Genomic DNA, 288,358 nt, shown 5'->3' with positions numbered 1-288,358 from the left:
GGCCCTTGGCAGTTTCCAGGCATGGTCAGAGGGGCAGCGTATTGATTACTAATGTGGATGGATGCCAAATTGGTTGGCAAACTTGGGCGTAATGAAGAGTAATAATCAAACCTTTACTTGACTAAGTTAGTGTGAATGGTGATAAGTGCTCAAGCTGGAGGTCATGAGTGACAGAACTATTCACCTATGCTAACCATGGGTATAAATTATGCATTTTCAAATTAATATTTAATAAATGCCACTATTAAATATGAAATTCAGAACCATAGCTAAGAATACAGTAATTTCATCATCTTCAGGTCCATTTGAAGGGAGTACTTTATGAATGTTTTCTATGGAGTGAAATTTTTAAAATGTAAATTTTTCAGCAACCGTAGCCTTGGTACTGAATTTCAATAGATCTAAATATCTTAGGAAGCAGGTCTCCTGTCCAGAGTAATTTATAATTCTGAAGTTCCCTGCTTGGGAGTGAGATGATTTCTGTTTTAATTTTGTACAGATAACTAAACAATCCTCTATTTATTTTTTATTTTATCTGTTTCAAATCCATCCAGCTTCAAATCCAATCTTGGTGTTTACCTTTTTTCCACTAGCTCCTCCTTCCACACCACTACAGAGTCCTTGTCAAGGTATGCCCATTCTACCTCAGGTGACCTGCCTTCTCCTTGGACCCCCCATCTTCTCTCCATGTAGAACTCTAATGGTCTTCTCACTTCCATTGGCAATTTACCCCATATGCTCTCTCAGTCCCAGTCTCAGCTTGGTCTTATCCCCTCCCTTTACATGTTAGCTGGACTGTTTCCAGCTCCTCTTCCTCTTGCCTCTCTATGTGGTGGTCTCCACTTCAGCGCTGGGCAGGCACAAGAGAAGTTTCTGGGAAAGTTCTGCACCCACTGCAGGAATATCCTTGTTGTGGGGAAAGCAAGGAGAAGGTAGTGCTAACAGGTCTCCTGTAAGCTCCAGGATGACTGTATAACCCCTAGCTGCAACTTCGTCTCTGAGCGAACAGTTGGGACCCTAGAGGATGGAGTGTCTTGCTCCATGTAACCTGTTCATAATTTGATTATATGATTAAAAGTGGCAAACTAGACATGCAGTTCTGATATGTGCAATGGCATCTGATGAGTTAATTGTTTTTGTCTGGCTTTTGTGTGGGAGGAGGGTGATCTTAAACACCTTGGACTGCCACAGAAGTATCTTCTGTGGCTCCCTCTAGGTTTTCTAATATTTTCAGGGCCACAGATCTGTTTTGGTGGGGGAGGTATATACTGAAGAAACTGCACAGCATTCATCTTACTCTTAGTAATACTAATTTCATGAAGAAGGGAGGAGCTATTTGGACAAATACCAAAGAATTTACGTTCAATGAGAAGTTTCATCTGACAAAGGCTTTGCCAGGGGCTTTCATAAAGTTCAGGTCAGAGAAGAATATTTTTTTTTAATTGAAAGAATGTGTGAGTGGAAGAACGTAATTCTGTTTTAATTCTGTCTTTTGCTAAGGTAAATCATGAAAAAGTGAAGGCAAGACTTGCAGCTACAACTATGTAACTATACCAGTATGTGGCTTATTAATGAGCAACCAGAGGGAGGTCTTGCCTGTCGCTGAATATTTTAGGCTTTTTAAATGTATTACGTATTTGACTTCTTGCTACATGAGGAGTTTGACAGATGGCTGAATTTGCAACAGCGGAAAACACTGATATTAAATTAGTCTAGAGACGGTACAATGACTTGGGATTTCTTTAAAGTTCCCTGTATCTCAAATTAAAAAAACCCCAACGTCTGCTATTTGAGATGTTTGTATTTGGGCCACAAGATGTTATTCATAATCTTGCAAGTCATTTTTGTCACTGCACAAACTAATCTTTGGTCCTGGAGAAGCGCTACCATGTGTGCTCTTATTGCAGTTTTGTAGGAAGATAAGTGGCTTTTAGCAAGGGGATTTTTCTCCTTTCCTTGTCTACCAAGAACCAGCTCTTGAGACAGATACTGGCACTTTGCCGAGCAGCTACAATCTCAGTGCCACTTGCTGCATTGCCTTATCACTGATCTGTTTCTCAGCAGAAGCCTTACTTACAGTTTCTTGTCATCTACAGCCACTCAACAAAAGAAAAACAGATACAAAGTAGTTAAAATCTGAAGACATTACCTGGAGAGAACAGTATGGAAATGACCACAAAATGTTTCTGCTGCCTGGCTCCATTTCAGTCAGGCACTCCAGTGTGTGTCCATCTTGCATGTGAAATGTCTTATTGAAATAAGCTGTGCATTTGGAATGCTTTGCTAGTGCGGGGCCTAAAGGGTGGCAGAGCTGAATGGATCAGCACAGGTGTGATAGCAGGGTACACGCTTAGAGAGATCCAAAATCTAGAAGCCATTTCTCAGAGTTTTTCACCCAGGTTTAAGTTAAGCTTGTGAGGAATCTTGTTGACTGCTGTGAAACTGCTAGGTATGCTTGCTGCACATAGGTTCAGATTATTCCTTTTGGCTTTTTAGCAAGGGCTTCACTTCTGGACAGTGTTTGAAAGCCTAAATGCAGGAAGAAATGCCCAACTTTATCTCTGGGAAATGTTGTTATATGGATTTAACTTTTTATTTGTTTTACCTTTGTGAGGAACATAGTTACAGAGGTTGAAGAAACTAATTTTCTTGTGCTGACCTTTGTTATGGAGTTACATAAACCATCCATCATGCAAATTCCAAATACATTATGCTAAGTGTTTCAGGATAATTGACAATGTTCTATTAATTTCCACTGCTGAAAGGGCTCTGGAACATTTCTAATGTAGTTATTTCTCCTTCCAACTCATGCATCACAACAGCCCTCCTAGTGCTGGTTTTGGTCCATTCTCTTCCAACTTTAAGAAACTTATATCACACAGTAGTAATTTGTCATGTTTTTCTCTACCTGCCTACACCGGGGAATCTAGTTTAGTCTGCTTGCAGCAGGATCTTGTATTATTTCTTCCATTACCCTACATTGGTCTGTTGTCTTTTCAGGTTTCTGTATGTGATAATTACAGTAACAGTGATTGCATAATATCTATTTATTTGAAGATACCTACCAGATACATGAGCATAGAGAAAATCCTCTGCAAGTCTAACTTCTCCTGCTGTCTGTAAAGAGGAGAAGGGAGAATGCAGTCCAAACCATCTGTTCTCATTTTTTCAATTTTGAAATTTTTCTTTACCTGAAAATCACCAGCAGAGGAAACACTGCACTGCTGAAAGTTACAGAGAAACTGCCTTGACATTTGGAAAGTAGGTCCCAAACCTTATAAGTGCGGAGGTAACCTCTCAAGAATGATGAACAGCCATGAAGGAGATCTTTGATTTTTTTTTTTAAATTTTATTTTTCTGCTAACTTTTTTTTTTTGACACCGATTTGATGAAGACCACAAGTTGGAAATATGCGCTGGTTAATGTTTTTTTAATTATTATTTCTTCTTTGTGACAGTCCAATCAGCCATCACAATATTTTCAGATTTATGGGTTGGTGCAGTATCAACTCTTTGAAAAAGGGTGAGAAATGTTGATTGAGTTCAGATAGCATTCAGATTGGTTAAAGACTCTCCAAAACAATTGAAACATGATACTATTGCTGAGAAAGTTTAAAAGAATAGCAGTTTGTTAATAGAGGCCATGTGTGAGTAGTTATTGTGTAAAGCCCTGGCAGATCCCCATCAAACTGAAGATTTAGGGAAAATCAAAGCGTACTTTCAAATATTTTATTTTGCTAAAGCTTCTTTTTTTGTTTGTTTTGTTTTGTTTCTCTTTGAGATGCTAACAAAGAGCACAAAATAAGTAGCAGATCCTGATTTTCCTTTCCCTAACCATGTTGAATCATGCCTTTCCCTACAGTGGTCACATTGAAATTAGGTGAAATTACTTACAGAATAATATAGTACTCTCAGTAAGCATGGTAAAAATGGAGTCAAGCAGCAGCTTATTTGCAGTAGTAATAGCAGTTTGGAATTTATTTTAGTTCATGTAGTGTGTATCCCTGAAATACCCACTATGGTAGACTGTTTGGGCCAAAGTCTATAGCTTTAATCTTAGTCAAATCTATCACTAAACAGTAAGTAAAAATTGAATGGATTCTCTGTTTGCATGGTGTACAAATGTCTGAATATACCTACAGTCATCTCTATAAAGGAGGATAATTCCTTTTCTAAGAATGGACAGCCATGTTTCTCAAGGTCAGATTAAAAGCATTTGTTGGATAGTGCTTTACTTTGCAGTCACAGGGCTGCCAGCAGTGTAGAGGTGAGGTGCCCGAGTAAGGCTTTCAAGGCAATTTTTTTTAACCTATTTTTCATCCAAAATTACTTATTAAATGAAGGTGCTTACAGGCCACTGTGAAAACGTATTTGAGTTCTATAATGATGAATTCCAAAGACATTCTCGTTATACACTTTTAGACTTTCAAAATGGTATGGACTTTATGGAACTTCAGGTAAACAAACCAAAGAGAGTATTTTGCATCTTTTCTTGTATGAAGGAGGCTATGGGATAAGATAAAGCAAGCATTATTGGCACAGTTTTTGTGCTCTTTCTCTACAAAAACCTTTTTTTAAAAAAAAAAAAAAAAAAAAAAGCTGAGTGACTGAGTCACATTCAGTAGACTAGAAAGATAATTTAATCTTCTTTGTACTCAAGTGCATGGACCTGTTACAATAGGTACTTCAGTAGGCTTGTGGGCTGGGGCAGAGCCAGACCTGCCAGTCACTGGCAGCAGGGGAATATCCTGGTTCCCAGAATTCTCATCAGTGCTTTTCTTCTTCTGCAGCACTTTGGAGTTCAAGTATCCCTTTATGCTGCAAGGATTTTTTTGGGGGCAAAATTTCTAGCTTCCTGCAGATGCTTAGCTAATACATCCAGATCGGTGCAAATGGTAAATTCTAGGTTCAGATGAGCAGGAGTTGCTCTTAAAATCAGCAAACACCACTGGCTTAATCTCTTCATCTGAGTACTGATGAATTCTAGAAAGTTACCTTCATAAGTACCAATTCTGTATAAAATAAGAATATAGCATTAAAGATGGGGGGGGGGGGGACGACAAGATAACAAGATTCATCTCTGTGTGTTACATAATAAACACACATATATGCATGTAAGTGTGTGTGTGTAACATAATATAGGCGCAATAGAAATAAGTGGAACTTGTGCTGCATAGACAGGCTGGCTGGCAGAAGTCTCTGCCTGATGGCACAAACATCAAATACCCCCATAACACTCCATGATTTTTCTAGTCCATTCAGGCTGATATCAGTCCAGGAGTATCACCGATATTCCAACACAGAAGTGTGAGTGATCTTGGGCCCTAACCTGAATTACAGTAATAAAGTTTCTCAGCAAGAAGCTGCTGAGCCACAGTATCTGGTTCACTGCTCCTTAAAAATAACTTCTTATTATCGTTTTATACACCCTTCAGCAGGGGGGAGCCAGTGTTGTATCAGAACCTGGAGCAGGGTCCTCACTTCAAGCTGTAGGTTTTGCCACTCTTACATTCAATGTAGACACACTACCTCATGGACTCAGTGTATTGAGTCATCAAGCGCATCTGGCACATTTTTAGGACAATAAAGTACCTAAAGCTTCTGCTGAGCACTTCCATGAGCTCTACCCAGAAGTTTCCTGAAGTTCAGAATCAGATACGACATACTAACTTTCAGCCCCTAAACAACCTGCAGAGTCAGGTCTTTAAAAATATGCAGACACTGCCCAATGTTCTTGGTAATTATTGTTGTGCTTCTAAAGAAAGATGTTAGTTTCATGCAAGCAGGTATGTGTAACAAATATTTTGAGCAGGAGTTAGTGGCTGAAAGCATGTGGCAAAGCATCAGATGTATAATCTCCCTTCTGGAAAACGTTTCAAACTTGCAAAGCTTCACCACACCTTTGGAATCTGGCATGTTGTCCTATTTCTATGCTAGACACTTAAGGTACCATAACCCTTCAGCGAAGCAGGAATAATATGAACATGTAACACCATCCATTTTTCATTTTATTCTATGTATAAAAGAATAAGCGTGCTTAAAATTTCCACACTAATCTCTACAGTAATTCATTCTCTTAAATATGTTTCAGAACATGCATGTGTAAATTATTCAGGAGACTATACTCTCTTTGGCCTCAGTCTTGAAGGATAAAGCCTTAATCTTTGGATAATGTTTGTTTCACCCTTTCCTTATCAAAACCTTGTATGTCTACAAATAGGCTCAAATCCACTGTGCCATTACTGTATTGCTTGCTGTTAAGAGGCGTTGTCTTCCTTTGCATTCCTTGGGAATTCAGTCTGCCTTGTGGTCTTTGACAACAAGAAAATCCGTAAGGAAACAGCTACACCAAATCACAAACCAGCTGGCCTGCTCCTAGAAAAAGGAGGTTAAGCTCTGTTGGAGCCTTTTATAATCACACAAGCAAAGGATGGAACAGAGGAAACTGCTTGCTACTTTCCACCTCAAAGAGATTCCTAAGCCTAATATAAAGCCTCCAGGAGCAGAGTACAAACTATGCATTTTGTGAGGGGGCAGAAAGGGCTTGGTCGTGTAATCAGGGTTACAAAAACCAACATGATTTTCTTCATATGCATTCTTCTTACACAGCTGCGGCTGCCTGTGTCGCACAAATCCTGTAATCATTGTTGTAGCCTTGCAAGCATCAGATCAAGCCATCATCCACTAAGCATTAATGTCAAAAGCAATGTAACTGTGTGCTGCCCTGTCACCAGGCAATCCCACTACACTAACCACGATATGTGATTATGGGCAAGCATACTTGCTGTCCAGCTGTTATCTGGGTTTAGTAACATTTCGTAATTTTTCAGAAAAGCTTGAGATTTCCTGTCAGTAGAAAGGGAATTTTAATAGTAAAAACATTCACGATTGTGAAAGGACAGTGTTAAAAACTGTAACTAAATATTCTTACCAGGGATGTTACTATCATCTGGGCTTTTAGGGTATTGCTTGAATGGATGAAATGAAATTAATTCTCTTTCCATTTAACTCAGTGGCCAAATTTACTTGCTTCAGTGGGAATAGGATTAAACTCTTTGATAACAGAATTTCCTGAGGAAGGAAAGTATAGCATGGTCATGGACAAATCTAATAATTTTTCTGCTCTAATCATCTTATGCCTCAAAGAGGCACTTATACCCCAGGGGGGCTAATATTTACATAATTGTAATTTATTGGGTAAAGATTTTCCTAACACAGAGAAACATCAAAGTGTTTGTCTTCAAGTTCCAGAACAATTTTGAACTTCACATGGAAATGAGAGGTAAAGGAAAATATTTCTCTGGACCAAGTACAGAGAAATGGCACACAACATTTGAAATCATACAGGCAGTTTGAGTATTTTTAATGGAATGCAATTAACATTTTGTGATGAGCACTTATCAGTGCCGTCACTGGACACAATGTACATGGCTGTCGGGGTTTTGCTTGAGCATCTGATTAAAATAATTGGTTATGTATTTGAGCAGGGTGTTTGTGCTAACTTTATAGGCAAAACAGTGCTTATGTAAAAGAGAGCTTTTCCTAGCATTTAACTTCTCTCTAAAGAATAATATTGGGTATTGTAATTTCAATAATTCTACCACAGAATATATGTTCAGGTGAAATACTGATTTTTTTTTTTTTTTTATCAGTTACCTCAGGCTGTAATAACTGTAACTGTGCTGCTTTTTAATATTTAAATGCAGCCTTGTTTATTTAATACTTTCACACATTTTCTGCTTAAATCCTTGATCTCCTTTTACTTACTCTCAGGTAAATTTAATTCAAATAACCTACCAATGCAGCTCTATACTGCTTGTTGTACAATGATCTTGAGATGCTTTAAAGGCATGCGTTACTCGAGCTTAATTGATTAAGCTTCCCACAGATGTGGGAATTACTGTGCTCTTTCTGCAGGCAGGAAAAAGCAGAAATGGAAGCCCAGGCTTAGGAAATGAGACAAGAAAGAACCTCAAACTCAACCACAGCAGTTCGCGTTCAGGTTTTGTTACAGCCATAGATCATGACTTTTCAAAATTTTTCAGGACGTGAGCAAGACCATTAAGAACGTCACAAGGACCTCATGGGTTTTTTTAGTGAGGGGAAGGAAGGCTGTTGAGAAATATCTTTTATTAGATTAACAATGCAGTTGAAGAAGCATTAGCGGAGAGCTCACGCACCACAAGCACGTGACAAAAAGGAGCAGGGGAACAGCTCGAACACACTCTCAGCCTGACATGGTTTTCCTCCTGTTAAGACTTAGGAGGTGATCTTAGCCATCCTCCAGTTTCAAGAGGAAGGCTAGGAGATTTAAAATGTAAGGCTTGGGCTTTTATAATCTTTTCCACTTGAATGAGAGAAAGATTTGAGTTCAAGCCCCAGTTTTCTATGGATTTAATATACAATATAAAATTGCCTTGGAGACTTGAACTTTTTATGGTGCAAATGCAAGTAGGGGGAAAAACACATACAATGCACAGTGGTTTGTTCAAACATTTGAAACTGAAATAAAATGGTTTCAACAAAATTCTTATATGTTTTCATTCCAGGTTTATTGAATATTTCAGTGTCAGAAAAGCTCATAGAGTTTTTTTTTTTTAGCTTGTACATTCAGATCTAACGGAGGTGATTTTTAAATTTGCTTTATACTGACACATTTATGCTAGAGACTTCACTGTGGAATTTCTTTTTTTCTAGCTAGGGTGCAGGCACATTACTTTTGATTGATTTACACTCCAACCAGCCCAAAGCCCTACCTGACCAAATACTGAAGGGGGAGCTTTAGATAAAAGAGGTGCTAGACAATTTCAAATTCTGAAATAATGAAAAAAAATTATCTATTTTTCTCATATTCTGTGAGCAGAAAATGCTGGCCTTAATTTAATATATTATCAATTACAAATTGAGTCCTCAAAGAAAACCAAAAACAAACTTTCTGTCAATAAAGTGTTGTTCCTAAAAGATGATTTTTCCAAGTTTAACCACCCAGCCCATTTACGAGGATAAAAAAGTTCTGTTACTAATGGGTAATTAATGGTTAATCAGTACTGTGTTCCATGAGTTACCAGTGGGAGTAAAAAGTTCTGCACAGTTTCATCCCCAGTGGGGGTTTTGTCATGCTTTTGCAGTTGTGGGTTTGTTTTTTTTTTTGTTTTTTTTTTTTTCTAATGAGCACCTTGGAAAGGAGATCATGACTCAAGGACTCATGGTTCATGGGACTGCATTGGATCTCATCCCTGGGTAGATGTGGTGGCATGTGAGACTGTAGGATATACAGATGTGTCCTGGTTTCAGCTGGAATAGAGTTAGTTTTCTTCCTAGTAGCAGGCATAGTGCTGTGTTTTGGATTTAGGGTGAGAAGAATGCTGATAACACACTGATGTTTCAGTTGTTGCTAAGTACTGCTTATGCTAGTCAAGGACTTTTCAGCTTCCCATGCTCTGCCAGGTGCACAAGAACCTGGGAGGGGGCACAGCCAGAATAGTTGATCCAAACTGCCCACAGGGCTATTCCATACCATATGGCGTCATGCTCAGTATAGAAACTGGGGGGGGTTGGCCTGGGGAGCAGCAATCACTGCTTGGGAACTGTCTGGGTATCGGTTGGTGGGTGGTGAGCAATTATATTGTGCATCACTTGTTTTGTATATTATTATTATTATTATATTGTTATATTATCATTACTATTTTACTTTATTTCAATTATTAAACTGTTCTTAACCCAAGAGTGTTTCTCACTCTTACTCCTCTGATTCTCTTTCCCCATCCCATCGGGGTAGGAGTGAGTGAGTGAGCGGCTGCATGGTGCTTAGTTGCTGGCTGGGGCTAAACCACAACAAGATGCCAGGTTTCCTTTCTGTAGAAGAAAAGGATTTGAGAAGAGTTTACAATCTGCCTCAGTTCACAAGGTTCAAATTGCTCCTGGATCCCATAGATCTGTTGAGATTTGCTACAGAAAATTAATGTTCATGTGAAGCACTGCAGTGGTATTTTTCTTCACATTTTAAAAGTAGCTAGATGATCAGGATAATTTCTCAAACTGCATTTTTCTCCCTGTTTTTGTTTATTAATAACAAAAATAGAGAGTGGAGAGAAATTCACCTCCCCAAACATTCTGATAACATGCTTATGCATACATTTTGGTTTTGTTATTAATCCTCTCAGTGAAATTCCTGCTGTATCTCTTAGTAGTGGTAACAGCAATTGCCCTACCCATTTTTATTATCTCAAAAGTTTGCAGTTAGTGACAAGTTCTCAGTGATTCTCAAGAATTTTGTTGGTTAAATATAATACTCCTCAAGTACCTCATATATGAAATACAGAACTTGAATTTTCTTGTTGCAGTTTATTCTAGTGGAAGATTTAAAAATAAATATGTCTGACAGAAATAGCTGTATAAGATATTGTTTTAGGCCTTGATCCGTCATTTGTGACATGGTTCAGTGGGCATGGGGGTTTTGGGTTGATGATTGGAATGATGATCTTAGAGGTCCTTTCCAATCTTAATGATTCCTAGTTTTTACTTTCATTATAAATGATCCAGCCACCAAGCCAGGAGGTGTGGGGTTGCTACTCTACCCTTAATTGGTTCAGTGGTGGACTTGGTAATGTTAGGTTAATGGTTGGACTGGATGATCTTAAAGGTCTTTTCCAACCTAAACGATTCTATGATTCTATATATTGTAAACAATGGGTCTCTCTCTATTGACTAGTCAGGGTTTAAAATGGCCTCTTATAACATGGCTATTTTGTCAGACATTTATTTTCACATCTTCCACTAGATTTTACTGCACAGGAAGTTCAGGAGAACAGTTATTTGGGTTCAGTGACCAAGCCTTGGGGAAAGATGATGATGATGATTATTATTATTATTAAGCATAACAATGCGAGTATTCAGGTGGTGCTGGAGTGAGGGATGGATTGTCTTACTCCGATTTGTACCAGAAATGCCACTGAGAGATTTACAGGACTGGCGTGTACTGCGGTATTCCCTGTTCAGGGATAAGATACGCTATTTGTAAATGTTTTGGTTGCACATACTAGCAGTCTCCTAGTCTAAACAAATCCTCACACTCATGATGCTCAAAGTCTGGCAGTCTTCTGTGGAGGCAGACTGGGTTCTGCTCCTGTGCTACTAGGCACCTCTGACCCCTGTGTTGCTTCAGTACTGCTAGCTGAAATATTGAATTTTAAATAATTTTCTTCACTGGCAGAATCTTAATGTGACATTTTTGCAAAAGTTTTTGTTCTCTCTGTATGACTGAATTATATTCAGGGGAAGCTGATAGTGGCTAGAATTAAAGAAAGAGTCCCTGGGAAAAAGCCCCTTGGAGATCTCCCTTCTCCCCTGCCCTCTGGGTACCCATGCTGAAATGTCCTCTCTACTGGCTCTTAAAAATGCAATTGCATGTAAATGAGGAGGACATAGGGGAAAAAAGCATAAAAAGTATGTATGAGTCACTCTTTACTCATTATTGAGAGAATTACTGTTTGGGGGGTTGTTTTGGTTTTGGCTTTTAGCATTTATTTTAGTGGTATATTAATTATCACTTCTATCTTTGTCTTCTGACCTATTTCACTTTCGATAATCTCTAATTAACATGCCTTTTCTAATTAAATATTAAATTGCAACCCTTTTGACTTCAAAACCCTGTAACTGGTTTGGCTTTTTTTTTTCCTCTACCCACTATACTTTCTTGCTTTGTGTTCCCACATGGAGGGTGTTTTCGGCAGGCCCCCGGTGGGATGCGCAGCTGCCATGGATACCAGCAACACAGGCTGCAGAGGAAATTGTCAAACAGTGGAAGCAGCAGAAATAATGGATGAATGTCCAATCCTGTACAAGTGTAAATTGTCATCCTGCAGCTTAGGTCAACTATGCATATATCAGCAAATAATTTTCTGCCTCTTCCAAGTGTGAGTTTGTATTTATGCACCTTTGAATAACCTTGTTTATTATGTGTAGGAAGTATAATTTTTTCATTTAATGACTCCCTTTGATATTAGATTGTTTTAGAAACTACAAAACCACTGGTGGTTATTGAGGTTTAAGCCTGTGAATCAGCAGGAGGAGCTAGTTGGTAAAATGAAGACTTAAAGTGATGTTCCAGATGAACTGTGGTGTGTTTGCCTATTCAGATGCTGAGAAATGAATGAGTAGGGGGTTGAAGACACATTTAAAATGGGAAATAAAAGCAAAGTAAATACTTTGAGGTGGTAGCATTGAAATGTTCATGCTGCACAAGATATGAGCGGTGTGCTCAGTGGTGAAGCAGTTCCTCAAAGTGTGTGTTGAAACAGGGGTAATAGAATTGTTGTAGAATTGTGGCGTTTGCTAACCACAGCAACATGCCTAATTTCCCTTGCGAACATGCCTGAGTAGGAGGGCAGCTATGCTACAGGTGAAGGTAATAGAAAAAAAGAGGATATTTCTGAAGGAACTGTTGAGAGAGGCCATTTTAGCTCTGAATGAGTTAAAATGGCCTCATTTACCTAGATCCATTCTGAAAAGAGGGAGAAAGTATTTTCAGGGTAGGATTTATCATATTTGTTCATGTGGTAGTCTCTTGCACAGTAGGCTACTAAATAGGCTGCAATTCAGCATGCCTTTAAACGTTTTTCATTATTTCTTCCTAGGAGGTTCTGGGGTTTAGTTAGCGAGGAAGGAGATTTAATGCTAGTTTGCTATGGGATTCAGCTTTCTCTGATGTTATGTTGGCAATTTATTTTGCATTTGTTTCAGTCAATCCCTGTGTCCAGTGGAATGGACAGGATGGGGGTACCCATTCATTTTTTCCATCATGGGATTTTGTTGCCCTTAGAAACAGAAACGTGGATAAAATGTCACATGATACAATTGAGTGAATGGTTTTACCCCATTGGAAATGGTTTAACTTCCTCAGGTCTTAGTTTTTTAAAAAAGAAAGCAAGAGCAGACCTTCAGTTTTCCCCACTTTCCATTTTGTGTCTGAAGCAAGATTGCCAGCAAGCAGGAGCAGGGAGAATTTGGCAGGCTCCATACTTCTGTTCACAGAGGGACTATGAGATAAGTATGCACCTTAGCGTTTTTTACTATCTGGAGAACCTGTCACTAGTGAGGGTTGAAAGTGGCAGGTGCAGTGCAGACACTATGGCTCTGAGAGTCCTCAGGCACTGGAGAAATCTTTGAGATGTGATTTAAGGTAGCTTTACAGTCTCTGTTGTGTCACATTGCTCAGTGCATGAAGGACCAGGTTTTGCAAAGGGTACTGGCCCATAATTCAAAAGATGTGATTTCTAATCCTGGCTTGGCTATGAACTTTGGGCAAGTCTTCATTTTTCTCTTTCGTTTCTTCTGCAAGGCCAATTAGTATGGTATGCTCCTAGGGCCAGGCACAAATTCTTGCTGTCAGCACATACAGTGTCTAGCTCAGTGTGGCTTTGGACTCAGGCTGGGTCTCTTGGTACAGTTGTAATGTGAACAATATTGCCATCAGCACAGTAACTTTTTGAGACGCATTTAACATTGCTCAAGCTATGCTCAGGTATGCATGAGAGACTTCAGTAACATCTAACATGCAATAAGGATTGTGTCACTGGAAGACTTTTAAATCTCATTGAATGGCTGCAAGGATGCTTTCAGAAGCAATGAAGCTCAGCATACGTCAGTGTGTAGTAAATCAGGGGAAGAACAATCCAAGCACTGTCTCATACTGTTTTCATTGAATCTATAGAAATTGAGTCCAGTATAACTATAGTGACACTCTTTTGTATGCCTTCTCATCCTCTTAGGTACCTTTCATATAGAGATTCGTAAGGAAGAGAAGGTAAGTTTCTCTCACTTGTATGATTCCGACACCAATTTGGCCTAAGATGTGCATGTTTTAGAAAATCTACATGGAGTAATTCTAGCTGGTAGGTGACCAAAATTGGGGGTTTTGTGCCATTTATGGCAATTATGTATACAACTGGAAAGGTAGCCATGTGTATCGTTAGTGTCTGCAATTAAGCTAACTTTTAGCAATGTCATCTCCTGAGAAAGTCATGTACGCAAGTAGCAACTTAGCCAGAATATTGAACCTATGAATTAAACAGGCTGACACTGATGTCTCAAAGATTTACTAAATCCTTTTGGTTTATTACTTTTTAACATCTATATTGGTGTGATGCAGTGCTGCACATGTATGGCAGCAACGCAGATGTTAGTAGGCAACTTATTAAAGCACCAACTGTCATGTTTTTGATGCCTTTTTATACTGTCTTAAGCATTATATAAAAGTAAAAGATTATCTAGGGGTCATTAGTGGAGAAAAAAGCATACAAGGAGGCTGTATGAACTGTTTTATATGATGTGATTGCCTGAGATAGCAGAGAATTGGACTGGATCACCCAGTTGATGTCTGTGTGCAAGTAATGTTGCTAGTCATGATGCTGTAAGTATGTAAGAAATACCCACCTACTGTCACTTTCTGTTGGCAAAAAGACCATGTTAACTGCTACAGATTTTTACTTCAGTCATTTTCTTTTCACCTAGCGTTTTTCTTTTTGAGGGATTGCATTGTTTGAACATCTCTGTTTTAAAATAAACAATGGGCCCTTTCTGGAGGGTACTGACTTAATATTGAGATTTTGGACTTTGCTATAAGAGATGTCTCTAAAACTTTAGAATGGAAGCCTTCATCTTTGCTGGATTGTGGAGAATTAACTTCGTAAACCTGAGTCATGCTAGTTTACAGTGTAGTTGCTGTTGCACTGAAGAAGACTACATGAGTAGATGCATGTTGCTTGTTTCCTCTGGTTTTGCCTGGCTTATTTTTTCTCCGACCGACCTTGGGAGAAAATACAAAGACATGGGCTCAACGTTTGTGGTAAATGAGATGTGCAGTCATTTTTTGCTAGCAGACTGAAGACTGCTAGCCATATGAAAGAGCTGAAAAGCTCTTGTTTGCTGTTCAGAGCATTGCCTGTGAGAAAACACTTACACTTCGCCTCATTATATGGAAGCATTAAACAGTAGACACAGAAAGGTAAAAGAGCTGCAGCTGGAGTCAAAGAATTTGAAAAATGTGTTGCTTGGTAAATGTGATAAATAAGAAAACTGTTTAGAAGAGGAAGAACAGTTATTTAAAGCAAATACGTCAGATACTTGGTGAATAACTGGTCGAGCTCTAAATAACTTTTGTTTTAGAAGTGTTTCATTTTTCAAGAAGGAGTTTCTTATGTGAGAGTCACTATAGTATAAGGCTGAAATTGAAGGCATCAGAGAGGAGGCTGCATGTATGTTGAAGAGTGTTGCTGATGCTGCGGTGAAGAGACTGTTGTAACGAAGTCAAAAAGAATACCTAAACACAACTAATAATTTGCAAAGAAATTACTGGTAAAACATGACAAGGCTAAACCATGGAGCAGATCCTCACCTGACGTAAATCAGCATAGCTCCAGGAAAGTCAAGGGAGGAATACTAATTTGTGTCGCAGCTGGTAGTTTATTTTGTTGAACATGTATTTTACCTCTTTATTTTACATACAGGAGCAGATTTACTCATCTGTTGATCTCTGTACTCCAGCCAGGATTCCCTCAGTTTGATAATCCTTCATTTTTGTGTAACATCTTAATCACTTTTGATGCAATCGGTTATGATATTGTGGCTATGCAGAAGTTTGTAATTTAAAGTGAGGAGCAAGCAGCTGGAACAGAAGAATTCATAGCAATGATACTGAATTTTTTACCACCTTTCATCTCAGATTCTTTATTACTTTGGTGATAGCAATAGAGAATATGGAGCATGGGGAGTGAGGATACTGTAATGGTGAAATGGCAACCTGTGGTTTTTCAGTCCTTGCCTCGGTATAACACCTGCTAGCCCATGATAACTCCTGAATGCAATGGAAGTCCAGTTTCTGTCTTAAGCAAAGAGTAGCAGGGAATACCAATGAAGTATCAGTAGAATTATGCCTGAATTAATTGTTTCGGAAATATAATGGGATTATTTCTCTTAAGGCTTTTTTTTTTTTAATTAAATGCATTCCAAGCAAATGTCTCCAGACAGTAGCTACTGTGGGATAAAAATCTCTTTCCATGCTAAATGTTGAATAAAGAAAATGCTGTTGAAGTCTCTTTACAGAGGAGCGCTCTCAAAGCAAGCACTGGACAGGTCATAGAGATAAAATGGTGACTCTCAGACCTTTTAACACAATACAGTTAATTACAGACATTTTTTCCTCTGAGAAAACATTTAGACCTCAATTTTCTGATGTCAGACTAGACTAGTAACATTCGATCTATTACAAATGTCTGAGCTCTTTTATAATTAATGCAAAAATAGATGCTTCATGTCATCATACAGTAACATTAAAAAAAATTTACTACTAGGCAGTCCTGAAAATGTAGTGCAAAGTTTTGTATTTTATAATGTGATGCTACTGGGACAGGCAGAGGATAGTACTTTAGAGCTTTTCATAGCACAGAAGCGGACATCCCCAGGGACCAAGTTAGACCCAGGGGAGTTATTTTGGACAAATAGTTAATTAACCAAAAGATCCTTAGGTAATTAAACAAAGGCCATTTTTATTGAACCAAAATGATTCACAGATGTGGGTCAAATGTGTGAAATTGTTCACTTTTGAGATGTGCTTCGTTTTTAAACTCCCAAAATTAAGTTCTGGATGTTACATTTCAGATGGAAAAGTGGTTTCTTTGTAGTGAAAACAGGAATATTTTTGGTTCTAGGCTGACATATTTCCACATTTTGTCTTTGGCCAAACAATGGCAAAGCAGTGTTCCTGTAAAATCATAACACTGAGCCAGTCTGTAATTACTCCACACCTCCTGGTTTTTGCCTGATGCAGGTCGAGGAGCCCTTCCTACCTGCAGCTCACCTGACTGCCCCACTCCCACGAGCTGCCACTGCCCCATGCGCTTCTGACACCTTCCCCGCTGCTGCTCTGCTCACCGCTTTTCTTTGCACCGCCGCTGCATTTTCCACTGCTGCTGTTACCACTGACGCCATGTCACTGGGGGAGAGCACGGTGATGGATACAGGCGCAGCAGTGGCAGCAGCGTGAGCAGCCGCTGCCGCAGAGGTGATGGCAGGAGATGGCAGTTTGACTGTTTCAAATTACAGTACATAGACTATTTCCAATGTGCTTAATCCTCTAGGTCCTTTTATTTGCTGCTAGATTCTCCTGGGGGATTTTGTAAGAGCAGTAACAGTTCAAGGACTTTGTTTGCCTTTAGTGACAGGAAAAACTGTAAAACTGAACCTGAAAATACCTGCTCAGTTTATGTGCAAAGTTAACCTCCCTTTACATGCTGAGATGAGAAGTGTCAGCAGCATTCACCAGCAGCCTTCTAAGGATAGTAATTCTCAATGCACTGTGCTCTCTTCAGTCACATACTGAGCAACACTAAAATGAAATTTCACTTCAGACTAATTTCTGCTGCTGTTTTCCATCTTGATAACATGGGTGCAGTAAGTTCTGCGTAAACTGATTATCTGTCCCTCGGGCTGCCCTTTTGTTTGCGTTCTGTAAGCCCTGATGCAAAGCTGTTGTTTCCCAGAGATGTTGATTGCATTGTATTGTATCAAAAGGAGGTGATGTCTGCTTCAGCCGAGATGAGGCTCAGTTTCAAGATGCTTATATATGTCCATGCAATAATTGCTCTTCATTTCAGGAAAAGAAAATTAAGATATGTGGAGTCAGACACCCATATGCACAGCTGTCTGAGCATGATTCTGTAGTCTAATACATTTTGGATTTTCATTGAGAACAGATTGAACTTCTCTTCCTGGTTTTGCCAGGGAAAGAAATAGCGGAGAAAGAAATTATGTCCTGACGAGCTGTAATTCCTTTGAGTGATCTGGAAAGCAGTATGAAATTCTAGATGATAGAATGCAAAGGGATATCCAGACAACACTGACTTATTCAAACAGCTATACTGCACGATTACATCACACCCCCCTTGTCAGAAATTAAGTTAATGGCAATGATGTATGGTTGAAGACATAGGATTGACAAAATACAGAGTGGCCTAACCTGGGGGGTTAAGAAAACAGAAGTACGTGCAGAATGAAGTATGTTTTTTAAAAATCTCAAATGCATTTAATTGTCATCACAAATTCCTGTATTTTCTAGAACTTTTTGCCTGGCAGCACAGTGTTCTGAAAACAGCAAAAACTTGGAGGGATTTTCAATCCTTGAGAAGAATAACGTAATTTTATTTATTGATTTGTTTTTTGAATGAATTCACGAGAAGTTGCTGGCTATGTCATCACTTGCTAGCAGTGCAGAGCTGGCCAGGGGATCCTCAAGCAGCCTGGTTAGAGTTTCTGGTGTCTGGGAGCTCAACCGGCTGCATCGTCCCTGTGCTACCCCTCCTGCCTGTTACTTCCACTGTCTTGCAGAGTGAGAAGTGAGGGCAGGCTGTGTTGAATTTTCCACTGACCGATAACCCTGGAGTAACTAATAGCTGCTACTCCTGCCTCATTTTGTACAAACCCTAATCCCACTCCCCTTGAGGGAAGAATCTGCCTGCCTCTCCATTAAGAGAAATTTATGCCACTTTGTTATTGGCTTTCCACCTCCCTTGCATTTTATGCTGAAGGGATAATAGGGTTCTGTATTACAAAATCTCCTTCCATTATTTATCAAACCAACCACATCCTGGCATGACATTGCTTTTCCCTATAGTAAGGCTTCCGAGCCAAAACTTAATAAATATGCACAAATGCTATTATATCCAAAGTGTTCTGTATCACTGGACTGCAGTGGTTGTAAAGCGTGTGGAGTGTGTGTGTGGACCTACATACCTAAAGAGTATATATAAGCTGTGTATAGGTATGCTAAGAATTTCATGAACCTAACAAGTTGCTATGAATGAGTTGTGAGTGTTCAAAGGTCAGAAATATTCCATGTATACCACTCTTTGCTATAGTGAGATGTGCAGCAATCCCTGCATATGGCAGGTACTAAATATTCATGTGAAGTGAAGAAACTGAATCATAATAAGGGCCTGTTCTGTGAACATACTGATATCATTGAGTGCCACTGATTTGGGGATTAGAAGTAGAATTGCCAGATTCTTGGATATGTTTTGAAAAAATGCTTCAACATTAGGTCTAAATATAGATAAGCTATTTTCTTTTTAACTGTGATGTTATTTTTTTGTACTTTGAATTAAGAATTTTACATTAAAATGTAAGTAATGGCATGGATTAGTAACTGGCTGCAAAATGTAAAATAAAAATCCAGGATACCTTGAATTCAAGTGTTATGACACTTAACTTTTTGACATTGGTTGAACAAGCAAGGAATCCAGAACCCGTATTTAGGACGCAGGCATATAAGTCAGTTACTGCATCAACTTAAAACTCGGTGAAAGAGACACTGCTGAATAACGTTAGACACATCTGAAGAGCATTTTAAGATAGAAAGAGTGCAGATCGGTCTGTAGGCACCTACTTTGAATGAGCTGAGAGAGGACAGGAATGAAAATTAACTCATAGTCCTTAAATTAGAGCCGCAGGAGCTCGTCTCCGTGCACTCAGAGTGCGTATTTCTGTGCCATCTGATGAAGATGGGTACCTTTGGTCTGCCTTTTAAAGAAGTGGCCAGAGTGCACTCTTCTTCGCAAATTGACTAAAAGTGGAGGTATTGGAATTCCCTTTGATGTGTCAGCTCGGTGTTTTGAGCTTTAGTCTAGGAAGTGAAATAGCACCAGGTTCATCTGGAGATGATTCATCCCCCATCCACCACCTGCTGCAGGAGTGTGTGCAGCAAGGGGTGAAGGGGGCCGGGGAAGGCACTTTCTATTACAGCTATTGATGCTGTGTCATTATGGCAAGGCAAATTCAAAAGGCCACAAGAGGAAAAATATATCCTGTAGTGTTTTGCTAAGGGCATTTCTCTGGACCGAGAAAGTCCTGTGCCTCAGTGGTCTCCCAACGCCTGTTTACGTGCATCCCAAGAAATGGTCATGGGACTGTTCAGTTTCCCCAGAAGAAGAAAAAGTAGTGCTGGGGGCGTGGGGCAACTATAAGTTTAGATACCTGGAGAATTTGAAATTCAAACTGGGAGTTGATTGCTGGAGGCCATTGCTTCCAGGATTACGAAGAAGCTAATGTGGGTTTGTACTGGGACCTTTTGCTTATCCAGCTAAATCATTCAGCTTCATGCTGCACCATGCTTTAAAGAGCTTTAAAAGCTGATGCTTGTCTTTGAAGCTGAACCTAAAAATCTCAAACTCCTGGTAAGCCTTTAGAATGAAATGTTAAAGTATCCAAGTTTGAGGCTTTATAATAAAAATCCTGTGTTGATACTTAACCAGAGTAAAATTAAAAATGATTGCTCCTGATGACTTTTCTTTGTGGCAGAGGTAACCCTTAAAGAGTATTTGATTTCTGGCAGCTTTTTCAGAATTTCTAGTAGAAAGAGGCAACATGGTCAGTACTTAGTTTTTACATTAGAATCTCTTTTAAATTATTTATTGATATGTTTTTTAATGAATCGCTCCATGATTATTTTTTTTCAGACAGGCAACTTCACAAGAGAGAAGTTTATCAGTAGGTTACATTTACTAAACCATGGTAGTGTTGCGGCTTGTTGTGACATTTGGAACTATGCCTAAAGCTGAAGTTCTGCTAGTTAACTATTTCTTATTTTCTTTAACTGATTTTGTCACATTTCTGGTTCAGGGCAGAAAAATTGAAAATGTGCAACCTTAAACTGGGGATTGAATTAATTGGAAGTTTTCATTTTAGTAACATAGAAAATATTCAAAGTTCAAAGTCTTAGATCTTCTTATCAGAAAGGACCTACTTCTCAGTAATAGGTTATCAGAATTTGAAATCTTTTGAGTATTGGGGGAATACGTAGTGAAAATAACTAAACTGGTTTTGGCCTTGCTGAGGTAGGCTGTCATTGAAGTGCATTTCAAAATATATAGTAATGTTTCACAAATGTGGCATACAACATCGTAGGTACTGATATGTTCTGCAATCTCTTTGCTGAGTACTTGCACATATATCCAGATTTCCTGCTCTGGAAGAAGAATACCAATCATTTGTGTCTTCAGAAGAGAGAAGGTGAGGGAAGAATAGAATCTGTCCAGTGAAAGTCAGGGTTAAACTCCAGAGTTAGGTGTAATCAGGGAGCTCAGCTGTGTATTAGTATAATAATGTATAATATAATATGTGTAATATAATTACATGTAATAATGTATAATGTTTCCTTCTCCATTCTCTCATGGATTACTTCTTTCTCTATGCTAGAGTGTCATGTCACATCTTTCCTGGGTTTACTGGAAGGCTTTTTTTCCCCAGTAATTTGTTATTGAAGCTAATATAACTTTAGACAAAAGAATTATTTTGAAGCAAAGTGTTCTCATTTTAACATGCTTTCTCTGAGGCTCAAAATCATTATTCTGGACATAAAAATCCCCTGTCATCTGCTGAAAACAACCACCCAGTGCTACTCCATGGTGGGCACGATTTATTCTGCTGCCTTGTGTCAAGCGCTCTGGTGCTAGCGGGTCATGGTATTGTAGGTTTGGTGGTGGTGGTGTGGTGGAGCTTGAGACCCATCTGGAACTGTGATTATGACTGTGTGCAGGGTTCAGTGAGTGCAAGGATGTCTTCTGGTCAGATTAAAGTGCAGTAAGTGATTTGTAGTGTAGGGGGAAACCTTGATAAAGCCAAACCCAGTTTTTGGAGAGAAAGTGTTTGTGTGATGTGCCTTACTTACATTTCAGCGTGTATTAAGGTCTCCTGATCACAGAGACAGGTGGGATGAGAGAACACACCCCCGTGATGAGATGAGGCATAAGGCAGTACTTTGCTTATGGCACAATATTTTGACAGACATTTGCTTGAAAAAAAAGAAGCGTCTGCACCTGTTAAAATTGGTGCTAGGCAATGCGTAAAGCATTTCTGGATTGCCCATGGCACAAGAGGAGGGATTGCTGAAAGCTGGTGGGGGGAGGAAGTCATCACCTGAAATTCACTGATGGTGGTGTGGGCTCCTGCTCCGTCTGTTCCCACTGCTCCTATGGCCTCATCAGGCAGCGCCCTGTGCTTGGAAACCGCAGCAGGTCAGCGGGAGCAGCCGCTGTTGGGTGCCAGCAGCCGCCCAGGGTAAATTCCAGATCCAAAGCAAGCCAGAACCTAATGCATTCAGTACCATAAAATATATTGGCATGAATGATAATTTCAGTAAATCACTTTGTCACTATTGATTTTCTTTCATTGGATCACTGCAGCCAGATTTAATGTGAGAATGAACTAGGAGAGGTACAAGAAATAACCTGCAGAATCTTCCAGCAGGTGAACTTGCTGTACAAATGCCAGATTTTGATCAAAGTGTATCTTTGTGTGATTGGAGTGTAAAGAAGTTTTCAGATTACTTGAACAGAAGGTCTCATTATTTTTGCTTGAATGTAAATACGTGGATTATTTTCTTTAAGAACAGAATGTTATGTTTGTGCTTTTTTCTATCACCATGCTGGAAGACAGAATATTATATAAATATTGGTCGAAGCAAGCCTTTTTTGATCTCTGTACACCCTTCAAATTCTGGGTGTTTGTCAGGAAAATGAAAACAGCTGTAAATGTGTTGTATTTATTGCTTTGCATAGCTGTGAAGAAGACCTCTCCTGAAAACCACTCCTTGATAAGTAATTAAAAATTGACCCACTCATCCTTTTTGAAAACATCTTTGTATCTCCAAATTTAATGAGCCTGACTTCAAACTAAATCAAGATTTAACAGCTACTTTTACTACTGAGAATAGTCAGCAGCAGCCCTGGATAGACTTATTGGTTCATTCAGCAGGCAGAAACGTATAAACCCTTTCACAGCCTGTGCAAAGGTCTCTGTTCTCTTCAAAGCCATGGCAATGCAGGATGCAAGTTTGCGGCTGGACCATACTACTGACTGTTGTTGCTGACCAGGCATGTTTAGAAGTTGCTGTTTTACACTGATTTTTGAGGTTCCGGCCTGCTAGTGTATATCCAAGTTCCTGCCTGCAATTTGTTGGAGAGCTTTCCATAGAATTATTGCACAGGAGACACAAAAAAAAAAAAAAAAAAAAAAAAGAGCCAGTCTGCTTGTGCCCATCTTGATAGTGTACAGCTTCTTCTGGACACCAATACTCAACGCTTTACAGATACATGAGTAGATGCACACTTCCTAATGTTCTTCTTCTCAGGTTTCCTTAGATGAAGTGAAGTGACATGATGTATAAACTCCAACCACAGTGTCTTAAACTAAAAAGAAATGAAAGAGAATTCAGCAAATGGGAAAGGTGGGATTTTTCATGGTTTAGTTACTGATGTTGTTTTATTTGTAGGGGGATTTCAGCTTTACTGTGACATCTTAGGCCCCTGTTAACATACTGAACTTTATGTAGATCAACCCTGAGATTGATACAAGCCTAGCCTGATATGCTGTTCAGCTCATTATTTTAAGAACTATCATGTTGCCGTGTCTACTGATTTGTACACCCTGAGTGTGGGTGGGTGCACGCTGCTCAGGGCTGCTCTGCAGGGGTATTCATGGTGACTTTTAAAAACCTCTACATGAACTAGAACTGCCATTGACTTCCAGGTGGCTATTTTACATGGCATGCATGCACCAAAATGCATTCTACAAATCTTTGAGTATATTACAGATGAGACAAACGTAGGAAAAGATTTTTCCCCTTCTTCCCTCCTTTTGAGCTGAATTTCAAGCAAATGGAGCTTAACTGTGACTGTTCCTTATCCCTGAATATCTTCACTGTCTGGGAGGTCCAGCGGTGAGGTGTGAATCCTCCTCTGTTGTCACTACTGGCTGGTTTTACTCTGCTAATGTCACAAGTTGTTTTTTTATCAGGTTGGCTCCTGCAGTGGCAAATGAACATGGCCAACTCCAGCTAAGAGGTAACAGTTTCATTACTACTTCTGATCTGCTATAATGAACCCACCAAACACACAGATACTCATGTGTAAATTCTTTATTAATAAAAATATTCACTTCGAGTGAGTGTGTTGAGATACAGCCTGTAAGTAGATGTTTACCCTCATCCAGAAATTAGATTCTGGTTTGGATCTGTCTGGATTCTGTTTTAACAACACACAGTTCGCATCTCTTTGGGTACCTGCTCTAAGTGTATATATGCGAAGTTAGACGTGTGAAATGCAAAAAGCATTTGAGTGTTAGAACCTGGGTATAATATTCTGCAGCATCTTAAAACCCAAGATACTACTTGTCAGTGTGAAGAAAACCCAGTTATCTCATTGTTATTTTCCTCATTGCATAGGCAAGGCTGGCAGAGTGTGCTGGAGAAAGCAACACAGCCTGCTTGCCTGAACTTTATTTGCATTCCTGGTTACCCACTGCTGGCCATTGCTGGAGGCAGAAGACAGGGGTAGACAGATTTAGCATTTAGTGGAGTACAGTGCTTGTGCTCATATGATTGCAAATGTGACAGTAAATGGTAATCCCTTTTTCCTCTTCAGTTCTGTGTAATTAATCATAGTTGCTACTAACTTTCCCTTATAGCTGTACACTGAAACTAACTGTAAAAAATGGAGTATATAAATCAGTATATATAGAGCTGAAGGTTGGTAATATTTACTCCAGTTGTCACATTAAAAATGCATTTATTAGTAAGATTGTCATATTTCAAGATATGAAATAGGCTTGAGCGGGTTCTTTTTAGGGTTGGGGTTTTTTTAATTTTACTTATTTGCTGCTTAATTTTATGCATGGCTCAAATAGTCTAAACTCAGAGTAAATTAAGTTGATCAAAAACTAGGTATGCAAGGTTGTGTGTGTGTCTGTGCACATGCAATGTCCTGACTATGTTGTGGTTTTTCTGCTGCAGGCTTGGAAGTATATTCACCAGTATCTTCTTGGCCTTTGTTTTGCTTCCACTCTGATGTGTGGGACTGGCTGGTGTGTCTGAGGGCCTTTTGTATAAATCAGACTGGCAGAAGCAGAATCTTTGAGGGGGTTTATGGAGTCTTTTGTTATCCTCCTTGTTCAAAGTAAACTTTGCTTGGGATTAGATTTTAATTTTACTTGTTTCAGGGACTGAAAAATATTTTAGTTCTTAATGAGAAAGGGTGTTTCCAACTGTTACAGTGGTGAATGTCAAAAGCTAAGCCTCAGATACTGAGACTCCATAATTTATATAGCGATAAAATACACCTTGTGTACCAGAGTCCCTTCTGTAAACATGTGTTTATTTTGATTGGTACCCAGCAGAACAGCTTTTCCTCGCACAGACTTAAGCAGTTCCACAGTTGCATTTGTCAAAAAATTACTGTGTTGTTTCTGACTGGAAGTAAATGTTTGTCTTAAGTAAAATGTAAAGTGGGTAACTGCAGGATTTCTTCCTGGCAATTGGCTTCTATTATGTATAGAAGAATCACATGCTAATTTGTATTTTTTTATATAAACATGTAAAGTAGACTTGCAGCAGTCAGACTGTTTGCAATATGATTCCCACTTGCATTAAGACTCCTGCTGCTAAACAGCCAGTTGAAAGGAAAAGCTTATGCAGTGCATTAGGACAAAAATCGTCAGCCAGAAGAAACAGCCTGTCTTAATTGCTTCAAAAATGCTGTTTGAGGAAAGACGGATTTATTTTCTTTGGTGGCATCAGTGTCAGACATGCATCTCACAAAATACAATTTGCACAACACATATGAGCAATGACATAGGGATGAGTTCACCTCATAAAAGAAAAGGTCAGATTGTTTAAAGCTAAAAGTGAATTCATTCCATGGCTACAAATGCTCTCTTAGCTGAAGGTGTTGCCATCAGCAGGATAAATGGGCACTGTCTCAGCCACATCTCCTGTTTTACTGGCAGTCTCCCCTGCCCCGGTGCATTTGTCACATCTTTCAGTCTACTTAGGGTTTTTATTTGTGCTGCATGCTGTGCTAGTGAAGTTCTTAAAAATGCTTTGGTTAGGTTCTGTAAGTTGTTTGGCAGTTTGTAATCAGGGCTATTTAATGACTCAAACCTTTAATCAGGAGGAAAGAATCCTTCAGGAGAGGGATATTAAATGAAAAAGAACATTTGGGTCATGATTTGTTACCTACTTTGAGCCAAGATAATCTGACAAATGAGAATTGAAAGCAACACTTCAATTTTTAGATTCTTTTTTTCCCCCCAGATACAAAAATGAAACATCTGTTTTGTGTTTTGTAAATGCACATGGAGGGTGGTCTGGGTGGTAGCAAAAAGGCTGCAAATGATGTTTTCTCAGATGGCCTGTCTCTTGGGTGCTTTTCCCCCAGTCCAGTCCCTCATGTGTTCATTAAAAGGAAATTTCACTGTGTGAACCTAACAGAATTTCCTGGGTCCAGTTGATACTCTGTTTATACAAACTATTCCCAAAAAATTGCACAAATTCCAGCAAGACAATCAAGTATTTATTGTGTCTCCATTCTTGAAACCAAGTGGGCTGTTCTTAATCAAGTTTCATGTTGAATCTATTAATTTTACAGTTAACTCATCAGCAAAATTTCCAATAGACTTTGATAAAAAGACTGACAATCTACATAGATCAAAGAAAAATCATATAAATGGCCTTTCTAAACTATGTGCTAGAAAGAGCATAAGCTCCACATTAATGACAGAGCTGATCCCCATGCTTTATAAAATTTGCCTGATGCTGTATGAGTAATTGTTTTGATTTTTTTTTTAATAAATGAGTAGAATATTCCCTTTTCCCCCTTATCATCAATGATATTTTACTTTAGCTTTGTTTTCATATATTGTGAGCTATCACCTTTACAAATAAAGGGGGGATTTCTTTTGGGTTTTGGAGCTGTCATTCCAAGGGTTCTCTTATACTTGGGTGTCCTACTTAAGTCCTCCCAAACCTCAAATGGGAAGAAAGAGTATCTGAGTTGTACTGAAACAGTGACCTGTTCAAGTTAAAAAAAAAAAAAAAAAAAAAAAAAAGAACCTGGGCACCATGTCACTGCTATGTGCTCCAAACGTTACCTTCTCTTTTTCCTCAATGGAGTATGAAAAAAAAAACCCTGCTTGAACAGAAGGCAAAATCACAAATCATCTGTTCTTCCTGAAAATTTTTCTCGCAGTTCTCTTAGCAGAATTTGAAGAAAACTTATTTCTGAACTAAAAGCAAATTGTCTGACCTGAAATGTCAATGCACATTCCATCAATGGACTTAAATAGTGAAATTATGCAGACATTTCTCAGTATTTAGGCACTCAAATTAGTAAACGCTCGAAATGCCAGCAATAATGCCAGTTCTCGTCCTGTTTACTTTCTGTGTTTGAAATCCTGTATAACCTTTGCTGAAACCTTTCAGAAAATTGTTTGAAGTGATCTGAGTTTAGCTTCCATTTCCTCAGTGATCATTCAACATATATGTTTCCCTCCACTCATTCCAGCCTGTATTCTGGTTCATTTATCATTCAGCAAAAGTCTGGAGGTATGATCCAAATCCTTTTTATTCATACAGAAGTTTCACTTCTGCTGAGCTATTCAACTGCAAGACCATTATGCTATATTTATTCATAAAGAGAAGTAATCAACCCAAAAAAGATGACTGCTACTTTACAGTAGGATTGCCATTTTACCAGAGGGACTCCCTCTTTCTCCCCTTTCCCCAGTAGACATGGGCTTAATTAAGAGTCAAGAATTCAGGAGTTCTACTCTTTGGTCATGAAGTATTTTTCCTTGACATTTGCCATTTGTAAAATGGGGTTAATATTTCCCTGTTCTATAAGAAAAGAAGCAGACAATAGTGATCTTAAATGACCATAAATGTATTTGCTTTTTATACTTAGTTTTGTTCCAAATCTTAGCTAAAGTTATAATTTTTATAACAATATAGATAATTTTAATATAATAATTTTTTACATCGATTATATGATTTGATGTTCTCGTAGACTAATGATACAACATTTCAAATTTCCATAGGAAACTCCCATTTTTTTTAATTATATTATGTCCTCTGTTACCTGGTGTATGGCAGTGGAATGACATAGTGAATTTAAATAATGATCTGCTGGTCTGCTGCTAGAAAAATGAATTTTTTTGTCCAGCAGACAACTGCTTAGAGTCCCTATAACATTTTAACGTGGCCGAGGTAGTAAGGAGAGAACCATGAAACAATGCCTGTGCCTGGCAAGCTCTGTCTTCTTTCTCCATCAATCTCGCACGTCCAGTCCTTGCCTTTTGCTCAGAGCACCTGCTCTTTCAGCTTCTTGGGTTTGGGTATTTTTTAAATCCCTTGTATATGTGAGAAAAACAGCTGTTGGTTTCAGATTTCCTTTATTTTAACTTTAATGGGGTATCTTAATAACCTGTAAGCAGTCATCCCAAAAAACCCACTGTGATTGGTAGGTAAACTGGAATTTAAAAATGTATCCCTGTTCCTTCAGTATATCTGTAGAGAAGAAAACTGTGGAATATCTGAACTGGGTATATTTCTGTTGCAGCTGTTGTATAAGGATCCAGGAACAAGGAGGACTGTAGCGGATAGGTAGTTCATTTTATTATACCATCTGGTGTAGTTGGAAGATGTATTGAAGCTGTGGGGTTTTCTATCTTTTTGTCACATCTAAGGGAGAAAGAACAGTCTCCAAATCAAATAGTCTAACACCTAAAAAATGGAAAAAGATACTTGCACATAAGTAGGAGGCTCTAGATATTGCAGTCACACACATTCAGCCTGTTACACGGTACGGTCTGTGTGCACATGTGCGTGTGTGCTTATGTGTAAGGAAAAGAATGCTCTCACAAGAGGAGGATTATGCTCTGAGAATCCTACACCTGAAAAAAATCCCTTGCATACCTCTACGTATGGAGAGTAATGCTGATGCAGTTTTACTGGTCTTTAATTTAAGCATGTGCACGTTTTTGGAAACTGTGATAATTAAGCAGATATGTGTCCGCCACATATTTTTATTAGTCTAAGGCAAAGCGGTGACAGACCACCACTAGTTTAATTTGAAAGCTATAGTTTTAAAAAGGATAAGATATTTTTGCTTTCAATATATAATTTAGATTTTCATCAAATCTGACAGCTTTATTTCTCCTCTGTCCTTTTTATAACATAGTTTTAACAGTAACAATAAAAAGAGAACACAGGCACATATGATACAGATATAAAAGAAGAAATTGCTACCGAAATTTAGTACATAAACTGACTTTATAACAGAAATTTGAGGAAAGTACAAACATTATAGTTCTATTTTTTTCACTGTAGGGCTGTTTTATTGTCACTCTCCACAATTGCAATGACAGCATTTGTTTTATTATAGTCACCTGATTATTAATGACATTGCTACTGAGCAATTGCATTGTCAAATTAATAATTCCCTTTATATGATATTGCTCTAATGGATACTTATCTTCCTTTACATTCCAAGCAGGCTGGCCTTAATTTTCCATCCATATTTTTTTTTTAAATTATGATTACAATGTTATTGCAATATAAAATATTTAATCAGAGAAAAAATATTATTAATATCAACATCAGGACTAGTCTTAGGATTAGGGCTAGGAAGCAGATATGAGGTGAAATCATGTTTTTATTAAAAAAGAAAAAAGCGTGTTTTCTTGAGAATATTACTGAATTAAAACAGGTTTTCTATTGTACACACTGTGAATACTTGATAATGTGATATGGAGGTCCCACCCTTATAAAGACAGATGCATATGCACAACATCATCAGACTGTTCTGATAACAGTCAAAGGGCAGTTTATAGGTCACTGCACAGGAATTAAATTTTTGTGGGGTTATAACCTTAATATTTCTGTCTCTCAGGCCCCCCTTCAGCAAAGTGGGAAAAGTGTGCTTTTCCTTTTATCTTCATTAGTTGGGGTGTTAGCTTTATTCACAGAGCAATCGGAATCCTTGGAGATTAGTCACCTCATCCAAAAAAAAAAAAAAAAAAAAAAAAAAAGAGAAAAGAAAACAAAGAAAAAACATAGCTTAAATGGCATTATTTTCTGTTCTGACCCCACCTCCTGGAGATCCTGTCTGATTGTCCAGGGCTTGCGTGTTTGCCAAAGCCATCTCTGTGTCAGTTATACTTTTAATGATAAGACTGATTGCACTGGAATTGGTGCAGCTGCTTAAGGGTTTTTCAGAATGATTGCTAGAAAATGTTTAAAATTCTGATAAATCTGTTTGGCTTTAAAGTATCATAAATACTTCTGTAGATACTTTGTTACGTTGATGTTCTTCATGAAATATTTTAGGTCAGTGCATTCGTTCAGGTTCAAATTTTTCTTCAATGAAAAATCACTGGTTTTTAATGTTACTGAAGCTACAGAAACATTAGTTATTGTTTTCTGTTAAGAGTTAAGTATTCTATTCAAAGCTATTAACATACTTTACATTCATACATTTGTGCAAATGTATTGCATTGTGACACTCTTCCCTCCAATTCTTTTGCTAGTTTGTTGGTCTAGATAGTAAGCTTTTGGAGTGTAATTTCCTTCCACCTATGTGTTTGTGCAGTGCTTAAAGTAAAAACCCCTGATCTTGTTTGGAGATAGTATTTTATTCAGTAAAAATGATGTATATGAACTGGAAAGAAGGAACAACTTGGTGTTAAGCCCACAGGTGTGTGTTTAACCTAGGGAAGATGTTCAAAGAGTACTTTTCACAACCTCTGCAGGTCTTGGTCTGCTTAGCGTGGTGGGAGGCCGTTGTGTTCATTCTTTCATTTTAAGGAAGCTGATTTATGAATCACCGCTCTCTGAAACTGTCTTCTCATTAACACTGCGTGCAGATGGAGCTGCTGTTATTTACCCACTATATTGTCTTATAAATAATAATAATAAAAATTATATAGAGATTATGTAGAGATTAGATGTGTTTCCCTACAGCAATATGAATATTGACTCTGGAAAGCTCTTTTGGCTGGACCAGAAACATGCAATTTCGTTGCAGCCTCAGAGGTAAACATTGGTATTTGAGCAGTGCTTAGAAGGCATAATTAAGTGTTTTAGTGGCTCTGTGCTTCATTGGTGTAAGTTCAACAATTACTGTTGAGCTCTGATCATGAAGATGAAAGCTTTTTCCCCTTCAGAAAATATTCAGTGTTTAAAATCTGGGAATCCTACTGCCCCAAAGACTTATGTGATAGGTTTCCATTTTTATGGTATTCTTTCACATACAAAAGTTTGAATTACAATGTAATTTTGACTGAGCTAAATTCTGCTATCTTAAATATCTGTCAATACATGGCAGGTAGCATTATGCAGGTGGAATCTGTATTTCCTAAGGTGGAAAAAAAAACCCCATAACACTTTTTTTCCTCCACCTAGAGGGAATGCAGAGTGGGAAGCAAAGCAGAAAGTGAATGAATGAGTGAAAGGGATATTAATGTAGGAGTCAGGAATAATATAGGAGACAGGAGTTTTATGACTGCATTACATTAAACATAAGTAACAATACATTATTTTATACGTAACTAAATCTGGCACAGGAAAATATACCAGACAACCTGGAAGACAGAAGAATTCAAAGGTTGTCCTGATCTACAGTGTAAGATCCTGATCTTTTGGGGGTGCTTTTACCCTTCAGCTGAATCCAGTTGGACACAGAAACCATGGGGAATGGAAAAGGATGGCTAATAGAATAAAGTAGAAAATGGTCAAAGGCAAGAACAGGTTAAATGTAAAAAGAGCAGAAGAGGAGATTCAGTGATGAGCTGGGCAGAGGGATGCAGGCAGGCAAAAAGGCTCATGCAAAAGGGCATCTCCGGTGGCTCTGTGACCTTTGGCAGATCACTTCTCTTTCCTGAGCAGCTTCAGCTGGGGATTTCAGAACAGGAATTAACTGGTATGGTGCAAGTCTGTTCCTCTCCTGTTATTTCAAGACTGAGTCCTGGATTTATCTCAGCTAACTTTACATACTCAGTTGAGAAAAGCTCACTTAGATGCCTTTTACAGCGCCCTGTGCAATGAATAGGAAGATCTGAATCACACCCTGGAGGGTCCTGTCTTTCTAGTTGACTGTTGATACAGCCTATGACTTCTAAGGTAGGTAACTTTTGGTGCCTGGGGCTAGGTAGGATGAATGTGGGTCTGAAAGCTTTGTACTTTCAGCAACAAGAGAGAAAATACTGGTGGGTGGAAGAGCTTTGTGCAGCCCTTATTCCCTAGTGTAGAATCAGGAACACATATGTTGGGCTTCAGATACCATGTGTATTGTGGGTTCATCCTTGTGTCAGAGGTGTGTGTTTACAGTGTGGTACCTTTGATACAGGTTCACTTCACAGAATATGGGATCTGAGGGCAGTAGATGTCCTGTTCACACCTTTGTCAGGATATTGGCAGATGAAGAGGGTCTGAAAAAGAGAAGTTCTTTTATTTTTCTGGTTGAAAAGCACGAATATGAAAGATCTTGTACCACTACTGTATTAGCCTATCCTTTTTATTCTCAAACAACATCTCTGTTCTACACAGAGTAATAATATACCCATATTGAGGTCAGTATTTGATTCTTAAACTCATTATGCAAGACGATGTGTATGAGGAAAGAGAAAGTGATCCTGGACAGATAATAAATACAGGAGAATTATGTCAAATAATATTTCAGAAGTATTTCAGATAGAAAATTACATGATGATATATTACACCTGTTGCATAAAAAGAAAAACTTTAATTCCTCTAAGTTGTAGTGGAAATGTCTTTTGGCTGGAGCGCTGGGTGCCAAGGTGCGACTTCCAGCCAGCATCTTAAAATCAGCCCAGGAACCATGGTGAATGCTATTTTTCAAGAGTAGTTTTTTCTCTCCAGATTAAGGGCTTCAAAAAACCAAGTGTGTGTGCAAATGAATGGCACTTTTCTTACTGTTCTCATTTCCTCAAACCCAGTTATTGTGAATATTTTTCAGACTTTGTATCTTCAGCTAACCAGCTTTTCTAAAGACTTCCTTACTCTATTGTTTCAGGAAAAAAAAAAATCCTACTTTTTGTCAGCTGTACTCAGCTACTCAAGAAAAGTACAGAAGCTTCCGTTGCTAATCTCTGTTTAACATAATTTATTTGTAGCCACTTCAAAAGCTTTCCAGTGGTCATTAATGCTTGGTTGTGTAGCCAGGTTGCATTTCAAATCAATGAGTTTTTTGTCTATGGGTGGATGGGAAGGGGTTGCTTCAGTCAGTGTGCTGCTGAAGATGTGGATACTTTCCTTGAAGACAGTCTGACTGATACAGAACTTGGTTAAATCCTACTGCTAAGAGCACTCATTAGAATAAAACAACAACTTGCTCTGAGGGTGGTATTTACGTTCTTTATAAAACTTCGCTTGACTGAAACTTTGTTTGCTAGATCCTAAAAAGTGTTGTGCATCCTCATGAGGGCAAGATTTGCTGTAATAGCTGATGCAAATGCTGTTACTGCATTTAGATATTCAGTATAAAAACACTTGTGTGGGCATGATGAAAACTTTCTGTGTACATCAGACTGGTAGTGGAAACAAAATAATGTGTTTGATTTACAGAAAGAAAGAAAAAAAAACCCAAAAAGTAAAAAAGAAAACCCAGGCCCTGAGGCAATGATATGAGAATATTTTAACAGCCCTAGATCCCACAGGGGATTATAACTAGGGGACATATCCTTTTTTTTCCTCCTCTGATCAATAACTGCTTGGCATGCATCAGGTCTCTTTGTCAGATAACCTCCCTTGCAGGAAGTCGGAGCTCGCTCCTTAGCCCCACCCTGCCTCCCAAGGTCATGCACGCAAAGCACCACAAGGGTAAGCTGGATAAAAGGGCTGACTGAATGATTGTGTGCTACAAGGGGCCATAGAGTGTGAACTGTCTTTCTTGATTCTAAAAATACCTCTGTTACATGTAATCTTGCCTGTGGTATTCACAAGGCCAATATGTATGTATGCAGAACCCATTTTATGAAAAACAGACATGTGGATTTCCAACAGATATTTTTTCCAGAACAGATTATTTCCTACTGGTTTATGAATTGAAGGATGCAGTATCTTCACAGTCAAGTAAAATTTTACTTCTCATGAATGCACAGCTTATCATGATTTTAAAATATTGGAGAGCAGATAGAGTTTTTTCTGCCTCCCATGTTTTCTGTAGAAGACATAATATTTAACACTATCTTCAAAACTATCAGCTAGTACCTCCTGAACCTTCCTTACACAATATCACAGCATACGTTTTCAAAGCCAATCAACCTCTGAAAATGTAGGTGATGCCAGAATTATGGCAGAGAGATATTTCCACCTCCGCTTTCTCAGTTTGGCAGGAAAAGTATTCCCTAATTTGCTTGGTGTGATGAAAGCTGCCTCATCTCTTTTTCAGTCTTCTGAAACCAATGTCTGTTAAAGACTGCAAAGCATGTTCTGGGTCTTGAGATTCGATGATGATATGGGCCTGTTTTTTTGAAATTATTTTCTATTTATGCAACTGTAATTATTGTCAAATTGGTCAGTATTTCTCTGGTACCCAGCATTTCACAAATGCTGTGACAAATGGCAATGGTGAGAAGGCCATTTTGTTCTTCATGAGTTCAACTGCAGCTAGTCATATCCTGGGAGGTCTTTTAGCATATAGATCATCTGATCTTCGTTAGATTGAATTAATATGAATTTACTGCATCTCAGTAGTGATAAAGGCAGCTAAAATCCTTGGCTGTTTGAAATTGCACCTTATTTCTACTAGGGATGGAGAATTTAATGAAATTGTTTAGCAGATGAAGCATTAGAGAGATCACTTGAGATAAAATGAATGCCTTTAATACTGTTCTTCTGAGATGGAACAGAACAAGTATATCGAAAGGCGTCATGTTTAATCTCATTTTCATGTACTAAAGGCTTTCATGAGTTATTAGGTGAAGCTATTTGAGTGGAAAATATGTACATAACAGGTAAATATTTCAGTCAAGTATGTTATTTATTTTTTGAGAGGGCACCGTTACTTATGATCCTGACCAGAGTGATGGATGGGGTTAAGCTGAAGTCACTGTTATATGAATCACCTACCAAAATCAAATTGTGCTGGAAACGGGAAATGTGTAAAATGTGAGAATTACTGTGCGCTTGAGAATATGCAAATAATCTTACAAGCATGCTTCTCTGTACCACTGTAAGAGCTGTTTCAGTCTTAGAGAGAAAATATAACTTCCTTTGAACAGTTGGGAAAACATGACAGACTACTTGGGTGTTTTTTGAAAGCTACAAAATCCACTTTTTTGATTTAGCAAATGTGAAATTTCTGCCATTATTTTGCACCAAATCTGGCAAGTCAGTGTTTCAGTCTAGCACTGCCTGCATCTGCATCTTCCATCGGTGATAAATATGAGATGTTGACTAGCGGCAATAGAGAATGAATATGAGCTTTATAGGAGGGTGGTATGAAGATGCCCGCAGCTGATCTCAGCATATCTAACTGTGGCAGTGTACACAAACCCTGTCTGCATGGTGATGGATGTGGATTACTAAAGCAAGCCATTAGTAGGAGCTGCCATCTTTGATTAATTTTATAACAGACTGAAAAAGACATATGGGAGTGTATGTGGAGATATGTACTTTGGCAGATGCTGTATATAGATACTATGGCTCTGACAGTCTGAAATCTATTAAGCATTGATAGATTAAAATTATCTGTGGAGCAGGATGAGGAATGCATCAGGACTACCCTTATAGGAAAAAACCAGCACTAAAATGTATATAAAGAAGCTGTGATTCAGTTTTTGTAATTTTGCAATGTTTTTTATATGCTCTTATGTTGATATAAAAATAAATTCTTTATAGGTTTGTGTATTCCTTTTACCATAATCATAGAATAGAATCATAGAATCGTTTAGGTTGGAAAAGACCTTTAAGATCATCCAGTCCAACCATTAACCTAACATTACCAAGTCCACACTAAACAAATTAATGGTAGACTAGACTAAACCATGTCCCAAAGTGCCACATCTACCCGTTTTTTGAACACCTCCAGGTATGGTGACTCCACCACTTCTCTGGGCAGCCTGTTCCAATGTTTGACTACCCTTTCTGTGAAGAAATTTTTCCTAATATCCAATCTAAACCTCCCCTGGTGCAGCTTGAGCCCATTTCCTCTCGTCCTATCGCTATCTACTTGGGAGAAGAGACCAACACCCACCTCACTACAACCTCCTTTCAGGTAGTGGTAGAGAGCAATAAGGTCTCCCCTCAGCCTCCTCTTCTCCAGGCTAAACAACCCCAGTTCCCTCAGCCGCTCCTCATAAGGCCTGTGTTCCAGACCCTTCACCAGTTTTGTTGCCCTTCTCTGGACACGCTCCAGCACATCAAAGGTCTTTCTTGTACTGAGGGGCCCAAAACTGGACACAGTATTCCAGGTACAGCCTCACCAGTGCCGAGTACAGGGGGACAGTCACTTCCCTGCTCCTGCTGGCCACACTATTCCTGATACAAGCCAGGATGCTGTTGGCCTTGGCCACCTGGGCACACTGCTGGCTCATGTTCAGCCAGCTGTCAACCAACACCCCCAGGTCCTTTTCAGCCAGGCAACTTTCCAGCCACTCTTCCGCAGGCCTGTAGCGTTGCATGGGGTTGTTGTGACCCAAGTGCAGGACCCGGCACTTGGCCTTGTTGAACCCAACTTGGTGTCATCTGCAAACTTACTGAGGGTGCACTCAATCCCTTCTTCCAGATCGTTGATAAAGATATTAAACAAGGCTGGCCCCAAAACAGAGCCCTGGGGAACACTGCTTGTGACCAGCTGCCAACTGGACTTAACTCCATTCACCACTACTCTCTGGGCTCGGCCACCCAACCAGTTTCTTACCCAGCGAAGAGTACGCCCATCCAAGCCATGAGCTGCCAGCTTCCCAAGGAGAATGCTATGGGAGACAGTGTCAAAGGCTTTGCTGAAGTCCAGGTAAATGATGTCCACAGCATCATAATCCTTCCCTTCTCTTCCCCTGCCTTTGCAGCATCTGAATTCTTTGCAATAGTAGACAATTTTGCTGTGAGCAATGGAAAGCAAAGTAGATGGACCCACTTCTACCTGAATATGCCAGGAGTCATATGTATAGAACCAGATTTTATCTAGGATTTAAGACATCAGAAGAATATCTTATCTGCCACACCTGATCATGTCCTTTTATTGGAGAGAACTATGAGCTTTTTCTTCAGTGCTTCCCCACTATCTTTTTTAGGATTATGCTGTCTCCATGCTGATACTGTTTGGTCAAAACAATTCTCTCTTCTGCCAACTCTTTTTCTAGAAAAGCATAAGTTGTGGTTCCATTTTTAAGGCACTTAAGCTTTGCACTTAAACCCATGTTGCATTTGAGGACTACAAGATTATTCTCTCCTCATTTAAACACCTTTCCCCTCTCATCGCATCACTGTATGGAGTAAAAACTCGTCTTGTATAGAAAACAATTTTGTTTCATTGATGATGACAGCCATATTTACCATGGTTTGATTATTGCATCATATCGCTCTAGGACAGCTTAAAAATTTTACCTAACATAGGTGTAGCAGCAGGTCAGATCCGAGAAGCAGGTGGCATGCCTAAAACACTGCCTTTTTGCTGGGGTTCTGTTGTCTAAAAGCAGAACATCTCCACCACCTCCTTCCACAGACTCTCACCTCTCCAGTGCTTCCTATGATGGATGAGTTTCTTCTTTCCACCTCACATTTTCTTTGGAATGATTGATTTTTGTAGTATTTTACCATTAAATTATTCATGTTTGCTCACAGTTTAACATGATTGTAATATATGCAGGGCCAAAATATAGACTGAACAGAGCTGGCAAAAGACAGGAACAGATGGGGTGCATCAGTTATATAATTCTTAGTATCAGCTAACATGAAGTTGCAACCCTTTTCTGGTTTTATTCTGAGAGAAAAGCAGAATATTGTTGCAGAGACTTCCTGTTTATTTTTAATGATGAAGATGCAGTTTTTGCCCTGTACTTTGTGGCTCTGGGAAGTGAGGCAAACATAAACAGTTTAACCACAGAAGAAGAAAAAAGTATTTCTGCTGCCTCGGAGTGATCCAAATGAAAATAGGATTTTTGAAATTGTAGGCAAAAAAGCTGTACTTATCCACCTAGGAATTAGAGCCTGTATCAGGATTCATGAGGATTTACATGATTCCTCCTTTTATAATTTGGTTACATGTTTTTTGTGTAAGCAATAGTTTGGATTTACAAGTAATGAAAAAGTTATGTGATATTTTAATAATTTTTTTTTAAAGAATGCTGTAGAACAGATTGATCCTTTCTGTTTTTTCACTGGAGTCAGTGGAGTTACACCATGAATAAACCAAGGCCAAAACTTTCTTTTAACTTATTGGGATGTTAAAGGTAAGGAGCCTTTAAACTATCAAACCAAAAAAATCAAGTGTGCAACATTGACAATAAAATGTCCTGGGCGGTGGGGGGAAATATAAGGGAAGAGTAATATGCTCTCCTGGCCTACCTTCTCTCTGAAAAAAATCCAAAGACATAGCCCCTTTCCCTCCCAAAAAAGGCAATATCTACAAATTAAAGGGTACATTATGAAAACTGTTCTTACTACTAGCTGTTTATTCAATTAACTGGATTAGAATCTGAATACCAGTTTAAGGACTTAATTGCAAACCTCTTAAACATTATTGCCAACCCCTCTAGAGGTTTAATTTTGGAAACCTCTTCTGTATCCAGGGGCAAACATGCAATAGGCTGGGATTTTTGGCATGACCTGGTTGCATCAATAGTTGCGGAGGCACATGAATCCAATTCAGAAAAACAGGCAATTGAAGTCAACAAAAGCAGTTTCTACCAGTGCTAGCTACAGAAATATATGGGGTCTGCTCTTCATGGTTTGTGTGACTATGACGTCTAAAGTGGGTGGCCTACATGGGAGATGAAGTTAAATACATACAAAAGGCATTGTTCAACATATCCTAAAAGTAGACACTTCTGAGGCAGAAAGCTATCTAAGCCTAGCCTTCCAAGGTATTCAACCACCACTGTATGAAGTGTGTACCCAACACAACAAAACAAAGGATCTCTAGAAAAATAAAATCAAGTCAGATTTGTGAATAACAGCTCGGGTTTTAAAAACTTTTGAAAATATCTGAGTCATCCTTGGTTTTTCCTGTCAAATTACTGGTACATGGAGGATGTTAATGATTATATTTATTATGCATTTGCTCTATTTTCTCCAGCCGTTTAATTTGTTTTGTCACTTCCTTGGCTTTTGTTACATTTTATCTCTTCTATTGTTTCTTTCCAACTTTATGGCCAACTAAAACATTAGATTATTACTGTGGAGATCTAGCACAGATGGTTCAAATCCTGGGCTCAGCACATTGCTGGAAGGCATGTAGAGAGGGCTGATATAAGGAAGTCTCGCTCTCGGGCGACAGAGCATTTGCTAAGCCGCTCCACGGAAGCTTCTTCTTCCATCTGGCCTTATGTAGTCCCAGCCCTTTTCCTCAGTCCTGGGGAGAGCAGGACGGGAAGCCGAGCCTCCTCAGCTGTGTTTTTCCCCTCTTGGATATGCTTCCTCTTTGCTTATGCCAGTACAATGTGCAATGTGTTTCCCACCCTTCTACAAGGGAACTTTATCAGTTCTGATGAGAGGAACCTCTTAATGTCAGGCGAAGGGATGGAGACTATTTCTGTATGTTTTACTATCAAATGCTTGTGAATAAAGCTTGCAGGTTCAGCCTTCTGGCAGAGGAAATTACCTGTGCGTTTAGATACTACCTTTTCTAGTACATACAAGGCAAGGTCCATTCAAGGCTGCAAGGAGAACTTTACACAGGGCACTTGTGTTTCATAAAAAAATATTTGTGTTTTGTGATGAAAAAACCCAACCCTCACATACCTTAATTTAAAATCACAGGAGTCATACTGCTTTTTGTACCGGGAAAGCTGTTTATTTTGTGAAGCAAGCCACTGAAATAGACTCTTGTTGAGGAGGGGAGGAAAGATGTTTGCTTTTTTGCTGCAATTTGCCTGCTGTTCTCAGTTATTATCTGCAAAGTTGTGAAATTCAGTTAAATCATTTTAGTCATCTCTTGGCTGCAGGAAATGTATAACTAGGAGATATAAAGAATTTGGAATTTGTTGAAGACTTAAGTATCAGCCATGTGAATGTTATGTGTTTATACAATTTCTGCTGGCTTTATTGCAGCCAGAGATGCACTCAGTTTTATAGGGCTCCCAGAGAGATCCATTAATATTTCTTTAAATATTAAATCGAAGAATGCAAGAGGGTACCGAGGAATTTCTAAAAGAGCAAAGAAGCTCCAAGAAATGCTGTTCAAATTTATTTCCTCTCTGACACACTGAAATCTTGTTGAAATCACTGGGTGGTTTGTATTCCATAGACTCATGCAGGAAATGTACTGACCTAGGTTCTGAGCATATTCCCAAGTTTTGCCTGAGAAAACACAAAAATTACCTTGGTAAGATTTTAGAGGAAATATTTTTCCAGTTCTGAATGGTCAAGTTCTTTATTTTAAAAGTTTTTTTTGGAGGGCAGAGTAGGTGTAGGTGCTTCTGCTCATTGCATGGCTGAGCTAGCCGCAGTTACAAAATGCCAATACGTGGCACCGTCTTTTGCCAATTAGCTGTTTGGAAAAAATTAACAGGAAATATTCTCTGTCAGGAAGAACAAATGAAGCAAAATGCAGCTGTGCATAACCTTATAATGCCTCAGAACTTAAATACAAGATCAAAATCCTACTCCTGTCCTTACATTGTTCAAATGCTATTGTTATTACAGATGCTGGAGTAAATGAGCAAACAGCTATGGATATTAGTTCATCTGTAAGATATATTGGGTGTTTATGTAACTCATATTCTGCATGTTGGGTGCTCTCTACTATGTGTCTGTTGAAGACATAACAAAGTGTTCTGCGACAATCTCAGTTTAAGACTATTTGTACTGCCCGCAGTTTGTCTCTGTCCCAGTGTGGTAGCATGCAGCCCCCCAGTTTTTGCTTTTGTTTTAAGCCAGAGTGGTACACTGAGCACAGTTCGATCCCACAAATAGTTGCACTGACACAACTGGGGGTGTGGACCAGTAGTTAGTCAAAAACAAGCAGCGGAGGAAGGCACTTTTCACTTTTTTTAGGCCATTAAGCCTTTTTTGCTACCCCACGTTTCACGGTATGAAACAACAACCCGACAAAACTATCTCACAATCATGTTAATCATTAATGATATTCACAGTTGCATTTAATCCAGAATGAATCTATGCCAGGTATAAAGGGCAGACAGATCTTGAGCAGCTAAGAGCCTTCTGCTGGCCTCCTGTGTCTAGAGAAACTGCAGCACTGGCAGCAGCCAAAAGAGATAGTTCACATACAGCAGTAAATCAGTCAACAATGATTCAGTCAATAACCTTTTGAGAAAATACTATGGGACAAAAATACATAGTTTCAGTAAATGGCATCGCATAGCTACCCAGTACACATACATTACACAGCCAGTACTTGGAGGACTGCAGCTAAATTTAGTCTGACCTGTAGACAATAGATTCTATTCTTTTGGTGGGTTGTATAATAATATAATGGGAAAAGTGTCCTTTAATGGTAAGCACATGTTCAGAGCACATGTAAAAAGTATTGTATATTACTGGAAAGCATTAAATCAAAAGCACTCTGAAAGCATATGATCGTCAAAGAGTGAGTCTGAAATGTGAAGTTCCAGCAAATTTTCCCTTAAATACTGAGAACACTTTTCCTTTTTTGTTCTTCTTTCCCTTTTGGTGATTTTTTAATGCTTCCATGAATTTCAGAAGAAGTCTGCTTAAGCTGTGGACAGGTGTAACTTATCAGGGGACAAATGAGGAATAGCACAGTCATTAATCACAAAGCAGAAGCCCTGGTCATGGACTCAAAGTGCATTGTCTGCCCAACAGTTTTCTACAGATTACTTGATAATGATATTAAGATTGATTACACAGTACTGATCTTTAGGTGATGTGAGCTGACCTACTTTTAAAGGGGGTTAATTTGCAATTTCACTGTAGCAAATAGAGATGTTGGCTTGTGTAATGTAATTTACTAATAGGATTCAAAACATGCACAACCTTAACCCTATTTTGGGAAGAAAGTATGATCAATTCACTTTCTCAGTCCTCTTTTCTACAGGGAAGAATCATTCTTGCAGAGATCAAGTTTTCAGACATTATTATTACTACACTGAAGAAAAACATAGTGAACAAGAAAGGTGTAAAAACCCATTACACTAAATAACATACTATAAAACAATGTCTGATCTAACCCACTCCCCAATCTAAATAGGCAAAAAAGTTGGAGAAGAAATTGTAATCAATCCTTCTTTACAAATGAAGCATGGAGGCATAGAGAGCTGGTCCCACAAAGTAGTTTTGGCTCTGCAGCCCAACTTTTGTCTCTTGTCTGTCCTCCTAGAATGCGTGGGGAGAGGTGGGCATCAAAGCACTGTAGTTTGAAGTCAGTGACTCTGTGGGACACACCACGCAGGCAGTAGCCACGCGGTGGCATTGTGTTTCTCTGCTGACCTGTCTGCTGTGTATTGCCACAAGCCCACCTGCAGCTGCACATCTTTTCACAGTTGTGCTTCTTTGTAGTCGTTATGTGCTCAGAGCACGTTTTCTGAGTTACAACAGGAAGGGCAGAGCAGGTCCAGTGACTGTAGCAAGGGTCAGCCACGACTCCAGGTGACCAGACAAGCCTGTTGCCACAAGGCAGCTCCAAGGCCGGCATGGTGCAAGAGCAGCCACAGTCACAGCAAAGCTCAGGCAAGGATCCAGGGCAAGGGCTGAGCTTGCATGCAGCTCCCGGGCCAGCAAACCCTCAGGTACTTGTAGGGGTGGGTACACCTGGGGGCCCCAGGGAAGGTTTGTCAGGGCAATTGGAGCCTGTTGGTGTACACTGAAGTTTGATATAAAGCTGTCTACTTTAACCATATGTGGCTCTTCATAAAGACAGAAAGATGAGGGTCTTCCTCTCACTAACAATAAGAGGACATCCTTCCTGCCAAATTGTAAGTCCCTGCTACAATGCATGGTGGGTTGTAAAAATTAACCATAGGCAAAGCAGTACATGTTCTCTTAAATGAATTATTGAAATATCTGAACAATTTTAGCATACATTAAACCAGAAACATGATATGGAAAATTTTAGACTAGGACTCAAAATGATGATTAAAAACTAGATTTTTAAGAAGGAAAGTGTTAAGGAGAAGATGTTGATGTTAATTTGTAGTAGTCATAGCAACATAGTTCTTGCTTTTGTAACATTCTGGTCTTTTGGGATTTGAGGGGAGGGAAGAGGGAACAGGTTTTGTTGTTTCACAAGCAAAGTTTGCTCTGCTGAGATTGTGCTTTGTTCTAGCTTTTCTGCACTCATATCACCCAGTATCCAGTTACTTTAACATAATCACTTCATGCCAGTAGGAGTAGCTCAGGGAAGACAATAGACCTAAAGGAGCAGTTTGAAAATTAGTTGAGCAATCAGTTCCCTGCTGTTATTTATGGGATCAATTCTGAAGGGCCTGACTTCCAAAACATTCAGCGAGAGATTTCAGATGCCTAAATGGTGGTGGCAGGTATGTTCTGTGGGCCATGTACCTAAAGCTTAAGTATTGCAATACTGCTGATTTTAACAGTTGAAGTTCTTTTTTGGATCTATGCCAAAGTGATTTTGCTCCAAAGTGCTGTCTTACTAAAAAGGGAAATCTCGCTCTCAAAAGATGGTAATTTTTTTTTTTTTTTTAGAGAGCACACGGAGTCTGTTCTGTGTTGGGCCTACGTTCAGTTGGTGCCTGAAGAACTGACCTGACTTCTTAGAGCCCTGTCAGGTTGCAGCAGCCCATCGTCTTTTATAGGCATCGTCTGACCCGCTCACTGTTGTCTGTTGGTGCTTGGCGGGTCTGGATTTTTGTGGATGAGCCCGGTAACATGTTGCAGCAGGTCTAGCTTTGTAGCTCTCTTAAAGTCAGAAGCACTCTGCTGATTTACGGGAAGCTCTGCTTGCTCCTATTCCTCGCCCAGCTCTCTGCCTGAGCTGCTTGCTGGAGCTTGGGTGGCTTGGGAAGAGCAAAGCCACCGTGTTTGATAACTGCTCCCATGCTGCCGCCTGCAGACGTGGTGGAGGAGTCTCAGATGGGCACTCCAGCCTGGTCTGGATGCAGAGGTTACTGGTTTTCCTTCTGCACGTTTCTTTCTTTTGGAAATAGCTTCAAGCAATTAATTGAAGGAACTCAAGGAATTAATGGAAATTAATTTTCCTGGAATTAATGAAACACAAAAATAAACACCCTCTGTTTTAATTAGAGGTGTGTTCCGTATGATCAGCTCTCTTTTCTCTTTCTGTAATTTTTCTTTGTAATTATAAATAGAAAACAAAAAGATCACTGCAGCAGGACAGAAATAATCAAGCTGTTCCCAGTTAAAGAAGCTAGTCTGGTTTTGGTCACCATAGAAATGAAAAGCTCTAAAAAAAATGCATCTGGGACCAAACTATTTCAGGAAGGCAAACTATTAATTGTGAATGTATTTAAACATATTAAGCAGACATATAGAAGATAGACATACCAAGCTCCAGACATGTTTTTTATACTACTTTAGAATAAATGGTGCATTTCAGCTTCTAGCAATACAAAAAATGATAAACCTGTTCCCCATGTGTCCTGTTAGCCCTCTGGTCAGAGAAGACTGTGTGGAAGTACAGCTCTGCTCATGAATTACTCCTTCAACAACTTTTCCCGTCTTGCAATGTTGCAGGCAGGATGCTCTGTAAGCCAGTGCATACCATAAATTTTCACCTAATGGTATGAGTATAAACTGAAAAGAGAAACCTCAGTGAGAAATCTAATATTTTAAAGGAATATGAAGTTGGCTGGCAGTTATATTTTACATTTTAAAGTCTAAAATGAGTAAATAAGGGTTTTTTATAGTTCATAAAATAAAAATATGCTAGGAGTATTCTTTGTGTATTGTGTATTCTAATTGCCAATGTAAAATTCATATCTTAATTAGTAGAGCAGCGCCTACAGTAAATGAGAATTAGTTTGGTAACTGTTTCTCATGGTTTAGCGCCAGCCAGCAACCAAGCACCACGCAGCCACTCGCTCACTCCCCCTACCCTGGTGCGATGGGGGAGAGAATTGGAGGAGTAAGAGTGAGAAAAACTTCTGGGCTGAGATAAAAACAGTTTAATAGTTGAAATAAAGTAAAATAGTCATGATAATAATAACATAATAATGTTAACAACAATAATAATATACAAAGCAAGTGATGCACAATGCAATTGCTCACCACCCGCCGACCGATGCCCAGCCAGTTCCCGAGCAGCAATCGCTGCCCCCCGGCCAACCCCCCCCAGTTTATATACTGAGCATGACATCATATGGTATGGAATAGCCCTTTGGTCAGTTTGGATCAACTATTCTGGCTGTGCCCCCTCCCATCTTCTTGTGCACCTGGCAGAGCATGGGAAGCTGAAAAGTCCTTGACTAGCATCAGCAGTACTTAGCAACAACTGAAACATCAGTGTGTTATCAACATTCTTCTCCTACTAAATCCAAAACACAGCACTATGCCTGCTGCTAGGAAGAAAACTAACTCTATTCCAGCTGAAACCAGGACAGTGTTACTTAGAATAATATGTGTTTCTGTTGCTCTTAATTATAATTGAAATTTTGATTTTTTTTTTTTCCTAATGGCAAAAATAGAAAGAATAATATTACATAATTTATCATTTTTTGATAAAGGATTTGAAATGTTCTGTAGGTGACTCACACTAAAACATGTCTTTTTTTTTTTTTTCCAAATCACATCAAAATAGACAAAGTGACAAAGCCACTGTTTTCTTGATTTGTAAGACTTTTAATTTCAGAATGTACTTTACTGTAAAAAAGGAGAAAAAGCTGTTTTGAAATAGTTATCTCATGTGAAATTGAACAATACATTTAAAATATTTAACTTAATTGCAGTGAAAATGTTCCTAAATTGGTACTTGCATATGAAGTTTTTAAAGTTCTGTTTAACCCCCAAAAGATTAATTTTTCAGATTTGTTTTTCCTTTTCTGATTGTGAGCCAAAAAACTTTATGTATTATACTCAGTCAGTGGCATGAGCTAATGTGTTCTTTTTTTTTTCAGACATAAAGCATTTTGAACCTAGGCCTCCTTGCTCTTGAAACCCACCAAACCCAAAACCTTAAAGGTGTTTTTCTGTCATCAATCTCTTTTAGACAACGCAGCAAACAGCTTTACTGCTGCAGGTCATGCTTATAGGAGAACAGAGAGGGATGCTGCCTGGCTCTGTACATGACTTAAAACTTGTACAAAATAAGTATTACTGATTTTCTTTTTTTTTGCCTGATTTATGTTAAATGGTAAAGAGTACTTTGCTATTTGTTAATGGTGTGTGGATCATTGCGTATGACACAGTAATTCTTCTTGGAAGGCTTTTCACAAAGACAACGCTTTTCAAGATGAGAAAAGCCTTCCAGTCCTGTAAGCTACACTTTATATGAGCACAGAGGGATTTTAGGTAGGTAGGCGTACGGTGTGGTATAGCTGTCCATTGTGCCTAAATCAACCAGGTGAAGGCTGGAGCTGCTTTTCTGTGCAAAGGCTGTAATAAGTCATTTGGATTTCTTAACAGTTCTAAACCATTTTCACCCCAAAAGTGCTTATCTTTAGAGAATAGTGGTGGATAAAATACTGCCACCACAACTGTAACAGGTGCTTTACTGTCTTGAGTACGGAAAAATTTATCCAAGAAGAAGCTAGGCACCGAAATGACTTTTGAGTCACACCAGCAACAAAATCCCGTGCCTGGTTCTAATCCTGGCTTCATCCAACGCGTTTTCCTCTGTGCCAGCCCTGCGGGTGGCTCAGGAAGCCCAGCTGCAGCCCCAGGCTCAGCTCGGTTGCTGGCCCCTGCACCCCAGGACGAGCACTCGGGGAGGCTGGCTTTAACCACATTGCCTTTGCCCTCCCTTGTAGGAGCATTTGAAGCCCTAGGCCTCCTGCCTCCTAGCCAAGTGATTTATTTCCTGGTCTGTAGGATTTCTGAAATGTAGCTACTTCTGAAGGTTGATAAAAATGTTTTTTGTCTAGGAGAAGGTACGGATGCTTCACTGAAAGAGCAGTCCACAGGGGTCTGTGGCTTCATGGACAGAAAAGACATTGTTAGCTCATTTCACTACCTCCCCCTCACCCATTTCCCATCCAATTTGTGTCTGGTAGCACTTCTACAGCTAATTAAAGAAGGCTGGGACAAGATTCATGTCTCCCTGTGAGGTGCCCTGGCACGTCTGCAGGCAGCTAAGCTGTGGTAAGGCTCTCGGTGTCAGCAGTTGTGAGCTGGCAGATACAGAGAGAAAAATGCTGACTTACACCCTGTGTAGATCCTTGCAATCAGCGACACTGTACATATAGACTTTATTGCTTAGTTGGGTTTTATAACTATTTTTTTTTTAAACACGCAGCTGTCTGTTGGCTTCCAGTGCCATCTAGTGGGCTGTGATTTTATTTCTCTAGTCGGTAGAGTTCCAGTGGAGACGTTTCAGGCCTTTATATGTGCATATGTTGATATCAATATTCCTTTCTGCACACCACTGTGTCCTTCTGGAACGATCCATTTACAGATATTTATGCTCATTCCCGATATTTAAGATATAAGCTAAAAGTTGAAACATGTCATAGAAAAGTAAACAGAACTATAAATTTGCAAGTAGACCGTGTGAGAAATACTCATCTTTTCCTTTAATGGAGACTTCTGAGGGAGGGCGTAAAAGTTTTAACCTTTCTAAATAGTATAGCTGCTTTGCACTTGGAAATACTGTTCCTGTACTTGTACATCTTGTTCTCCATGTATTTTTTGTTTAAGTGGTATAAAAATTGTATTCTCCCATTTATAATACTTTATGTATTTTGAACTCATGATAATAGACCACTTTAGACCATTTGAAAATTATAATCTAGACCTCTTCTTTTCTTTTCTAGATGTTGATTTGGTTCCCTTACTGCTCAAGTGGGCTTAAGGATTCTGTAAGTAAAACCCTTCTTTTTTTGTTGTTGTTTTTAACTTCTGACTTATGTTGATAAAGTATTGTAGGAAAATAATGTATGATACCTCAAGGTTTATGGGTAAAGTGTGGGATCTGTTATCTACCTTTTTTTCAGCTGTTGGCCCAACTCCCCTGGCTCAGTGCTTATATTGATACAACAGAAGCATAAATCCTAACTCTAACCTTATTAGTCCTGGGGAGGTTACTTAAGGAGGCTTTGTGGATGTGCCACTGGCTACTTTTATATAAGGTCCTCACTCTGCCTCCCCAGGAGCTCAATGATGCTTTTGGGACCCCTTGTTCTGCTGGCTTGAGCCCTAAGCTGTTCAGATGCAGGGATGAGCCACTGGCTCTCCCCAGGTGGTGCTCATCACATACCCAAAGCTGGACAGTGCTTCAAGTCAGCTCTGGGATTTTTTTTTTATTCTGCTAACTTGCTAGTCCTGTCCAGTCTAGTCTTACAATATTACAATCTGCAATATTAGCAGAGCAACTGTGGTTGAGGTACTGGTGCTTTCTGTATAGACTCAATCACACCACCTTCTCTGTGCTAGCCCCAGCCACTACAGGCACAGGGAGGTGATGGCTTTTTCAGCATCATCCAGCTCTTTGGGTGGGAGAGAGAGAATTGCTTGGAAAGATTCTCCCATTTAGTCCTGTGTCCTGTTTGCTCTCTTTTTCTTTATAGGCATGTGCACTCACTGTCTTTTTTTCGGATAAAAGGCAGTTTAGGTAAAGGTGGTTTGGTACACACCATGCTGCTTTGGAGTCCTTTCTGCATTTGGGCCTTTGGTGGGTGAGTCTTTAAGGCCCTTGGTTGCTTCCAGTGTGAATGGGTGAGCACCAACAGTGTGATTGTTCACCACGTCTGGGGATTCACCGTCCCGCCTGCTGTACCTAAACCCAGAACTTCTGATACGCCCTAAAGGGCAGGTGTTGTACCATGTCCTTGGCCTTTCCCTGTAGAGCACCATCTCTTGGCGTGTCCAAGCTTCACAGAGAGGTTGTTGAGCTGGCACTGTCATGACTGAGGTGATTGAGATGGCCTTGAGGCTGAGCCCATGAAGTGCACTAAGGCGACATCTGGCACAATGGAGGGACATGCAGGGGGTTTTGGCCTTTCAGAGACAGCAGGCAGTTTTCCATATGCTGCCATACACTCCTGATAGAGTCCCTAGGCGACATCTGTCTGAGCTGCGCTTAGGCCTGTGCCTGCAATGCCGCCACTGGTTCAAATGATGTGGTGAGAGGGGTGGTGGTAAGTGCTTACTGTGTTTGGAAACAACCTTTGATCTTTCTTTGAAACTTATATCAAATGTATGTTTTAAAAGACCTATTTCAAAATACCCTGCCATTTGCCAATGAAAAGGAAGCAAATTGGGAGGTACGAGAGGCTTCATTTTCTCCACTTGTGCAAATGTGGTAAGTAAGCAGAAAGGGAGGGCTTTCCTGTCCCAGTGTTTGCAAGTTTATTACTAATGGTGGAATAAACAATGTTCCCTAGGACTTTTATGAAGAAGGTGAGAAGAATGGAGCAGAGCTCCGAGTGTTAGCATTTTAGATATATTAAGCTCTGTAGACCACATGTGAAAAATGTCATTGCCTACTGAGCAATTAATGTGCCCGTCAGTTATAGCACAAACTCTTCTGTCTTTTGGAAACCAGAGGAGACAGAACTCAGTATCATTCAGGTGGCCTGTAATTGCTTTGTTTTGCACAACACTGCATGAAGTGACTCAGTCCCAAAGTTGAAAGAGTTGCTATAAAGATCTCAAATGGGTTTGCGTGTGGAGCAAAGAACAGTAAGTACCTGAAACTGGGTAGCAAGAGGTTTTTTAAGCACTTTTCAATTTACTGGTAAAGGGTTCTCCCCCACCCCTAGTAGTTAGTATGCTGCTTCCTAAGTGGAAAAAAACCCATGAACAAATTGTGTATGTATGCACTGTATACCATATATATGTATTTATACACAGGTGCACACACAAAGACACACAGACTCTCTCTCTCTCTGTGCACTTAACAGCATAGTCACATGACAATATGTTGTGTCATTAATAACTATAGCAGAAATGGAAACAATAGTTGTCAAATAGACTGCAGTGATAGGCTTCAAATTTTAGCTGAGCTATGTGTAATTTCAGGGTTTTGCTAATTTTTTTCCACCCCAGAAACTCAGTATCTGTGGCCCTGAGCATGGCAGATACCACTAGAAGGAGAGCTAATTGATTTACTCATATTGCAAATCACCATTAAGGACCTGCTCTACCCATCATCTTTTTGCTATGCTGGTTATGGTTTAGGTGCATTGGCTATGCAAAGAAGAGCATGCTAAGTTAGGGCAGGCGTACTGTCAGGTAGGTCCTAAGCAGTCCCTTGGATGGCTAGCATTTAAAGAGGCCATATGTTCACACTGACTTGTGTGCTCTGTGACCCCTTCTGAGGAAAAGCTGGTCTAATACAGCTTTATGGGCCATAAGATCATGATTGCTGTTCTAGATGTTGCTCCAGTCAGTATGCCAGAACATTAAATTGCTCCATAAATTCAGTTAGCTTCACATTGTCAGTGGAAAAAGAGTTAGTTGGTTCACTTGGTAAATTGTCCGTCAGAAAAGTCTCTCTCTGTTGGTTATCCATGATATGCAGGTGCCCAACTGACTTGTCCTGCCAAGCCAGACCGCTGCTACTGGCATTGCAGTGACTACTCTGCTCAAGCCAGGCAGGCTCAGTGCTGTTGGTCTTATTTGAAGACAGAAGGATTAGCAATTTTTGCTGAAACACCACTATTTGCCAACAAACTAAAGCAGGGATTGCAGAAAGGTGAGTTAATCTGTCTCTGTGCTTCTGAAAGTGGCTACAAAAATTGAGTGATGCTATGGCAGAGTATCTGCAGGGAGGGGCTTGGCAGTAAGGACTGTCCCTTTCCAAGTAGCCCAGCACCACTGGAGCAGAGATGCTCAGTCGGTAGGCGGCTCTTTGCAGGTGAGCAGCACTGCTGGGGTGCATCATGCTGCTGTTGTACGTGCTGACAAATCTGCCTCGAAACAGCTGCTTGGAAATACCGAGCATTTTTCTAAATGCCAATGGAGTTTTATTGGCCCAGACTCTGCCTTCAGTTATCGGTAGCAACTCCTAGCGTGTCATCTCCAAGCTACTACCTCTAGGTCCACCTCAGCTGTGTTACACTTTAGTTTTAGAATAGGGTTTTTTCATGAACATGCTGGTTGCTTCTAGCTGGCTGCAAGATGTTACTTACAGTCACATTTCTACAGCAGCAGCTTTGCTGAGTGCCTCCCCCAACTGCTGTACTTTTCTGTGTAATTATCAGTGATGTCACACTTGCAGCGTACCTACATAGTCTTTTAGTAGCACAAAATATCAGTTGAAAGTTTCACAAAAATCTCAGACTTTTCAAAAGCTCATTTTTAACAAGTTTTCCATTCATGTAGCACTAGGCTTTAAAATGTGTTCTTTTAAATAGTTTCTCTTTTATTAAAAACCAACAATAAAGCAACAAAACTAGCATGAGAGTAATACAGGGTAATTTGAGTAATGACCCTAAGTTACCCTGTGATTTCTAAAGAACAACAAACTGACAAAAACCTTGATGCAAATAACTTCCAAGTGGAAACAATGACTGGCTCCAGTAAAATCCAGCTCACTCCAGATACCCCGTTAGCTTGAACAGCAGTAAAATATAAATAAGAGCATGACTTGACTCCTTGTATTGATAAGTGTGTGGGGGTTTTTTTTGGTGTACCTAATCATATTAGTTGAACAGAATCTCATACAAGTGTAAATTTCATAGTAAAGATGTCTTTATTCCAAAATAATAATAATGTGTTAGCCAGACAGCTACAAAACATCTACACAAGACTTTGGTAAGAAATATTCATGGTAGCTTTTTCATAATTCCACAGCAAACAAAAACAATGAAGGAAATCTAAAAATGCAATCAAACAAAATTTTGTTTAAATTGTATGATGCACACACAGAGTCCTACTGTACATTTTTTAAGCCCCTAACATTTTTTTCATTATGTGTAAAGCTTCTACAGTTTGTATGTTAGGAAAAAAAACATACACACAATGCTAAAATCTGATAGTTGAGGTCTACACAACTGGAGTGATATCTGTGCTTTCAGTTCAGCAGTATTATTCAGGAGATAAGGGAGATAACAGTTCTCATGTTTATTGACTGATAATCAGTGGCTATTACACTACTAGAAAGTTTACAGTAACAATGCAATACTAGTACATATTGTATATCAGAGCTTTTTTTTTCTGAATAGAAAATCAACCTCATTTTTTCTTCATTTGTTTTTGTTTGTGTTTTTTTTTTACAAAATGTAACAAGCTTAAATATTTCTTTTGTATCAAGTTAGAAGCCAAGTGACTTGTAAAATGTTTCAACAGAAAAATAGTGTGAAAAGCTGAACCTAAGCAGGAATGATCACGTTTCTGACCCAGTGCAATCTATGTTGTCATTGCATGTGTTGACAGGATGGGGGAAAAAAAAAAATCCAACATTCATAACTTTAATGAGCCTAAGAGAAATGACTGGAAATCACACTGAACAGCCTTCTAAGACAAAATAAAGTATATGGAGAATCAAATTAGTGAGAACCACAGTGAAAGGAATGCCAGATTTTTTTTAATGGACAATTTTGTGGGCATGTTCAGAAAGATGTTGTGTATTTCCTACATACCTAAAGATGTATTTGGACTATGTAGCCTTTGGCAAAGGGAGTAATTAAAAAAACAAAACATGTTGATGAACTGGAACAAACAAGAAAAATGAAAATAACATTGTTTTTAATTGATTATTGGCAGAAACAGGCATGGTTTTGCAAGATTAGCTTGAAGAAGTGGTAAGGGTTGATGATAAAATATAGTCCATAAACTCAGCATTTATTTTTTTTTTTTCCATTCAGGGAAAACTTTCTACTTCTGCTTCCTCTGCCCCAAGGTCTCACAGATCCAAGCCTACAAAAACCACTCTGTCACACATTTCGTAGTCAAAGGTTATGTTTTTGAATGACTAACCTCAGCTGGGATAGCCTTTGTCTGGCTCAGCAAGAGCGGCTCGCAAAGGTAGGTGGTGTGTGTGTCTTGACTGCATACGTAGCTCTGCCCTGGCTGAGCGCCTGGCATTAATCGCTGTAGCCCTTCTCTGCAACCATACATTTCTGCACCTGAAATATGCTCCGCTGGTCGCTCCTCCAGTATCTATACCATTCCACTGGTTTTCTGTTGGGGTTTTATTTTTTTTGTCATAAAAGCATAATGTGCAAAGTAAGGTCATCAATACATTATTTAGGGACAGTCTTGCTGCTACACTGTAATGACAGTGCTATAGAGACATAAACTGCAGAATTTTTCAACAGGCACAAGGAGGTAAACTATCTGAATTAATATTATTAAATGAGCCAAGCTGTACAAAATGTAAAATGTTTGGTTTTAGCATTAAACCTTGTTGTATTCTTTTTTTTTTTTTTCTCCTGGTTTGGTTCACTGTGGGCTTCCACCCACTTCATTTAGCAGTGGTGGGAGAGGCTTGGCACTGTGGTTGCTTCCATTATTTCCCTGGCTCTCCATTCCATATCTAAAAAAAGCAGTACAATACCTTGAGGGGGTGGCATGCAACAGCTGTGGAAGTCCTGAGCAGCCCTTGCAGTGTTCAGTGGAGAAATGATGATGAAAAGCCCTACAGTGTAATGCAACCAGCCCGTCTAGCCCGTTCAGGTACAAGGGGGTAATGAGAGGATTCCCAGGGTAGTGGTGGTGAACTTGAACAGCCTCGGTGGGTTGTGGTTCACATCAAATACAGACACTTAAAACCTGGGTGTCGGGTTCTCAGGACCGTGACCAAGTGTTAAGGAAGTGAGTAAATTACTTAAGGCTGGTTTAAAGAGACTATAAAATAATTTTTTCTCCATTCATTTCTCTCAAGCTTGTTTTAAGAGTCAGCATCAACAGTCTTTATTTTCAGTGCATTGTTATTACTTATGTAGAGACATAGTTGTATGCTGCCTTTCCTGGACCAAAAGCTAACCCATCCCTTTCATCTCTCATCTTTAATGTTGACTTGTTAAACTTACAGGACAGTATTATATTCCAATAGCAAGTAGAGCCCAGGGTCTCGCTGGTCCTACACCAGGTTATGCGTAGGGATGAGAGCTAAACTGGAGGAGACGGTGTAAAATAGCAAAAGCAGTTAGAATGGTGAGGAGCTATTTTTTAGTCTCAGGCAGTTTGTTGATTGCTCAAAAGTGGTCAGGGAAGACATTTATCCCAGCTAGTATATCTAAAAATGAGTAATTCTTACAAATTTAGTAATTTTTAGATCTTCCTATGCTCTGAGTAAAAAACCATAAATGACACTTCTGTAAATATATTCTTGTGTCAATCTAATTAATATTTTAAGAGGCTGTCACTGTTTCATTTCAGAGGCTCGCTTCCCTTTGTTTGTTATAAGGGATGCATGAGAACCTGGCTCACCTTTTCTCTATCATTTTTATTATATCATAATTTCTCTCTTCACCTATGATTAACAACCTCATGAAACTGAATCTAATTATTTAGTGTCTCTCATATAGAAGTCTTTCTGTGACACAGCTGTTGTGACTCTTTGTGTTTGGACCAAATTCTATTAGTTTTGTATCCATTTTGAGAGGCAGTGGATAGATCAAATATAAGAATACAGCATCTAAATATATTATGACAGTCACATATTTTCTTTGTGTGCTGTTTTGACTGTGACTATGTAGTGGGCAGACATCACTATTGAGCTGCACAAATTATTTCCTTTTTAAGTTTTAAAGAAACAAAGACCATTTTGCATGGACCATGTTAAGAGAAGTATATAGGATAATTATTATAACTATCAGCTTAACCCAAGAATGTAAAAAGATAAACATGCACCTTTAATATTATTGAACCAGCATTACTGAAATTACTCCTTGGCATAGTTGTGTAATCACGTAGGCACTGCTTTGGATTTTCAAAATCAAATCGAGAGACAAATCCTCCCACACATGAAACATGTCACTTTAACTTAGTTATGTTAACATGCATGCATCCCATGTCTTTACAAGCTGTATTTCTATATGGCTATTCCATGTCCACAGATATGTCTGTATTTTAGTTAAATGACTCATAATGACTTACTATTTTTATGCATTAAGGGCTGGCTGGAGTACCAAAGATTTACTCTCAGCATAAATCTGTGAGGAAATATTTATAAAATATTTTTCTTGCACCAGCAAGACTAAAAAGCAAACCACACTGCAAAAATGAAAACTAATATACATTTTATATTTTTTTTTTGTTTTAAAAACCAAACCAAGGTTGACTTTCCATTTAGCTCAGAGTGCATCACTTGGAAGCCTTGTGTTTTGTTAACAAGGATGAACATTACATGCTCTTAGCTCCTTTTTGTCTTTGCAACTAGTAAACTGAATACTTTTGGACCTCTTCTTTACCATCATGTAGCGTTCCTGAATTCCACCTCCACAAAGTGTAGAACATTCGGTCCAAGCAGTCCATGGTTTCAGCCTACAAACTGAAAAAATAAGTCATTTGATTAAGTTTTTAGTATTTCAGTCTAACCTACATATCTCAATATGTGTACCACTATGCATGTGTGCACACTTACATCTTTTGATTCTAAGATAGCATATTGCCTAGTTTTTTACAGTAGGAATTAAGAAACCCCAGTTAAATATAATCAAGGTGCATTTGTCAAACACTGAAAAAATGTATTAAAAAAGAAATTTACTGTCTACGTTATAAAAGACATAAAATTAAGAAACTGTTAAACGTCCAACAAGCATGAACCACAACTTAGCAGTAATTCATATACAGATAATGTAAACTATACCATAAGATATTATGTTTTATTGATTTGAGGTATCAGTGCTTGATAATACTGTCCTTTATTGAAAAAGCAGTCTGAGCAGACCTCTCAGAACAGTCTGAGTCTGAACCAGATTATTGAAGTGGAAATCAATTCAGTTTTGAAATTCAGCATTGGATCCAGGAACAAATACTTTCAAGGTTCAAAGGTAACTGGATGCAAAAATTATCACCCAGGTCTGCAGAAATTGCAGTCAGTCCTTTGCTAGGTCTAAATTCTAGGTTTTTTTCACATTCCACACTTTGGAGTGAAGAAGCTAAAATATTTTCAGTGATGGGACATGGACAGATGTGAGTCTTTCTCCATTGTGCCCTAAACTTAGGTCACAAGTTCTTGGTGATAGGCAAACACTGAAAGTGGCTATGCTTTACTTTATTGCTAAAATTTTCCCTAGACTGAAATGCTGAAAATGTTCTCGCAGCACGAAGTGGAGCTGCTCATAAACTCCTGTTACGCCAAAAAGACAAATAGGCATGAGCATACTAAAAAATGGTTTCACACTCACCTGGATATTGCTCACTATCTATATTTTTTTTTGCTTGTTCACTTCTCCTTTTCTCCCGGGCCTCTTTCCAGCGCCTTTTTTCCATACCTGGGCCTCTCAGGCATTTTCTTACTCGACATTTTGTACGTTGGACAGTTTCTGGGCATGCTGTTCCTCCAAACTGTGGTTCTATTTTAATCATTCTTGTCCTGATCATATGGCCCTTTCCACACGAGGTATTGCATTCGGACCACTGGGACCACTCTGTTAGTTCACAGTCAATGGCTGCAAAGAATGAGAAATATTACATGAAAGCTGTGAGAGATAAACATCAAGTCAAGAAGAAACACACAGATGTGCCTAATGAGTTTTTACGCCTTAAATACATGAATGCAACTTAAGCTTTTCAGCAAATGTTGTGAGGCTACACGTCAAAATTTTCTGAGCCCATTTCTAGCAGAACTATTATTTGACACTTTCCTCAATTTGTTTTTCAAGAGTGGTGCTGGCAGATCACTGAAATTACAAAGAACATATAAATAATTCTCCTGTGCCTTCTTCAATTTTCCCACCCATACGTCTGTTTTATAATGAAAAGCTGTTAAAAATTGAGTTACATTTACAAAGAATCTGATACCTCTGAGATCTAAGCCTTGCTTTACTGGTAGTCTTATGCAATAAGCAAGATTCACTAATACCATTATGCCTTAAGTTTTCATCTTTCAGCACTGCTTAAAACTTACAGCCCCAGTGAATAATAATCAAAATGATATCTCGCATTATTTAAGAAAAGCTGAATTAGCAAATTACAGTGTAAAAGCCTTTTTAACCAATGCTTTCTGTGAAAAATAATGTAATTAGTTATAAAGCCTCATAAACCAGCTGGCAACAGGACACTAAAAGCAATCATATCTTATTCATTCAGCAGTGCCTTAGGCTATCATGCTTCACAAGACTGCAAAGCAACTAGAAATTTGCACCACCCAAGAAGTGGAGGATTTTAGTGGAGTAAGGTAAAAAAATCAATGAAGCTGTCTCCACACCATCCGCTGGCTCATATAATATTCCAGGTCGCAAAGGAATGTAGATCAGTAAAATGGCTACGATACAGTTCAGAGATGTATCAAAGATGGAGCGAGCCTCTTTTGTGCTCTTTCTGTGAGCTAAAAGAATCACACAGGTGATTTTAGTCCTTCTTTCCTTCCTTCCTTCCTAGCACACATTCTGCATTTGAGTGAAAAATAGATTTTATAATTCTGACTTATTTACTATTGGGAAGTACACAAACTGTTGCCTGAAGTTGTAGTGTGTTAAAGATGCAGAAACTGTATACCCAAAGCAATATTGGTTATCAATCATCAAGGGTTAAGTAAGGCAAGCTGAAATTAAGACACAGTCATATTCCAGCTCTCAATAGCCGAAAGTGCATGATCATAATACAAATTTTTTTTTAAAAAAAGAAAGAATCCACAGTTGATATCACTCCTATCTAAGAAGTGATACAAAAAAATGATTATAGAGTTTTGACCCATAGACTGTGACACATGTAATTAGCCTTCTCTTCCCAGAGAATTTCCCACACTTACGGCATTCGGGCAGCATGCATTTTTCTGCTTGTTCCAGCTCCTCATTGCAGTCTCCAAGCTCAGCAGCAGATTTCAGCATCCTTTGCCGGGTTCGCATTCCTTTCCCACATGTTACACTGCAGTCACTCCATTCAGACCAAGGAGAGAGTAGACAGGGGATGGTATCTAATATGAAAATAAAAAGGTAATGAATTCTTGTTATACATAAATTATGAAGGTATACATTTTGAAAATAATACAGGTGGAAAACGTACTATGTTTTATCTGTCATCAACCAATTACACTTTGTTGTCACTTTGGACAAAATGAATCACAAGCTGAATGATGTTGCTGAAGAAACTCAAAAAACACCATATTAAATTGAAAGGTTTGCTTGGCTTTAATACCTTTTCTTTGCTATCTTTTTCTATATCTTATTCATATCTGCAGAGTCCCAGTACTTCCGGGGAACAAGTAGTTTAAGAAGGTATGTTTCAATCACGACTCCTGTAAAAAAACCTGGACTGTTGCAGCGGACAGAACTGGAAGCTCAAATTGATACAGTTTAAAATGTGATACTTCCACATTTTATCTACCAAAAATCTTTTTAAACTTAATTCTTTGTCTTTGATGAAAATCTTAACATTTCTTAAGAAATTAAAAACAATATTAATAGTCACAGTAAGGGTCAGACTGGCTGACTGCACGAAAGGAGCACCTTGATTTCTGATCTGCTCATGGGCTAAAAGGAGAGGGCACCGTTTTATTCTAGCCTTATGATTAAATATACCCTTACTCCATAAGTTAGAGTTGCTTATGTATGGCTGGCTAATATACACATCACTGTATGGGTAATATGGTAAAAGCATACCACTGAATATTTTGTACTGATACTCTCATTCTGTTGGTGCACGTTCCCTAAGGGATCTAATTTTAAGGAGAACAAGAAAAAGGAACATTGCTTCTGGTTTAGTTATATTCTTTGTGTGATGGAGCAATGTGTCAGAAATGATGCCTCTATAGCAGAGGAGATAAACTCACGGACACTTACGGCATTCAGGCATCATGCATTTCTCTGCCTCTGTGGTTTCTGCCTTGCACATGGATCCATCAGCGGGAGTCATCTTTATCATTCTGTGTCGTCTCTTCATCCCCATGCCACAGCTAGCACTGCACTCATCCCACTCTCCCCATTCAGTGACAAGGCAGCTGCTAGGGGCTATTCAAAACGGACAGAGAAAGTCATTCACTAGTAGACCTCATATTGAAAAAATGTTTTGGGCAGTGCACCTGCTATTGGCTGTATTTTACAAAGCTAAATAACATACTTACAACATTCCTCATTTACAATACATTTCTCAGTCTCTTCAGTAGGCACTTTGCACATAGAGCCATCTTCAGGGAATTGTTTTACATATCTCTCTCTAGATCGCGTTCCCATCCCACAGGAAACACTACAGGGGGACCATGTAATCCAGTCAGACATCATGCAAGTGGAACCATCTAAAATACAGAGAACCATTTCAATTGCTAATATGAACATACTTGCGGATAAATCTGTATTTTGTCTGCAGTATCACTTTTATGCTGCCTCTCACACTCTATCCTGTCCTCTATTGCTTACTTTACTCCTTTCCTTTATACTTCTGCGTACTTCATGCACCGACTCAGATGAACTCCCGAATTGACCAGAGACAGCTTCAGTTTGTATTCTTCAGCAATTATTCCTCTGTTTGCCATAACCCAAGTCATACAGCAACCAACAGCTTTAAGAGCTTTAAAGGAAAAGCAAACAGTACATGGTGTTCTTCTCCTCCACCCTTTCCTGTTGGTTACCTTCATCACTGCAGCCTGGACCCATGCATGGCTGAAAATCTTGGGTATCTGGACAGGGCACACTGAGGTCCAGCTGAGCTTTAAGCATTCTCTGCCTCATCCTTTTGCCCTTTTCACACGTAGAAGAGCTGCAGGCTGACCATGGGGACCAGTTCGAATATATGCAGGTCTCAGGGGTATCATCTAAAAAGTAGGAAAAGGCAGTGAACATTGAAAATAGACTGTCCTCCATTTGCTTCTCTTTACTTGGCTGGTGATTACTTTAGATGCTAATAGGATACATTCAATATAGGTACTCCATATTCTCTGTTTTTAACCCAAAGGAAAAAAAAAAGACCAATTGCCAACTTTCATTTGAAAAAAAAAAAATCTTTTTATTTGAACCCCAAAAGGCTTCTCTTATTGCTTTTATTGTTATTGTCATCTTCCAGGTATACACGCAATTTCTTTGCTGTATAAGGGAAGGCTAATAGTAGATACCAGAAAAGATGAAAACCTAAATCACTGTTTGGCACTGAGTGGGACTTTTGGTCCTAAGTCAGTTTTATACTTTATCTAGAAATGACACTGGAGAATGGAACAAAATATAAATTAGTACAGCACAAACTAATTTAAAAAGTACCTTCTTCTTTTTCCTCTGGTGCTAGGTCTGCCACAATATCATCTATGTTATCAGGTACAATATTACATTGCTCCCCCTGCAAAGAAATTATTGTGGACATTGAATATAGGAAACTTATATATGTACACAGCGAGAGGGGCTAAATCTGCAGCACTTTTATCTCTTCTAATTCCTATGCATACTTAAAAAGAAATCCCCAGTTAAGCAGATGCAGCAATTACCAGGAGTAGGAGAAATAATACCTTAAAACAGTTTTAAATTTAAGAAACAGTTTTAGTTCTTTTCTGCCATTATCTTTGTTGTGGGTAGGGTAATGAGTGTAGATTTGATGGAGAAGGGACAGGAAGGAATTTTTTTTGTTGTTTATGAAGTGGGGTTTTTTGTTTGCTTGAGAATTTTATATATATATTATACCTTGCGTGCAATTCTTTCAATGACAACTCTAGCTACCAGCTTGATAGAGCCTCCTTCTGGATCATAAAATGGACTTTGAGGATGATCTAAGCTTGTAAGTGGTCTGATCTTCTCTTGAGGCACTGTAGGTTTGTTAGGAGACTGCAATCAAAAAGAAAAAAAAATGTTAAGAAAGAAACTAATAATTATTATTAATAATGTAATTCTTCTGCAGAAGTTAAAACTTCTCCAAAATGCTGAATTAGGAAATTCCAATATAAGCTGAACTCAGTGGTAAGGTGTTGGGGTTTTTTGCCAGCAAGCACTTCTCTAACACTTCGGGATTCAAACCTGAAGCTGGGTTCACAATAAGATGTATGCCTTGTTGTGTGGTTAGGTAACTACATTAATAGAAAATATTCTTCAGTATGCCTCCAGAGCTGCATTGTAACTGAAGAAATTCCTTAGGTTCTAAAAAGACCAGGTCTGAATGAAAAAAACAGCCACCTTCTGTCATCTGAAAATATGTGTGGTATATGGAATATGTAGAATATGTGTGGTATCTGAGGATGTGACTAATCCTGCCTAACTTCAGCTGTCTCTACTGTCTGTATAGACACATAGTGTAAGTACACTTGCTACTGGCTGAAAAGGACCTGGGGGTGTTGGTTGACAGCTGGCTGAACATGAGCCAGCAGTGTGCCCAGGTGGCCAAGAAGGCCAACAGCATCCTGGCTTGTATCAGGAATAGTGTGGCCAACAGGAGCAGGGAAGTGATTGTTCCCCTGTACTCAGCACTGGTGAGGCCGCACCTGGAATACTGTGTCCAGTTTTGGGCCCCTCACTACAAGAAAGACCTTGAGGTGCTGGAGCATGTCCAGAGAAGGGCAACGAAGCTGGTGAAGGGTCTGGAGCACAGGTCTTATGAGGAGCGGCTGAGGGAGCTGGGGTTATTTAGCCTAGAGAAGAGGAGGCTGAGGGGAGACCTTATCGCTCTCTACAACTACCTGAAAGGAGGTTGTAGTGAGGTGGGTGTTGGTCTCTTCTCCCAAGTAGTTAGCGATAGGACGAGAGGAAATGGGCTCAAGCTGCACCAGGGGAGGTTTAGATTGGATATTAGGAAAAATTTCTTCACGGAAAGGGTCGTCAAGCATTGGAACAGGCTGCTAAGAGAGGTGGTGGAGTCACCATCCCTGGAAGTGTTCAAAAAACGGGTAGAAGTGGAACTCTGGGACATGGTTTAGTGGGCATGGTGGTGTTGGGTTGATATTTGGAATGATGATCTTAGAGGTCCTTTCCAATCTTAATGATTCCTAGTTTTTACTTTCATTATAAATATTTCAGCCACCAAGCCAGGAAACATGCAATTGCTACTCTACGCTTAACTGGTTTAGTGGTGGACTTGGTAATGTTATGTTAATGGTTGGACTGGATGACCTTAAAGGTCTTTTCCAACATAAATGATTCTATGATTCTATAAAAATAACCCAGGTGTATGTAATATTATCCCATTAATAATAATGCTCAGGGAATTCAGACACAACAACTGACAGTAACTGTAGCTAACATCTGTCTAAATTAGTTTTAATGCATTATAAGCAAAATTTTTACTAGAGTAGTATAAAGGCATATATGGCATCGCCATGGATCGGATGGCTTTCATTCTTCACTGCTTTAAGGTGAGCTTTATGTTCTGAATATATTACAGACAGTCCACATACCTCATAGGTAACACCACTGTCTGTGCCAGCATCCCAGGGTATTAAATCCTGAACAACTTTCTGAACCCAACCGCAGTCTTTGGTACAGAGGTCTTCAGCAGAGAGACCCACATTCCAGTCCGGGCTGGGGCCGAGCATGGTGAGGAAGGACATCAGGTGCCGGTGACGATCGACAGAAAACTCAGCAGAGGGAGCAGCTCTCCTGCAAATTGGCCATAGGAAGACTATTAACAACTGAATTTAAGTTTGCTGTTAGAGGGCAATGAAACTGGTGCTTCAAACTGGGAAATACTGAACACTGGCATGACACCGTGTACCCGGTATGTGGAGATGGAGAAGCAGGTCAGGGAGAGGACTCCTGCTCAGCACTTTGTACTTTTAGTCTCCACGTACCATCTGAGAAACAGCTATGACATCACTCAAGGAGATTTACAGTTTAATGGGTGAGAGAGATGTAGCAATAAAGAGCTGCTGCAGCAGCATGCTTATGTCTTAGTTATATAACAATAATAAAAAATGTCATGACACTTACAAAAATTTGAAATAAAATAGCAGAGAAATACCCTGAGGGTTTGATTGCTGGGATTCTTTTGACCTCTCCCCCAAAAGATAATACAAATGCCGATGCCAAAGTGCCTGGAAGTGCTACTGTGTGTATGTGTGCAAAAAAGCACTCATTAATAGAGTTTTAGTGCTCGTGTAAGTGAGAGATTAATGGCTGTTGCCAGCCCTAGAGAGTTCAGCCAAGACTTTTGCAGGTTTCTGCCAGTGTATGTGAAAACAATTCTATTCATCCAGCCTTTGTCAGTCATTCCCTTAGGAAGAAATTATGCTGAATCATGCAGTGTTCTGCGATGCTGACGAGCAACTATCACATTCCTATGCAAATGGAAAATAAAAATCAGGCCTGAACTGGAGGTTTCTGTTCACAGATGAAAACCTGGACCTCTTCATGGCATCTTTCTCAGGAGCAACAGCAAATGCAGAGTTATTTTAAATATGATTTTGGCAATTTCTGCTCTACCAAATACTGGTCTGATGTCAACCCAAGTTTTCTTCAGTTATAGGACTTGCACCAAAACAGAGTCAAGTTGTGGTTGGGTTTTTTTTGTTGTGTTTTTTTTTTTTTTTTTTTTATTTTATGCCAAAACACACTGCGTTATGAGCATTTAAAGACCATGTTTATTTTTAATGTAAGGTTATAACAGTGTTATTCATCTTCCCTTTTTGGGTCAGATAGCTGTGTATATATATAATGCATATACATTGTTCTCCTCTAGTCATAAGGAGTTTATCCTTCCTATAAATGCTTGTGTCCCTGTAAAAATGTGACATTTCATTTGTGTATTTTTTCTGGCTCATAGCATTCTCAGCACATTAGAAAAAAGAGAACAGTCCAAAGACAATGATTTTGAGTGTTTACCACGCAGTTTCAAATGTAAGATGCCTAAGTTAGTGTATCTAGTTCCCCTTCAAGAGGCAAGTTGCAGAAGTAGACATTTGCTAATGGCTAAAATGTTCTAGCCACTTCTGTTCCAGAGTTTTTAGAAGTTGTTTCTTACTGTGTAAATTACCTTACATTGAATTAAAGACTCTGAGTAGAAGAGCTTCTAAGTGTTTGATGATATTAATCCTGCCTTTCCCAGAAAGAGATGCAAATGACCTTTTTTTTTCATGACACAAAGAACTCTGATTTCAATTGAACGGTTTGTATAATGTGAAGTAATAAAATAATGGGTGACGGTATCAACTTCACTCTGTGAACACAGTATCCTGTTGTATTTGTCAAGTACATAGCAGTGATTGTTCTTAAAAAGCCTGTTAACTGACTTCAGTTAACTAAAGGATTTACTGCTTTATAAGGGTTTCTAAGAATTCCCTATAGGAATTTTATATTTAACACAGTACACAGCAGAAGTCTAAAAAGTACACAGTAAAAATAACAAAGCAATGTGTGTTTGTATACCTGATCTTTATGTTAAGAATATGTCTGATATGGACATTGCAGGAATAGGGATGCAGGTCAGTTCTTTCAGGGAAAAAGCAAGGGCAGTGTCGAGCTGCTCACTACTGTGTCTGGTACCTGAGCTGGTACTAAGTTAGTTGGTATGTATTGAGTGACATTACATTTCAATGCTCTGTGCATGTATGCTCTCAGGACAGACAAGAGAGGCAGACACAATCCTACCATTTAAAGGCAGAGGGTTGGAAATCCCTTGACTACTTTAGACATGTTATAATGGATTTTTCTTTTGTCACCTGTTATTCTTGTGAGAGGCACCTACGATTAAAGCTTTAAATGCTTTGTTCACCAAGTAAGTATTAATCATGTTATTAATATAAATCACAATTAATTGTGTATTTAAATTATAACTACATCAAATATTGAAACTGTGTAAAGGAACACCACTAGGAGATACTCTGCTTACAAGCCTTTGCATGTGTAAAATGATATCAGTAAACCTAAGCCTCCCATAATTTTCCAATTTTAGAGCACTTCACAAAAAATACCTATCTTCTGCTCCTTCTTTAAGACAGATAGCTAGTATCATAGCCATTTTACTGTATTTTATCCCCTCACTGTTTAACACAGAACTGTAAAGATTAATAGAGGACGAATGGAAGAAAGTTTTCTCCTCTTCCTTCCTCCACTCCTGTGCAGACACATACACAATGTACATACACTTTCCCTGCAGTGCAGCACAACATGCTAGGTTGGACATTTTAAAAAAATTTTATATGCAGTGTTTAAGAACGAAGTATTTAAAATATATATCATCATAAAAAGGTATTTGTTATACTTGCTACTTTATTAACTAATTTCTGTGTGGATACTTGTGAGCAGTATGCATACAAATCTGAACCACAATTATATAATGTTGCCCAACATTCACAGTCCTTCTTGAGTTGCTGTAATTTAACTATAATAACTGTTGTAAAAGATAATATAAAAACATTTTTTAAGTACATCAACAATAAAACTGGAGCCAAGGAGAATCTCCATCCTTTGCTGGATGTGGGGGGGAATATTGTCACCGAGGACAAGGAAAAGGCTGAGGTACTTAACGCCTTCTTCACCTCTGTGTTTAATAGCCAGACCAGTCGTCCCCAGGGTACTCAGCCCCCTGAGATGGAAGACAGGGACGGGGAGCAGAATGGAGCCCTCATAATCCAGGAGGAAGCAGTTAACGACGTGCTACGCCACCTGGACACTCAAAAGTCTATCTGCCGGACGGAGTATTGAGGAAGCTGGCAGAGGAGCTCGCCAAGCCACTTTCCATCATCTATCAGCAGTCCTGGTTAACAGGGGAGGTCCCTGATGACTGGAGGCTTGCCAATGTGACGCCCATCTACAAGAAGGGCCGGAAGGAGGACCTGGGGAACTACAGGCCTGTCAGCCTGACCTCAGTGCCGGGAAAGATTATGGAGTGGTTCATATTGAGTGAACTCAACAGGCAAGTGCAGGTCAACCAGGGGATCAGGCCCAGCCAGCATGGGTTCATGAAAGGCAGGTCCTGCTTGACCAACCTGATCTCCTTCAATGACCTGGTGATCTGCCTGGTGGATGAAGGAAAGGCTGTGGACATAATTTACCCAGACTTTAACAAAGCCTTTGACACTGTCTCCCATAGCATTCTCCTTGGGAAGCTGGCAGCTCATGGCTTGGATGGGCGTACTCTTCGCTGGGTAAAAAACAGGTTGGGTGGCTGAGCCCAGAGAGCAGTGGTGAATGGAGTTAAGTCCAGTTGGCAGCTGGTCACAAGCAGTGTTCCCCAGGGCTCTGTTTTGGGGCCAGCCTTGTTTAATATCTTTATCAATGATCTGGATGAGGGGATTGAGTGCACCCTCAGTAAGTTTGCAGATGACACCAAACTGGGTGGGAGTGTCGATCTGCTGGAGGGTAGGATGGCCCTGCAGAGGGACCTGGACAGGCTGGACCGATGGGCCGAGGCCAACGGTATGAGGTTCAACAAGGCCAAGTGCCGGGTCCTGCACTTGGGTCACAACAACCCCATGCAACGCTACAGGCCTGCGGAAGAGTGGCTGGAAAGCTGCCTGGCCGAAAAGGACCTGGGGGTGTTGGCTGACAGCTGGCTGAACATGAGCCAGCAGTGTGCCCAGGTGGCCAAGAAGGCCAACAGCATCCTGGCTTGTATCAGGAATAGTGTGGCCAGCAGGAGCAGGGAGGTGATTGTCCCCCTGTACTCAGCACTGGTGAGGCTGCACCTGGAATACTGTGTCCAGTTTTGGGCCCCTCACTACAAGAAAGACCTTTGACGTGCTGGAGCGTGTTCAGAGAAGGGCAACAAAACTGGTGAAGGGTCTGGAACACAGGCCTTATGAGGAGCAGCTGAGGGAACTGGGGTTGTTTAGCCTGGAGAAGAGGAGGCTGAGGGGAGACCTTATCGCTCTCTACCACTACCTGAAAGGAGGTTGTAGTGAGGTGGGTGTTGGTCTCTTCTCCCAAGTAGTTAGCGATAGGATGAGAGGAAATGGGCTCAAGCTGTGCCAGGGGAGATTTAGATTGGGTATTAGGAAAAATTTCTTCACGGAAAGGGTAGTCAAACATTGGAACAGGCTGCCCAGAGAGGTGGTGGAGTCACCATCCCTGGAAGTGTTCAAAAAATGGGTAGATGTGGCACTTTGGGACATGGTTTAGTCTAGTCTACCATTAATTTGTTTAGTGTGGACTTGGTAATGTTAGGTTAATGATTGGACTGGAGGATCTTAAAGTTCTTTTCCAACCGAAACAATTCTATGAATTAAGAAAGAGCAATAGGCTGATCTAAGGCTCAGTTGATAACCTAGGCATAGGGATAGGCACTGATTGGTCTTATACAATAGAGAGCTTTGGTGGTTGTTTCTTTTGTTCGGGGTTTTGGTTTTGTTTTGTTTTGTTTTGTTTTTTTTTTAATAAAATTTCAACTGTTTCCAATAGCCATATGAATGATGAATTTATGAAGCTGGCAGGAACTTAAATCCTTCCACGCAGATCTTAACAACACATCTGGCTCAAGTCTCCTAAGATTGGCCTGTGGATCTCTCTGAAGGAAACTAGTGCAAAAATGTACTCAAGTGCACCCTAAAACTAAGCTTTTTCACTTCTGTATTGTCAACACACCTGATAAAATAGGAGTGTAGATAATCTTCTTTATCTCTGCTTTCTATACAAGTATGTATTGCCATTTTAAGTCTTTTAAATTTTAAGAAAGTTTCTGCTGCAACAGATTGAGCATGTTTGGTAATGCCCACAGGAAAAGCCTAAAGTTTGTCACCAATGTGAATTTGCTGTAAGAGACAAATACGTCATTTTTTCTTGCCCCTACACATGTATATGCATAAAAGCAGTGGCGAATATGAGTTGCAAAGCAAATTCTAAACATCGGGTACGTTCTAGGTGACAACCTTGAGAACCCCACAGGGCTGGGGAATCCTGCTTTCGTTGGCTGAAGCAGACAGGACTTTTCTACTGAGCCTGATCAGCCTGCTGACGGTTCCTGTCACATAGCACAGAGTGAAGCAAAGTACTAGATAGTGCCCTGCATCCTAATGTTTTCCATTTTCTATATTTTTATTCTATTTTCTTTCTGTTAGCATGATTTGGATCTCCAGCTATAGGGATGTCATATACCGAGCAGCATAAGAAAATGCTCTTTTTTCCCCATTTGTTTGGCTTTTTTTAAGGTTAAAAGAGCACAAACATGATTTTGCTTTACAAGTTTTTTTCCCTAAGTGACAATCTAGTTGCTAGCCCTGCTGGGGGTGGGGGGGTTAAGAAAGCCTTTGACAAACCAACAGAAAACTCAGCTTGCTTCAAGACATATTATTTGAGTGTTGAATCACTACTGTTGTGTTGTACTTATATCCCCATAAAAGGTAATAGAGCACGCATAAGGAAGGTGGTTGTGGAGAGTTGCTAGATAGAAATAGTAAAAATAATCTTTTACAGAATAAAACTTTACTTTCGATTTAATATTTGATTAGTATGCACATAAAAGACATAGAAAAAGGCAGCCTGAGCATGTACTCTTTGTCTCTATGATGCTAACTAGCTCAACAAATAAGACCATTTGTTGAGTTTGTAGTGTTGGAAGCAATGTGAATTTTACTACTGGATACTATGTGCTCTATGTTCATATAAGAAAGCCATTTGCCTCGCCCATGCATAAAGAATTTTCCAGCGACACAAAAGCCTATTATGTAAGGACGGATTTGAACATGAAGAGCATCTGTACTTCCACTGCAAAGTGCAATGTAGTGCAAAGAATCTCTTGCTAGCTGTTAAACTCCCCAGTTTGGCTGCTAGAAGTGATTCTAACTGTGGCAGCACAAATGCAAATAATTTTTTCAAATAAACTAAAACAATGTATTAGATGCTTGTTATGCAGCAGTGGAGGAAAAGCCAACAGCCTGAAACATCTTCAGAAATACTGAATTTGTGCAGTGCTTCACAGTTATCCAAGTTCTGACTTCGGTTGTGCGTAAGAAATAATGTTGTGCTCAAGTGGGCATATTAGAGAGAACAAGAGAGCGTAAAAAAACTAATTGTTATGATAACTGATTGAAATAAAATTCTAATTCAGGTATTCATATATTTTATGCTGGAGAAAAAAAAAATGTGTTTGATTCCATGGATTTAATAACTATATAGAGCATATGGTAGTTTGAATAGCTCCAGGTTTCTTCACAGACCTGTATTAAAGTATAATCGTCCTAAGCCCATTATTAGAGTCTGGATGCTAGACTCATTTAAGTATACCAGGACCTGATCTCTCTTGTGCTAAAGATAACGTAGTAACCTTTACAGATAGGAAGAAAAAAGTGTAAACACAAGAGAAACCAGTCAAAATCTGCCGACTGTCAGAGCAGGTAGGTAGTTGAGGGCACTGTGGGCCACATTGCCACGGGTTTAGTGTCAGTTCTAGGTGGTGCTGATAATGTGAAAACACTATTTTTTTTAAGCTGAGAATGTAGCTGATTACAGAGATCATGAAAACTGTACATTTTAGGGAAATAGTAAATGAATTGCCTATTATACCTCTAGTCAGGAAAAAGTGACATCCTTCTTTTTTTAGAGGCCTACACAACATCACATACACACTTTCCAGGATGAACAATCTATTTATTCATCTTTAGCGCTTTTTGCTATTGATACAAATAACATTATGAGCATGGAAACACATTTCACACCCTTGAACTTCCAACTCTGCACCTCCTGCCTACCAGCAGCACCTACACAACATCTGTTTTACTGAATAAACTTTCAAATCATAATATCCTGAAAAGTGCACTAGCTTCAAAGAAAAGAAAAGAAGAAAATTAAGATCTAAAATTAAATGGAAAATACTACTCTCCTAGAAGTCTGCAACTAACAGAACAAATTAGATAGCATATTTAGATGACGTATTATTAAGAAAACCATTTATGAAGTGATGTAGAAGGATTAGGACTATTGCATGTACAACAAAGTTTAACACACAGCTGTCAACACCTGAACATAAAAACAGAATTTCAGAGTTGCACAGAAGGATGGGGGAGAATTCTTCTTAAGTTCTGCTTAAATGCATGGCAGGTAAGCTTTTAACCTAATGAATAATTTAAACATGTGCATGTCCCAAAAGAGCCAGGGAAAAGAAGACTACGATAAAATGAACGCTGAGTCAATGAAATTTGACTGACATCCATATGAAAAGCTGAAAAGCATTTTAATGCCAAGCTGTTATTGTCTCTGAGCACCAAATCAGAGGAGGTGACAGTAAGAGTCTGGCTATTTTATTTCATAATGAAAGAATAAAGAAAGCTGCAACAAATTCTTATCCATTTATCTTTTGGGTTAAAAAAAAGGCTTGTATAACAACCTCTTATTTTGCTGCATGTAAGCTTTTAAATGAGAATATTGCCTATAACCAGCTACAAGAGATGGATAATTTAATTGCATCCACAACTAAGGGACTATGTCATTACCACTGACATTAAAACCACTAATCAGGACAAATGCTGTTCTAAAATATCCTTAATCTGAGTTTTTTTAAAAAAACATTTAAAAAAACCAAAAGGGACTTTGTGCAGCGCATCTTTCAGGCATTTTCATATTGTCATCTAAATGTACTTGCCATGCTACTTTAGATAATAATGATATGTTATTCATTAAAATACCAGCTATTTGATTTAATACCTTCAGAATGGGTATACCTTAATGACATGATTAACAAATGTGAACAGGCTTTCCTCACTGAAAAAGTTCTGATATCTCAAGTTAGGATTGCAGTTTCTGAAAACTGCTGATTTTTGTGTGTGTTCTTTGCAGGTTGTCACAAACCAGTTAGGTGTGGTTATCCCAATGGTGCTGTCAACATTTGCTCTTGTTTAGAATAACTTCCTGTCACTTGTTAGACCAGTTATTGCGCATTTACAATCAAAACATGTTTCAGGAAGCCTTTTGCAATATATGGCATTACTGCATTTTATCCAGGCCAGTCTGACTACAAAGCCAAAGGACTCTGCTTGCATGAATTCTGGAAACCTCTCTTCTTCAATTCCTAGGAGCTTTGGGGCTACAGATTGTATGCCCAGAGTAATTACAGCTACATTTACAATGGAAATCCTATGGGATGTTGTAAGAGCACTGTTGCTTTGTATCTCCTTTTCACCTGGCTAATCTACAAAGCCTTGACCATGCCCTGTTTGTCCTGAGAAACAGTGATGAGAGATCAGGTCTTCAATCTAGCATAAGAACCACCACAGACAGATTTCTGATCCTTTCCTCTTGCATTAACAATATCAGATAAACAGCATAGACTTATTTATGAGACTGTTTTAGCAATGAACTCTCGTTTGCTATCAATTTAATTTATTCTGAATATTAGAGTACAACAAATATCTCCTTTTAACAAAAATTACTATGAAGCTATTTATTGGAATATCTACAAAATGTTGATACTCCTTCAAATTCTTTTCAAAGATTTTAAAATATTATTGTCATGCATTTCAAAACCATTTATTTTGCAAGTGTCAAAAGCTCAGAATTGCATTTTACATTTCCCTGGTCCCAGTGTAATCTCTGAAGGTGTCCGTCATCTCACCACCTTTATTAATATGATGCACATTCCATTTCATTCAGCATCTATAACCACCTAACCTACATATGCCTGTCATTGTTTGGCGATGTGTATTAGAGTAAATGGTTAGTTATCATTACAATCATAACAATGCAAAGAGATAACAATTGAAAGGTTGAAATTCTGCATATAGATTTCTGTTCACTAGAAATTTAAATGGCAAATGGTTCCAGTTACTCAGTGAGTATTTACACAAGAATGAGAAGTTAGGATTAGTAAGTAGCCATATAATTGCATGAAAATAATGCATGCATGATTACTCACAAAATTATAAAGGGAAATTATTTTGGCTTAAGGAAAGTCAACAGATGGTTGGGAAATAATCATAAAACAGTAACTACCAATGGGAGGAACATGTAAAGAAAACAAAAGCAAGGATAGAATGGCATGAGTAAGTTTGATGTAATTGGATGGGCATTAATTTCCATGAACAATTAGTATAAAGTTCTTGCAGCGATTGTTCTTAGTTAAATCTTTTCTGTGTTTTAATACCCATTTTTTCCTTGCCTAGTGACATTTGAATTTTAAATAGAAAGTACATGGTAAGTGATAGAAAAAGGAACTGCCATATGTGCTTGCTCTGACAAAAAAAATGATCGATACAATTTTTTTTTCTTTTCCAACAAACACATATGTTCTTCCTTACTTTTTTGAGATTGAATTATGAATTTCTTAATGTGGGTGTCAGACCATCTGTCAAATAATGAAGTTTCCCTAAGTCTCAGTAATACACGTAACACTTAAAACATTAATTTGTTTTTATAAGCATGATGTGGTTTTGTGATTAGTTTTTTTTTAGTCAACACTTAGTAAATGTAATATAACTATAAATGCAAAGACTTAGGTAAACACCATACTTTACATAGCATGTGACTTCATGCTAGGAGAGGTAGAAATTTGCAGCCTTGTGCTGCTAGTATACAACCCAGCATTATTTAGTCCTGTTTTCTGTGAAAAATAAGAGACTGTTTTTTTCTCATCTACATGGAGCTCTGTAGAGCCATTAAAATAGAGTACCAAGTTGCAAGGGCAGTGTATGGTGTTTGGTTTACTCTTTCTTGTTAAGTTCCTAAAATATTAATAAAATGGAAATTCATACGATTAAAGCTTTTATCTTATATTAATTATCCAAATATATACATGCATTTTTGAGCTCAGTCACACCCAATCCCAAATTTAGATGAATTATAAAAATGGTTAAAATGCCAATTATTTTATATGGATTTTTAAAATGTGTTTTGTCAGACATTTACTTCAAGTAGTTTCTTTGGTTTTGGTGAAACTAATATTTCTGCTTTTTGGATAAAATTTAGAATTTATGTTAAAAAACCTAAAAACACTAGGAAGATTTTCTGTTTTCAATGTGAAACCATAAATTTACCATTTAGATCCAATTCTTATGTGTAAGCATTTCATTTTTAAGTCAAAGCCTTTTAACAAAAGTGTTTTGATTAGCACTGCTGATGCACAAACTTCTCATTCAACATAAATTACTTCTGCACACAGCTGTCAGGAGTTTACTGAACTTCTGTGAAACTTCCACAGTACGTCAAGTCATACAAGCAAGGATCACCTCATGGTTTAGGGAAAATGGTGGTTCTTAAGATGGCACATCAACAGTGTTGAAGAATGATATACTGCAGGAAGGAAGGATATACCACAGGAAGTTTTCTGACCTAAAATATAGTTCAACCATTAGCCAAATGCAAAGCTGGAGCACTCAGAATTGTTTCACAGCTGCAGAGAGATTTATGTATTTGCCTTCACGTTATCAAAAGTCATAAATGACTTTTTCCCTATATATATATGGTTTTTTTCTATCAGATTGTCCTTTACGCATTACTATTTCTGATTAGACCGGGGGTAGAATTCTTCTATTTTTGACAATATTAAACTTCACTGGATTAATCCCAGCTATCTATAAAATCATAAAAGGAGAAAATAGCTGAGCTAGACACACCATCGTGTTGCCATAGAAACAAGCAAGTCTGTCTGGCCTTCTCATTCCTCTCATTTTGTACACAAAATCTCCAAACTTTGAAAATGTTTCCTAGGATTATACTGTCATTTTGTGGAAGGAAACTTCATTTACATCTGGATTGACAGATATTGGCTTTTACTCCATTTTAGGATAGACAGCACAATGTGACAGTGGAAGAAAAAAAGTGGGGAGAAAAAAACCTCTCGAGATTTACAGAAATAAAAAGTAAAGGCACACATGCTGTAGTGGCACTATCGAAATAAATTGTTGCCATGCAAGAATAAAATACATACTTTATAGAACATTATATTGGGGGTGGGGGGAAGCAACAGAAATCTTTTGCAAGCTATCATCATATTCTATTCCTGAGATGCATGTCATCAAACTACTTAATATGACTTCTAACTATAAGGCTCAAATAGTACATCCATGCTAGTAAAAGATTACACTTAAAAAGACCAGAGCTACCAGAACATGGTATTTTCATTTTTTAATGGGTATATCTCTTTGTAGTAGTAGATCCTATAGAATGACTAGAAAGTTCTGCAAGAATTTATTGTTACTGCCGCAACTTATGACTAACTAGATTTTTTTAAAAGTCTAAACCCAGAAATACTAATTATTAAAATTACACTCATGTTCCCTTTTGAGCAGTTGACCATGAAACCTGAGTTTTTTAAAGACAAAGCATTTTCATCATCACCGCATAACAAATACTCTGTGAGAAAGCATTTTTTTCCATACAGGACTATAACAAGAGATTTCATCCCATAAATTGAGTGCATAAATCTGAACATATCTTTTTACTTCAATTGATGTGCTTGCATTTCTTCTACAGATAATGTATTTTGCCTCTGAGAACTGGCTTCTTTTTGCCTTTGTTATGTTTCCTATGAAAACTTTTACTTTAAAGAGGTTAGTTTCTAAGAAAATATGATGGAATTTGACCATTTCTTAGTTTTAGGACTTCAAGGTAATTTTTTTTTACTTGTAATTAATGTAAGAAAAATATCACTTATTGTGGAATCACTAAAGAATGAGTGTTTCACATTTACATCTGTCTGTGTTATATAAACTCAGGTCCTGATTACTTCTTGCAAGAGTAATACTGTTGGCCATGATATAGTGTGCAATGCCAATTCATATGTGCTGCTTTCCTCCACTTCTTCCCGCAGTTCACCAAAATATCTCACTTTTAACTATTACAAATTGTTTTGCATTCCAAAAAGCTTCAATCTGAAAATGTTTCCCCCATCAGTCTGAGCTCTGCATTCTGATTTTGTTACCACTGCATTTCACTGGCTTCCATAGTGGAAGCTTTTGCAAAAATTTTGTTCATCCATTTATGCTTCACATGGCATCTCAAAAAAGGTCAGTTTCTGAAGAAATAATGAGCTACCAGACATTAACAAGTGATCATAGGAATACTGAGATCTCTGTACATTCATTAAAGTTGGTCAGATGTGGATGAGTTTTTCAACTCATTGATTCTCAAGTCATTTTTCCAAAACATGGCAATACAAGACCTGCATAGTTAAACAGCTACTATAACATTTTAAATGTAAGTAAAACATTGTATTTTCATGTAACTTGGCATGAAAATTTCAGTCTGAATACTTAACACGCAGTGAAATCAAACCAATTGAAAACAAAGTACTGTAATCAGTATCCTACAAGGTGAACTATAATTGATACATAATGTTTCCCACATTTTGCACTTGTTAAAAAAATGAATCCATTGGTCAAATTCACTCAGACAAGAAAATGATTGAGGATGCTATTTTCCTCTGTTCAGGCAATTCCCGAAATCACTTTCTACTATTCTGTGCCAGCAATGAATTGTAATGTGTGTAATGACACTGAGCAGCATCCCATATGAGCACAGAGGGACAAGTATATGGGTGTTTTAGTCAAAATCAGAGGTGCACTTCTGAGGTGAATTTCCCGTTGTGCTTTGGTTCATATCAGAGCAATCTTGGAGTGCAGACCTGATTTCTTTCTCATCAATCTAGCCTGGAGCTTCTCCCCTGTGCTCCTGCTGCCAGCAGGCAGCCATGCTCCATGCGACCAGCATGGCGGCCACCCAAAGCAATCTCCCATCCCCAAAATGCGTCGCTTCCTCAGCACTGTTTCACTCTACAGATCTGCTCCTGTGGCAGCGTATTTCTTACAGATGTAGATAGCTTAGGTAGCTATTCATTATGAAGACTGTTCACGGTTATATATACATATACTATAGAGACTGTAATGCTTTCACCATAGAATTAAAGAGGGCTTTTAAGTTTAGACAAGACATACCTCACACAAAAGCTTTTTAAAATATTCCCAGCGTGCCTATTTAAGGCAAAATATGGGCCATACAATACAATATTACAACTTTTATTCTTATAAAAAATGTATCTGTACTTGGAGAGAGCCACTTAGGGATGTAAAAAAATACTTTCAAGCGTCTCACAATTTAAATCAACTCATCTGTCAAGAGAAAAGCACATCATAATTCTTCAGCAAAAAATTCATATGTTTTCTTTTAGGATAACAGAGATCCAGTAAGATGTCAAACATAAGCACATTTCACTCACCCCACTTCATTACAATGGCGAGTCACTGAAAATAAATTTGTAACTCAGTTCATCAGCCTATTCCTTGTTTCGATTCTTCATGCTTTAGCTACTAGCAATTTTATGTCCTTTTATTTTCAGTTGTCCATGATGAATTGTTATCAATGAGACAGGCTTGTACAAATTTAATTATTTCTTTGCTGGAAGTTTTATTTTCCTGGATGCAGCTGTTACTGATTGAAAAATCACGGTACTGTGAATTCAGTGCACTACGGGTACAGTAATGTTGCTGTTATAATGGCAACAAATAGTTCGGGTTTTATGGCTGATTTCCCAACCATGTGTTAGCCAAGTAAAGTTCACACTACTATAGTCAAAGATCTGTTGATATTGTAGGCTATTAGCTGCAGTTAACACCATAAGCTCTTTTTCCTCCCAAGAACCCCTAAAATGGTTTGCTTCAGGCAACAATCTGACACTGTCTTAGCATGATAGTTATTTAAGTTTCATTTTAAATCAGTTATTCCTTTTGAACTGTTCACGCTATCCACTTTACTATATGGAGAGACACTGCAGGCTCACAAGTCATATTTACATAACTACTCACGTGAGGAAAGTCAAGTGCATGAAATTGTCCCTTATACTAAATGAATAGTTACACACCAAAGAAATTATTTGCACCATAGCTTTGGAGTAAATCAACTAACGTTAATGGCATTACCATGCACACTGGCAGAAGAATTTATCTTTAATATAGATATGAAATGATTTTTCTTTTTTAAGAAAATAATCTAAAATTGTAAGAATATTGAACTTAATGAGTAAAGATCATGTCTCTGTGGAGCCTTACAGTACTGTTATGCTTCTTCTGCAGTAGTACTGCTATTAATTTTGTAATGTATTCGATATAATGATTCAATATGTAATATATTCTGCAAGGGCCATACTATTCACAGTTCAGTTACTGTATTAAAGGAAAGAAAATGTCTTTCAAAAATCTGTTGTAACATCAAAACATTATTGGTGTCCATTTTTAGAACAGGACTGTGAGCTCCTGTGACACCCCAGCTCCTTAAACACAGAGCCACCAAAGTGCCACTGTATCACAAATGCTGTGAAGTCACCACTTTGCACCCACAGTATAACAAATAGTTGCCCATGTGACCTACATTACTTTCTTTTAATTACAATAATGTCCCAGCCCTTCATATGTCTTCACCTTTTCCTCACCAAGAGATTTAACAGCTGCTTGGCTTTATGGTACATTTTTCTGTTATAATAAGAGAGTTACCTACACTCACTTTTCTCTATTAAAAGAAACTTAAAGGTAATGCAACCACACACACCATAAGGTGCTCAATGGGTTAAATGCAGCTATGGAAGGATATATAAACTTGTAAAGTAAGAAAATACCTGAACCTTACTTTCTTAAAAGTACAGAGGAAGCAGAAGATAAATGCAGCATTCAACCAATTAGGGGAAAATGTCTAACAAGTATGCAAGAAAAATGAACATTATAAGGAATATAAGAAGTAGCAATAAATAATAAGCTCCCTTATTTCTATATAACCCTCTGCTGACTCTTAGTCACACTAGGTAAAATTATACATGCATGATTTATTTTTCAAATCATTAGGTGGAATAGTGTTTATAAGCAATTTGTATAATCAAATGTTAATGATATACAGTCGATAGATGATTAAAGGACCATGATATGAGCTTTTCTTATCACTTTGGAGAAAACAACAAATAACATTTAAACTATGCCCATTACAGCTGGTGAATTGCAGTTCAGCCATTCAGAATGCCAGTTAAACCCAAATACAAGTAGGCATGTTCTTTTTTTTTTTTTTTTTTTTAAATTCTCAGATGGATAGTCAGAGGACATGAATAATTAAGCAACTGAATAATTTACTCATTTCTGATTTTTATAAATTACATTCTGATACTAATATCAGCTATTTGTGGACAGTGCATTGCATGGCAGGACAGGAAATCATTTCAGCATTCTTAATGGGATAGGAAAAGAGTCACATAACTGAAAGTGAGCAACTAATTGCAGAATTTGTTCACCCAGACATCACAGAAAACAAAACTTCTGCTACTACATAATATTTTAAAAGGACTAAAGGTGCAGTTTCATTTCATATGAAATATTTTAAGTGGATGGATAGGAACTGGAATGACTGCAAAATTCAAAACCCCATCTTCTCTATTAAAGTTGATTGAAGAAAATTAGTAAGTACTTTTTAATAAATCTTAGTTTGTATGCTATGAGGAGTTTAGTGTGGTACTTGTGAATAATTCTATCAACCCTCAATAAGATCCTCTAGGAAGACAAATGCACAGAATTAATTTACGTTGTCAGGTCTCTAGTCTCTAGGGCTCTGGGCATTTCATTATTTTTTATCTAAAGCCTCTCTGTTATCAAAGCTGAAAGGTGCATTGATTTGAATCTTCCCCTCTCAGTGCTGATTAATATAGATTTAGTAGACAACAGCACTGGGCTCTGACATTGGGATTCTGAGTTACACACAGCAAACATCTGGCTCCAGAAGAAAACAGTCCAAGGATTTCTGTTACGGTTTGGTGCAGAGGTGCGTCCACGCTGAACCAGGTGGTGGCAGCAAGTTAATGAGCCATGCAGCACGTCCTCTTGCTTGCACACAGCATCCCCGGGATAACGGCTGTGCAAACAGGTGGGTTAATTTTATAATGACACGACTAAATGGACCATATTTTGCTTATGTGGCTTTCCAAAACAGTTAACCAAACACTGTTGGCTCTCCTTAGGTCAGGTACCTTCCGTCCCTATGGGAAGTGTAGCATCCCCTGCAGAAAGTGAAAGCATTTCTAGAAAGATCACTTAAGGTACATTCATAGCATATAGGCATATACAAGGTGGTTTTATTTTGGTGCGTTCAAGCAGCAGCTGATGCAAGACTTGGCAGCAGAGGTGTCAGTGTGGGTTTGTGCCAGGGACTCTGAACACATGTTGGGGGCTAACCTGGTCTGAAGACTGCACAACTGCACCTTCTCTGTTCTTTTTGTTCAGACTCGTTCAGCTGGGTCAGACCTGTGCTGCTGTCACACGTGATTTCAGCACATACTGCTGAAATGCCTTAAAAAATGTAGCTGGCATAAACTGCTTAGTTATTTTAACCTTAATATTTATAACAATTAACTGCAGTGAACCTTGTCAAAATTAAAATGTGATACAAGGGAATAAGCAAGTTGTTGACACTAGCATGGTTTTATCAAAATCGGAGGCAGCAAGTAAACAGGGAGAAACAAAAATCTTTTTTTTTTCTTCCACTAAGATCACCAATCAAAGCCATGAAACATCTCTGTACACCTGTTTCTTTTTTTTCTTTTCCCTCAAACAGTCTCCACATTAAGGTCTCCAAAACAAATTACTCTAAATGTAGATAGTACAAGAAGTTACTGATTTTGGATATAGCCTATAAATGTTTTTTAATATAGGTCTTACTAAAGGAAAAATGCCAGCTTTAGTTGTGGCATGTGTGCATGTACATTTTATCCACATACGCAGTTTAGAAAGGAATAGATAATTCACAGAGATGGAGAGGTAAATTAAATCCTCAAATTCTCCAGATAGATAGGTATAAAGATCAAGTACATAAATCCTAAAAAAGATTACTTCTGAAGGATTTTTCAGAAAATCTTAAAAAAGATTCCTCAAATAATATTATTTTACAGGGCAACACAAAAGGAAATGTCTACTTGAAATTTTTAATTCTAAAAAACTACACCATTTATTATGAATGTAATGCACATGTGTGTAATTTTGTCCTTTTTCCAGCAGAGAGAAATTAAGCAAGTAATGGAAAATCAATTTCAACTAGATCTAAGCAAATTATCATTTACTTTAAAAGTGCATTTTTGGATGAACAGGAATATTGTTTCTTAAGTTGAATTCAGTAAATATCAGTCAAAAAAGGAGACAAATCTAAGTGTTTTCTTTTCCAAAATTCACCTAATTTATGCATTCTGTTTAAGTGATGTGAAGGTGTTAAAAAAAAAAAAAGGCTAAAATCCTGGAGACGGAACAAAATATTTTTGTTGGCCTGGAACAGTCTCTCTTCCAAGGCAGCCAAGGAATTGAAAAAGCTAGCGTCATTGCATAAGGGACACAAAATAAAGACAGAGCGATTTGTCATTAATGAGAACACGCAACTGATCTGTATTTATTCCACACATATCCCTTCCCCATCTTAGAAAGCTACTTAACTCACTGTTTACCAAACATTTTAGCTATTAATCTCCTTCAGAGAACTCTTCTGTCTCTCCTCCTTTTTCTTGACAGGCAAATCCCAGTGATTGCTTTCTTTCTCTGACTAATAAATATTTAATTATTCCATGCAAAATAGCAAGGCTTGAGCTAGAAGAACATGATATGTGATAGTAAACGGCTCTCACTTTGTAGGTTGCTGGTTTGAATTTTACATTCGGAGGTAGGTGTTATCGTTCAAGTCTTGTCAGGAGGAAAGGAGAATTAAACCTAGACCTTCCAACTACTAGGAGAATCTTCTCTATATTGGGGCATACCCTTTATTTTGCTGACTATATGTGTGTGTGGCTAACTGAAAAGGTATACCTGAAGATCAAGCCCTTACTGATAAAACAGGCAGGGCAACACTAAATTATGGAAGTCAATATGGTTTAGTTGTGACTTAATAGAGTGGACCCAATAGAGGTCCACTCATCCTTGTTAAAATGTAGTCAGCTTTAGGAACACTGAGAGTCGGCTGTATTTTTATGCATTTAGCAATGTTACTAATAGCTATTTAGGTATGTAAACACTTCAGGAACTGAAAGTTTGAGAATTAAGTGTTTACAGCAAATCGTTGCCTAAATGCCTTCCAATGTCCTTTTGTAAATTAGCCTCCCTGTGAACCTCACAAAACTTGCAACATGTGAGAAGGTCAACGGGAAGGTTCAGCAACACATCATGTTTATGTGGATAACATTTATGTTTCAGCTCTCTGCCATCTGATGAAACTGATTAGATGATATCGGTAACATTAATGTGGTCACAAACCGTTATTAAAGCTGTTTTCATTGCTGAAGACTTCTTTCAAGTATGCAACTGTATACATAACCTTGGGTATTTTTACACAAGGATATTTATCAGTGAGACAACACCACATTAAGGCTGTGTGAGTTTTAAAGAGTAGAATATCAGCCACAGTAAATTGAGATCTTTAACAATGACGCATAAGATGAGGAGAGGGAGTTATTTTATTACATTTCAGAAGGTAGTAAAGAGTTCCATTTCTGACTTAAGTGGTTCTCCATCTAACAATATCTAAATAATCATTTAATGATCTAAATATGGATGCTACTTAAGGAAGAGAAGTTTTGTGGGCACAAGAATAGCAGAAGATTACAGTGAAGTAAAAAAAGCAAAAAGTAGAAACTGTAAGTAAAAAAGAAGTAAAATGAGAAACAAACAACCACTGAAACCCCAAATAGATTAAATTCCCTACTCATCTGTGGCTTGGCTTTCTATTCCCAAATGCTGTAATGAAGACTCATTGATCACAGCAAATTCACTGCAGGATCAGAACATACAACAAACATTTTTTGCTCAAATTGTGGTGGAAGAATTCTGGAAGAAAGGAAAGATTGAAAGAGCTTTCACTCAAGAACAAAGGAAGGAAAATGCAAAAGAGTATGTCAGCATTTTTTTTCCTCCAGCTAGTGTAATCCATCAACTCAAACATATTTTGGATCAGAACATTTTTGTGTTTCCCATCACTTTTCTATAGAATATTCTTCATTTGATTTCTGGAACAGTTTACTTTGTTGCCCAATTTAGTCATATTATCTATCTCAATGCTGAAAGCCATACTTGGGAATATCCTGTTGCTTTTTCTGATATCCTCCCTGCAAAGCCAGGAAAAACAGCCCTAATATCTTTGTAGTCAGAGAAAAGATGTCAAAGATATGTATAACTTGAAATGGAAGTGGACTGATAGGATAATTTGTAGGGGATGATGAGGTAATCATACTAACTTATAAACTGTTTGGACTGAAGAGTTCTATCCATCTGAAGTATGAAGGAATAGGCCTCCTTTTCTGCTAAGCTTCACTTTTGAGAGCTTACGGGAGTGTTTTCAGGTAATCTCCAAATGAATGGGGAAGAGCTGCTTAAATGGATGAGAAAAAGAGTAAGCTCCGCACATGGTCAAGAGGCAGAGGAGAACCACAGGACCATGACTACTCATGCAAACAGCACGGAGAGATGAAACGGAAACAGGAGAGACATAAGGAAGGAGGGGATAATTTTCCAAACTTCAAATAGTTCAGAACTATAATAAAGAAAAATGCCTATCACTTTGATATGCATTGTTTGTAACTAAGAATGGACCGAGGACATGAAAAGGTTGGAAAGCAGTGATGTTTTTTGCATAAAAGAAAATAAATGAGAGGAGTATGAAAAGAAATGCTTGTGAATATTTCAGAAAAACTTAACCATTTAATGTCAGCTACTATGCTGTTTTCCTAGATAAAATATCTTGAATTTTTGCAGTGAAATATATTGTCTATAGGTTGATCTGCTAAGCCTAAAATAATTAAATAAACTGAAAAAAATCCATAATTAGAAAATACATGATGTGCTTAGTAATAATTACAATCATACTGCCGGAGGCCCCTATCCGAACATATTCTTTCTCCTAGCTAGGGCTGCAGACTGAAGCTCTGGCAGGAAAGGAACAGGAAATACGGAGCTAATTTATGCAGGGAACTGAGGTCTTCTTGCCAGTTTTTTAGAATCTGAAAGGTTTTAAGACAGAAAGTTAAAGCTACTTTTTCAATTAATTTTTTTTTTTCAAATCAATATTGCCTTTTTATGTATCAAGAAAAGCCAGAATGAACAATGAAAATATTTGGAAGGACACACTCTCTGTAGCAGTATTTAATAATTTATAAGGTACTGAGTGTTTAATAATGGAATACATGACATACTGGAGAATAATTTCCATCCTATGTCTGCTCTGTTTTTGTATTTATCTGTGTTAGGCTATATGTACATGGAAGTCCATATTCCACAGTGTTGCAGAGGGCTTCCTGGTTTACAGGAACTACAAAAAAGTGATTAGAGACAAGAATTACCATTCAAGTACTTCTCCCTTTGCCTGCGTTAAGAAAGAGCCATATACTTATACTGGACATATTTTTGAAATATCAGAAACTACCCAGAGAGATGTCAATTAATGTGTGACTCTGCCCAACTATCCATTTTAAATTCCACTCTCTTTTTCAGAGAGCTGAGACCTGTATGGTGAAATTATATTCCTTGTTCTGATGTGGTATCTTGTCTTGGAGGTCCTGCCATTTTGGAAAATCAGAGATCCATCTGAAGAATCTGCTTTCTCCTAGCCCCCAACCATCACAACAAACATGCTGTTATATAAAAGAAAGATACATGTATGATAATGTAACCTCCCAAAGGGGGCCCATTTTTCTTCTTGTAACTGATTCTGTAATTCACATTATGGAGTGGGACTAATTGATCATGATTTGTGCTTCTTTTCTTCTGGTAGATTATTCTGGAAAGCTCTTATTTAGATAAACGTGTGTGTTGGATGAAAAAGGGGGATGTCACAATAGAGATGTCTGGATTTGAATTAAATGCATAACAAATACAACCAAAAAGAAAAAAAAAAAAAAAAGCATCCATTTGGGGGAAGGGAATTCAAGGCAAGATTTTTAAAGGTATTAACTCCTGTGGAATTTGATGCATACTATCTTTTAAAGTCTTGCCTTCTTTATCCCCAAATTCTTCTGTTGTGGCTTGATTATGTTACAGGTGCTGGATATGCAGATCTGGATACCAGTTGTACTATCTGTGTTTGCTGTATTTTATCTTCCATACTGCCAAAGGCCAATGATTTGCAGCTGAGTATGAAAGTAAAACTTGATTCTGCCTGAAACACAGCTGAGAGGAAGGGAGCAATGAGCTGTGCTCTTGTTTATACAAGTAAGATAAGAAAAACTACTTTCATTTGACAGCGTGCTGTATACTGATACCATTACACTCAAGGAAGAATGCAATCCCTGCAAGTACTTTAAAGTCAGAATTTCAGACACACAACTTGGTAATACAAACATAAGCAACAGCAAAATGTTTTATTATCAGGTCTGGCATGCCTTCTCATGCTACCAATATCACACTCTCGATTGGGCAACCATAAAACTACTTCACAAAGATCATCCAAAACTGTCTTCTGCATGCAGCAACTCAGGAGAGTTTTTTCATGCTTGGGTAAGAACTGAATGGAGGATAATGAAGATGAGTGATAGGAAGAAAAAAAAAAAGAAAAAGAAAAACAGTGACAAAGAACAGGCATATACAGGAACTGAGGAGAGGAATGATAAGAGACAGTGAAGTATTAAGTCTATGGCAGGATATACTTTCCACAGCATTCTATTGTACTGAGAGATGAGAATATGTTAAAGTGTATTAGCCTTAACTGTAATTAACAGAAAGCATTTGAGAAAATTACTTAGTGTCATTATATCCTTCCCTGCTTAGGGCTGGCAACTTGCCTCAGCCCATTCTGTAATTTCTTGCGTCTGAGCTCATGTCTGATGCCAAAGACCCCTCCCTAGGGAGGCATTTTGTGCCCACTGGATCTGCACTGAGAACTCTATTTTCTTCTCCCTAAGCAGAAAAAAAGCTCCCAGTTATATTTCCCTTCTTACCTCTGGTATCATGAACCAAAGGCTTTCAGCATCACCATCAGATTTAGGCACAAACTTACACACTTCAAGCCCTCAATCCATACAGAGCTTGAAACACTACTTAATGAGTTATGAATGGCCTCAGGAGCAACAGCCTCATTGACTGTCATCAACAGAGTAGAAAAAAAACTATTTTGAATGGCTCCATGATGAATCCATGAGAGATGCCCAGCCAAGACCATCCTCTCACACATTATTACAAGTGACCAGAGTGGAAATGCAAGGGCTCACCGGCTGCTCAAGATGTGGGCAAGAATTAGAAGCTTGCCTTGCTACAACCTCTGTAAGAAAAGGAGGAGATGCTGCAGTCTCCCTCGCTGTTTTGGCAAGATGGGAGGGGACCGGCAGCCCCAGGGACAGGCTCAGTGCCCATCCTGGCTGACTGGTGATTACCCTGTGTGGGCAGCAGGGCTGGTGCCCAGGGCTGTGCTGGGTCTTGGTGAGTGCTCCCATCTGGTTTCTTTTCTCTTGGGTTTCCCCTGAAAAGGATGGGTCTGAGCTGGTGCTTGCAACGAGCAAATACCAAGCCCGTAAGTCTCCCCTCCATGGCAGTGTCTGCCACCACCTATATGAATGTCACTGCACGCCGGCCCCATTAACTGTGGGTTGTTACTCTCAGAGAAAGTATTGACCTGGGGTGCCAGCCTGGTGTCCGCGGTGCCTCATCCTGGATTCTCCACAACAGCATGCAAATAGATGAATACTCTTACAGCCCTCTCACAAGTTTTGGAGGTAATTGTTCCCCTCCTCCCTCTGATTTTAAGTGTAATCGCTGTAACTAACTTGGTACTGTAACTTGGATAGTGTTAGCAATAAAAATTACTATATGGAATGGGGAGATAAAACTTCAAGTATGAGCAGGCTGAATTTGCCAACTTTTGACACTTTAGGCTGCCGTAAATTGGCTCACTAGTATCACGCATTTTATAATTGTTGCTAAACACATTCAAGAAGGTTTTGAGGCTGTGCTTATTGTGACACATTGTAACGCCACTTTTGACACCACTAACACACCATATTATATATTAGATATATAACAGATGATTATGCAAAAGAAGATTATTCATGACTTTTAGTGAATTCTCTATTAGTAAGATGGCTGTGTTATGCATAATAATAAACCAAACATTTACCCTGAGCAGTCATTGTCCAATACTTGCACAAGCCTAATCAAAATTCCAAGAAGGACCATCCATAACAGCAAATGGGAAACTAACACCATAAGTTAATGGCTATTGAAAATTTTCTCTTCTTTTGGAGGTTAGATCATATTTTAAAACAGAATCAAAACGAAGGACATCATGGCAAAATATGATAAAATTATTTTAAAAGCCAAAAATCCAACACTACCTGTAAAGTGAAGGAACATTTGTTAGGGGAACACTTGCACGCATTTGAAAGCACAAACACCAAGATTTATTCATAGAATCATAGAATCATAGAATGCTTTGGGTTGGAAAGGACCTTTAGAGGTCATCTAGCCCACCCCCCCTGCAGTGAGCAGGGACAGCTTTAACTAGATCAGGTTGCTCAGAGCCCCGTCCAACCTGACCTTGAATGTTTCTAGGGATGGGGCCTCCACTACCTCTCTGGGAAACTTGTTCCAGTGCTTTACCACCCTCATGGCAAAAAATTTCTTTCTTATGTCTAGTCTAAATCTATTCTTCTTTAGTTTAAATCCGTTATTCCTTGTCTTGTCACAACAGGCTTTGCTAAAAAGATTGTCCCCATCCTTCGTATAGGCCCCCTTTAAGTACTGAAAAGCCGTAATAAGGTCTCCTCACAGCCTTCTCTTCTCCAGGCTGAACAACCCCAACTCTCTCAGCCTGGCCTCATAGGAGAGGTGCTCCAGCCCTTGGATCATCTTCATGACCCTCCTCTGGACTTGCTCCAACAGCTCCATGTCCTTCTTATGTTGGATACCCCAGAGCTGAATGCCGTACTCCAGGTGGAGTCTCGTGAGAGCAGAGTAGAGGGGGAGAATCACCTCCCTCGACCTGCTGGCCACACTTCTTTTGATGCAGCCCAGGATTCAGCTGGCTTGCTTGGCTGCAAGTGCACATTGTTGCCTCATGTCCAGCTTTTCATCCACCAGTACCCCCAAGTCCTTCTCCACAGGCCTGCTCCCAATCCCTTCATCCCCCAGCCTGTATTGATACCGGGGGTTGCCCCATCCCAGGTGCAGGACCTTGCACTTTGCCTTGTTGAACCTCATGAGGTTCACACAGGCCCACCTCTCCAGCTTGTCCAGGTCCCTCTGGATGACATCTCGTCCTTCTGGTATGTCAACCACACTACTCAGCATGGTGTCATCTGCAAACTTGCTGAAGGTGCACTCGATCCCAGTGTCTATGTCACTGATGAAGATATTAAACAGCACTGGTCCCAGTACGGACCCCTGAGGGACTCCACTTGTCACTGGTCTCCATTTGGACATAGAGCAGTTTACCACGACCATCTGGATGTGACCATCCAGCCACTTCCTTATCCACTGAACAGTCCACCCATCAAATCCGTGTCTCCCCAATTTAGAGAGAATGATGTTGTGGGAGACTGTGTCGAAGGCTTTACAGAAGTCCAAATCAATGACATCCATTGCTTTTCCCTTGTCCACTGATGCAGTCACTCCTTCACAGAAAGCCACTAGGTTAGTCAGGCAGGACTTGCCCTTGGTGAATCTGTGCTGGCTGTCTCAAATCACCTTCCTGTCTTCCATGTGCTTGAGCATATCTTCTAGGAGGATCTGTTCCATGATCTTCCAAGGCACAGGGGTGAGGCTGACAGGTTGGTAGTTCCCAGGGTCCTCCTTTCTTCCCTTTTTAAAAATGGGCACAACATTCACCTTCTTCCAGTCACCAGGGACTTCACCTGACTGCCACGACTTTTCAAATATCATGGAGAGTGGTTTGGCAACTACATCAGCCAATTCTCTCAGGACTCTGGGATGCATCTCATCAGGTCCCACAGACTTCTGTACATTCAGTTTCCTCAGGTGGACTCAAACCTGATCTTCCCTTATAGTGGGAGGGGATTTACCCCCCTGGTCCCCATCTTGCAGTCCATCAACTCGGGAGGGGTGAGGAGAGAGGCTGCTGGTGAAGACTGAGGCAAAGAAGTTGCTGAGTACCTCAGCCTTCTCCTTGTCTGTTGATACTAAGTCGCCATTCTTGCTCATCAGGGGGTGTATGCTTTCTTTAACCTTCCATTTCTGGTTGGCATACCTGTAGAACCTCTTCTTGTTATTCTTTACATCCCTTGCCAAATTCAGCTCCAGCTGCGCCTTGGTCTTCCTGACCCCCTCCCTACACAACTGGGCAGCTTCCCTGTACTCTTCTCAGGACACCTGTCCCTGCTTCCATTGCCTGTGCAGTTCCTTCTTGCTCTTTAGTTCGACCTGCATGTCTCGACTCAGCCACCCTGGTCTCTTCCCTTCCTTGCCTGATTTCTTACACTTGGGGACTGAGAGGTCTTGTGCTCTATGGAAGGTGTCCTTAAAGATCTGCCAGCTCTGTTCCATTCCCCTGTCCCTGAGGACCGTTTCCCAGGGGGTCCTTCTAACTCCTTGAAGAGCTGGAAGTTTGCTTTTCTAAAATTTAGGGTCCTGACTGTACTCCTCACTTTTCCCATGTCCCTCAGGAGTGTGAACTCCACCAACGCATGATCACTGCAGCCCAGGCTGCCTCCAGTCTTGACATTACCAATGAGCTCACTTGCATTGGTGACCATCAGGTCCAGTATTGCACCCCCTCGGGCAGGGGTGTCTACTACCTGGCTTAGGAAGTTACCCTCAATGCATTCTAGCAATCTCCTGGATTGCCGACCGCTCTCCGTGTTGCTTTTCCAGCAAATGTTGGGGTGGTTGAAGTCCCCCAGTAGGACAAGAGTCTGCAAGCACGAAGCCTCCTGGAGCTGTAGGAAGAAGGCTTTGTCAGTAAGCTCCCCTTGATCAGGCAGCCTGCAGTAGACACCAACCACAAGGTTCCCTTTGTTGCCTCTGTCCCTGATTCTTACCCATAAGCTTTCGACCTGCTTGTGGCTATTCTTCAGGGACAGCTGTTCACAGTATACTGATTTCTTTATGCAGAGGGCAAGGCCTCCGCCCCTCCTTCCTCGCCTGTCTCTTCTGAACAGCCTGTAGCCATCGATAGCCACATTCCAGTCATGGGATTTGTCCCACCAAGTTTCAGTTATGACAATCAGGTCATAGCATTCTAGTAGCACAGTAGCTTCCAACTCCTCCTGTTTGTTCCCCATGCTGTGTACATTCATGTAGAGGCATTTCGTCTGGGCTGTTGGCCATGTTGCCTTCTTAGTGGAACATCCCTTGTTTCCCTTGAGGTGTTTCACGGAGGTTTCCTTCTTAGCTCCTACTACCTCAGGAGCCCCCAGCTCATCTCCGCAAGACTTCGACTGTGCTGCAGCACCCCCAGCACACCTCTCGGCAACAGGTTGAGGACTCGTAGTAGCACCTTGTCCCTCTAACCATTGTGTACCATCCCACAGCTTGTCATAGGCAAGCCTGGTATGTTCCCCCTCCCGCTTCACATCTAGTTTAAAGCCCTGTCAATGAGCCCCGCAAGCTCCTGAGCAAAGACCCTCTTTCCCCTTTGAGAAAGGTGGCTCCCATTTGGCGCCAGCAAGTCTGGTGCCGTGTAGGCTGTCCCATTGTCAAAAAACCCAAAGTTGTGATGGTGGCACCAGCCACAGAGCCATGTATTAATAGGTTGGGTCCACCTGTTCCTTCCAATGTGACCTCCCACAACTGGAAGGAGGGAGGAAAAAATAACCTGTGCCCCAGATTCTCTCACTAACCTTTTGATGTTACTGACAGGTGAGAATTACCATATAGAAAAGGTAAGAATTGACTGGAAGCACATCTGGAGGATGTTGCAGAAGCATTTGCAGGCATGTCTGTGAAAGAATATGCCTAGAAAGTATCTGAAGTTGTTCACTCTCAACCTTTTTGTGAATTTTCTCAATGCTGTATTAAACTAGCTATTATGACTGGAGGCAATGTATTTTAATTAGCTTTGATTTTTTTAATGTGATATATTCAGTATATTTGAAAGATGACGGATTGCGATTCTGGAGCAGGAGATCCTCTCTCTCCATCTTTCTGTGAACAAAGTACAAACCTGCTCTCCTGCCAATGCCAAAGCCTTCCAAACACCCAGAGCAGTCAATTCCTAGTAATATTGTTCACTTTGATACAGAAACACCATACATAAATGTTGCTTCAGGAAAGTAACTGAAATTGGAAGGAAAAAATAAATGGCTTGTTTCAGTCAGAGACCTCACTGTAGTAGAACAGAGAAGTGGAAAAAAGCTTCCATTTTAAAGTGTAAATTTGGAGTGAATAAAAAAGAGGGCAGCAGGGAAAAAATGCTATGCACAACCACTACATGGCAAACACTACCAAATCCAAATACTGAAAATTTCAGGGGAATAAGACCATAAATAAAGAATGCCATTACTGTCACCTTGACTGACCACTTGCATAACACCAGCCAAAAAAAGCCTAACCCATAATTCCTGTGCAGAGCCTACAACTCTGTCTCAGGGTTAAAATATATTCAAGTGATGGAAAATCCATCTCATGTTCAGGTAAGCTGCTCTGAAGGTTAGTCACACTGTTAAAGCCTTTTCCCATACCTTTAGTGAAAATTTCCTTGCACAAATTTCCTTAGCTTCCATGCTACAAGGGATTTCATAGTGTGGGGTTTGGTTTTTTTTTTTTCCCTAGATTAAAGAAGCATCAGCTATCAGAAATCTTTTCACTATTTAAGCTGTGCTCACCTCCCAACCTTTTTTTTTTTTTTCCTCCTGGGCAGGAGGGGATAAACTGAATAGCTTAAGTCCTAAGCTGCTTAAGAGTTTCTAAGCCTCTTACTGTAGGGGATGTTTTCTAAAAACTGAACTCTTTTGCAGCTTTTTTCTGACTAACCTCCAAATTTTCACATACTTTCTGAAATACGGATGACAAAACCAGACACAGTGTTCCACTAACTGCTTCCCTTATACTTGTAACAGAGGAAACAGGACTACCTGGTCCCTACATTCTTGCAGTAGACAAATTGCCCTGCTTCTCCAAGGACTTAATTTGACTCTCAACTAATGGGGTGATCCCTTATACTGGGTTCTCATCTTTAGTCACTTCTTGTAAGTCTCACTCATTTGGGCCTGGATAATTAATATTAACTTTGGGCCAAGCACAAATAAGTTATGCAGGAACCACCCCCCCCGAGCCCCCGAGCCCCACAAAGACAACCAGTAAATTCAGGAGTATCCTGAAAGAAGAGCTTTGTCCTCTTCTCTGCTGAGTGCCAGAAAGCCCAGAGTTAGGACCCTGGGGAAGCTAGCTAGCTGTCTCACTTGGTAAAACAACTATCGTTATACTACCATCAGGATCATGACACTACCATGATGCTAACAGTGTTTCAGATAAGCATTTTAAAGAACTAGTCCTTTAGGAGTTTTTTGTTGGTAGATTGAGGATTTGCTGTATTGACACAGTCTGTGACACAAGATGCTAAAAAATATGTGGAATAGTACAACGTATTTTTGAGCAAGCATTGAATAAACATCATTGTTCAATGAAGGCACAAACTCCACGGGATAATGCTTCTCCCATACCAGTGAACCAAAGCATGCAAAAAATGAAGAGATACTAAAGAGGAAAGAACGACAGAAGCAATTGTTGGAAAAAAACCCACAAACAGATTAGAAAATCACCTATCAAAACATTTTTAGATTGTTTCTTTAGAAGAGCGAATGATTATATGAGGTAATGAGTTTAGAGCAGTCCATTAGCAACACTGAACACAAGGCTATTGAGACATACTATTCCCTACTTACTTACACATTCAGAGGTTGCCAGGCAGGCCACTGTGCTTTTGCCTTGATGACTGTTAAAACCTCATCGCTCTGTGAAGAGACACAAAACAAGAAAGTGATTGGGACAATTTTACAATGAGAGTAATATGATTTACAGCAAGAAGCAAGAGGTACAAGATCAAACTGCACCTCCAAATTCTGACTATGAGAAATATGCTTGTCCATTTTGTTATCTGAGCACCTCATGTCCTCAGCTGCACAGGGTTCATCAAGGAGCCGATATGAATGCAGGAGGCAAGAGCAGCAAGCAAAGGCAGTCAGACCTTGGGCACAGTCCCTTTCCCTTCTGCAGGAACTGAAGTGAGCTTAAAACACCAGCAGCGGTTCACAGACCATGTTATTTTTGCATCATGAGCTGAAGAGAAAGCTTTCAGAGTGGTGCACTGTGATGACAGGTATAAATAAGGAGAAGACCTTTGCATTGGGGAAATACCCTAAACTAATATGACCATACTGAGTTTGTTCTGATAACACTATCACAGAAAGATAACTGCTGTATCCTGGGCTGTTAGTCCATATGTAGTAGTTTATTAGCAAAAAGTATAACTTCGGCTGTTGATTTTGTGACTGTCTGACAATCCTTGTGGCCAGAGGAACTTACCAGGCTAAAGCAAGCAAAGACAGAAAAATTGCTGTTAATGCGTTACAGATCCATGGGCGAAGAGGCATGCAAAAACCAGAGGGTGCTGCCCTAGGCAATCTAAAACACCCTGTGAGTGTGTATGACATATTATTTATTATCGTCACATATGTAAAGATGTAAAGAGTCATAGAATCATAGAATTGTTTATGTTGGAAAAGACCTTTAAGGTCATCCAGTCCAACCATTAACATAACATTACCAAGTCCACCACTAAACCAGTTAAGCGTAGAGTAGCAATTGCATGTTTCCTGGCTTGGTGGCTGAAATATTTATAATGAAAGTAAAAACTAGGAATCATTAAGATTGGAAAGGACCTCTAAGATCATCATTGCAAACATCAACCCAACACCACCATGCCCATTAAACCATGTCCCAGAGTTCCACTTCTACCCGTTTTTTGAACACTTCCAGGGATGGTGACTCCACCACCTCTCTTAGCAGCCTGTTCCAATGCTTGACTACTCTTCCCATGAAGAAATTTTTCCGAATATCCAATCTAAACCTCCCCTGGTGCAGCTTGAGCCCATTTCCTCTTGTCCTATTGCTAGCTACTTGGGAGAAGAGACCAACACCCACCTCACTACAACCTCCTTTCAGGTAGTTGTAGAGAGCGATAAGGTCTCCCCTCAGCCTCCTCTTCTCCAGGCTAAACAACCCCAGTTCCCTCAGCTGCTCCTCATAAGACCTGTGCTCCAGACCCTTCACCAGTTTTGTTGCCCTTCTCTGAACACGCTCCAGCACATCAAAGGTCTTTCTTGTAGTGAGGGGCCCAAAACTGGACACAGTATTCCAGGTGCAGCCTCACCAGTGCTGAGTACAGGGGGACAATCACCTCCCTGCTCCTGTTGGCCACACTATTCCTGATACAAGCCAGGATGCTGTTGGCCTTCTTGGCCACCTGGGCACACTGCTGGCTCATGTTCAGCCAGCTGTCAGCCAACACCCCCAGGTCCTTTTCGGCCAGGCAGCTTTCCAGCCACTCTTCCGCAGGCCTGTAGCATTGCATGGGGTTGTTGTGACCCAAGTGCAGGACCCGGCACTTGGCCTTGTTGAACCTCATACAGTTGGCCTCGGCCTATCGGTCCAGCCTGTCCAGGTCCCTCTGCAGGGCCATCCTACCCTCCAGCAGATCGACACTCCCACCCAGTTTGGTGTCATCTGCAAACTTACTGAGGGTGCACTCAATCCCCTCATCCAGATCATTGATAAAGATATTAAACAAGGCTGGCCCCAAAACAGAGCCCAGGGGAACACCACGCGTGACCATCCACCAACTGGACTTAACTCCGTTCACCACTGCTCTCTGGACTCGGCCACCCAACCAGTTTTTTACCCAGCAAAGAGTACGCCCATCCAAGCCATGAGCTGCCAGCTTCCCAAGGAGAATGCTATGGGAGACTGTGTCAAAGGCTTTGTTAAAGTCTGGGTAAATGACATCCACAGCCTTTCCTTCATCCACCAGGCAGATCACCAGGTCATTGAAGGCGATCAGGTTGGTCAAGCAGGACCTGCCTTTCATGAACCCATGCTGGCTGGGCCCAATCCCCTGGTTGACCTACACTTGCCTGTTGAGTTCACTCAGTATGAAACACTCCATAATCTTTCCCGGCACCAAGGTCAGGCTGACAGGCCTGTAGTTCCCCGGGTCCTCCTTCCGGCCCTTCTTGTAGATGGGCGTCACATTGGCAAGCCTCCAGTCATCAGGGACCTCCCCTGTTAACCAGGACTGCTGATAGATGATGGAAAATGGCTTGGCGTGCTCCTCTGCCAGCTCTATACTCTCGGGTGAATCCCATCCGGCCCCATAGACTTGTGAGCATCCAGGTGGTGTAGCAGGTCATTAACTGCTGGATTATGGGGGCTCCATTCTGCTCCCCATCCCTGTCTTCCAGCTCAGGGGGCTGAGTACCCTGGGGACGACTGGTCTGGCTATTAAAGACAGAGGCAAAGAAGGCTTTAAGTACCTCAGCCTTTTCCTCATCCTTAGTGACAATGTTCCCCCCCACATCCAGCAAAGGATGGAGATTCTCCTTGGCTCTCCTTTTATTGTTGATGTGCTCATAAAAACATTTTTTATTATCTTTTACAACAGTGGCCAGATTGAGTTCCAGCTGGGCTTTTGCTTTTCTAATTTCCTCCCTGCATGACCTAATAAGAACCCTGTACTCTTCCTGAGTTGCCCGCCCCTTCTTCCAAAGGTGGTAGACTCTCCTTTTATCCCTGAGTCCCAGCAAAAGCTCCCTGTTCAGCCTGGCCGGTCGTCTTCCCCGCCGGTTGGTCTTACAGGACACGGGGACAGCCCGCTCCTGCGCCCTTAAGACTTCCTTCTTGAAGAAGGCCCAGCCTTCCTGGACCCCTTTGCCCTTCAGGACTGCCTCCCGAGGGATTTTCCCAACCAGCGTCCTGAAAAGGCCAAAGTCTGCCCTCCAGAAGTCCATGGTAAAGGTTTTGCTGCCCCTCCTCTTTACATTGCCAAGAATCGAGAACTCTATCATATAGTGGTCGCTAAGCCCAAGATGGCCTCCAATCACAACATCTCCCATGAGTCCTTCTCTGTTTGTAAACAGCAGGTCAAGTAAGGCACCTCCTCTGGTAGGCTCACTTACCCGCTGTGTCAGGAAGTTATCCTCCACACACTCTAGGAACTTCCTAGACTGTTGCCTCTCTGCTGCGTTGTATTTCCAGCAGATGTCCGGCAAGTTGAAGTCCCCCATGAGAACAAGGGCTAGCGATTGCGAGACTTCTGCCAGCCGCTTGTATCTATCTCTGCATCCTGATTGGGTGGTCTATAGCAGACTCCCAACAGGACATCTGCCTTGTTGGCCTTCCCCCTCATCCTTACCCATAAGCACTCAACCTTATCATCACCACTGTTGAGCTCCATACAGTCAAAACACTCCCTAACATACAGAGCCACCCCACCACCTCTCCTTCCATGCCTATCCCTTCTGAAGAGGTTATAGCCATCCAGTGCAGCACTCCAGTCATGAGAGTCGTCCCACCACGTTTCTGTGATGGCGACTATGTCATAGCTATCCTGCTGCACAAGGGCTTCCATCTCCTCCTGTTTGTTGCCCATGCTACATGCATTGGTGTAGATGCACTTGAGATGGGCTACCAATTTCACCCCCAACGTTGCCATGCTGCCCCTGGGCTCCTCCCTAGTGTGCCTATTTATATCCCCTTCCCACTTTGAACCTAGTTTAAAGCCCTCTCAATGAGTCCCACCAACTCATGGGCGAGAATCCTTTTCCCCTTTGGAGACAGCTGATCTCCATCTGCCGCCAGCAGGCCCGGTGCCGTGTAAACCTCCCCATGATCGAAAAACCCAAAATTCCACCGATGGCACCAGCCTCTGAGCCACTTGTTAATCAGGTGAGTTTTCCCATTCCTTTCAGCATTCTTCCCTGCCACTGACAGGATTGAGGAAAACACTACCTGTGCTCCTAATCCTGCAACCAATCGCCCCAGTGCCCTGAAGTCCCTTTTGATCGCTTTAGGACTTCTCTCTGCAATCTCATCACTGCCAACCAGTACAACCAGCAACGGGTAATAATCGGAGGGCCTTACGAGATCAGGGAGTTTCATAGTAATGTCCCTAACTCGGGCCCCAGGGAGGCAGCAGACTTCTGTGTGGGATGGGTCTGGACGGCAGATTGGGCCCTCAGTTCCCCGCAGGAGGGAATTGCCTACCACAATTACCCTCCTTAATGGGGGGTATGCATGGTAGTCCATGGTGGACTCACTGCAATGTTCTCCAAGTGAAGCCATTGATAACACTTTCCCTTTGCTATCCATTTACTCACGTAAAAAATTACAGGGTGAAATATAGCACCCACCTGTGGAAGCCCACAGTGTGGCAAAGCATTGTACAAAGATTATTTCCTGAAGTCTGTAGAAATTCCTGTAATAGCAGTTCTAGATTTTATATTGGTACAATAAACCCAGGACAAAGGCAGGAGACCGTTAACAAGACTCTGATGCCCAAAAGACATCTATCACACTTTTTTAGAAGCATTTTCCCCATCTCCCTTAGGAATCCACTCCAGTAATTCACCTAGAGGAACACAAAGTTCACAACTCACTCACATGATTTCTACTGTCTTTTAAAAATATTTCCCAATTAGATTAAGAAACCCACCTCATACATTACCAGTAATTGACACTTCCAACAGAGCTGACCTTTGAGTTTAGTGATAATAGTGCAATTTCCTGCTTGATAGCAATAGTTCTGACACCCCAGACTAACTCTAGTCCGTATACACCCCTGTTTAAAGAAAATAATATTCACTGGTTGCTTCTACCACTCTCAATATTTTCTGACTCCCTCTTTTTACAAAAGCAAGGTAATTACAGTGCTGATGGGCCCTCTCTGTAACACATAAGGTTTTCAGTCTTGGGAATACGTGTGACATGACCTCTCCCTCAACATGAGTGGATGGATAAGCCATTTCTTGAAAAACCTTTTTAAAAATACAGATGCTCGGCCAAAACCTATACTACATTAAATGTCCTGAGCTAATATAGCTGAAAGTCTGACTCTATAAATGCAAGTAAGTATAAAAAGATTTAATCAAACTCCCATACTACTAATATAGTTTGAATAAAGAGAATTTTAGGATGAAAGGGAGCAATCAAACAGCATGCAGCAGAGCTATGCCAGCAGGTGAATTCACCAGGGCAAGTCCTGGGTGAGTAGCAGCAGGCTGAGATGCCAGCACTACCCTCTCCCAGCCTCCCCACCGGGCTGGGCGGCACTGAGCAGAGATATGCTCCATGCAGGAGAGATGCATCACATCCGGGTTCATCTATGGCAACATTTTTCTTACTTCCATGCCTTTAAAAGCAGAAGAGAGAGCTTTCCCTTCAAAATGATTTAAAAGGAAACTGATTAAATAAATGAAGTTAAAAATCTGAAGTTAAAAGACATTACCTGTCTTCATCTGTGAATAGAATTTGCCTTAATTTTTAATTTTCCTTGTTTCAACATCCTAAAACTTTCCAGCCAGGCATATCTTCATTTAATTGCCTTGAGAACACATTTGCATTCAAAATTATTAACTGTGTGTTGTACATTCCAAAGAAAGTCTGTTATGAGCATAGATGGTTACATTTATTAGAAGAATACACTGCTTATCAAATAAAAGCCAATAATTACATCAGTAAAATCCAAATCACTTGTGTCTGAAAGCATTTCAACATTGTGCTATTCAAATTAAAAATGCATACTGAGTAGATGAACCATGATTAATAGTTCAGTAGTAAGTGCAGAGGAAAGCAAATAAGAAACAGAGCATGGTGCATTTAGACATCCCTGAATTTTTAAGGGAGGTGAAAATTCCAATGCAAGATCTAAATTCATGGCCACTTCCTGAACAGTAACCAAAATCAAAAGATGCAGAATTCAGCGTTCTGATGGGCCTGGAATGAAAGCACACATTTTTGACACCTAGAGCTCCTTGACAATTACACAGGATTAAACTGCAACTTGAATTAAATCATTGTTATGCCAGACTGATATTCTAATTATGCAGTCATCTCTATCATGCAGATTCATAATATTTTTTTTTCAATTAAAAAAATTTAACACCTACACTGTTATTAATGCCAGTGTGTATTTACTTCTACATGCACTGATAGACAGACAGATACCTGAGCAGGTATTTTGTACACTAAAGAGTTTCCCTTGGACAACCATTTATGTCAAGAAGATGAAATTCTGGAAAACAATACAGTAAATTCTGCTTGCTGCCTCCTTGGGTCTGTGAGGCTGTTGCCATGTGAGGTCTGGCTGCCAGGCTTTGCGCCAGCCTGGGGACCCCAGCCCCACTCACCACTTGTGGTGCCACCAGCCTGCATCTCTCCGGCCTCCTCTGCCTCCAGCCTCTCCAGCTGACTTCTGCGTTTTTAAGGGAACGTGATAAACAGCCCAGGCAAACAGATGCTATCAACCACACAAGTTGGTTCTATATTCTATAGATAGAGAGCAATCTATAGAAAAGACACAGTGGCTGGATTTGTTGGCCAATCCTTTTAGCTATAATTTATTGGCAGATGGTAGAAAGTGAGAGGATATGAAATGCTGGAAAGCAAACCCACAAATTAACAATATACAACTAGTTGATATAACCCAACTGCCTTGAATAACCCAATTGCACAGATTTTACAGTAGAGGCATGAAACACCACATAATTTTAATGCATTTTAGTTAACATTTTCTTAGGGCTTGCTGTATTACCTTTGTACCCATTTTTCTCTCCTCTTCATAATGCCAAAGTTTTGCTTTGACTTTAGAAGTAAACAAACTCTCAAATTCACATCAAAATATTTCAAAAAGAACTAGGATTTTTCACTGTTGTATGTTGCAAGTTGTGTTGTTATCATTTATGTATTTGGCTGGGAAGCAAGATTTCCCAAGTAATGATACTGTTAGATTTTGAAAAAGAAAACTAGATCATTTGCAAAATGGTAGAGTGTCAAAATGCTACAATGCCAGAACAAGTTAATGAGAAGGGCACCAATGCCCTTGCTTGGAGCTGCTGAAAATCCTTTAGGTAAAGTCTGATACACACCTCTTCCAACAATAAAAGGAAAAAAAGAAGGGAAGAAAACTGTCAAGCCGATATTATGCCTCTGTGCATGTGGAAGTTGCCAAGGAGTGAATTTGGAACTACCTGTCAGTTCTTACAGAGATACACAGGAGGAAAGTTGCTACTCTCTTTCCTTTTCATGTTTAAAGGGGTTTCCTCCTTGAGTACAAATCACAGAATTGATACTTGGGAATTTGCAATTTAGTTTTTGCTCAGCTTCTTTTGGGCATATGAATATCACGCAATGGAGTACAGGTATGAAACTCTCCCATGAGGACAGTGAGGGTGCACGGTGCTGTGCCGCACTGCTGGTCAGCCCTGGCACACTGCAGTCATGCGTGGGCAGCTCCTCATGGGAGCAACGTGCCCTGCTCCTCAGCGACTTGCTTGCACTAGTGTGTCTATGCCTCCACTTGCTATGAAAACGTGCTACCAGTGATGCAGCATCTCCGCTACTCCTGTAAGTAGGAAGTCATGATTTAATAATTAAATTAGCATAAGCTCTCAGGAGTCTTCATGGTAAATCCTTTTGAGAAGTGTAGTTAGGCATAATCACTTACAAAACTTGGTACAAAATCTTTGCAGAGCCTACTGAAGCTGCTTCTTCAATTTCAGTTATTAGTTTAATGATATGATTTCAGTTTCCAGTTGAAATAGAATGAACCCTTCCCTGCATGCTTAGAGCTTGCTCAAAAAGCCCAGTGAAGCCAAAGTAGTTTCTAGATTGACCTCAATATTTTAAAACTTGCAAAACCAGCAAACAATTACCCTTCTCTCCAGACCCCCTTTCTACATTTGTGCTTCAATCTGGGCGGGGGGGTGGGGGGGGGGGTGGTTGACTCAACAGCGGTTCCCTATGAAAGTACTGTCCTCCAAAAAGTCCTCATAGCATGATTTTAATAATTTGATAATGTCATTCTAATACAGATACCCTTACTGACATTCTGAAGTTGGTAAAAATTAATCTTTTACTTTACATCCATTGTTCCTGCAATGTACAAATTAAGGCGCACGCAGAATAAAGTCATTAAATGGCAACAAATAGAACCCCATGGTATGAAACCACTGCAAAATTAGATCGTTCAGCTGTGCACTTTACAAAAGATTAAAAACATTTCCTCATCTTCAAGAACAGAAAGTGGGACGCAGCTCAAAAAGCAGCATTGAAGATAGAATTTGATTTGAAGTCTTTCTCAACCAAGGGGATTTAAAACAACTTGTTTAAAGGGTAACTTCCATGAAAGTGTAATGAAAGCTTTCAGCAAAAGTTTTAAGTATCGTCTGAATACCTTTCAGAATAAAAGAGAGATTAGCAGGATCTGGAAAGCCACGTAAACTATTTCATGTGCTCCTGCTGCTTTTTGGTAACCGATGTGATTAGTATCTTTTCTGTACTGGAAATTATTTTTATGAGTAATTTTTATTACTATTTTTATTTTATGTGTGCCAAATAACATTAGAAAATGTTACCATGCAGACCATTTAGCACTTCATAATAATGATTTGATTCGGTTCAGCTAATCAAATGACAGTGTATTTATTATCTGACATCAAAATCAGAGTCAGATTCAATGAACTGCGGGAATGAAAAACACCTGTTTTGAGCCAGAGCTTAATTGCACTCATTTCACACCACCACTGCTTGGCATTCATTCTATTGTTTTAGAACAGAGAACATTTAATTCCTTCCACAACACTCATCCTCATAATATCTGAATGCCTTTCTATCCACAATGGACTTATTTTCACAAGATTCTTAGAAAGTAGAAAAAGCAACATTATCCTCAATTCACAGATGATGAATCGAGTATCTTCTGGAAACAAACCTACAGACCTGAGTTTTAAGATAGCATCTCCACTGCAGGATCATCCTTTCCCTCAAAAAATAATTTGTTATTGAAGAAGAAAGATATAAGGTGAGAATGAAAAAGTATAATGCACAGTATGTCTTCTGTGGGGAATCAGATGCTATGAAAATGAGAATGATATAGTGCTTTGGAGGGATAGCTGGATGCTTTTAAAAGCCGATCAGTCTTCTATGGTGAGTATAAATAGACCTTATTCCATCTCCACCCTATCCAGACACATAGAAATCACTTTAGGATGTGAAAAGCATGTGTTCAGTATCCCTGACTTCTTCAGTTCATGAAAATAGTTTCAGGTTAACAGAAGTCTTCAAAACCTCAAATTTTGACTCCTTGTTGCTACGTACACTGTATAGTTAGATGTCTCATTACAGAGTGGTGTTAGGAGGAAACATTTAAGAGACAATACAAACATCTGCTTGCACGGTCTGAGCAGCCAGGTAGTCTACAAGGAAGCTTGAAGACTCAGCACTGAAGACAAGAGGATGCTATAGCTATTCCTCTTGTGGGCTTAGACACCTCACTCATTACTAGAAGGACATGTTTACTTGGGACTGACAGCACGAAGCTCCCTTCCAAAAGCAGACACCTTTCTTCTAAACCAGGAATAGTAATAGTGTTTGCTGTAATACTCTACGAGTGTTTATACCTTTATATAGGTACAGTTTTCTACCAAGGGATTTATGCTTACAACTGTCTTGCAACCGTCCCCGCTGCTGAGTGAAAGACTATCTAGATGACCTTGCTATCTAGTCTACTGATGAAACTACCACAGCCTGAAAAAAAGGCTTCAATTTTGGGGCCAGAGTGCAAGACTTACAGTTAGGCTACTTGCCGGAGAAGGAGGAGTTCTGAGCTCTGGACTATGATTTTTTTTTCTAATAACCACTTAATGCTAGAAAGATGTTATCAGGTAAGAGGGAAGTGACTGTAATTTTAAATACATGTACTTAAACTCTACTTTGTACCTTCTTTGATGTTATAGGATTGTTAGGATTCAATAGCATAGCTTTCTGTAGATGTTAAATTGCATGATATTAATTTATGAAAAATTTGACTGCAGCAATAGATATGCCAGAAGGAACAAGACCAGAGAAAAAGAAGTTCTATTTTACCCCAATACAAATGCACACTTCCTTTCCAGGTTGAGAGAAAAATAAAGACCAATCTTGTCTTTAAAGTATAAACTAACACAAAATACCCAGTTAATTAATGCTAAACACATTATGGACTTCCATGGATATTAGTTGAAATATGGCATGTTTTCTCCTGGTTGACAAAATTTGTAGACATTTTGCCTACCTCAGTTTTACAGACATATTTGAATAAAAAGGAGACACTGATTTGGGCACATTACTGAAATTTGAAATTTGTAAAAATTTTGAAAGAAAAAGGAAGCAGTTGTCTTCTCCATGGTAATAAAATATTTCTGGGATAAAAGCAGATACATACAGCTTTATTTGCTCTGGAGTTCATCTTCATGTAAATATACACATTTGCTTTATAGTAACGATGAATGTGATCTCCTGTAATGCACTCTGAACGGGCATGTTTTATTAATTCCATAAGCAATCAGCCTGCTTTGACTCTGCCCAGGTTTCTGAGGATTTTTTGTGTACATGGAGCATGTCAGAAGTTTCCCACAGTTATTAGCATGGTCATTATGGAATCTTACTTGCAAAGCTACTATCGTGAGCTGGTAATACATCATGCAACACGTCTATCTTCCTGTGGGTGCAGCCAAAGAGGTTGCTGAAGTTGCCCTAAGCCTCGGTGCTGAGATGCAGTTCTTTTTAACATGCAGACTTTTTGATGAAAGAACGTGCAGAAGCTGTTTTCTTCCAGTTCATAAAAAAGAACATTTTTGAAAAGGTTAAGCTTTTAGTCACAAATTACTTTGTTTGGAAGGAAAAAAAAAAAAAAACAACAACCCAGAATTAAAGACAAAGACTTATTTCTGCCATCTGATGACAACTAAATTCTGTTTGATTCTATGACTGACTTAGATTCAGGCAGATTATACTTAAAGCCAGTAGCACAGATTTGGGGCTAAAAATACATTTCAGTCAGTGGAATTATACCAGGATTGTGTTCGCCCATTTTATTTTGACTTATCTGTGTTTATGATAACGATTTTGTGGCAGCTGAGAAAACCACACATATTACAAGATATATAAATATGCCTGAATGGAATTCATTATTTGATTATAGTACAGACAAATTCAATATTTCTCTGTACAAATAGCCATTTCTTTAATTAAAAAGTCTTATTTCTTATTTCTTCAAAAAATAGGTAATGACTTTTCAGAGAATATAAAATCTATGTTTTTCAGTTCACCAAATATGAAAGTCTGGGGGAATTTCCAGGCTTTTAATAAAATTGACTCAATACAAAAGCATAATTTTGGGGCTGAGATATGAAATAATGTTCGGGTGCAACTGAAGACAAATGGAAGGAAAGACAAGCATTTAAATCCAATCCTGAATTGTTACTGTCTGAACAGGTCCCATTTCAGGAGAGCAAGTAACCCAGTACTTCAGACGCTCCCAGCTTAACCACTGTGCTGTACAGGAAAGCTTTCCTGAATTGGATACTTAGGAATTTTGTATTCACTCTTACAAAGAAACACCTCTCTGTTAGAAATCAGGCTGAGAATTTTCCCAAAATGTGGATATTGTCCATATTTTCCAGAAAATATGGAAATATGTGTTAAAGCTACAATTTCAGGATGGTGACTGCGCAGATGCTTGCTAACAATGCACGATTAAAAAAAAGTTTTTTAAAGGGAATTATAGGAATTATAATTCCTGATTTTGTTAAAAATTACTAGGATGGGATGCAAAAAGAAATATGTTCATTGTTACTCTTAGTATATATCCCAAAAGCACAGATTCACTTTGCATTAGCAACCTTCTGCATTACCTGTCCCACAGGGTTTTCTTTCAATGAAGTGGTTGTTTCAGGAGGGGAATGTAGGCTGAAATTAATAACAGAACTGTTGCTAATGGCAACAGTAAAAATCATATGCTCTATTTTATTTCCGATAAGGTTCAGTTGCATAATCAAGGGTGTTCCAATAAAGCAATAATTCATTTTTGCATAGTATAAAGCTTAGCAGTGTGTGTTAATGAGCCTTAGGTATGCTCCGAGTATTTGCGCTTTCATTTCTGTGGCTGAGCAGATTGTGTAGGAAAAGAATCTCCCTTGTGAATCCGCTGCTTGATTGCATGTTGATTTTCTACTGCACATTTTGCTTCATTCTACATAGAATGCTTTGCTGTCTTTAGGACTACAGAAACATTCTGGGGTCCTAAATTACTTTGCAAAAACCAAGGGAAGATCTTCTTGTTACACTTAGGAATGGCTACTTTTTAAAGTAGGGGATTAAACTAGATTTTGAAGCTGACCTAAGTGGTGTAACTCTCACCCTCTGCTTAATAGGTTTATCCAATACATATCCTTTCATCCTCCTTCTGTCTTAACTTTCCCAATTTCATCAATCCTTTAGACTAAACTAGCCTTTAAACCTATATCTAAGTGCTATAAAGCTACTGTTATTTTAAACTCACAAATGATCTGGAAATGGTGAGTATACCACAAAAGAAACTGGGGGGGGACACACACCAAAAAAAACAATCCAACACACCAAGGCATTCTGTGTATAATAAAGCAGATATATGCAACTGAATGGCAACCCCCAAGCAGCAAGACAAAAACTACATTCACTGGAGATAATGATAAAAGTGTTTTAAAGCACTAGGTTCACTCATCAGATTCGTATTTGGGTAACGACAGCTTTTTTTGCTCAGACTCCTTCAAATAGTTCAAAAACAGTCAGGGATGAAAGCATTGAGACAGGTTCTTGGGCATGCTTCGAATAAGGGACTTTCAACTGCTTAAATATCAGCAGGAAACCACAGGAGAAGGCTGGGTCTGCTCTGAGGAACAGCCCAGAGAACAGGGACAGAGAACAATTCTGTCTTCTGGTAAATGCTGACAGTAAGACTCTAGGTATCACAATTATTCATCCTGCTGCTTCTCTCAGACATTAGCCAAATGTAGTAGCTTGAATGGAGGAGAAATAATTATTCAGATAATAGTGATTTTAAATAAGACCAGCAAATTAGCTCAGGAGGTGAGCTTTCCTGACCCTTGATAGCATTTTGACAAATAAAATGTCAGTGGTTTTTTTTTTTTCATTCAGAATGTACAATATAAATATTCTAAATGTGCTTTAACTGCTGTACAGAAGCTATCACAACAGTTTAATTTCCCTTCAGTATAGATGTTGTGTCTAAGCCACTCTTTACCATTCCTTCCAAACAAAAAAAAAAATAATGCCACCAAAAACCCCAACCAAAAATGTAGCCTTAAACAAATTAAGGAATCGAAGATCCTATCATGAATTCTGTTTTCTGTAACCTGGAAAGGAGTATTCTTTCAGAGAAATCAATTTCACATCTCTTCCTTCCCCCATACACTTTCAGCCATTGCCTTGACAAACAGGTTGCTGTCCTTGCAGACCATTTCTCTGGCACTGTGTAGTCTCATGGTTCATGCTTTGACATTAACCTGTCTCAGGATTTAATGACCAGAACACACTTGTTTCAGATTTTGGATAAAGTCATCTCACTCTCTGACAGGACTTACGGAAGCAGGTTTTTAAGAGGAATGTCAGAGATTTCTCCAAGGAGTGGAGATGTTGCCATTTTTCCCATCAGGAGCTGCCTTTACCACCTCCTTTCCTTGCAACTCTCTTCCCTTTGAAAAACAGCTCAGTCTACATCGTGTGACTCAAAGGACTATCTGTGTAGGCCTCCATGGATAGCGGCTCCTGTCCGATACCCCTGATTCTGCTTGTGTACTTTAATTTTGCCTCATCTTTGCTTTTGCACTCCCGTAAGTGAGGACAGACAGACAGAGAAGGAAACTGACTGCACTGCCCATCCTGAGGGCAGGATTAGCTTTTAGGGGAGTGGATAGCTTTTGTTTTTCTCAGACAAGGAATTCTCCTGTCCTGTTCCCCATGGTGGATTTGTATATGGTTAGAAAGGTCTTGTTTAGGTAGATGTTACACAGAGGCAAATCCAGAAATTGAGACTGACCCAGAAAAGTTTCCTTGCTACTTGTTAGAAATTTCAGGGGCCTGATATGCTCTGGCTCTCCAGCAGTTAGACAGCTGGGAAATGCTACCATGATTTCCCCCACCCACTAAGCTATTTAGTACTAAACTGTTCCCTCAGAACAGTGTGGGAGGTCAGGGTTATCTCCCTACCAGGTGCCCACACCTTGTTGCTTAAAGAGCTTCAGGTATCTTTAGATCAGTTAATATGGCTATACTTTACATGTGCCATTGAGCACAATTAATATTAGAAGAGGAATTATATAAGACTTAGAGCTTTAAAAACAGTAGGAGCTGCTATTAGAGTGACATGTGCAATTGATGTAATTAACATACCAGGGAAGAGCTATTAATTCCACTATAGAAATTACTGTTTTGGTGTCCAGTTGCTTACTTAGAATAGCAAAAACAGAACAGAGAAGTAAGAATTAAACCTTTTAGCCACAATGCTGTATGTCATCCTATACTAATCAGAGATAAATGGGTGGTGTTGTCTCTGTAATAAGCCAGACACAAAGAAATGTGTCTGTCTTAAGAGCATCTCTAAAGTACCCTGGAAAATCCCTAGGACATCAAATTGCTGAGTGTAGCATTCATAGATCAGAATATTTCTAAATTAAGGAACATAAGCAGAAGCTTGCACTCTAAAAGAAGGTATTCACCATATTGCACTGTACTTGCTTGCCACAATATTAAATCTAAAAATAAGAAAATAGTTAGAAACAATCACTGCAGTGAGGTCAGAATAAATGTATTTTCATTTTAGCTGTAAAATACCACTAACTGGTAAGGACACACCCTAAAGCTGTGTACCTAAGTGTACTGCTAAAAATACTTATTGTGATGTACATCCCTTGCTATTTCCCATGGTTGTTTTGAAATTATATGTACAATGGCCTATTTATAAGCTTATCACTAAAGCTTACGTGCTGAAGTTAGGTTTAAATTTTAGAGTTTAGACGTTAGTCATGTTATCATGAAATGACACAATGCATTATTATGCCATGAAACAGGCGTTTTGAATATTCCACGTTGAGAGCCAAAAAAAGCACGCTTCTCATTCCAGTAGTAAAGCACATACTTCTGTTGTGATCATCTCATTTGTATTCCTTTAGGCATCTAATAAACTCTTTCTTTTCTAGTAACTCCGTAATCACAATTGTACAGTATTAGAATTGTGCTCAGTTCTTTTAAATCAGGGATACTGTGTACAGATATTTATTTTCCTTCATCCTTTTTTTTTCTCTCCCTCGAGGCCCCTCTCATACCAGACTTCTGCTGGGGGATTTCCAGAAGAACACTGAACACAAACATCATTCCCTTCTTTATTTGTACAAAAGTAGCAGGCCAGACTAGTCTCCACTCAAGTCCTAATTCCAGGTGTTAAGCCACTTTATTAGAGTAATTTACTGTCCCTTAAAATAAAATTAGGTTGTTTTCTTTTTGCTAATCTCTAAAGAGATTAGAACTGCTCCGTTATTTCAGGGCAAACTTCCAAAGTGGTTAATAATCAGAGCAGCAAAGCATGGTAAACGCCACATGTCATTACAAAGCCAGTGCCTGGACTCTATTCACTGAAGTAACTTTAAAGATATGTCATCCTTTGGCTAATCAGGATGAATGTTTTTAGCATTCATGTTTCTAAAGCAAAAGCATACAAAATTCACAGGGTTGTTCCATCTTGTCTTCTCCTGACACTGCAATTGTACACTGAAAGAAACTGATGGAAATGCTTGCTTACAACAGAACTGCTGAGTTGTTGCACTACAGTAACTACTGAAACACTATTAAATATGCAATTACTGCGGCATTTTCTAGAGGCTGATGAGCCAATTAATAGCACTTTGTATTTGCATGACACCTTGCCTCAAGGAATTTAAAAATGCTTTTAAAAAATAATTAAGTTCTAGAGCACTCCTGTAAATCATTTGCACCACCATAAAGACACAGAAACTACGGCAAGGTTAGAAAACACAATAAACCACTTACAGTTCAGAAAGTTTCTTTCCAAGCATGTTCACTGACTTGCAGCACTATGATGACACAACATGCCTTGCAAGAAATAAGACTGACAATCATACTGCCACTGGTCTTATCTATAACTCTGAAGAAGTGACACCTGCTAATACACAAGTAAAGGTGGGGACACCAAGCTTTCTCTACAATACTGAATGACTTCATGGTCCACCTTCTGGTAATCTAAGTATATACAAACATGGCACCACCTACAATCTGGACTGTCAATTTGAATTTGTGGCTAACACGTTAATTAATCCAGCAAGCATGGTCAAGCTGTCTGTGAAATACATTAACTACATTAACTTTGTATTAACTAACAGACAGATAAAGATAATCTATGGCTCGAACCACATGTTTCACAAAACCAACACCCACGTAAAACCGACCTAAAAGGCATACTATAAACCAGGCCCTTAGCGGCCATGCCATTGGCTTTGAAGAACAAACGTGTGTCTTTCCAATATGCACCTGACTATAATGGGCTTATAAATGAGGGCACTTATTTAAGGAAGACAGATGAGAATTTTGAACAATTTCTTTCCCCCAATACCATCTACAAAGCTAGAAGCTTGTTGTATCTCATCCTGTTCTGGAATCATTACATTATAATCTGTGCTTGAAAAAAAGCATATCACCACTCAGAAAAAAATTCTCTCAATCTACTAATTCAGCCTCATCCGTCTCTACCCCAGTCAGAAAGCAAATGACCTTTTGCAACTCCAGCCAGTCTTGACAACTGTAACGCCAAAACTAAGTTTTCTGTGCACCAACAGACCTCGTACAGTGCTACTTCCTGTGCCAAAACCCAAAGAGAAGTCATAGCATTTCACAGGATCTATGCAAAAGAAATACAAAAGAAAATATATCATGCCCTAGAAAGAAATCACACAGTCAAGAAAAATGGAAATCCAACAGTCAAGAAAAATGGAAATCCAATCTCCAGTAAGATATATTCTGATGGTCAGGAAAACCTACAAAATATTTTCAAACCCTGGGAACGAAGATCCAGTACTATTTGCTTGTGAACAGTTCCTGCTGTCTCACACGGTCTATTACTTCCCCACCACCCAGCTGTATAACTAATTAAACATACTCAATGTTCGAACTTTAGAATTACCTAAAATTCTGAGCATTATCTCTTCCTGTATGCTTTCCTCCTGTCAGACAAACATTTGTGAAAACTCTGGGAACAAAACCCAGTACAACAGAGCCAAGGTTTAAAGCTCTTAACCACCCAGCTTCAATTTCTCCAAAACATTCTGCTCATTTTATAGATTAAAACAAACCTCTTTCTCACACAAAGATCTGAAAAGAACCCAATTGCTCATAGGCTTACACATTACCAATTATTCATTTTCTGAGTCAGAGTTGCTTTATACAACAGGCAAGAATATTTACAAGTGCAGATATTATTCACAAATAATGTTAGTTTATTCTCAAATAACTGAATTATACAAAAGTTATGACTGTTTTTGCATGAAGGTACTACTTACTATAAGCATGGCCAGGTGAATCTGAATTTAATGTTTTATAAGATATGATCAGACTACTGAAGCAATTAAGAATTTTCTTTCCGTCTGTTTTACATACAGTTCTTTGCACCTTAGCCAGATACAAAGACTTCTAAACTGTTCTGAATACCTCTCTTGCGATCAGGAATACAGTCCTGATTGTATTGGCCTTTCTCAAAGACTGTTCTCTTAATCACTGCTTCCTACGGCTTCACAGGAACTTACAAAAAGCCTTAAGCATTCACAGTTTCTTTTTTCTGCTTTCAGGTCCACATTTCTACTGATTTGTTCTGCACATTTCTTCTACAATAAATCATCCAGCATTATTGGTCCCATGTGGCTGCATGCCTTTCATTTTTGTGAACTAAAATCCAACCATTGTATTGACTGCAGCTGCTTTTAAATACACTTCAGTGTCAGCAGTGATTTACTTTTTAATTATATTATTTTATTTTAGATGAGTAGTCCTATTGTTTTCTTAACAGCTGCTTTAAAGGCAGTGCTCAGATAAATGAAACCTCAGCATCTGAGCAAGGAAAACAATTCACAATTCCTTAACAAAAGAATTTCCTACAATAACATTCTTGATGAAAATATCCCCACACTTCTTTTACATTTTAGCATGATGATTAAGGGGGTCATTTACTTGAAGTATGTTCTAGCTGAGCATTCTTGGGAGATTCCTGATAAAAGGACCAGCAGGGACAGTACAAAGATAAGATTATTTCTGTCTCTCTTCCAAAAGCCTGAGAGACTGTTTTACTAGTTTTCTATTTCAGCTGCAGAGACAAGTTCTGAATCCAATGCTCACCAAAATTTAAGACTAGGGATTTGAAGGTCCATTTTTGTCCTCTGATATGTGTATGTAATTTCTGTTGTCTACAGGAGCTCATTTATGCTGTATCTGGGGCAAAATTGAGCATACAGGTAAGCTGGTATTCCTCCAGGGAGAGATTATAATCAGTAAAAACAAAAACATCACAATCCATTGCAAAAATGTACTCTCTGCAATGGCAAGGTTAAGCAAAAAGCATTTGTGAATGTAGAAGGTACAAGTTTATCCATGTACTGCTGAGTTGATTTTAACCAATATTTCTTGAAAAAGTGTCCTGGGAATGCAGGATATATATTGTTTCTTAGACACATGCATGAAGCATCAGATATTAAAAATATTTATGTAATCTTATCAAACATTTGATGCACTCTCATTACACTGAAACATTATGAGTGCAAATGATGAACATGTCCACTGGTTTCAGATCAGGCAATTGTTCTCAATTTCTATACTACTGGACATTATTGATCTGGCGACTATTACTCTGGCTGAATGCAGCACAAGGAATTGTACATTTTTGTAATAATATTTTTGTATAGGATATGCAGAATTGAAAAGTAGCCAAAATAATAATTGTGGCCCACAATTCCTTCTGATTCTTTGTATTTGCCAGAAAAAAAAAAAACAAACAAACAACAGTGCAGTGTAAGGCTAACTTCATAGTGGGGTGTGATTTTTTTTCAATTTTTTTCCGGTTACCTTTATCCTTCTGAAGGTCTTTTTCTGTTCCTTGCAGCAATCACCTTCAAAAGAACAGAGAGGAGGGGAGAAAGGGAAGGAGCAGGTGTTTTAGGCTAATGAGCAAATAACAACAATGTAGTTGCCGTGGGGGTCTTAACAGTACTTTGAATCTGGGCCTTGTTTATTCAGTACTAGAAATGTGTTTGGTTGATGAAAAATATGTAACAATTGGTCGAGATAATTTTTCAAGGAGCAGTTTGCAACACTTGTCCTCCTACGTCACTGAACTCTGAAGGAGCAGGTCCAGGAAGAAGCCAAAGTGGTAAGCCCTGTGAGACCACCCCAAGAGAACATTAACAACCAGTGTCTCCATTTACCAGGCACAGCTCTGGTTGGAACTGAGTTGTGACAGTCATCTTCTTACTGATCGGGGGATATTCAAACTGTAGGTGCCCTCCTGCTCTCCTTGTAGCCATGTTCAAAACAGCAATGATCTGGTTTTAGATGTTTTCTGACTGCTTTCAAAGAGCACACATCTATGGACTGAAAGTAGAAAAAAGCCACAGATAAATGCTAAACCTGTAGTCCACTCAATTTTGGGTCTAAACTCTTTCTTTTGGAGCCAAATATTTATCTGCTGAAACTGAAAGCTTTACAAGCATTTCTGAGGATAGAATGTAACTTTTGTTATTAAAAACAAGAGGTTAAGCATTTGTTCCTACTGCGATCGATCTCTTGCTAGTATTAGGGCAGGGAGCTCTCACAGTATTCATTAGCTCTGCATGTTTTGTTTTTTTCATCTGTTTGCTTACCTAGGCAAAGAAGGGAAGATATATTTCGGAGCTCCATCATTCTGCAGCCCACAGAAGGTTTCGTGAATGCACAGTGCCAGCATTTCAGAATCTATACCCTCTACATACCACTTAATTCCATTATCTTTACTACAGCATTAGTTCTGATGTGTCACAGAAATCTCTAGGGCCTCGAAATGACTTGTGCATTGATTACCTAAAGCACAATCATCAAGAAAATAAATTTAAACATCATGATTTCACTTTCTATTTCATTAACATTCTGGGAAAAAAAGAACATACGGCAAGTTTTCATGTCCAAGTGTGAAAATTTTTATGCCAGAACAACACATCGAAGGTAAAAAAAGAGCTTTGTAGGATTTTAGCAAATACAGAATTTCAGTCACATGGATTTATATTGAACACCGTAATACCTGGTTCTATGAAGTGAGACAAACTCACCAACAGAATGTCATGGATTTTTTGTTAGCAATGCCACAAAGTCAAATACAGGAGCTGTCTCTGTGTTTGGAAAGTACCTGGAGTATTTTGGGCTCTAAGCCTAATAAAATAAAATGGATGTGTTCAGCAGCTCAGGGTGTTTGCAGTGTTCAGGTCTTTAGATGGTCAGACACCACATGATGGTCATTCACATATTTCAAGTGCAAAAAACCACCTAGCTAGATGCATGAAATTTATTTATAATCGCAGTCATCATGGTTAAAAGAAATATGACAGACTCTTGAGGATCATATCCTATTCTCCCTTTTATTATGCTACAGATCTTTCTGGAGGTTCTGAACAGCTTCTAAAACTATTTCACCTTGATTCATTTGGAGAGAAAAAGAAGGAAAAGGAAACAAGATTCAGAGAAGTATTAAGGTTATTGCTGACATCTGTCTCAGAAAATTTTAAAGGGAGGGAAATAGTAGATCTATTTATCTCAAAGTGAAACCTGTGAAACATATTGCTAAGGGTTTCCATGAGTCAAAAAGGACCATTCTAGAAATAGATTGGAAAAAAGGCATAATAATCTTCAGCCTTACAACTGGAGAGCCAGTTGCAGTGGGACATGCTGTCACTTTCTACCAAAGATGGAGAAATCTATTAGTCTAACTTCCAGATCTCACAGAAGACACACAAATTCCCAGAAGAAACATCTAATAGGAATCACTTGGAACGCACTCTTATATCCGTTTAGAAATGTATGTTTGTTTGTATTTTAACATAAGGCCCCTTGGATGAATCTGCACTCTCTTGAGAAGCAAGAGGCCTATCTTGCTTGTAGAACCCCTGGTATTTAGTGTGTTTTTCAAAAAAAAAACTTGCACTTTTATTCCAGGCTGTGAAATTCAAATGCTTTGCAAGGAATTTGGCCTTCAAAAATCTAGTTCTTAAAATCACCACAAACTATTGTTATTATTGAGGTGTGATTGAAGAAATTCCAAGACTGTTATTAGCTTGCAATGCTGGAAGATGGGATTTTCCATTTTAGTAGGAGATAGCTTTCCTTAAAATAACTTAAGTGAAAATAATCAATTGCTTATCCATCTTTGAAGCATAATTTCTTCTGGAATACGTTATAATTTAAGGTCTTATTTTTAAACAAAATGCCTGAAATAATTCTCCTACCCCATTCATTATACTGATTTCTGCCTATATCAGCAGGCAGCTGATGTCTGGGTGTCTGTAGAACAATCTCTTCTCAACACTATCAACTGATCAATTAACGTGAAACTGGTTAATACTTTTTCTAGTCTTTTCTTATCCATGCATTTCTTCTTTAACATCTGCCTGATGTTATCTCATGGCGGTAAAAGACTTATTCTCATCAATGTATGTAGAATTTGAGAGAACTAAAATTCAGTAAGAGCTTATATATCTAAATGTTTGACTTTTCTAGGCTGTTTTGTAAGTGAGGGTCCCAGCACAATAAAGAATATAATATTGTTATCTGGTAAGAACTATTCATTTATTCATTATACACACATATCTGTAGGCAAAGCTCTTAAGTTCTTATTGTCTGATGAATGGAGAACTGACTCTTGAATTACAGCTAATCTTGGGCAGACTAATGTAGAATATAGTACTTCTAATACATTGCCTTAAAAAGAAAATAATCATGCCAATAGCTTGAGAAATTATTTTAAAAGAACCAGATCTCTACTTATCAAAATAATAGTGCTAGCCATTAATAGTATTTAAAAGTTAGCATTACTGTTATAATTCTGCTACTGTATATATAAAACATGAAATCAGCTTTTCAATAATACCTTTCAATCTGCAGTTGAAGTGCTGTAATTTCTTACATGCATTCAGCCAATATACTATGTACATTAAATATATGATTTTATTACACAGCCATTATAGCATGTGAGTGCTTCTATTATTTTGTTTGTATAAATAGGATTCTGAAACCCTTTGATTACATATAAATGGTGGCATTTAAAACAATAATGAATAGAAAATGATTGGTTTCTTTTATACTGTACCTCACATAAGTGTAGCATAAATGTCTTCGTTCAAGTATTTGCCTTTCTCATTTAACGTAGTAGATTTTTGTTACAAATTGAACTTTAATAAGTGATTGCTCCTTTTGCCATGGGAACGTGGAAAACAAAGATTTGGACACAGTATGCATGAAAACTGGAAGACCTAGTCAATGAAGGGTAGGTATGATTTTTAAAGAAATAAAAGGAAGATACTAATTCAATGAACACATTAATGCAGTGAACATAAAAATTATTTGCTACTACAAGATATATAGATGCAGCTTGTGTATATACACTTAAAATCTGCAAGTCCTAATCTGGTTTCTAACATATCCTAAATCTGCAGATTATTTGTGCATGCAATAAATGCAAAGATATATTCAAACTAGGCACAAGACTGATAACTGATACTTAGAAATAGAATCTTAACTCTCTTCATAGCATTTTTCTGGGATGACAGCCTAAGACGGGGGAATGCCTGCTTCAGTGGAAACATGCCACCGGTGAGTCAACCCATGGACTGTCTTGACCCATCTATGGTTGCCCTTTCATGATGTTCAGATACCTTCCCAGTGCTCCCTGTGAAGGCCAGTGTTACTGACTGAGCTGTGAGAACATTAAGAGAAAAAGGAAGAAAAAGAAGAAATATTCATATGCAATTACACTAATTGAATAAATGAGAAACAAATATTAAAATCAATATTCCAGTGCTCTAAGGCAGAATAAGAACATAAGTTTACAGGGTGCAGATTTCTCTCTATTGCTGATCAAAGACAACTGAAACATGGATTTCCAGGAGAAGTGGATTGGACCTGGGAGGCTTGTATAAGCACGAGACCTGTAGTGGTTATCAAAACAATAATTGTTAGCTGAAATTAACCCTGCAAAATTACACTACCTTCATCTGTGGAGCCTCATTTCAAGCAGTCATATAGGCAGCCCTTTCAGCTTTGAGTATGTGCTGTGATGCAGAATAAAATGTGACTTCTTGCTTTTTGTTTTAGCTACTTTCAATAGCATTCAAAATGCTATGTCTGCTACCTTGTCTCAGCTAATTAATATCACAAAATATGATGAAAGCACACCAGTGTTGATTCACTAACAAGATAGTATTTGGTGGGTCTATAGCGACCTGTTGTATGTCTGTTGCAAGAACAAGCAAGTATTTTTGTTAATTAACACATTCATATCATAAGCACTAAAATCACTGCTTTATCCTATAATGCTGCAGTGATTAACATTAATTAATTTTCACACATTGTATGGGGTATGGGAGAAATAGTAATGCAACATCATCTTCCTGTTTCAGTATTACTTCTTGTCTGCTGGTTCATGTGCAGTTTTAACTATCTTGCTACTCCCCTTTTCGCCCATATATTTTTAACATCCTGTTGTCTTTTGACTTGATAGTTGCCTGGGGCATGGATTATCTCTGTCTTACATGCCTATAAAAATATAACACATCTATGCCTAGAGGCACTGGTCAGGTTTTTAAGGCACTGCTGCAGCAGCAAAAATCAGTAATACTTGGTCTAGCAGAAACGAATGAAGGTTGTTATACCTGAAACCATTTAGGAATTAATAGCTTTGTAGGTATGGCAACAGAGTTCCTTCCCAGTTCCCTTGCCTAGTCTTTGTTGATTGTCCAAAAGGATTTACGCTGAGGAACAGGTGATGGTTTCTCTCTGTACGATAAATTAGTTTGTGCAGACCTCTTTGCTGCTACAGCTAGGCTAGTTTAAAGCTAGCTTGTGTATTTCTGCGCAACGCTACAATTACTGAACCCTGCGGTAGACACACACAGGTAGAGTTGCACTTCACAGTACTCATCTTTGGGGGTTACTTAGTCCCTGTCTATCTGTTTAAACTCCTGTTGTTTTGGAGTCATCCTAGGTCACTGCTCGCTGACCACAGTGTGCCCAAAACCACTACGCTTTCAGAGGGAGCATGTCTATTGCCTTATTCCCACACATTCCTTACAGTTCCTGATCAGTGGTACGATACATGGTTAGAAGGACTTTCAGTCTATCTAATCCATCAAAGCAGCTATTGTGCTGTTACATACCAGAAACTGTGACTGGCAGAAGGGTCATCTGCAGAGTCGTCTGCACAATAAACACAAGATTTTGCCATCTCACCTAAAGCCACAACTGCATACTGCTGCTAGGAAGTAACAAGTTCTTACCTCAGGATGACAAACATGGAAAGAAACGGGAGACAGAGAGAAGAGAGGGAGGAAGAGATGGTATTTTGATTAAGGCAATATGTTACATGTTATCCTTTTCTTAGGGCAACCCATTATACCTTATTAAGTGGTATTCATTGCAGAACAGGAAAGTCTGAAAATGTGCAAGACACTATGTAAATCAAGGGTTAATATCATTACAGCTGGATGACAATTTTTCAGTTAAACAATACTAATTTGATGAGGTTGAAAGAGATTGTAGAAATACATATTTGTTTTGATGAATTCCTTTGAAGTTTGGGCAGCCTTCTACTGGAAATACACTTGGTTTCCCATCTAGCAAGCTTCTTGGGAGCCTGGGATCTCATTTAATTTGCTCAGGCTAGTACTTGTAAGTCTCAAATCCAGGAGCGCACTGCATATGTTTCTAAGGGGACTCAGCTTTTTGCTCAAACCATGACTTTTAGGGTTTTTTGGCTCCCTGCCATGGAGTTGAAAGGAGGCTGATTCCCCCTGCTGCAGGTCCGGGTTTCCAAGCTGCCTGCTATGTGTGCTGCCTGTTGGTCGTGGCAGCTGCCCAGACAAGCTAGCTGGGGAATCGTAGGCTTCTTGCAATGCTGGGAGCCTCGCCTGAATTTAAGGCTCTTCCATTACCCTGGCCAATTTTCTGAGAGTTGAAGACAGCCAGTACTGTCTCACTTTTGGAAAACAAACATACAAACAAAAAACCCCAACACAAAACAGCTGAACAGAACTAGAAAAAATATTCCAGTTCACTGGAAAAGCAAATATTGTGCTACTGAACAGCTATGAACAGCTTATGTAGCTGTCTTAGGCTGCATGTTTATTTTAGGCCACTCTTTGAATTCAGTCACTATTCCGATCATCCATGGATGTCAGAGTGAGTCGGGCTTTTTGACTGCTTTTTGAACTGAAATACTTGAGATGCTGGAAGAGCATCTTAAAATGCTTCATTCTTTTTATAAAATCATGCATGAGTACTTAGGAATGTCCCTCTTAAAAACACCACCATGCTTCTATATTTCCATAGCCTATTACTCTTGATTAGGAGATTAAAATGCAGAAAGAGATTTTATGAAGAAAAAAAAGTAGTTCTGTTCCATCCTTAAGCAAATTAGCATCCTAAACTGGATTTCTAAGTACATTTTAAAAAGCAACAGCCATTATTATGCCACTAGATAGCTGTGCTTAAAATGGACCAAAACATAGGCAATAGTCTCATTTAAAAAGGATGCAAAAGAGATGTGGGAGGCAGGATTATTATCTACCTTAAGCATGACTGAAAAGTAAGCTCCAATTCTGTCTGCTTGCACATCTAAACCCCATCCTATGGAGAGAGACTGTTAGAAAGACGTGCAAGAACATGAGAGAGCGGTCTTGGTTTGGATCCTCTGTGGGCTTTTTGAGAATCATGTGGGTCGATCTTGCATGAAGAGTGCATCCTGCCAACAAGCCCCCAGCAAACCTTCGTGTGTATATATCTAAGTGACACCAACTTACTTGAGCCAACCAAATTTCTGACTGAGGTTTTTGAGTATCCACTACTTGTCAAAAGAAGTTTGATTGTTCTTGTCTTCTGCTGGTGTGAAATAATACTTCCAGTACTTAAACCCACATATTTAATTGTCTTAATATGAGTTTGCAGTAATGGGGAGTTTATGTACATCTAAACAAAATTATTTGTATGGTCAGCTTATACGTATGCATATGGAAGTCTATCTGAAAATCTGGCCCTTAGAGTATGTACCAGGTTAAATAAAAGGATGTGTATGCTGCACTTGGGAACGCAGATTTCCTATGACTAAAAATCTTACTGAAAACAATATTTCACAATTTTAATTTTGGAAAAGATTGTAATGCATCATTCTGCTATGAAAGAATAAGGCATTGTTACCCTGTTGGCCCAAACACTATGGTTTGTCATGTTTAGGTGCAAAACTATCTCAAGAGTAAAAAATCAGGTTGAATGCTGAATAGAAAATGAGTTACATTCATTGATTCTAACAAATGTGTGCATGCTTACAGATATGTTTTGTTGACAGTCTTTAAATATTTAATTCCCTCATTTGACTCAAAATCATTCTGCTCCCTGAAGAAAGAGAAAAATCTAAGCTTGCAACACTTTCAGTCTGAGGAAAAAAAATTGAACTCTCCAACTCGATACTCCCTTACTTTGACCTTTTGTAAATCCACTGAAAATTCCATTTTTCATAACTGGTCATTCACTGAGTAACATAACACAACCTCCTGTTATTTCTGCATTGTGACTTATTACATTGTACATTGATCATGAAAATTAACATTATTGCTGTGCACTTTGCTTATGAACATGCTTACACTGCTTACTGTACCTATCATCCATGTGTATACTAATTTATAAAGTTGCAAATGGATTCAGTCAAGATATGACTGTAAATGGGTGAATGTTAGTGCTGTTCATATGTGGAGATCTTGACAAATGAGATGCATGTGCTTGAATTGTGTCAATTAAAACATCTTGGATGCTTTTCCCTTGGCAAAGAGCTATACTCAGTAACATATTTATAAACAGATTTACATAGCTTTTAATATTCTATTTTTCCCAGATGATGCAGTAAACATTAAAATACATTAGTGATGAGCCATACCTATAAACAAAATAAAACTCGCAATTAAAAAAGAAGTAGAAAAACAAACATAATAAAAAAACAATGGAGCAGAAAAAATAAACCATCAGCCATATGCTGACTTAGAATATATCAGATTCACTGGCAGCTTCTGTGACTGTGCACAAGTTATCTGACCATACCTCAGTGGAGGGGCATTTAGTCTACCAGCCTGAGCCCTGGCAGATCTGAGACTGCAAGAGTGCAAATATCCCCCACTTATTCTCATTTTTGTGTTGAATGCACTTCACCTGTACATTCTGAACAAGCTCTAAAACAAACCACTGAAAGACCAGGAACCTTTTGAGGTCGATTTGAATTTTATTCAACCTAAAGTAGGTTTTTATGGGTTTTTTATTATTATTTCAGGAATTTCTTCATTTCTGGACATTTTTCTTCAGAATTGCCAGTGAAACCAAAGTTCAGTTATTGCTAGGTTTAAGTGCATTAGCCATGTAGCCATAATGATGATTGTTACAGTGTTTATTATATTGTTACATGATGTTATATTAGATTGTTATATTACAATCCCCTAATGTTTGTTACAGAATTTACAAAACACCATGATGAACTAAGGTTCCTTTTCAAGAATAAAAGTACTGAAGGAAGATGCTGTGCATTAATAAGTAACTATACTGGAGTGAGATACCACTTACAGATGGCACTTTGTGAAAAACGTATAAATCGAAGTGATGGCAAAAATTTAGGTAGCCTTTGCAGAAAAGCTGACTGATGTGAGAGGTTTTGCCTTTATTCTGTTCTGCAGGTGGCATCATGCTATTCCTTGAAATCTAGGGATTAGTATATTCTCATAAACCCCCACATGGCTCTTTCCATTCTAAGGACGCCAGAGCTCTTTAAGCAACTTCAAGAAGTGAACAGGTTTGACAGTTTTTGCCTGAAGTTATTGCTCATTTCTCAGGTCTTTGTCAGTAACAAACAATTCCATTAATTCACCTCAGAAACACTGAATAGATGGGGTAATTGGGCTGTGGGGATTTTGATGCCCCCCCCCCCCCTTTTTTTTTCTTTTTTATTGTACTGACCTGTAGAGTATATCCTACCTACAAGATGAGCACAGTATTTTCAAGGAGCAGATGGGTCAAGGCTCACTTTTATCTCATATAATGACATATCAGGAGAGCACAAAGCTTCTATGTCCTGTTGTACGCAGCACAGCTATTTGCAGGTGGAGCAACTTTTTAATGGACCTCTTCTCAAATCAGCTACTGAATATATCTATAACATACATTCAAAGAAAAATACCTATCTTGTCTACAGCTTACTTTCAAAGTATCCTCCTTGGTTCATTAAACCAGAGGAGGACACGAGTCAGTTTGAAATAGCTCTCTTATAAATGTAAACTATGCTTACGTATAACCACCCTCCCTCTTCTGTGAACTAAGGAGTATTTTCCTTTATAAAATGCAACCATATTTGTGTTAAATGTCTCTCTTCTTGGAATGAGCCATAAAACAGAATATTCTCTTTTTGATCCTCTGGAGAGTGTCAGATGAAAGTGGAAGAATACAAACAAATCAAAAAATCCCTCCAAAAGTCTTCTATGAGGAAATCAAAGTCTCTCACCTGATATGCCTTTAGTCTGATAACTGCTTTCATGTGTGCAAATACTCATATTTTGCACAGCTTCTGAGTTCTGAGGTACTAGCAACCCAAGACATTATGAAAAATAGGGCAGTCGAGTCCAAAACTATGACACCTCAATGAAGGAAGATGTAGTTGAGAGTTAATTCTGAACTGAGCTATAAAATTCAGTTCCATGCCATACCATTACCTTGCTTAAACTATAGCTGTATTTATAAAGGTATCTAGATGCTTTACTCCTATTGCAACTAGTTTCTAAAAAGTAAGGATAACCCTTGTCTATCTTGTAGACATCTTTTGTATGCAAGTACTCTAAGGATATTACATGCTTGGAAAATGTAATCCTGAGAGACATATGAGTGAATGGCACATTCCTGCTCTCACACAGTTGGCAGGACTGGCTGGTGTCACATGGGTGTGCTGCCATTCAGAGGGACCTTGGCAGGCTGGAAAAATGGGCCAACAGGAACCTTATGACGTTCAACAAAGGGAAATACAAAGTCCTGCACCTGGGGAGAAACAAACCCATGCACCAGTACAGACTGTGTGGGCTCATTGGCTGGAAAGATGTTTTGCAGAAAAGGCCTTGGGGGTCCTGGTGGACACCAAGTTCACTGTGACTCAGAAACATGTCTTTGTCACAAAGACAGCCAACAGTCTCCAGGGCTGCATTAGGCAGTCCATTGCCAGCAGGCCAAGGAAGGTGACCCTTCCCTTCTCCTCATCACTGATGAGACACTTCTAGGGTTATGGCCCAGTTCTGGGCTCCCCAGTACAAGAGAGATATGGACACAGTTGAGTGGGTCCAGTGAAGGTCACAAAGGTGACTAAGGGACTGGAGCATCTGTCATGTGAGGAGAGGCTGAGAGAGCTGGGACTGTTCAGCCTGGAGAAGAGAAGGCTCAAGTGGGTCAAAGATGGACCAGACTTTTCTCAGTGGTGCCCAGTAACAGAAGAAGAGGTAATGGGCACAGGCAGGGAATTCCATTTAAAAATATTTAAAAATATGAAAGGGGTTTGGGGGGTGGAGGGTGGGTTTTTTTTTTTCCTTGCAAGGGTGGTCAAACACTGGCACCACTTGCCCGGAGAAGTTGTGGAGTCTGTCTCTTTGGAGACTCTCAGAACATGACTGGACACGTCCCTGAGCAATCTGTTTTGATTAATCCTGTTTGAGCAGGGTGTTGGGCTAGATGATCTCCAAGGTCCCTTCCAACCTCAACAATTCCGTGATTCTCCCATGACTCCCACTGAAGAGCCCTCCCTGTGCTTGTACTGTCACCTGTTGGTGACCTGTTTCTGTATACTGGCACAGGAAGAAATAATGTAAAACATCTCAGAAGCCTAGCAAATCTTATGCAGTTGTATTTAAAAGTTGACTATAAACTTGTGCTGATGGAAACCAGCAGACACTCAAAGGCTTTAAACTCACACTTCAGCAACACAATTAATTTTCTTGTCAAAGATGGAAAAATTGATACCAACCCAGCTGAAAAAGGTTATAGATAGAATTCTTGTTGTCTTATGCTCATAATTAAATATTTCATTTACAGTTATTGTCAAATGTTAATTATAATACGTTTCTGTCAGCCTTGCCTCATATATGACTGAAAATAATTCTCCAGGTATTTTCGAACTCTAATGTTTCTGAATTTCTTTTTCCCATACAACATGGATATGTAGAATGAACACCAAGTACAAGTAGCCTGATTATTATTATTTACAGTATGGTTACAATAAGGCATCTTTATACTTCTGTGACAGTACAAAGAGATCTTCATTTGATCTCAATAACAATACATTGAGGAACTTGCACGCAACAATCTATTTTAACTTGTTTTACAAGTTGGGAATATTTTCAATATATTGAAGATCTGTGAATGAACTTTGTCTCCCTAGTTCTTCAGAATACCAAAATATAACAACTGGCTAGAAAAATCAGTCAAGTGTAACTCTGTTCTTAATTCTCTTTGACCAGAATTCACTGTTGTTCTAACTACAGGTAGAGGTTTGCACAGAAAAATGTATGCATTTTTAACATGGAAAACTTCAAACCCATAGTGGCTCTTACTGGAATGAATTCCAGAAGGTCCAAGAATGACTACTGTCAGCTGGCTCTTATCTGATTTTATTTACATTGAGGAAACTAAAAGATCAAACATTCCTTGCTAACTAAAGTATGTGATACAGCATTTTGTCATTTTGCAGCTCTATGAATGAGACATGAATTGTAGGTACCCCAGGACAGCTGCTTCAATTCATCTCAATTTAACAACAAAAGATACATGCTTTGTTTTATAATCGGAGGTTTTGAGCTGACATTTTATTGCAGTTACTTAAGAGTTTTTATTTCAATTTAATATATATTGGGTCTTCTATAAAAATTATAACTAGAAGAGTACTAATTATGCCTAACAAATTACATATCAAATGGGCCAGAAAATTCATCGAATTGAAATTAGAACCAAATTGACCTGAGCCCGGTCAATACAATATTAGGCATTTTTCATTTTACTTCAGTAAAATTTCTGTTATTACTCCACATAAAACCCTGCTTGAAATGTGAAGTTTGATGTGAATGAATCTCCACTATATATATATCTCAGAAAAGCTTTATCTTAGATTTCAAAATCAAAGAGCTGTAAGTATGATTTTGTACTGATACAGAATAACATAAAAAATGTACTGCCATACTGGAGCACAGCTGCAGTACCAGTAAAAAAAGTATATATATGTGAAATTCATATTCCGTTTGCATGTAGCCAGATGTGTTTAAAGACCACTGTCAGAATGTCTTATAAATTTAAATGTCTGTTAATAGAGTGGAGACAGTCAAAGCAACATAGGCTCAAAAACTAGCTCAGACTGTGAATCTTCAGATAATGGAACATTATTTGCATCTCACTTGGGCCCATTCAAAAAAATTCTAGTACTGCATCCATCATTTGGAGAGTGTCCTATGTGGATGAAAATCTACTGACAACAGTGGGGCACTGAGTAGAGACATGGTGTAGGTGTCCTTCAGTGACAGGAAATCCTAAAAGAGAATCTAGACAGTTGTTTTGAGTTTATTGCCCAAAACATCTTAGCACACCTAGCAGATTTCTTCAGAGAAATGATAAATATCCTGTTAAAATTCCTATTAGTTTGTTTTCATGTACTTTTATGTACTTTTATCACTGCTGCTAGAAAGTAGATAATTTTAAAAAATATAGCAAATGGGAAGCCATTTCCAGCCATTTCAACATTGATGCTAATAAACTACCTAAGTATGAACACATTATTTGTATTCATTATTCTTTGTTCCAGATGGTAGTTTTTAGGTTGTTGCACAACATAATGGTTACAGAGTACCAATAGTTAATACATATTTTTACTCTAAAAATTTTCCCCCAATACGCAGTTATTTTCTCTACAGGCTTTACAATGTTTCCTTAGATAAGGTACCTAGGTAGTCTCCATTCTTTCATTACAGAAGACCTGAGAACTCCACAGAAGATATTTGGTTGTCAAAGGAAAATGACAAGTTTTTACAACTGACCAATCATGCTATGATCAGTTGTGGATTCTGCTCACAATTTAAAAACTTCCTCTAGAAAATATTCATATTTACAGCTATACCTTTGACAAAAGTAAATATTGTTGACTTAAAAGAACTCTGAAAGCTCAGAAATTAGTGTAATTGCGGGGGGGGGGGGGTGTTGGTTCCTTTGTTTTGTCCTACTATTCTATGTTCAATCTTTACCTACTCCTTAACAATGAAGTATTGATGCATGTGGGGAAAAAAAAAAAATCGTGTTACCCATTTACCATTTACCTGCAGACAAAATATATTTCTCACAAATGTTCTGCCAGCAGGTGACTGTAAGACAACAATAAGGAGATAAAAAACATCTTTCTTCTGTTAAACTTTTCTTTTGGTAGTGAACTCCATGTCCACTGTAAACTGATGGTGGCGGACACTGACTTTTTCTAAGCCGTCAACAAGCCAGAGAACATGAAAAGGTGGCATCATTTTTCTAATACCTAGTACATCATCAGCATGGACTTGGCAGCACCATTCAGAGGGAAGAAATAATTCATTCCCCAATGCCAAGGTAATCTTTGCAGTCCCAGAAAGCAGAACAGAAAAGGCAATGAGATTGTGTGTTGTGCATACTTGACTATTTAAAAATGCGTTGACATCAACAGCTCATTTTAGCCCAACTTGTGAATAGTTACAATTCCTAAGAGTTGCCCATTTGGCTTATGTTGAGTACTTCCTCTCAGTAACTAACAATTATAAGTATTTATAGACAGTAATGGATTAAACTTGAAAACAAGAAGATATGATGAACTAGTGAGAACTTGATCTTGGTCCTTAACTTTCCCTTTATTTTCTTGATAAAGTGTTTCTTTCAACAAATGTAAGTTCACACAGCTTTGCCTGTTTTATATTGACACCATGCCAGGAATTAGCAAAAGGGTAAATCTCTATTGTTCATCACCCAGCATCTCCAGCTGTTCACTGGGAGCTCCTATGTAGTCTGAAGAGACTGACATACTACAGAAATGCTACATTCATGGGACAGGTCAGTGGGTCATGGTCAGGGTGGAGGCTGTTAATGGACAGGTTGACCCTACACTTAGTGTTCAGAAGTACCAAGCAGTTGCAGCTCCCATTCAAGTCAAAGACAGACATTTTTATTAAAAAATTAATGAGGCAAAAGATCAATTAATGTTGTAATTATCCCTCTCCTGTTTTCTCAGAATGTGTGTATGTGTCTTAATTATTTAACAGCAGAGACAGCACAGGTGGCCACAGGGCGGGGGGAAAGGGATGACTGTGGCCATTACTCCAGAGAAATCAGAGTTGTGAGAGAAAGAAATGTGTGCTTAGAAAAAAAGAGAGAGAATCTGGAAAGCCAGTGGGGCAAAAGGGACGTAAAGCCTCTTTCCAGCTGAATTGGCAGAAAGTCAAAGCCTGTCAAAGCAATAACTGCAATAAAACTGAAATTGTCAAGCACTGTTAGTCACTGTGTTCATACGCTAGTGCTACTGGAAGCACTTAAAGGAGGTGCCAACCACTGCTATTTAGAAATACAACCCCTGCTCTACCCACCCCCAGCCCACTCCAACCACAACATGATTTAAAAAAAAAAAAAAAAAATCATTCTACTCTATTTGCACTTTTGTCCTGTGGCTGTCAAGTAGGGTTGAGAAGGAGACTGCTCAGGTTCTCTTTTGTGAAAGAGGTGCAGAACAATGATCCTCTGGCATGATTAGATACACACTAGAGACAGGGATACTGAAAAAAGGCATTATTTAAAGGCTACACAGAAATATATCCATTGTTTTGTAGGTGGATATCTAAAACATATTTTAGCTCATTCTTATTTTCTAGCCTTTCTGGTACTGGATGATTTATTTCTAGGGTATAGTATTCTTCCTAAACACCCCATGACCTCACTGATGAAGACACTTCTGAAATATCCACGGGAAAATAAAAAAAGTTTTGAGATGCCACCCATGCCTGGAGCTACCACTTATCAAGGATCACATCCTACAAACCTCTACTTCAGTGGTAGTACAAAACATGTACTATGTGCCATCACTGAAATATTTAGCTAGCTAGTGAAGTAGGGATAATAGTATTTTCCTAATAACAAGAGAATATGGCAGTTAATTAAAAAAATGATACAAGACACACTTGAATACTATAATGATAAGCACTTTAGAAGATTATAAATAATACATAGTGTCTTTGATCACACTATTCTTAAAACTATGTATTCTCAAACTCAATACTACAAAAGCATGTAGAATAGCCTACTCAGCATGCTGTTCAGCAGATTTCCTCCTTCTCCCAGAAATTTCAAAACATAACAGGAAATCATCAACCATGCAGTCGTATTTAGAGGGTGCCACAAGAATGTGTCCTCAGCACACAGCTATGTATAACCCTAGCAGTAATTTGGAAAAAAATATATGGACCCCTTGCTAAAAAAAATTCATATGATGCAATATCCAGCAACATGTTGCAGAAAGTTAAGAACAGATCAACTGCACTGCACATATTACTTGGTAAATTAGATCCATTCACTGCATAGGTTTACAAATACATTTAAATACAATACCTGAAGTTTAGGAAAAAAGCATATAGAATATATAATCAAAGGAACAGGATCCTAGAAAACTAATTCTGGAGAGGGCTTAGGAAATTGTGGCTAATCAAGTAAGATGAACCATGAAGAATACTAATTCAGGTTTTTATGCATAATCAGGTAAATAACAAGTACAAGAAGGGAAATTACAATATTTCTCACCACATTATGTGGACAAATACTAGTATTGCCTTCCACACACGGAAAAAAACAAATCAAAACAAAGAAAAGCAATGAAGGCAGGAGAGAGAGAGAAAAGGTCTTTTAAAAATGCAAAAATATCCAGATATGGAAAAGGACACTTTAAATGAGACACTTAGGACACTTGATTTACTAAACTTCTTTACAGAAATGTTAAGGAATTACTTGATTCTTGTCTTTTATACCTTAACTGTGAAAATACTTCAGATAGTAGCTAGTTCTAAAATCTGGTATGCAAAAAAAAATCAAGATCTGAATGGCTCAAGTTAGAAAACCCAAGTTTTATCCTCGCCACTCTGAAACAACCTCTCCACCTCTACCATTTGTAAATAAATTAGAAATGTAACTTTCTCACTTGCATTCCCTTAGATTAAGAGTAGGATTACAAATCAACGAAGGAACTTCTCAGTTAAAGTATGACCAAAAAAAAGAGGATATTTCAGGGAATGACAGAAACATTGATGAATTTCGGTCACCATTTTTTTAATTATGTACTGAGACATGATGGTGCATGAATTATTATGACATACATCTCATTTGGGACTAGCTAGCTACAAATAAAAAAGCATGATAAAATGTTTTTTGATAATGATAAAGTACGGAAGATAAATATTAGCACACAGTTTGCTTATAGGATGATATTTAAAACAGTTGTAAAGAACAAGATGGTCTCTGCTGTCTATTGTTCACCAGAGTAAATTAAAAAAAAAAATGTCTGTGAGGAAAGGTATGAGAGAAGTCATGTAAATGTTTAACAGTATGGAGGTGAGAGCTCCTTTAACACAGTAACTTTTCCAAAGAAATGGCTACCAAAGCTGACACTGGTTCAGCCTGTGTTACTGCCTTTTGGCAAAAAAGTAGACTCATTCAGTCAACAGGATTTATAATATACTCAAAGGTAAAGCAAGATTTTCAGGAACCGGAGTAGTGAAACACACATGTACAGGAACGGAATGTTAGCAAGTAGAAAGGACATAGAAAAACAGTCTTTTAAAGCTTCTGTAGGGATCTGTAAGGAGGTACTTAGGTCTAAGTGGGCAGTCTGCAGGTTTCTGACCTGACCTTTTGGTCTGTAAAGTCAATAAACCATTTGACTGGATATTCCTTTCCTCCCCAAAACTGACCAAATGTTCTTGTGTGTCAGAGATGCCAGTATCCTTTTCACAGAACCACTTTTCAGAGTTCAATGCCATTTGTTATTTTAAGCACTTTAAGCATTTGAGTATGCTTCTTTTCCAAATCACTCAATTTTTACATCCCACTACGTCTACTTACTCGACTAATGTGAATAAAGCTTAAAGCACAGAATTGTTAAGAACTGATCTTACATGATTTTAGGCATGTTTGTTAGCAGAGGAAAATAAACTAATACTCTTTAAATAGAAGCAAGTAAACTGGAAGAACCCCACTCCAAAACATCAACCTGCAAGTCTTGCAGGAAACATGGACATACAGTTTTCAGGAAGCAGATTAGTGCAGCAATCATATATTAAGCCCTTTAACTCTGGTCAGTAGATGGAAATCATCTTCTCTAAGAATTAAGGGGCATAAAACAAAGCTCATGGTATTCAGGTTCAAAACTGACAGACAGATGTGATATGACACCTGAAGGACTTTAAACATCTGGCTAGTGTCACAGGATGTCACAGGACCCACTAAATTATTCAAGGGGAGACAGGACAAGTTTATGGAGAAGGAATTAATGGGGGACAGCTAATTAAAGAAACCACACACAGCTTGGGGAGTTGTTGAGCTGAAAATACTTGGAGGCTGGGAGAGTATCAGAAGGAGGAATCACAGCCGTGCCCAGTCCTCCTGTGGCACTGGGGGCTACTTGTAACTGTTCCTTGACACACAGGCCAAGCCTACTGCTGGAGAGGAAACAGTGGGCCACTGCCACAGGTGGACCTTTGGTCTTACCCACTGTAGCTGTCTTTACATGCTCTGACCCCACCGGCTGCGGTGCATCACCATCACCACTCTCAACATGACTTTTCTGCTATTTTGTAACCCAGTGAGTCTTCTGGATGCTGAGACTACAAGAATGGTCCTTCACCAAGCATTGCTAAACTCAATCTTTCCAGTAGAAATAATGCCATGAAACATGCGTATTTTGCAAGTAAATAGAGTGGTTTCTTTTCAGGGGCAACTTTAGCACACACTTTATGGCACAGGCAATATATAGGCAAAAATATGAACACAGAAAATTCCCAAGCACCTTGTATGTTATTTAAATGTCAGCAAACTCTACTCAGTATATGGAAAGCAAGGCAGAATACTTTTTAATTAGGTATCTTGTACATAATTCTCCATGCTTCATCCTAAAACTATCGCTTGGAAAGGCTGAACTAAACTTTTCTTTCACCCAAGGTTTTGCATACACATGAATGAGAGAAGAACTTGTATCTTTTTTTTTGTTTTAGTTTTAGTTTTACTGAGCAGTAATCTCAGTGTCCAACACTTATGTCTGATTCTTGCACACATCAGATATTCAGTTATGTTGCAATAAGGCATGTTTTAAAAGAAATATATATTCTGAATTTAAAAGCAAAGGAATAACTTCAGTCGCTGTTGATGAATGACATACCTTATCTAACAGCATCTTTGAAAGTGAAGACCATCCAATTGCTCTGTTTTCTTCCTGCAAGATTTAAACTGTACCTTGTTTTTCCATGGGTAAAATGCAAAAATTGCCCTCTCCAATAAAATAGATGTATTCTCTGAATCCTTTTAAAAGACAATACCTATTTGAAAAAATGATGTAACCAAGAAGAATACAGTGAAATGAAAGCAGCTGGCTATACTACTACACTATTTTTTTTCTTGGACAACCGTTAACTAAATTAATTACCTAGCTGCTGAATTAATTAGGTAAGATTAGTACATAAATACACCAATTAATTATCCTAAGCTAATAAAAAGACAACTGCCGTCAAACATGTTTGACACAACCATATATGTTGAATATAAATTTTCCTATTTGCTTCCCAATCCAATTTTAATTAAAACATTATAAATATAAGTCATTCTCATAAATGAGTTTTATAGCATCACAAGCTAATCACTCCAGAAAAATAAATGAAGAGACAATAATCCCTTGCATAATTATACTGCCAGTTAGAAAGAATGACTTTAATATATAGCTCATCAATTTCAGAATTTTAAAGTAAAATGTTCACCAACCAAATGAATGTACCTGCAGCCTAATTGCCTGAAAATGAGCACAAAAAGATATGAAGAAAATATATTTTTTCATTTGCCTTGTAATTCCCCATTTCAGCAACTTCTTTGCTGTTTTCCCAGGAACCATTTTTATAGCATTGGTTATTAACAAAGACAAATGTTATTAATGAAGACAAATCTTGATAGCTGTCATCTCTTTCTGGGCTCCTTGATACTGTCTAGCATTTTTTTTTATTGTTTTAAAAGTGAAGACTAAGTTTTATTAATATCAAGTTTTGTTATTTAATAACAGTGTGATTTATAAGAGGAAAATCAACGGGTTTAAGCCAATACTAGTCAGTATTCAGGACTAAATATACCAGATAAAAGCTTATAAAATGGATAAGAGCTGATAACAAAAGCTTGATAAAAGCTCATAAAGTGTTTTTTAATGCTTTGGCTTTTTCCAATGCATTTCAAAAGAAAAAGAGAGGTTTTGTGACAGATATTAGTTCATAGCCAAGGGCATTAAAAACTCTTCTTTTAGGAAAGTATTTTGAAAGTTTGCAAAAAGAGCAAGATAATTTTTCTTTTATTAAAATCCCATGTGGATGGTTATATTAATTTCTTCATGTGCACCCACCATTTAAAGAATTATACAAAAGAAAAAAAAATACTAATGTTCAGCAAACATTTTCAAGACTTTCATCGGGACTTTTCCTTTAATTTCATTATCTAAATGAATAAACTGTTGTTTGCATTTTTTTGTAAATAAAAACAATTATATTACTTCATCTTAGCCTTTTGAAAGAAAAAAATATAATCCTTCTTGACCCTGTGTTCCTTACTTCTGCCTTTTAAACATTATTTCTGTGATTCAAGAAGCTTAAGTCTATTTAAAAGGCCAGACACATTCTCTGGTTGCCAATGATATCAACAAAAATAAGATTTAATTTTTTGCCAGTATTGCTGTACTTTTCAACTTGTGACCTAGTCTTGCATTTTTCATACAATCAAACCTTTAGAGAAATAATTCTGGACTATCCAAATCTAAGTCACCAGAAGACAAATTCCTAAATTTCAGACCCCTTTTCGGATCTAAGTTTGGCTGGAAGGTTTTATTCAGCTTTTAAAGAGTGTGGCCCTGTGAGCAGGTTGCAATATATCCCTTCTTCTCGGATCCCCAGTTCTTAGTTTGAAACCTTATCACAAGCCCATCTTCATGTGCATTTTAAGCAAGTATGTTATTTGCACATTAAGAATCTAAGGATGGGCAAATATGCCTTTATGCCATGTTATCTTCTGTAGCAGGGGGTCAGGCAGACTACTGGTGGTGGCAATACCTTTAACCAAGACAGCAAGATTGAACTGTAAAACATCACGCTCACATTAGTACACCAAAAACAATAAACAAGGGAGATGACATGTCTCCGAGTCTACTCAGGTTGGAGTCATGACTATTTATTGTCCTATGGAGATAAGGAGGTGACCCACTTACTACTTATATACTAAACAAAGCAAGTTCTATGTCATCTCTTGATTAAGCCAACAATATCCCAAATTTTGGTTATATGTTGTAAAGAATTATCCATGAAGCTGACACGAGAACTGATTTTATTTGAAAAGTGTGCAAATAATAAATCTTCTCCAGAAGTATGCCTTTTTTTTACTACCTTCATTAATTTGCTTGAAGATAACTTCTAAACAAGTAACTTTTTGAAAGTAACTTGAAAGTAACTTCTAAGCAAGCAGATGACACATGGACCAGTCCCAGTCTTTGCAGTGACTATTTTCAAATCCCAAAAATATTGTCTGACAGGAAGATCTGTGTTCGAGTTTTACAGAGAGATGCCCAGCCAGTGACATGGTAAGATTTTGGAAGAGGAGTTCTTTTCTTTTTCCAGTTATTAAAGGATTAAGAACAAAGTATTATCTGCTCTAAATTTTCCTTCCAAATGCTGTTTTATCACCCCAAGTATTTTTAACTCTCTAAAGGAGCTTTTGCTTCTTCTATCTCTTCAAAAAAGGGAGAGAACAAAAGAGAGAAAAGGAAAGAATGGAAGGAGAGGAGGAAAGAAAAGCTGTTGCCTTGCAGAAAGAGTGTCTCAAAAAGAGAGAGGTGTTCTTCATTTCTAGGTCTCCAGAGAAGAGAAAAAAATAACATTAAGACCCAAGTGAACACCCATGCTCACATGACTTAGTTAAGGAGCATTTTTCCTTGTCAAACAGAAGCAAAGAAAGGAGAACAAAAATCCCAAATCTTCCTACATAGGCAGAATGAAAATGTCAGCTTCTGCTTTCAAAGATTCAGAGATCCATAATCACATGGCTTGATCTAAGTACAGGGCTGCAGGCATGCACATGTGGCAGGACTTACCTGTCTCCTCTGCTTCTCAGACATGTCTCTGGGGAGCGGGGAGGATGCTGTTCTAGAGGAGATCACCTCCTCAAAATAATGCGACACTGAAATCATGGGTGGCCTTCACACAGCGGGGGACAAGCACATTTCTCCCTACCTGGACTTCACTGCACAGAAGTCAGGCATGACCTTGCTCTAAGTTACATGATCAACTTGTTCAACAAAGTCCAAATGGTTATGAATCCTGTAACATTTTCTGCAGAAGTATTCCTTTCTAGTAACAGATATAAGAAAACTGTTATTTTCAGGCTTTTTCCCCCATAAGCTTACTCCTTTGCTCTTTTTCTACATTTACTTTGGTTTAACTTTATGTAAACCTGTTTAGACTCACAATATATAAAGCTGGACATATGAGTGCACTGAATACTGAACCTCATAGCAGGGGTGGGAAAGTAGAGGGAATAAAAAGTATATGTTTATTTATCAGTGCTTAAGCACAACCGAACGGACTGTATCACATCATTATTCTAATAATAGGATTTTCCATGGACCACTGCCATATTTCTTTATGAAACACGACAGTAACTGAGAAATATAGACTGTTTTCAAACTGTTGCAGACAGTGTGCCCCTGATTTTATTCTGAATTTATAGCATTAAAAAAAAGTGGCAGGAGATAAAGATCCCCAGTGTGTGGCAGTACCAGACTTACTGGCATGTCACTACCACTCACTTTCACTGTGATTATTTCAAACAGGCAGAGATGAGGAGCCAAACTGGGAATCGGTTTTCACTGAGCAGATATCAGTACAACATCTGCCCCATCATGTATTTATGAAAATCTCCCTGCTGTTCCAGGAATCACTTGAGCATGAAATAGCTGAGTTCCAATAAGTTAGAATTTCTGGCATAACTGATGCTACTTCTGCAGCAACTTGGTAAAGATTATTCTAGCATAGAGTAAGTGAGAAAAATGAGTAGCTTTCTTTTTGTGCTACTTCTAACATATCTTAAATGGGTCCAGCAGCATATGTGAGAAATCTAAGAACTGTTTCTTAAATGATTTTATGTTTTCTAGATACATGCAAGTCCTGTATATATTCTTCTAAAAATCCTGCACTTCCACTTAGGTAATTCAAAGTTTAAATCAAAACTGTTGCCCTGTTTAATCACTGGCACGAAAGAAAAGAAGCACCTAAAATACTTTTTCTTGCTAGATTGCCTTAGGTTGACATCACTTTGAAACTCAATTCTGATGGTTTATATATTACCCCTATTTACCAGGCAGCAAGAATGCACTGGACACTTCTAACTGAAGAGATTTAATTAGTAGGGACTACAAAGTATACTTTTTGTCTTAATACTTGGTTTTATACAACTAATACAAACTAAAATATTAGTCATTTCTATACTACATCTGCTCAGTAGTACCAAGTAGAAAACATTATTTTCTCATTAGCATTCTTCTTTCTAAATACATGAGGTCTACGGGGATCCAAATTGACCTTTTTCTTCGAGAAAGATAACTTTCCACAGAAAACTAATTTATTTATTTTTTGAACTAAAAATCATCTTCTGAACTTGATAACACTGGATATAATAGTTTGATTGTCCTAATCCTCTATGAAATTCAGATCAAATACAAGTGTGCTAAATAGTTTTGACCAGAAAACATGAAGGAAGAGCAGAGGGTCCCACTCTTAGCTGTTTCCAGGAGCCAAGTGTCCAATATGAGTGCAGCCAGCTGCAGTCCCAGCAACATCATGGCTCCTCCCTTGGTCCTCCTGGAGCATCTCAGGAATGGCCAAGATCCAGCAGCAGCAAAGACCTGCTTTCCTCTCTGGCAGAGTTTTCTGACAAGCTGTGAACAAGTCACTACCCTCCAGAAACAGACTCACTCACCTGCATGATGTTGGCCTTGATACCTCTGGCCCCACCAAGACACGTTACCTCCTTGACAAGCAAGATATTTGAAAAGTTATATCTGAGAAGGAACTGGAAACCATAAGCCCTTACCACCAACAGAGACAGGATTGGCAGGAGTTTGGGCACATTTGGTTCTGTGCCAAGAAACAAATCCCTTCGTTCTGGCAGAGGTGATTCCTGTCTTTGTGAAAGCATTGGTATGCCTGTTCCCGGAAGATGCCGGAGCATAAAGCCTTTGGAGTCACCCTCAGGTTCTCGCCTGATTCAATGAAAGGAGCAGCAGTGCAGCAGGAGACTGATGGAGATCTCCTCCAATACTTTATACATCCTGAAATATGGAACAGTTTCTTCAGAAGTGGAAGCGATTGGTTTAAACGTTTCTGAATGGTGCAGATAGTGGGTTTGCAGGCATGCAAAAAAGTCCAAAAATGTCACTTATCCAATCTGGCAAATATAGCCCTAAGAATATCCAATGTTTGAAAGCTGTCACGGGAGAAATCACATTCTGAATTAAGATGCAAATTTCTACCAGGAAGGCTATTAAACATGAAAATTACTTATCTCTTATCGGGTACTTTTGTTGGGACTTTAAGTATTTAGGGTGTGATTATATATAGTTCAAAAATGTATACTTAAGTTGAGGGTTTGGTAAAATTCTATGGGCTGTGCAGACAGATATCAAACTGGAAAATAGTTTTGCTCCTTTCTAGTCACAGGCTCTGAATGAATATCACATGTTGCATTATTTAGTCAAGTTATTTGACAGGGTAGAAACTGTGCTGTGAAGGGCTTCTTCTGGTGAGATAAGAACAACAGATGTGGAACTAGAGCCTCCTACTCCACTGGTAGATTATTTCAGCTGTATTTATTCCCTGTGCTCAGAACTCCCTTGCATCAAACCTTCTGTTGTCATCCACGTGCCAAAAAGCTCTAAGCCTTTTGCTCTACTGAGCTTTGGAAAAAACAGAGGCAGAATTTGACTACAGAAACTGTTCACTATACAGATCCAATTTACTGACATTTCTAGACGTAAATATAAAACACATTCAACAGCTATTATATTATATTATATTATATTAGGGTTTTGCATGTGAAAGATGGGGACTTCCCAGTCTTAAAATATGATTCTCACTGTTCCTCACCACTGAATTCATTCTCAGAGGATGGCCAGCTGAGCTGGGGATTTTATGTTTCTCTTATGCAATCCAGCTTTTCCATCTTAACTTTTAAGTAGCAGGATCACTTTTTACAAAGGAGAGAATAGTGTATTACCAGCATCTTTACAAATATTGGCATATTCTCTGAGATGTTACCACAAGAATTAGTTGTAAAGTTGGGGAGATATGAATTTGAGAATACAAAACTTGTTTCACAAATAGCCATCATCTCCCATTTCATGATGCACCATTTCCCAGCACTGCTGCCTTGGCTGAATTCCAGCTGGAACTATGCCTACCAGTGGCATTTTCTGTTTTATTCCAGTCTCCTGAAATATCCATCACCCTAATAACAGATTTGTCATTTAATTGGAGGTCACATGTAGTAGTATTTTGTGTAACTTCTGTACACTTTACACGCATTATTTGTATACTCCATATGGAAATAAAATTTTATAGCAAAACAGATCATTACGATAATTTAATACAGACTAATCCAAAAATTTCATAGAAAGTAAATCTCCCTACATGATAGCTTGTAAATATTTGCATTGCCATCTCACCACAAATAGGCAGCAAATACTTGGCATGCGGGCAGCAAATACCTCATTTCCATTTCTATACCTTATTCTGCAATGGCAATGGTGTTTCTCTACTTGGCAAATAAGAACACAAACATGTAGAACATCTGGATATTGAATGGGATGAAAGAGACTGTGGTTTCAAATTGTTCACTCAGGGAATTTTATTCCATATGCCAAAAATACTATGACAGGTCCCCTTAAAACATAACTTCCATTATATATGCCTCTACTGTCAAAAACTACACTGTAAGCATTGGACAACTTCATTCAGTGGGTCTGGTTCCCTGTGGTGCATATAGTCCAACTTTCTGACTGAAGAATGAAGATGCATTTTGCTCATTTTTTCTGTTATTTCAGTTAAAGAGATCTGAGGAGGCTTGTGTGCCTCCATTTCTTCTTAACAGGAATGTTTACAAATTTCTTGTTAGATACTGAGTGCAGCCAAACCAACAAGGGGTTTAGATCAATGAAATCAGGGACATAATTTAGAAAAAATCAGATTGCTCATTGTCAAGGATAGTCTTATTTGTACAGGAGAATATAGTTGTTAAAGCCATGTAAGACTGAAAACCGTCAACATATCTGTGAAAACTACTATGCTATAGCCATATATTATGTGAACTATGAATTTCTGATGCTTCTCTATATCTTAACTATCTTTTAAGACAAGCTTTCATTTATATTTACAGCTCTCATAGAAGCTTTGGTTCCTGAATATGGCATGCTATTTCTAAACTCCCCTTCCCCATGCTTTAGACTGTTTCTTAAGCCCTTTGAAAGTTTCCACTGAAATCCATTGACATTTTCTCACAACATGCACTGCAAATGAAGTATATAGGGCTTTACAAAGGCTGCTTTCAGAATGCATGCAGAATGAATTCACTACCAAGAGATATGATGAAGCTTTACACAAGGAAAAGAGAAGTCTTCAGCAGCGAACCTTTCTCCAAAGCTTCTTTAAGGAATAGGTTAGCACAAGCACTCTTCAGGAAAGGAACTCCACTGACTAGGTATAGTGAAAATATTCATTACAGCACAATCGTCTAAAAATGCATATAGTTAATACTAGATACAATCTTTCCCTGAGGCAATTTTGGCTATGAACAGAAATTGGCCCAGCATTAGGTCATTTATATCACATAGTTTAGGACCTAAAAATTGGGGGAGTTAATCTAAGTCAGCAGGCATTTCTTCCTAATCAGAAGCTTTTGCTCCTCTCTTCAAGAAAGGGTACCTTGAGTCCTAGTCCATTTACTCAACAGTGAGGCAGGGTGCTCACTGGTGCTTGTTACAAAATGCAATTAAATGCTTGTCATTTCTGGAATTGGGACCACACTTCCTCTTCAGTCCACCCAAAGCTACATTAAAAATGTGTAATAAGTTTAAGACTGCCATTGTCCCTGCAGTCAAGCACAGGCCTCACTTAAAAAACTATCACTTGCAGCTCAGTGGCCCAAACAGGATTGGATGAGTCCTGAGAGGTGGTTCCCAGAATTGGCTGGAGAGGCTTGTGCTGTGCTGGTGGTTTTTTGCTCAGGTTGGGGAACAGGGATGCAAGGGTAGTTCCTGCAGTCACTGCCCTTGGCTCTTCATGGGCTCAGAGGATCCGTGGGGCTGAGGGTGCTGCTTTTCCCCATGCGTCCCTCCTGTGCCTGAGCAGAGCTCCTTCAAATGGCTCTCAGCTCTCCTCTGCCTCCTCTCAGCCTATATAGGGAGTGAATTAGCTTTAGTTAGGGGAGAATTAGTTCCTCTAGATCTGGAGGTCTCTGAGTGCCTGGACATAGTATTTCAACCATTTGAACGGGAAGCACATTAAAGCTCAAAACTAGACTCCAGCTCAGGCTTTATGCATCATATAAACATACCTAATTGTGATGACACAAGCTTAAAAGAACAACTTTTGACATCTTTACTCAGTTTTCAAATGCCTCTCTAGTCCACCAAATCTTGCAGAAGTTTGCTTAATTAGGCTAGGATGGGTGAGGGAACAGGGGCAGAAAGAGTCCCAGGTCAATGCCCTTCCTCCTAACTATTTTTCTCACTAGCTTTATTAGAAACATAACTTTCTTGTCTGTAACAGCTATGAAAATTTGGTAGCACTGCAGGATGGACATTTCATGAAATGCCTGGAGACAAAGCTGCTTGTAGATTACACAGCTCTAGCTTATTTTTACATGTAATAGGTGACAAAAAGCAAAGAGAAAGTGCCTTTTGTATCGGCATCTTCAAGCATCACGTATGCAAAGTTGTAGACTCTCCAAAATGCCTGCAACTGTCAGTCTGGACTACATGCTTATGTGGATCTGATGATGTGACATGGGAGCTGTGATGACATAGACTGTGTAAAGAAAAGCTTGTTTACAGAGCCCCTGTGCTAAGACCATGCACTCAATTCACAGTGACAGGGAACAATCCATGTGGCTCTAGTAGTTCTCATACAAGTTTGTCAAGAAATAACAAGTCCCAGACTAATAAGCCACAAATATGGTTATGGAAAGTTTTGGCAGGAGGCCCTAAAGGAACATTTGCAAATGAACAGTCAGTTCTGTGCAGTAACAATGGGACCATCTTGCAGTCTTCTGCTCAGGGATGTTATGTTGCGCGATTGGACAGGGTGCTCAATAATCTCATCTAGGCTCACTTTCCCATGAAGAGTTGGACCAGATGATCTCTCGAGGTCCCTTCCAACCTGGGCTGTTCTGTGATTCTGTTCATGTATGTTTTATCTTGCTACCTATGCATATCTGATCAAGGTGCAAATACAGGCATTTTTAGCCTACATACAAAATATTGCCATGCTCTGTAATGGCCCTAAGCACAACAGCATCCTTTTGACACCTATGAATAATTTTTTGGTCCCCTCCCTCCACTGCACACAAGTGCTCCACCAGCATTTCTTGGTTTTGAGTTTCCCTCACCCCTATTTTACTCCCTTTTGGACCACTCCTTAGCAAAGGCATCTGTTCTGTTGCTACTAAGAACTTGGAGAGGAGAACTGTGTAGTGGTGCAGCCCCCTGGGCTAATCTGAGATCCCAGGATAAGCCCTATTGTACCGCTGTCTTGGTCATAATGACTTGGGTGTCAGGCAGTCTCTGTCCACACCTGGCCATCTTGCTGTCTGAGTTGTGTACCAGAATGACTCAGCATGAATAGTGGCCAGAATGTAAAATACTGACCAAAGCAAATCATCCCGAGAGCCTATAAATAGTGATCCAAGAGGGAGACTTTTTGAGGTCTCCAGGACCGCAGCGGGCTGTGTGACCCAGTATCTTCCCCTGAGCTGGGATGCTTCTCAGGGTAGATTTCGCGAGGATTGAAGGATTGTCCATCGATTTCGCGAGGACTCAAAGGCCTGACTTCGCAAGGTTCACCAACTGTCCGTTGATGAATGCCAGTGCATAAAGGTGAGTAATTCATGAAACTCATGAAAAATGAAATTTTAGTCACAGGTTAACCTCGGGGTGCATGTGTGTGTGTGTGTGTGTATGCAATTTGACTATATATACATATATATTATCCCTATTCACATAAACCTTTGACCAATTCTGAGACTGATTGGACCTAGCTGCACCTAGGCTTCTCTCTGAAAGGAGTTTAGAAAGCAAGGGGGTCTATTCTGAACCTCATGACTCAACAGGAAGGTCCTCCTTATCCCCTGCATCCATGATTCTTCTGTGAACCATTCTAACTCGAGCGTAACTGAATTTTCCTTTGTGCACTTCTTCTATGTAAGTAACAGAGGGAACCTTGCCATTCTCAAATCTTTAATTAAGTCACTATCCATCAAATTGCTGTTTTAAATTGGCTAATGCTTAAGTGCTGTTAAGAATTATACAACGTAATACTCTGATCTATCTCAAAAATATTAATAAATCTTAAATTGCTGCTAACCAAAGTCATGTAAAAACATCGTATTTGCGACAAATTGGTGTAGTCAGCAGGATCCACAAATCTGTATTTGCAACAAACTGTCAAGGTCTCATTTTTCCTACTCCTTGGTACTATTTTTACCCTTCCTGTATGTGCAACCTGCTGGAGGGAAGCTGGGCTCTTCCCTCTGACTCTCTTTACTAGCTCCATTACATCCTCCTCTGCCACAAAAGACAACTTATATTTGTTTTTCACCTCTTAAGCTGCCTTACCAAGTAGAAGTGGGAAGCACCAAGGCTGTACTGCACACATCATGCGTTTTTCAGGCAGAGAATGGTCCTTATCCTGCTGCTATCATGGTCTCGAAGTGTTATCTCCTGCCTTCCCTCTGTATAATCAGTGCATTGTTTATGGACAGGTGTAGCCTCTTATAGGAAGTAAAAAAGCTGAAAAAAAAATCCCAAATTTTTGCAGTAGGCATTTTTGAGGGCTGCCTATAATTACACCCACACATATTTTTCCACAGAAACGATACTGTAGCTGCTAAAAGAAGTTACACAATCATAAATACAGGGGAAATGACATGTGGGATCAGAGACAAGTGGAAAGGGGTTTATAAATTCAGACAGAAGGGCAGAGATAAGTCATAAAACAGGCTTTTTTGTGGTCCCCCTCTCCCCTTTAGTTGAGGTCCATGATATGGACAAGACCGTTTATGGATTGGCTGCTAATGGATTGCTACAGATCTAGAGAAATTAGTAAGGAAAACCTTCCCATGTAAAATGAAGAACATATATGTGGACCAGCCATTTGGGTTGAGTTAATTACCAATGTAATTTTGTTAATTGGTACAACTGTACCAATTCTTTTATAGCACTGCCATAAAAACAAAATGCTATTTTTACATGTAGGGAATCTGCCAGCTGTCCTCTTTCTACCTGATGAAAGACTATACATACATCTTACTGAAAATCACTTGAAGGAATTTAAAAGGAGAATAATAACAAAACTGCTAGAGGGAAGAATTGGAGAAAGTCTGCTGTAAACATAAGAATATAATGGAAAGAGAGCATAAGAAATCATGTAAAACTACTTTCACCTGGTTCTTTGAAAATTCATGCATGGCATAAAGCTAGTAATGGGAGGAACAGGAACAAAAAAAAAATTAATCCTTCACTATCTTTCATTGAGACAGAGAAAAAACATTTGTTCTTCCTGCTATTACAGCAGGCTTATCTATGCATATGAAAAGCATCATTTCAAATTGCTGTACTTCAACAAGCAACCAAAATCTATTCACAGGGTCAGTTCGTTGTCATTATGTCTCAGCACTGTAGGAATGCTCTTGGGGTTGTAACTCAGAGGCAATTAGGTCTGTTTTAAAAACCAGCGTGAGTGAAACAAGAAAATTAGATATTTGGGAATCACAAGATTATTCATTGGAAATGCCAAGATAAACATTTTGTGACATTCACTAGTTACTGCATACCAATATTTGGAAGTTAAACAACCAGGTTGTTGAGTACAGTTACTCCACAACCAAAAGGTATATGTCCAGATTCTCCCTCCACTCTGCCAGTTTGGCTGTGACGGTCTCCCTGGATCCATTCTCAGGCAAATAAGATTTCTAACTCCGATTGTTTTCTCACACTGTCCTTTTTTTTTCAAAGACAGACCTCAAGAGTTACAACAACTCAGGAATACCTTCCTTAGAGATGTTGCAGAAAATGGGGAAAAGAGAATGGAAAAGTTGCTGAATTGATACTTTCCCTCCTGCACACTTTTGCGTTTGTGGGAGAGAAAAGCTAAAGAAGTTTGACAGGGTTGGTTACAGTTCTTTCTGTCTGTTGCTATTGGAAGAAAACTTCACTCTCATCCCTTTCCCTCTGCCAGAAACAACCTCATACTACCAGGAACACCACATGAAAACTGTCAGCCAGGTACTTGCTGGGGGCTTAGATGCAGGTATGACTGAGGTGAGGCTCTGGCCTACCACTGAGAAATGGTCTGGTTCCCCAGGCCATGTGAAATTATTGGGAACAAACAGCATAATGGAGCAGATACATTAGGGAGAACTCAGTGAATCATACTAGATACAGAAGTTATATATTTCCACAATTTCTGTAACTTGTTCAAATTCCCTATCTAAATTTTATGTAGTAATTTGGCTGCTATCTTTTGTCTAATTAGAACTAAATGTAGACTGTACTTTAACTCTACTAATTCCCTTAATGTCATTATCTCGAGTTTGCAGAGGTATTCAGCAATGTCTACCCTCGTGCCCTTTACATAAGGTTCATTTCTTTTCCAAGTAATAACACAGGCTGGGGATTCAAGGGGTGATTTAGTTAGAGCCAAATAAGAATGACTTGAATTGAAAGAGAGGGAAGAGGTTTCTTAATTTGCACTGTAATTTTTTTCTTCCTTTTGTGTTATCATTGCTTTTCCATCTCTTCTTTAATAAGATGTCTCTCCCTCCTCCCTGGTATCCATCTACTTGCAAGGACCTTTGCATCCATCTTTTTCTTGTCCTTCTATTTTTAGTGCACATCTGTTCCTGTTTTGACCTCAATTCTCTCTTGTCTAGGGCTTCATTTTTCTATGTCTCCCTACTGCCAGATCTACTCACAGCTCTCAGATCCCTTCTCTCTAGCAGATCCATAATCCTTCTGTTGGTGGTCAATGCCTGGACTCCCTCTCTTGACTTGCTGTCTGCTAGGAGAAGAGAGATCTCCAGGAAGCCCCTGCTCAACTGTTCCACCTCCTTCACCCAACTTCTTACTTCCAAACACTGCCAGTGTAGGCGAGTTACAAAGGTTGTAACTTGGTCTCTATTTTCTCTATGCATTTCCTTTATATTTTCCTAGTACCTTAAAATTTTCCCAACAACTGCGAATTAAACTTGTTGGCCCTGAGGCATCTAGGATGGGGATGCTCCAGGCAGTGCCTGGGTCAGACTCCACATCCAAACCCCTCCTGGCAGCAGAATTAGGAGCACGAACAAGGAGATGAAGGAGGCTCTTTACTGCTTTACTCTCAGCCACAGGAATATGTTTGTAGAGGAAAGTGTTTGTCCTCATCTTCTCAGGTACTTCTACTAATGCACCTAGTGCTGCTCTAAATCACAGGAGTGCCAATGTAAGTATTGGCAGATGCTGACAGGCAGTGATGCCTCCTGGCACTTGGCCCTACCAGCATGCTCCAGTGACTGTGAGTAAAGCAGGCAAAGCTCTTTGACTCCTCTCCTTGTCATTACTGAGACTCCTAATGCTGTTGCCCCATTTGTGAAAAAAGATTAAAAAAAAAAAACTGTCGTGGTTGTGCAAACAAGGATCAGCTAACATAAATATTTTCCCTGTTTAGCTGATGTGTGCTATACTTTTGTTCCAGTCACGTATCTGTGCAATTTCAGTGTTATAAAACAGTGTTGTTGTAACAGAATACATTAACGTTTAAATAAGACACTCAGGATAATATTTTAAAAAATTGTATTTAAAAAAATTACTCTGTACTAGATGCATATTATCCAAAGGCCATGTATACCTTTAGCAAATTCAGATTAGACAGTGAACATGTCAATGCTAGAAATATCAACTTCTAATTGCATGTGATATTGTAGGAAAGAGATATGTGCACTGCAAACAGTGCTCAACTGAAATGTTAAAAATTATCCCTTCTGCTTTTCCTCCCTCTTAGAGCACAAAGAGTACAAAGAGAATCTAATTAACATGCTTAGTGTCTCTCCAAAATTCAATTCAAACACAAAGTATGCTATCAAAGGCTTGAACATCAGACAGAAAAGTAATTTGGGATGACTGAGCTATCTCTACAAATACATTAAATTAACTCTAATGGCTCCGTATGAAAAAAGATACCGAATGCAGTTAAAAGGACTTCACCTGCTTTTAGAAGAGAATAATAAAGTTATTAGGAATCTTCTTTAACCTTAAAGCTGTCTTGCAATTGTTGAGTATGATTGTGTAACTTAATAAAGCAGCAAATCACACAGTATCTTGTGAGTAGACTTGTGTGTGACATTTTTCTCTTCAGTGATTTTTTCTCAATGAGGAAAGTTTTCTTTCTGTCTTACAGAGACAGAATCTTTCAGGACCTGCAATTTGCTGATTGTCTCAAATTTCACACAAGAGTGTCACTTACAGGCTTTGCATTCTTTTATCTTTTTTTTTTTTTTTTTTTTTTGGTTAAGGAATTTCTATACATCATATTTCAAGCTACCCTGATAGCATTTCCCACCCAAGTCATTTCTTTGCTGCAGTATTCTGCAACTCTATGTTGCAGAAGATAAACCAGGTTTCAGCATTGTTTATCATGTGCCCAGGGCTGGTGTGTCATTTCAGTAAATGCAAAATGGTAATCAGCTAAATCATAAAGGAGAAGAAAAGGAACATAAATAGCTGTTTCTTTCAAAATCCCTTTATGGATTGGAATAAAGCAGACCCACATTCAGCACAGTAAATGAATAGCTCGCTATCACCCATCAACTTTTCTGTTTTTATATAGATGCGCTATTCTGAGCACATTAAAGCAATGTTGATAAGAGCAAAATGGTTTGTTTTTTTAGTCTAGATTTCAAAGAAATGTTCTTAAGGAAGGTATGTCTAAGGAGCAGTGCCTTATCACAGCACTCTTATTAGCATTTCTTCAAAGATGCCTTCTACTTGGTCCCAGCTACAAAGACAAAATCTGCATTTGAATACAGATATTCAAAATGAAGTTGAAAATTGCCAGAGTCTTACGGAAAAGATGGACATAAGCCAGAAAACTAAACTGTAGCAAAAGGAAAAAGATACTAAGTGTGCACAGATAAGCAGGTCTTGTGTGTTAAATATGAAAACAGAAAAAGAAAAACCTGTCTATATTTCAGAGCTTCATGGTGATCACAAAAACCCAAATGCAAATTTCAGTCATGTGACTTGTCACCAACTACCACTAGTGCTAACGCCGAAATAGTCCCTTACTATATGAAACTATCAAGTCTTTCAGTGTCTCTAAGTAATTACTGCCAAGATCACTGAAATATAGGTTCTAATATAACCAGACCTGTGTGCTGAGATCCTGTTCCTTCACAAAAATATATAACAAACCCAGGAAGGATAATTATGTAGTCTCTATGAGACAATTTTTCTTCATAAACCCAGGCAATTAGGGTTCAAATCTCAGTGTCCTTATTTTATTCTATACAGTTTAGTTTTGCCAAATGTGTGTACAAAAATAAATATTAATCACAGCTTTTGAAATAATTGTTTAGAATAGGACTTAGAAAGGGTCATGACAATGAATTCCATAGCCAAAACTACAGTGAATAAACATTACTTCTTATCCATTTTGTATTTTAAGCCTCTTAATTGAATCAATTATTCATATATTCTGAGAAAAAAGTAAGGAGGAACTCTGGAATAACATGTATATACTATTCTTTATTTTATACTCCCCACAGAAAAAACACTTAAGAGGCAGTTAAGGCTGAGAGACCCTAACAGTAGCTGAATGATAAAAAAGGACTATAAGAAACTAATTGCTACCAAAATAGATTGTAAAAAAAATTAGGACCTTCAGTACTCAGTCCTACAGTTAAATTTAAAAGAAACTGAAGTTTTGCCAGAGTTCTGGTTTTCCTTTTAGCCACATCGAGGTGTAATATGGTAAAGTTGATCTTATTCAGACCAAAACACCAAGATATTTTACTTGTTGCCTATAGCTTGTACAGAAAGCAAACTCACTCACTCACTCCTGAAAGACTTGTAAAAATTGTACTTTACTGGGTTTTTTTCCCCCACACTATGTGGATATGTAACTGCCTTAGACATTTTTTGAACAGACATCCAAATTAACAAAGGGAGTTTTGTTTTATATGACATTTTGATCTTGTGAGTTGTTTTATCCACCCTACAAAATAGTAGAACATATCTTAACATCTTGGACCTCTCTTTTGACAATCTGTAATTTCATGGAGTTGTATACAAGTCAAATGTTGTCTTATGTATTTCCTATGAATCTGAGGCCATAAAATGTTCGTCAGTAGTTCAAATTTCTTCTCTTACTGTCACCTCTTGGATTTTTATACAAGATGTATGTATCATGAAACTTTGCCTCAAACAGAACACCTCTGACCATGGTCTGTCTCTCTGTATCTCTCATAATGTTGATGCTTCCATGTTGCAATCATCTGAGATAGGTTTTCACTACAAAAATACAGTGTTTGCGTAAGCCCCATGACTTATTCTTTGTGGGCTTTCTCAGATATTACTCATTAACAGATTAACAGTCAAATAAACAAAAAAAGTCTTACGTTACATACAAAAGTGACCATTTCAGTGTTTATCTTCCAGAACGGTAACACATTTCAATGACAGCTCATACAGTTTTGTTAGCATCCTTGTGACTTCATTCGTAACCTTCCTCAGTTATAAACGACTATACTCATGTATGATGACTTACTGTATTTCAGACATATCAATTCAGTCTAATCTCTCCAGGACTTAATATATTAAGGTTTCACTGAAATTACTTGCAAAGAATACTTGTCAGATAGCTAACTTCATCTTGCCTGTAGTGAAAACCAATGAAGAAATTTGGTTCCCTCACTGTTTAGCTGTCTAGTAATATTCAGAGGTTTCTTTTACAGAAACACATTTACCCTTTTTTTTCAATGTGCTTTACTTGTTTGTAAAATTCCCTTCATAGTCACTCTAATTTGTTGTGCATTTCATTTGCTTTGGTTAATATTTCCATGGACGACCATTCTCTTTTTATTTTTTAAAGATTTCATTTTGATTCCCTTAAACTCTTTAAGAACCGCATGTCATTATTTAGCCAAACTTGTCTTCCTGGCCTTTCTCTTCCTTTCCGTGAGGGGAAAACTTAGTTCTTGTTGACAGAAAATATTAGAGTTCAAACACATGTTTTCAGAATGACTTTGGAAAAAACCTTTTCAGATAGAGTATGAAAAAATTAGATGTTACAACCAAATTTTCAAAATTTAATCTGTTGAAACATTAGCAGGTGGACCCATTCTCATTCTATGTTTATCACTCAAAATCAGCATGTAACTGGAAGTTTGCTTATGTAAGATCTGCATAATATTGTCCTTGTTAGTACACAGCTACAGAAGAGGTACGTTTCCTGAATCTTCCTATAAACAATCAAATCTTTAAAGATACCTCCCTTGGAGTAAGCCAATGAGGAATAAAACATACCCTATCCTTTTTTTAAAAAAAGTATATACTTATGTAACAGATGCTAGTTGCTTGCTACATAAGTACCTGGTTAGTTTCCAATTACAATGCTGATGGAAGTCTCCTAGATTTAGAATGCAAAATTTAGACTGATGGACTTTTAACTTTTTTCATTTTGAAAGGAACAACATAAGCCAAGAACATATATCCCCACTGGAGCAACAGAGAGCAGAACATTTGAACAAATTTACGCATAGCAGGAAGCAAACTCTGCTAAACCTTATTTGGAATCAGGCAGATAAAGCAGGCATTGTTTATATCCTGATTTCTTAACTGGAATGCTTACACACACATTCACACATCATTACACACCACTCAATGTAAAAAAAAAAAAAAAAAAAAAGGTCATCAAAAAACTCAGCTCAACATCCATACCAAATTAAGGCTTTAGTCTGAAACAGTTAATACAAATGGGTGAGATTTACTTGTAATAGCACAGAATTGCACATCAGTTAAGAAAAAAACAAGCCCAAACCAAAAAATGATAACTTTGTCTATCTGGAGACCAGAAATTCAATGAATGAGAAATGCTATGTTATGACTCCGGATCATTTATAAAGATACGTTGTTGTAATAAACATGGCAGGAATTATCTTTATTATATACCACCAGCTTCCACTTTTTTTCTTTTAAACAGGTTGGGTTTCTTTGAAGAGCTTAATTCAAAGTCTGTATGTCTGAACGTGCTCAGGAGGTAACAGACTTCATGCCAAATAAAGGAAACAATTGTAGGGAAGTTTTATTAAGGTGGAAGGCATGCAGGGAGTATAATTCTAAAATAGGTCCAGTAAGGGAAGCAGTATCACTAGTGAAGTACTCAGCCTCTTCATAGTGCTGCATGGGCTGAACCATTAATCTGCTTATTGCAAGTCATTAACATTATCTTAGTATTTGTATTACTGTTTTTTATGAGCTGCAGGGACAAATGATGAAATGGCACCAATATAAAAAATTTGTCACAACAATCAGTAACGGTCATCACTTCATCCTTATATGCTGAGAATTACTAAGTCCATCAAACTTTGTACAATATCTACTCTACATGGTTACAGAAAAATAAGAATAAAGGACAAAGGGAAAAGCCACAATTTATCTCATGACTTTTCCTTTTGTGGCTTAATATAATGGTTACCATGCTACCTTGTCAAGCTGGAGATAAATGGAACAGTTGGAACCTAAATCCTAAAACAGTTTCAAGCCTGACTGTGCTTACACATTAAGAAATGACTGGAAGCAGCCACAGCTCAAGGAGAACCAAGTGCTTTGAGAAAGGCCATTATTCCAGAAAAACAGTACACTCTCCAGCTATTCTTTTTTTTTCTTTTTCTTTCCCCTGTTGTTGTTGAAACATTAGCATCAGTTGGCACCGTTCCTGTTCCCTATCTGCCAAAATTTCAGGAAAACATTGACTGCTCTGACAAGAAAGGTGAAAAAACCCATCAGGTTCAAACAGAAAATTGTATAAAAGTTCATGCGTGATTCAATCTCCTGCAGGACTTTTTAGTCTATAGCATAAGTCTCTACAGCTAAAATGTAATAAAGAGGAAAAATAGTGCAGGAAAATGGGTCCTAAAACTTTAAAGACCACATTTTACCCTTGTTATTCACACAGAGCAGTACCTAACCCACTGCCTTCGATACGTACAAAACTCAGCTACTTTCAAAATAAGCAACAGGGAAAACTTGAGTACTATATGAATACAACTATTTTTAAAATGTATGGTGCCTGGCAATATTATAACTTTGATGCCAAAGTTTTTAATTTCCAATATGTTACAATTCTAAACGTGGAAGTATTGAATATACTTGGGTTTGTAAGAGAATGACACTTCAACATTACAGGTGTCACCCAGCTTGACTCTCAGACTTACAATTTTGACTGCAACGCTGTCAGCCCAGCCCATGTGTTAAGCAGACTTCATCTGGGCATTTCTACAGTGGATCAAGAAATCCTTCTTCACCATAGGTCAGGAAAGACCTCTTCAGTTCAGTGCAGAAGGGACTCCAACCTGTAGCACCTTGTCCCAAATCCAAGACCCTAAAAGTCTGAATGGCACAGAGGCTATATCTGCCCTTTTCTTGCTGAGCAGACTGACATAGCCCCACAGGCAGCACTCCTGTTAAAACCCTGAGAGGTGGAAAACAGCTTCTCTGAGGATGCTGAGGGGCTGAAGAACACTTTGAGGCTATGTTCCTGGCCAGAAACCGTCTGAGGTTCCAATCTAGCAAAAGGATGAGTGCTCCAATTAAATGGAAAATAAAATTTGCAATCTCAATTCCTCTTTGTATGTAAGTGTTAAAAAAACCACAACCCCTCCAGCCCCGCCCCCCCCCGACAAATTTTAAATTGGAAAAACACCTAAAACCAGAATATTTTGGAAACAAGAGGCATCATAGACAAAAATGGAAGAAAATTGCCTGATTCTCAGTGACAATGTTGCTGAAATATTGTCTTTACTTGGCAAGTACTTTGCAGCTCTCCCACTCAACTTCCTATGTCTACAATGCAATATATTTACAGATTTTTAATAGTTTTTAATGATTTCCAAAAGAACTGGGGCAGTACGTGTTAATAATGATCCAAAAGTTTGAATCATAAACAGGTGACAGAGGAAAGGAATGATGAGAACTGATTTTCTTTTGCGTGGAAATTAACAGCTGGTAGGTAACTTGGAGCTGGCTAGTAAGATAATTTATTAAAAAAAAAAGTTTGCAGAACAGTAGCAGATTCTAGATGGTTCTTTTACTTCCAGGCAATAAAAGCCTTTACTGTGCCATCTTTGGCTCTTGGAAATTGCAGAATTGTTTTAAACCCAAGTAAAAGCTAATTCGTGGGCTTTTTTTTGCATCTGTATTGTTAAGTAATAAAATTCATTCAAACTGCAGTATTAAATGTTTCTATAGATGTTTGCTTGTGTGTTGGGCAGCTATACACCTACACTATGCAGAAAAGTAAAAAAAGAACATTAAAAGCTCTCAGAAACAAGTTACAACGTTTTTCTTCTCATATGACAGAAGGTAATTTAATACTTTAAGAGATTTCCTCACAGAAAAACCATAGCCCTCCATTTTTCATGATCTGTCTTGCGCTTTCTTATAAAGAAAGAAAGCATTCTAACTGTAAATTTCCTCAATCTGTCTCTTTTAAAATATGAATTAATCCTGTGGAGATGCCTGTTATCTAATGGTATTGTATAGGGGACTGGGAACGTCTCTGCAAACTTAGGTGTCTTAACGATGTGCTTAAAAATAGGCAGAAAGAATACAGACCCAATTAGGAAAAAATTATCTCTGTTCTTCAGTAATGCAGAAAACATTATCTAGCTTTGATTATGTCCTTCAGAAGTCTGAAAGCCTTAAAAAAACTCTCTCACCCTTAACATTTCCCCCATTTCCCCTCTACAGTGTGAAATGCATTAAACACAGATGTGATTATAAAGCCACTTTTCTGAGCTGCACTAAGAGCATTTAAAGCTTAGTTTTCAAGTTATGTGAGACGTCTTCCTTCTCACAGCATAAAGTCTACAATACATTTTATTTTTCCAAACCACTATTACATAAATGTTCTCAAAACCAGAGGTTAATGATAAACTAGCATAATATGGCTAGTTGCTATGCAAGATAGCTCCAAACCACTGCTTTAGTTGTTTGCAGTATCAGCCCTGAATAGAGGCTGCCAATCTGGGTAAAAGGCAGCTGTTTCGAAAACTCTTCAAGGATATGACCACTTCTGGTTTGACCAAGATTTTGGGCTTGTGGTGTTGGAGGGAAAAGTTCAATGAAATACTTCACTGCACAAATAGCTACCACAGTTAGAGCTATTCTCATGTAAAGATACTTGGTTCTCCAGTATTGACTGTGGAAAGCAAGGCATACGTCTTTTAGACTTTTAGACCTCTTTTGAACACCCGATACTGTCAAAATTTAAGTCAATTAAAACACTTAAAAAAAAAATCTCTTAAGTTATTCCCACATAAGCATACTTACATATGTAAGACCAGCTGCTTGCCTGAGTGTATACAATTTGAGAAAAAGGGAAGATACATAATGCTAATTGTATATATAGTAAGAGAAAAACAAAAAGAAAAAATACTATATTGAAGACTCTGTGAATGACTGCCACCACTGGGTAGCAGTTCAGTTATGAAGAATTACTTTAAGCTGTCAGTATTTAATCAATAGCTTATCTCCTTAGAACAGCTGCACACATTTTTGAGTGAGTATCAAGGGCTGGTGCATTGCCAGAGATGCTCACTCTGTTTTCAGATGTGTAAACCGACTTCCACTCCAGGTACATGGGAAGAGTACATGCAGTTAGTGTGAAGGCACCTGGGAGAAGAAACTTCCACTCAAGCAGAGCTGCTGGACATTAAATTGTGTGGACAAGCTCCTTAGTTCTGCAAAAGAGTGGTTTTGTAGTCCTGCCTCATTGACAGGTACTCCAGGCTCTCACGCATTTCATGCAACTCTAATTAAAGGTCTGCTCTCCCTGGTTTGCCAGTATTTTACTTCTGTGCTGCTGAGCATCCCCATGTTGAGAGTTTATTTCTCTGACTAATTTTAGGCATGCGGGCAACGTTTCTTGTAATTAGGCAAGAGGCATATGGCTGTTAGACTGTACCTGTCACAAATTGCCATGTTGATTTTGAAAAGGTATCAGATGAATTCTGCAGGGAGCGTTCACTGGATCTCCCGCAGCGCTTGTGCTTATTGTGTGACTGCCGCAGCACTGAGGACATGTGCACAGTGTGTCAGATCACATTAACAGACTGCTGTCCATCCCCTTCCCAGCAGAGCCACGCCTGACTCCAGCTGGTGAGAACCAGCCGCTGCTCGCGCCAGCACTTTGAGACACAGCAGTCTGTGCTCTCCCAGGCCCTGGCAGCTGGCCCTCCAGTGCAGGCAGCACAGACGGTATTCCCGATCTAAACCAAAATCTGGGCTCAAAACTGGCCGCCTCCCGTTTGTGCCAGACGTGACCCTAGTTTCACCCAGTTCCAGAATGGAAAAGTTGAAGCTGGATAGACGCAAGAAGGTCTAAAATAACCACCCTGTTCCTCCACTCCCCTTTTTCTTCTAATTCCCTGGTCCCAAGCCAGAAAGGATGGTAACTTCAAAAAGACATATCTAGCATGAAAGAATCTAGGGGATAACATTAATATTTCTGCAGATAATCTCAGATAAATCATAGTCTCTGCTACTTATCTGAGATTTGCTTGATAGATCTAATAGGATGATTTTTATTTTTAATGCGTATCTGTTTCTAGACAGGCAATGTGATTACCCAACGTTGGATTTCCACTGTAAAATTAAACTTGCTTTCCCATATGGCAGTAATTGCAGTACAGGATCTCAGTAGGCGTATAAAACAGAGAGTACAAGAAAGATATATAGCAGGAACAAACTATGCCAATTCTGAAAACATTTTTTTGCAAATTGAAAGCTAAACCCAGCATTTTTAACTAAACAGCATAAGTGTATTTTCAGGCTTGGGAATCAAAATAGATTTAGGTATTTAGTTTAGGTCTATAGGTATATAGACCAATTATCTCACTGCTTATTTCAAGAAAACAACGTATAACAGATCCAAAATAATACAAGATTATGCAAATCTTAATAAATGTTAAAGCAAACATCCCTAACTTTGTGAAAGTATTTGATATTCCAATAGTTTTTTCTCCATTCCTTAATTTGAATCTTTGTCACTAACAGTTTATCAATATGGCAGGGCTCAAAGAATACTGGAAAGATTTAAACAAGCAGGAGGGAAAGAAGGATTACTGCGTTGATTTTCCTCTTTTGAAGCCTCTATGTCAAGAAATAGAAGAGCAGTTGAGAGAGTACTTATTGAATCTAGAATGATCAAAAAGTTAAGGTTTTACTAGGAAACACTAAGGGCTACACGAGCCAATATAACTTTTTTATGTGCAGTTATGATGAGAATTTTTTTATATATATAGAAGAGGTCTATTTTTCATTTGCAGTTCTGCTGGGTGTGTTCAGAGAGGCATTTGTGCAATAAACTACTTTTTAGAGCTTTTCCTTGCTGTTAACACTGCAAAGCTACTTTAGAAAATGAGATAGATTTTACTTTATCTCACATATCATCAATACAATTCTTAGTAAAGTCTGCTATTGCTGATGTTTTGCATGTGATGACACTAAGTGATGATACTAACAGTCTGAATAAGCCTCAAGTGATTTTTTGGGCTTGGTTCAAATTTTCCAAGTTAGAAGTTTAGAAAACTGTGTGTGTGCATGTGTTTCTAGGTGAGTGTAAATGTATTTGCAAATAAAAGTGCACCTGCTATACAACCTGTTTTGTTTTTTATCCTGTTTCATTACCAGGTGTTTAATTTTTCAAAGGTAAAATGAAATTTCAGAATTATATTTTGATAATATTTTTCTATAGTGTCTTTCTCTATTGTATTCCATAAATCCCTGACAAATAATTTTACATCCAAAATTATAGTCATAATTATAAACCATTGGAAAAAAAAAAAAAAACAATACCATATATTTTTCCCTCTCAATTTTGTTGTATAGGTCTTAAAGATTTTTTATGCCTTTAACTTCGTCTCTTGTCTACCACAGGAAGTTCTTGTTTTATTCCAAAATACTTTCGAAACCTTACTAAATCACTATTAGCTTGCTCACTAGAGAATATTTCCTCTATCAATTGCAACATGTTGCACTGAAAATGTGAATCAGAAAGTCTACCAGACACATGACATACCGCTCAGAAATGAGATACTGTTTCTTAAATCAGTAAAACTGGTCCACAAATAGATTCCGACTTCCAATTCATGAACATAATTTCTTAGTAAGTACTGTATTACTTTATTTTTCCCCTTAAAGATGGTTGGGATAGAGACTTATCACCTAAATAACATTACTTAAGTTTAAGAAATGCTTTGCTTTATAAGATCAGAACCTATTTTCACTAACCCTAAAAATATAGCTGTAGGAAAAGCATAATTTAAAGGAGGATACTTTTGAATCAAAAAAAAAATAAAAGATTATTACAAATTTTCTCCTGCTTGTTTAAATCTTTCCAGTATTGGAAAAAATGATCAGTAAAGCAGTATGGTTTTAATTCTTTACAGCATAAACTAGTTCAGCTGTTCCATCAAACTTGTTGCTAAGAGCTAGGAGTTCTCAATCCAAACATTATATAAATACTACTCAATGTGCTATGAAGAAAGAAAGTAGTAAATCACAGTGTCTCCACATTTGTAATTAGGAAGCCATAAATTCTAAACTAACGAGAGGTTATTTGCTTCTCATATATGTATGTGGATGTGTGTGTTCATATAGACACAGATACGTTTCTACTGTGCTGTAAGAAAATCCTGCAGCACACTGAAATCTGCCTCCATGGGGGAGCTATGATGGTCTGCTTGTTGTAACAGACTTTGTTTATTTAGGGACCGCAGAAATTCTTCTCTGGCCCTGAGAGTACTGTCTGGTTACAATAAGCTCATTTTATATTGGCATTGTTAAATTCATTTATTGAAATAGCTCCAGGGTCTACATGCAGAACCTTCCCCCAGCACCCCCCCAGGATAAAAACAAAACCTAAATAACTACAAGTGCACAGCAAGAATGAGATGTACTTGAAAATAATAGCTAGCTAGGGCAACAACTATTTAAAATATTAGCAAACCAGCATGTGGCCCTGACAAGGGAAGACGTCTAAATTCTCTCCCCTTCCCTTCCTCTTTTTTTATTGTTCTTTCAGAGGAATGAAGCAAACTGAGTCAATCACAGCATTTGTTTAGGATTAGGAAAGGCCTTAGTTTAACTGAGAGCACGGGGAAGTCTTGAGAGCAGGACAGATCACTCATGAATTTGGTGGCACATAAGGAACAGCTGTATTTATCAGCTTTTTTTTTTTAGTATTATCAACTTTTTTTTAAAAAGCAATAAATGTAAACAACCTTGCAAAGTGAATTCTGAGATCTCAAGGAATCCCATTATGACTTGATACATTCCTATAAAAGATACTGTATTTCCATCTTCCTAATAAGTTTATGTGCAATACTTTAGGCAATGCACACACCATGCATAAATTGTTTAGTGTTCTGCAAATCATTTAAGGAATTATAGTATACATATAGTAAAGGAGTAATATATATCAAAGTAGCTTGTAAAAGGCAAAGGATAAAGGATGAATGGAACAGCAATGAAGAAAAATAAGCCTATTAGTACTGTATGCAATAGTAATATCCCATTTAGAAGTACTTTAATTAACACCAGTCCTTGAACACTTGCGGTAACTGAAACACAGGAACAGATTATTAAGAGGTGCCAAGGTTTTTCACCCTAAGTAAATCCTCACATGATTATTTATTATGCTTTAATTGTCTGTGAGGAGAAATCACTGCTTTTGATTTTACTACACCCTTAATTTGTTCATGCCTTTCCAAATATTATTTCAACAGCAATGCTGGTAATGGTCCAGCCTTGAGAAAAACACAGCTACTAAGGCTAACTTACCAGAACTGAGTGCTGTACCAGCCAGAGTAGGTGATGAACAGCAGTCAGAGATGAAATAGGCTGCACAAAACATCCTGAGGGCAAAAGATCAGACAGAAAAGATCTCCCTGGCTTCTTCCTTCAAACATAATGCTTTTGTTCTCTGTGCTGAAGTATTTAAGAAATATTTTTTACTAATAGCTTTTTACATCTCTTTGTGACTGGTACTCTGCGTAGTAAACTCCTAACAACATAAATTCCCTCAAATCTCTCATGGTCCTATTTCCTAAACATGGCTCTACAATCAAGTTAGCAACAAGCTTTCTTTGCACTAAGTAGAAAATCTATTTTGATAAATGCAGTGTTGTGCATCAGTTTAGTTTTTACACTGCACGAGGAAGCATTCATTTCCAACATATGCCCTGCACATTACATCATGCTTCCTCCATACTAAAGTTTACATAGATGTCTACACATGCGCATCTTTCATAAGCCAAGCTCTAGCACTGAGTAGCAATTTAACCAGGAAATACATAATTCAACAGCTCCCCAAACTTCCTTGTTCACAGCCACATTACATATGTTTCTGCTTCAATTCAACACCACAAGGAACTTTGATAGACAAGTGTTTTACTCCTGCAAATTTACACACACATAGAAATCTTTTAGATATTTTCAGCACTCACTTTTCTTCGGATGTTGGTATTTGCGTGATCTGTTCTTAGCGCTTGCAGTTCTGAATTCCCAGCTACCCTTACACTGAATCAATATTGAAACAATCTTCGCACCAAGCTGGTCTTTCCCCAATACTAGAAGCTGTGTTATGTGAAAGAAGGATCTGCTTGAACAACTTGATTCTCCTAAAAAAGCACCCTCAACTCTATCCCTGGAAGGAAAGCTCAAAATTCAGTCTGCCTTTACCAATGATGCACCTGGAAGAAACTGGTTAGTGCAGAGAAGTAGTGGAAGAGGGGCAGGCAGCAGAGACAGCAAGCTCTTTTGAGTCCATGGCTCTGCAACCCAATTTTCCCACTGGATTCCCCCCAAAATAATGCATGTAGTGGGGGAAGAAAGGAAAGGAAAATATCCTATGACTCCCTCTGAAAGGCATCAGTGTCAATTCCAGCTCTCAACATCATCTCTGCTTCTAGTGTCTACATTCCTGTCCGTTTCCCCCCTCAGCACCCTGCTGTCTCTCTGTCCCTGTTGCAGCCACCAGCTCCCCAGGAGCCCGCTCTCCATGGGACACACTGCAAGGCTGCTCCTTTTCCTCTCCGAGAGCTGCCTGGAGAGAGGACTTCTGGGCAGCATGCCAGCATTCAGTGGGCAGCGCGTATATTACACTTTGTCATGTTGACTGGACGTTTTGAGTTGGTGGATGGAGTTAAAGACACAGTAGACAATTCTCTCAAGCTGAAAAGAGAAAAAAGGGAACAAGGGAAACTCTTCTGAGTCTCAGTGAAAACTGTGCGGTGAGGAAAGTTATCTTGATTCTTTCAGATGCCCAGCTTATCAACATGTCAGAGGTAGTGTGGTAATGAAACTCAAATTCCTGAAACAAGATCAGCTACTGGAATAAATACCAGCTCTAAGAAATGGGACCAATGCTCTGAGGATTTCCTCTATGTTTAACAGAATGGCTACAACTACTTTTCTACACGGGGCATTTCTGCTTATTAAATAGTGAGTGGAACAGCATTCAGTACATCCAATTCTGCCAAGCCACCCAGACAAAACTCAGACTATTTCTATGAGATCGCAGGTCAAGTCTATAATATTTTTCTTTTATTCTTTTCAGGAGACAGAGATTATATAAAATCCATCTATTCTGTTAGCACTGTCAGACCTCTGCAATACACAGGTGCTTGATGTATGGTATTAGCTTTCCAGACGTCTTGATACTCTGTCATTCCAAAAAGCTATTGAGATTGAAAAGTGAATTGAGAAAAGAGGAGGAAAATGCCTCAACTCCTCTGACAGCCAAGAAGAATTTCACAAATGCTCTATTCCCCCCAAGGTATCACCAGATAAGCACGAGCTCTATTCCCATTCAGCTGGCACTTGCTCTGTAATACTGCTGGCTGTCACAGGAATGAAGATGTGCTACCTTCTTGAGAACGGCACAAGAAAATACGACAAATTGTAAAGGGTCATCAAGAAAATCTGCATTAACCTCTGACCGTAAAACACTCTGCTTCTGCAGCTAGAAGCAAAACCCACAAGGTAGTGCAAAAAAATGGATTTGAACAGAACTATAGCAGCATGTATCACTTTCAAAGAGTTTCAGATCTGGGTATTCGTGCTCAGTGATTACACCTAGTGGACTAGATGTCGCTGGGAAACTGTTTCATTGTGAAGCTGTGCTGCTTTATTTGAAAGTTTTGAACTACATGATTCACTCATATAAAGTTGTACAGGACTGTTCCACATAGATTACCCTATTGAAAAAGAATGAGCGAATAGATACTTTCAAAGCTCATTTGAAGATGGAAGCATCAATTGGTCATTTCTAACTGCAGCTACCAAGGAAGAGTTTCGGGTGGGAAATCCACACTCAAAACCACACACAGCCCAATGGGCTTCTGAGAAGACAGCGCTTTGCTGTACGGCTCGCTGAAATCTCTTCAGTGCCGTCTGCAACCTGGCATAGGGTACCTCAAATTAGCCCTGCCTTCTGAAATGAGCAGACCTCAAAGAACCTGTCACACAGAAACATCAAATTTTCTTTCTTTGTTGTGATTCCTGGTTAACTTATGCCCTCAAGTTTTGGGCTTGAATAGAAATTCATCATGCCTGAATAAAACCACAAGATTTTTTCCACCCACAAGGATAAAACATAAGTTTTTGCTTTATACATGTATATTTTTGATGCAAGAGGAGTAGAGGAACACAGGCAGCAATAGGCAATGTTCCCTAGATCCACTCTACACAGGATTTCAAGGTGGCACGTTTTACTGCATATCCACCCATTCTCCTCCATGGTTTTCAACTTCTCTAGGTATGGATGAAACTCCACCTACTCACTCATCCGCATCCCCCTGCATTCCTCGTGAAAGCTGCTGCATGCCACAAGCACAGCTCTCCTAAAACCTTCTAAAATAAATCACAAGTGGTTTTTTATTTAGGGTAGGGAGAGGGAAATTTGGATGCTCCTTATCAGCGCTGATTTGGAGATCAACCACCAAGAAAAATTAATTGTTGAGGAAAAGGTGAAGAGCAGACAGTAACTTTAGGTTACATGAAGCTGCAGTTACGTGCAGATCTGCCTCTCTCCTAACCCTGAGCGGAGCATTAGCAATCCCCTTGCTGAGCTGCTGTAGGAAGAGAGGTGGTGTGCTCAGGAGTAGATAGGAGGATTACAGGGAATGAAAATTAATTGCTAAGATTCTGGGCTGCAGAATTGACTGAGATGAGAACGGACCAGGGAAGAGGTATGGGCATCTCACAGAATGAGCTGTCAGACTCCAGGCAGTGCAGAAGCCTCCAAAATGCCATACAGGGATACCATATTTTCATTATTATGCAGAGTTTAAAATTTCTTTGTTCTGTCAAAATGTGTTAGGCACATTTGAGTGCTCTATGCCACTGCTGCCATTTTTCTTCATGGAAATTCAGAGAAGCTTCCTTGGTACTAATACACAACAATAGGATACAGTAGAAAAATAACTGTTCAGTCAAAATACCTCTGAAGACGTAAAGCTCTTCAACTAAGCTTCCTGCACCCAGGCTAAAGAAAAATCTTCTTTACCTCAAGGATTAGACCTATCATTCACTGAAAGGAAGCTGTTAAAGAATCAGACATTGTTGAACAATTCATAAAACTTTCCCTGTTATGATCTGAAAATGTACTTTTCACCTAGTTATGAACAGACCTGTTGGTCACTGGGCCGGTTTTTATTTTTAAAAATAGGAAACTGTACCTTTATTAAAATTCAGAGACTAGTAATTCTTTGAATAAAACAGTAAAATTAAAAGTTTTTGTCCTTCTTATGAGCATGTCTCTTCGATACATTATAGTGTGTAAATTTGCTTTGATGTGGTTTTAATAATTTAAAAATGCAATGGCATAGCAAGATGAAATGGCCTAGAATGTCAGATCTACCACTGCAAGATTCTCTTCTCTCTTAATCGCATCAGGTTTTCGTTTTCTCTCTTCATTAAACTCTTCATGATATTTAAAAATATTACATCCAATCTGAAGAATAATAAAAATGTGTTCCTCAATTATTTTTGCTTCAGCCCTAAAATAATTTGTCACTAATACTAACATAATGAAACACCAGCTTTACAACATATTGCACATACAGAACTAAGCAGCTTTGCTATTAGAAATTCACTTCCTTATTATATTAGACATAGTGTTCGTCTTACGCTTGTAAAATTTTATCATGACTTCCTTCTTTATAATACATAAATAAATCAATTTCTAGGTTGCCTAGTATATCCCCTGACAGATGCTATAAAATTTCATTGATTCCATGTTTATTATTTGGTAATAACAGCACAGTTAAGTCACTGCATTGTAAAAATATAATTCATTCTAGTTAATGCAATGGTTTTAAATTCTTAACTTACCACGCCAAATATTTGACATCTGAAGTTTTTACACCTAAATACATTAATTCTTTTATCAGAAAGCCTGATCTATTAGTAGCATCCAACTATATTATTTTACTAATATTTGGTTAATGATATTTTACACCCAGTATTTTTTCTGGTCAATAGATTCTTCAGCCCGTAATAAATATTCCAAAACCAGAATCATTAGCAGCTTTTTCCTCCCAGCTTATTGCAATTAACACTTTATATTTTATTCAGCTGGTGAGTTCTATGGACTGATGTTTTTGGAAATATAATTTGGTTAAGCCTTAACAGAGTTTTGATTTTTTTTTTCCACAATTACTTATTTACCAGCTTGATTAATGACAAATGAAGAAACATGAAACTACATGCAGCAAGAAACCAGGACAGAAATGACAATTTTTCATGCTACATTTGCAAAAGAAAGAAGAAAACCTACAAGTATTCCTACTATGCCTAATTTATGACATTGTGACTTCTACACTGGTTTGACTATTTCTTGCCATGAAAATAAGAACTTATATGACTGCAATAATATCATATATGACTGCATTAAGATCTTTAATTAATTAATCTGCATGATTTCTATGGTAACCACCTTACAGAAGGGAAACAAAACCAGGGAACTAAATTATTTGGCCACAATATAATGTAAAGAAAGTAAACTTGGGTTTCTAACTTAGTACTGCTCCACCATGTACTCTTCCACACCTCCAGCGTGTCAGATTCTCCTTGTCTTTTTAGATCTACTGTTCAGACCTGTTTGAAAGAAACCGAGAAAGAAAGGCAGGCTACAAATATTTATTTCCATAAGTGGTTTTGCAGGCAACCTGAATAAAACTGCGTAGTATGCTCAATGCACTGAACATCAGTCTTGCAGTCCACAGCACTCAACAGAAAGACAAATAATTTTTGGGACTCAGGTTAATCCTATTAGGGTCATTCAAATAAAAAAATATTAGACTAGAATACAAAAAGTACTGATATTAAATAAGTGTTTTGGAAAGGTATATATACACATGTAAGCTGCAAGGCAAATAAGCATTTAAAGACAGTTGATGATCTTATTACATGAAGACTGAGGTACTGAGGGAGCTGGTAGAAGTGCTCACCAAGCCACTTTTAATCACTTATCAGCAGTCCTGGCTAACCAGGGAGGTCTCTGTTGACTGGAGATTAGCAAATGTGACACCCATCTACAAGAAGGGCTGGAAGGAGGATTCAGGGAACTACAGGCCCGTCATTCTGACCTCAGTGCCAGGGAGGGTTATGGAGCAGATCGTCTTGAGTGCCATCACGTGGCATGTACAGAACAACCAGATGGTCAGGCCCAGTCAGCACGGGATTATGAAAGGCAGGCCCTGCTTGACTAACCTGATCTCCTTCTATGACCTGGTGACCCACTTAGTGGATGAGAGAAAGGCTGTGGATGTTGTCTACCTAGATATTAGTAAAGCCTTTGACACCGTTTCCCACAGCATTCCTGGAGACACTGGCTGCTCATGGCTTGGACAGGCATGCTTTTCACTGGGTAAAAAACTGGCTGGATAGCCAGGCCCAAAGAGTTGTGGTGAACGGAGCTAAATCCAGTTGGCAGCTGGTCACAAGTGGCATTCCCCAGCGCCCAGTGTTGGGGCCAGTTCAGTTTAATATCTTTATCAATGATCTGGATGAGGGGATCGAGTGTGCCCTCAGTAAGTTTGCAGATGACACCAAACTGGGTGGGAGTGTCGATCTGCTGGAGGGTAGGATGGCCCTGCAGAGGGACCTGGACAGGCTGGACTGATAGGCCGAGGCCAACTGTACGAGGTTCAACAAGGCCAAGTGCCAGGTCCTGCACTTCGGTCACAACAACCCCATGCAACACTACAGGCTTGGGGAATAGTGGCTGGAAAGCTGCCTGGCTGAAAAGGACCTGGGGGTGTTGGCTGACAGTCAGCTGAACATGAGCCAGCAGTGTGCCCATGTGGCCAAGAAGACCAATAGCATTCTGGCTTGTATCAGGAATAGTGTGGCCAGCAGGAGCAGGGAGGTGACTGTCCCCCTGTACTCGGCACTGGTGAGGCTGCACCTGGAATACTGTGTCCAGTTTTGGGCCCCTCAGTACAAGAAAGACATTGAGGTGATGGAGCACGTCCAGAGAAGGGCAACGAAGCTGGTGAAGGGTCTGGAGCACAAGTCTTATGAGGAGCGGCTGAGGGAACTGGGGTTGTTTAGTCTCCCACCTTTAGTAAATCATTCCTAGAAAAAACACCTTTATTCTGGTAGATAAGACACCATGTATTTATAGTCTTAGATAAAATTAAGCATGGTCTTATTGCCATATGTATGTATGTATCGTGGGAAGTATGCCAAAATTAGAATTATGAAGAGTACTACACAATAGAGCTTTCGTCAATTATTTCACAAAGAATTAAAGATTCAGTGCAATATAGAACAAAATGGAAAAATTCATATTAAACACAATAGAGAAAACCAGGAACAAGACAGTTAACATTGGGGTAGATAAAAGAATGAAGAAGAAAACTATATTTCTTAAAGGACAGAATGTGAAAATAAATAGGACTGATACTGACCTTATGGATATTAAATGCTACACTGAGAAACCTGGTGTTTGAATGTGTTATGGACTCTCTAGGGCATGACTAGGCTTGAAATTACTATTTTAAAACAGAGTTTTAAAGCGTATACAAGGTCATGATGCCAGGAAAATAAAATATTTTATACACGTTCTCAACGAATCCCTGATTCAAATGGTGGCAATAAGGATAGCAGGACAAGATTTTTGTTTGTTTGTTTGATCATAAATGAAGAGGAAAAGACCCAATACCAAGAGTGACTTAACTTTAGGCACACTTAGCATACAAAATAGAAGACAACAGTGAACCTGAGGATCTACATTAACTTTAATGACACAAGAAAGGAAAATTAAGAAAGCTGAGAAAATGAGATTATAATACATACAGGCCTAATTTTAATTACCATCAACATTTTAAATTTAACCCCCAAAGCAAATCCTGGGCTGGTTCAAATCAACGTTACTTCAGTAACTCACTGGAGTTACATTTTTGCACTGACTGAAAATATGACCCTAAACTCAGCCATCTAGAGGATGGTACAACAGAGCCACTGGAGGAACTTAAATCTTGACAAATAATACTGTTGTATCTGAGAATTATAAGATGACCTGAACCTGGTGACTAAAATTGAAAGCTCTTACCTGAAGCACAAGAAGCATACTAAAATGCTGAACTGTGACATTAACTTTCAATGTCCATAATTCTGCCATTCTGCATTGTTGGAGATAATTCTTCAGAAGGTGCAAGGAAAATAGAAAAACTTTTGTTGATGTCTAAACTGATGCATGGACAATTAATGAGATCAGATGCTCACTAATCTGCTTTATTGGTTTTGAGGCAATTGAGAAATCCATATGTCAATTTAACAGGCTATCTGACAATACTCGTTTAGTGAGATGGTAATAATCTGAAGCAGGTCTGTCCTTCAACAAATTTTAAGTATTTTCTGTTAAAAGAATCAAGTTTTCTTACCTGGATCAAGTCTGAGACCCCTTCAGTTAAGTTGGGAGATGAGTTTATTTTAGCTCAGTCACACTTAGCAAAACCACCGATTCCATGATGGGGATTCATCCTGAGCTGACAGACCTCTGACTGCTCTCCAACGCAGAGTACACCACCAAGGACACACTGTGAGGGTAGCGTTGCATCCGCTACGTTGGTGAAAGCTACAGTCAGAGACAGTCTCACAATAAGGTAGTCTTAAACTCCCCTTGTTCTTTCAACAAGTGATAGGGAGAGAGGAAATGGGCTCAAGCTGCGCCAGGGGAGGTTTAGACTGGATATTAGGAAAAATTTCTTCACGGAAGTGGTAGTCAAGCATTGGAACAGGCTGCCCAGAGAGGTGGTGGAGTCACCATCCCTGGAAGTGTTCAAAAAACGGGTAGACGTGGCACTTTGGGACATGGTTTAGTAGGCATGGTGGTGTTGGACTGATGATCTTAGAGATCCTTTCTAACCTTAATGATTCCTAGTTTTTACTTTCATTAAAAAATACTCCAGCCACCAAACTAGGAAACATGAAGTTAATTATTACTCTACACTTAATTGGTTTAGTGGTGGACTTGGTAGTGTTAGGTTAATGGTTGGACTGAATGATCTTAAAGGTCTTTTCCAAACTAAATGATTCTATGATTTTATTCTCACAATGTTCACAGCCCAGGGCAAAGGAAGCTGTGCAGGAAGGATGGCAGTAATGACATTTTTGTATTTTAGCAAAGATCAAAATGAGATTCTACCTTCATTTATACAGAAAAGTGAGAGCAGTGGAAGATGTTCACATTGCTCAAGCTCCACTTAGAAATGTGAGGTGAAAAAGCATAAATCTTTCATTGGCACTTCAGGAAAGTTTTTTCATTGTGCTGGCAGGAAATACTAACATAGTTAGTGCCTGAACGTGACTTCAGCAAGAAGGCAAGTTTGAAGTTTGCTTAGTTGCTCTGCACTAAGTGCAGAGAGCCTGAAAGGGAGCATCTGTCTGTGTCATGCCTGCCCATCCCTCTCTCAGAGGAAAATATGCACCTGCATCTTTCCCCTCTAACCTCCTGACAATTGTCCCTAATTATCTTCTCCTAAACCAATGGCATTAATTTTCAGTTTCTACCCCTTGTTCAGGTTTGCTCAGTAGGTTTTAGTTCTATAGCTGACAGATGAACAGCACAATCGTATAAACTTCAGTTGCTTAGGAAACCAACCTAAAAATTAGTATCTATGCTTTTCATATGTTTTAACCACAATGTTACAGTTCAAGATCCATGTTAAAGAAGCATAAATACATGTGACTAAAAGAAAAACAAGCATTTAAGTCCTTTGAGAAGCTGAGATCTCATTTATGTTCACATGCCCTAGCTTCTATAATTTATATATGCAAAACACAGTAGTATACATGCTGCAGAAAATATAAAATTCAACAAATATAAGGAAGGGGCCACAGTGTACTGAAGATATATATAATATTGGAGCCAGCAGAAGATGAGCTGCTTTCTAGTCATATTTTACCCTATAATACTTTGTGATGAACACAGGGATTATTCTTGGGTTTAACAGCTGGAAGGGTAGTAGCTGGGATAGATCACCACCAAAGACTAGTTTAGAGAGTAAAGGGTGTAAAGTATGAACAGATGGAAGGTTACATGCTGTTGAAAATCTTGTAGTTTTATCAAAATTATTACAACATCCAAGGTTTTACCAAGAACCTCAAGAAGTCTGGTGAATATTAAAATTTTCTTTTTTTAAACAATTCCAGTTCTTGTAGCTGTAGCACAATAATTGGAAATATAACCATAATGTACTCAAAAATGATCATATAAACCACTTACAGAAAGAGGAAGATTCCAGTTCTTCTAAATCTCATTTTTCCCAGTTCTTATAAATCAATTTTAAAATCACTTTCATGAGACTGAGTTTTTTAATCATAATATTTGAACTTCTTAGCCTGGTAATACAGAGAAGTAAAATGGTCTACAAAATGACCTTGTAATCTCATATCGACATTTTTAAAATTGGAATGACAACTCCAATCTGAGCAGAGAGCACTCTAGAGGAAGACCTAACAGAGAAGCAACATTCCAGCAGGACGGGAGCTGGATTCACAGTGCCTGGCACTGTATATCATTTGCCTTTCTTTTCTGTTTTATGATGGTACACATGGACTTGCTTAGAGGGACAGCCATCAAAAGTGCAGGACCAGCTTCACGATCGCTCTTTTAGCTCTGTGCCTCTCCAGAGCACAACAGAAACCCTGCTTTAATGTCCAGGTAATCTCCGCTTGGGAGTTCCCAGTCTGAACTGCAGGAGGAGGAAAGGTGATCCAGCTAGCACTGTATCTGATTCTACATCAAGAGGAATTTAGCACCACCAGTGAGCTGCTGGTATGGTTGTCAGTGTCAGATGCTAATTCAGTACCAAGAGGCAGGATTTTGCAGAAGCAAATGCCAGCAGTGACTGCAGCATTTCACTACATTCAAAGCAGAGCAAAGCTCTGTAAATACTAAGTACCAGCAACAATAAATGGCATTTTTTCCTCACAAAAACACAGTCATGCTCAGCACTTTCTGTAACATAGCACCTGGCCAGGGAAATATATTTACTAATTTACTAATCACAGAAAAGTGACTCTTAAAATTAAAACTTTTAAAGTTTACATTCTCGTGTGGGTTGTTTTTTTTTTTTTTTTTCCCTCCTGGCTAAAAGTGTATTACTCTATTAGAACTGTATACTTGAGGGACAATGCTAATTTGTTTTGAAGTATACAAAGCAAAAATAGGTTTGGAAGCAAATGATGAAAGCAGGATTAAGGCATTTGACAACCATAGTGAAAAATCTGTTTATTCCAAGCTAATCCATTAACATGATTCCTGTTATACATGATCAGATAAAAATAGATACAAAAACCTAGAAAGATTAAAGATAATAAAGGAATTATAATAAAAGTGTCATATTCCTAAATTGCATGGTGCACTGAAATTCCATGATTGGTAGAAAATCAAGCTAGATATAGCAAACATCTGATTATAAATTCTTTGACTGAAACAGACATTTTTTTACATTCACTTTTCACAATAAACCATTATTTTACATTCGTCCTTAAAATACATTTGCAAAATAAGTGATTTTTTCTTATGAGATATAATCCAATGTTGACCGCTCATGTTTCACCTCACAGTCAATGTTAACAGCTATGTTGCGACTTCTGAAATATAGATTCAGTAATAGAAAAACCGAATAACATTAATTCTAGCTGTAACAGCAGAAAAATATGATAATGTAAAAAACTGAGAACTACTTCTGATGTACAAGATGTAGCTCTTCAGGAAAATATAAGGCAACAGGCATTTCCCTGAATAGTACAGATAGTACTCCTGTTCAAGCTACAATATGTGAATTTTGAGTACTATCAAGCAGCAAATTCCTGTCTAAAATATTATTTCCTATAGCTACCTTTTTTTTTTTACTACCTTAATAGATTTGAATAGATTTTGATAAATCAGGAAGAGCTACTTATAACTGAGAGGTTTATTTTACTGTGCTAGGTTTTTCTTGTAATCGCCACTTTTTTTCACTTCTTCATAAAATTAATAAATATTAATAATGTTTACCTCAGTGTCACAGTTTAATCCCAGCCAGCAACTAAGTACCACACAGCCACTCACTCACTCCCCACCATGACATGACAAGAATATCATTCCCTGATAGTTAGTCACTCTCAGTCAGTTTTACAATTGTCTCTGGTAAATTATTCCAAACATGAAATCAGCACAAAAGCTGATATGCACCAACAGGTCCATCTGGAAAACCAGCGTGGCCTTTAGTTGTGCAAATGCCTTAAGTCAGTATCACACATTTCAAATTCATCGGTACATGATCCTGATGTACCCAAAGCTCTGTACGACCTACCTATCTGTGATGGGTTGACCTTGGCTGGCTGCCAGGCGGCCACCAAAGCCACTCCATCACTCCCCTTCTCAGCTGGACAGGGGAGAGAAAATGTAACAAAAGGCTCATAGATCAAGATAAGGACAATCTCAGCACTTACTGTCATGGCCAAAACAGATGTGACTTGGGGAAAAATTAATTTATTGCCAATCAGATCAGAGTAGGGTAATGAGAAAGTAACAACTAAATCTTAAAGCACCTTCCCCCCACCCCTCCCTTCTTCCAGGTCTCAACTTCACTCCCAATTTCTCTACCTGCTCCCCCCAAGAGGCACAGGGGGATGGGGAATGGGGGTTGGGGTCAGTCCATCACACGTTGTCTCTGCTGCTCCTTCCTCCTCACACTCTTCCCCTGCTCCAGCGTGGGGTCCCTCCCACGGGAGACAGCTCTCCACTAACTTCTCCAACATGAGCCCTTCCCACGGGCTGCAGTCCTTCATGAACTGCTCCAGCGTGGGTCCCTTCCACAGGGTCCTTCAGGAGCAGCCCGCTCCAGCATGAGTCCCCCATGGGGTCGCAACTCCTGCCAGCAAACCTGCTCCAGCCTGGGCTCCTCTCCCCACGGGGTCAGAGGTCCTGCCAGTGCAGGCTTCCCGCAGGGTCACAGGTTCTTTCAGGCGCATCCACCTGCTCTGGCATGGGGTCCTCCACGGGCTGCAGGGGCACAGCTGCCTCACCATGGTCTTCACCATGGGCTGCAGGGGAATCTCTGCTCCAGAGCTTGGAGCACCTCCTCCCCCTCCTTCTTCACTGACCTTGGTGTCTGCATAATCACAGAATCATAGAATCATAGAATCATTTAGGTTGGAAAAGACCTTTAAGATCATCCAGTCCAACCATTAACCTAACACTACCAAGTCCACCACTAAACCAATTAAGGGTAGAGTAATAATTATCTTCATGTTTCCTGGCTTGGTGGCTAGTTGTTCCTCTCACATATTCTCACACACTCTGCTGGCTGCTGTTTCGCAGCAGTTTTTTCTCCCCTTCTTAAATCTGTTATCCCAGAGGCGCTACCACCATCGCTGATTGGCTCAGCTTTGGCCAGTGGTGGGTCCGTCTTGGAGCCGGCTGGCATTGGCTCTACGGGACATGGGGGAAGCTTCTAGCAGCTTCTCACAGAAGCCACTCCTGTAGCCTCCCCACTACCAAAACCTTGCCATGCAAACCCAATACACTATTACACTTTCTTATTTAGGTATTTTAGCCATGGAACGGAAGTTACACTGGATATCAATAATGTAAAATACTGCATTTCAGCATAAACAATGTACCTCTATTGCTGCATGAAGGTACGCTTTATTTTTAGATTAATGTGGGAGTTGACTCAGAAGAAACTTCAGTCTCATTGATCATTATTTTTACATTCAAAATGATAATTGTTTCAAACAGAAGGTGGCTAAAGCAAAATGTAAAGAAAAAAACAGAGGTATAGACAATATAAATATCTTAACTTCACAGTTATGGTATTTTTATGGCTCAGACTTTTTATGGTTCAGACTGTTTCCTGGGAAACACATTTGGAAAAATATTAAACAGCAATTAGGTCCATAGATTTATGTATGTTTAGAAATTCTCTGTCAAGGAGGAAGATAAGGTATTTGGAGTACAGACAGGTTCTAGCAGCCAGACAGAATGGGGACAGATAAAGGCATGGAAATTTGCTGAAGCCTTTTAAAATTAATTCCTCACACAGTAGTACTAAAGTCATACTGCTGTTAGTCTGCATTGTCAGCAAACACCTTAATGACTCAGAAGGTTGCCGCCAAGCTACTTTAACTCTAAAGACACCATTAAGCCTATTAAATTTATTTCCACTTTATGGACATAATTTTGCATTTGAAAGCAGGTAGCAATGGAATTAAACCACTCAAACATTATTAACATTTAAACAAAAGTCTAATTTCACAGGAAGCCAAAGGTTCTAAGGCTCAAAATCAATGCTAGTATGGAGGTCTACATGCACTAATAACTCTTCCATGGAAAAATAAAACACTTCTCTCACTGTAATGTGAGATGATACAGGTCTGAAAACAGGCTGACATGTTGCACTTACAGCTCCATATGCTTAGATCCCTGTAGTGATCAGAGCTGTACACGCTGTGAGGCAGCAGTCAACCAACGATGTATCTGCATAACAACTGTACACATTTGCCTCTGATGCCGAGAAAAGCAGGGCTCAGCGCTGGCCTCACCTACTTGGTTGATAATGGGCAGCAAGAGTGGCACAGCTACAAGGTCAACTCAAAAGCTAGAAAAGCCAGTGATGGTGGAGAAAATGCGTACAGAACAATTCACTGTGCAACAATTGCAGCTAGGCACAGTAACATTCTTTCAACACAAGAAATTTAAAAAAAAATCTAAACTATATAAATGTTTTTAAATTTTATTGGCTCAAAATTGGCAGGGATAATCAGGGCTGAAACTCTCACAGGAGATTCAGACAAAAATCTATTGACATTTTCAAAGATCTTAATCTGAAATTGTGGCTGGCACTGTAGAAGTTGTTTCTTTTTTGAAAAAAAAAAAAAAAAAAAAGAAAAGCCTTTGACTAACCAAGTTTCACTTGTGTTTATGGGACTTTTTTCACCCTGTTTTCTCCTGGGTTTCAAACTGTGATTTGGAAAGAATGTGTGCATTGGAAAAAGAAGGGAAGAACGGCTTCCAAGGTAAGAGAGAAATGATCTATTAGCTTTGATTTGGGAGCATAAACACTGTTGGCAGAGGCTGATCTTCTGTAATTCAGGATATTTGCTTGGGGCAATCCTGCGTATCAAGACTCAAAATGAGGTCTCTCTGCAAAGATGGGAAATACGCTGTTTGCCGGTATAATTATTTCATTAATGTGACATGATTCTAGTAGTATGCTTCTTCAGCAGAAACAGACTTGTCCTTAACTGTCTTCCCTCATCTGTCAGAGGGAGTTCATCTTCCTCAACAGAGATTTTGTTCTAGTAGCTAAATTGTTTTGGTTCATCTTCTATCTCATATTAACTGTCTGGATTCCCAATGTTGGTGATATAGGGTGAGCATGACATTTTTCATTTATATTCTTTCTGTTGGTCATTTCAATGTAAGAAACAGATTTTCTAGTCCCATCACAATAAAAATGTCAGTTTAGCCAAAAATTAATTTAGGAAGAAAATAAGAACCATTTTGAATCATTGAATTTCAAATTTTTTAAAAAAAGAACGTTTATGTTCTTAATTTGAAGTGGGGGGTTTTGTTTGATTGAAATCACTAATTGTATATATTACTTCATCACACAGTAGTGATGCTACATTTTCAGATGCTCCTTTGATAACCATATAATGTACAATGTAACAGTAAAACCATAAAAAATGCCACAAAAAAAAAAAAAAAGCAGCCTATTTTACCAAAATGAAATCTTCTGAATAACCTGGGACAAATTAGATTAAGAATTTTTCTGCACATAAAATTGCAGAATTTTAAGATTTTACTCAAATTCATTAAAAACCACAAATTTTTTTTTCTTTTAACAAAACTGCTCACTTCGCACTGCAGATCTCTAGAGAAAGTACTGCAGAGAAGTTATGAAATGATATTGGCTTTGTGGATCTGAAGTTGAGAGAGGAAAAAACAATACTGCAGGATGCACACATTACTAATTTCTTCAAATTAAATAGCACCATATTTGCATAACTCCAGCAGGGCAGCAATAGCTCAATTCAACTATATGCTTTTAAATTTTTCCTTTCCAGAAAACAATGACATTCTAAAAGAAGGAAGGAGAAAAGTGATTAACATGAGTGTATAAGGAAGATGGGAAAATAAAAACAAGAAAAAAAACAAGACAAAAAGCAAAAAAACCAAATCGAGATATAAAAAAACTAAACAAAGGAAAACTGAAAGGAGGAAGGGAAGAGACAAATAAGGCAGAGATGGAGTTACAACTGCACAGGGCAGGAACTAACGCCTCCAGCCAAAGAGGCTGGGCTTTTACTCTGCACTTTCAAATTCTCAGATATAGCCGTAGAGATTAAGCAATGAGTAATTTTCTGGTCCACCACAGACTTCACACACCCCCTTTCAATAAACTACTTCATCTGTGCCCACTTCTTCATATATACACTGGGGGTAAGAGCCTTCAAGATGTGCCATAAGATAAAACGGATTGTGAGCTGGGTCTTCAGATGACAGCAGTAGCAGTGGTCATCAAACAAATCCTGCATGTAATATACAGATATTAAAAGAAACTAAGCAATTAAGGAGACAGGCTTGAATTCCTCTCTCCTGTGCCTAAGTCCTAAGTAATTAAAATGGGAGCAAGAGCAGGACCGTATCAAAGAGCTATGGTGTGCTGTGATGCAAATAAAACAATTAGGAATCAAGGAATTAATAAAGACTTCATTTGTGTCAGAACTGAAATATCTAACCAATATAACTGGCTTTAATTTGACATTTCTTCCTAGGGCATATGACAGAAATTTAATTAAATCAATACATTTCTCCTCAATGTTAACTATTCCTTTTTTTTTTTTTTTCATGTCTATACTTGCTTCTTGACCATTATTAAACTCAGTAACTCAAGTCAAGTAAATGTGAAAACTTAAAGGAAATGCCTATGATAAGTAGCCAATTATGTACAAGGGATTTTTTTTCTTTGTTTAAATAATGATTTTATTTTAGAGGAGAAAACTTTAACAGCTCCAACTTCTAGAGCTGTACATTAAGAAGTATATTAGGCAATAAATAATTATGGAAATAATCTACAAATGGTTGACTAATTCACTGAAAGTTTTCTGAGAAATACCTTGCCTTGTTTGCAAAATTTACAGGTACCATTTGTAAAAATGTATATAAGAAGACCTGAACTGTTACCAGGTGAATGTTTTGATGGACTTGTTAGAAACTTTCTCTGAATTTTGGACAGGCAATTATAAACCTACATGACTATGAAAGTGTTTTCTTTATGGGAAAATGTCTCTTAAAAGAGTTATTTTTTGATAACTACACCTGAAGAGAGAAACTTTTTAATTTAGTACTGAGAGGACTCAAGTAGTCTTTTTTGGTTTTGTGGACTCAATGAATGTGTGTACTTATGAGTCAACACCCAAATACCCACATCCATAAAACTCACTGAGGTGGGTTGACCTTGGCTGGACACCGGATACCACCAAGCCACTCTATCACTCCCCTCCTCAGCAGGACAGGTGAGGAGAAGATGAGACGGAAAAAAAAAACCCAACCCAACTCGTGGGTCAAGATAAAGGCAGTTTAATAAAAAAGCAGAAGCAAAGGCCGCATGCAGAAGCAAAAAAAAGAAAAACACTTTATTCTCTACTTCCCATCAGCAGGCTATATCCAGCCACTTCCTGGGAAGCAGGACTTCAGTACACATAGCGATTGCTCCAGAAGACAAATGTAAATAACAAATGCCCCACCTTCCTCCTCCTTTCTCTTAGCTTTTATTGCTAAGACGATGTCATATGGTATGGAGTATCCCTTTGGTCAGTTTGGGTCAGCTGTCCTGGCTATGTCCCCTCCCAAGCTCTTGCCCCCTGAGCCCACTCACAATGGGAGGAAATGTTGGAGAGACAGCCTTGATGCTGTGCGAGCACTGCTCAGCAGTAGCCAAAACACCGGTGTGTTATCAACACCTTTCTAGCTACCAATACAAAGCACAGCGCTATGAGGGCTGCTAGGGGGAAGATTAACTCCACCTCAGCCAGACCCAGTATACTCACAGCAATGCACCATGATTCTCATTCTAAGATCTTGCTTTTTATAAACCGAGTCCCCGGAAAAGGGAAAAGAAAGGGAACAGCAGCTCTATCCTTTACTTGGAAGAGAATGAAATCAGATGGGTTCCTTGCTGCTGCACTAGGGGAAAGTATAAAATCTCCTTGGAAAGAGAAACAATACCTGGAGTATTAAGCATCCACCCTCACAAGTACAAAACTGAATGTATGGATGCAAAAGCAGGAGTTTCCTTTCTACCAGCAACCAAAACAAAAACAGCTGTAGAAAAATTTATGATCAGTGCTTTCATCAGACAGACTGTTGGACTAAGTTCTTGTAAGACCACTATGTTCTTGAGTTTGCAGATATTGCTGTTTTCTAATAATTTTATCTCTAAATTAATTTTAATTCATCTATAACCAGCTTCTAATAAGAATCTCCCACAAGTATTAGTCTATGCTTTAATGAGAAAAGGCTGAACCTACCTATTCCTTAGCAACCGGTTTACTCCATGTATAAAGCAGTACTATTTCTAGCATCAAAACTGATTGCAGTGGTCTGTGCCATTCCTAATGAGAACTTATGATTTTTTTTTGTCATTTGCAAAATAACTTTTTGCCAGCTTTGCATTTCCCAAGTGCAACATAAAGAATTCTTTTTTCTGTATATTTCCACCCAGCCTGATCAGCCTTTTTGCTTAAAAAGACTTTTTTTTTTTGCATGTGCTATTGAATCCTAAATCAAACTAAAAGAAGTATAAAAGATATTCTTTAAAAAATAGTCTGCTGCATTCTTCACCATCTAAATAGATCAGCTGAACCAAGCCACCTCAATAGGAACAGAATTAAGAGAATAGCCAGGCTGAATTATGCTTTTAACTTTAACAGTGATTGTTGTGTTTACCTCCAGAGAGCCTTCTGAGATAAATGGCTGCTATTAAAGTGATGATCTCATCAACACATGGCAGCCTTTCTCTTCTCATACACTGTGAAGAAAACAGAATTATCCCACTGCTTGGAACCCATCTTATTTTCTCATGCCTCACAAACTGAGAGAAATGAAGGCAGTATCATCAAGTCTTAGCTATCATATAAAGAACAGGTCAAATTCCTCTCATCCACACTCAGAGAAGGGCAAAACTGTTAAAAGGATTCTAATTAATTTCTACAGAATCTTCTATTTCTCCTTAAATGATGAACAAACGATTTGCCTTTTACATTAGAAACATTCAAATGATCCAGTCCTTCCTATCTCTCCTTCACTGCCAGCCTCCTCCTGCATGGGGCTGTTCTATTAAGAGCAACAGCATGAACATTCCCTTTCTTGAAAGTCAAAAACACTTTACAATATTTCACAAGTGCTTTACAAAAGTATGTACATTATTAACTGTCACAACATATACATGTTCTGCCTAACAGTACAGTCAATTCACAGACTGACTGTCTGTCACAGGTATCAAAAGACAGACTGAAGTGCCCAGTATTGCAGGATATAATAGCACTACCAGAGCCAAGGAATCCCAACTGTTAGTTTTGTGCCTTAGACAGTTACCAAGACACTTTTCTATGACCTAATAAAAAAAAAAAGGTAACAAAAGGTATTCTACATAACCCATACTATCTTACTAGTTAATAGTCTCATTAACTTTTGACCATCAAGTTCCCATGTAAATTAATCTTTGAAAGTAGCTCTTTAGCATCACATCATAATTAAAGAGTTTAGTTTGAAGCAACTCTCAAAGTAATGTACAGTCAAAATCACTATTCAAAGGCACTGGCCAAAGAAAAAAACCTTTGACTTAGCTTTTATTTTAAACTGGAACACAATCTTCCTCTTTCACAATTCAGTCTGGAGATAACACACAATAGAGGGACATCCACATAAAAATACTTATTGATGGAGATTATGAAGAATTTCTACATAGCAACCAGGAAAAGGTTTACAAATATATTCCTTCTATTGGTCCAAAAGTTAATTCCCAATTTAGTCACTGATTTATAACATATGCAAGGCACTTAACCACTCTACACTGATAAAACCCCTCTATCTGACTTGTCTGAGTATTAGGAAGTTTCTTTTATTAAATATTTTTAAAGTGCTCTGAAACTGTTAGATGAACCTCCCGTGAACAGAAAATATTACTGGACATCAATGTGGGAAAACAATTCTTGTCTTAATGATGACATCAATGAATTATGTCATCAGTTAAACAAACTGTATAAAAAAAAATTACAAGCCAGTGCCTCCCCCTGCATTTTTATATGCTTGACCAACATGTACTAAATGAATACATTTTCATTTATTCTCCTAAAACCATAATGAGGAAAGAGAGTACCAATAACCTCCCTTTCACAAAATGCATCTAAGATTCAGTGGACATAAGTGACTATCCCAAGAAAAAGCAATGTCAAGCTCAGTGGTGACTCAAGTGCAATGCTACTGCCTTATCCCAATGTGGCCATCATTCTTTTCCTTTTATTATTCTGTATTTTTAGCTCTTTCTTCTAATTCCTTTAAACCAACTTGGGTCTACACTAGGTCTAATGGAAAAGTAGCAAGCTCATCTAAGAGGAAAACAACAGGTAGCAATCATGCCTACTATCTAGCTTATTGCGGTGGCTTGACCTTGGCTGGCTGCCAGGTGCCCACCAAAGCCACTCCATCACTCCCCTCCCCAGCTGGACAGGGGAGAGAAAACACAACAAAAGGCTCATGGATCAAGATAAGGACAGGGAGATCACTCAGCAATTACTGCCATGGGCAAAACAGATGTGAGTTGGGGAAAAATTAATTTAATTTATTGCCAATCAAATCAGAGTAGAGTAATGAGAAAATAACATCTAAATCTTAAAGCACCTACCCCCACCCCTCCCTTCTTCCAGGGCTCTACTTCACCTCCAATTTTCTATCCTTCCTCCCCCCAGCGGCACAGGGGGATGGGGAATGGGGGTCGGGGTCAGCTCATCACACGCTGTCTCTGCCGCTCCTTCCTCCTCAGGGCAGGACTCCTCACCCTCTGCCCCTGCTCCAGCGTGGGGTCCCTCCCACGGCAGACAGTCCTCCAGGCACTGCTCCAGCGTGGCTCCTTCCCACGGGCTGCAGCTCTTCCCCAACTGCTCCAGCGTGGGTCCCCTCCACGGGGTGCAGCCCTTCAGGAGCAGCCTGCTCCAGCGTGGGTCCCCCGCGGGGTCACAGCTCCTGCCAGCAAACCTGCTCCAGACTGGGCTCCTCTCTCCCCACGGCTCCACAGGCTTTATTGGACATAGGGGAAGATTCCAGCAGCTTCTCACAGAAGCCACCCCTGTAGCCCCCCTGCCCCCAAAACCTTGCCATGCAAACCCAATACACTCATACATCCACAAGAATTTAGGTTATTACATGCCAGCAACAGAAGGTTAGAAAAACAAAAAGATCTTCAGCTATAAACATTCAGATGAGAAGGCTATTGCTCCTCTCAATCATCCTTATTCCAGAGATTTTTCTCTTAGGTTGAAGTCTGACTGTGGGTGTTCCAAGCACAAAGGCAGCACTGTATTAGGTGGACAAGGCCCCATCTCTTTTGCTATTAAAAAATAAAATTTTACAGAAATTTTACAGAATCACAAAGCTCTAATGTTTTCTGGAAAGAGCAAGATATTTTTCCTGCTTTATCAAACAGATAAGAGGCCTATGGCATATAGATATGAAAAGCAATTATTTTAACTGTTAATTGTTGGGGTTTTTTGTATTGCTATTTTTGTTTCTTTTAAAGTCACCAGCACATGGGAAAGGTTAGGGGTTTTAGTTAACATCTGGACAGTCAAAATATGTTAGGAGTATATAGGAATTTGCATAATTTACTTGTAAATTCAACAATGATTCATAGATTTTTTTTTTTTCAGCATACACGGGCCAAAACAATACTGGAATTGAAAAAAATCTTTCTATTCCTGAAACAGATGTTACAAAGACAAGAAGGCAAAAATAAAAACTGACAAGGGACTTACAAGCTAGTTTATTACACCTTCCACAGAAAAGAAAAGGAGTGAAAATTTTCTCATGTAACGTACACATCCTGCAACTGAATTCCCTCACTTAATTTGAACAGCTATTTAAAGAAAAGAATATATACCCTATAAACTCTGGAAAGTCCTAAAATGAAGTACTGAAGAATTGACCAAATAATGGCATACAATCTGGGAGAGGTTGAAACATAAGTGCTCTGTAAGAAAAGCCTGGAAAACAATTTCAGAAAAAGTTGATAGACATTTACTAAAATGCTTTTCAGTGCAATTACAGGAAGATTAGAATGAAAGATGAGATGAAAAGTAAAGGCAAGACTGAACATGTAAGGAACTAATTTCCTCTACTTTGTACAACAAATGCGTAAGAAATGTCACTGCTATTGCACTGCATATCAGCTGGCAGAAAACCTCTACAGATAAGTGTCAAAGGATCAAATTATCTTGATTATTTATTGTTAATTTAATTCCAGCCCTTGTCTCCAGTGGAGATCCACTGAGGTGATTAAGGGTACTTACTGCAGCTCTGTCAAAGCCTTTGGTTAGGAGGGGAGGCAGGGCCACAGTGATAGGCTTAGGTCAGGCAGATGTAATTGTCCAATGCCATAAAAAGACCCAGTCACTGATAGTGGGACCCAGTCAAGGAGTCCAGCAGCGAGCGAGAAGGGCTTCCAGGATACTGAAGGTGACACTGGAGGAGCATCTTCTGAGTAAACTGCCCTCTTCTGAAGATTATTCTACAACATTGCCGTGAGTGACACATATCCAATCATGCTGCTAAGTGGAGCACAAGTAATCAGCTAATTACTTGCTTTACATAATGAGCAAGGGATGTGTCAGTAAGAATGTTTTCACCCAAGGAAAACCAATAAAAAGAAGAAATAACATTTCCTATAACCACCACAGGGGCAGTGTTCCCAATCAAATGACAAGGCACACCAAACTTCAGAGAGATGTGTCAAAACACCAAGTCAAGTAGAAAAGAGCACGTTCCTTCCCGGACTGGGAGAAGGCAGCAGTGCTGAGATCAGGTCAGCACCCGAACTGAACTGCTAGTACGGGTAGCTGACCCAGCCCTGGAGATCTGGGGGCACTCAGGATGGTATCCGCGGCTAACAAATCTAAAGTGCTACTGAAAGAAAGTGGTGGCTTTGGTGCCAAAGAATTGTTACCTTGAAGGCTATGTTTCTGACTTAAAAAAATGAAAGCCTTAATCTAACTAACCAAACACATACTTGGTATTAAAATAAGGTATCTTACAACATCTGCTGACTATAACTTCAGTTTATAAAACCAAAATGACCATTTTCTTTAATCTTTCCATGAACTCTTCACTAAAAACTAGTTCTTTTAAAATGGATAAAATATCATGTCATTTTGCTAATCCTTGTAAATAAAATAGTAGATTGCCATTATAGCACCCCAGACTTCTTGGGAAAAGGGCTTTTCCCTTGGAAGACCCTAAGTGTTACAGAAATTAGCAACATAATTTTAAAAAACCTAATAAAATAAACACAAGCTAGAATATCCTAAAGCTTATCATTACAATTCTGAATGGTAGCCAAATCTTAAAGGATTTCAGTAATATCACGGCAGTCAGAAAAATGCCCCAGAACCAAGTACTGATGGAGAGATCTCACTGTCAGAAACAATCAAAACCACTGAATATTGATACTTCTTTGGTTGTCTGTGAACACTGTGACTTTGGAGCCATGACAGCATTAATAATGAACTAATCAATAAAATATATCTGACTGTAATTGCTCCTGATAAAATTAATCAGACATTAATACCATATTTCTGTTGCAAAGTTTATCTAGTTTGATGGATAGTAAACATGACCGTTACTGGCAAGAACAGCTTTGCAGTTATGCTGCTGCATGTATTTTATGTATTTTATATCTGTTGGTACTCAATTGTAAAATAGAAGTGTCTTCTGTGTTCCCTGATGCCCTTTGAAAATTGCTTTCACCATTTGAAACATTCTCTTTTTCTCCCTTAGAAGAAGAGAGCAGGGGAGAAAAGTAATGAGGGACTGTAGTGAATAAGGCAAAGACTCACCATTCTGCAAGCCTAAATTTCTAAGAATAAAATTTTGGTTTTGTTTCATGATTGAACACCTGTTTGCAAATGCAATTTATGCTTGCACACTGAAAATTGGATTATTTCGTATCTTTACAAACTCATGTTCTCCACTGTTATTTGAACAAGAAACATATATAGAATATGATCTTTGAAATTTTAATTAAAACCTATTAAAAAGTGTATAGCAAGTAATAAAGTACAAATTGTCTCCCTAATTTGAACCTGTGTTTCAACTGTGTCATGAATTCAGATAACCATCAATAAAAATCTTTGACAGCTAAGAGCATGAGCTGAGCAAAAAATTCTGGGGCTGACACCTAATTAAGATATACTTCCCTCGATGAAGAAAGTTCTTCATTTTTTACTGTGTGTTACAGTGGTTCAGGGCTATATTTAAAAGGCCATTAAAAATGTACCTGAAGGCAAAGTTAATCTTTGTATTGGACAGATAATAGCAGCTTTTTGCAGTAAGTAGTGAAGTGAATATTTTATTTCTTTATGATCTAATGACCATTCTGTTTAATCTTAATGGAGTAAAGATGAACAAGAAAATATGCTTAGGGGATATACTAATACATCAATTACGGAGAGTGGGAAAGTACTTTAAAAAAGTAGCAGTAATCTGTTGTAAATGAATATCTCAATAAGCACTCCTAGCCACAGGGAGAGCTAAAAAAGATGCATTAAAAATCTATTCAGATTCTGCTCATTATAGATATGTTCTTCTCAGCTCTTAAGTAATGCAGCAATCACATAATTAACTTTTGAAAAGGGAAGCATTTAAAACAACCATGTACCTATGGAATACAGTAGGCTTTCTCCTTATTTTGTTCAGTGCAAATGAATTTTTCCATCTACTTTCCTTAACATTGTTGCAGAAGTGCTGAGACTGAGTGGCATTTCTTCTTAAGGTATTGTAAAAGTATAAAGACAATTCCACAAACAAAACAGACACTAATTTTTGGTCAAAGGAACAAGATAAGTAAAGAAAGACATATAAATAGACTCTGCCCCTGCCTAACTACAAACACAGTATCTATCCCATATAAAAGCAGGCACTTGTTTCCCCTGGAATTTCACTCTGAAATACAGATCTGAAATTTACGTAGGAAGGTTTTTTTCTTTTTAGTTTTGATTTTGATTTAGACCTCTGTCCTGTGAGGTGATATGACACACCCAAAAGATCTGTATGCCCCAAACCCACACATTAACTCCAAGAACAAAGTTTACAGAATTTTCCTGGTGAAATCATTGGGACTACAACCAACTAAGGACTCCACCTGTGAGGGTGTGAAGTCCCGTTAAAGTAATGAGGAGCCTTTCAATTGAATCTAATGAGCATTGATACTATACGCAGTAATTTCAAGGAAAGAGGTCCCTACTCAGTAACTCTCAGCACAGGATACTCTGGATTCTTATCCATACAGCATAACTATTGTCTGTTAAACTCAAACCATTCCTTACATCCAAAAGTTGCCCCAAGCAGATGATTCCCAAGTGTGAGAAGTTGCACTGACTTTCACATACGCAGGCTTCTGACTGAATTAAGAAACAAGAACATCATTGATATTATATGAATAATCAAGGAATAACCTGCCTTTCACATTCTTAACATTGCTGAACTGATGTAAAATTCAGAACGAACTGAGTATATTCACCTGCACTCATGTGCGCACATACAAAATATAAACAGTAATCTGTAAAAATGCCCACTTCAAAAGGATGCTTACCAAAACTCAGGTCTTTGGTTTTCTGAACTCACTGCATTGCTTGTGTCTGATCAAAACCATTTTGAACATCATACACAGCTTTGGGGCAACACCATTGCTACTGGGAGCAAAAGCGCTGAAGTTGTCTTTGTGACACAGCTATCCAAAACCAGGTGGGAATACAGGACTGACAATGACAACATGCATAGGCAAATGCGCATTAGATATCAATGCGGTGGAACATAGAGTCTTCTACATTGCAAGTTATGTAAATTAAATCAATTAAAGATTCTTAGATAAATACTGTTAAATTATATTCTATGATAATACTTCTGTAGTAAAAGTGATGAAGGTTGTCTGTACTTTCATTAGCCTCTCTTCCTCCTTCCTCTAGAAGCACATATGAAAAGCACAGAGCAAAAGAGAGGGAGGGAGGGAGGGAAAGCACAGCACGATTGCACATGTGCACAAATTCTACCCAATACTTTGTGTTAAAAAAAAAAAAAAAAAAGAGAAGAAAAACAAAACAGGAAATATCCAAAGTGTCAGTTGACAGCTTTTACATCTTAAGTGTCTACTGAGGGTATTTCTTTGCCTATATAACTCAAATGAGACATTTTTATTTGACTGAAGACATAGCAAATTTTAAAACCTTAATTTTAGGGGGTGATTATTAAAGTGAATTTATATGGGATGTAGAAAAATTACGTTTCCATTTGGAAAATGAAAAGAAACAGCTTCTGTACTACACTTCTACGAAGGTCTGTGTGTGTGGGATTCAAACTCCTATACTTAAAAAGAAATCGTGCATTTTCAATTTTCCATCAACACAAGCTGTTTTTGTGAGTATTACAGCACATATTCTTGTCAGATAGTTGAAATAACCAAGAGATTTCATTTATTTGCAGTATTGTAGCTTTTTTAAGCCAAGGAGAAATGAAGAGATAGCAACAGACCTTGGTGGCAAATTATTTTTAAGAACTTCTGGATACCTTTCACAGTCTAAAGATTGAGGGGATACATGCATCTTGTTTTTTAAGAAAACAGAATGTTACTATTCATGGCTGTATATTAGTCAATGACAACTTAGCCCCTTGATAAAAAGGCTCAAGAGGAAAAGCTAGAGATGCTCAAGCAGATTTCAGATAGTGGGTATATCTCTTGTTACATATGTATGGCTAGCTAGACTTTTGATGTAGTTTACACAGATAAGAAAATTATCAACAGCCTTCTCATATGTCTAAACATTATATGGCCATATATATATGTCTTTGTATATTATACACATTTTTATACACACACATAATTCCCCTTTGTATATATTGCTTTAAAACTAATGATGACAGAGATCGATTTATTCCTTTGTTTTTTTTTTTAAAAGTGCAAAAGTCACATAGTGAAGTTTTCAGCAGAATGCACTACATGCAGTTATGGAAAACTGCTTTAAGGCCCATTCTCAGCTGTAAGAGGAATGGTAGCAAAAAGATCATACATGTAACAAGCTAAGTTCTGAAAATTGTTGTGAGAAACTGAAGCTGTGAGGATGGAATAATAGTGATGATTCAGGTGAGTATTTGAACTGACCTAATTGTTTTGGAAGAACACTAAAAGCAAATGCTGCATGTTGATGTTTTGGAGCATGAATGTAGGGAACAAGAGAAAGAGTCCATAGATATTAATCAGTATTGTATTAGGTTCATATGTGACTAGATATATTTACAAAATTTTAGCCAGAGTGTACATTGCTCGTGCTAGTGTCTTCAACCTCCTGCACACCCCCAAAGCACAGCTTCTTCCTCCTAGCGACTTGAACATAAATAATAAACCATCATTTTGTAGACCCCAACCTCCATGACGACAAAGCCAAGTGATAATTATGTTCATTATAAATAAAAAATGACCAAAGTTATAACTTCTTCCTCTGTGGGCAAAACCACCGACTGTTCATTTCCCCTCTTTGTTCCCCTTACCCTCATTTTAAGAATCCTCTCTCAAACTGAAAAACAGTAGGTACAGTTAATAGATTAATAAGCATATTTGAAAAGAAAAGTTGCAGTTCTGATTTATGTATGCTGAAAATTATTGTCTTCAAGAAATCATCCATCCTCTTCCACTATCACTCCACTGTCAACTAATGTAGGAATTTAGATCCAAATAGGAGCAATAAATCCCATCTCATATCATGCAATTTAAAATGTCATCAGGCCAAATGCACTCACACTTAATCCTTGCTTAGTTTATAGGCACATCTGACTGTTAGATATTCAATAACCAATCCCCAAACCTGCAACTAATATCAATAATTTATCTGGTTTGTGTATTAAAGTAACTTTATGAACTATGTAGTCCAAGTGTATTTTCAGTCTATAATAAAAAAAATGCTTAATAAACTCTTTCTCCTTTCCATATTTCAACAGAATTTAAAAATAGAGGCTATTTTAAAGAGTTCTGTTTTCTGTGTTGATATATATTCTTAAATAAGATATTTTTAAAGTATTGAATGTATTAGAAGTATTGAAAGTATTCAAAAAGTCAGTTATAAAAGCAGGGGAGAGGGGCAAAAATTACTGTATCCTCAACATCTAAATTAGTATTACCAACTTATAGGGAATATAGCACAGATAATAATTTTAAGACACATTCCATTTCTGTAAATAAAATAATTTATCCAGCCAGTTAGCTCATTTTTTTCCTTTCCCAAGACTGACTAGTATTGTATAAAACAAAATATGATAAGAGGAATAAAGTGACTTGTCCAAATTAGATGACTTACAATATAGGTAAGGTATACAGTATTTAAACACCTCACCACTCCAGGTACAGGGCTGGCCCCTTTTCACTCATAAAGAAGAAAACAGACATTTGAGGTATTCAGAGTTTCTCCTGGCAAGGCATCGACTTATATGTTGTGATACAGGTTACTATTCGACATAAATTTCCAAATTATTATTTGAAAACACTTCTTCTATAGAATATTTTTAATTATCAATATACCTACTTTTGAACCCAATATTTTATACAATTTGCTACAATAAAAGCTGTCCCTGCTCACTGCAGGGGGGTTGGGCTAGATGACCTCTAAAGGTCCCTTCCAACCCAAAGCATTCTATGATTCTATGATTCTAATATTGTCATGAAATATTGGTAAATTGCAATGCAGGTAACAAATATTCCACTCTTGATTTTCTCCTTTCCAGTAACTTCTGTATAGCTTTTTTCCACAGAATGTTCTTGGAATAGGAGAATACAGCCCACAACATAAGTAATGGTATTTATTTGAAGATATCACTGACTGAAGCAAGAATATAATGAATGAGCTGAGCTATGTTTAAAGAGAGCTGACTGACAGAGAATCCAATCACATCTTTTTAAAAGGAATCCAGAGAGTTTGTAACCAGAAATTAATGACAGTAACAGACATTTTCATGAGCCCTGTGTTAACTCTTGAATCTGTTTCAGGTTGCAGCATATATTACAGTTCCTAAATTCATTCATATGTTATTTTATGTCAATGTTTGACTGATGAACTTCAAAGAAACATACATTCTGCAAGCATGTCATTCTTTCCTGAGCTAAAGGCTAGTCAACAGCATTAACTTTCCCCCACCTTAAAATAAGTAGTCCTCCTTGTTTTTTTGACTGACGTAAACTACAACACGGAGTCCTTTCAGATTCAGACTGGAAAAGCAATCTAAGAAAACAAAGTTAAAAGTTGAAATAAAGACTGATGAATAACCTCCCTATTCAGTGTCTTGGGCCAGTTGATTCATTACATATTAATACATATGTAACATAATACCTGAATATGCCTATTCATTGCACTTTAAATGTAATAAATAGATTTTGAAATCAGTATCTGTGATCTAGATATTTAACTGAGAGGAGCTGTCTTAGAAAATTACACAGGCCAAGTACCAGTCATATATTTGCATCCATGTTTGTTTTTGAAATATGTATGATATTTGTACGTGGTATTTTTCTGAGTGTTCTGCTGGGATTTAGGTGGAAATAAGCGTTTGATATAATCACAGTAACAGAATTCTGAACTGAAGTTCCTGAACAAACAAAAAACCCCTAAAAAGCTAATGCTGGAATGATGAATTTGATATTGGGGGGGGTTTTCCTTAGTTTTTGTTTAAGTTGAAAATTTATCTGAATTATTAAGTATTTGCAAGTCAAATGAGCTAGTAGGACTCTTCAGCTTCAGCTGTTATATCATGCTGTTCCTTTGAACAATATTTACCATGCAACAAGAGACAAAACAGGGGAAGATCCTGTGGTTCCTGACAAATGCTGCTAATGAGAGTTCATGCACTTCTTTAGCATTTCCAGCACCTCCTTAATAAGCAGCTGAATGCCACTGGTTATGCAGTCACTGCATTTTAATCATGGGTAAAGCCACTGCAGATGAAAGTATTCAGAGAGAAGTCAGCCCTTCCCTAATTTAATTTTTGTGGTACTCTGACCCTTAAAAAACAGACTTTGCTAAAGTCAACATGAGTTCAGGCAATGTCTCCCAGAGGAGGAGGAGCCTAAGCATCTGCTCTACGGGCCTGTCAAACAATTTGACATTATTGGTGCCAGCTCTTCTACAGTTTGTGTTACTTAACATTCCGCTTGCATTGCTCTAAGACAGTTCCTGAGTGCCTTGGAGTTGCTCCTCAAATGCATCTGTTGTGCCTTGTTAGGATTTAGAGCTGCCATTCCAAAACAGAGTAGTTGCAAGTAATAAGACTGATTTCTCTGACCAAAGTCTGGTGTTAGGAGTGCTTAACTTCTGCTATCAGATGGAGTTTGTCCCTCAGTATTAGCAGCACAAGAAGAATCAATGCATCTGAAGTATTCATGTTTTAAAAATACTACAGTGGTAGACTGAAAGAAAATAATTTGAAAGTAATTTCGTCGCATCTTTCCACTGGATGAATCTGCTACAGGATAGTAATAATTTTGTGACAGCAGAACAGTATGATAAAATCTAACTGCAGGAAATGAAAAGGCAAGATATTTTAAAAGACTTTAAAATTAGCAAATAATGTCTAGCAATCCAATCATATTGTCTTGAACAGATGACATTTCCTAGTGACTTTTATGTCTGCGTCCTAGAGAGCTAAAATTATTGCATACTGTCCAAGTAAATGAATCTACCAGAAGCAGAAGCAACAATTTCCCTCCACTAGCATTGCTTTACTGCAATCCAGGCAGTTATCAAAGAGGCAGAGAAAATCTTTATAAGCTTTGATGGGCCTCTCAGCTATTATAGACATTTTAAAAGGGTAGGAATATATATTATATATATATTATAGCTCTCTACAAAGGGTAGTCAAGCATTGGAACAGGCTGCCCAGAGAGGTGGTGGAGTCACCATCCCTGGAAGTGTTCAAAAAATGGGTAGATGTGGCACTTCAGGACATGGTTTAGTCTAGTCTACCCTTGATTGGTTTAGCATGGACTTGGTAGTGTAGGTTAATGGTTGGACTGGCTGATCTTAAAGGTCTTTTCCAACCTAAACAATTCTATGATTCTATGATTGTATGAATTTTGTTGGTCCCATTTCTGTAACACCTAGCATCAGAATTCACTGAGGAAAGACTAGTCTTTGAATGAAACCTAATTTTTTTTTTTTCTTGAAGGGTCTGTCTTCTGCAGAAAGAATTCTTGTTTGAAGTTTTTTTTATTCAAAGAGAACTGGATTATTGGATTTTACTGAAAAGTTGTACTTCTTCCTGGTTTATATTAGAAATGGAGGGTCTGTGATAATTGGAAGAAAATAAGCAGCAAGGCAAATTAAGGTAAATAAAAGGGAAACTAATGTCTGAACTAACTATTAAAAGCTTACCTTGTTGTTTGGTTATGCAAATTGTTTCATATCAATAACTGAGTAATTATTCAGAGGGCAAAACTTCAAAGACCCCCATACAAGTTAGAGGTGTGAAACTTCTGGAATTCATTAAGAAAGGTGAGAGCTCGCAACCGGGAGTTTTAAAAATCAAGCTGCCTTATTTATTATCAAATAGTAACTGCTGTTAAAAGCACAGAAAATAATTAAAAAAAAAAAAAAGAAGTTTTTTTTTTAAATATCATCTCTACTTGTCTATTACCAGAACAATCAGCAATCCTCAGCTCACAAGGAATGAGAGAAGACAGGAGATTGTCAGTAACTTCTGAGAAAAGGTTGTAAGGAAGGCAGCCTTAGCCAACAATCTCCTGCAGCTTCTCCCAGCGGCAGGTAGAGAGAAGCCCAGCTGACCTTATAACAGCCATTGACTTCTGGGAGCGCTGAGAAGGGTACGAGTGTCCCTGACACAGAACATCACGCCTTAAAATTATTTGTCTTCTAGAATGGAAGTGTTGGACTGGAGACCATTTTAACTGGGGGGGAAATTCCACATTTCTGAGCAAGCTAGAGATCAGCTTGCAGACAGAGCACAGGCCAGGTGTTCAACATAGGGAGGGAGAAGTGCTTTTGATGCTCCATTTGCACGGCATTTGCATGCAGTGTGCACAAGTCAACATGAGATTATTTCCTATGAAAACAATGTCCTAACAGGAGCCTGTTCAGTGCCAACAATTTCCAAAAGCATTTTCTAATTTTAAGTAGATGAAGAAATGTCCTGCAATACAACATACAACGCAGTATATTGAGACAGAATTTTTGAAACAATGATAGCACATACCTGTCATCTTCTCTATGGAATGACTGCACCAGTCACATTAAATCACAAAGGCTGTTTCTTGCAAGGGAAACACCCATCCATCACAAAAGCAAACTACAGTGGTTTAATGGTTCCTAGATCACGAATGCAAAAATTCTCATTCTGATTTTCACAGATCTCTGACAGCAGAAAGGACCTTCATTTCTCTATGACTATAAGGCACCTGGCCTAGCTCTGCACATAACTAATACAAGTGGATTAAAGATGTATCACAAATCCAAATGAGCAATGGTAACCAGAATGTCTCACTAAGATTTACAACTCCACTGACAGAGTTTCCAGTAATTTTACAGCATTTTCCTGTTCTTCTTACTAAACCTGGCAAAAAGCAACTTGACAAAACTTGAAAAAGCACTGTTAACCAAGCCACTATTTCGCTAAATTTTTCACCCAAGGCTAAATACAATTTCACAATTATATTTTGCCTGGTGTTCTAAACCAGAGAGATTACCACAATCACAAAAAGGACTTTTGCACAAAATGTGTTCAATATCTGCCAGCTCTCACAATCCTCCAAATAGAAGAGCCACACATGAAGTAACTGTGGCATAAGGACTGTTCCCTAATGATTAAGAGCTTATCCATAGCACAATGATATTTTCAGAGTACTCAAATAAGCACAAATTATCCTATTCATTTTTATTGGCTGACTGCATGAACTATTAAAAGTATGTTGAATCTTTCATGTTTTGGCCCAGGAAATAATACACCACTTAAGATTTATTCAGCAGAGCTTGATTTTGTAAAAGAGTGATTAACTTCAATGGCTTTTAGACTAACTGAAGGTGCTTTGTACTATTCAGAATTAGTAAAAATGATACTATTTTCCAGTATTTACAGGGACTATTTTCACCAACAAAACAACAGTTTTTCTGACTGAAATGAAAGTGAAGCTTTTACTAAAAAAGAGACATGACTTTTTTTTTTTTTTCTCCCCACTTTCATAGCTGAATGTTTCTTTTCTTTTTGGTATCTCAAAGTTAATATTCCACACGTTTAGCTATTTTTAAAGCCAAAACATGATTGCTTAACAGTTGCACAAGCAATCAAAACTTTTGAGATGTAATTCCAATTAGACTACAGTAACTATTGAAACCAAATACTAGCTTACTGATGGGAACATACAGTGACTATGTTTTTTATATAAGCCTACAGAAATAAAACTCAGTAGAGAAATGTAAATCTGGAGTTTTCCACACTTGCTTCAGAAGAATAAGGATTTGTAGAAACACAATTTATTTACTGTTATGTCAGAAAAAAGTTGATTTTTCTCTTTCTGGCTTTCCTTTTAGAGTGAAATGACCTCTAAGTGTCTGCCTTATGTCGCTAGTAAGATGTAAAAGAAAATTAAATATTATTCTAAAGGGGTTTTTTCGTATTTCAATAGCTGTCAGAAAAAAAGGCACCTTTTAAACACATATCTTTTCAAAATTAATGCTATACTTTGACCTACATTAGTATCATGCTCACAGCAAATAATCATATGGCCACAAAGAGCAAAATGGCTCAGCATTCAACATCAGCTTTATTTCTTACTAGAGAAGCATATCTTTACTATTATCAAGTACTAAAAAAAGAATGCAATTGTGATGAACAGTTTTTGTTTGTTTTTTGAAGAAAGCAACATAAACTGTGAATCATCCTAATCACAGTTTCCAAGAGAAGTTTATTAAAAGATGGAAGCCACCCTAGAAGAGGTGTTCTGAGGACTGTTTCATGAGTTACTTACTGTAGATACTGCTTCCCTTTATGGCATAAATAGACAACAATTTCATTTTGGCAGAAATTTAGCATAGTAAACAGGCGTTTCAAAACTTCTAATTACCAACATGACAGAGGTTTTAAATTATTATATAAGGTATATCTTCCAAAAGGAAAGGATGGAGAATCTACCACTTAACATTTTCAAAAGGCATAAAAAGTACCATAATTCACAATAGAGGTGTGTGCACAGAGCAACAGAGGAGTCTAACTGAGCAAACAGAAGTCTAGATATAAATTTACAGTCAAGCATCTTGATCTGTTCAGAATTAGGTTAAGTACAGCATTGAAAACGTGCAGTCAGGCTGTAACTAAAGTAGAAGGCATGCTGGGACAGTGTTTACTATTTCATCATTAGACCAGGTCCAAAATCTACTGACAATTTCTGTGGGCTTTGCACAGAAACCTAAAGGGCTTTTGGACTATTTGTAAGAACAGTGACTACCTTTCCTATTAGACTTCATGGCCATACTGATATTTCCTAAGTGTTCCTGTCTTTTCAACAGAGAGAGGCGGGTGCCTGGAAAAGGGGCTGGGAACTCAAATCCCCTCCCTGGGGACTGAGGAGGAAGGGGAGGCCCTGTGGGTATGTTGGCACCATTCACTGAAGGTTTGGTTAAGCGAAGATAGATATTCTAGTTGGCCAGTTTCTTCTGGTTTCCATGAGTAGCAATAGTAGCAGAAATATCAATAGTAATAAGTGGAAAAATAATATAAGATCCTGTGTATGTTTTAATCTCCACCTGCAACAGAGGCCAAGCCATCATGTTGTCACTAATTTTCAGCTACTTTAAGCAAGCACAGACTAAACTACTTCTGCAGCAATCACAGCTTTCAAACGCAAAGTTGTTCTTATTCTCAAACATTGTTAGGGGTATCGTGGTCTCTGAAGCTTAAGAGTTCAGGGAGAATTTTTAGCTGTTCTTTCAAGCACAAGTGCAACTTAGTTGAACCTCCCTGGTTGGTTAGCTAATTTTAACCTCTATAAGTACACAATAACAGATAATTAAAAAAGCAGAATTTTCAGCCTGTCTTCATATACACAATAATAATTTGCCTAGCCATATAACAAAAAGTAATCAATATATTGCAGATTCCTCTGTGTAACTCAGGTGATTTACCAGCTTCAGTCAGCAAAATGTAATGACCCCATTTTTCAATGGAAGAACACAATGCTGTGTTACAAAACAGGTAACGAAATGGTAACTGTTAAACTGAAATACTGAAATTATATTTCTCAAAAAAATCAATCAATCAGGATCAATGCAACAATTAAGTTACTTTAATTTTGACTCCCTTTTCTTTTTTTTTTTTTAACTACATGGATATATTCTAAAAAATCCAAACCAGAACTATTTTGTAAAAATAAATGTTTGGATAGAGTCATAACCATTACTTTATTTCATTCTGTATAAATATTCAGATATTTCAGGTTTCATCTTCAATTAAGAAATCATCTTCACAGGAATTATCATGTGTCAAAAAATTTACAAGCATCTTACTGGAAAGCAGAATTTACTCTTCTCAAAGGTCTGGAGGCATAGGCAGCTCTAATCTGAGGCCACTGAAGACAACAGAAAAAGTCATTCCACTTACTGACATTTCAGAAAGCGTTAAACCAAACCTGTAAGAATGTCACCTATGTGTCCATAGGGAATAAGCAGAGAGTTCAGACTGCTTTTCCTGGAGACAGTGGTGAGGTACAGAATATTACAGAATATTACTCATCCTGGCTTTAAAAAAAATCAGTGGCAAAATGACTGAGCATTTATCCTAAAATAATTAAGCAAAGCCAAGTAAGTTATCTTAAGGTGTGAGGCATTTAAATCAAAGAGGAGTTACTATGTCTCTATTTTAATCTTGTTTCAACTGCCTAGGATATGACATTTAGCATTACACTTTATTCTTTTTGATTCATGTTTTAACCATCTTGTTTGTTTGTTTGTTTGTTTGTTTAAACAGAGCCATCACAATATGGATGCAGGATTTCCCTTTCAAATTCTGTATTTGTTTCTGTCCAGGCAGTTTATCAAATAACAGGTTCTGGACAAATCAGACTTTCTGAAAAGAAAGTGAAAGAGTGAATATATTTTAGAGATACATGAGGTCAGTGAACATTCTTTTGCTCACATAATTCCTTTTCCATCCTTTGTTTGTTCATTTATAACCCCTGAAGTATAACACAGGAATTATACTATTGTACACATCAACCACTTGACAGATTGTTTTAGTAAAACTCTCATGTGCTGTGGCTTTCCTTCCAGGCTGATAGGAAAAGTTTAACAAAAAGGCTGATTAGTTCCTTTAAGTTCTCCCAGATAAACAAACTGCAAAGCAAGTTTACAGTACCCAGGACCATCCACGCAAAAATATCACACAGGCTCTTTACAGTAACAACACAAATCAGAGCATTCGAAGGTGGTCAGTCAAGAAGAAAAGCTGCTGATGATTCAGCGGTCTGTCAAGTGGGGAGCAGGAATGTTCACGCTTGCGAATCTTTAGTTAATGACACACAATTGTTAGGACTTCTTAGCAAAGCTCTGTTTAAAGAAGGCCTTTTTTTCCTTGTTTCATACATGGATCGTAAATTTTTAGTAATAATTCATAAAAATCATTAGATAGTTGTGTTCAAAAAACGGGTAGATGTGGCACTTCGGGACATGGTTTAGTCTAGTCTACCCTTGATTGGCTTAGAGTAGACTTGGTAGTGTAGGTTAATGGTTGGACTGGATGATCTTAAAGGTCTTTTCCAACCTAAACGATTCTATGATTCTATTCTATGATAGTTGGGGTTCTTTTAATAAAACCTTAGATAATGTCAACGACACAGATGCCAGTTACAGAAATGTGTCTATGTATTCAACTCAGAAACTCAAACCACAGCAGACAGAGAGCAGATCTCCAAACCCAAGTCTGGCTTTGTAAGAAGTGCGTCACCTGCCGTGGGCATGCTGCAGGCGAGGCCTACGGCCCCAGCCCTGCGCTGCTGCACAGAGGCCTGGGTCCAGGCACCAGAATTAAGCACTAAATTGCTTTTCTTGTGTTTTAAAAAACTCAGAAGCAGGTTGGGAGGGTGACTGTAATGAATCGCATCCCCCCACCACCCCACAACAGAAAGCTGGGAGGATAACAGATAGGGGAAGTAAAGGTAGAATAAGAACTGGAAAAGGGGGAAATGGATCCTGAGGTTGATCGGGAAGTGTGGGGAAGGAAACAATGCTACCAAATTTCAAGGCAGGCAGGGATATTGCAAGGGAGAAAGTGCAATTAAAAAAAAAAAAAAAAGCCTGAATGAAACGTCAGCAAATTAGCTCCTGGCATTACTAGCTCTGCTCTCTCGGTTGTAGAACTTTACCTCAGTATCTCTCAAAAATATTAATGTAGCTTAAACACATGAAAAAAGAAACAAAAAGTCAAACAAACTTGATAAAAATGTTATGGCATTTGTTGATACGCTGCATTGTTCTAGGTAATATCCAGTTATAACACTAGTTCATTGCTTGGATTAGACTGAACCAGAAGAATCAGGGGAATTACTGCAGTTTTGATGCAGTCAGACAGGCCTGATGTTGAAATGAACTGCAACATTCATTAATTTCATGTGCGATTTCAGCAGCCCCTGAAATTGTGAGCAGTTAGTTATTTTATGTACTCTAAAAGTCACAGTCACCTCTGATTTGAATCCAGCATATAAATACATCTCCTTTTTGCAAATACATAGCACATAATGACAAAGAACCCAGAATTTGGAAAGCAGAGAGAGTACGATTTTCATTCTTTTCCATATTCCCTTCAAATTCACTGCCTCTTCCATCAATGCTCAGTATGACCTTTCACAACTGCACCTCTACTTCTGCTTCATCCCATACTCCCCCCATGCCCCTGCTGCTTCTGGACCAGACCTAATCTTTGTATAGTTACAATTCAGATGTGCCAAACCCTTATTTATAGAGTATTTCTGAAGACTGTGCATGTAAATTCTCTCTTTTTTAGGACAAAGATACTAATTAAGCTGATTTTCTTTATTTCATATGGACCTACTATCAGAAAACCTTGATTTCCCAAGAAAGCAGCAAAAATGGTAAATTACATGTGATGTGTGGAATACTCTGCTATAATTTTAATCCATCTGGGATTATATAGTATTGCTAGGATAAAATCCAGCCACTTCTCAGTAAAGATGCTAAAGCAAGTTATCTAGGATCAAGGCCTACTTTCTATTCCCAGGTACGCCAAAGGTCTTTTATAGGATAAAGAGAATAACGTACCCATCATCACATCTCCCCCCCATATTCAGCGTGTTTTTCCCTTTCATATTCCTTATGTATCCCTTTAATATATTCAATTACAAGCTGTTTTTACTTTCATTTTCTTGGTTTGGGGAGTTTTTTGTCAAACACAGCTGTTCTTATACCATGATTATGTATACTTAAGCATCACAAAACAGCAAATGAAATTTAGAATGTAAAGCCTTTAGCTATACAAGTTTTCTTGTGGGCAAAACAGTCTTTGAGGTTGTTCTATACTGTCTGTATAAATACAATTGCATCTTTTTTTGTATCTCGCTATATAACTCTGTGTATAAACTAAGTGTTATATAGGAGGCCTCAAAATACTGTCTCTTTAACACAGCAGTTACCAAAAGTGAATATTATTAATGAACTTTGGCAATTTAAATGCTCCTTTTAGTTTTGGTGACTTCATATTCAGAAGTATTAAATGTAGGAAAGGTCCACACAAATGTAACAAAAATGGCTGTAGGTACAGGAGGTTTCTTACATGTGTTCAAAATTAAGGAGTAGATTATTTTCTCTGAAAAACAGATAATTAAGGAAAGCAGGCTTGTGGTACATAAATAATGATTAATAAGGAAAGACATTTTTGTTCATTAATGAAGTGTAAAGTACTATTTTCCATTTTCATGATATTTGTTTTGATTTTATTGTTAAAATTTGTACCTTATAAAAAGAACAGGCATCGAAAGATTGAAACACAAATACTTCTATAAAATTCCAGCTGGTTTGAAATCTTTAATTTTTAGTACATCTGGCAGAAGCAGAAAGTGTCCCAGGAACACATTCAAAATAATGCATATCAATTAAATATTAAGTCACGTCTCTCAAGGCATGCTAAAAGCTGACATAGCAAAGCAGGCACATGAAATGCCAAAATAAGTGCTCTGGCTCCCATTTTGCTGGCCCTTGCAGTATGTCCCTGTTATGCCACCTGACTATTCTGCCTCAGACTAGGCCTCCTCCTCACTTGTACCACTTTATCAATTTGGAGGAAAGTCAGGAAAGCGGAATCAGACAGAGACTCCAGTAGACCAGATCTGTCTTTAACTTTTCTGCCTTTAACTTTTCATACTGAATGCTGTTTTTCTTCTGCTCCTGCCTTGTCTGTACACGATAATAAGCTGTTGGGGGCACTTTCTGCCTTCTCTCCCATTGAAACAATTGTAACTATATATTATATATGCACTTACCCACACACATACATCTACATAAAATAGTATGTGTAGCTCTATTATATGTAATAATATTTACATTCTTTGTGGTTTATAACTGAGCTCAGTTTCCAGTGAGTCCTTAAATTTTGTGGAGGCAGACGTCCTAAAAATAATCACCGCTGTGTCCTGGTATATTTTATTTGGTTGGTTGTTACTTGATGTAACAAAATTAAAATCTTCTATAAACTATTTGAAAGACTGATTTCTGTTCAGCTGAATCAATCCCCTGTAAGATGATACACTGTAAAGACTCTTTTGCCTTTGAACCATAATCCTGATTCATCAAATTTTATTAGTGTAGTTGTGTAAAGCTTTCCTGCTCAGCAATAAAAATCACCTCACTCTCCTGTAAGAGCATTTCTAACTTGAATGCATCTGCAGAAAATTGCAAATAAGGTGCTTACTAGAAAAAAAAAAATAAAACAAACCTACAGTATACCATAAACTAAAAATCATCACTTCAAAAAGGAATAAGGCATACTGCTTGCCATCTTCATGGTATTCCTTTAGCAAATTCTGTCTTCATGATTAAGCCCGGAAAGATGAATTTTACTTTTCTATCTCTGATTTATGCCTTGCATGACACATAGATTTTCTAAGTTCAGAATACTGCAACTTCTTCTTTCACAGACAAAAACTTTTGCCAGAGTAAGAATGAGTCTAGAAAGACAGATCTACTAAACTGCTTAACTGAAAATTAGCCAGCAAAATTACATTCACAGACATTGTCAATGACAAATCATTCACAGGCCAAGGTAGGATGCATTTTTTAAAGTATGCACTAAATTACACCTACTTGCTGTCGAATTTCTTCTTCCATCTTTACTGGGGACCCCAACTCTGCGACTTGCTTGACACCTTCACTAGCATATCCTCCATACTCCCAAAGGATGTAGTTCTTCGAGTGAGAACTACCAATGATCGCAGACCAGTGGTTGGTGCGTCCTTTCGGAGGAGGGGGAAAAAAATCAACCATCAGGACAGTCTCAAAGCATAATTCCTAATTTTTTATTAAAGTGAAGTGTCTGAAGTACCCAGTCTTCACCAGTACCAAGCTTTTGCATGTGTTGCATGCTGTCAGTTCTCACTACATCAATACACCATACCTTTAGAGTAATAAGAACATGAACTACAGAAATACAGTATAAAGTATCAGTAATTATTGGATATAACAACACGAGCAGAAATGTTGAGAAAGATTGTGTTCCGGCTAATCAAGCAGTCCCCCCAAACAGATAGGCTTAGTATATTGTTCTTCACTTCTTCAGGAAGTTTAACAATCCTTTAATTTCAGGTTTCCATGTAACGTATTTTTGAATATGAAACCTGCAAGGGAAGACTTCAGTGGTCATTCAAAGATTTAACAGCAAGTTGTTTCGTTACTGAGAGATACTGGTTTCTGACAGTCCACTAGAGTTGTGTTTGAGTGGTGACAGCAGATTACCAGCAAAAGATAGATATAAGCATGTTTAGACTATCATTATATGTTATAGATTTTTGTTTCTAGCTTTGTGCGCAAATACTATCAGGCACAGAGCTATAAAGGGCTTACAGCCAGAAACCTCCCCCAGCAGCTTCCTGGTGAAACAGAGGTGAAACATTTGCTTTCTATGGGCAAATGGTGTCCAGCACTTCTTCCGGGAAACTTTTGAAAAACTGGTAAAGAACTGCTTTTATTGGCACCGACATAGCTGGGTTTTCTGCTTCTGCATACTTAAATTATACATGTACCATGTCTCCTTTCCTCACCCTCACCCCAACCATTAGTAGGGGTTCCCTTTAATTCAGGAAGGGAGCGAAGAAGTGAATTATGGTCCTTCTAATCACTGAGTTTGCTTGCTAAAATTTCTCATAGTGTAAGAGTTGTAGAGCTAGGCAAAAGGATTTCTGTCCTTGTTTCTTGTCTTGTTGAACAGAAAAAGAAAAAATGTAAAAGTTTAAAGAGAAAATGTTGAAGAAGTCTGATGGAACTGAAAAGAGAATCGAGCAGAAATAAGGAGTCACGGAAGTCCCACAGTAATGGAAAAAAAAATTAATTCACTTAAGTGTCAAATAACACTCTGCAAAGATATGGGCTTAAAGGAAAAGGATGAGAAAATGAACTGCTTACATAAGCAGACAGTCTGGTAACAGTGACTGTAGGAGTTGAGGGAGACAGAATGATGGAATGAGACAATATTTAACATTTTTCTTTGCAATGCAAAAGGTAGAGAGTAGCAGTAAAAGCAGCTGAAAACTAGAATAAATGAATGAAAAATGAATAATGAAGTAAACAAAAGGAATGCAAATTTAAGATGTGAAAGGTTGGGCAACAAAATTGAAAAAGACAGTGTAGAGAATTGAATAGATAAAGTCAGATGCAGGAACCTAATCACAGGAGAAGAGAAAATAGATTAGAAATAAAAAATGAACTCCAATGGTAGGCCTAAAAAGTACCTAGAAAAGCGTAGCAAGCAGAATAGCTAGATGAGGAAGATGGCCTAGCAACACAGCAAACAGAGCCTCCATAGTTTCCCCAGTGCTAAACTTGGACCAAAATACACCTATTGCGCTCTGAACAATACTAGGCTTGATGTTTTCAGAGTCCACTAAAGCTAATCAGTAATTGAGCCCCAAATGAAGAAAAAAACCCAACTAAACCTCCTCCCCCCTCAGGTAATAGCTGAAGAGACTACAGTGTCAAAAGATGGTGTCTTGATAAGATATAGTAATTGTTCCTTAAATATACACTGGCACCTTGTCGAACCACAGAGAGATACTGTCATTCAGCTCCAGTGATGGGACCACCAGTTTTGCCCATTCTTTCTTCCTAGCACACAGGTCTGAGTATCTCGCAAGTCATAGACAGCAGCTTTCCCTGAAACACAGTGACACTGAAACTTATTGAAAGAGAAGGTTCCACATAGTCCATACAAAAGAAAAATGTATACACTACAGAGAGGAACCAGAGTGCCTTTAAGTCTTTAGTAAAATGGATAATGAATTGTTCCATGTGCTCCAAAGCTTCTCACGCTCCCTTACCCTAAACAGACCAAGAACATCCGATGTCTTTGCAACCAGAGCCCAGCCTCTTCCACTGAACACCTCTCCCTAAAGATATTGGCTCTGCAGAGAAAGCAGCTGGCTCACCTACTTGCTCAAATGAGCTGTTCAAAGTATACCACATCTACCCTAAACCTTTTACAAAATCTGTACAATGTTTGCAAATGTTTCATTCCTCACCTTGAACCTCCCATTTTTGAAGAGAATGAAGAGACAACTCAACATGGTTTCATAAACCTTTTCCTCTGAGCATCAAAGAAACTTTTTTACATGAAATAATCCAAGCAGTACAAGGCCAGAGTTATTTTACATCACCAGTCCAATATCACTATCCAATTCCTGACAGCAAACAGAATACTGACAGCTTTCCAATGGTGTTATTTCACTTCCTTTTTGTGAGTAGTTTCTCAATTTACACACTTATATGTGTATTTTTGCATAAAGATCATCACAACATGAGAATGTGTCCTCTGACATATTTCACAGATGTGCCATATAAAATGATGATGGAGAGCATATATATTTCTGTTATCATATATGGACGATACCCAGAGAGAATCAATGCTTTTAAGCCACAGGGCATATGTAAATACAAATCTTTCTGACTGACAAAATGTGATAGAAAATTTAATAGTTCCCCTTGAGCCAGATTTAATAACAAATGGAATATTCAGCTTCCAGTAGTCCTGTTATCAGGCCTTGTGATAACTTGCAAAAATTACCTGAAAATAATGCTCACTTTTTTTAAGGCTTAGTTTGCAAATCAGTTTGATTTTTTTTCAGTCTGTCTGAGATCCACAAAAGCAAAATTGTTTTAAGAATTAGTTTTTAAACCCTTTCTACAGCTGTAGTACACCTCTCCATTCACTCTATGGTTGGCACACTCAGAACAAGATTGTGTTGCAGTGGTTTCATTCTACGCAATGCTTTATAGACTAGGCACACCTGACAACTCATAAACAGACAGCACACTTTTAAATTTAATGGAAGGCAGGTATTTTAATTGGACTGGTATAATAAGTGTAAAATTATTTCTAATCCATGTAATCTCTGAAAACCTTAAAATAGTTTCCCAGAATTAAAAGTTTTGCACTGTACCTTCCAGAAACATTTTTGTGTGATAGCAAAAGAAAATACTTTATTTAGCAAAAGCAGTTCTTTGGAGAAAAGATATGCAACAGAGCACATATTATTTAGGGATTTTTTTAAAGCAAGTCAGAAAATAAGTTAAAGAAAAGACACAAAATATAAGTTTTATGATCTGCTTTCTATTTTAGCCATACTGATGGTATAAGAGCAAAGCAGAATTTTTTATGTGATGGTCTGGGAAACAATTAGTGATTTACCACAGACCATCATGAATAGCATTTTTAAAAAATGTAATTACTGCACAAGTTCAACATTTTAAAGAATAATGTTGGTTACTAGTTTTCATTTTTAACATCACTACTTCTGGATGAGATTGTTACTCAACATCCAGAAATTTCAATGTAAAATCTTATTAGCTGTTATTATTGGGCTTAATCCTGCTAGCACTATATGGTTATTTTTTCACTTTTCCAGTTTTTAAGTAAAACTTTAATATAATTCACCACTTTGTAACTGGGGAGAGATACCAGCCTACAGAGTCCGCTATTGTGGCGAACTATTGCAACTTGCTTACTTTCAGTTATGCACCCATACTCTTAATGTGTTCACTGACTTGGATTTAAAAGAAAAGGCCATTTATCCCCAATATTACATTGTTAAGTCACACTAATTTCATAGTTTTCAATCATCTTCTCATGCTCTATTTCTAACCACCAGCTGAATCCATACAAATAATGCATATAAAGTGTCACACTCAGCAGATATATAATCATCCAATACCCTAAAAGAGCATTCCTGGAATTATTGGTTTTGGCTTATTTTATCTCCCACATATTATGCTGACAAATAATATTTGAACAATGCTACATTCAACTTAAAATGTATGAGAGACTCAACATAAGCAATATTGCTTAGGCTGTTAAAACTATGAGCTGACTGACACACAAACCACATTTGAGTTATATGATGATATTCTGACACTGTGACAATAATTTAAAAAAAAAAAAATCAACATAGAAAGTCTATATAATAAGCATCAGCCACAGACAACATAACAAAGTTTAAAGACCAGTAAACGTGACTCATGCTTTCAAATAATTTCCTAGCCTTTATTGCCACAGACCGTGAAGTCAGTAATAAAAGAACAAATGCATACGACACACATGTTTTTGTAACTTTAGCTTTTTACAGTTACATGGGTTATTGCAAGAAGAATACTGATTCTGTAGTTCAGAAACTTTAAAAACCCAGACAGGCAAAGCTCGGAATCTGTATTTTGTATGTCTATTCAACGAACAAAGACAAAGAAAACAGAATATTTTAAGGTCTGTATATCTAATTAATGTCACTGGGCAGAAAGATTCAGGGCTCACCAAAACTAACTAGAATCTTTCAAAAGACTTTGAAGGAGAACATACTGGCTAGACTGGCATGGCTGTAAAATCAAAGTGTTAGTGTGTTGCCCATCCTTCGTGGCCTTTTTCCTAAAATCTCATTTCCTAGCTATACATTATAAGCCAGTCTAAGCTTTCACTAAAAAAAAAAAGAAAAACTAACCTTTCTCACCACAATGAAAATGTGAAAAGTCTTGAAAATGTGATCTCATACACACCTCCATTCAAAATGTCAGGCAAATCAATAGAATTTATTTGTAATGTATAGCATTTGCAGAAAGATCCATGGATTTTCAATACTGAATGTTAGAAGTATTCCATATATGTCATAATTTACACTGCTGAGCTGTAAATAAGTAATGTTGTGTCATACAATAAGCTCCAACCCTCTTCACAGTCCCTATATGGTACAACAATAGTAAAGGAATGATACTCACGTGGAAAATCTTTGGGATGTGTTTTTTCTGACCAGTTTCCATAAAAAGTTAGCCTGTATTTGGCAGTTCCACAGGCACAACAATCTAAAATTGGTTTCTCAGTCACACCTTCTGAGGCTGAGTCTGAAAAAACACCAAAATACCCGCTGATAATGGTTACAATTCAAAATCAATGGATGACAGCAAAGTTGCCATAATCTGAGCTAAACCCATTTGTTTTTTGTTTATTTTTAAGTTGGGCTACACTAGACTAAACTAGAACCCTGAAATATTTGGATCATATTTGTAAGTGGATGTAATGATTTAAATCTACGTTTTTAAATAAGAAGACAACATTATCTCAGTCATCATCAGATTCAAAATGGGTTTCTTTCTGGTTCTTATCTGATATGGATCTCAGCTGATCTCAAAACATAATAGGCTTGAAATTTCTGGACAGCCAAAGCATATAAATTTTCCAATAGGATGCAATAACCAACTGCAATGCTTAGGTTTAGGAAAGGATGAAATATCCGACGATTCAATAAACTAAGTGTCGTGCAGACAAACAAGTTTCACGCAAAGAGCAGGTAAAAAGGTGTGAGTATCACATCTAGGGGAAGGCAAGGAAGATTATATGAGGAACAGTGTATGTGATAAGGAATAACATAATTGAATAGGACATCGCAAATTTAAACCTTCATGAAACTGTTCGAGGCCTCAAAATTTTAGTTTGATGCAATGAATTAAAAGAAATAAGTAGAACATGGCAAGGAGGTCAGAAAGATATTTTACTTTACCTTACCTTGTTCACAAATTTTTTTTGTGAGAGAACCCTCATCTTGAAAATAAATTATGCGCTTCTGCACAATACTGGCTCTATAAAGAGAAAAAAAAAAAAAGAGTTTTAAATATATTTATTCCTTAAAGGAAGAAGAAAAAGCATGATGAAGTAGCAAAAGGACAGAACTGGACTGCTAAGACCTAGGCATATTTCCCTCTTCTGACAATACATATACACAATACAGGACTACAGATAGGATATTTCTATTTCAACTTGCATTTGAATTTCATTACATTTTACAGAAACTTGGAATGTTATTACCTTTAGAGAAGTGATCATAGTCATATGGTGAGGATCTGTGTTCTTGAAATGCATGATGGTCAACTGAATATTCAATATTTCAATCAAATCTTGTATTAAAGTACTGAAATCATATTAAATTTCAGAAAAATAGCACAGCTAAAGCAAGCAGCTTTTGTAGGAAATTACATGGCATTCTGAAGACATAAATACTTCTGATATATTACAGCAATTCAGTGCAAATATAATGTAAAACAGAAGTTAGAAAAGGAGCTAGCATAAGCTAAAGTCTTTAAAAGTAATTCAAAGGTTCCAAAAGACAAGCCACCTCAAAATTAATTAAATCTAGAATATTTTATTAAGACTTATAGTTCAAACAAAATGTAAGTTTAAAAGCTTCAGTTTAGTGGGGAACAGGGAAGTTGAATCTTAAAACCATACAGGGAAAACCAGAGTTACTGTGCAATTTTATTTTTACAGCTGTAATTGTACAGCTGAAATTTAGCTTATTTTTAGCCTCCCATCTGAGAGACCATAAATTGAATTTTGCATCAAAGATCTTCAAGTCAGCAAAGCACCAAGCCCAAGTTCTTCTTGCAGATTGGTATCATAACCACCATATGGTAAATGTCAAAAACAATAACCAACTAGAAAATATGTTCAAATGGCTCAGGTGACCCCTTCCAGTCCTAAATAAACTTAACTAGCTGCTTTGACCATTTTTTAACTATAAAAATTTAATTCGTATGTAAACTTGATCTTCTTTCTATGAGAAAAGAGAATTTGGTTAAATTCAAAGACATTCTTTGGAAAGAAAGTTTTCTGAGGAGAACATGTTTTGGGAGCTGGCACTCTTCCATGTTAACCAGTAAGAGAGCACATTCTTCTAGCAACATTTTGTACCATCATTTGTGTTTAAAACCCTAAATACCAAGGGCCAGATTCTTGTCTTACCTCAACTTTACAGTCAAATAATTACCTTGATCTCACTAGAGTTATTCCTCACTCATATCAGTTGAAGTGAGAAGAAAAATAAGACTATATATGTTTAGAATTGTTGTTGTAGTGATGTAAACCTTTCTTTGACAATGTCCCACCCCATAAAATTATGAAAAATAAGATGCAATTTTACTGTGCTTTCTTTGCCAAGATACAAGGTCAGAGTAGGATAGGAAGGAATGCTTCATTTCACATTATAAAGCAGCTAGGAGAATAACTGGATTTTGTAAACCTCTTAAAGCTAGATCAAACTGGAAAGGGTGCAGAAATTACAGCTTGCTCTCATCCTTAATAGGGCTGGCAACTTCTAAAGGAAGATGTGGTAAATACAACACAGGCAACCAACCAAGGCTGTGAAAAAACAGGGTGAAACAGAAGAGCAAGACTGACTTTTACAAAAAGCAAGGGCATGATCTGCCAGTATTTGGTGGAGGGGAACTCCTAGGCCTCAACTTTATAAGGGAATGTTTACACTAGGGGTAAATATGAGCCTGTAGCAAATAACAGAAAGTGAATGAAACCTAGAGTTAGTTAAATCTGTCTTTTATTAATGTGAGAACTGTCATGGGACATTTAAATGGTGCCAGAAAAGACTGACCAAATATGTGAGAAACAGAATGAAAGCTTTCTGAGAAATATTTTTCAGGGTTTCTAACAAGAAACAAGGGGAAAAAATAAAACAAACAAAATCACCAAAGTAACTACTGTCAAGAATATGAGCCCAATGGCCAGCCTGTGACAGTGGAATGCTACTTTAGTTTTTCCAGCCTTTGCATTCAAAACCAAAGGCAACTTTAAAGACTTTTTGGATGCTACACTGCAGTTGAGAACCAATACTTTCACATAGACTCAATGAAACACATACGATTTTTGATACACGATCAATCATGGTTTTTCAAACACAGTACCATAAAACTGCAAAACACTCATGTAGGATGATTAATAAAATGTAAAGTAACAGCAACCTGAGCTGAAATGTACATGCAACATCACAACTCACATACTGTAAAGATGCTTTAATTTCTAATATACCGGCCAGTTACCAGCAGCCATCTTCCAGGACTGATACTAGAGCCAATAGCATCTTCATTGATGTCCTGGGTGAGGGGGTGGAATGAAACCTCAACAAGTTTGCAGATGATACTAATCTGGGGGAGCAGCTAACACGCTGGAGGGTAAGGCTACTATTTAGACAGACATGAGAAATGGGTTGGCATGAACTCCATGGTAAGTCAAAGTCTTGCACATAGGATGGAATAACATAGTTACAACAGTACAGTACAGGGCATCTGCTAGCCAGAGAGCACCTTTGCAGAAAAGGACTTGGGGGTCTCAGTGGACAAGCTGACCATGAGCCAGTAGCATGCCATTGCTGCCCAGGCAGCCACCAGCCTCCTGAGTGGTTTCAGCAAAAGCGTAGCAACCCAGTCAAGGAACGTGATTTCTTCCCCTCCATTTGGAACTTATGAGACCACATCTGGAGTATGAGCCAGTTCGTGGCTGCCCAGTTAGAGAAAGACATTGCATTACTAGAGAAATTCCAGTGAAGGGCCATCAAGATGATCAGGGGAATGGAGCCCATGATGTCTGAGGAGAGGCTGAAAGAACTGGGTTCACTCAGTCTAAAGAAGAAAATGCAAAGGAAGGATCTTACTGCTTGTTTTCTTCAAATACCTATTGGAAAGACACAGAAGTTGTTGAGCCAGATGTCTCTCAGAAGTGCATGGTGGTAGGATGCAAGGCAATAGGCCAGTGCAGGCACAAGAAATGCCATGCAGATACAAGGAAAACCTTTCTCACCACAAGGATGGTCTAAGTGATCAAACAGTGGAACAGGCTGCCTAGACAGGTTGTGCAATCTCCACCCCTGGACATATTCAGACCTGGATCAGACACATCCCTGAGAACCCTACTCAACCTACCTGATGTAACAACACCTACTTCAAGCAGGCAGGTGGACTAAATTACTTCCAGAGGTCACTTTCAACCTAAATTACTCTATGATCATGTGCTTTTAATATCATTTTAAAGAACAAGTTTTCCAAAGCTTACTCAAAAAAAACCCCAAACCCCAAAAAACAAACAAGAAATCAGCTGCTTGATAAAGGAGCTCCCAAATCTACAGATAACAAAGATATTATGAGTATTTAATTTCAGAAGAAGTTATTTTAGAAATAAAACGTAGAAAGATTGTTTGAAGCCTGAAGTGTACTTATATTATTCTTTCTGCTGCAGTTAGCTTGTCACTGTGAAATGTCAAGGGAACAGTTCCTTTTCTAACAACAAAAGCTTCACAGCTTTCTGAGTCATTGTCTCTTCAGCTGTGTTTGAAATTATATATGGAGCCAATAATCTAAATGCAAGTTTTGTTGCTGATTCCAAGTGGAACAAGATCGGTATATTAGATGGCTGCATAAATACAGAAAGCAGGCACACAACTTTACAGATACACAGACAGAAACAGTATTAAATTAATTTTAAATTATTCATTGTTTTAATAATCATCCTCTAGATTGAAGACAAACCAAAGTATCTGATCAGTATATCTGCCTAGTTTTTATCACTACCTTTTGTTACCTTGATTTTTTTTTTCTTTTTGACATGTTTTATTCCTCTATAAAAGTTCTGATTTGGACTAAAGATTCTTTTCTTCAGTTTTGAGGTTTACAAAAACAGCTTAAAAATGGAATAGCTAACTTTTACAGAGAGGTAAGAGAGCTTTTAAGAGTTTACACAAGGTACACATCTGCTTAGTCTGCATAAATCCTTCCTGCCACTTCCAACATCCAGTGCTATCTGAACTTTGTGGGAAAGGGAGATCTGAATGCTTTCCCCTACATGTTAACAGAATTATGTGGATCTTTAATTGACTTATTTCTCTCTTTGACTGTCAGCATACCATGGAATAAAAAAGAAAAAGGAAACAAATATGACTCCAGAAATCTGTTTGTTTCCCATTATCTTCTAAGTGATGCTTCTGGATTTGTGTTAAAGCTTTTCCATCACCAAACTAAGGAGCAAAACCTTATGTTACAGGCATATATACAGCTAGCAGCACCTGGTTTTATTTTTTAAAAAACTCCTAAAATTGTTACTTATTATTTCTGATTTGTAGTTCTCAGCAAAATCAAGGAATATGTGGTAGCTTCTGTAATATTTGTTTTGGCGACACTACTTGAGAACGTTGTATGTTGGATACAAGCAGGTCAGAGTCTCTGTCCTGTCTCAGGTTGGTCAGAACACATCTGAGCATGAGGGCAGTGAGACCTGCCCTGAAAGACTTCCCTGGAATAAGCAGGTCCCTCTCCAGCACAGTTCCACAATGATCGTACCATCCTGCTGTGAAAAGCTCTACCAGAGACACATAAATTGCACTTGGGATATTAACAAACAGGAAACGTCATAAACCATAAAAATTCAAAGCAGCCTTGGGAATGCTCCAAGTCATAACAGAAACAGAGTTGGGGTTTGGTGGTTTTGGTTTTTTTCTTTCTTCCATAGAAACAGCTTTAGATCATCTTCCTTACTCTTTGAAGTAAGGAAGGGGATCTATAAGAATTGTTCCTATGACATTTTTTAAGCTTACATCAAAACCATTAAGTACAATATTATAGTTACATTCTAATAAAACAGGTTTTGCCAGAGCTGGTGAGGATACCCTAAGTTTCACCTGGATATTGAGAAATAATCATAAACTACTGGATTGCAGATAAGAAACTTTTTCTGCTCTATGCTACTTATGAGTTAACCTTCTCTTGCCCTTCCAGCCATCAGAATTATTTTCTTTAATTATTCCAATGCTTACTGATTTAATTACATCTTTTTTACATTTTTTACATTACATTATTCTAAGTTGTTTCCCATCCCAGAAAGCTACTGAGAACAACCATAATCAACAGGATGTTAAGTTCATTTGCTTTTTTGGTTTCATTTTCTTTTGGAGAGAAAGAATTACTAAATGTACCATTTACCTTAGCACTAGAAATTGAGGAGAAAACCGCATATTTCATCTACTCTAATTTTGTTGGTGCTAGTGGATTTCATAATTCTAATACATTATTTAGGACATTCTCATTTTATTTCCTTCTGTGTTGTCTTAGGAAAAAAACAACCCTATGCTTTTGTCAAGTGCTTACAACAGTCAGGAAATGTACAAACTCCCAGGAGTTTACCAACAACATTTACTTCTCTTTCTAATATTTAGGACACTCTTATTAAAAATAATTAAAATTCTTCTGAAAGCATATACAACCCTTTAGCTATTACATGCCCAGCAATTTTTACACTGGTAGGGTATTTGACAACTACGTTCTTCAAAATAATTTTCAACTAGGAAACTGTGCTCAGCCTCACCAAAGAACAAGCTCCATCTACACCAGAATCTAATTTTGTCATCAGCCATCACTGACAAGAGTCAGTAGTATTTAAAACTTGCATGAAATTATTTCTTTCTTGATGCCTAACTTAGGAGCTGACACAGATGGTGCGGTTTTTGTTGGTGTGGTTTTTGTTGGTGTTTTGTTGGGTTTGTTTGTTTGTTAAGTATGTACTTAACACAATTAGAACAAACCAACCAGACTTGATATTTGATGTTAGATAAAACACAGTAATATTAATGTGATGTTTACCAATGTTGCCATAATTCAACATTTACATCCCTGCACAGGATGAGTGCCTTTTCTCTAATAGATTAGTCAGATGAAAAACAATACAAGCTGCTCACTTCTAAAAAATTCAGTGCATACATATATGCCAGAATATCCTTTTTCAGTTTTATTTTTCACATTTCACCCATACTGTCAAAAAATATAATTCAGAGAAACCCCACAGCAAGAGCAAAGTACTCTAAACTTGTTTTACAAATTTGCTCTAGCTTCAAAGTTCTTTTGGTTGTCCTTCATATCATAGTCAGGTCTACCATCACATGCATACACAGGAGCTCACAGACTTCAGGACAGATTTGGCCATCATATATTATACAACAAAAAGCTCTAAGGGAAAACACAATTATATATGCTGCTCTCTTGTATTTGTCCTCAGAAAATCTCTCTGTTCTTTGCTTGATGGCCACAAGACATAAATATTAAATCTAAAATCTTCAGGATAAAAACTCATACTGACAAAATCATTTCTGACATATACGCTACACCTATTACTTGGGAAAAAAAAAAAAAAGAAGGAAAAAAAAAAAAAAAAGAAAACACACAAAACCCACCAAAGGCAAAAAAGATGAAAGAATGAGTTTCTCTAGGACTCTTGAGAAAATTTCATATTGCTTAAGGCCCTTTTCTATTCATGGGCTCTATCTTCACCAGGTGTTTTGCTAGCCACCATTTTTTGTAGCAAGTACTATCTCTTTGAATTTCAAAACTAAGCATTATAAATTATACTGTAAAAAAGAGTCAGAAAAGATTAGATAGGACTGGATAGTTGGAGGATATATTTATTTTGTGATTCTAAGTACTGGTTTTGTATAGTAAATGGAAACAATCTATCAAAGGTGGGAGTATAGTTTTTATCAAGCTAGTGAACCCGAAGTCATATTACCTGATAGCTGACAGGGGAGGTCCCTGATGACTGGAGGCTTGCCAACGTGACGCCCATCTACAAGAAGGGCCGGAAGGAGGACCCGGGGAACTACAGGCCTGTCAGCCTGACCTTGGTGCCAGGAAAGATTATGGAGTGTTTCATATTGGGTGAACTCAACAGGCAAGTGTAGGTCAACCAGGGGATCAGGCCCAGCCAGCATGGGTTCATGAAAGACAGGTCCTGCTTGACCAACCTGATCTCTTTTTATGACCTGGTGACCCGCCTGGTAGATGATGGAAAGGCTGTGGATGTCATCTCCCCGGACTTTAACAAAGCCTTTGACACAGTCTCCCATAATATTCTCCTTGGGAAGCTGGCAGCGCATGGCTTGGATGAGCGTACTCTTCGCTGGGTAAAAAACTGGTTGGGTGGCCGAGCCCAGAGAGTAGTGGTGAATGGAGTTAAGTCCAGTTGGCGGCTGGTCATGAGCAGCGTTCCCCAGGGCTCTGTTTTGGGGCCAGTCTTGTTTAATATCTTTATCAATGATCTGGATGAGGGGATTGAGTGCACCCTCAGTAAGTTTGCAGATGACACCAAGTTGGGTGGGAATGTCGATCTGCTGGAGGGTAGGATGGCCCTGCAGAGGAACCTGGACAGGCTGGACCGATGGGCCGAGGCCAACTGTATGAGGTTTAACAAGGCCAAATGCCAGGTCCTGCACTTGGGTCACAACAACCCCATGCAACACAACAGGCTTGGGGAAGAGTGAATGGAAAGCTGCCTGGCTGAAAAGGACCTGGGGGTGTTGGCTGACAGCTGGCTGAACATGAGCCAGCAGTGTGCCCAGGTGGCCAAGAAGACCAATAGCATCCTGGCTTGTATCAGGAATAGTGTGGCCAGCAGGACTAGGGAAGTGATTGCCCCCCTGTACTCAGCACTGGTAAGGCTGCACCTTGAATGCTCTGTTCAGTTTTGTGCCCCTCAATACAAGAAGGACCTTGAGGTGCTGGAGCATGTTCGGAGAAGGGCAACGAAGCTGGTGAAGGGTCTGGAGCACAGGTCTTATGAGGAGTGGCTGAGGGAACTGGGGTTGTTTAGCCTAGAGAAAAGGAATCTGAGGGGAGACCTTATAGCTCTCCACAACTACCTGAAAGGAGGTTGTAGTGAGGTGGGTGTTGGTCTCTTCTCCCAAGTAGCAAGTGATAGGACGAGAGGAAATGGGCTCAAGCTGCGCCAGGGGAGGTTTAGACTGGATATTAGGAAAAATTTCTTCACAGAAAGGGCTACCAAGCATTGGAACAAGCTGCCCAGAGAGGTGGTGGAGTCACCATCCCTGGAAGTGTTCAAAAAACGGGTAGACGTGGCACTGTGGGACATGGTTTAGTAGGCACGGTGGTGTTGGGTTGGTGGTTGGACTGATGATCTTAAAGGTCCTTTCCAACCTTAATGATTCCTAGTTTTACTTTCATTAAAAAATACTCCAGCCACCAAGCCAGGAAACATGCAATTGCTACTCTACCCTTAATCGGTTTAGTGGTGGACTTGGTAGTGTTAGGTTAATGGTTGGACTGGATGATCTTAAAGGTTTTTTCCAACCTAAACGATTCTATGATTGTATATTCATTGAGCTAACTTGTGATAAGAACCAATGCAAAACAGTTGTGTATTAACTAACAAATCCTAAAATCAAAATGAAAAATTAAAACAAAAAATAAAACTTATCAAGCATTGTTTTATTTTTGCTTAAAAGGTCTATGCAACCTGTATGACGCTCATCTACCTGCACAGGGAACTCAAAGACTTGATTTCTCTGGGTGTTCAAGAGAAGCAAGAAAAGAAAGAGGCAACCATGGCCCCATTTTCAGTCTGTAGCCTGCTCTACCTGCTATGCCAGGCAGAAAACAAACCACACAAACAAAGGTCACATTTCAAACCCTCCCACATGTGCTACTCTTCACCAGTCCTCAAGTTCCACGCTGTCACTACTTGACCTTTGCTGATTTTGCCATTATTGCACAGCAAGAACAGACAGCTATGACACAGTAAAAAGCATATTCACCCTTTTACAATATTTCTTTTAATCTTTATATCCTCCAAAGATTCCCCTCCCCTCATAAGCCACCTTCCCCCACTCTAGGTTGGGGGGATAAAAAAAAAAAAAAAAACCAACCCACCACCAAAACCCTTTTTTGTATATTTCATTAAAAAAGCAAAATAACTAAAAGCTAAACATTAGCAGGAGTGCCCAGTTAATGAAGCCTGAAAAATTCCCCAAAAATTTAGAAAAATTGTTCTAAATCTTTAATATTCTTAGGGGATTCAGGAAGGAAGGAAGAGAATTTGTAGATAAAACAAAAAATGTCAGAGCTATCATCCTCAAACTATTGCTTTGGAAGAGGCATCAACTAGCAATATACTGAAGTTATATTTTACTGAGTAAATTATTTGCTTGTGCAGACAAAAATTGTATGTCAAGACCAACATCCTAACCAGGTCCACCCACTTGTAAAATACTGATTACTGGGTATTCAGTAGCAGGAATCCAAACTGGAATAAATTATTTGATGTTTTCAAATCCAGAAAAATCTTCACCTCATTTCGGTTGACAGGAGCCTGAAGGTTAAAGCGCCACAATTAACAGAACAAATTAACACCCACTGAAACTAAGCTAACTCGATTTTATATTAAAATGCTTAATACTAATTCTTAAAAGTGACCTTAATATTATGAATGTACTTGCCGAGGGAAGTTTAATTTTTATGCAGTATCTTTAGTAGTTGAGGTTAAGTCTGACAAATCCACTGGAACCCTCAGAAGAAGAGACTTGCATTTCCTTAGTGCAGCTGAGAGACATGTTTCGTCTTTCAAGAATTAACATCTGTAACAACTGAATCCCTTCTATCTTGGCTTTTCTAAGAGCTTTTGCTGACAGCTGAGACTGCAGTCTACTGAACATTCAGACAGCTAATGCCAGGAGATACTGGTTGTTTACGCTGACAGATACGAGTGCAGAGAAAAGAAAAGAAAGGACCAATAAAGATAAAAGGGTTGAGATCTGTAACTTTTGAACATTCCTCATTCTGAAGGGACAGACAGTATGTGGGAAGAAGGCACATTCAAATTGTATCTGAGAAATAGCTGAAAGACCACCCTGCTCATACAACACATAATTGTCAAAGAATGATCAAATTAATCCATGAAATTATTTTACATCATTAGGGAGGTTTTCACCAAGCTTCTCCTCTTACTCTTTGTTCAACATCTGCTTCAACAAGTTTGTAGCTGAGGACAGTGTTAGAGTAGTATCTCTAGTTCATACAGTTGTTCTGTTTGCAAGAATTAGTTACAGTAGGATTTGTAGCAAATATTGTCGCAAAACTTTAGTACATAGATTTTTAGAGAATGCCAAATTCAGTACAACCTTCTTGTGTCTGATTAGCTACCACACCAGTAGCACCGGTAGCAGTTTGGCTACAACAGATCAAAGAAACACGCCAGGCCCAGTAACCTATGAATACATAAAAATAGCAGCACCAGAGCTGTGCTCTTCAGTCTATGTTTGGGAAGGCTTAGCAGCTGCTTGGACAATACAAAAATGAAATGTTTGCATGTACTGCCCCTATCACAATGCAAATAAGATGTCTCCTTTAAAGTATACTTTGCCAGGATCACTGACAGGAAGTACAGAGCTCCCAATACTTCTATTGCTCTGTGGACATTAATATTAGCCAACCACATTAGCCTCAGAAACTTTCAGTAACCTGATCTCTTTTATTGTGCCCTAATCAATATGGGGACAGAAGGGCAATGCCCAATCATTTACAAACAACACCTACACATGGGATTGAGGAAGATTTTGAAGGATTTCAGTACAAAGTTACAGCACAAATCACCTTTGGTTCACTGGTGGAATTTCAAAGTATGTTAATGGCAAAGGTGCCCAGGATACACACACCTGGAACCTGAATGGGACAACATACAAGGAACACTCTAAGCAGGTCAGCCCAGCAAACAGACTACAGTAATCCTTGAAGTTTAAAGACAACAAAAGGCTGGGTCAGTTATGATTTTACCTGATTCAGATTATTGTGTGAAAAGAACATGAGATACGATGTTTGACTAGGTTAGGAGAAGGTAAAGACTGGGCAACAGAGCTATTTTTGAATAAGGGTTAGTGCAGAAGAGATTTATAAGCACAGGAATTGCCATGGGGATCAGTTGTGAATTAGGCATCTGAAGGCTCAAAGGAATAAGAATCAGGAAGCTGAATGGGATGATAAGGTGGATTCAGCACCTAAAGCAGCAGATGAGCTGGGACATATGAAGTAAACAGTAATGGCTGTTACTAGAGCACAGCAGAAAGAAAAGGAACAAGAAAGTAAATGGAGAAAGAAGATTTGCTAAACATGCTACATGAAAATCAGAAAAATACCTCTAGGGTTAAGGAAATAGCAATATTGAAAGGTACAGAAATAGGTGTTAGGAAATGGATCCAAAATTGTCCGAGATATGCATAGGAAAGGCAAGAACAAAGTCTAGTCATATCTCTTTGCTGCAGCAGTGGGCTGTCAGACCATGGACATGATTACATATAGATTATATATATTAGCTCCCCAAAACAGGCTGGGTAATGAAACACCTTGGAAGTGACTGATTCATTCTCAAGGTGGTTTGAAGCCTTTTCTGTAAAACAACATGTAACAGCAGGGAGAGGGAAAAAAACCAACAGTATCAAGAAGCCTTTTGCCTCTGTTGGGCTCCTGAAGTCTTGTTGACCCAGATAAAGGTCATCATTTCATGGAGGAAGTGATTACAACTATGCTTAAAGGATCAGGGATTAAGCAAAAGCTACACAGTCTGTATCTGCCTCAATCATCAGGACAAGGAGAGCACATGAATAGAACTATTAAAGGAGCATTGTGAACAGTAGTAAGTAGTAATGGAAAGGATTAAAATGATAAATTACCATTCATATTAGCAGCTTTGAGAAGCAGACATAGACTAGGAACTGGAACCCAGCCTTAATAAGTTTTATGTGGAACAAAAGGACAGTTAATTAGATTCTTAACTTCATCAGAAACTCTAAGAGGGAGATGTTTTAACGTGAATAATTGAGATACACAAAGTACGATTAGAGATACAGGAGGAAATAGAGCAAGGGATCAGGCATTGTAGAAACAAGCAGGGGTGCTCCTTCAGATATGTGTATGGGAAATAGGTAAATCAATTATGTTTTTGAGATTGACACCCAAGCACTGCAATTTAAACTTTTCCAATAGTTGGTTTAGATTTCAAAACTGAAGCAACAAGGAAAACAAATCTCCTGATCTTCAAGACAAAGACATAAGGTATATCTATCTGACTGGTTTTTATGTCAGGTAGTCATTTGCTCCCACCAAACATTCACACAGGAAAAAAGACAGGAAAAACTACATGCTTTGAAAATTAAAAACATACAATTATCAGATCCACTGATGTTGAGGGTGTTTTGACAACCTAGACATGCCCTGCAGTCTTATGCTGCTGTTGATTGCAAGATGACACTCTACTGTGGAATGACCTTCTACTGAAATCAATTACCGACTTCAGTTTCACTTAATCAGAAAGGAATCACAGCCTGAATTTCTTCTGATGCATGAGTAGCCACTGGAAAACTAGAAAATTGTAAGGACAGCACTTAAAACTTTATTCTTGCTGAGCCAAGTTGCTCACTGATAAAGACAATGCAGAAAACACATATCTGAGTATCTGTGAAATTTGTCTCCTCTTCACAAGTTTAGCTTTATTTTATTCAGCTGGTTGAACATATTTAGTACTTTGTGAGTAGAACTATGTGTGGCAGAAATATAGACTATTAGTATAAAACTGGCAATAATGAAGAGCTATTTGTGTTTCTTCACTATATTGAAGACAATGTTTTGTCCATGATATACTCAGAGAAATTGGATAAATACCTGTTCATTAGTATTTGTTATCTAAATACCTTTGATGAACAAGAGAATTTCTTTATGAACCTTGATGAAACGGTGGTACCTCAATACATGGCATCATCTTTGCAGTGTGGAACATTTTTTTATTTTGTATATGAGTTCCTTGTCTCATCATATATTTACTTCAGCAAACAATTGCAAGGCAATTGCAGCATGAGAGACCACAACTTTTTTTTTTTCTGTGTACAGAACAAGCATATATTCCATTTTCAGAGAAATCTATGGGAAGAAACATTATGATAGGTACTCTGTAGAACTTAACAAGTTGTTGGTACGTATTAAGGGTATCACCAGGCTACATATACTGTCTGTGCAGTAAGCGAGTATCAAGCTCATTATCCTCCTAACAGAGCTGATTCCTTCTCTAGACACAGGGCCCTATGTCTGCAAGCCTATCCTTTCTGCAGCAAATGAAAACCCAGAAACCATTAAAGAAATCAAGTGTGCTTTCTGGTGCATTGCAAGACTTTAAACTACATTCTGCTGAAGCAGTGAACTGAATGAGCAACAAATCCATTTCTTTAGGAAAGCAGTGCAAAAAGCATTCAGACTGCTCCTGTTCAGATAGCAAAGATATTTAATGCATATCTAATGAAGCAGAAAAGATAGAAAAAGTGGGTACCTAATTACTGCCAGGAAAAGAAAAGAATGCCCCACTGAATTATCAGTTGAATTTAATATTTCAATCCTTTCACAAATCCCTTCAAAAAATTGTCAAACCAGGTAAGTGAAAAGACAACAAGAATCAATTCAACAGTCAGTTTACATGGAGGACAATTCCTTTTCTGGGTGTTTTTTTTCCTTTCATAATTTCTAAAGAATTGCAATAATACATGTAGCTGCTCCTTTAAGGAAACAAATCAGAATTGATTTTGTGGTGCTTCTTATGAAAAAAGGAATCAAGATAAATACCCTGTTTGGATTCTGAGACCCTTATTTATATAATACTTCACTCTTGGAGAGTCTCCAGTTAATATATTTAAATCCACATGAGAATTTAAATACTGTTTGATATAAGTAAGGATGGCAGAATCTGACACTTTGTTAATTCAGCCACTTACCTTTCATACTGAAATATAGCTGTACTTGAAATTTTAACTGTAAAATGTGCTATGCAGAGCTGTTCTAGATTTTTGTGGGCCTGCAGACAGATCAGCAAATATGGAACTCAGCATGCTAGAAAAATTTTGCTAACATAGAAAAGTTCATACAAAATGGCACACCCTGTATAGCTTCTTAAATTTAACTGCAGGTTTACTTACATAGAATCATATACCCTCATAGAAACACATAGCCCTGCAATACCTGAATGGACTGTATTATGAAGGACCATATGACCAGTAAGATATGCCATCTTTAGGACTAATTTAAATTAGAGTTTGAAACATCTAAGAATTGCCAAAGTGTTGCAGGATTGAGACCATTGTCATGATTTAACCCCAGCCGGCATCTAAGCGCCACACAGCCGCTCACTCAGTCCCCCCTGGTGGGATGGGGGAGAGAACTGGAAGAATAAAAGTGAGAGAACTCGTGGGCTGTGATGAAGACAGTTTAACAGGTAAAGCAAAAGCCATGCACGCAAGCAAAGCACAACAAGGAATTCATTCACTACTTCCCATGGGCTGGCAGGTGTTCAGCCATCTCCAGGAAAGCAGGGCTCCATCATGCATAATTCTGACTTGGGAACCAAACACCATCATTCCTAATGTACCTCCACTTCCTTCTTCTCCCCCCAGCTTTATATGCTGAGCATGATGTCATATGGTATGGAACATCCCTTTGGTCAGTGGGGGTCAGCTGTCCCAGCTGTGTCCCTTCCCCACTTCTTGTGTACCCCCAGCCTGCTCGCCAGTGGCACGGGGTAAGAAGCAGAAAAGGCCTTGATGCTGTGTAAGCACTGCTCAGCAATAACTAAAATATCCTTGTGTTATCAACACTGTTTTCAGCACAAATCCAAAACATAACCCCATACGAGCTACAATGAAGAAAATTAACTCTATCGCAGCCAAAACCAGCACAAAAATACACTGCTAATTTCATATCTCTGGTCTGGGTCTATAGACATTATGAATAATGGAGGATCTTGCTAAGATATTCTAACAACACATTTTATTAAAGCCTCCTAGTCACTGGGCACATACTGGATAAAATCATTGGTCACTAAAATTAAAAACGAACCACATTATGTTACTTAGCTTTTTCATTATCTCATTTCGACATTACTGGACCCAATTTGCCCTTCACTTTTGTTGATGGGAAATGAGAATACTATTATACTACAGTAAACAACATTACGTTTGTATGAAAGGGGGCCCAGTTTTAATACAAAGCCAAAATCTCTTTATCTGTAAACTGTAGAAATAGTATGACATTTTGATTTATAAATTAAATACATATTTTAAAAATGTAGCATACTACATTAAAATAATGCCTTCAGTTCCTGACATAAGACAAATCACTTCCTTAACATGAGTTACCATGCATTGAGAAAGCTTAATGTCAGTTCATGTGGTTATAAAAAAACTGATTTAAAACATTCAGTAATAAAAAATGAAAACACTTCTGACATCATCAATAGTGACTCTGCTTTATGTTTTGAAAGGAAATCAAATTATGACTATCATGATTATTTCTATTCCTTTCTTCTCTTTGTTTCCCCTCAAAAATTGACAATGGCACTGAAGTCAAATTAAACATCTGTTTGTAAAATAAACTGGAGTGCTACTGACAGCTGCTGCCGAACAGCAAATGTTCTACAGCTGTCAGGCTCCTAAATTAACAATGATTTTCATTTACAAACAGCAAACAACAAGAAAATTATGTAGTCTTTTCTTTTTCATCCCACTACTTGAAATTTATGACAATGCAGACTACTCTAGTAGAGACTTAGACAGAAAGAAATCAGAGTTTACTGTTTTATTCCCCACTTACTGGGAGCAAAATTTAGACAAAATCAGATTTCAGTGCAAGATACTTCAGAGAACTTCCCTCCTTGCATGTCTTAAATCCTTTTGCATTTCCTCTCTAGGATATGTAAATAAGATGTAATAATTCTTTGAGGATTTATCTTTCACCAACATAAATTTTGTCAATAAAAAATACTATTGAATAAAAACATTTTATTGATTTTTTCATACATATTTTTAGATTTGTAAATACTCAGATACATCAAACTAGCAGATTTTTTTCAAAATTCCATTTAAAATGCTTCCCTATTAATTACATCAGAACTAGATGGTAGGATTTTTTAGACAGCAATGTTCATGTTTAAAACAAATGAATTTGCATTTTCATATGTTTAGAACTCAGCTGGAACTCACTGAAGAGTTTCAAGTTCAGTGTGGTTATGCATACATCAATACTTTCATTAATAACTTGAATGATGGGATAGAGAACAAGTTACTGACTGCAGACAGTATCAAGCTGCAGTTGCTTAAAATGCAAAATAGTCCACATATCTGAGGAATTCTGAAAAATCAGTAATTAAATAATGTTAAACACAAAGTCCTAGTTTTAGATAAGAGTACTTATTTGCACAAAGACAAAGGAAAAAGTCGATGAGAGAAGTATTTGATAGCAGGATGAAGGAAGTCTAGAGGATCAGGAGTTGAACACAAGTAAATGTTATTCTCTTATGAAAAACAGCAGACACTACAGTGGAAGCACTTTCTCTAAGACCATGTGGAGTCATGTAAGGCACCTGTAGGATTACAATGCCCAGTTTTGGGTATCACAATTCAAGGATATGGATCATTTGGAGAAAGTTCAGACAAGACTAGTGAGAACAATCAGATGTCTAGAAGGGGAAAAAGATTGGAGGAGCTGGGGTTGAGTAGCCTAGAGAAAAGAAGACTGAAGGAAGGCATGGGTTGAAAAGAGGGTAACAGCACCTGCCAATAAGGGGCATCAGAGGAATCATTTTAGCAAAACAGAAGCAATGACAGTAAGTATTGGCACCACGTCCTTATGGGTACTTCCTTATGCCTCCACCTTTAAGAAGAACAGAGGTGGACAGCGGCAACTCAATCATAGTTCATTCTATTGTCATACTGCTGTCAGTAAAAGACTCAGGTGTTTCAAAGTCCCTTCTAACATCGCTTGCTATGGCTTCCCTATTTATCTTCAAGTTTTGGAACAGAAAGTAGAATTACTAGAAAACACTACACCTGACTTGCTGCTTCATATGATTTTTTCCAAGTACACAATTTAAACACATAGTAAGTGTCCTTAGAACAGTCTTGAGAATCTAGAAGGACCAAGAAATTCAGCATGTGTCACTGTTAAGAAATAAAAATTAAAATTTTAAATAACCCATATATCTTTGCTGAGCACCAAATGAGAATAAAATTGACTTCTGATCAGTTCTGTGTTTGAGTTTGTGTCAACTGTTAACATTAATGATTAATCTTAATTGCAGTATTTCCCGAGAAAGTCTGGAGAAAATACAATTATGATCAAAAAGAGAATTCATATCAGTGTCTTATCATAAAGCATTTTGTACTTTTCTAATGCCCGCATTCCTACCCCACTGCACATCAAAGGACACAATTTTTTATTTTTTGTAAAACAGCTTGTTTTACAAAAATACAGGTATTTGTGCAAAATAATAACCATATGGACCAATGAGAGTAATTGCACGTTACTTCCATTTACCACAAAATGTGCCAATAACACTGATTTTTTTTTTTATTTTAATATGAAATTATTGGAGGCATTTTCAAGGCACAGTGAAACAGTTAAGAATATTATCTTTCATAATAAAGCCATAACTATATTCCCTCTACCACTAGAGGAAAGACCATCATCCTCTCCTTACTATTTTTTTTCCCCATATTGTTTTTGTATTGCTTTGCATTCCTCAAAGAATAAACCCATCTTTCAGTAGAAAAACCATTAAGCTGCTTTGCAACACTATGCTTTTGCAAACCAAACAGCATATGAATGAATCTAGTTAGGTTTTATAGGATTACTACATTAATTGTGCTGTAAGAAAGATTATTTAGAAGAACATAAAATTACAAGAAAATCCATTTACAACACTTTCCAAATTCATGCACTCCCATTGTGAAAGTAATATTAAAAATATTAAATCTGTGAGAAACTGAAAGTGAAACGGATTTTTGTTTTAAATGTAGATGTGTTTAGTCAGTAGAACCAGGGGGCTGCTACTGTATATATTAAAATGCAAATATGCATTTTTACAATCTAATATTAGAGCTGCTGTAAATATAGAAGCAGTATAGAAATGCAGAAGGTGGTTCTTCCTTCCTAATACAAGTAAACTCTGCGGATGTTTAGCCTAAAAAATGAAATATAGGGCTGTAAGTTAGTTACATGGCAAAGTTTAAGTTTTTGTCCTATTTGTTTTGTTAAAAAAAATTAAAAAATATCTGGATGAAGAAAACATTTAAATTATTTTTAAGGAATTAGAATAGTGCAATACTAACATATAATCCTGTCTATCTTGCAGTGTTTTATAAAGAGTCACTGGCCTCTAGTTGCTTTTGAGAAAACAGAGGTGTTGAAAAATGAGTTGAGCTGTATATGATAACCCAGTGTGAAAGATAGGAATGGACCCAAATTTACTCACTTCCAATCTATGTCCCTAGCCATTTAAAGCTGTACATATTTCTGTTACACCAACTCCTAGAAATGAAGAATAGGGAAAAAATGAAAGCAGGTCAAAAGAATCTCATATCGAAAATTAGTACGTTTTCTATATATCAAAGGTTGCATTTATTCTAAGGACTGTTAGGTTGTATAGAGATATCTTAGATTGCTATCTTAATTGTGTAGAAATACATAAAGTGTCTACATAAAGTATTTAAGCTATGCACAAAGAAATATTAAGCTATACTGCTATTATCTCTATCAAAATTGAAGTTCAGAAGCTATTGCTGTTGTCATGTGGTAGTCAACTGGAAGATACAGTTTTGTATTTTTTTTTTTTTAAACTATTTTACAGGAATCTTGATCATTTCTCTGCATACAGAAGACTCATTAATTCTACCGGAAAAAGCCAATATAGCTATTTATCATATGAAAACTGTTTTCTTCTGTTGTTCCATAAACAGCATATAATTGTTACTGAGAGCTCTTGCTAGACAAGGAAGGCAGACTGTTCTCTGTTTTTCCTTGGCCTTTATATTTAGTCATAATGAAAAGCTTTCAGTAAATGTTTTATAACTGTGCTCAATTGTTCCAGTATTAGTACTCTAATAACAGTCAGGTAAAATTGTTGACATGTAAGTATCTGGACAATCACAGAGAAAGACTGAAAGGGTAAATGGAAAAACTGAATAACAAGCTTAATATCCAATCAAACAAGCAGGTGGGGGTGGGGGTTATTGTTTGTTTTTACACTTTGAATATTTAGAGGCATAATTTTACAGTGAAATCCTCATAGCTCTTCAACTATGTACTAGTAGCTCATGTGCTTCAAAATAAACAGCGTGATTTTTCAGTAAGTACAAATCCACAAATCTCTTTTGCAAGAAATACAATCCACAAGTATTCAGGAATTCTACAAAAGCATGTAAAATCATATTTTACTTGTTTTGTAACAACCAGGATGCATTTAAAGAATACATCCCAAGTAAAGCATTTAAAGAAACACCCGATTAAGCATATGGAAAAAGACTTGAGCTATGTATTGCTCAGGTAAGTATCCCGACAAATCAAGGAAAATTGCACATATCGGGGTAAGTACAGCCTAGCAAAGAAAATAAAATTTTTTAGCGGTAAAAGCATCAGAAAGGAGCAAAGAATCTACTTGTACTGCTTAATCATCTTGGTCTGGTAACCTGAATAACTTAAAACCTTGCCCCACTTCTCCCTCTGCCACATCGTAGATACTGATGAGGAATTTGGGACAAGCCTGAAAAGTAACACACAAATTTGTCACCTATAACTGTACATCATTCTTTTTTCTTTATTGTTTTTTAAGTTCAACTTGTGATCATCTATCAGATGTTCCTTTTATATGACTGGCAATAATTTCAGAAGAAGCACTGTAGCTTTCACCCATAAAGGAGTCTGACTGACACAGATGCACTCTGTAGCTCACTGACAACTGGAACCCCTTTCTGGCAGGAGTATATGTTTTCAACTTGTTTTTGTGATAGAGAATCAACACTTTTAATAAGAGAGATTAATTCTGAAATGCATTTCATTCTGACCATTTAAATTTGGCATTTCTGATAAACACTTTTCTTAATGCAGTGTTATTCAGTTGGTCATATATTAATTTACACACCACAGAGCTGCTTTTGTGCCTTGTGGTTTTTGTTATGCAGATGCCTTGTGCTCTGTTTCTGGCCCAAGGAGTCCCTGGCTGGATGTCATCATGAGTTTTGAGTGTAAAGAAGAGATATGGCCACATATCAAGACATTTGCAGAATGTATATGTAGTTATGAACTCAAGGGATTTTGTGGCATTTGGTTCCTTTGCATTTGATTCTTCTTTTAGTCTTTCCAACATCACATTTCAGTGTAGTGTTTACTCAGAGTGAGATGCCAAGTGACCTGAATGACTATTATGCTTGAAGTTACAAGAAATCAACAAGTACATGTTCAAAAAGCTCTACCTGGAGTTCATTCACCCTCAGAGCTTTGAACGCTCAAGAGCAAGAGGACTGCCAGAATCCATGTGGAGGTTGGAAACTGGGTATTATATCCAAGGCATAGACCCATGGACTAGAACTGAAGTTGTCCTCATAGGTATGATAGCTTTGCTACAGTAGTACAACTACCTAAGAGATTTTGCGGATACATACTTGATATACTAAATATATCATAGTTTTTATTTGGAACACTGCAATTCTTTAAAATTCCTCTACTCTTTTTTTGACTACACACAAACAAAAACCAACGTAATTAAAATCATGAAGATAATTACATATGCAGAAAAGCAATGTTTCACACTTTTCCTCAAAAATTATAAAACATTTCTCTGGAGATGGCTCAGAAAACATTTCCAGAAACAAACAGCAGAGACATTATGACAAACACAGTGGATTTCTGCAAGTAGTAATGGTAATAAACACTATTTACAGATACCGGATTTTAATTTGTTGGTTGTTTAAGCATGATATGTATAGCAGAAATAAATAACTTGTCAGCAAGAACTTTTGTTACATTTACTACACTTCCATTACCTGAGAGTTCCTTTATTCCATGAGCCAATCAGAGAACTGTGGTTTCTTTTCTAAATGGTAAACTGAATATAGCTTATCTGCATGTGGCCATCATTTACTATGTAAACAATTAATCTCAGATTCAGTGAAAATCACCCAATGATAAAGGGGGAGAAGATAATTACCATCTAGCAATACTTGGCTCTTCATGAGATCTACACCAGCTGACAGATTTAATCAATCTGGATATTAACAAGATTCTCCTTACCATGAAATTTTAATATGTGACAAGCTAAGACAATTTACAAAATTTTCTTTGCTCTTATTTTATATTACAGAATTCTAAAACTATTTTGTTCTGTATTTTCCACCAATTACACAGGTCAGACCTTTACCTGCTTGTTCAGTACATTGAACTGAGACACTTTATCTTGAGGAATACAACTAACCTGTCAAATCTAGAAATCTGGTGCTAAAAATGGCGTCACTACTAAGAAACTTCTAATAAATATTTATTGCCTTTTTTTTGCCAATGGTGTAAATCATTTACTGAAATCCATATTTAAGACTTCCATCATTAAACTAGATAAATCTCCATTAGCTGGTTTTTTACATAATTAAGCACAATCTCTGAATATTAGCTGTCAGATATAAAACAAAAAAAAGGTATGTGTGCTGTTCTACTTTTGCTGAAAAGTAGAACATGCTAAACCTAGCATGACAGTCTACATGCAGAAAAAAGTTTTAAAACATTACAACTGTTTTCAGACTCACTTATACAAAATATTAGAACAGATTAATTCAAACCCCTAAAAATTTCTCCGCTTCCATGTGATGATATAAATACCACCAGGCTCTGCCACTGCTCAACTCTCTATATAATTAGTTTTTATACAAATTGCACATAGCAAAAATAATTATAAACATCTCTCAAGAAAGTTTTAACAGTAGATTTTCAAACATGCTAGAAAGCAAATGCATTCTTAAGAGCCCAGAAATCTAGTAAATAAGATTTAGAACAGAAACGTTTATCAGAAGATGAAGGAAATCAGCCGGTCCTCCCATATTGCCACATGGCACCTTAGCGTCCAATCAATCACAAGGAACAAGGGAAAGCAAATAGGGATAGAAAGATTAAATGTTGCATTGTGAACATGAAAACAAGTAGACTGCACACAGCATGACAGCTTAGAATGGTCCACATAGATATCTTTAATGACAGAAGCAAGAAAGATATGTTTGTAAGCACCTTCTTGCTCATGCTGATATTTGGGTAGCTTCTGAAGCTAGCACAGATGCTGAGGCAGCCAAGTGAATCCTTATTGCTAAGAAAGATCTGAGTGCATTCTGTTGATTTATCTTTTTATAATAACTCTGTTCCACATAGCAAAACTTTCTATTCAAGTACCTAGTGCTGTGATGAGGCTGACTACACTATCTGGCAGCCGATGATGCATTCCATTTCCATTAGGTCATTCTAAAAATCAAGGTGCTTAAAATCATCTTGCAGTGTCTGGCATGGGGCCACCCCCAAAGTGATATGCTGGTTTTCCATTTGATCCATCTGCAAAAATCATTTTAAGAACTGGTATGCTGGAGTCTGTGTGCCTTCCTATAACTGAATTTACCTTGCACAGTGTTCCTAGCATACGCCAGGCAAGTAGAAAGAGGGCTTAAAGCTTGAGGGTCTTCCAAGCAACGTGTAACAACATCTAAGCAAAGTCTTCTGTCTTGTGTCTTCAGTGAGACTCAAGCATAGGCTTAAATGCTGGGACAAATACAGCCTCAGCTATTGTTTGCATCCCAGAAGTACATTCAGCACACTGGCAGTTTCAATAAAGCCTGGAAGGATTTGAACCTTTAGGCTATTTCACTGTCATCACTTAGTGGGAATGAAGAGAATGGATGAATTGTTCTCAACTAAGCAATTACAGTGCAACATCATATGTTAATACATCTCCCTCATTTTTTTCCCCAATTCTAAGTTTTCACACAGAAAGAGATGTCTTAGAAAGCAAAGTAGTGATGATAAGTTGAATTCAAATATATCTTAATTCTCCTAAACTTCGTATTTTGCAGTCACTCAGAAAGCTAGCATTACACACATAGGTGCTCATGCCAAAAGATTTAGCATCCCTTGCTGAACCCGGGATCTACAGATTACCATTTGTCTGTGTCATTTTATGCTTGTCACAACCAAACTGATCACATGCACTATGCCTAGAAAGCACTGAGAAGACTACTAGCCAAATGTGGGCAATCAAGTGTTTCTGTCAAAGGTATCAGACTTCACAAACCACTGGGGGAAAAAAAAAAAGTTTCCAAACCTCAGTACTAGTCCAAGGAAGACTTCCTGGAAGCCTCTGTACTTAATTATACCATTATAAATCTAAAACCCCCCAATGTTTGGCACTAAAACTGTAATAAATTTTTATGGATCAGCTATGTTTAACTTGTGACTACATTTAACTTTTCTATATATTGAAGTCAGCAGACCAGGACATAGTGAAAAGGAAGAAGTATACCCTTAATGATTCAGAACAGGCTCCAAAGCGCTGCCATTCTGGTTTGGAAAATCTAAAAGAAAATTATCAGATAGTCTCCAAGGACTGAAACGGATATGTATTGATAATAAAAAATCTATTTGCACTCCATAACACGCACAAAAAAGAATACAGAGGGCTTTTGTTTCCTCTAAAGTTCAAGGTTTCAGAATTTTTCCATGATGAGTTTGGACTTAAATATTTGTAATAATAACTGGTTTTAGACTTTTGTTTTTATTATATCAAAGTTCTCACAAATGACAGAATAATTTTGAAAATTGCATCCAACATTTCTATGCTGTCTATGGGAGCTGACCATAAAGAAGGTTTATTAAGAATGCTGACTGTAAACTCTAATTCAGATGTGGTCAAAAGAAAAAAAATTAAACATTATTAATGCCAAAACCACATCAGCGATTGCTATGCACAGTGCCATGGAGGACTGCACTGCTGCACAAACAAATGCCACATTATGATGTTAATTTCTGGTATCAGCAACTCCTAATAATGTTGACTTTCATTCTTTCTTTGAAATGTCCTCGGGAATGGAGCAGTTACCCTCTGAGGTCAATAAAGCAACCATTGGGAACAAGCTTGTACTTTTCACATAATTTTTACTGGAAAGTACCTAACAACTTCCTTTCACTTTCACCAGCACATACACACCTAAGATACCTGCGTGCACTGTAAATAAGCAGTCATAACACCAAAAATTTTTCCTTTCTCCATGAACTTCAATTTCTAAGATGTTCTTTTAGCTGCCAAAACAGATTATGGGAACTGGTGCCAGTCAGCTAATCTAACTCTATATTAGCACTTCATTGTTTTGTTGGCACTACTGATGTACATCCAGCAGTCTGAGAAGGTTGTATGCTGCTGATTTAATCTGTACATTCTTTAAGGCAGTGACAATTTCATACTTTTGTGTGTATAACATCAGAACTGCAGTTCTGACTGTGTTACTTTTTGGAGCCTCCCTTGAGTTTTCTGCAATAATGCGAGTACTTCACAGTGTAAAAATCAGATAGCGTTGAACATCCAGCATGACTTGACCAACACAGAGGAGAGAGAAGAAACATTTATCAAGGTTCCTGCAGCTGGTGGTAGTTTACTACATTCCTTTGCTGACAGGACCCAGGCAGGCCCCTAAACAAACTTCATCCACAGATGCTTAAGTTTTAGTGAGAAAAGTATAGGTCTTGGTTCATTTTTTTTGGTAATGGCAATTCTACTTAGGACAATAATGAAAAAAAGCAGCCATCAACTTGTGTCGTTGCATATCATTATTGGATTAAAGTTTAAATCTTGTCTCTTCAAAAGGATGTATAAAACATCACCACCTTATTATTATACTACTGAAGTAGTAAGTGCCTCAAGCAATATTTGTTATACAACTAAGAGGGAGGCAGTCCTGAGGGGAAAAGCAAATAGCTTTACTGATAAACAGCTCAGCAACACTGCAAGAATCTTCTTAATTGCTTCTTGAAAAAATCCATATATAAACTTTAACACACAACCTGTCTGGCCATCCAGCAAGCAGCAGGCTTCACAGTTTTGCTGCAGTCCAGTGTACACATGTCTGTCCTAAGCTTAAGAAAAGACCTAAGTGTATTCTTGAACTGCTTCAGTGCCCATTAAAACAGATGTTCTTAAACAAAATTATTTTACTGATATTGAGAGGCATCAGGTAGATGTGTGCTGCCAAAGATTTGAGATTGTTGCACAGCCAGTGTCAGTGTTGGGTCTAGATTACCCTCACGTATGTGGAAGAGGAGAGTGTTTATCTCTTGTGCCAATCAGCAAAAGGAGAAGGAAATGAAGCCCAGGACAAGAGGATGGCAGCCATGGACCAGTTTTGCTGGTGGCAATTTTGCAGCCTGTTCAGAAATCAGACGCAATTTTAACAACATATTTTCCTGAATTGGCCTGAACTACCCTCAGCTCAATCTTTGTGCCAGCATCTCGTTAAAAGCCTAGAGGTGTTTTGTGTCTCGAAAGACATCCCCAGTACTGATAAGACTCTTTGAAATTCTTTAGTCTACTGCAGGGCACATCTTAGCAATTGCAAAGGCTTATCCCAGACATAGATTCAAAGCAGGCAAAGAAATCCCAATTGTCCATGCACATTTGACCAATTTGTCCTATTAAATACAACAAGCAAAATCTTAGGAGACAGGACAAAGTTTCTCTGGCAATTTCCTCTGATATTCTTCATAGTAAGAAGTGACTTAATGTTTCTACAGACAAAAAAGTGGCCCTAAAACAAAGCGCACCTACATAATCTTGCCTTAGTTATTGCTTAAAAAGCATGAATATACATGCTTTAGAATTAGACTGTAGAAATAATAGGAAAACATCAGTAAAAGATCACCAGCTCTAAAATGAAAGCATTCACCTCTAAACAAATAGATCTGGTTTTACTGATAAAGGTCCATTTAGAAAATCCTGACTCTACAGAACATTCCTATTATTCATCACAACTAAGATCATGTTTTTTACCCAAATCTCAACCAGATGGATGTAATTTTGATCTTAAAGATTCAGAATTTTTAGATTTTTAGGCAAAATAAATGGCTGAGAGCTTACCAAGTTCAATTAGGGTTACCACTTCAACATTTACTGAAGACTTGGAGTAACTTTTGAACACTTGGGCTTTAAGCTGCTAACATTTAACTGTGCAAGTAGAACTACCCTTGGTCAAGTGTGTCAAAGCAGAAAAAAATCATCTAAGAACTCCAGTAGTTCTTAATCTAATAGATTTATTATTAACTGAATTTTACTTTAATGGTTAGATCAATACGCTTTAAAATACTTACTTCAGAATTACACAGCCTGTACCAGTAGGAGGAGCCGTCCAAAATACCTGAATGCGTGTCCTTCTTCTAGGTGTGCTCTCAGTAACAGCAACAGGACAATTACTCATGAACTGTGTTTCTTCTTCATCTATGATCTAAGGAAATATAAAGAGAAAAATGTGAAAAGATAAGGACATGCATAACCAATGTCTCGCGAATATGTTTTGTCAGTTCATGTTTTCCTTCAGTGGGATTATTTATAATACTCTTTGCTTAGCTCAGCACTACTTTGGTAAATTTATTTATAACATGCAGATCAGTCACTGAAATGAAAACAAAATGTCCACAAAATAAAGACAGAAGAGTATTTCAGTTCTAGGTGAACAGAACTCAGTCCTTTCTGAGTGTGGCTGCTAATAACCTCTTTTGTAGATCCTGATTACTGGAGCTTCCTGTAAGTGTTAATGAACCGAAAATAATAAAAGATGTGTAATTTCAATTTTTTTTTTTTTTTTTTTTTTTTTTTACATTAGGGTAACTGGTTAGGACAGATGGAATGTGCTAGAGAAGAAGGGGTTTTGGTTTGTTTATTTTTTTGTTTGCTTTTTAAACTAGCCTTTGTTTAAACAGTATTATTCTTCAGGCATCAAAAGAATCTCAGGTCAAAAGAGGTAATATGTGAATCATAATAATCTACAATTCAGAGACCATTATTTAGTCCAATCTGCATACATTTTTGTTTTTTTGTTTGATTGATGTTTAACAGAAAAGTTTAAGTGGTATAAGTCAACACAAAACCAGAGAGGCTGATTTGAAACTAGTGTTGTTCTAAGGATTTTGCTCAAAGGTGTCCATGATAAAATGGCTTTCTCACTACATATGCACTTCATGGATTGTACTTTAAGCCTTCTGTTCATCAGATCTCAAGGAAAATTCATCAGAAGCTGCCAAATTTTATTTGGAAACAAGAGATGCTGTGATATTACAAAATTTCTCTTCAAAATTCAGTGGTCTACTTTCATTCAATGAAGCCACAATTCACACTACATTGGGTCAAGATTCAGGCAATGAATTACAAACCTTACCATTTTGAGAAAGAAGCTGTATATACTGATTTTTAACAAGACTTAACTCTGAAGGAGCTTCTTCAGAATTCTGGTTCTAATAACACACCCACTTTTACCAGATTACAATTAAAAAAAAAACCTTCTGGCAGTATATATAACTTTAAACAAGTATTTTGACAAAAAATACTTTTTTTACATTCTGGAAAAGTGACAATATCCATAGTTTGACCAGATCTGCTTTAGTGAGCAGGCATCCACGTTGTCTCACCCAATGATACTGCTGGCATTCCCAAACATTTTTAACTGAGTCAACAAACGTTTCTGGTTTTCCACGGCAGAATGAAGGGGCACTGGCCCAGATGAGTGCCAAGAAACTCTATTTAGCTGTCAATAGGGTAATGGTTAATGAGTTTTAAACCTAAAACCATTAATATCCTTCAACTTTTTTAACACTTTGTAGAATCTGTGTAACTAAACACAAGGTGTACAGCTACTACTTTGCTAGATTTTAATTAACATGAAGCATTGGGAAGCATGGGATCTAGTGTAGGCTTAAGCTGGCGCTGCACAGTTTCTACTTCCACTTGATAAAATTTAATGCACTTAACTCGAGCATCAAGAAATCCCTAATCTGCAATTCTGTCTTGGCCGTCAACTGTCTTTATTCTGTCTGCCTTATTCCTGCAACAGTAAAATAAAAAAATAAAACTGTTTACTTATCTCTCAGAAAGGTTGTCTCAATTATTCAGGACCGTATCAATTGACCTTTTATCCATATCTCACAGTAATTCATTCTCAATCAAAACACAATTTTGATGGAAGCTTTGAGTGAAGAATGGGCGATTTTATACCATCTCATACAAAATAAAATACTATTGTACATTATGTAAAAGCAGGGTAATTCCTATTGAAAGGGCTCTTAGGAGGTTATCTGAAAGTTCTTTAAAAGGACAGCTTTTCTAGAAAAACAGAAATATGGCAAATTACTGTACAAGTTACACTAGTTCCATATTCTCTTGTCAGATGCAAACTGCTGCTGTAGTATCGTAACTCACATCCTTGGATAAAAACTTTAAAAATACGTTCAATTCAGGTGAAGAAAGATTAAGTAATTACAGGTAAGTGTAAAGACTTTACAACTAACCAGATCAAAGCTATTCAACAATGACCAATGAACCTTTCACAAATGTTGATTTTTCCAAATCTACGTTAGCTTTTGTCTGACACACACTTCATCAATGACTGTTTCTTGAGAAGCCCAACTGAAATGAACCCATGTTCTCAAAGTATAGAGTCGCTATTTTCAGCTAACAAGAAGTTAGCTGCTTTCATATCCCTAAAATATCATTCCCCCAGCAGTCATCATTGTAGACCGATCTGTGACGCATTTACATGGCAGGTAAATTCTTGTCTCCAGGCAAGTCAATACTGCTTTTTCCCCCGACAATGAATGGAATCACAAGGAACACCAAAACCAAATACAACCACTAATATTTAAGGAAGGAGTTGTGAGCAACTGTGAGTAGTTATTATAGGTCAAATTTCTGGCTACTGCAAAACCAGAACCTGAAATATTTGTTTGAATTCCAGATAGTCATTAAGTTGGAGCACATCCATGCCCTGTTCCAGTAGCAACAAACACACACAGAAATGCAGACACATTTTGCACTTCTATAGCCTACCAAATTCCTGCAACCTAGCAAGTTATGAATTTTCTCAAGGAACACAGATGCCAATAATGAAATAAATTAAAAGTTCTGGTTGCATTTTAGAACATCAGTCCTGGAAGAACAGGAAGTGGTTGAACCTCAAGGCTACATCATGATTTCCTGCATTACTAACCATGAAAGCAAGAAGATTTATGCAATAGCTGTCTACTGGGAAAACCTGACCATAACAGAATAAGGTCCTCCAAAAAGAGTTCCTTTGAACAAAAGTTAGACAGAAGCTTTCTTAATAAAGACTCCTAATGTTGACAGAATACAGTAAAGAATTATTAAACTAGTTGGAAAAACTCAAATGCCAGTTAATCTGAGAGGATTTTTAAAAAAGTTATTTTAACATATTTTATGAAACTCTTCTGAGTTATCCAGATTCTAGGAGTTCAGATAAATATAAACACATCTCAAATACATTGGTTAAAAAGATGGGGTTTTTTCCATATCCATTGAGGCTTGATTCTTTATAAAAAGTTCTTAGGGGTAATACAGAACAGGTTCACTATTTATACAACAGGATTCCAAACGACATGAAATTTTAGGGTGGTGGATGGTATTACTGAACTCACACACAACACAGGAGAAAGCAGTAGCATTCTTGCCAACCTTGGGGCAGGGGAGAAAAGATATGTAATCTCTGAAAATAATACAGTCCTGATTTTTCTTCCGGAATCAAGTCAGACCACATAGGCATGAAGGAAAAAATTGGCAGGAAATAGTCACACAGATCAAAACGTAGCATTTGCAAAATTATAGCTTGCTAAACCCCAGGTTATCTCTAATGGGAAGCCTTACATTTTCAGGAATGGGCCAGCAAATTAACTACATGTTGGACAAAAATCCTAAAAACTAAAATAAACACTTCGCCAAAGAATCTGAGGTCTCAGAGGGGGAAACTCTGTGACTAATTCTTTTGAATCCACAAACACAATGACATTAAGTCTTAATGTTCTATTTAGGTTTTGGTGTGGGGGTTTTTTATTATTATTATTGTTATTATGATTGTAATATTATTGGACCAATTTATTCCTTCAGGGAAACTACTGTAAATCCTGAACAAGACCCTTGGAGTTAACCTGGATTTGACTGTCACAGAAAGTAGAATTTGGCTGAACTTGGGTAAATCTACAAACATGAAAGTAAGGATATTAAAAGGGAGAATCTACCAACTCCAGGCTCAGTCTTGTATTCTTTGCATATTACAAACACTGAAGAGGTTGAGGACAAGTTTTGCGTGTTCCTGAAAAGCAGGACTGGATAACTGCTTAGTTGAATGAGTGGTTTTCTCAGAATTGGAACATTTGATCCTGAGTAACAGAGCTTGCTATCTGTTTCTGATTTCTACAAACTACTACTCAAATAAACTAAACCAGGCAGTTATCCTCTCTATCATTAAATTTATATCAGTATTTAAAAAAAAAAAAAAAAAAAAGTCAAAATGCTATACACCACGAAGAAATGAATTAGTATCAAGTACAAAAGGAGATGAAGTTACATAAATTCTCTACTGGCTTGTATCCACTTCCTTGGTTTAAACCACTGGCTAGGATCTTCAGCAGCGTTTCTTGTTCTGTGGACACATCATCACTTTCCACCCACTGAAACAGCTACATTGTACTGGAACAACTGAGTTTAAAAAAAAACAAACAAAACAAAGCAAAACAAAACAAACAAAAAAACCCCAAAACCCAGACCCCACCAGACGAAGTTCACAAGATAAGCATTTTTGTGGACAGTTTTCTTCTTTGGAAGAGCTAATATGCAGTCTGACTTCCAGAATGTTGCAAAACTATCTTCTCCTTAAGGAAATTTTCTCATTATAAAAAGAACATTGGGTCTACATAATGGTAACAATATTTGGCCTTTATGGATTAATCTAGAAGAGGGCTTATTATATTGAAGGGAAAACTAATTATCAACAAAGCCAGTTTAAAAAAAAAAACCTACCTCAAAGATATGCTTCACATAACCAATTTCTTTGACAAAAGGACACAGTATTTCCTTCAGAGTCTGTGCTTAGAATCAGAAGAATCAGAACCGGGACTTTTTATGAAGTATCAGTAATCAGTCTTGATGCAGACTATGATTCAAAGCTGTATAGCACCACCAAGCACTGCTGGGCTCTCAGTAACATTTGCTATCTTTAGCACTGCACCTGAAGACTGAAGTTGTCTGCTAACTAGGCACACCTTGGAGCACTGGAGAAAAGTGTGCAAATCTATTGAAGAAAGGCATTGCTAAAATACACTTGTAGATTATCACTATGTTCTGGTAACTTCTAGCACAGACTACATAGATATTCTATGATGTTGTAATTGGAAATCAAATTTAGTTCTATAATCATTACCTGAGCACAGACTTTATCAAATAAAGACAAAATGTACTAGATGACATCACAGTAAGTTCTGTGAAAGCAGTATCAGCGTAAGTTCTATGCCTCTCCACCTACCTGCCTCTGTGTGTCCGTCTACCTGCTCGTTTTTCATCCCAGACACAAGGCAGTTTGAATCATGGAGGGCAGAAAGACCTTTCCAGTTCTACAAACAAGTATGATGCCAGACAGTCAGATCAAGTCTTCAATGTATATTAGCAAAAGGAGAGGAAAAAAATGAAGGATTTATAAATCATCTTCCAATAAATAAATAAATTAAAACAAAACAAAAACGAAACGAAACCAAAACCAAACCCCAAACCAAACATTTGTGTGTGAGATGTTCTAAGGAACAGTATTTGAATTCTGTCCAACTGTCCTCTTCACAACAATTTGAATAGTGCGTTCATTGCAAAAAAGGCTGTGTTGGATGATCAAAAGGAAAAACAAGATACTGAGGGAATCCTGTCTGAGAATTTTACGCATTAAAGTGTCCCAAAAATTTTTGCTATCAAGAATCTTATAGTCATACTGTACTGCACGTTGCTCTTCAGTCTAAACAAACCTAAGAGCTATATTACACCTACGGTAGGGCAGGCAGCAGGGTCCATTCTAATGTGCAATCCAAACAAAAGGAGGAAGCAAGCAGTTCAGTGTTACGAGAACCTGAAGCAGGTTAAAGATAAAGCACTACACTGCCAGCTTTTACACTAAACAGCCTTTCCTGCCTGAGAGACTGTCTATGGGAAGTTTAACAAAACAGAAATTTCTTCTTTACTTAATTCAACACATATGAAAAAAAGACATATTGACAGATAACAATAACTTGATAGCATTTAGTAAATGTAAAATGTTATATTGTATATTTTTTCTTGAGTTTGAAGCACTCTCAGTTAACTCCATCAGTACTCTAATATGTTGAATTATAATTATAATTGAAAATGGCTAGTGAAGTTAAAGGTATCCATGAAACTCAAGAGATGAATGAACTTAGATCATTGTGAATTGAGAGTTTTCATCTACTCAGTCACTAAGAGCGGACTTAAGGTCCAAAGTTTAATCTTTGTTTCCTATGAATTTTTCTCCTTAACTGTAACATTAACATTCCTATACAAACAGTTGGATAAATTGATTCAAGCTACTTTATCAGACTATATTAATAGTATTTTTGACAGATAATCCAGCTTTTCCCAAGTAACGTATTACTTTTATAATCTCTAACAGAAAAACTATATCAGGCACAGAAAGCTGTCATTATTCTCATAGCTATAAATCTTACTGGGTTCCATCTATAACTTTCTTTAAAAAGTAGCTATTTTGACTAAGAAAAATACTCTAATTTCATGTTTGAAAGGCTGTTAGTAAATACAAAGTTCCAGCAGGAAAAGAACAAAATATTTTTAAATAGAATTGCCTTATGAAATCCCTTCAAAGATTCTAGTTTCTTAACACAGCCAGTACTATCCAACAATCCTCATCAGAAATGGGAAATTATTTTGAAGGCTGAACTTGCTTTTCTCACATGGCATGTAAAGATTCAAAGTGCACCAGTTGACTCTTGCCCTGGCATAAGCAACAGAGCATGCAAATTAGTTGCAGCATTAGGGACACCAGCACGAGTAAATTGTGTAAAGGAACTTCTCGTTACGTTTTGTACAAAAGGAATGGGTCACTCTGTGCTTTGCATGACAAATGGCTTAACTTTATTCTTCATGGCTTCGTGTTCAGTTTACACAACTACTTTTATAACATTTGGAATGTTGTATTAGGATTCTGGGCAAGATTAAAAATTTTAGTTTCAAAGAAACAGGACTTTTGGCTAATTTAATCAAGTTAGACCTAAATCTAAAGTACATTTACTGAGGTCAGACTCTATGCTGAACAATTCAAACACATTAACTTGTGAGTTGGGTTTTTTTCAATACATTCAGGCAGTAGCTAAAAGACTAAACTTACTTTTCAATGAAATCAGGGTTCATTTATGGTTTAAATACAGTCTACTTTTGGAAGCATGAAACAAGCAGATGAGAAAAGGGTACATTTTATGAACACTCAAGTCAAATGAAGATGAAGAAATGCCACTTTTAAAACTCTGTTCCAAGGATTAGGAAGCAGAACTGTCCTACTGCAGCCCTAAGACAGAATAATAACCAGTGAGGATGATGGAGACGCTACGTAAGGCTGTGTTGTGGTGATCCTTTGCTGGCCCCCCGGGAAGAGAGTCAGCATTAATTAGAGCAGTCCTCTAGCTGCAGTTCCCTTCACCTGAGCCAAGGCCAACCCAAAATAGCAGTTGTAGGGAATCAAATCCCCAATATTTTAAAAAAAAAAGCACAACCGTGCAGGCTTCTCACTGGCTTTCATGGATTTCTCATTTCTCTCCTCCTCCTAACTGGAAGATCAGAGTACAAGCGGTTCTTCAAAGATTCCAAAACAAACATACTCTTTTCATAGAATCATAGAATCATTTACCTTGGAAAAGACCTTTAAGATCATCCAGTCCAATCATTAACCTACACTACCAAGTCCGCACTAAACCAATCAAGGGTAGACTAGACTAAACCATGTCCCAGAGTGCCACATCTACCCGTTTTTTGAACACCTCCAGAGAGTGAGTCCACCACCTCTCTGGGCAGCCTGTTCCAATGCTTGACAGCCCTTTCCGTGAAGAAATTTTTCCTAATATCCAACCTAAACCTCCCCTGGCACAGCTTGAGCCCATTTCCTCTCATCCTATCGCTAACTACAGGGGAGAAGAGACCAACACCCACCTCACTACAACCTCTTTTCAGGTAGTTGTGGAGAGCTATAAGGTCTCCCCTCAGACTCCTTTTCTCTAGGCTAAACAACCCCAGTTCCCTCAGCCACTCCTCATAAGGCCTGTGCTCCAGACCCTTCACCAGCTTCGTTGCCCTTCTCCGAACATGCTCCAGCACCTCAATGATTTCTTGTATTGAGGGGCACAAAACTGGACATAGTATTCCAGGTGCAGCCTCACCAGCGCCAAGTACAGCTCCTGCTGGCCACACTATTCCTGATACAAGCCAGGATGCTGTTGGCTGCATTGGCCACCTGGGCACACTGCTGGCTCATGTTCAGCCAGCTGTCAGCCAACACCCCCAGGTCCTTTTCTGCCAGGCAGCTTTCCAGCCACTCTTCCCCAAGCCTGTTGTGTTGCATGGGGTTGTTGTGACCCAAGTGCAGGACCCGGCACTTGGCCTTGTTGAACCTCATACAGTTGGCCTCGGCCCATCGGTCCAGCCTGTCCAGGTCCCTCTGCAGGGCCAACCTACCCTCCAGCAGATCGACATTCCCACCCAACTTGGTGTCATCTGCAAACTTACTGAGGGTGCACTCAATCCCCTCATCCAGATCATTGATAAAGATATTAAACAAGACTGGCCCCAAAACGGAGCCCTGGGGAACACCGCTCATGACTGGCCGCCTGCTGGACTTAACTCCATTCACCACTACTCTCTGGGCTCGGCCACCCAACCCTTTTTTTACCCAGTGAAGAGTACGCTCATCCAAGCCATGCACTGCCAGCTTCCCAAGGAGAATATTATGGGAGACGGAGTCAAAAGCTTCGCTAAAGTCCAGGTAAATGACGTCCACAGCCTTTCCATCATCTACCAGGCGGGTCACCAGGTCATAAAAGGAGATCAGGTTGGTCAAGCAGGACCTGCCTTTCATGAACCCATGCTGGCTGGGCCTGATCCCCTGGTTGACCTGCATTTGCCTGTTGAGTTCACTCAATATGAACCACTCCATAATCTTTCCCAGCACCGAGGTCAGGCTGACAGGCCTGTAGTTCCCTGGGTCCTCCTTCCGGCCCTTCTTGTAGATGGGCGTCACATTGGCAAGCCTCCAGTCATCAGGGACCTCCCCTGTTAGCCAGGACTGCTGATAGATGATGGAAAGTGGCTTGGCAAGCTCCTCTGGCAGCTCCCTCAGTACTCTCGGGTAGATCCCATCTGGCCCCAGTGAGACATGACTTGTATTGCTGAGCAACCTTTCTCAAATCACTTTAGTGTAGCCTCTCAATTGTGAAGCAAGGATATAGACATTGGGCTCCTTTTTCAAAACAATATATTAAATGGTCTACAAAAACATACTTAACAGCTTGTTATACCTCAAATTGGCCTCAGACTTCATAAACAAGGGTTCTTTGGGAGGAGATTAAACATGAGATGCCAGATCTTCAGCCTACTCTGTGATGTGCCAATAGCTCAAATTAGATGGAAAAGTGGCTTAGAGAATCAACTAGGAACTCAAGTCAGGGAACTCCAGGGAAGCCATAAAGTTTGGGTGGCCCCCTGTGTACCAACCCTCTGTCTCATTTTTGCAAAAAGAGCAGCCAAATTCTGTCAAAGATTTCCCAGCTTGGTGCACTGATGCCCACGGAACCCAGGAAGCAGAACAAAAGCAAATCTGGCAGAGCTCCAGTTTGACAACTGCATCTTTTACAAATGAGAAAGCTTTTTCAGCATATCAAGGGATTGTAGTACAATTAATTTAAAATAGAAATTTAAATATTGCTAAAAAATAAGAACCTTGCTTTGCAAAAAATGTCTATATTTTCATTTGGCTGCACACTGGGATTAGAAGACGAACCTTATTTACTTGGAGCATGCTCTGGGACCAGCATTGAAGACTACTTCTGGTACGAAAGATGCAGATTCATATATCCATTCTGAATCAGGCAGTTCACTGTCAGTATGAGCTTTTATAAAATTAGTAACCTTCAGCCAGTCTCTTTTCTGATCTGTTCTACTTCACATATACACTCGCTGAACCAAGGGAAAAAATTGGCTTGACTGTCAGGCAAATGAAAGCACTGATGTGTCTTCAAATCTCTGCTCTGTTTATTTTGATGACTTTCCTTCCAACTTGCAAAGCCAGTCTCTTCCCTGCTGGCCTAGTGAAGTGTTTTACTAGTTTCACAAAGCAGAGGGATCCAAGAAGAGACCATGAGAAATCAGTCCTGAAACAGACAGTTGCTGCATGGAGGAGCACTCTTTAGGGCTGCAAAACTCCCTAGTATGATCCCTGTTCTAATGACTCAGACCCTTGAACCTTCTTCTCTCCATCCAGGGTGAAAGTCTTTTGTCAGTAGTGATGGACCTCTTCTTCTGACTGGAAATTATGTCTCTATGAAAAGTTTTCCCAACAAAAAAATTGTGAAAATTTCTATATTCCATTAAAAGCCTCAATATACCAGTGTTTCTTTTTGGAGAGACAAGAGACCGAAACATTTCCCCAGAATATTGAGAATCCCTTCTAGCATTGGTTTGCTAGTTCAGGACTGAGATCCATGTCAGTTCTAAGAGTGCTAACTTAGAACTTTTTTAAATGTTCAATTAAAAATAACAAAACTCCTCCTGCATTTATTTCTGACCCTCACAAACAAATGCCCTTGCTTGAAAAGGAACAAAACAGACCTCCAAGCTTCCTCCCCAGACTTCACCTTGTACGTCATCTTGAACATCTTGTTCATCAACAGTCTCTTATAACACATCTCCATCAAAAGTTTATGTTTAAGCCAGCATGAGCACTTTGGCCACATTACTATGGCATATATATATACACACACATATACAGTGCTGCATCTGGTGCACCAAAAATTCATAGAAAACTTTTAGTGAATAAAAGATTAATCCCTGGTTGACACAGTGGGCCTCTCATGCATGCAGAGGCACATGCCACATAGAACAACCTCTAACAATACATTAAAAAAATTTTTTTTTCCACACATTTTCCAAATTCATATGATAAAGAATTTATTCAGATTCTTGCTGTCTCAGCAAAAACCAAAGATTTATAAACATGCACCTAAACCAACTTCCAAGTCTTATGTCAAATATGCATTTAAGGTCACTAAAAAGTGAGAAGCAGAGTGATCAGTACCTTGTAGGACTGAATCCAGGATAAATTAGAATTATGTTTATGGACATGCTTGTGGAAAGTTGAAGGACTACCCGATTGCTGCAAGCACATTTTTCTGCTATATTTGTAAACTTAGCTGAAAATTAGCATTCAAATTTTTGCTATATGCAAATGAAAATCTTGTCAGCACTTTCTTAATAACTTGTCAAAACTACATGAAAATTTTCATAGTAGTACTAGGATTTTCCCCAATTTCTGCAGCAACCATCTTTACATGCCTGAGGACATGTCTTTGCTTCTGTCAATGCACATAATCCTTTGCACAAAAATCCTGTTTATAAATGCTTGAAAGGATGTGTATTCACTGCGACAAATAGGTGTTTCGTTAGTAAGGACTTCTAGTCACCATTCAAGTCCAGTCAATGACATATTTTAAATTCAGTAGTCCAGAACTACTGTTCACCATAAAAGTAAGCTTTAAGCACTCCAGCAGATGAAAAATGTAAATAATCAAAAAACCTGATATTCTCATGTTCATAATGAAACAATATTTCAGAGAGAAAACATGATCTAGTTCTAAATCCACCATTCTTATCATCAGTTCTAAAAAGTTTAACTAAGAACAGTCAAAAAAATCTGACCTTTATATCGGAACAAACGAAACAGACTGGTGAGAGTCATCACCTACTAATTACTGCATTTCAGTAGTTTGGTGATTAGCAATCAGTAAGATTAACAAGTTGGTGTTAAACAATACTGCTGAGGTACAGCTCTTCCCTTTGAAATTAATTATATTATTATCTGTTGATAAGATTATAATTCTTCATGTACTGTTGCCACAATTGTATATTGCCAATATCTTAAGCATCGTAATGAGCAATGCACAAGCAACGTGAGTGCCAGAGAAATATTTGCTGTGGACTCACACAGAAGACATGGACCTTATCTTCTGCTCACACAGGCATGTCTCATTTACATTTCTGTGGCAAGGAACTCCAGGTTTATTGTCAATTCAATTTAAAACTCAGGCACTGCCATTTTTATTTCAGGAGCAACATCCCAGATAAGAACACAGTTGCAAGACCAGTCGATCAAAGGAAAAGGAATGTTAAATTTGAGAAAACACATAAAACATCAGAGAAGGAAGAGATTTTATAGTGGTTGGTCAAACAACATATATAGCTCTTCTACTGAAGCCACTTTTTTATGTCTCAGGTTCTTCTTGCAGAGCGATGATAACAGCCTGCCTTCCTCAACCTTTCTCTCTCTTGCATTTGTCAGAGCATTAATTGTCAGCCAAGGGAACCTTTTCTAACTACGAATTTGTGGAGTACAAAGTGCAACATGGGCTTAAACATAGATAGGGCTTCCTTACTAATGTAATCAATAATAATATTATTATAGATGTGAGGCTTTTCTATAGTACAATATAACATAACATTTGATAGTAAAGTACAAAGGAAATGCCTCTTCTGCTATTAGGTACACCAGAATTGATGAAAGTCCTTTGAAATGCATAGTAAAATGCGAGTCTGCACATTTTGCTGAATCAGCACTTCTCAGTTACTTAGTTTGTTCAGACTTTTCATTTACCCTTCATTTTAGAAAGTATTACACTACTCAGCATTAGGAATATACTGCCAGGAATAGCTACCTCACTTGGAGCTCCTCATTAAAGTTAAGAAGGGATTTAAGGATTACAGAAAATACATATTTTTAATAGCATTATTGTCCTGCTTGGCGTTGGAGCTTTGAAGCATCAGCAGCTCTGGCACACGTGCTATTCACATTCCCCATGAATGTCTCAATGCCAAAATATACATCCCAACCTAGTCCATGCAGATTCCACACGAATTCTCTTAGCCTTCAGATGACCATGTACAGAACATAACCTATTTCAGAGAGACTTAATCCATTGCTAAGACCACACTTAGAGCAAAAATGCTGGTGATCTGGAACTACAGGCTTTATGCAGATAAATTTAAGAAGGCATTTACCTCCTTAAAAGAGCTCTCAAATCTTTTGCTTAACAACTTGCATCAACTATTGGATCAGGAATAGTGTTCATACAGAAGAGTTGCAGAAAGTCAGGAAGGGTTTGTGGCTGCACTGACAGTAGTTGTGAGCAATTATAAAGTCACCACATTCTTTGTGTGTGCCTGCACGTTAGGCAGAGTCAAGAGATAATAATCCAGGCTATGGCTCCTTTCACTTTTGATATGCTGATGAACTACTAACACATAGATTCTCAAATTCTTTCCTTACTTAGAGGGCATCACAGATTATACAGTCTATTCATGAACAATTCCCCTGCCTGCCTCTGTGTCCAAGGCTTTCTGTAAAGCCTAATTTCACATTACCTAGAGTACCCTTCTGGTAAATTAAACCTGCTTGCTGAGAGTTTCAAGGAAATCAAAAAGTTATGCTTTCTCCCTTCCAGTATGAAAGGATTCTGCTTCAGAAAGACACACGCTGCAGTCAGTCAACAGTGAAGCCATAGTGTGGCAAAAAGGAGAGTCTTGTGGGCAGACTTCAGATTTCTTTTCAAGAGTTTGGTAGGCTCTCTTCAAACGCTGACTGAAGTCCAAGTGAGTTAAGTGCTGTGACTAAACAAAAACCTCACAATGCCAAATATTAAAACTGCATCTGTATTAAAACATGGTTTGGACACTTCTTCTGAACAGTCTTGCACAAAATGTTCATTATGGGAACAAAACAATGACATGAGTATCAGGAAAGAAGTAATTTAAAGCTTTTTTAGTTTGTTTGCGTTTTTGTTTTGGTTTGGTTTTTTTTCAAAAAAGTTCTATATTGTCTTGAATACAGCAGTATATTTCATCACAGTACAAGATGTCTGCTAGCGAGTTGTACAATCTTCTTAAAGGAAAAAAACATGCAGAAAGGGATTCTGAAAAAATAGAATAACAAAGAATTTTGGTAAAAGCTTATAATAAAAATTTTCGTAGCTCTGTAAATTGAAGCGCTCTAAAAAATGAGCTGTAACTGAAATGGAACTGTATGAAACTGTATTTGTACATAAATTAACGCTGTAAGGACTAATAATCTTTGCCAGGTTTAAAAATATATATATATCTGTACATATTGTGGTATCTTGCTTTCATATTCATTCCAGGCAGGGTACAGTGGTAAAGATGTGGTTTGTTCAATGCAACTCTCACTCACGAAACCTGGCACGGCCATCAGAAGTATGCCTCAATGAAGAGGCTTCCTCCTATGCAGGAGGCTGAAATAGTTTTACACTATTATGATTAAAAGAAATACAACTAACAAGGTGGCGTCTTATGCAGACATCACTATTTAATTTTAAAAAGCTACAAAACATTTATAAAATGTAAAGAGCTCCACCTCTGCTGTTGCATTAAGGCCTAAAATAGTACTCCCCTCTCACATTAGTACAGTAGCTCTTCATAATCCTCAGTGGATACACTGATGTCATTTTGCTTTAAGTGATATACTGAATAAAATGTTCACTTAGTTGTGCTTCCATGTTAAGATGTGGACCATGAATTTTGTCAAGTACTTGGCACGCAACTTTTTTTTTAAATCAGATTATTAGAGGCAGTGATTTTGATAAATCTGCTTTTGAAATTATTTGTACATTCTAAGCGCATTTCCAAGAAAAATTGCATAGGGGACAGCAAATTTCTGAAGGACAGAAAGACAGTAAGACTGAGGTGAGGAGGGCGTGCATGAAACCAGATCCTGCCAAGAGGGTGCCAGACAGGAGCCCAGACACTTGCATACTGTGCCACAGCCACTGCAGCTGCTGCCGCTGCCCCTTCCCAAGGCTGGCAGCTCTGTCCTGGTCTGACACAGAAGCAGCGGGAGGAGCAATAAGAAGTTTGAGGAAGAAGGTGGGACATGACCTGCCTACATCTCTTGCCTTGACACTGCCAAGCTGCATGCAAAATAAAAATCTAAGCTTTACTGCACTGTCACAGAAGTTCTAAAGCTGCAAGCAGATTTCAGAGCAGCCCTATATATATATATGCATTAGACTAAGTTTTCATCTCCTGATGGTTTGGCATGTTTTGTTTTGAAATACAAGCTTTCTTTACGTCTGTCAACTTTATGGCTGTAAATAGACTTTCCAATTAAAAATTTGTACTCCCATCTTACTGTACATGCAGATGACAGCACAATACCTTCAGAAAAAACACAAATTTATCTCAATTTCAAAGGGATTTAATTCAGATGAATATGTATTTCAAGACTATAAAGCTGTTCCATTTAAAATTTCATTAGGGTGAGTAGAAATTCAATATACGCAGTTATAGACCGAGAGGGAGGTAAGTACATTTTCTTTGGGGGAAAAACCCCAGCTTTTTGTGATATTCATTAAGAAACTAGAAATTTAATTTCCAAATCAATTTGACACATAAGCAAGGAAAATTTAAAATTGCAGATCTCTAGCATCAACAACCTTTTTAGTAATATTCCATCACTGCAAAACAGGCAAATGTGTATGGAATCAAGAAAGTGTAGAATGGAATATCATTTTAAAGCACTTGGAAAAATGTAAATGCATTCCAAAGCAATCGATTCTGAAATTAAATGTTTTGATTTTTCATCATCTCAAGTATTGTTGCTTCAATATTTTATTTGTAATATTTATCTATTGTAAATAATGTAATAAAAAGAATAGTATACTTCAATTTTAGCTGCATATAAAGTGATGATGACCTTTCTATTGGAAATTTCCAAGTGATTTAATTGTTTAGCTAGTTAGCACCATACCATATTTTGACAGGGAAAAATTCTCATTTCAACCAGTTTCATTTTTTTTATGTTGTTCAAAGACCCCTCTGTGTAGCCCTTTTTACTACTAGCCCTAACTAGTGAAAATAAATAGTCCTGTTCTATTGTTTGGGTGTACCTTTCTGCCTTTCATATAGTAGCAACAGAACAAAACAGTACCATTAATTGCAAAGCAGGCAAGATTGCCTATACTTTCTGCTGCTGATCAAAACTGTCTTCAATACACTCACAGTACTACTGTTCATGTGCTACTGATAGTCACAAGATTTACACCTTTTATTTGTCTGTAGATTGGTATTACACATGATTCTGAGAAATTTTGAAACCTTATTCCTTGCAGTCAGCTCCCACATTATCCTGGTCGTTCAAATATGAAGAGATAACAATAGTTATGAGGCAAAAGGCAGCTGCAAAGGTGTTATGCATAAAACATTCACTTTCCTTTGGGCAACCTATCAGTTTTCCATGGAATAAAAAAGATTACACCTTTTCTACTGCACTTCTGAGAGCCATCTGAAAAGATTGACAAAACTGAGGTCCCAAGCAGCTAAACTTCACCTATATGTGCTCTCATTCATGCTTTTCAAAGAGATAAAGATTCAGATACTTCCATAGAAATGGACACAGAAGAATAGTAATTCTACAGAGTTTAAATGGCAGCAGCATACAGGACTGGGAAATAGATAGGCAGACACATGAGAACCACAGCACTTCTGTGCTCATTTTGTGCACTTCAGCATGATGTACCCTATTTATGAGCATACTGAAGGGCTTAATTTACATTGGAGATTCTAACTGTAAGTGAAGTTGCAAAATAGTACGTGGGCTTACAATTGCTTTACAACTCTAGCTATATTTTAATAGATGTCAATGATGAGAGCTTCTAGCAAAGGGGAGACATCAGGTCCTTCCACACTTCCTTGGAGACTTTTAACAGGAAAATAAAGACAAGTAATTAAGAGATTGAGAAAACAAACAGAAGCAACTTCTATGGGTTTTTTTTGTATTAAAAGTTTTAAATTTGCAAAATAATGGTCAAACAAGTTTTGGGTTTTTTTTAACATATATTAACTTTTTCCTAGTGGCAGACAGAATTACATGAGAGTCTCATCATATGGAATATACATAGTGACAAGTATCAATATTGAACCTCACACTGCCCAATATCTTCATAATTTTTCTGGATGATGGGATTGAAAGCACTCTCACCAAGTTTGCTGATGACACTTAACTGGGTGGTGAGGTGGACACGTCAGAAGGGAGAGCTTTCTTAGTGAGAGACCTTGACAGGCTGGAAGAGTGGGCAAAAGAGGCTAAAAGAGCAGGCAAGCAAGAACTGTGTGAAGTTTAACAAAAACAAGCGCATCCTGCACCTAGGATGACGTAACCAAAGAGCCCAGTACAGGCTGGGATCTGTGTGGCTGGGGAGCAGGCTTGCTGAAAGGGACCTGGGGGTCCTGGTGGACAAGCAGCTGAATACGAGTCAGCAGTGTGCCGCTGCAGCAGCAGAAGCAAATTGGATACTGGGCTGCATCTGCAGGGGCATTACTAGCAGGGACAGAGACATGATCATACCACTCCACTCCACGCTTGTCAGGACACACCTGGAATAATGTGTCCAGTTCTGGTCCCCACAATTCAAGAGAGAAGCAGACAGATGGGAGAGGGAAGGCCACAAAGATAATCAAAGGACTGGAGAACCTGCCTTATGAGGAAAGGCCGAAGGAGTTAGGTCTCCTCCCACTTCTCCCCATGGAGAAGTGAAGGCTCAGGGGAGACCTCATCACAATACTCCAGTACTTAAATGGCAGCTACAAATAGGACAGAGGCTCTCTCTTCACAAGGAGCCACATGGGGAAGACATGGGGCAATGGGTAGAAGTTGCACCAGGAGAGGTTTCATCTTGATACAAGAAAAAAAACTTTTTGCAGTGAGGACAATCAATCACAACCTCCCCAGGGGTGTGAGCCCCCAGTGCTGGAGGTTTTCAAGATGAGGTTGGACAAGGTGCTAAATAATCTCGTCCAGGCTCCCTTTCCCATGAAAGGTTGGACCAGATGATCTCTCAAGGTCCCTTCCAACCTAGGCTGTTCTATGATTTGATGAAGTACACAGTCAATGAATTTCTGTTTATGATTTCTGATATGTATTATAAAAGGTTTCTTTCCCTTCCTTGTGCTTACTATACTTAATCTGCCTGAGGTACTTTTTCCAACCTTGGACAAAGCTTTCAGTCACATGACTTTATACATATTTGGGTGGGGGTCCTGTAAGAAATAAGTATAATGAAAAAATTATGTACAGCACCAAATAAGTCCAGACAATACCATCTTCTCTTAAACGGATGAAGTCTTGGTATGTAGCAATACAAACCACTGTCCCTTTCTTCTAGATTCCCCTGTGAGAATCTGAAGCATATAATTATGAAAGCTTTTATCTGAGAATAGAATGTACCCAAAATCCTGTAATTCCAATGTAAGTGACACAAATAGTCTAATCTGTCTATGTAAACATTTGCAGAATGTGAGCATTGAGGCGCTAAAAATAACACAGATTTTCACTGCAGAAACTAAATATGATCCAGTAGGTCATCTCTAGCTCATGAGAAGTCTCATGCCATTTTTCACTTCTAAAGCTGAATTTTGGTGGTATAGGAAATCTAACTCTGGTTATGGATGACCAGTCACACCAGTGTTCATTCAGAGACTTACATTTGGTAGTTTCAATGTTATTTTGAATTATTCTCAATAAATTTCAGTTAAAAGCTGTATAAATAAAGCTCAAAGTTAGCAGTCTGAATCCGTTATTTTTCTGTGCTTTTATACCTTTTGCAGACTAATCTTACGAATTTTGCATAGGTACTTGAGAAAACACTCCTATGAGATATGTGACTGCAAAACAACTTTAACAAAAAAGTATGAAAAATAACTGATTCAAGGGAAAAACAACTTCTGACGGTCAGAAATTCAACCACATATAAAGGAAAAATTAATTTGCAGCAAATACCAACACTTGATAAATGACAGTTTATCCCCAGAATATGAACCATGAAATTAGAAAAGTATTAAAATAAAGAGCCAGGAATCATACTTAATAGATGAGACACTTATTACTTCTGGGATTATTTTAACTTTTTTTTTAAATACACAATACTTCCCTATTATATAGACTTCAGTAGGCATTACGCCATCCAGTTTACTAATCCAAAATACATGTTAATGATGCTATTTCTGATTCTGTGCCAGCAGCAGGAAGAACTAAAACATAGTATGGATCCAAACCCATTTATTGGTTTAAGTGACTAAGCCTAGAGTGCTAAGATAGATAGTATTTGGAGGGGCTTTGTCATGTTAATCCTGTAGTGGGAAGGACTTGCTTATCTTTCTGATACATACCAGCACAACAGCTACCATTGTAGCTGGAATTGTTTTTCAGGACCCCACCATATAGACAGAATTAGACTGTGTTCCCCATACTTTAAAATCCCCATGTTATATTTTACACTCACAGTTAGAATGTTATCCATTTTACAAACATTTGTTATTTTATGCATGGGCAGTATTTACATGCAAGAAGACAGACAATTATTTAAACATTCCTGACTTGGGAGGCAAACATTGTATGCGAAGAGCAGAACTCCTTAAGTTTAATTGTGGCTAAACTGTGATACGCAATCTTGAGTAAGTTGCTTCAACATTTACTCTTCTGTAAAGTGGATATGATAAATCCACATTCTACAAAAGTGTTTATGGAATTTAATTTATGAACAAACTTTGAAATCTTCAGCAGAAAAGGAATACAAAAACACTTTTGAAAACTGTATTATACCCATAAATATAAATGCAAATCTGGTAGCACTGACAACAGAAAATCATTAGGACAAGATTTAGTAAATTTAATTTGAAAAAAATTTAGTGATGCTTTCTCTAAATTCATACAAGAGATATGCATCGAGAGTCACATATCTTAACAGCAGTCAGTTCAGCACTTTATCCTGTCTTTATATGTTTACCGTATTTTTAATCTTGCAATGTTCCTTCCCATATTTATGTCATTCTGGCTTATTTGGCTCAGGCATAAACTAACCTTGTTTTTGTACATGATGCATATGGATGTAAAAATATTAATAGAAATGGTCATACAACCTATGTGAAAGCTGGTCTTGATCAGGTTTGTTATTCCCGAAAAGAAACACCAAATCTCTTTTGTAGTCCACAGTTAGAGGCAAATGGGTTTAGAAACCTAAGAACATATCGTGATGTATGTTATGTTCTTTCTGTAGAAGTTGGCAGTTACATAACATCTGCAACACATACAAAGCTGGTTGTTTATTATATGAGTTTAATACTTTTTTCAGCTAATGTAATTGGATGAGCTGGTGAGCATCAGATGAGCTAAAAGAAAAAAAGTTAGATTAATATACAGAGAGTTTTGAGTAGGTAGTATACAGGTCTTTTTCATCCTTCATAGAAATCTTACACAATCTCTAAGAAAAAGTTCCAAATTATTGTTTGGAACACACTGTATTTGAAGCTAAGGTTATTCTGTAATCCCACTGTCTAAATATATCACAACCCAATTCTAACTCATAAAAGTACTTTGTATAACCTTTATGGACAATAAACTAGGTTAACTGAAAGAATCTCAAAGGACGCCACGCATAGCCAAAAAAGTACACTGATCCTATCCATGCAGCAAATACAGAAAACATTTATGATTATCTTAATAATACTGGGATTTATCACAATGTGTAGGCAGATTTTCTTAACAGGTAGGATTAGTGTGGGGGCAATTTACTAACTGCAGGTTCTTGCTTTATTTCTGTATCTGGGATTCCCACACTGTCATGTACAGAGGGCCCAGAGCAAAAGGACCACTAATAAGAGGCAAACTGCGGCCTTAGCAACCATTTAAAATACCTCCCTGAAGCTCCCAGAAAGCATTCGTATTATTAGTATAAAATAGGTAGCTAATTTTCCTATGAAAGTGACCTATTGCTCAAGAGAGGTTACAGTATAAATTATTTCTCCATTTTCAGCATTTGTTCACTACTTCATGTCCCCTCTCACCCCTTCTCTGTTTTCCTCCTCTTTAAAAAGCAGTAGGTCAGCTAAAATAAGTTTGTCACAAACAGGCTAAACCAAGCAACATCAGGTATTATTAAGCCTGCCATAGAAGCAGTATCAGCTTTACTCATAAAACTGGAATGTAACAAAAAAAAAAAAAAAAAAAAATTAAATTAGTTTCAAGAAAACAAAGCCCTGATGTGTGCCTGACAAATCATGAATAAACACTAGCAATGCCCTAAGGAACCTCTACTGCACTACTGACTGTATCAAGATACATAATCATTAAAGTTACAGAACAGTAAGTACTAAAACTACTTCTTACAAACATATTCTTTTAAATGTTTCTTTTGAAAAGAAATGCAGGTCCAAATGAGCTATGCCCACCCACAAGGAAAGAAAAAGAGGCAAGAGCAACAACAGTGCCTCAGTTCACACAGATGAGAATAATTGGAGCCCAGTTCAATCTGTGAAGTAAACAGAAGCAGGATGAAGGCTTTTCAATTTACACCTACAGCCTACAAATTAGTAAGCAGTCTGGTAGGATGAGCTTGCCAGAGATTGCATAATAACCCTACCCACAGTGACAATGCAGGCAATGGGGAACAAAATGGTAGCTCTATACCAGCAGGGAATTTCCCTTTCTAATTACCGAGTACTATGAAAAGCATTCTCAAGAGCCAAACATTAGCTTTTGTGCAAGTGGATCAGGAATTTCTTTGCTATTCTTGATTTATTTTCATATGAAAATTAATTTCAATACACTGCTGTCTTAATAATCAAAAGTAACTATGGATAAAAAATAAAAAATATTGTCCAGCAAATATTGCTGGGGAATTTATTTGGTAAAATAATCTTTTTTTGTACAGAGAGTTCAATGGGTTACCAGTAATAATGCCTTCTCAAAATATCTTGCCTATATAGGTATTTATTATGTACTCACTTGCCTATATCAATTGAAATCAAAAGTGCCTAAGCCAGAAAATTCTGCTTTCACAGTACGTGTAGGGTACATTCATATTCCGCCCCTTATACAGCCATGAGAAAAGCAAAGTGAAACACATGATTTTCAGTTTCTCTCACAGCAACTGAAAAGGGAGACAAAACAGAGCAGAAGGGGGGATGGTTGGAGATATATATTTAAAAAAAAAAAAAAAAACACAAAACAGTAATCCACCTTTGAGGAACATAATTACTCACAAGTAACTTTTCTGTCCCCTTTCAATGATTCTTGACATGTAGATTTCCGCCGTGGGTGATTCCCAGCAATAGGTCCTTCCACAGGCACCGCAAGGAGTCAAGAATCATTTCAGAAAACAAAATTGCACAACTCTACTGGCAAGTGGTGCATTATTTCTAGATATATCACTAGCACTAAGGAGCTCTCTGGCAGTGTTTTACATTAATGGAAGGAGACAGTGTTCAGGTGATCTTTAAGCAGAGACTGAGGTAGATAGCAAGCAATTGGAGAGAATCAGGATGTGGGGTGACAGGCCAGCAGAAATTCTGATGACTGAACTTGGTCCATATGTCTGAAGAGATCCTTCTGTATAAGTACTTTCAGGTAGTGATATCCTTATAATCCCAGACTTCACAAACCAGGGATGAACACGGTCACTTTACATTGAAGTGATCCAGCATGATGCTGGATATGACAAGTTCCTGGAGTTCTGCAAGAGCAGGTGTGAGAGGAAAAGCAGTGTTATATGGCTTTTTGGTCTAGGACTCCAAATAATCTCAACCAGGTCAGGGAAAGAAGACTTCTTAAAGCTATATCCTGGCCTTACCATACAGTTTTCAGAGAAAATAAACCAAAGAAAATCAAGCATCCCAATGAGAAACATGTCTGCAAAGTCTCTTGAGTAAGACTAGCATTGAAGCAAAACATGTGATACATTTAGGATGAGAAGGTATACTTTGTAGTTGTATGAGTCCTTGCATATCATTCTGAGGACATCATTATGGATTTGCATTCATGACTGCAAGAAGTAAAATGACTAAAAATGTCTATGAAGGTGTATTAGGATAAAGCACTGAAAGGCAAACACGTTGAATGCACCAGAATCAAAAGATATGGTCATTTCCCTGAACAGATCTTGCATCATTCTGATGTAGAGTAAATACACTGTGATCAGATGACTAATGATCCCGGGTTGCTAGGTCATGAGAAAGAGCTATCACAGCAAAGAGAATAATCAATTACAACTGTTCAGGACAGCAATGGAAGTTGAAATAGTATCCCTTTGCAAACACTGAGAGGTCCCTACCATCATTAGAAAGGGAACAGCTGTAAAGGAGGAGGACTGTCAGGGTGGACTGCATCTAGGTCTGAGAAGGGTACACATACAGCCTAGAATAATGAAAGCTAAATATAGTCACTTTGGTAATGCAAAATTGCCTTCTGAATTCAGAAAGTAGGTCTCAAGACAACTGGTATAGCAAGCAGTACATTTAGTCTGGTAGCAATTAATTCAGCAGTGAGTTCTGATGAGAACCGACTTGCCTCACTTGACTATGAAGCCTGGAGGGAGGATTTTTCCTACAAGAGCCATTCGTGAACAAGTCAGGTAGGTAAATTCCTGAATTTAAAAGAGCCTTTCCTTTTCTAAGTCACCAGAACCTCTCTGAAGACACAGGAGGGGGAAAAAAAAAAAAAGAAAGACGACAAATTTAATTGGGAGACTTTCTACTGACATGCTTGTATCTTCCTCAAAAGTCCGGAGACTAACAGCAGGATTTTCTTAAAGTAGTAGAAAAGTCCATATGGCCTGGAGAAACTGTCAAGTTCAGCCTCAGCCTTTATCATCACCTTCACCCACACCTTCCCCCCCTCCTTCCCCCACCCCAAATCACTTGAAGGGAAAAGAAAGCACATTATGAGAAAAGACTTTCAAGTACAGCCATAATTCTGTACTTCTACAGTCTAGCCATTGTAGTCTGGTAGCTGGCAGCGCTCATTTGGAGAGAAGTGTCAGAATAAGCACGTTTCCCCAGAATAACCCTTCCTTTTAAAAGCCCTGTGCCATCATAGGGGTAGCATGATTATCCAGATCCATAGCTATCATGGTTAGGATTACAAGCAGCGATAGCTGAAGAAGTCCAGATCAGTAGGGAATACCTGATAAAAGCTTTGTAACCTGATGTAAAGTGGAAGTGCAAAGAACAGACACTTGCTCTAAGGTCCCATTGATTGGAACTGACACACTGAAGGCTTTCTGATGCCACAGAATGGCAAATAACTACATCAGAGGTAATTCTTGGAGCATCAAAGAAGGATAATAGGAGCTAATGAGATAAGAGTGCTGATCTTTCTCAGTAGAGACACAAAGAATCTAGAGTAATTGATGAGTGCCTTAGATGAAGCTGGTAAATAATGAGGAGACCAAAAGGGAAATGTAGGAAGGAAAGCCTGATGGCAACATTATGAATGAAGAAAGAGATGCTGAATAGACGTTTCAGTGATCCCGGAGCCTACATACATCTAGAGTTATAAGCCATGACAGTTACCCTATAGTAACAGTAAAGCATCTGGCTGTTGCCAGAGGGTTAAAAGTTAAATGTCTTTCCTAAGATTTCTGGCCCAGGTGAGTCACCACCTGAAGAAAGACTATCTAACACTGGAATAACAATGAGTTAGGTAGATTACCTGGGCTGGAGAAAAGGGGTATTTGAAATACATTCCTTTAGAGTCACTGATGTGGATATGTCCTCTTAAACACTGCCCAGGGGAGGAATATATAGCTTCTACTGATTGACAAAAGAGAGTTAGTGGCATCTGCACTCCCAGAAGCAGACTTTGGCTCTGAATGAAATAATTGCAAACGCAAAACTGGCCGCAAGTCTGGAAGCAAGATCTGAACAGAGAAACCTTGCAAGGCATAAAATGGTCCCCAAAGGCACAAAAGGGGACTCCCAATGCTGACATGTCTGAAGAGCAGACTGGATTCTCCAAGGCAGAAAGGGACAGTGTTTCCAGTGTCATTTCCTCTCTTTACTTCTTCCCACAGAGTGGAGCTGATTTGTTAAATGTCAATGCCAAATTCTAGGAAACAACTCTCTAACGAGCCTCTTTGGGAGCATCTTAGAACCAGAAAGTCTTGCAGTTTAGTGCTAATCCAAGAACAGAACAAACTAGTAGATATTCTTTTTTAACAGATTTAATTCTGATATCTTACCATGATGTAGTATGGCACTGCATAAGTAGGCTGCATGCATTGGCAGACTGCAAGGCGGGGCGGAAGTTAGACTTGAGATAACCTGACTCTGATAAGCCTTGGATCTGAAAAGGAGTCTGGAGTTTTAGCTAACATATCTCAAGAGGCATGCTTCCTAGTTTTAGAGTTTGTAGGGGTTTGGGTTTTTTTTTTTGGTTTGGGGTGGGGTTTTTTTTGTTGGGTGGTTTTGGTTTGGGTTTGTTTGGTTTTTGGTTTTGTTTTTTTTTTTTTGAAAGCAGAACTTGAAACATCAACAAATAAAATATTTGTTTAGGCATAACCCTTTCAAAAAACATAAGATGTTACTGAGAGACAATCATCATTTGAAGTCATTCTCAAGAAAAAAAATTTCCCCACCAGACAAGGGGGAAAAAAATAGATATAAAGAGAATAAGTAAGATTAGATTAAACAAAGAAAGAGGACTAAAAACTACGTGGCCAGAAGCTATATGATCTTTTCCATAGCCAAGCAGAGAGACAGGAAAAGGGTGAAGAACTAAAACAAAATAAGCAGAAGAGAAACTAAAGCCAAATAAATAAACTAGAAAAAGAATTTAAAGTTTTAAAAGTAATGGTAGTGACATAGCAAGAAAACCCTTACAAAAGGAACTCCAGTATATTTGAAATTAAGCTAGCTGAGAGGAATTCAGGGTTACACAATCAATCTCCCATAAGCATGACTATGCCCTATCAAAGCAGGACATGGGGAAAGAGGTCTCTGGTTTAAGTGTTCAGGGTATGAATATTTAGCACAAAAGGTACATATAGGAAAGTTTTTTGATACAAAATCAATGGTTATGAACTTGTTCAGATTGATTCAAATGCCCATGTAAAAGAAAGTTTGTAAACATGTCACACTACAGACTGAGTATAACTGGACTGGACCATGTAGGTACTAGAAACTGGGTGGTACGGTATGTGTTGGCATCTGTTCATAACTCCAGTTAGCAAAATACATTACTAGAAATACAGATACTTGTACCCAGGCAAGTCTTCAAAACCTGCAAGAGTGGAGACTGCAGAGTCTTCTCTGGGCAACCTCTGCCTGACTGTCCTTGTAAAGAAAAAGTTCTTCCTTATATCTGGTCTTACCCTGCCTTGTTTCAGCTTGTACCTGCTGACTCTCATCCTCCCAGCATCCATGGTGGAAGAGTCTGGGCCACATAAATCCCAGAGGACTTTCACAGAAAGCAAGTTGTCAACAGAAGTAAGAGCCTAGGCTAAGAAACTGAAACCCATTTTCGTTCAGTAGTGAACTAAGTTACATTGCAAGCAAGTACAATTTAACATTTATTTCCTCTTCATAAATGTGTGTTAGCTAGTACTTCAAAGATCCACTATAATAAAATACATAATAAAGCAGTATTCAGAAATTTCTTATATTTTCTGATTTTGGCTCTGCAATTTTATGGTTTCAATAATTAATTCTAAAAAAACACAGCAACTATGTATATAATAAGTTGAGGGAGTTCCGAAGGTATAACAAGCCAACATTTAGTATATGCAAAAAAGTAGAAAATGTTACAATATAAAGAGTTCTTGCCTCATTCATAACACAAGCCCAAACCAGAACAAAATAAACATAAAGGAAGGGTGCAAAAACCCCTACATGGTGGGAATCTAGTTTGCTTTTTCTACAGCCTCATCAGTAGCAAATAATCGCTATCACAGACCTGTTTCTCTTCTGCAAGTTCCTGGTGCTCATCACTCTTATTTTAAATTATTATCTTTTACTGTCTGAAGCAAGATATAACTATCTCCTCAGACAATTTTTAACTAAAACCTTGCCAATAAGTGGTTCGGGTTAAGGTTTCTCCAGTGTACCGGAGATTTTTTTATTTGATCTCATTCAAAGTGTTCACATTTTCCAATCAACACTAGAACTAGCTGTGGCAGGTACCTTTTTTCTTTTTTAAGCTCATATTTAATCCCTGAGTATCATGACATAGAAGTCAGAGTTCTAGAAAAACATGTGAAAGTTTGCATCAAGGACAATCAATTCCACCCTACAGGAAAGCTGAACTAGAGCTTGTTTTACCATCACAAAATTATTTCCTTTTTTTTTTTTTTTTCAGTCTAGAATAATACATGCAATGATTCTTATAGAAAGAAAGTTAAGAATACTCTTGCAAATGCAAAAGACCAAGACACTTTAATTTTACAGACTCAGAATTCAACTCTACGTTCTCTGTCTCCAAATCATATACCTGGCACATTCTGATTCTTTCATATTTAACATAATCCTGTAATCATAGCTTTGGATCATGAATTTAATGACTGTGTACAGCTATTTCACATTGATTTATCTCCTGCTGATAGTAGAACTGCTGACCAATACTTTGGAATGAGAATTTTCATTTAGGGGTTTGGATGCAACTGCATTCCCCCCTTTTTGGGGGATACAGCATCTGTCTCTCTTTGAAACCAACATAGACATCTTTGTATTCCTTCCTGTCTGACAAATGTAAAGTAGGTATATAATGCCATGGCCACATAAATACTGGGTTTAAAGCCACAAGTAAACAGTTAGTGACCATTTTTTTTTTCCCCCCTCACATCATATGTCACTTGAGGATTACATTTCCTACTTATAATGTCTCAGCCCTCCTTCATGAAAATCTTGAAGAATTTTGAAAATTTGAAACTTTAATTAGGTAGGAACATTGTTTTCATTCGCTAGTGTGAGGAAGCTTTACTAAGAAAGCTAAACTATGTCGTTTCACTATGAACTGGAAATTCATCCCCCCGATTTGCAAACCATTGGTGATTGAACATTTCACATCAAATCAGAGTAAAAACACAGTACTTCCATATGCTTATAAACAGTAATATGACAGACTCAGTTTCAGTGATAAGATGCTGGGAAAGGGAATGTACAGAATGCAAACATGAGCAAAATACTTGAAAATTCTGAACACTTGTTAAACAAAGCTACATCTTTTCATACATGTCAGAATAAGCCATTTACTAAGTAGACTGATGTGCTTATATTGGGACACAAGGTTAAAAAAACCACAAGTTGAGTGAAACATCAAGATTACATAAGCATAGCTTAATTTTTAATATAAAAAGCTTAATAAATAATTGCAGGGTTTTTTAAAAAAATATAAACAAACTTTGCTTATAAATACAAGAACTGATAAATCACGAGACATGGCTAAAAGCCTTTTAAGACTGATTCTTTCAAAATGCAGTATATCAACCACTTAAAAAGATGTAAGATTCCTGTAAAATGCTGGAACACAGCAACTGAGGAACTGCTTTTCTAAGAGCTTGTAAAAATACCTTTTAATCTAAAAGCTTTGGTAAGCACATCAGCCAGTTAAACAGCATCAAAACAAATGGTTGCCAGTCAGCATATCTTCGAAAACAAGGGCAATGTTTGGGGCTATTGTTTCAGGGCAAACCCAGAGAAGGAGGACTTAGAAAAAAGGACCACTTACCTCACTTATTTCACTACTACTCCAATTTTCCTTAAATGTTTTCTTCTTCAGCACACATCCCTAGCTTTTATAAATGCCATACTTTTAATGAAACCTTCAATCTTGCTACTGCCATGCCTGCTTATGTTCTTACATTGGTTTTGCACTGGTGGGTCATTAAATTCAGTGACCTAAACTAAGAATTTCTTGATTCACTCTAGAGCAAAGAAAGTCAAAAGGACACCTCCAGGACCACTACTATGGTGAATGTATTTAACACTAAACTATCACAAAAATAGTGGACATAACAGAAGAATCTAACAACTGATTATGCCAAAACAATACAGAGAAGCGTCTAATTTTGAGTCTTTATGACTCAGTTTATCACTGTACGTGAGAAAAGCAGGTCACAATTGCACACAGTATTTTATATTGACTGATTAATTGTCAAGTATACAAATAGCACCAATTTTTGGAGGAATGGTGAGCACTTTGAAGGATAGGACTGTAGTTCAGAACTTTCTTGATAAGTTGAACAAAGCTCACTTAGAATAAAATGCACAGACAGAAAATGAGGAATCACAATGTAGGCAGCAATACATGCAGGAAAGGATTTAGGACTTTATCATGGACCTACAATACTGAGATGCTCCTGCAATAAAGGCAAGTTGCATACACTTAGAGGATTCTGCATGAAGACAAGGAAAGCAATTATGATACTCCAAAGGATTATTGTATCTAAGTTCTATATGATTTTATGCTGAGGGTCCAGATTGACTATTGTGTACAATTCTGGGGAATATAAATAAGACTGAACTCTCAACTTCACTGCAGAAATGGCAAAATTGAAAAAGATGCCCTAAAATGAAAATATGAAAATTTTAATAAGAAACAGGTAGAGAGTGTGTGGAATTGGAGAGAGAATAAGGGAAACTTCAGAGTAACTGTCTCATATCAAGAAAATTCTTAATTTAGGAAGATAATCTGATAAGAGAACAATTTAACCACTATTAGTGAAGACTCAGTTTAGACATTAGGAAAAGCTCTATAGTTTTGCTTAAATTTTCTATAAAATATAATATATGGAAGTGTTTGAACAGGCCACGTGGACAGATGAATTTTTTGTTGTTGTTAAACACTTCTTCAGAACAGATTCAGAAAACATCCACCAAGAATTTTCTTAGAATATTTATTCTTCCTCTGAGAATGAGGAAGGTAGATAAGATGAGGTTCAGTACTAAATTTCTATTATTCTACATTATTTACCAGACTGAATCTATTACATTGCATACATATGTTGATTAAAATGGCCTGTATAGCTACTGTTCTATAGTCAATCAGTGCTTGATTGCTGCCTTCGAGTATAATTTGCCTTCAAACAATTTGCAGACTGTTGCTAAACATTACAAAAGAAAAGATCAGCAGTCTGCATTAGAACAGTTGGGAATGGCTTGTGTAGAGAGGCCAATGGGACATGGTAGCCAACGCTTTCAGAGTGCTGCATTGCACCCCCAAGTTGTAAAATTACCACTGGCATAAGTAAGAACCGCATTATTATATCCTCAAACTTCTATGACTGCATTTGGCATCTCTAGTTCCTAGCCATATTTAATTTAGCTATTTAACATGTATTTTCTCCCACAAACACGCAAATGATTTGTTTGTTTTAAAGCCAAATTGTGCCCTGGGTGTGCTACAAGGACAAAGAAAAAGAAGTTTGGCTGCATTCAATAAACAAACAAGAGTAAAATCAGATTTAAGAGTCTCAGTTTTCTCAGAGGAAAATAGATTTAGAATGGTGGAGTCCAAAAAACTACACTTCTCTAAAGGTCCGTACTCCATGGCAAGTATAAAGGTAACCAAAAAAAGTACAGAAAAAAAATACCTGTCCAACAAAGAATTTTAACAGCTGTACTATTTATAGGCTCAAGACCCTGCAGCTTAATGGTTAGTGAAGATTGACCATACCTGCTGACTTGCAGAGTCAGACAAGAGTAAATGAGCCATGAGGAGACTGTAAAAGGCAGAGCAAAGCCCCTGCAGGGCAAACTCATGGCAGCCACTTACTGTGCCACCTTCATCCTTTGCAATGGGCTGCAGAACTCAACCTGCTGCAGCATGACTGTGACCACTGAAAACAATGCTTTTCCGGCCTGAGTGTACCATGTTCGTATCAGTCACTGAGATGTTAGTCCTTATTTAACACTTTGCTACTCTAGCACATGCCCTTCTACAGTACGTTGAGGCATTACACCTGTTGAGCATTTTAACACTCAATAGCTGTGCAAAACGGAAGCCACAGCCCCAGTGGGATCTTGACCTGAGTACAGCGTGGATTCAGGTTTTCCCCGTGAAAGACATTGCAATCCATACATACTTCATGATTCAACAGTGGCACTCACAGGCTTGAGAATAATGGTGTTTTACAGTCTCTGAGGCACGGGGGGAAAGCATATGTCTTATTTGGTCAACTTTCATTTCTTTGTATCCTGGTTATACTGCAGTCTTGCTAATATGAATTAATCACTTTGTTCCATGCAGTGCATTCATGTGCTTTGTTTTGACTATTATTTGCACAGTAAATATGTCTCCTCATGGAGGCAGAGGCTTATGCCAGTAGTCCAGAAGGAGCATTTAGTCTCTTGCCCCTATTAAGGAATTTTCACCGAGTTCTGTTCCACTAGGTAATTCATTGCATAACATACTCCCCATCTGAGCACAGGAAATACATAACTGCAAGTAGCATGCAAGTTGTTGTACACAGTTTTTTCTTACCCTGCACAGCTGTTTAGATTTAGGAGCTTCACATTATAATAAATTAGGATCTTCACATTATAATAAAAACACAGTGCAAACCTTTTTTTCTTCTCTAGTTACTAGCACCTAGCCACGATACAAGAGACATCAGTATTTATCACTGTAACCATTCACTGGATACTTAAATAAGAATCTTAAATCTGTATCAACACAGGCAGAACTGTCAGGCACTCTCTGAATGAACTTCAGTTAATTGTGCTAATACAGGATGAGCACAATGAGTTCTGTTTGTGTCACAGAAATACAAACTTAGTTATGCATAAAATTTGAAACTCTCATCTGCCAATTAGAATACTGATTTCAGACTGCAATCCATACAATAAAGCTAATTAAACAATCTTCCCTCCGCTGAGATCCATTGGGCTTTCTTTGATCTATATAGAATTTCCATTTGCATCCCACTCTGCTGACTTCAAAATTCCTCTGTACTTCAGCAAAGCTTAGGGAGTTTCTCACTACATTATGAATTAGACTTATGTCTGGCCATAAAGGCAAAACTCAGGCCAAGTCCTTCCCCTTAGTCACAGCTGCGGAGACATTAACAACTGAAATACAGAAATGAATGGTGACAAGTTTCTTTTAAAACAGATGAAGCACCACCATTTCTACTTCTTAACATTAGCTGATGCTTTAATGCTAGGTTGTTTTTTTTTTAAAAAAAAAAAAAAAAACCAAACCAGATTTGTCCATATGTCCTGGTTTCGGCTGGGATAGAGTTAATTTTCTTCCTAGTAGCAGGCATAGTGCTGTGTTTTGGATTTAGCAGGAGAAGAATGTTGATAACACACTGATGTTTTTAGTTGTTGCTAAGTACTGCTTATGCCAGTCAAGGACTTTTCAGCTTCCCATGCTCTGCCAGGTGCACAAGAAACTGGGAGGGGGCACAGCCAGAAGAGTTGATCCAAACTGCCCAAAGGGCTATTCCATACCATATGGCATCATGCTCAGTATAGAAACTGGGGGAGGTTGGCCGGGGAGCAGCGATCGCTGCTCGGGAGCTGTCTGGGTATCGGTCGGCGGGTGGTGAGCAATTGCATTGTGCATCACTTGCTTTGTGTACTATTATTGTTATTATCATTATTATATTGTTATTATTATCATTACTATTTTACTTTATTTCAATTATTAAACATTTCTTATCTCATCCCAGGAGTGTTTCTCACTCTTACTCCTCCGATTCTCTCCCCCATCCCACTGGGGCAGGGGGAGTGAGCGAGCGGCTGCATGGTGCTTGGTTGCTGGCTGGGGCTAAACCACGACACCATATTAATCAGTTTTCTCCCAAATAATATCAGCAAATTGTTTAATTTTAAGGAAGATAGAATTATTCCAACATCAAATAAGCTCTGACTTATTCTAGATTTTCTTACAATATGTGTGAAAACCAGGAAGAGGCCTCTAGGCAAACTCAATAGGAAAACAGGGCAAACACGTATTGAGTTTGCACATCATATTTGCTGTATACAAAAATCAGAAGATGCTTCAGGAAGAGATGCTAGGATTAAGTTGATTTCTGTCTCCTTGTAGATCATCAAAATTAGAACTTTTGAGTATTTCCCTTGAAAACATAGAAATGCTTCTTTGAGGCAAGTGAAATCTTCTAACTATAAACCATTATTAAAATTAGTATCAATATTATTACCCATATAACCAATATCATTCAACAATATTTCTAAGTTTGGAATGTTAAATAGCAAACAATACCTCATCTGAGAATCAAACAACAAGCCTACATGATTTCTACCTACTTTCATAAATATGATGATGTGTATTCTCAATTTCCAGAATTCCTTTCATGCCATGTGATCTTGAAATAGCTACAAATACTATTTTGTGAATCATCACTCTGGATTCTGATCCTTTTAATAAACAACATTTCATCCCACTGAATGTGTTCATTAAGTAAAGTACTACTGAGCATCAATAAAACAGCGGAATCTAATTTATGACTGATAAAACAGTCATTACAGCTGTGGCAAACACACTTCTCAGAGACATAATCTACATCCGAATGGACAAAAATGTCTAGGCAAAGAAATACAAAAAGCAAAATGTGAATAAAACAATTTTCATATTCACTTTGGATAAAAAATTCACACGGCGTAGGCCCTAGTTCAAATAACTGATACTCACGTTTAAGAATGTGGGAGGGTGAGCTGAAGTAAAACCTTGACCTCTTGAAGAGGTTGCATGGAATATAAAATATGCTATGTTGTTCTCATGTCAATATCTACAAATATTTATGCTCCCTTAAGCATGGTCTGCATTCTGCTGTGCAAATAACATCTCCCTTTGAGCCAAGCATACTGTAAGGAAGACTCCTAGAGGTACAGATCAGGGCAACACCTCTCACCTGAAAAGTTCCTGCATGGTCGTCTTCTTTGTCACCTTCTTTTCCTTCCTTGAGAGCAATCAACGTGAATCCTCGAAAGTAAGCAGGAGTGGCAGCAGAAAGTGTCACTGAGATATAATAAACAGAGAAGTAATGAAAACATAATACTAATTGCAAAATCAGCCACTTGCATACCATTTCACAGTTCAGCTTGAAAGGTGTGTGTTTTAAGTTAGTATTGACAAAAGCTAGAGCACTAACAACATGGAGCAGAGCCAGGCAGAATACAAAAATGTTCAGTCCAAGTCTCCACATAAACTGAAAAACACTGGCATGATGCGAAATACCTCAGCTATTATTTTTCCACACTTTTTTTTTTTTAAAGCAGATTGCTAATCTGCTAGGATCAACAGGAGAGTTATTTTGTTGTTGGTTTGGGGGCAGGGACACACGTTTGGGTTTTGGTTTTTTTTGGGGGGGGGGTGGTTTTGGGTTTTTTGTTGTGGTTTTTTTGTTGGTTTTTTTTTTTTTAATGTGAGGGAACACCTCCTGAACATTTGGCTTCAGCTTTTGTCGTGCTCCAAGCATAGAAAAGGATCTAGGCATTTTAGTACACAGAAAGTTTAATTGTAAAGGAAGATGACCATACTGCCTGCTCCAGCTCAGCTACACTCAACACAGTATTCCAGCTGATGAAGATGGTTGCACTAAAACTATCCTTCCTCTCCCTTAACCTCAGGGCAGAACAGGACACAAAGTTAAACTCATGACTAAAGCTGACCTCTAAAGATTGTGCTGCCAGCTCTGATCACCAAAGCATCCTACACATCAGCAAAACACCCTTCTTCACACACCAGTCCTGACCAGGAAGGTGTCATTGGATCCGCCAGCAGAGAACAAATATTGTAATGCTGACTAATCTGATTTTACCATGCTCAATGTCAGGATTACATCCCTCATTTTCTGCTAGTGCAAGATACCTTTTTATGATTTTTCTATTTGCCATTATCAGTACCTAAGCACCGCCCAGCAACACCTGAGTTACGTCAGCTGTGGTTCTTTTGAACACTATCAGAAAGACAGAATGAGGCAGAGCTTTGAGGCAGGACTTTTGGGGGTGTTTTAAAATTGCTGAACCCTTTTCAATAACTTATAGGAATCCTTTCTGAAACAGAAGTAAATGTGAGGGAAAAAAAATCTTTTTTAAGTAAAGGAAAATAGACAGAAAACTGGACTACTAATACTTTTAAGTAGCTTTTACTTTAAGCATAATGCAGACAACATTGCTTGTAGCACACTATTGTCACACTCACAAACCCTGGCTGGCACAATAAGAACTGAAGACCACCCAGAGTTTTCGTGAGGAAACTGCAGCTCCCAATGCTGTTGCACAGAGGAGTATTCACAAGAGACTCCCTCTCACACAAATAGGCCATGAGGGGTTGAAACACATTGGTAAAAATGACAGACTGCCCTTAAAAGATATGGATTTCAGAATATGTCCAGAGTTCATTTGGAACATATAGAGAGCTCTTTGATCTAGAAATTCAATAGTGGAAAAATATAAAATAAGATATTTGAAGGTTTCTAGTATTATGCAGCTGTATTTGGGTCTGAAACCCATGGTGTTCGTACCAATACATAACTCTTCCAACTAGATGTGGAAAAAAAAAAACCAGGACTGGAGAGATGCACAGAAGGTTAAAAATTGAAATTTAAGTGCCATGTTTAGGCCTGTACACCTGCAAACACCTAAACAAATCTAGGGTAGTGACAGGCATAATAGCAAGCCCCCCAACTCTCAAGATTTTCAGCATGTTTTTCATTCCATGGAACCTTATTATGAGGTTAAACCTCATCATTTTTGCGGAGAAAGAAACTTTCACATTTTACATACAGGAACTGAGTAGTAGCACAATAGCATTAACATTTCCAATTACATTTCTAAGTATTGTTCCAATTCATTAATTATCTGCCCAATAATTAGTATTATTAGCCCAATTTTGCAAGCTCTATCTAAATGAAAATCCACAGCCAGCCTCTCAGTTGCAGTAATTGAGAACAGCACACTGCTGAACTCAACAAGAATGAATGCATTACACTTGCTTGCACACTGATTCTTAGAAACTAATTGCCATAAAGGTCTTTTGCATGCAACAAATTTTTCCATATATTATATGTAATTCAAAAGTCTGAATCACTATGAGTAAAAGGTTACACCAGAAACACTTAAATAGTTATGCAAGCAAACAGAGAATCCAGCTGTGAATTGACTCAACAGTTTTCATCATTTTCGTCAGAAATTTACAGATCAAGCAAAACAGTTATCAAAATTCTAAAGAAAACACCTACCTATAAAATAGAGGACATCTGAAATGCTACAAAAGCCATCAGAAGGGGGGAAAGAAAAAAAAATTCCAAAGCCTGACTCATAGTTTTTGAATGCCTGGGGTTAGCAATACTCACGCTGTGGTTGCACAGTCATTTTAACCCAGAATAAATCCATGCTTCCTCCAACACGAGCGATCCTGCCCTCCCCCACCCCGCACTTCTCATACAGCAGCCACATCCATGCAGCTGTGCTGTCAGCTGAACCAGGGAACACATCCAGCTGAAAAGTAAAACAAAACAAAAAACCCCAACCGGAGAGTTCAGCTGGGTCCAATCCCCGAGTAGCTGCACTGTGCAGCCCCAGGAGCACTTCTGCCAGTGGTGGGGACAGCCGGGTACAAGTGAGGGACCGGGAGGGTGATAACCCGCAGGAGCAGAGTGGACTCACGTGGGATTTAAGTGTCGATGCAACCTCAGCTTAAGGGTACCAAGATGAATGTGTGCTGTGGTCACCCCTGAGCTAGGCCAGGACAAACACTAACATCTGAGCTGAAAGGATTTCTGTCAGTTCTCTATCCAGTGTGCTAAGATAACACTGCAGTGCAAGGCTTTATTTGAAGCACTCCTAAATGCAGAGCCTTGTTATGGTGATGGTTCTGTAGTCACTGGCTCTGGACTGATTGTTTCAGCACAGAAAAAGGAGGTTTGCACTGCACAGGCAGCAGTGGGAAGCTGTCAGACTACATCTGGTTTTCACAAGAGATAGCGGCTTCTCGTTGCATAAGAGTTGGGAGTTCTTCTTGGGCTAAACTGCCATTTCAAAGAACAGCTGAGTATTGCTCACACTGTGTTCACATTAATTAATGTTTGCTGAACAATATGAACTTCCCGTAAAGATTAGTTAAATCTCAATGCAAGTCTCAAAGTTAAGGATTTTACTTTAAAGGGAAGATTACATATCAACAGTTACTTTTGCCTGTTTCCATCCCCTCTGGCAAATCTCTACCTTACAAGTTGCACTTTGGCACACACCTTCAACACACTCCTCTTTCCCCAGTGTCCCCAGCTAAAGGTGGGCTGATCAAAGCAACTGCTCCTTTGGTTTCAGGCAGGAAATCTGACTTTCCACATCCTACACTACAGCACATCCTGTGTTGTACGTTGCACAAGTACTAACAAATACACTTTTAATATCTACTTTTATCCATAAGTTGTGAAACATGAGAATGGTTAAATATTTACAGAATGAGGGTTTATTTGTAAAGTATAGAAAAGAGTGTTTGCATGTTGGAAGGAGGAAAGAAATGGAAAGAAAAAGAATCAACATTCCTTAGAAGTCCTCAAACTAATGCAATGGAGTGTGTAATATTAACTGAGCTTGTCCTTGAAACTGAGAAGGTGAACAGACCTACAAGTGGAAATTCCGTTAAAACCAGAAACAGCATCTACTTAGAAGGTATATCTAAGGACTATACTAGTCAAATCCTCATTTTCTTCATCAGAATAACAATTTCAGAAAATTATGGAGGAAACTATGTACATTGCATGTTAGCATGTGAAATGGACATACTACTGCTTTTTTTAGAAGCAATTTCATTTATATTTTTAATAGGATGAAACACCCAATTTTCCATGGAAATCTCATGCAATCATTAATCTAACTCTACAGATGAGTAAAGCTAGGACTGACTACTTTCAAGGATCATTACCCCGTAACACCATCTAAACTTAAGGTTCATTTACGCCCTTTGAATGCAATGGGAACTTTGACCTTTAGTGGAAGCAAAAGCAGCTACATCAAGGTCTAAGTTAACCAGCAGGTAGGAGAAGACCTCAACCCCAGGATGGTGTGCCCACAGACGTGGTACTATGGGAAGACCTGTCCACCACATGCATTTTACTGCCTGCTCCACAAGGGGAGAGGCAACAATATTGCAGCCTGAAAGACCAGGCAGATGAAGGCCACTTGCAGGCTACAACATCAAGAGTCCCAAATAAGATGTGAGAAATCAGTCGCGTCACCTCCCCTGTGGGACACCACGAAGTTTTGTTAGACATTAGGGGGGAAAGGGGAATGGCTCCTCAGCCCCCCTGCTACCTCATTTTTAATTGTCTGAAATAGAAGAAAGTGTCCCTATTTACTGCTGACAGTGTTTGCAAACCAGAGGAGGTGCATACCCGTTCAAAGAGGTTATTCTGTGCTCAGAGCCGTTTTCCTCTAGCACAGCTCCGGAGAGGTGGAAAATCAAGGCTTCCATACACACAGATCCAAGCAGGATTTCCCCTTAGGGCAGATAGAACCTGGTTGGTCTAAAGGTGAGTAACTGCAGGAAAGCCATAAAAATTTTCCCAAAGACAAGTGGCAGCTGTGAATTGTGGCCTTCTGATTCCCACACTGCAAGAGTGCTGCGATGTTTCCTCCCATCTTTGCAGCTTGAGAGTCTTACGTGGGTGTCACATCAACCAATGATCGAGAGAGTCATGAACATAAATGGATGCCTCTACATTGTTAATTTGGTGGAGTACAGCATTTGTATGTACAGCTAATTCCTGTGTTATCCACCTTGCACAAATACTAGTTATTCCAGGAGCCTGCTAGGGAATGTGCCAAGGATCCAGACTGCATTAAATCAAACAGGGGCCATGGAAACAGGCACATTTGGCTCCAGCACAACAGAGATTGTGCAAGTCTTCTGCAGTGTTGTGCCTCTAGTAATTTACAGATTAAAAAACCCCACAGACCTGCCATAATCCCACATTTTTTTATCATTAGTTGGATTTTCTACCCTTTGTATAAAACAGTAATAAAGTTCCAGTTGTACTGCAGAATTTCCTTTGAAAATGAGCTCTTGAAACTTTCTGTAATGCTGTTAGTGTTGTAACTATTGCCATAGATAATGTATGTGTTATGGTAACGTTTACTCATGTTCTTCCAACCATTCAGAAAGAGTCCTTAAAGGACTATCTAGATAAGTTTATGCGCCACCTGAATACTTCAATCTTAAATACCAAAAACTTGGGCACATATTTTGGTCTACATTTTAACTTTTTACTATTAGCTGTAATTTTTTTCCAAGAAGCTACAACACAATGTGATTTTATTAATTGAGTTCCTAATACCAAGACCTAATATCTCCAGAAAATTAGTTCTGCTAATTCATCTGGGAGTTTCTTTCCCCCTACATTTCCATGCAATAGAAACTTCTTTGGAACATGACTGAAAATATCCAATAACGCTTTTACAGAAGTAAATTCCAAAACTTTTAAAGAACATTCACATTTGCCTCTGTCAAAGAACTTGACACTTATCTTTATCCTGCTTAGTAGATGTATCAAACTGACATGCAACATGAAACCTTTCAGGCTCAAGGTACTAATCCTAATGTCTGGAACAGTTAACCAGTTTGTGGGAAATGTGCATTTCCTCACACCACATTAAAATAAATTAATTCTTGAGGAAAAAAAAAAGTAATCAAAACCCATGCAAAGTTACAGGCTGATGCTCAAAACAGGTTAACCACTGCTACAGATGTATTTTTCAACCTTTAAGAGAGCAAGATGATTATGCTATGTGCAGACTTTTTTCTCCCTACCTATACTAAGATCCCCATGTTCATGCAATGGGAAAACACTGCTCTTTACACTGAATCTAAGGAAGGTCAGGAGAAACACTTAGAAGAAAGGCTGAATTTTTTTTTTTTTTCCAAAGTGATGCCTATGAAGTACATTAGTACCTAAAAATGCCCAAATTCTTTCCAAAGCACTTTTAAAATACAAAGTTAACAGTATACTCCAAGAAGGTTTGTTTCCATAGGCATTGTATGGTGAGGCAGAAAAAGTGACCAAAAGCTGCTTTTGCCTATTAATTAGAAAAATATGCTGAAATGTGCTTTGGAAGTTCATTTCAAGGATTGTATGTGAAATGCTCAGCAGAGAGCGAATGCCTCCATCCCTTATTTGCAGTGGTCATTAGCACCGTCTCTGCTTCTTTCCTGTTTGAACCATCTGTTCATTTCCCCAGAAAAAAAAAAGGGGGGGGGGGGTATAAACATAAGTGGAAAATGTGGGAAGTTGGCAGCATGCTGCATCACTGTTTGCCCGTATGCTAACTCATTATATTAACGTTCATATTTCGGGGCAAGAACAATTAGCTCCGAGTTTCCTCTCCTTCCTTCTGAATATTAAAGCTTCTCCTATTCACTGTGTTATATTTAAAGGGATAGAAAGTAGGCAAACGGGGGAAGAGTGTGTGTTTTGTATCACATCAACTTGTGATCTTGTGCTAGCGCTGAGCCAGCAGAGAGGATTCATAAAAGAAGGGAAATTCCTTTTAATACTGAGTTAATGTTTGGGAGTAAAGCGATACTGTGAAATCCAACGCCCTCTCATTTGTCATGAAAGCATCCCCAATAAAGTAATGCGTGGGACTACATTACCCCGTCTTAACCCACACAGTCACACACACACGCCAAGAGGGATACAGAGATGACAGGGAGAGACACGTTACAGTTTCAGAGACACTTGTCCTGATTAGTACGGGAAGCAGAGGATGGCCAACTTACCGCGGTAACTGTTGCCAGGCTTGTAAAATTCTGGATCGCCCTCCACCCTGAGGCTAAATTCATTATACCCTTCCCTCCGGGTGCCTTGGGCTCGCAAGATCCGACTGCAATATCCCTCGGATTTCGCGGCTTTCTCCAAGGTTTCGTCAGAAAAACCCTTCGCCACCAAGGGGAAAGTCAACGCCAGAAGCCGCAGGGCTAGAGGCTGCAGATGCGCTCCCATCCTCGGCGCTCCGCACAACTTTTTACCGTCGGGGCGGCGGCGGAGCCCGGGAGCCGGCGGCGGAGCCCGGGAGCCGGCGGCGGAGCCCGGGAGCCGGCGGCGAGGGGTGGCGGGCCCGGGGGGCGGGCAGGGCAGCGCGGCCTCGGTCAGCCCCAGCCGGCAGCGGCCCCCAGCATGAGGCTGCCGGGTCGGAGGGACCGGCTCAGCGGCTGCCGGGGAGAGGGAGGGGAAAAGCAGGGAGGGGGCCGAGAGGGAGGGGAGGGGAGGGGAGGGGAGGGGAGAGGGAGGGAAGTCTGATCTTGCCCAGATCCCGAAGTGAAGTGCTGGTTTGTTTCAGAGCGTGTGATTAGTGGCTCGGTAATGTTTATTTAGCCGAGCTGAATTCGCAGGGTTTGGTGAAAGAGCGGAGCACGGGGGACGCCGCTGTCTCCTAGACATCCAGCGCAGCGGCGCGGAGCGCTGCTGCCGCTTGGGCTAAGCCCACAGACCTGAAATTAATCACCCGCATTCCTGCCAAAGTCTATAGTTACTGTAGGGATAACAAGGCTCAAAGAATTTCCCGCCACCCCCCCGTCTTTCTCCAAACCAACAGACATGGTAAACATTATCAATTAAATCAGCGCAGATGGACCAAGACAACCGCTTGCTCTCGGCGCCCTTGACAAGCAAGGAGCATCGCCCGCAGCTTCTTGGGTGTAAGCATCTCGTATCAGAGAGGAGAGAGATGCAGAGAGGTGGATGTGCCTGAAACACGAGGTTCATTTTCACATCAGCCTGCAAATGCGCATATCAGAGTTGCAGGCGATGTAAGCGTACATGCCCCCACACGGCATACACGACAGCTGTGAACACGGTCCACCTAAGTGCACATGGGAGGTCTGCTCCAACACTTGGAAAAATCCAAACAGATGAAAACAGGAGAAAGCACGGAGAGAGCAGGTCTCATTATTTTGCCTTCATACAAGGCACACTGAGGCACAATGACACTGAATGTTTTATCTAAGTCCACAAAAGAGGTTTACAGCCATGGAAAAAGAGTGAACCTAGACCCCTGGGGTCCCTAACTGCAGTGTTTTGATCCCCAAATGCTGCTCTTCTCTCCCTCCTTCCACTGCTTTGTAACTGGAGGGGAAAGTCTGAAAGGAATGTCCTCAATCAGGACATGAATACTTTCAGGATGCTAGACGTACAAGAGGGCACAAAACCCTTGCTAACCACTTTCCCTCAGTCAAGACTGTAGCAGATCAATGAATACAACTGCATTTAAGCGCAGCTTCCAAGGAAGTACGGGAAATAGCAAGCAGCTTGAAACCCTCCTGGTACCCACTAAAGCATTTGCTAGTACCAGATTTGTAAATTTTCAGGTTCCAAACTGACCTTTGGAAGTTGTTTAGCAACAACTTAGTGTTATGTGCCAAATAAAGGTGTTTATTCATCAAGGTCTCTGAGGATGCTGAACGTTTTACTCTCTGGAAGGTTACTTGCCAAGAGCTTTGTTATTGTAAGCTTGCCTATATTTTAGTCTTTACATTATATGTTTATAGAGAATGTAAACCAGCACAGCCTCAAAATATATGTTCAGAAAAGATAGTTAATGTTAACAGTTGGATGACATTTTAGCTTTTCTTGCAAATATGGAGTTATTGGCAATGCCCATCCACATGCTTCTGAAGAGGTGGCAGTCAAAGCTTTTGTAACTGCACTGAATGGTAGCATCCAAGTCTTAGGCACCTGCAAAAGTGGCCACAGTACCATCTATGTTGCTTCTGCTAGACTATCTGATGAGCTAGACTGACTGTAGAGACTTCCATGTCCGAGAGAAGGGTTCGACTATGAGAGGATAAAAGCACAAGCTGCTTTTTCTGTTCCTCTTATCCTGCTGAATGAGGCAGAAAGAGCAATCCTGACTTTCCAGTGTAATCTGCCAGGTCATCTGCCGCTACTCAATCCTTTCCCTTCACTGTTCCCCTCCCATCCAACCTGCCAGTACAAGGGCAACTTGATCCATCATTTTTAGGGCAAAAATATTCAGTCTGCTTTTGCTACTGAAGCTTTGAGTTGGCTTGGTTATGCAGGATATTTAGTTGCATGCTTCTGAAGACCCATGTTCATTTAGGTAATTAGGTGACTACAGTTCAGCAATGTCATAGACTCCTGGGTATCATTTGACTGCTACGTTCAGCTCAGTCTTTTTAGGAGAACAAGGTTCTTCAGTCAAATGTATCAGTGAAGAAAAGCAAATCAGTGTGCAAGTGAAAATGGCAAGACAACTATAACCATACTGGTATAAGATCCTGTGAATTTGCTTCATTCTCCGTACTTGACTTCTCATTTCTTTTGCTGAGATTGACTGAAAAGCAATTACCTGATAGAAGAGTTCACAGCGGGAACCACACACACTTCTGCACAATTCGCCTTTGTTCTGAGTCAGAGTTCTGGGTTCTAACTCAATGCTTCTCCAAGGATTTCATTTCAAGTCCTCTTCAATTTTTTTGGTTTTATATGGTACCAAACTAAGAGTTAACTAATTCATCAGCATCTATTGACCCTTTAAACTTACAACAGCTCCTATATCTTTTACTTTTTTTATCCCTGAATTGGCCTGGCCTGTTACTTCTAGTTTCTTTTTTGTTTAAAAGCTGAAGTGTTGGAAAGTTTCCTACAAAGGTATAACGCAGTGTGTCTTGTTAAAAGGGAATGCTTCAACTTAGCAACTGATACAGATAAATTAACTTGCACTGCCTACAGTCATGAAATGAGTGATTTGTCATAGAGACGGTTTAGAATATGGGCAATGTCATTAAGCATGGGCATCCTCAGGGTTTTCTATTTGTTCTACTAATTAGTGTGTGTTTGCCTAAAGCATCCAGCATGAGCTTTCAGTCAAAGATGCATGCAAACTGATGAGTCCAACCATCCATGGCAAATTTAACAGAGAAAGCTTCGTATCTTAGAGACTGCAGTGCTGTTTTTCTTTTTGTGCTTTCTGGGATGAATAAAGTTGCTGCCCATGACTACTAGGCTAAACAATCATTACTGGGGTAATATTGCATTTGATGGAGCTGTAATGGTTGGAGGAAACTCTTTACCTTCCACTTGCTCCCACAAAGTGGGCTTTCCTAATAAACAAAAGCATTTCACAAGATCTGCAGTCTTTCTTACTTTTTGCTTTTCCGATTAGGAGCTCATTTTTAAGTGGCATTTTAGAAGACTGCATTAACTACTGCAGAATATCCCTGTGTTCACTGGAAGGTATCGTAGGTGGCATTTTTAAAATTTTTCTTTCCTTCTGCTTCTATGATTTCAAATAGCTATTTGAAGTCTTGGGAATTATCTACAAGGCAACATGTGCAATGCAACACTTGGCTATGCAACACCCGATTTTAAAGCCCCTAGCCCTCAAAGTAAACCAGTGCCTCAGGTAAACATTTAAACTGATTGTAAGATTATTAGACTCCTTAGAAGAGTCAGTTCACAGAGCAGAGGCCAACAAAACTAGCCAATGAGAAACATCAAGGTGACAGGTACTCTAAGTCTCATGGCCATCAGGTGCTTGATAACTTTACTGGGCTGTAGGACTCACCTTCCTAAACCCAGGAGCTGGAAACTTAAGCCCAGCTTTAATATATAAATAAATATAGTAATAATAACAGGGAAATACACCTCTTTCAAAAGATGGCTGGCAAGAATGATGCCCACTCTTTTACACAAGAGCTGGTGATTAAAGTATTCACATTTAGGATGTCAGAGAGACATGGTTTTCAATTCCTTGCTTGGTTTACAGGTGTTCAAATCCTTATCTCTCACTTTTCAGGAAGCTTCTAACTGTGAAGCTCTGAGTCTTCTGGAAACACCCTCAGTCCCTCACGGAAATGTTACACTTCTAAAGTTGAGCTGAAGATCAAATGAATAGCCAGAGAAAAAGGAAAGTGAGGGTGCTTTATCAATTAGGATGCATTTGCTGGAGACTGAGATCTAGGGTGCCTTTTCTTCCTCAGAAGACATTAATTGTATTGGGATCAATAGCTATTCAGTGTTCAGGTCATCACCAAACATTGGAAGTTTGCACTAAGTGCATTCTGAATACCGCTACCAAATTAAGAGACATAGATTGAGGAAAGTCCCCAAAAGATCTTTTCCTCATAAGCTAAATATTTAGTTGCTCCTCACTGCCAAGACAGAGGATACTGCTGCTCAGACAAAGGAAGAGTGCATCAGATGACTGGCAAAAAACACTGCAAAACAATCTGGAATAAAACCTTTGGTGACTGGGAGAGTAAGCACAGAATTTGAGGATTACACTTTCAAATTTGCCTATCCCATTTTTAGTCCATTATGTCTTACTATAGATCTAGCTATTAGACTGATTTTCATCTCTATCTCCTTTTCCACACCCCCAGCAGTGACAGTCAGTTTTTCTTAAACAAGATAGAAGCTTCCTCTACTGATTTAGATGAAATAATAATCATGTTGCTACTAAAAATTCCCCTCTATCTACAGTAAGAATAGAGATTTTCTAATACCGATTGGTCCATGCTGTCTTTGAAGCCTGTTTAGAAAAAGATCTGGAGATATCTGATGTCCTATTAGACAAAGGAAAGGGCTTTGGAGAAACTTAAGATGATTTCTTATGGCTCTGTAGCACCATGCTCAACTTACTTTCTCTTAGGAATCTAAGAAGTGAAGAGTAATGACAGTAAATGTTTGCAGAGGTCCGTTCACCATTTATACTACTGTCAGTCAATACAATGCATCTCCAATATTAAAATTCCTGGTACCTCAATTACATTTGCCTGTTTAGTCATGCATGTCTTCAGCATATTTTTACACTGACAATACAGAGAGTTTTCATTTCTAATACATTTTATAGAACTATTTGGTTCCTGACATGATGAGAATAGCATAATACATATTATTAAAAAAACACTACAATACTGAAAGAGAGGGAGAGAGAGAAGCTCTGTTAAGGTTCCTTTTGGGCTTAACTGCGGCAAAAACTGAATGATGCTGGAAAACTGTGCGACAAGACATGTGTTTGAAACAGCACAGAGGCTGCAAAAAGTCTAGAAAAGTCTTGCCAGCATACTGGGTAACACAGGCAGAATGGGATTTAAACTAAGGCTGCTCTTGAATGGATCTTTCAAGATCAAATATTGACAGAAACTCATCTTCCACACTCAGTCTGTTTTGGGGAGGAGGTTTGCTAAGGAATGACCCAGAATTCTTGGAATATTTAAACTCAGGATTCCTTCCAATACTGGAGAGTAAATATGTTCTTTAAAAATCTCTCCCTTTATCCCACACAACGACTCAAGAGCTATCTTGGGAATCCCTGAAAACTCCCAAGAGCAGATAAAACAGAACCAATTTCTCCAAGCCCAGCATGAGGCTTCATTTACCTCTAAGGAAACTCATTGCCATAAACCTGGAGCACCAGCAGTTTCTAGATCACATCTCCTCCAATTACACTAGTCTCCCTCACCAGTCCCTGCCTTTAGGAACTTCCCAATTTCTATACCAGGGGAGGAGGGTATGTGTTCCCTGGTGCTCCCCCCTGGTGCTTGTGCCAGCCCCCCTGCTGCACCTCACCCAAGTGCACACCACTGCTGCCTTGTCATGGAATTGCTCAACACCTGCAGATTGGCTAGTGCTTTGACTTTCTCACCCTGCATTTTTGTTCCTCTAAGATATGTGATAAAGCTCATTTTTTTAGTAGCTGAACTCTAAAAGTTGTAAGGAGCTTTCAAGAATGATCAGGATAAAAATTCAGGGCAAACATTAATATAAATTCAGTTTTGCATGCAGAAGAACTCCTGTTTTTTCCCCAATTCCCAGGCTGGATGTTTTCCCAGGAAGAACATAAAAGACAACTTATGCAGTCAAATAAAACTATTGGTTTATATCTGGAAAAATAATTTCTAAAAACATTCAACAAACTCTATATATGCCTAATATTTACTCAATCAATCCATCCTCTTTTTTAAAAAGCATTTTTATAGCAACATAGTAATTAAAGCTTCAATCCACTCTGATAAGAATAGGACTTAATTACATAAATACTTGCCCAGATTACAGTAGCAATTAAATCTTAAATGTAGAAAGAAAACACTCCTTGTGAAGTAACACATCCTATCAACACAAAAGACCCAAACCCAAGAATTACATTATCTTCAAAGACAAAAAAAACACCACATCAAAAACAAACCCCAAACCAAAACCAACAACAACCCCCAACCAAACAGATAGGGGGAGGATGAAAAATTCTTCAGGATTTCTGGCACTGACCAGGAAATCAAGACAGAAGAAAACATAAATATAAGATGATGCCATCGGTGAACTCACTGGCACATTTGCAAACTGGGACTATAATTCAAGCACGCTGATGTTTGCACACTAGAATCATCTCCCAAAGCAAGCTTTTTACAACCACCTCCTGCTACATGTTATGAATTTATTTTTCCCATGTCCTCCTGTTGTATTCAGTAGCCCTTCTTCCTTTTAAAGAAAACATTTACTGTAACATGGTGGACTGATGCATCTTTTTTCATATGTCATTAGATGGCAGGTTTATTTGAACCTCAGACTGTCAACTGCAGCACTTCTGTAGTTTAGATTGTTGACGCTTCCATTACAAGACCCACTGCCTCTGGGAATCTAAATCAGCTACTCATATCTTCAACCCAATGCAAATTAAATATCTGGAAGTACAATGAATTCTAAGGTGGGGGAGGGAGGTGGGTGTGTGTGTGTTCATCTGGCAACGGCAACATACTACCAAGGACAGAGCTTGGCCAAGTTGAGAGTGCAGGACTAAGAAAAGACTCGCATTTCAGAATTCATTCTGCCACTGAATAGCTGGGCTGAATCTGAGCTCACCATGTCTCTCTGTAGCTCAGTTCCCTATCAGATAGGATAGCAGAATCTCTTTGTAAAGCAATGAGATCTATAGATAAAGAAACTTAACCTAAGAATAGCTAATACCTATGTATTATTACTCCATACAATGGTTAAAGCTCTACAAGTTTTGAACATGGTTTCAAAGCAGTTTTGGGGCACTGAAAGATTTTTAGAAAGTTTTAATTCAGTGTATTTTTGCAATTCACAGTTGTATCAGGTATTGCTGGACATTCATGTGGGTCACTAGGAGCACAGATGAAGAATAGATAGTCACTATCCACAGAACCTCCGCAGAGAGATTTTGCAGTTAGGGATATCAGGGTGCTGGGAGTTCTCCAACAAAGTTTCTTAAATCTCATATTTCCAGTTCAAATATTAAAGGAGCTTTGGGAAATATTTCAAATATTTACAGACCTATTTCTTTTTCATATCAAAGGAAGTTTTGTGACTACAATTTAGAAAGGAATCTAAACTATTTGACAGCAAACGAGTAAAAAATACACAAAAAACTTTCAAATACATATATTCATACACATGGAAAAAAAATCACATGTTAAAAGTTAATATTTCTTGCTTGGTAAACAGATGCAGGGTCAACTAGGCAAAGGTACTATGCTAATGGTGTACTTCATTGCAAGTTCTATGGACATGTCATTTTATTTTAATTGTCATCAGTGTATGAGGTTAAAATTGAAAGCTGGTAATGCAAAACAAGGTTTGTGGGAGGAGGAAATATCTTCTCCCAGACCAGCTGGTATAGCTAAAAAAAATGGACAAGCTTTCAAACACACCAGCCCTTCTGCAGGTCTGAAAAAGAACTATTTTACAAAGCTAAATGCACGTTCACAACAATTTCTCAGAGTTTAGTTAGCTACACATTCATTAGACTATCTCTGTGAAGAAAGGTAATTGGTACCTATGAAGTAAAGAGGATGTTAAAGGGAGGGAAAGAAGGAGGTGTCAGAAAGAGAGGAGGAGGTTGACAAGTAGGTGAAAAAGAGAGTTATTTTATAGCCTACAGAATAAACAGAAGTTAGTGTGGGAGAGGACTATCAGCGTGTGCCATGAACCAATGTCTCTACTGAGCTCCTGTGTTTTGGTGTCCCATATTGTGCTACATCGAGTTTGCAGGCTCAACTTTGGAAAGTATTTTGCAAATTTACCTTGATGATAAGAACAGAAATATTAGAGACAGAGGGACTGTTTTCTGTGAAACGTTTGGAAATGGCAGCTGGGTGTCTTGTCCTTTATAGATCTCCCCAAAGAGGTTCCCCAGGTGTACTGGGAGAGAATGTCACCTTCTTTGAGATGCAATCCATTAGTAACTACAAGCACAATGATTGCTGGCAATTTGTCAACAAATTGGTGGGGTTTTTTGGGGTTTTTTTTTTTTTAGTATCAGTTTCACAGGTCACACCTTTTGCCTGAGCAGACAATGAAGTCTGACAGCCTCCAGACTTCGGTTCTGTAAACTGACAGAGATTCACTTGGAATATTTCTAGATGAAGCAGAAAAATTATGAAGAGAAATTCTGGACACTGAAATATGTACAATACTCTAACCCCACCCTCGAAAAGCCTAGAATCCAATATCATTTATGAAACATATGTATGCGTGTCATCTTTTTTAATTTAAATTAAATCACAGGAGCAACAAAGTGGAATGGATTTCTTGAACTACCAAGTGTCCTGCCTTCTCCTGTCCAAAGCAAAATGTCATGTAATACCATATTTGACCAATCCCCTTCAGTCATTATGATTTTTTTTGTCATCACTTTGCACTGCCAAATATCAAAAACAAGCGTAGATCACAAGTGTCCAAAAATATTGATTTTATACCAACAGAGTTTTTTTTTTCTATGTACACAACAAAAATTTTCTGCTGTTAGTAAAATATACTTCTTCCTTAAGCCTACATTATTCAATATTGCTAAAATTTACTTGCAATATTGACTGCAAGTTAACAAAGTTATGTTTAGTTTACGTATAGTGTTCCCTCAGTCACGCAGGGAAATGCACCAAAATTCTTGACACAACTACAACAAAAGGCAGGCTGTACTAGTGGTTTTTAGCTGATTAAATCATCTTTTCTGATATATATCACAGTCCAAGCTGTATCAAGGTACAGAAAAAGTGAATAAGTGAAGTTACTGGAGTTTAGATAATTATGGCAATTATTTACATCCATTAATTTTTGGACAACTGATGAAGTACCATATTAGTCACACTTGTGCTAACACAACAATGTAAAAATAGAAATTTGATTATGTAGATACATATATATCAATCATAATACAAAAACCTGACACTGTAGATCACATTCATGCTTTTGGATTCATTTCTTTGGGGAAAAATATTGAGAAATTAATTATTTTTTTCAACTTATATTGCTTGTATCCCCATAACACATAGAGCTAAACTATCTTTCACCCTCCCAACATCAATATATTTCTTTCAGTCCAGAATAACTGTATGTAATAGAGCATTTGTAAGAATCCATGAAGGGTATTTATTTTAGTGTGACAGGAAGACAATACTGCACAGGGTTGGTTTGTCTTTTTGGTTTTTTCTTTTCTTTTTTTTTTTTTTTTTTAGGTGTTTGGTTTGGTTTTTGTTTTTTTTGTTTTTTTTGATGGGGTAGTCATTGAATTCCACCACTATCAGTTAGAAGTACTGCTACTTGGTACATAATAGAAATGCAAATATTAACTTGTCAGTGACTAAAGCTTCCTCTTTTCCTAACAGAAATAAATAAATATACACACACATATCTAATTGACCCTGCTATGCTACTTTAGCTACTGTAGGAACTATGTTCAAAACCAAATTTTTTTTTGTGAACACAGTCTTAGGTATAACTTTTATAGAAATAATATTATGGCACTATAAAATATCACTATAAAATTTTAGCCAAATTATACTCTTTAATTTTTTTCCTTTGATTCCTAAACATGACTCTAATAGACTGGGAATTTCTTGTAGTCATAATGAAATCAGTAATACAAGCATGTTCATAACAGTCTAGATTCAATGAAAATCTTACTTGTTCAAAATAGGACTTCTGGGAAGCTTAGATTTCCACAGTCACAATTGCCTTCCTAGATATCCTTGCTTGGCTGGGCTTTTTAAAGCCTCCCTTATAGGCACTTTAATTGAGTCCCGTGACAGGCCCAGATATTGCAGCAGTATCCTGGTTTCAGCTGGGACAGAGTTAATTTTGTTCCTAGTAGCAGGCACAGCGCTGTGTTTTGGATTTAGGATGAGAAGAATGCTGATAACACACTGATGTTTCAGTTGTTGCTAAGTACTGCTGATGCTAGTCAAGGACTTTTCAGCTTCCCATGCTCTGCCAGGTGCACAAGAACTTGGGAGGGGGCACAGCCAGGATAGTTGATCCAAACTGCCCAAAGGGCTATTCCATACCATGTGACGTCATGCTCAGTATATAAGCTGCACAGGGAGTTGGCCGGGGGGGCAGCAGTTGCCACTCAGGGACTGGCTGGGTATTGGTCGGCGGGTGGTGAGCAATTGCATTGTGCATCACTTGCTTTGGATATTATTATTATTATTACTGTTTTCCCTTCCTTTTCTGTCCTATTAAACTGTCTTTATCTCTACCCATAAATTGTACTTTTTTTTTTCCCCCCTGATTCTCTCCCCTATCCCACTGCAGGGGAGTGGGGGGTGGGGAGGGGGGAAGAGCAAGCAAACGGCTGTGTGGTGTTTAGGTGCCTACTCGGTTAAACCACAACAATTGGTCTTGTCAAGGCTAAGCAGATCCTCACAGAGGCCATGGACTCTGCACCTAGACCTGAGCACAGCTAGAGTTTGGAAACGAGATATTTCTTCACCCCAGCTGCCTTTGGGATTTGACCTAGCAGGAATGCACACATGTTGTGTTCTTAATATTCCCAAATGCAACTGGGATCATTATTGTCTTTTAAGATATTTTTAGAGCACTAGAAAAGTTGAAAATAGTATAAATAAAACCCAAAAACATAAGAAAGGAACTAAAAAATGCCTATAATGAAGATGCATGTTATAAATAGTACAAGTATGAGATTAAACAGAGAAAGACCGCACACTTGGAGAAAGAACTGCAGACAGGATAGTTCTAGGTGCTACAAGTAAGAACGGCAGAATATGCTATATAGGCCATAGCGAACTCAAAAGACTAACAGTATAGAAAGGAGTTTTGTGGTGATTTTCATAAATCCAAAGTAGAAAAAGCACATGAGATGAAGCCTTGATGACTGCAATGCGTAAGCTGGAAAAAGCATGGGAACACAAAGGTATCTGGAGACAGTAGGGTACCCTTGAAAAAGTTCCAGTCCCCACAAGAAAACTCAAAGCATGACTGATTAAACTTTTAAATTGGCTATGCACTCAAGAACTTCAGGAATACTTGAGGAAATCAGTCTTCATTTCTTTGACAAAAAATAATTAATGCCACAGACTGTGAATAATGCAAAGCCATAAACTTGATGAGCTGTGCCAGGAGAAGGACATATAACTAGAGAGAATTACTTGATCATTAAGTTCAGTCCCCTCTAATTTTAGGTAAAAAGGCAATAGATGCTTTTAGTCCCAAACAGCTCAAAAAGTTCTATTACATCACTTAGACAAACATCAGAAGCCAAAAAGATTCTCCAATATTTTGAGAGAAACTTTAAAACTAGAGTACCCTGAAGTTCCTGTTGATCTGACCTGGAGCACATTTCTTCCTGAGCAAAACCTTTTCATCAATTTAATTCGTACCACAGAGACAAACATAATAAATTTGAGAAGCTTTAGTTTAAGATGAACATCCCATTTGAAATCATTTTAGCACAACAGGCAAGGCATATGGAGTAAGAAGGAACAGAAGTCAGTTTTGTTTACTGACCTGTTGCAGTCATGCAACAGGTACTTTATTAAAGTGCATTTGTAGTACAAAGAAGAGTTTATATCACTTTGCAATGTTTTTAAAATAAAATATTGGAAAGCCTAGAGAACAGTCCTGAAAGGGTCTTTGAAATATTCCGAAGCAGGATCATAATTTTCAAAACTATTCCTGACCAATTCATATCCTTACATCAGAAAGTGTCTGCTACTTTAGAAATAATTAATTTTTTGTCTTGTGTCCATATTTATATTCATTGTACCCATCTTATCCTTTTTCAACCGTACTGCAGCCTTGCTAGTCATTCCCCATCTTCTACCGGTACAGTTGATTCTTCCCACCTTTAACATGCTCCATTCAGCCTTATAAATTTACATTCTACTTCATATAATTTCTCCAATTTCTTGGGATAACATAAATGCATCAATACAAGTTTTACTTTTACTACTGTGCCTGCAAACCCTCCTATGCTTATCTCTAAAAAGTGTAAGTTTGTCATTTGAGATGTTGTAAAAATAATTAATGCTTATTCTTGAAGAATGTAATGTTGACTCACAAGACCTCCAGTTGATAAAATCTTGTACTGGGACAGCAAGCAATGGTATACATAAACCACAACACAGCAAAGGACTGTAAAATTGAGAAATGTTTGTGTCAAGGTTATCTTATGTCTCCATAACAAAAGAAAAGAAAGCACAGGAGATCATACACAGGATTTGTGAGGTAACAGACTTTACAGTAACATAAAAATAAACATATGATCTCATTGTAATAGCTGCAGCTAGCACTGCTGCAGCTTGTCACTTAGAACACATTCAGTCCCTTCAACAAAGTCTTCAAGAACTGTGGAACTATGATGACCAGAAAGAAATTAAAAAACCCAGTCAACAAAAATCAGAATTGCTCATGTCTAAATATCAGTGGCCAAAATTAGTAAGTTTCTAGTAAAGAGTTTAATATATTCCACAAGCAGATAAAATACACCAAAAAGAAAGTTCTTACAAAAATTCCATTTACATCTTCCAAAGACCTTTGAGTCCAAAAAGGTAAATTTGCAGAGTACTGCATATTATTGTGAAAACTGGACATGTAAGCAGCACATGGAGACAAATCAGATTGAACTGCCATAGAGAAGTATTGTAAGATAGCCGAATAACCCAAACTGCAACAGAATAAACATTGACAGCGATTGACATCGCTGGGTAAAGAACTGGTTGGGTGGCCGAGCCCAGAGAGTAGTGATAAATGGTGTTAAGTCCAGTTGGCGGCCGGTCACGAGCGGTGTTCCCCAGGGCTCTGTTTTAGGGCCAGTCTTGTTCAATATCTTTATCAATGATCTGGATGAGGGGATCGAGTGCACCCTCAGTAAGTTTGCAGACGACACCAAATTGGGTGGGAGTGTCGATCTGCTCGAGGGTAGGATGGCCCTGCAGAGGGACCTGGACAGACTGGATCGATGGGCCATGGCCAACTGTATGAGGTTCAACAAGGCCAAGTGCCGGGTCCTGCACTTCGGTCACAACAACCCCATGCAACGCTACAGGCTTGGGGAGGAGTGGCTGGAAAGCTGCCTGGCCGAAAAGGACCTGGGGGTGTTAGTAGATAGCCGGCTGAACATGAGCCAGCAGTGTGCCCAGGTGGCCAAGAAGGCCAACAGCATCCTGGCTTGTATCAGGAATGCTGTGGCCAGCAGGAGCAGGGAGGTGATTGTCCCCCTGTACTCGGCGCTGGTGAGGCCGCACCTGGAATACTGTGTCCAGTTTTGGGCCCCTCACTACAAGAAAGACCTTGAGGTGCTGGAGCGTGTCCAGAGGCGGGCAACGAAGCTGGTGAAGGGTCTGGAGAACAAGTCTTATGAGGAGCGGCTGAGGGAACTGGGGTTGTTTAGCCTGGAGAAGAGGAGGCTGAGGGGAGACCTTATCGCTCTCTACAACTACCTGAAAGGAGGTTGTAGTGAGGTGGGTGTTGGTCTCTTCTCCCAAGTAGCTAGCGATAGGACAAGAGGAAATGGGCTTAAGCTGCGCCAGGGGAGGTTTAGACTGGAAATTAGGAAAAATTTCTTTACGGAAAGGGTGGTCAGGCATTGGAACAGGCTGCCCAGAGAGGTGGTGGAGTCACCATCCCTGGAGGCGTTTAAAAAACGGGTAGATGTGGCACTTCGGGATATGGTTTAGTCTGGTCTACCCTTGATTAGTCTAGAGTGGGCTTGGTAGTGTAGGTTAATGGTTGGACTGGATGATCTTAAAGGTCTTTTCCAACCTAGATGATTCTATGATTCTATGACAGAGAGAGAAGGAATTTAGGCCCGAACAGTGGACCAATTTACACTGGGATGGCTGGCAAAATTACTGCCCCCTTGTACTGCCCCTTGTCTCACAGATGGCAATGTCTACACCTTTTCTCTTACCGCCCTGCTTGTTGTCCGATGGTGTAGGAAATAACGTTCAGTGAGAGAGAAATGAAATAACTCTAAATCCTGGGGTCAATAAGCCTAGCTGAGAGCAGGGAAGCCTGGGTTCTTTACTCTTATGATTATTTTCACATTTTATTTAAGTGTATGTATTTTGCTTCCTGTCATCTCATTTCAAAATTTATTTTGAGGCATTTAACTCTCCTGATATAGTATATTTCTACACCAAGCCTGGGAGTTTAACAGGAGGCTCTGGGTTTCTACCCTGTATTGGCTCTATTGTACATTAACACAGTTTTCCTAAAGAACACTCATAAAACTATGACCATTAAAGATTTGCAACTGAATATATTCAAATGAGGTAATTAAGACTGATACATCAGGAATCACCTTCTCTTTGTCCAAGGGTAATATTCCAGCCCTGAATATAAAGTATTTCAAAATAATGCAATTCCTCTAGGGCTCTTCCTTTTGTTGTTCTGTGAAAAAATAGGCATATGATGCTGTCAGATAGGCCACTTAAACAAGCTATTTGAAAACCAGTTTCTGTCTTGCAGAAACCTGCTTTATAGTCTACACTACTCATCTAGGCTATGATCTAGATTTGGAAGTGGGCAGACACTAATTCACAGAAAAATTCTAATCTAGGAACAGTCCAATATTTTGCTTCATTTGCTGCTTATTTTTCAAAATGTTCTGTTTCAATTTACTCCTAATCTCTTATATAATGTCGATGGATACACCTCATAAACATTGTATTCTCCCTTATGAACAAATGAAAACACTTTTTTTTTTTTTTTATCAAGGGTTTCTTACAGTAAACAATTCCAAAAGTAGGTTATGAGGAAGGGGTTTATGAGAAATAAGTAGTTCATTACTCTCACATGTAAGGATATGAGGTCACTGAATAGTGGAACTGAGCTTGTCAGAACAAGCTTAGCAGTCCTAAGTATTTTTATTTCAGTTGATCCAACACAATTTTTTTAAAAAATGGACAAATATCCAATTCTGGTCATGAAAATCTTGTACTGTATGGAAATTGTATTATGCGTGAAAATAAAAGAATATCCAAACATTGAACACGTCTTGTCTTTCTAATAGAGTACATATTATTCACATAAACATGGTCTATTGTAATTGCATTCTATATATTTATAATTTACAAAAAATAATATGAACATAGGTGTGCATATACACACACAGACATATATACCTCCATATAAATTCATACCAGACTGGAAGAACACAGTGTTTTCCTGTACATGAGTCTGAGAAATGCTATTCAGTTTTAAATCCAGCCTCACCTACAACTTATCTTTCATTCAATGTTATCGCTTTCACTTTCAAAGCTATTTGAATAGGTCAGAAGCATTTTAATTGAATAAATTTTTCTTGGACCACTGTTAATCAAACCCAGAACAATACTATTTCTTGAAAAATTTACTTGGTAATTATGAGGAAAACATTCTGTGTAAAAGGACCGTGGAGTAACTTTTGAAAAGCACTGACAGTGGAAAATGCTAATTATTAATTTATACCTCATTAATTTTAACAGAGACCTGCAGAACAACAGACTTTTTTTTTTTCCAGTAAAAAAATGGTATGACATTATTAATACATTGCAATATTTTAAAAAATTTCAGTATAGAAGAGACTTCCCTCCCACAAGAAAACAGATTCACCTGAATGTTGTCAGCATGGCTGCAATAAGACTAGAAATAACAGAGGTTCCAATTAATTTGTTCATTTTAGACTTTTAGTCAGAACAAACTTAATGGAAATGGGGCTAAAACAGTTATTGTAGAATCTGCACTCCAAAGTCTTTATAATTGTTAGGAGTCTGATCCAAACTTACAAGTCAAGTAAAATTTGTACTAAAATAAACTTCATAAGATAACATACACCTAAATTATTTGAATGAAGGCCTTGAAAGTCCTGAACTGACTCTTCTAATTTAAAGGTTCAACAAACAATGATATTATAGGGAGTAAGTACACCTACAGTTAAACTATTTTGTTAGTAAAATGTGTGGGAAAAAAAAGTAATTTTCACACTGCAGAGTTTAATTTGTTATCTTTTAACAGTACAGAGGTACATAAACACATCTCTATTCCTATTTTCATGTCCACTTAAATTTGTTAGATCCATTGTTAAGAACTCATAATTATCCTCTGCTTCTTAGTACGCTACTCATGACTTGAGACTTTAATCTAGAAGCTGTAAAGTGAAGTTTTAGTATTTTGTAATAAGGAAGTCTTTATGTTCTTTCACTTAGCGAAATACAGCATGTTACTACTCACTTAGTTCCACAGTGGACCCCATTTATGAAAAATTAGTCACAACACAACTATTGACAAATGTGATCTTTATGACTGTGATTTAATCACTGGAACAATCCTATGAAACTTTATAGCAAAGAATGCACTGCGTAGGCCATAAAACTTTCAACAGATTTTTTAAAAAGTGTTAAGGAATGTAATGACATGGACAGAAGTACCTCTGTTGGTTTGTCACTAACTAAATCCTGACCAGCTTAGTGCTATATTATTGCCTTCTACTGTTTGATAAGGAAAAAATATGTATAGTCTGGTCTAAGAATATAAGTTCTAGAGAGACAGGCAAGAGCTTTGGAAAACTATACAGCATTTGGAAAAGAAAATATTTTTTAGCTTGTCCTCAGAAATTATTTGAAATTTGAAACTCTAAAAAAAAAAAAAAAAAAGGCAAGATATTCTTGTAGATGTGTACACAAAGCTAATGGCATCAAATATGATTTAAACTTGCAACTATGGAAATGCCATATTTTTTACAAAGGCCATAGCCTGATCTCATTGAAATCGAGAGAAAAATAATCCTCCAATGAAATAAGCTATCTTCTTACTTGAAGACTGCAGGCTTTTTAGTATGTGGATATTTCAAAGGATAAGCACCACCATATATGGACTCTATCCATAACCAATCCCCAGTAAAGTACAAAGACCCAGAGTTGGAAAAATCTCTGAAGCAAAAACTAACCTACATCCTGCAAAAGGCTATCCTATGGGAGAGCTTTTTGGGAGTCAAAATGCTTTCTGACTTAGCTTTCCAGACACTCAGTTCTACTTTCCTCAAATTTCAGATAAAAGGTCAGAGCCATGCCTACTGTGCAAATTCAATACCTTCGTTTGAGCTTCTTCATACATACTGGGAAGTGAAAAGATTGATAAAAGGACCCTGTGATTTGTTTGATTGGGTCTGTTCTACCCTAATTGAAAGTACAACACTCCTGCATCTTACCTATTCTCCCAATGTAACAGGAAAGCTGTCTTTAAAAAGATGACACGTTATTGAAGCAGAAATATATTGTGCACAGGGAAAATCTGAATAATATTTGATGAGGGATTACATTTTTGAAAAATGATTGTGGATCAGTTAGAAAAATCTTCTTTCAAAGACATTGTTCATGAGGCATTTTGTAAAGCAAGGTATCTTGTATCATGGGGGACAGCTGGAGACAAAATGGGTCAGTTAGAAATGCTTCTCTGTAAGACAATTACACATAAAATTACAGCCTGGAGTGGAAATTTCTTAAAATACTCCTTTGCTGTACTGATTGCAAGAAGTTATGATCACATACAAGTCCTTACAATTTAGTTAATCTATGCAACATATGAGGGCACATAGGAAACACTTAGAAAATAGGCTGCTGAATTACAACTATTAAAACATACTGAGGAAAAGACAAATACAACTAGATTTTTCCAGACTCAGACAAAATCAGAACTTCCAATTTCTAGAGGAATAGCCAATCAAAAATACATAACTGTAAAGTAAAAGTAACTAACTCAGATATCTATACTGGGAGTTTGTGGCCCTAAGTCAACTGGGGTTCAAAAATACCTTTGAAATTCCACTTTAAGAGTTACAGCTTTTCAAAGCTTAATTACAGATGATACTTAAGGAGGTACAACCTAAAAAAAAAAAAAAAAAAAAAAAGAGAGAGAGAGAGAGAAGTGAAAGCAAATTCTTATACAGACTGTCCACAGTAGCACAGTTGTGAAAGGTAACAGGATAAGAGTTGAGTGCCTAAAGCTGCAAATACATTGGTAGGATCTCCTGAAAGCATTAAGGACCTAGCTGTGGTGGTTCCCCCACCACCCCAATGCCACTTTTCAGTGTTTTGTTTGTGTAATCTGACACAGATGCTAAATTATGCACTTCTACATCCGCAAAGTCTTAACACTTTTGTGGAAACATACAACAGAACTTCACATTCCCTTTGTAAAGACATCAGCAATTGCTACAGCAAGTGCAGAACATCAGAGTAGCTGGTCACTAATGTCTAACAAGAAATCAGTAAATTTAGCATTTAGAAATAGTTTGATTTTTTTTGTTTTGTCATTTCAATTTTTCCAAAAGACAGAAATGTATGTCACATGCTGTATGATTTTACCAAGACATAACATGCTAATTAACAAAGGGCAGTGCCACTGCAGTTGCAAATGAACCATTAAAAAATTCAAAAACACTGGAAAACACCCTAGAAAAAACTGGAAACCCTTAGGAGTTGGGCAAACATGTACCCTAAGCAATAACTTGTTACTATGTGATTCTCTGTTAAACTCTCATGATTTCTGAAGAAAGCTGGTAACACAGAGGTCAAGAGCTTGACGGAACATGTTTATAACCGTTCTGTGAAGTCTTTGCCAAAGCCAAATAAAGCAAAGTGTAGACTGAACAGAGGAGGAACCAATGACAAGGCGATTAAAACAAACAAAATATAGTAGCCCTGAATATTTAGTTCCAGGACTCATTTGCAGTATCT

At 38.3% G+C, this 288,358-nt stretch overlaps 1 protein-coding gene across 1 annotated transcript; it reads right to left on the bottom strand.

Annotated features, from left to right (window-relative positions):
* Positions 1-55,388: 55,388 nt before the first annotated feature.
* Positions 55,389-269,366, bottom strand: SPON1 (spondin 1). The gene is made up of 16 exons (XM_075712940.1): positions 269,144-269,366; positions 262,272-262,378; positions 228,600-228,733; positions 202,309-202,382; positions 201,525-201,647; positions 196,359-196,507; positions 91,817-91,881; positions 62,528-62,729; positions 60,828-60,968; positions 60,414-60,489; positions 59,792-59,974; positions 59,288-59,458; positions 59,007-59,174; positions 57,977-58,141; positions 56,412-56,675; positions 55,389-55,552 (listed from the first exon to the last, which is right to left on the bottom strand). The coding sequence occupies exons 1-16, from the start codon at positions 269,364-269,366 to the stop codon at positions 55,389-55,391; spliced, it is 2,409 nt and encodes an 802-aa protein (XP_075569055.1).
* Positions 269,367-288,358: the final 18,992 nt, after the last annotated feature.

This window comes from Pelecanus crispus, chromosome 6 (genome assembly GCF_030463565.1).
Source record: "Pelecanus crispus isolate bPelCri1 chromosome 6, bPelCri1.pri, whole genome shotgun sequence".
NCBI classification, from domain to species: Eukaryota; Metazoa; Chordata; class Aves; order Pelecaniformes; family Pelecanidae; genus Pelecanus; species Pelecanus crispus.
This window is presented reverse-complemented; position numbering and strand designations above follow the sequence as displayed.

What these genes read in the sequence shown, in the direction of transcription:
- SPON1 (XM_075712940.1), bottom strand. Translation starts at nt 269,366, where the DNA reads ATGGGAGCGCATCTGCAGCCTCTAGCCCTGCGGCTTCTGGCGTTGACT. An exon ending in AAAAAAAATTTGTGAACAAG is followed by an intron (nt 201,648 to 202,308) that starts GTAAGGTAAAGT and finishes GTGTTTTTTCAG; the next exon opens with ACTCAGCCTCAGAAGGTGTG. An exon ending in AAGAAGAAATTCGACAGCAA is followed by an intron (nt 91,882 to 196,358) that starts GTAGGTGTAATT and finishes GTCTCTTCACAG; the next exon opens with AGCGATGAGGTTTTAACAGT.